This window comes from Helicoverpa zea, chromosome 14 (assembly GCF_022581195.2).
Source record: "Helicoverpa zea isolate HzStark_Cry1AcR chromosome 14, ilHelZeax1.1, whole genome shotgun sequence".
NCBI lineage: Eukaryota > Metazoa > Arthropoda > Insecta > Lepidoptera > Noctuidae > Helicoverpa > Helicoverpa zea.
The window spans coordinates 10,274,575-10,523,687 of NC_061465.1; the positions used below are offsets into that span (position 1 = coordinate 10,274,575).

Sequence of the window (249,113 nt, forward strand, 5' to 3'; positions counted from 1 at the left end):
GGAAGCATTCTAATTGATAAAAATATATTTTATTTAGGAAAAAAAGAACCTCAATTGATATATTAATACACGTACATATAGGAAGGCACGCATCGTTTCACAATATTAAGGATCGTGGCTACAAATATGCTTTTCGTTCTAAAAATAACTATTTGTGTTAACCTTGTTCTATCTTCATTCAAATAGAGATAAAAGTATATTATAAGAATTTGATTATTTGTGATTAAATTATATTGGTTTATTTCTGTCCATCGGCAAATAAATATAACTGACTAGCTTCCGCCCGCGGCTACACCCGCGTAAAGTTCGGTTATATCGCGTTTCGAAGAGAATTCTTCAAAAGTCCGGGATAAAAACTATCCTTTTTTCTTTCTCAAGGTCAACTCTATCTCTGTACCAAATTTTATTAAAATCAGTTCAGTGGTTTGGACGTGAAAGCGTAACAGACAGACAGACAGAGTTACTTTCGCATTTATAATATTAGTAGGGATTAAATGTTACACTCGAAAGATCGAGAGGTGTGGAGACGTAGTGGAGGGAGGTCTTTGCCCAGAAGTGGCACAGTTGAGGTGAAGAAAAAACAAGTGGTAGGTATGGATGTAAAATTGTACCATTGTTATCATGGTAATTAAACTGAAATTCAATAAGACGTTTGTTAAAGTAACTTAAGTACGGAGTAGGTAAACTAAATAGCACTAAGTTACTAGGTACCTACTGGAACTATGAAATACTGAGTGAAAAACTTAAAAAATAATTGATTTCAAGTTGTTAAAAAGTGTTAAAGCAACAATTTTACACACGCCATACTTTTTACTAAGCTAGGTTTGCATGAAACACTAATTTATAGACCACTAGCCGTTTTCCTGCGGTTTCACCGGGATATATTGCCTATGCTCGCGGGAAGTGTGTACCTTTACAATAGTGAAAGATTTTTTCGGATCGGTTCAGTAGTTTCGTCGCGTCTCCCTTCAATACGGCCGAGGAATACCGGACAACTAATTATAAATTCAGTAATCGTTGTTCGGTCAAATATCTAAGTAATTAGGTTAATTAGAAAAAAAGAACAGAAATGCTTGAAACCTACCCAAATAAAATAACATTTATCTATCTACATCAAAGTTCCGATTTAGCTTCAAACGAAAATAATAAGAAACGTGTTTATAAAATAAGTGTAAAACTTTTTATGATAAAACTAACAATCTTTTATAAAGTAACAGTTTTCTTTGTGACTTTTATTTAACCCTTTCAATCTGATAAGTTCTAGAAAAAGATTATTGTATTCTAGTGCGAGAAACTTTATAGATGAAATGGTTTTAACAAAAGTAACGAGTTGTCCTCTATATATGTTTATAGGGTCAGCAGAAGGACAGGTCTAACTATTTTATTTTTATTTACTTTTGCCTTAAATCAATTTCATTAAGGACTTGAATTTTTGAAAACTGAAATTATTTTTCCTTTATCTTTTGATGAATATCTTTCTGGTGCGTATTTGGCTCTAAACCAATACCATTTAGGCTCGTTAGTGGTAAAAGTAGATTGAATCTACTTATATCCATGTGCTCGCTATTAGTTTTTTTTTTAATTTCTTATTATTGAACTAGGTATATTAACTCAATCATTCCAGCTATGTATTGATGAAAAGCGCATGAAAACGCGTGCACTACTTTTTGAGTTTATCGTGAAAACACAGACAATGAAATTTATTATATAATACTGCAGGAGGTAATTTACATAGGTCCCTAAAGCTATTATAAAAATTATATGAAAATACAAAAGACAGACTTCATTAAATACTTAGTCTTTCCTATTCTATCACTAGTTGTTTTCTATATTTAGAGACATTGCTAAATGGTCGGACCACAGTTGCGTGACTAGAGCGCTATTGTTTGCTGAAAGAATTAGCATGGCCATTCAGTAAAGAGATAATGTTACGTAGGACACTCGTTATTGGCAACGGTATTATTCCCTTTGTAAAATGGATTCTTAGGCAGAAGTATTTATTTAGTACTAAACGTTTATTTGCACGCTTGAATAGTTGCTATATATTACCTGCGTTTTCACCCACTCTGCAGTATAGCTGGGTGGGTAGCTTTAATGTTCTTCTACAACTTCTAGCGAGACTATCTTCGCATAGACTTACTTTCGCATTAGTAATAAGTAAAAAGTACTATAGATTCTCTGTGCTGCTAAAATCAGATTTTTTAATTTTGGTGAAATTGGTAGGTATTGTAGAGCCCGAGCCTTTTCCCAAGTAATTATGCTGGGGGATGAGATGTGGTAGGTATGGTAAGCTATAAAAATGAAAAAAAAACTTCAAAAATAATTAACGGTTATCTAAAAGTATATTTCCACAGTTTTAATTAATGGAAATATGCTTAAAGGCTGAACCATAAAATCATTATAACTATTTACGTACGATAACAAAAATAGTATTTTTCTCATAAGTACATGTTTAACTGACATTCTTATGCCAATCGAGACAGTGATCAAATATCCTGTACAAATGTTAGCTAAGTAAATGAACATTTCGCGATACTTCCATGACGGTTGAAATATTATTCCAACGACGACTTAACTTATATTATAAAATTAAGGATAGTATTTAAACGAGTGACTGTGAATTACAATTTTAAGTGTCAAAATTAATTAATTTGGGTTATATTTATAATCACTAAGTAAGCGACTGACTGCAAGTGACGAAAAATCAACAGAATAGTATCTTACAATCATTAATTTGAGTTACTTAAAATACAAAATGAGCAACTTCATAATATTTGAGCGACTTAATGTTTGTTTGAGTGTCAACGTTACGTCCTGCATTTTTTTCAATATTTGGCTAATGTATTTTTTATACTGAGCGGCATTTTATCTTAAATGAAGTGTTTCGAATACAAAATGTGTGAAATGAATTACATTAGACACATTTCCTAGGAAATCTATACATTTCCTAAATAGTAATCGGAAATGTATAATTAAGATATCAAGGGGTAAGCGGGGGATAGCGGAGCGAGGGAATGGGATTGAAGCGAAGCATGCAACATGGAAGCACAATGCAACATGCAGCAAGCATGGCTTCTGTCACGGCTCCGGCGCTGCGGGGCTCCGGCGGTTCCATGCGTGCTTATCGTCGCAGATGGTTTTCACGCTCACCACCGCAGCTTCGGCTTGCTGACCAGCTCAGCCTAAAAGAACTACCTGCGCCTCAGCTCGCAGGCCGCCTCGCCCCTCCGCGCCTACGCGGTTTTGAATTGCACTCTAGGGGTAGGGCAAACAAGACTACGTGGAGTCGGTTTTGCAGTGATTCGTTTTCAAAATTCTGCCATCTTAAAATAGAACCAATAATCATTAATAAAGCAGCTTACAAAACTTTGCTCAAAGTGAACTATTTAGTAGTACGTTATGTATAACCTCACTTAGAAAAATCGATTCTATCTTAATATTGAAGTTGCCCTCTCTGTATTTCCAGTCGCTCACTTAGTAATGTAGTCGCTCGGATAAAATTTTAATATATGAAATGGATTTATCACAATTCACTTTTTGTAAGCTCGTTCTGGATTTTATTATTAATCAATATTCGTTGTTAGTTTAGTTAATTTTTCGCTTACTCAAATTCATACCGCTCAAGTTATTAATACAGTACGTCATCATCAGTCGCAAAGCGTTTTTTTAATCGCTCGTTTTATTATATCCCTAAAATTAATGGCTACTTAGACTTTTTTGGTAGTTTTGTAGTTTTCATATATTTTTTATTCTTTAGAAGAAAAATTTAGGTCATGTTAGGGTGCGTCCACATCTGGCGAATGCGCCGCGAATGCGCAGCACGCGAGCCGATCGCGAGCTGTCCGCGAGCTGCGCGCGTGCATTTTTGTTCGTGCGCCGCTTCTGCGCCGCCCGCGCGCAGCTCGCGCGCGACCTAAGCGCCGCACGCGAGCGGCGCGCAGGCGGCGCGCGACGTCTGACATCTTCGATAGTACTGAGCCAATATACGGAACTGTAAGGGCGAGAACTGATTGCGCGCAGATCGCGCGCCGCTCGCGCGCTCTATACGAGCCTTGCGTGAGTTGCGCTAAAGAGGCGCACCGAACTATTGCAGTGACTGCACGCGCGCAGCTCGCGGACAGCTCGCGATCGGCTCGCGTGCTGCGCATTCGCGGCGCATTCGCGGCGCATTCGCCAGATGTGGACGCACCCTTATGTTTAGGTTTCCCCATGATATTTTCTTGCAGGATTCAAAATGATAATTAAAATACATTTAGAAACTTTTGTCTAAGCCTTCTCAGAAAAGAAGCGAATTATTATACATTTAATTGCTATGGTTACACCTCATAATCTGCCTAGCCTTTTCACAACTATGTTGGGGTCAGGTCTCCTAGTCGAACCGCAGCCGAGGACCATAGTGTTTACATGATAGATAGGTATACCCAAAAATAGAATTTCAATAGTAAAGTTTGTTCCAGTTTGTACACTTAAACCTGAACCATTACAATAGTTGACCATGAGCGAGTGATTAGGACAACGATCATAATAATTATAAAAACATATCGATATCAATCTGATCCCTTTATAGTGCAGTTAAAATACAATTAGGATTGACTATTGATTGACAAAAGCTACTAATATTGTATTTGTATTTTTCATTGACTAAGTTTTTGTTGAATAAAGGGTCATATTGGAAAAGTTTTTTTTTAAATAATTACTGACCTTTTTTTCAATTATAAATGTAGAAGTTTTCTTCCCTTATTCGTTTTGAAAGTAGTTATCATTAAGAGTCATTGCCTAAAATTAAATGTTATGATTCAACTACGAGTAAGTACATTTTCCCACTTTAATAGTGGAACTTGATATCAGGAAGATGAGGCATACCCACTTAAAAATATGACATTGCTTTAATTTTCTGATCCTTAAATACAATTCTTTCCCTATTGATCCCTCCCTTCCCCATAATCTAATCTCTTTTGCACTCATGGACAAACTTTTTGCATAAATAAATCTCTTAGAAATAGTATGTTAGTTAGTTCGAAATATAAGTCAAGTAAGTTCTGAATATTCTGATTCTGAGGTTTTAAAGCTCTAGTATTAGGTGTACCTAATACTAGAGCTTTCGTATCGTACTCGAGGGCTGGTCAAGGCCGACCGCTGGCTTCGGCAGCTTATTTATTTTGCCGCATACGGAAATCGAACATGTCACCCTTGCAACCGTGTAATTATGACCACTTAGGGTCTTGGACCTGTGGGTCTAGCCTGTCATTAGAACTAATTTTAGTATTTATAATTATAGGATGGTTTGTTTTGTTACGTCAATTATGAGTAGTTAGAAAATTCTTTGTAACTAAGTGTAGGAATGAAAACATTGATTAAATGATGTATAAAATAATTTAAACATGTGTAGGTATGCATGCATGTTTCATATTTTATTATTTTGTTTAACATATGGAAATGGTGTAAATATTGCACTTATAGCCCAGTAAAAATTGTAACTGTTGCGAGAATTTATAACGTTAATTACTCATTGCAATTAGTGGTAGTTAAGTTTTTATGGAAATAGTTAAGAAAATACGCAGCACCGTCAATTAAAACGCTCACTGGCCTGCATGGTGAAAATATTAAAAGGAATCTAACACGAAATACCTAGAACAACAAACTATTTTTAACAAGGAAAATGGAAATCGATTTAAAAGTTCCGCACAGTTTCAATGGGTTTAATTTGCTGCCATTACTGGCCACTAACGATATAAAAGCATAAAAGTCTAAATTTAAAAATAAATAGTCTTACCTTATCAAATGGGAAAGTTTCCATGTTTCGTGATACGTAAAAAGTTTGTGGGAGCGACTCGGGCGCGTGGTGTCCCTTCCATCGTAGGCATGATACTGACGAAGTTCGGGAAACCCCTGCCTTATATACCTACGTAGAGGGTGATTCACTAGGGAGTTATTTCTTTCACAGTCCACATTCAGCCTTGTTGAATGGATGTTTAATTTTAGAATTAACTCGTTCCCAGGATTCTCGGCCCGTGTATCAATAAGTAGTTCTATTGAAGCGATTGCTCGATAAATGCTGTATATAAATGAGATTTGTTTGTTTCGAACTGTAATGACGTATCTACTGTTTATTTAGTTGTGTTCTTAGAAATATTAAGGAACGTCGAATCTAGATTTGCGAGATAATCGTATTGAAAGCTTATTATAGCCTGATCTAGCGGTGATATACCTTTATAGAATTTTGGCTATTTACCGTAGAAATGTGGTGGGTTGATGATAATCTTCTTCGTTGGTATGAACTATTGAGCTAATCGACTCTGCAAATATCATGAATCACTTAATGTGTCTAACACAAACATTATTTTCTTTAAAATAATTCAGGGATTTTGTTTCGATTAAATTTAATGTTCAATATATATTCGCTGTAATGCTAGTGCTGCTGCTAAGTTAAGAAGATAAATACAGAAAGTCTTAGCAAAGTATCATCAGAATCTGTTGGATTGTTTAGCCATATAGAAACAGCAAACATACATGCATATTTTATTTAATGCACAATTATGTTTCAAAATTAAGTGACTTCAGTTAATGGACAACTAAAATAAATAGCTTATATCATAAATAAATAGCTTATATCATAAATAAATAGCTTATATCATACATCTATTTATAGTGACAAGAGTAAATATACATACTTCCCGTTATTATGGTAATTTTCACGTTAACCTGAGTGTACCTGACATACATAACATTATGTTGTACTTACGCTGAAGTACAAATTAAATGGATGCTCAATATAAACCACTTACATATAGTATATTATGAATGTAGTGTATTATAAGTGTAAGTTGTCATCCTCGTTTGCGTTTTAAGTAAACAAACGTACATTGAATAGTGGAGCAATTTTATTCATAGCTCTGAAATAAAATTGCAAACTATCAATGTAACTTTAGGTAGGCTTAGAAAGTAGAGTGCTTTCTAAGCCTACCTAAAGTTACATTGATAGTTCGCAATTTTCCCAATAATCCCAATAAAATATTTACCAATATTAACGACTATCATAAAACATAATCCGCAATACCTCAAAAAAAATGCAAAAAAAAGCTACCATTTAACAAATCTGAAACACGAAAAACCTTTTAACATAATGTTTTAAAATAAATAATCACATTGAAAGTACTTAATAAAGCCCAAATTACTCGGGTGTCCTTTTCAATGGTAGCCCATTGATAAATAAAGGACATTCTGTCCTTTATAATGTCACCCGTTCGTAGATCGTAGCAGACGCGTAGGCGCGTAGCTCGTAGCCGGCGTAGCTAGCTACGCAGTATGTACTGAAATATTGACAGTCGCATAAAAGTGGGCAAGCTTGTTTGATTTATTTATTATCGAGGAATGTGGGTTCTGTAGGTTTTTTTTTTATATATTTTTGTCATAGTCAATACTCGTAACTCGTAGCCAATCAAATGAAGTCAAAGTTTTCAGAGCCTTGGACTTTATTAAGCACAATTAAAATATTCTATATAATAACGATTTATGACTATGGTCTGCTAACTGCTTTTACCTGGATGATATCCTCCTAACCGATTATCGGCTACGGCGGCTGTTCTCATGAAAGGAGATTAGCCAACTGCGCAGGACATATTATAGTGCACAAGCATTTGCGCAGACACAGGTGCACTCACTATTCCTTCACTGTCATAGCCCGATGGGACGGCAATCCGACACGACCGGAGAGAGATCAGGCGCAGGACCGACATTTACGTGCTCTCCGATGCACGGGTGAATCAATCACCAACTTCCAGACTACGGGCTGCTTTGTGAAAGTTTAAGAAAACCCACAAAGCGATTTCGGCCCGACCCGGGAATTAAACCCGAGACCTCTGGTACAGCAGCCGCGCTTGCGACCACTAGACCATCGAGGCAGTCACAATATCATGGTTGGTACAATATCATGGTTGTAACATGTGCTTAATCAAAATATGTTCATTAAGTACATAATTTGCCAATAACATAAACTAGTACCTACCTATGCTGGATTTGAGTAGGCACTTATTTAACTTTAGGTCTAGCTTTTATTTTAAAACAAATAAAAAGAATCTATCTCTATCGCTCTAAGGTTTGCTGTTAGAGAACCCAGTTCTGGGTTAAGCTCGCCTTTGTATATGTCTTCTCTGTGTTGTGTGTGTCTTTTAAATGTTTTTGTGTACAATAAAGAATAATAATAATAAAGAGCCCCGCAGGGCATCTGAGGCGGATGACGGGGAGTAGCGACCCCGCGGGGCTATATATCCGAGTGCTCCAGGGAGAGTATACTGTCCCCCATCTCCGGCTTGCCGGAGTGAAGCATGACGGGGGATAGGTCTCCCGCCTCTTGGCTTGCCTTCACCGGCCGGTCAGAGTGGAGTCGCTAGAGTAGGGTTAGCAGCCCGCTCGGAGGGTAGGTGCCTCGTGGTAAGTGGCGAGTGGGCCGGTGATGCTGGACCCACAGGGAGCGCGTGATCTGCGTTTAAAGTCCGCCGAGGTATCCTCACCCTTCAGCCGCTCATGTACCTGTTGCCCCCTTGTTGCGATTTAGCGACTGATTCCCGGGGGCCCAGTAAGTGAGTTGGCGAGTCTCCACCTGCCATTTTTACGTGTATTTATTACATTGATATCGGCAGGTGCCATAGTTCCCGTAGTTCCCCCATTCCTAGTCCACTAGCATCCCATCACAATAGCCCAAGTAGTTTTCATCCATAGTTAGCAATAGTTTAGCACAGAACCGGGGATTGTCCTTGGGTACATTTCTATAGTGTATACAGGGATAATCGTCGGTTTTGTGTCACCATTTCATTAAAGTTGTCTCAAAAGGGCTTCAGAGTGTTGGCTTCGGCCCCACGTTCGCCTCCCAAAAATCCGGGACTCTGTAGTCCCGAGGTCTGGTAGAGACATACAAGATTATAATAAAGAAAAAGTATATCTTGATTCAGTACTCCAAATCTATACTATAGAATATAAGCATTTTAGTGAATTCGAGAAAGTTCTAAGAATACGGAACCCTAAAATCCTCTCCGCCATTAAGTAAACAATGTAAGTAATACACAGACTATATTAATAAATTGAAATCTTTTAGGTTAATGTACTCAAGTTTTGTTTATTGTTTGTGTCAATTTAGTTTACATACATAATGTGGTTTTCTATTTTTAATAAAAAAGGTATGGATGGTATTTGCATTAAAATGATGCATCATAGAGATGATTTATTAGTTTTTCTTCAATTATTCCAAGTTTCAGAGGAAAATCTCGTGGCTTGGACAGATCCAAATTTTTCCTTGAAAATAAATAAGTAAATTTTCTTAGTTTGAAAGTCGAACCGAGGAAGCCTCACTCAAGAGACACTAATTGAGATCACTTACACCATAGCACAAAATTCTCTAGGAGTAAGATACTTAAATTGCTTAATCTGCAGCGGTTGGAGTCTGTACACATTAAGGTTCAACCTTCTTAAATACCAATTTAAATCTTTTTTTTATAGGAAATCATTAAATAACTCCACTGTAAGTGCAGCGTGAGTGTAAGACTCCTACTGACTATTCCATTAATGTTTTTTTTTTTAAGCCCTTCAAAAAAATTGAACCTTTCGAACAATCCCGCAGCTTCAGCAGGATTGTTACCTACTTATCAGCTATTTAAAACAACATGACTTAAGTTCCCATCTCAAATCCCACAGCTCCCACATAAAAATCCGCCATGCTTCCACCGGTACAATCACAATCAATGGTTGGCAGGCTCCCAGCGCGGCGCGACTGTCCGGCGCCACTTGATTTTATTGGCTCAGTCTAAGATAACGTGGGCAAATACTGTGGCTATCGTGGTTATTGTTTTGTGGATTTATTGATTAGTGGATGGGCCAGCAGTTCTTATGTGTATCCTGAAGTAACTGCTCCCCACGTGCGGTTAAAAACCTGCCAAGTGCGAGTCGGACTCGCGCACGAAGGGTTAATACATTATTTATAAAACGGACAAAAAAATCACGTATGGTGAATGGGAGCCCCCCAAAATATTTATTTTATTGTAGTTTTCAGTATTTGTTGTAATAGCGGCAATAAAAATACATCATCTGTGAAAATTTCAACTCTCTAACTATTACTGTTCATGAGATACAGCCTGGTGACAGACGGACGGACGGACGGACAGAGGAGCGAAAACAATAGGGTCCCGTTTAACCCTTAGGGTACGGAACCCTAAAAAGTGTCTAAGTGCATTCTCAGGCGCTAGACTTTCCGTGTACCAAATGTTGTTTCAATCGGTTTTGTAGTAAAAAGACTACTGCTTTCGAATTTATAATATTAGCGAATATATTGGGGAAATATTTCTGAAAAAGATCTAGATACTTTAATGAAAATATTCGACAGATTTTTTTCTCTGTAGCAATACCTCTCACGCGAGAGACTACTAGAGAGGATATAGTATTTTCTAATGTTTAACCAAAGTTATATAGGTATGAAAATTAATGTGATTAAGTTATTGAAATACTATTTCAAGAAAGTGTTATTTTCGGGACTACCTTAAGTACACTATTCTCAAAGTTTGAATCAAACAGTTGAAATCACTTAAGATCAAAACTACTTCAAAGGTGACAGAAATACTAGAGTATTTTAGTACTTTAAAAAACTTAACGCACTAGGCTGATTTGTTGCCCGGTTTTGTTTTGCGGCAAAATAAGATGCAACAAACATACACTAAAACAATAGATACTAATAATGGAGACCTTTTTGTGGAATGGAAATAAAAACTTATCCCTTAGTTTTTCTTCGCAATTTTAAATATGCTGTAGGAATTTCTAAAGTGAAAATCGTTTACTAAAGTAGGTGTATTAAATTAGCATTTATGAACTCCAAAATTACAAAAATATAATTTGATATAGTCTCCTTTTCTATAGATTTTTGTATTCGCCATCCTTATGTCTGCTTCACTATATACTGAATGAATCCAATATACACAACGAAAGAAGTCGGAAGTTGTCTACTTAAGCAGGCAACATATCCCAAATTCCCTTTGATGTATGAAGGTAGGTGAAGAAGGTATCTTGCATTTTCTACGCAGCTTCCAAAATACCTTGTGCGTCGAATGCCTAAATATAAACCTTGTAAAATGTCAATTTACTATCTTGAATGGGTAAGGTAAGTACTTAATTATAACCATCTTTATTCTTTGTTTAAATTCATGGAACAATTTTAGTATTTATTATATCTAGGTTTATCTGTAGTTTCTACAGAAGAAATTTCTTTGATCTGCTTTTGCGTTTAATTCCGTGTAGTAATTCTAATGATAATTCACTATGGAGATTTTTTTTAAAGTTGTGTTTATTATGACATCAAAATATCACATAAGTACTTATGTTATTACTACGAGTGAATTCACAATCTGACATTTACATTAACTCTATTGAGCTGATTATAATGCTCCTATTTAAGAATATGCTGGATTTTCTGGATAATATGTGGGCCGATCCCGGCGGCACTGCAATGCCGGGCCGACCCGTGACGGGAGTGGAGCGAGCCCCGAACATCCCGTCAGTTTACAAAAATCAGTTTAATATACTGGTCCCTCAGTGAGGGAACTTTCAGATATTAAGCTGAAAAGAACAGATACTACACTTTGATCTAAGGTGATCTTCACACTGCCCCGCATCACGCTGCATCTTGCGTGTCGACGCACCTACGCGCGTTCCTGCGGGAGTGCAGATCTGCATCATCGTGCGGGTTTTTCACGCACTCACGCGCGTAGGTGCGTTTTGTAAATTCACGCACAGCGAGTTCCATTTTCAAATATACACGTCACGCCCATTCAAAATCACGCGCGGCATTGCGGGATTCAGTGTGCCATACCTTGCGTCTCGCCCCGCACCTACGCGCGGGGGTGCGTGTTTCTCCGCATGTATGTGCGTGATCCGCATGAACGCGCGTGGATGCATTTTCAGTGTGTTGGACTATGCGTGTTTTCCATACAAACGGAGATATTTCCATACAACGGAAAAAAACGCATCCACGCACTACGCTGCATCATGCGGGGCAGTGTGATAATCGCCTTAGCCAAAAGGCCGAGAAGCGATACCGAACTAAAGTTACCGGGGAGGGTCATTCAATCGCGGAGAATCTTAACACCGCGATTCAGAAATGAGCCGTAAATGATCAGCGCCATCTATCGGTATAGCAAGGAATTGTTGTCGATGGCAAATGTCAATGTGTCAAGCTTTTAATTTAGGGGAAAAGTATGTATAAAAAAAATGTTTTTCAGTAAATAGTCAATGTCATTAGACCACTAGGGACAGAACTTTAGTTTGCATAAATCTATACATATAATAAATCTGTAGAAAAGTAATTTTTGTACATTGAAGAAATTGGCAAAAAAAAATAGCCAGCATGTTAAAGGATAACTAACAGAACCCATTTCCATCATTTTTGTCATTTTTGTCTGTTTGTCTGTTTATCTGTTTGTTTGTTCGGGATTCACGTAAAATCTACGAATTCAATGCAGACAATGCTTACATACAAAAATTCTACGTAACTTGGGGTATTACTTAGTTTTTGTTTCATCGAAATCGATTCACTCTATCAAAAGATATGATTAATTTTGTGAATTCAAGATGTAAAATATTACGACACGCAATCTGTTTGTCAAAACTGTACATTTGAATGTTGTACTTATATTAGTTGATCGGCCTATTATTAACCTTTACACAGAAAATCACACCTTCATAAGTATATTCGGAAGAAAAAAAAAATGAAAATTGTGTTTAGCCAAGGTTAAAGTAGCTCCATCTGTGGTAATCTGTGTTAAATAAAATACATAAAATTTGTCAAAGGAGCGAGGTGGTAAATGACAATAAATTACCATACATTCTTTATAGAGGATTATTATTTCAACAGATGGAGTTGTGTATTTTCCGTAATTCACCATATTTTAACACGTAGTGTAATTTTTCGATAGACATTTCAATAGTGTTTGTCAGTTTGCCGAGCCACATCAAAATCCAATTATAATTATTACCTTGATGAAAGGAAAATAATAGTTCTCAGCCAAATTTAAAACGGTGCCATCTAAATTATTTTTTGAATATTATGTCAAAAATGATGACTTTAGTATAACAATTAATTATCATTTAAAGTTACAGATGGAGTTTATATCAGGATTTTTTCATAAACATAGTTTAGCTTATCTTCCACTAATGTGGTGGCCTTAAAACAAATTACTTTGAGTGAGTAGTATTAAGTAGACCTCCATTATTTTTTCTGATGCAAAATATGTTAACTTAATCCTAGAAGAAAGGAGTATCTGTCTCTCGCAAGCGCTGCTAAGCGTGAGGTAGGTAGGTAATGTAGGATTCTGTAGCTTTAAGAACAAGCCCAGATACAAAGTGCAGATAAGAAATGGGAGCTTTCTCGATTTAATACCATACACACGTAAAATGCTTTATGCGTCTGAAAACGTACAAATTGCGCGTCGCATACCAGAGACATGCTTACTTTCAACTTCTGATCGCAAATACACTGGTCACGATTACGAACAGTCTCAGTAAGACCCGAGCCAAGTCTAAAAGAACACCTTTTATATAAAACTACGTTTGATGTCATTCAATCACAAAGACATAATTGTTCTCTGTTGCAAATCCTATCCACCTGTATCCTATCCTAATCCAGCATGCATTGCAGGTGTGCATTGCACAAAAACCAATGGTATCCTATTCGAGAAGTCAAAAGAGTCGACCTGCCAACGTCAGCTTCTGCGCTAAGCAAGTGTTCTTAATAGTACCATCAGAATTACATTCATCGTTGAATGAGGTGAATAAATTTTCAGAAACCACAATAACAGTAGGAGCCAAAGCATATGATCGCTTCATAGAGCTCTGATTGGCCCCAGGTGACCAAGTCAGGTCTGATTTGTTCGTTCATCAGATCTTTGAAAGCGTTTCGGTGGATACTTACTGTCGTCCTGGGTGACACAAAATATGGTATATAAACGTCCTCCGCAAGAGCGAAATTTTCCCGGTGTGCGGTAGTGACGCACAGTATACAACACTTATGTTCCTTTCGATTTGCTGGCTCCACCAAGAAATGACAAATAGCAAGCGTACATTTTGAAAATCTTGGCAAAACTGCAGGTTTCAAGTACCAAAACATGAAGTGGACTCTCACAGATACGTACATTTTGCCTATTCGTGAACTAATGCAAACATTTCGGTGGAGTCCCGGCTTAGGCCTCCCCCACATTAGGCGTGCGCGATCCTCGGGCGTGTGAGTAGCGCGGGCGTCGCGAGCACGCTGCATGAACGTCGCGTTTTGCTGCCCTGCGGCATTTACCTACAGCGCGCTCGCGGCGCGCACGCGCCGCTCTCCTTGACGTTTAACTGCTAAGGCGTTTAGTGGGCGGCGGGGATAGCAGGCGAAGGGGTAAGAACGCAACTCGAGCGCCGCGTGCTCGCCGCGAGCGCGTCGCTTGCACTCTTCACACATGCCGCAGGGCAGCAAAACGCGACGTTCATGCAGCGTGCTCGCGACGCCCGCGCTACTCACACGCCCGAGGATCGCGCACGCCTAATGTGGGGTCAGCCTTACCATAGTGAGTAAGTGCACAGAAAATCCCCGTCATACAAGTGTTTCTCCCCAGTAGTGAAACTATCCTACCCTATGCGCCTGCTGATGATGATGACTCATTTTATCATCCATCCAGCTATTCCCCAACTATGTTGGTGTTGGCTTCCAGTCACCGAATCTGTTTGAGTACCAATATTTTGCTTGGAGCGACTACCTATCTACCTATCTTCAATCCAGTCAACTACACAAGCCGATATCCATGGTAAGACTGACAGACTTTCTGGCTTCTGATTAGTCGCAGCAGCTGCAGAAAATGTACAAATGACAGCTTTGTCAGACTCAAAGCATATAGACATAGATTATAACTGTTTCCTGTGAAAATTACTTACGCACCATACGTAATAATTTTCCAAATTGGCTGACTAGATCCAGAGATATTCACAACGTCACAAACTTTACTTCTTTTGTTTAGATAAATGGTCACATCCACAACACAACCTTGATCAATGAATCTATGCGACTGCTAAGTGCTAATCCTAATTATACTGTCACGTGAAAGAATGCACCTGCGGGATAAGTAGTATTTTGACTATTCTATATTGCCCACGCAGACGAAGTTGCGGGCAACAGCTAGTATTTTATAATTTTATATATATGTATGTATAATTTCTAATTAAAAGTAAATAGTCATCTTTCGGGCCTTTTCCCATCTTGGGGTCAGCTTCCAGTCTAACCGGATAAAAACCGAATAAAAAGTAAATAAATATGTATAAAAGTAATGGATTATATTTAATTTTATATAAATCTACGTTATAATAATTAATTTACGTCCCAATAAGTAAATGCAAATCAGGGCTGGGAAATAAGAAGATACAGTAGGTAATAAATGAAAATGCATTTTTTCTTATATTTGTAGTTTTAATATAATCCGTTATATTGAATACAACTTCAACAACAGTAACTACTTTATCTAACACAGATAAATATATTATAGATATTATAATCAGCGTTTTCAACATTTTACGTGATTTTTAAAGTTTCGATAATATTGTTTTTTTTATTTTATTAATAGTAACTACAGATAATAGAAGTGTAAATTCACTACAAACGATAAAATGTACATATAGTTTTTAAATACTGTTAAAATAGTAAAGTTATCAAAGTTAGTATAAAATGTTTTCCAATAAAATGTATAGAATTTAGTATTTTCTCGATAGTATAAAATATATTGATTTTAAACAATAAAATTCATTTTACGTAAGTATACATATATTTTTAAAACATTGTGAATATGAATGTATAAGAAACATGCAAGTAACCAAGACTTTTTTCTTTTCTTTTTTTAATCGAGAAAAGAATGAAACTCTATCTAGGCCCTACAAAGTTCGGAACTATATACCAGGGGTTTATTTTTAATACATAATAAGTTTCTATTTTTATACAACTTGCCCAATTTCATTTTCATTCACAGTGATTTTTTCAAACAATTCAACACACGAATATATTCATTACGATAACAAATATTGTACGTTTACTTTTAAGTGTTTACACACTTTAAAACTTATTAAAAAAATGTTTAAAATTTGTGCTTAATTTGCGCTATGGTTTTATAATACTCTTTAATAGTACCTAAGTATACATTGAGTTTATTGGCCATAACACCTACGGTAAACAAAATTAGTAAAAATGGAATTTAAGTACCTACCATATTTTAAAATATTATTGTTTTTTAATGTATTAATTATTTATTATAATAAGGTGTTCACTTAAGCTTTGAAAGTGTGATAAATGTAGCATTTTATCCTAACATTTCTAACAGTGAACAGACTTTTAGGATAAAACAACAAAAGTATGTAATTATTGTCTCGACAATATCTTACAACTGGCAATCTAATCAGTATATTCCATTCCATTTCATTAAATAAATCGCATACAGTTATTATTAATAAAAATTATTTTATGGACAATAAAATGTATCGTTAAAACATTTAATCAGTTTTGCAGTTTTCATGTCGCTACTTATAAAACACCAAACAATATAATATATATATATATTATGTCTTGCGTAGAGCTCCGGGCTAATCCTGTACTTTTCAAAAGACGAACGTGGGGACGAAGCCAACACGTTAAAGCCCCTTTCAGAACACTTTAATGAAACTACATATAATACACATGACACCTGCCGATAACAATTTAATAATAAGTACATGTAAAGAGGGCAGGTAACGCCAGCTAACTTACCGGGCCCCTTGAAACTAATCACGAAATATGCCACAAGGGGACAACGGATCATGAGCGGCTGAAGGGTTGAAAATAATATTTTTTATCTATCTCCCGGATCAGCAAAACAATATTTTTGTATAGCATACCAACTCTTATTTTGAACTTTCCAAAATGAAGTACTGTTTGACCAGATGTTCAGGGTATTTTTCGCACCATGATGGCGAGGGCGTTATGAGGCGGTGGTACGTCGAACACAGGAGTTCCGGAGGCGTCTCTGTAGTCGGCATAGCGGACTGTGCGAATGATCTCCATGCCTAGAGAACTGCAGATGCGTTGAGAGTAGGCTCCGGTCGCGTCGGCTTTGAACAGCTGGAAAAAAGTACATTTAAGTTAGATAAAATTTACGTTTGCAAATTCATTCCTCTATTAGTTATTTCTAGGGTTTAGTAACTCTTTTATATCCCAAAAGATTTAGTTGCCTAGATATCTTACGTTCAGAAATTCAGATAATCGACTCGGCGCGGTGGTCGGCGTCAAAACTTTGGAGCCCTTTAAATCTAGGTACTCTAAATATAATAATATGTTTCTGGACTGCCTTTTGACTATGAATATTTAATTTTTATGACTAAGGTTGAATTTACGTAATTTATCCATTGTATTAAGTATATTCTCAATGAACCGATTCTCCGTTAGCGTAGTACCCCTCTTGTTGACATTAGCGAATAATGTTGCGTGCATTATGTAAGTAAAACATCGATATAGGTTAGTAGGACAACGCAGAGGGGATCCAAACACTGTCTACCCCAAACAATGAATATTAATTCATGATTACGAATAGGTCAATACGACGTACTATTACACAAATTCGTATGAGGAACTACCATCGACCATAGATATGACTACACAGACCTACATACTTCAATATACGAGGCTTTCACCCGGAATTATGGATATACCTACCTACAAGGTTTTCATCCCGGATTAATGGGCGAATTATTTACATTATTCAGCAAAGTAGAAGCCGAAAATCGATCTCAGTGGCGTGCCCTTGGAGAGGCCGGTTTCCAGCAGTGGACTGCGATAGGCTGATGATGATGATGATTCAGCAAAGTATCATCGGAATATGCTACTTTACAATCTTTGAGGATCAGAGACTTCGTAACTACTTGAAAATCCAACACTACAAAAGTTTAAGGCAAGGTGGTTTTATGACGGTTACCTTGAATCCGTTTTCCTTGGCAATGTCTATGCTCCTGGACATCAGCTCCTTGGCGAGGCCGCGTCCCCTGGCCTGCTGGTCCACCGATATTATCCTGCATTCTAGAATTTTGTCTACCTGAAATTGTAGACATTATTTTAATTACCTATTAAAACCTATGTATTTCAAAATTAATATATACTTCGTATCTCATATTCTTCATTTTAAAATTAGGTGTCTGAGATAAAAAAAAAGGATTTTATTTACCTCAGATAGAATTTGAAATCCCAAAAACCTACAGAAGAAGGGACAAAAGTGTTCACAAGCAGTTCTAAATGAGCATTTAAAAATAACAAATAGTTACATTAATCTAGCAATTAAAACTTAAAGTTTAAAAGCACAAATTACCAGTTTATAAGAATAACTACTTTTTTTTATTATATTAAAAAAGAGTATTCTTCATATTTACAAAAAAATATAGGTAAAAATTTACTTAACACCTTGGCCCACTCACGCCTTCAATTACATAACTTGGAGTACTCAAAAAACTTACTAAAAGACCACGTACGGGCTATGAACTCACTTGAAACGTATTAAACAGGTCAAGTTCCTGGCTGACGGAGTACAGGATAGTGAAGATCTTGTTGTACTTCTCGTCTGACGACTGCTGGATCTTCTCGATAGACTGCTCGATGTCGCCGGGTCATAAGATGCCGTTCAGACCCACTCCCAGCACCTGGAAACAGTTTAATTGCTAATTTTAATTTATTTTCCGTACCTACGAGTTAGGAAATCTTTAAAACCATCCCTAACATTGTGAATAAAACCGAAAAGAATATTCTAACCGACCCAAATCCCTTCATATTCCTTCTGGACTATTCTGGAGCCCTCAACCTTTTAAGTCCCAAGACCGTAAGTTAACTTTTCGATCACCTTTATAGCCCCAAAACTTGACTTCGAAGGCCCTATACCAATCTACTTACCTAAGCTCCTTCCCTAAGGTTTCTACTGACTATTGACTAACCATCATACTTGGAAATCCTGACCACCTACCGTATCTCCCTCAACGGCGGCGACCGACAGCCCATCAGCAATAGTGACAGCACAGAGTCTCTCCAACGCCGCATGAGGTTCGCCTCGCTGACAGAGAGACACCGCCTTGTTCAGAGGCTCGTCAGCGAAGAAGTTGTTCCTCAGGTGAAGAATGACAGCCTCGCTCATATCAGGGGTTATTGTTACGAAGCGCGCCATCTGGAATAGCAGACACAAATTATATAATTTTAATCATTTATTTATAGTATTGGAAGAACCAACATAGTTGGGAAAAGGCTCGGAGGATGATGATTTACAGTATTGGAGGAAGAAAAATAAGGAAAGATGACTGCCCCACTATGCTGGATGCAAAATAGGTCATGGTGTGTACTGCTTCAAGATTTGTTTGTTTTAGCTGTTTAGCCTTTTTAATTAAGCTTCCAGACGTTTAGTAAAGGCAAAACAAGCAAGGAAAGATATGTATTTAACCAGCTTTTGGCCACCTCAAAACTGGGAGTTCTCATTTATACCACAAAAAAAATAATGTAGGTCCTGACCCTACTTTTGTTGTTATAAATGAGTGTTAGATAACAAAATAGTACAAAGGTGCACTTCTAAGAAATAAAACTTATACGAAGCTAGGACACAGTAAGTGCTCGACCTAGGCCGGTATAATTGGTGATATTTCGTGGAACTTGAGAACGGGCGATGCCTGTAAATAATGCATGAAGGTGGAATACACCTAACCTTATGTGCTAAGTTGTGTGCCTTCAATCGATCGAATGTAATTCATTCTATTAATTATACACAATACTTGTGTATCCTTTATAATTTTTTTCTTATGAGCTGTTGCCTAAAGTTTTACGCGGTTGTTGAAGAAACTGGCATTTAGTCATCATGAGTCTGTTCAGCAATGGTCCATTACATAACATATACCTAAGCCAGTTGACCACGTTTCAAAAGATTGATGCATCCCTCTAATGCAGTGGTTCTTAACCTTTTTGGCGTGAGGAACCACTTTACCAAAAGTTTGTCTTCCCAGGGACCACCGCAATGGTTTACCTAAATTGAGGGTTCTTTGATAAAAAATACGAGCACACTTTATAATTAGCACTCATTTCTTTATTGTTTGGCAAAAAACTAAAATTTACAGATTTTAATGAAATTTTTGTTGCTGCATTCTCTTAACTAACTTCTGAATTCTTGGTTCAGTACTACTCAAAACTAAACGCATGTCGGCAGTGGCATCCAACAGATTTCTATGCTTGTTTTTAAAAATCAGAAGCTTCGAAAACCCACGTACGTATTTAAATAGCTTTAACTAAATTCTTAATTTACAAACTAAACATTGCGTTTACAAAACGTAAGTACTTACTGTCATACTTATGCATTCAGTTTCCAAATGCGCGAGCGAAGCGAGCGCGAAATTTTTTTTCGGATTCAAACCAAACATTACGTAAAATGTGGCCCAAACGTACTTTACTTTTTGTTTGTTGACAAATTCAAAAACAAAGGCACACAGTTTTTTAATGCGCGAGCGAAGCGAGCGCGAAATTTTCATTATTTTTAAGACTCAAAGCCAAAATTACGTAAAATGTAGCCCAAACATATTTTTTTTCTGTTAGGCAAGTAAGATGGATCTTTTATACGTCCATGCGAAAACCCCAGTTCGCATAGATAAGTCGTTAAAAATAAAGTTAAATTAGCAACGTCGCGAAGCAATGCTTCGCGGACCACTTGGAACGCCTCCAGGGACCACCAGTGGTCCGCGGACCACCGGTTAAGAACCACTGCTCTAATGTCTGATGATGATGGACCACTGCTGCATTTAATCTGATAAACGTATTTGAACGTTGCATCGTCGTTACAATTTCAGGACGATAATAGTCCTATTATCCCATTAAAGATACATCTATTTAAGGCTCACTTCATACTTAAGTAGCTCGTGTTTAATTAAGCCCGACTAGCATTCTTTGCTTAACTGTTATTAAGCCCTGGAAGTTCAAACAGCTATTCATGTTATAAAATATTAAGGTATATTTTAAACTATCAAGATCTCATTGAATGTTTTCAATTTGCCTAATAATTTCTGAAAAGATCTCGTAGATCCAGAGATAAATCCATCAAAGATGAATAACTAAAATTAACTATAATATTCATTACTCAATACAGATTTAACATCGATAGACTTTATTCATAGTGTTTTGAAACTTTCCTTTTCATCTCAGTTTTCCATTATACCATTCCGTTACCATTATTCTATATATTTTAGTGGAGTTTTCAATAAATTCAGTGGGAGGGTGTGTCTGATGGGGGCGTCTCGATCGGCCGAGCACGAGCGCCCCCGAGCGCAGTCGATCGTTTCCTACTTATTATTATTGCCAGGCTATCTTTTAGGTAGTTCCAACTACATTTTAGCTGAGATTTCGAAATAGTCGTTATCAATACATGTCGTGATTTCCTTTTACAGAGAGATTCAAGGTTACATTATGTGTAACCTCAAAGAATTTGAGCAGCCGATTTATTTTTATATTCAAAATTGAAATTATTTAATGGTCGCAACCCATATTATTCGTAGCCCATAGAAAATATATACCTATTCGCTGTGAGTTATAAATTTTGGCATGTTCCGTTGTCTATCTATTCATAATGAAATTTCCCCTTTTATGAATTAAAGCAAAAATGAAGACGAAAATTAAGAGGCCTATTTTCTTATGGGATCACACGGTATGAGGAATATGTATTTATAAATATGTGTATATATGTAGCTATATGTAGTTTATCAGTTGTGTTAGCACCCATGGGGCTAACCCACCGTGTGTGAAAAAGGTGTCCAGACATTATGAAGAATTTTTTAAGAAGTCCATGATTCTAGACCAAAATCTACTATATCATAAATACTCCACCAATATAAGAAAACAATTTATACTGTACCGTACCTAGCAGCTAAAAGTATTTGGTAGTCAATAAGGTCGGGTCGGTGCGCGCCAACCGAGCGAACGAAATCAAATGAATAATGTAACATTGTTGGGTAACTTACGTTTTTTGTGCTTTTACGTATGTGTTACTGAGTTAAGTATATAATCTATTGTAGTTAGGTTAAATTCTTATTATATTTCAATTGAACTCTGAGATAAAACTGTGTCTAACTAAGCGTTGTACTACACGCAAATTGATCGTAGTTGCTTCTTAAAGAGTTGATTTCTGACACTTACGCGAATATTTGACATTTAACTAAAACTACTTTCACCCGCATAGTCTGTCTGTGACCATTGATGTTGTAAAGGATCCGAAACTTCGATATTAATATAACCGCGATAAAATCCGTGAAAGTAGTTCTATCTATCTTTCTATTTAAATGCTTCTTAACGAGTTTTTTTTTATTGGGCTAAGTACATAGAAAAAATCTAGTTTAGCAATATTAACAGTAGTCTTCGAAAAATGAAACACCGGGATAAAAAGAAGTCTATAACCTTCCTCAATAAATGAGGTGCCACAACAAATGAAATAATTTTTCAAATCTAAGCACTTGGTCTAGAGTCTAGAGATTCGTTCATCGAACAAAGTCTCCTGCCTTATAACATTAGGTATAGTTCCCGGCACGTAACTTGGCAAGAATCGTGAGATGAAAACAGGTCCTATTTTTTTCAAGCAGACATAATCGCCAATAAATGATGTCACTAACCATAGAATAATGCACAAGCAATAACAGGGACCACTTCTTTGTATAATTTAGTGCACTATGTGCAAGCTCACACTCATTAAAGGTCCCAAATCCTTGCCAAGTTGTATGCCGGCTACTATACTATAGATTAAATATATGTTTGTAGATAACATACAAACATTTCATCCACATGACACCTCTTGTGATGACCGTTAACGAACCGTGACAATATTAACTCGGCTATGTCATCACTATTGATGACGTAGCTGTATGTTTGTTTGTTTGTTTATCTTCAAGCTTCATTACCCCGTGAACTATGGGGGTAGTTTATAGGAATAGATGTCATTTTACTACTGACATGATTAATACTCTGACAAGATTTAATTGTCATTTTGTTTGAATTACCTTCTTGGTAGCGGAATTAAAATATAAAAAATGCAATTGTTTGAAAAAAAAATTGATAGTTCTCAAGTTAATTCTTTATATTTATAGAACCCTTATGTTACTAAAAGACTGGCACTGAAGATGACAAGTAAATAAACTTGGAATTTCTTTGACCATTCCAACCAGTGTCTTATAAGAATCGATTATTCTTACCACATAAAATGAACAAACCGTAAACCCAGTAAACGGACTTATAATGATATGACAAACATTCACGTTCTCACTTACTACAGCATGAGACAAGAGAGATAACAAATTAATATAATAATTAATAATTTCTCCCCGTCTCCCGCATGACTATGACAACGCTACGACGCTACGGGCTACGCGCTACGAGCGTGCTACGTAACTGTGTTTGTGTTGCTATTGTTTTGTTGTAGGCGTATTGAGGTCATATAAAGATATTGTGTATGTGTGTGTGTGTCTAGTTGTTAGATAGAACTATTATTAGATTGCCTATAGAAAGGCAATATAACAATGGTGAATAAATGATGTCATATTTTTCAGCAACAGAAATAATTTTTACTTTTAACCGGACCTTTGTACTGAATTTGCGAAGTCCATACATTTTTCGAGACATGTGTACAAAACAATAGAACTTGTTTCTGCTAAACATCATTATTATTTATTTATCTGTTAAGAATATTATTACTTGCACGTATTGAATAAAAAAAAGAAAATACACAGGCACTTTATTACACTCACAATTTCACTTCATTTACCAATAAAAAAACATAATTATTATTTCATATTATATAACAAATGAGTACCATTTGTTAAAATGACATAATAATCGGCCATCATGAAACCTTAATTCCAAATTCAAATCAACCAACCTTTTTTTTAATCCTAGCTCCATAGAGGTCCTACTTAAAAAAGGTTGGTAACCTTCAAAAAGGTTGCGTTTCTCAGTACATCAAGGCTTTAGGCTTTGTCGAAAGGGAGGAAGGTTCGGAGGGAATGCCACCCATTCCCTCAGGCCCTCACGAGACATTATTGCTAGCCATTAGAGGGGGAATTTTTGACAAGGACGGATATTAATCCTTGTTTAAAACAGGCTTTGTTTTTCGAGACTTTTTGGAATTGTTCATCATTAGTCGTTAGAATAATGGGAACTTTAATAATATTATGTTATTTGCTCTTAAACACAAAAAGTAAAATAAAAATCCTACAAAGTTTTTTAGGCTGTATGTATGCATATGTTTCGCTTTAACGTTAAAACCATCAGATGCACTTTGATGAACTGATAGTAATATAGCGATAGTACCTAATATACCGGCTACTTTTTATCCATGTTTAGAAAGTAGTTCGGCAGGCGAAACCACGGAAGAAGGAATAGTGATAAATAATTATTTATTCTTTTACGAAGTAAACGTACACGGAAACACATTACACAAAGAAATAACATTGAAGAAATACTTCAATTTATAAAAACCAATCACTTTAATGAAATGCTTATTTCACAAAACTGTTAAAGCAAACTGAACTCTAAGACTAAGGATATAAAGTTCAAAGTTAAAGTAATACTAAATGTTAGGAAACTTATTCTGAAGAGAATCCTATTATCGATTGGCGGTACTTTGAATGTCGGGGACAAATTAATTGAGGTAATATCATGGTCTATATTGCTTCTGCTGCTATTTTACATTTTAGGAGAAAGCTGGGAAACAGGACTACCTGTTTTATTTGACTATCTTCACTTCGGGAAGCCTATACATAATACTATCGGCCTAGCCATTCCCTAATTATGTTGGGAGGAAACTGTGCATAATGAGAAAATTGGGACTTAGATGGTCAGGTTGATCACCACGGATCGACCAAGCCAAACTTTGCTTAACCTTAAATTATCGGCCATTGTGGCTGTTTAGCGTACTTAAAATAGCAATAGAATGGTAATCTAAATCAATTTACAAGAATTACCAAGCAAGCAGCATTGTCATCCGTCACTCAGACACTACCATATAACCAGAGGTCTTTGCCCAGCAATGGTATGACAATAGGCTGCCCTTACGAATATTCCAAGAATCCTAACAACGCTTTAAAATGGACTTTGAACCCTATATCTACGTTTTTAGGTGCTAAATTTGAATAACTATGTTTACGTACTGTATGTACTTATGAATGCCAGTCCTCAGAGGCTTTGAGCTCAAAATATGACGGTTGAGCGCTTCGTCAATTAAATGTTGAGAGAGAACGGCCAATTAAGCTTTGTACGTTTAATTTTTGATTTACTGAAATAGAGACTAAAAGTCGCTTGTGTGGTGCTTGCGAAAATTAGAATTTTTAAATCAAGTTATAATTTAGTTTTTTGTGTCTTGTTAATAATAGAAGCTTAACTTTAAACTAGCTTTGATAAAGGTTTGTATCCCATAATCGCTTAATTTTATTTACTAACTTTATGAAAACTGCTTCAGTATTTTAATTAAGTTTCTTCTCTAAATTTTATGGTTTAAACACAAGAATGCTTTATTTAAATCTGATTACATTTTAATCAAAATTATCTCGTGTACCAGGCGTTTAGATTATTTGAATAATTTCAACCGTAACTCACTATAGGTAAAACTTCGTCCCCCAAGCATTAACCTCCAACAATTTCTCACCCCATTCTCTTTAAAATTGATTGATCTGTCCGTGAAACTTTCCGTCTCCGGCCGGACATATTGTCTACTAACAAAGGAGGCGGTTAATAAATGGGGCGCGCCACTCAAACCTCCTTTCATACGATGCACATGTCCTTTTAAAAACTTTTTCCAACGCCAGGAGTTACTGAAATACTCGGCATAGCGGGCATTCTCAATATAATAATTCTACTTAAACTTCACCACATCTGCTTATAGTCAGAAGACTGATCGCATGTTTGCAATAGAGAATAAAACTATTCTACTTAAAATTATAGGCACGAAAATATATGTTTATTTTTCTGTCTGATTCGACTAGGTACTGAATGAATTTTGATGATACTTGGCAGTGATATAGCTTATTATCAAAATAACGTTTAGGCTTCTTTTTATCCATGCATGGGAAGGAGTTCCCTTTTATTTATTCCTAAAATACCTACGAACAATCTTTTATTATTTTATTAGAGAAATTTTATATTCCACACATATAGATCAATATATATTTCGAATATTTAAAAAATGCTGTCAATATTTTGATCCATCTTAAAGCTTAACTAGCAAGATTCACTTAGTAGAGTGCTCTCAACGTATCTGCTAAGCTGTGTTGCATGCATAATGAAGCAACATTAAATAGAGGTGACCCTATCACACTTTGCAGACCATTGCAATATGGGTACTTGCAATAAGAAAAAAGATAAGTATATAAAAATAAATAAATAATATCTGCTCATTTTGGATGAGGAAATGAGTCGAAAATATAAGTAACGTCAATGGATATTGAGCTTACTATGTCAAAAAAAAAACCTCAATCCTAATTAATAACAATACTATACCTAAAATTTTGCTTGAGCAAATACGTACCTAGAATTGAAACAAACAATAAACTTAGTAGAATAGTTGTTATAGTAGACGATATACGACTTACCTCGGTAAAGCGTAGGAAATTGTTATCTGCGAGATCCTACCCTTTACAATACAGCCTTGATATTAAACCTTTTTTTATGAGCACACCTTCCTTTAATACAGATTGTTATCGTACTAAATACACTTCGTATGTTTTATGAAGTTTTATCGTCTTTTACCACTGTTTATAATGTTTTACATGAAGTTTTTTATGTTTTATTTATGTACTTAATGGTCAACGAAGTTTTTAGTATTAAATCGATATCCCGGACAAAACATTTATAAAATGTTATATTAGGCACCTTCTCTACACTATAATTCGTATTTAAAACGTGAGAAGTATTTGTGGTTTTAAAAAGTTATAGCGAAATTTTGAATAATAAATAATTAATCAAACCATAATTAACTAGCGGGTTTCCCGCGGTTTGACTCACGTCCCGTGGGAACTACTACCCATGCCGGGATAAAATATAACCTATGTTACTCGCAGATACCAAAGCTTTCTAATGGTGAAAGAACTTTTCAATCGTACCAGTAGTTTATAAGTTTATGGAGTGCAAATAAAATAACAAGAATTTTAAAAATCCTCTTTATAAACTTTATAACTTACATAAACAAAAACAGTTTAGGTAGGTACCTACCTAGGTAGCTATAGTTATATTTTCTCCGGCATAAAGCCGGGGTCCTAATTGAAAAGGTATTGCCAGCTCGCAAAACCTTCCAATATGATGTCGTTATTGGCGTCGTAAAAGGAGGGTGCCAATATCAATCATTCTTTCACGTTTTTTATGTTATGTAGTCACTTAGATTGTATCTTTTATCAATAGAGTAAAAAAATCATGGTTATTCAAAATCATTATAAACAGAGTACATTTTAATTTTCATTTCTGGATAAAAGTAATAAAATAGCTATTTGAGAACATAATAATCTTGCGGTCGTAAACTTTAAATCCGATAGGACATTTTTCGTTTCAAATAACATGCATACTACAACTACATATTATATGTGAAAAAAACAACTATTACCTATGAAAATATAGGTACTACTCTATATTTTTTTTGCGACTTTAATTTGTATTATTTAAAATAATACAAAAAACTACAAGTATTCTAATTATGTCACTAACACAATGTATCAAAACATAAATAAATAATGTATTAAAACATAAACAAAGAGACCTATTAAAGTAACAAGTTGCTTATATATTACTACAACGACCAACACCAATACTTTAATTCATAAACCCCATAAAAATCAATTGAAAGTCCCAACATCAGTAATAAAAGGCCAAACTTATAGGCCGAACATCACTGGCCGGGACAATAAAAACTCAAACGAAAAAAAAAACAACAACCAACGACAAAATAAAAAAAGAATCCTTAAAATTCAAACATTCAAACTAAATTCAAATAGAATAGAAAGAATATGATCAAGGTATTTTTTGCTAGTACTACATACAGCCTAGTGTAAAATAAAAGTAAGAAAAATAGCAAAGAGGTTGTGTTAGGTGCTTACCGTGCGAAGGCTTCGAGCTCTCGCTGCGCACTGTGGCACTGATAAGGGTCGCGCGCCCTGCCCCACTGAGCGTTGCATAGATTATGCGTGGACCAGCGAGGCCGGATTCTACGAGTAGATATCGACAATTGATTTTAGAGGTATTATGGATGTATTTTATGGCTCTTGAAGATGACCCAGACGGTTATCTCAAAGGCTTTCGTTCACGGCTGGAGTTTGTATTCGTCATAAATTGATCCAGTATGACTGTTCTACATTCTTTCGTTATAATTTTTCTTATAAACTTTACTATCTATAATGAAATGTGCGAAAAGACGAGCGTTGACATAAATTTTCAATAATAAATCTACTTCTTATTCGAATTCTTTCGTAGTAAACGTAGCGTGGCAAGCCGTCGTAGCAAATGTACCGTAGCGAAAGGTTACCCGATCTTTGAATATCAAAGTCTTTGAGAAAGCGCTACGGGTTTAGTTCAGTAGACGTTTTCCGACTGATTTGTCGCGGGGATGAGAATTTTCATGGGTCAAGGTCGTTGCTAAGATACGGACCGCTTTTCTTTTTGTAAATTGGAAGGAGAATCAACAGTCGTAATCAATAGATTTAAATGATGTTATCAAGTTATTTGATGAAAAGGTAGTTTTTCTTTGAAGTTGATAATTAAAATTAAGTCTTTTTGAAAATGTGTTAGACTAGTTTTCAAAGGGAAACTTCAAAATGGTCGTTTTATCTTTTATGGCCCTAGTAGTCTAGTTGTCAGCTGAGGAAAATGCCTGACGCATACACACACTGCCCGGGGAGACGCACCGCCCGGGGAGGCAACAGTCAGTCCTGCCAGATCCAGACATGCAGGTAAAATTACAGCTCGGTTAATGCTTTAGGTAATTTACAATAAGTCATGTACCTAATTATTACAAACCTACTTATAAATTAAATTTAATAAATATACCATTTACTCTTTAAAATAGCTTGATGTAACAGATGTTGTTTTATGTAGTTGATTATATCTACCTACTACAAACTACGGTTACATAAGAATCTACTACGCTTATTACGCCGTAGCTCGTGCCCGCTACGATGTCATAGCGCGAAGCAAAAAACACTGAATTATTGAAGAGAATGAATATGTAAAGTTTTTGTACTCGCATGAACATTCATTGTACTTCTACTTAATCAAACAAAACACTGCTTTTCAACCATCCCTCACCAAACTTAATTTAAATTAGATATCCTGAACTAAATATTACCTACTAGGCGCAATTAAGAATGTTCATAAAAACACGACAAACATTTTGTTGAGAGAGGAACCTCTGCAACTCAATAAAATAAAAACAACCGAATAGAGAACCTCCTTTTTGGGAAATCGGTTAAAAATGCTGGCCACACCATAACAAACCGACTTTCTAAAAAAAAATATTGAACTAGAGGGTAGTAAAGGGCTTATTACACTTGGCTAAATTCAGTCGTCTAAATGATTCAGTCACTATATAAATTCAGTCAAATGTAATCGCATTTAGGAAGGTAGTTTTCATTAAATCATTTAGAAACCTAATTAGACAAACCTATTTAGACGACTGAATTTAGTCAAATGTAATAAGCCCTTAAGCCTCCTATCTCGTGATTGGGTCACGTAGAGATGACGTGTATCAGTTCAAGTGCGCTCCACTGCAAGTACTCTACATACAGTGAACAAAGACGGGGAACATTATGCTCTTTTGTGGACACTTTATATGCATAAGCCTTATATTTATCGTGGATGATAAAGAAATGTTATATTTCGAATTCTAGATTTTCAGCGCTTTTACACAGGACAACGCTCTGTTCAAAGTAAACAATTAATAACTACCGATGCAAAAGATGACGATGGAATGGAATGTGTCGTTTGTTAGAAAATGTGACAGTATACGCGTGACAAGATCCGCTAGTGTAAAATCGCTGAATCTGAATTATTTCGCGCACACACTAAGCTATTTTTGATATGTAGGCATTTGTATAAGACAGTTGTTTCTCACGGATTTCACTGGAAAGAACTACTTACTGTATCCGGTCGAAAAAGAGCGCCATCACCGCCTCCAAGATACTAACTACTAACTGAAACTCCCGTTTTAATCAGGTCAGCTGTATATTAAAGATTCTTGCTTAGTTGAAATCAGGAAAAAAGTGAATAAAAAACAAAAACATCAATTAAATAACTATATTTGTCATTAATATATACGTGAATTTAAGGCATTTTTCTACGATTTAAATTTAAAAAAAATTTATGAATAAAATAATTACATTACCATATATTATTTCGAATTAAAATATCACATAAAATCAGAACAATTTTACTACTATTTTTAGAATCGTATAATATTTGTTTAGAACATAAAATTAGTATTCTATTGGCTATAAACTACTAAGGTACAGCCTATAACAATAATTTGCACTATTTAACTAAATGCATAAAACATATTCTTTACATTACCTACATGTAAAAATATTTAAATACGGCCTTACGACAAAAACTTAAGCATATGTTGAACACTTGTCTAAAAAAAGTGTGGCTGCAAAATGGGCTTTATGTCAACGTCATAATCTGACATTTTAGACAAGTGTTCAACAGACTTTTAAAAGTTTTTGTGGTACGACGGATAGTGTCTTAAACGTCGTAGGTTATAAATTAACTACATCTGAGTAATGATCATTAAATATTAATAAATATATCTATGAGTAGGACTTGTCACAGGCAAGTTTTAAGATAATAAGTATATTATCTTGCAGGTAAACTTTAAAGGCACAAGCGAATAGTTTCTTACTAAAATAATTATGAAAAACAACTACTGACAAACCAATTTTCAGCTCAAGAAAACCGCATCCATATCGCTTCATCCATTTAAGAGTTACGTTGCCAGTAAATAAATAAACGCTGGATGCAGGTCGCCTCCAACAGGTATCTATGGAGATCTAAGGGGGAGGCCTACCTACGTTCAGCAGTGGACGTCCCATGGCTGAGGTGATTATGATGGGTGTACTATGCCAAATTGAATGACAAATAATCGAATGCCAATTGATCGACCACTATAAATCGAAATTCTAAATACTCGAACATTCATAATATCGAATGGTTTTTAAATCGAACATTCAATACATCGCGCAGTCAATACATCGAGTGTTCAAAATATCGAATGTTTGTTTGATCGAGCGTTAAATGCATCGCAAATTCATCCTATCGAAAAATCTATATTTTTTATGAATACAAGAAAAACTCAAAATTTACTAATAAATCACATTTTAATCTTTAATTCTTATCTTTTAAAGGTAAATTTTAAAATTTTGTGTGAATTGAAAAGGCAAACGCAGGATTGGGAAGACCTACTTTACAAAAAAGAGGCAAAAGGGATGATAACGCGATTGAAGAAATGTTAAATAATAAAAACTACATTAAAATTTATAAATTATTCATAAATTTTGAGTTTTTCTTGTATTCATAAAAAAATATAGATTTTGCGATGCATTTAACGCTCGATCAAACTAACATTCGATATTTTGAACACTCGATGTATTGACTGCGCGATGTATTGAATGTTCGATTTAAAAACCATTCGATATTATGAATGTTCGAGTATTTAGAATTTCGATTTATAGTGGTCGATCAATTGGCATTCGATTATTTGTCATTCGATTTGGCATAGTACACCCGATGATGATGATGAAATAAATGATGTACGTAAAATTAATTTAAATGTTGATGAATTCGAAAACATCAGATCATGATTTATTTATTGATTAATTTAACTAAGTATTCTGCAGTGTAGGTGACGCAGTGAAGGCAATCTAAGTAACTAACCTAATAATATATTATTTTACTATAGGTATGTACATAAGTATGTAGCCTTATAAAAGGTGAAGGCACTAAGCGGCGATCCTCATAATAATAATTTACTACAAGTTGATGTTAAAACAATTTTTACGTAAATAGAGAGCAATTGATAATGTCAGATTTTAACTTAGTATGTCATATTATACTGGGAATGTCTAGTATATAAAATATCTACAGTCTACACATAAAAGGTTCTAATACTATAGATATCTAACAATTGGTATAAAAACATCAAAACTAGGTATGAATCAAACAAGAAAACTTACAGATTGTATATATGTGATCTAGTTTAAACTAGTTCTTCCTATACGCATAAGATGAACTAGTACAGCCTAGGCCAAACTAGTATGACCTAAGCCCGATAGGATAAACCAGTTTAGCCCAGGCAAAACTAGTTGATCCTGATTTAAATAAGCACACTCTAGGATAAACTATTACGGCCTAGTCAAAAAAATATAGTAAGTATAATCTAGAAAGCAAAATTTTTTTGTCAAATAAAAAAAAAACATTTTGATAAAGATGATTAAAAACTAAAAAAGATCGATTTTAATACCATTCGTTGTTTAATATTCATTTGAACCACTTATTACCAATTTCAAGTTATAATTTAGCCTCGTAATATATTAAAGCCTTCGATGTAGGATAGAGAAAAATCACAATACATATCTATTTACTATAGTTCGGCCATTCAGAGAATGCGTTCCTGACACGTCGCGATTGAACTGACGACGTAACTTTGCAATGGCGTTGCAGTTACGATAAAAATATTTTTGCTGGTTGTTTACCGTTTTAACAATTGAGGAGCATTAAAACAACATTATTATATCAATAATCAATGAATGTAGTTACGTCGTCAGTTCAATCGCGACGTGTCAGGAACGCATTCTCTGAATGGCCGAACTATAATAAGTTATAAGGTTCTAACTGTAGGTCCCGGCTGTCATTGAACATACTTGGCAGTCGTTACGGGTAGAAGCCAGTAAGCCTGAACCATTCTAACCAAGTGGTATTGGGTTGCCGGGTAACTGGTACACAGCTACATCCGGTTAGACTGGAAGCCGACCCCAACATAGTTGGGAAAAGTCTCGGAGGATGATGGAGGATGAAGTTATAAGGTTCTTGCCAAACATTATGGCGATTCGCAGCTAACTTCCGAACCGACCGCGCAGCTACATCGCCCGTTGATACATTTATTTTATTTATTTAAGTAATATACATCAAATTTGTTTTGCGCAGTAACTCGTATTATGTTCCGAGACGCCATCAAGTCTACCACGAACTACACCTTAACTTTTGTATAATGTTTCATACAAACAATTCAATTTGCATTGCTGTACGTTTTGAGAAAGATCATGACAATAAAAATGAAAGATTTTGAATTACGTTTTAAGAAAATAAGTTGTGCATTTCGTCAATTTTTCATCAATTTTTGTGCAGTATAACAAGCTTTTATATAATTTTCTGTAGTTTTTCTATGTACCCAATTTCCTTTACAAATAATTTAACCAACTTTGAAAAAACTTACAGTTCTACCACCTGAATACTTAACTCTCTTCATCAGGTAATTTAATAGTAATCCCATTGACAACACCATTTGTATCACAATGGTTAATAGTTATAACTATTCTACTATGATCTATATGTACCGGACCAACATCAGAATCGGGTTTCAGACTTAACAAAGGTATACCTTTATCATTTACCTTTAACATATCTTTATCTTTGTAACTAATTGGGTTGAACTCCGGGGGTCTGATTTTGAGTAATGGGGGGTCCTCAATGGGGTTGTTTTCGGTTGGTTCTGCTGTTTCTTTGGTAGGGGGTGTAACTTGGGAGTCGTGGGGGTCATTGGGGTCTTTCCCGTTTGTGAAATGTATTGGATAGTGTTGCTTCAGTTCAGATTGTAGACGGAAACGGGTGCTGCATATTGTGCATCTGCAATTAAATGTCATTTTGTTAGAACATTTGTTATTTATATCTTTGTCTCACGAAAGTGAGTGACCTATAAAATGTCACGTCTTTCAATAATTTCAATGCATAAAATAAACGCATAAAAATGTCTACAGAGGTCCCGGCTGTCGTTGAACATCCATGGTAGTCATTACGGGTAGTCAGAAGCCAGTTAGTCTGACACCAGTCTAACCAAGGGGTATTGCGTTGCCCGGGTAGCCAGCTGGCTTGAGGAGTCGCTCTTTGTAAAACACTGGTACTCAGCCGCATCCGGTTTGACTGGAAGCCGACCCCAACATAGTTGGGAAAATGCTTCATATATATATATATCTACTGGGTATTCTAAGTCACAGGATTACTTACTGATACGTATTCTGTCCGATATGCTGCCTCGTATGCTTGACCAGGTCGTTGCTCTGCGAGAAGGCGCGGTCACAGTACTTGCACTTATAAGGTTTCTCACCCGTGTGGATACGCTGGTGACGCTTCAAATGGTCCTTGCAGGTGAATCTGAAAATTATTATAAAGAGATTAAGTTTGTGAGGATTTTCGGTTGAATATTGAAACATCAATCAATTTGAAGAGCTAAACCTCATTTTATCAGTATCATACTTATGTAAATTGCTAAGACAAACAGGCTTCGGTGTGAGACATAAAGTTAACCTACAGCCGTACTACAAAAACTTAAACATCTGTTGAACACTTGTCTAAAAAAGTTTGGCTGCAAAACGGACCTTATTTCAACGTCATACTCTGTAATTTTTTAGACAAGTGTTCAACAGAACGTTTAAAAGCTTTTGTGGTAGGACGGCTAATGCTTCAGTATTTTTTCGGCAATATTTTGTAAACGATAATTTCTAGATCTATTACAATTTTGTTTCCGAGTGTCTTAAGCTATAGTACTTATATTTTAACATGAAAAGGGCACGCGTGAAAGATTTGGAACCCAGCTACAAAGCATCATATTCCGTTTGCGTAAACTATCATAAAACAAGTGAAATGTAAATAATGATGTGACGTCAACTTCGTCAACACAGTTGGGCAATTCTCAACCTTATCACTACACATTAAGGTCGAGATTCATTCAACATTACTTGGGGTTCCAGAACTTTTCAGAGTTCTTAATTTGAATATTTTTTATTACAGATTTAAAGGTCGTACTCCATGTAACAAGTATCGCAGACAAAATTTCTTTGACGAATGTAATAAAAAATAGTCTCCAAGTGCTACTTTTTATCTCGGAATAATCCGTAAGTAAGATACTACGAAAGGGAATAACGTATCTGAATCGTCTTTAATTTCATTTTTTTTTTCTTTTTTACAGATTTAGGACCCGTTTCACTGGTTACCAATAAAGTTTCAGTTAATGCTATCTGCCAGACAAAGTATGCTCATTATTTCTGCCAGATATTGCTTATCTATCAGATAATTTCCTGACAGGCTATCAGAGACTATCAGTAACCATTGAAACTGGCCATTAATGTCATACCTCATGTTACAAGTGTCGCAAGGAAACGGCCTGACGGGAAGGTGTATCAAGGAGTGCTTCTTCAAGGAGTTGCCCTTGGTGAAAGCGGCTCCACACTCCTCACATTTGTAGGGGTGCTCCCCGGTGTGCGTGGCCACGTGGGACGTCATTTGTCCTGGAAAACAGGATTTTTACTTCACTACATAGTATAAAACAAAGTCGCTTTTTCTCTCCCTATGTTCCTTTGTATGCGTAAATCTTCAAAATTTAAGCTTACATTCGGATTTTGATACGTTTTTATTTAAATAGTTACAGTGATTGAAGAGGATAAGGTTTATATGTACAACTAGCTTCCGCCCGCGGCTTCGCCCGCGTAGAGTTCGGTTATATCGCGTTTCCTAGAAAATTTTTCCAAAGTCCGGTATTAGTAATATATAGAATAATATTTAGAATATTTAGTATCAGCATTGCATCCGTGCGAAGCCGGGGCGGGTCGCTAATATTACAAAAAGTGAAAAAGGGCAACCAAACAAAAGATGGATGGATTTTGTGAAAGTCGATACAGTTTGAAAGAATGTTACTCGTGACATGACGGCAGACAGAAGTGAATGGAAGAAGAAAACTGCGCCGACACCAAATAAATTGGGATAAAGACAGGACAATGATTATGACTAATATTATAAATGCGAAAATGAGTCCGTTTGTAAAATGACTGAACCACTATGGTACTACAGATAGACAATGTTGTTATCAGTTCACATGACAATTGTATTGAATATCTTGTCAGATAAGCTCATTCAAGTAATAATGTGAAACTCTAAATATCGTGAACATATATTCAATCCATATGAAAGGAAAATAGAAGAGGCCCACATTTTTAATAATAAAAGAAATGAAGAAGGGAAAATAAATCTCTTTTTATTTAAATTCCTAATATTAACACTGCAAATTATTTCCAACCTCTGTATGCCAATTATACAAGAACTGCCTCATCAATACATAAAATTTGGTCCATTAAAAAAATAATAATAATTAAAATCAACTAACCTTTGGTACAAAAAGTCTTAGGGCACAGGTGACAGGCATACGGCTTGACTCCGGAGTGCCTCATCATATGCTGTCTCAGGTTGGAACTGTTGGCAAAGCCCTTCCCACACTGAGAGCAAAGGTATGGAGTCTCACCCGTGTGGGTCCGGAGATGGTCTTTTAGACTGCACATTTGGATAAATCCTGAAATATAAAACGTTTTATGATAACAATGGTAATTTGGCATTTTTTTTTCGGCATTTTCTAGTTTGTGGGTTCAATATCATATGTCTAAGCCATTTCATAAAATTTCAATAGGTAAAATATATTTTAGTCTTTTTTATTTAAATTATACTAATGATTACATTTGGCTGTAAAAGCAGTTTTTTTTCCTATTGTGATTTACAAAGCCTGTAAGTTTTTTTTGATAAATGAAATCTAAACATAGACAGTAGCACCACTGAGTGCTATCTTACTTGCAATGATGTCTAATATACGTAAAATAGTAATAGAACAATATCTTACCCTTATTGCAATAAGAACAAACATAACGCTTTTGTTCTTTATGTGTGTACATGTGGGCCATCAGCTGATCTCGCCGGGAATATGTTTTGGAGCATTTCTCACATTTGTGCATCTTCACGTCGCTGTGCAGCGCCAAGTGCCTCTTCAACAAATGTTTCATAGCAAATGCCTTCCCACATGCATCACATATAAACTCCTTTAACTCATTCTTGTTTTTATGTTTCTTCATATGCTGTGACAGTGATCTCTGCTTTGTAAATGTTAACTGGCAGTCAGGACACTGTAACAACTGTGCAGGTTCCTCAGTCTCAGTCTTAACTTGAACATCTCCACTTTGTTCCACTATTTGCTCCAATAAGGTCTCGTCACTAACAAGAAATGCACTCTTATGATGCTTAGCAACATGCTTGTCCAAAAAACTTTGATTAGAATACAACTTATCACAAACAGTACACGCTAGTGACAATTCATGTAGTTCTAAATGTTTTAAGTATTTCTTCTGTTTTGTAAAGTGTTTGTTACATTTGGTACATGAATATTCTTCACTGAGTTCAGTTTTCGAAACATCTGGATTAAAATTGAAGTCTTCATAATTACTGAAGTAGTCATCAGTTTCTGATTTGACTTCATCTGGTTCTGACTTTATGGAACTCTGTAGAAGTTTTTTGAATTCATCCTGCGCCTTCGCTGCTTGCTTGCGGAATGTGTACGCCACTTGGAGCACCTTGACACAGGCATCACAGAGGTGTTGTGGTAACCCATCCTCCTTGGACACCTATATAATTAAAATTGAAAAATACTTGAATTTTACACAATGTTACAAGTTAAATATTATAATAATGTAACAAGAATAAATATTAAAATTCTAGCACTGGTGTTACCTCGGTTGAAGTGCACTGAACAAGCAATTCAGCTAATTGAAAATAATTTTCCTCAATTTCAACTGTTCCATATAAATCCACCAAGGTTACATTGTCTTTCATACAAGTCCGACATGAAGTGGTTATATCTAACATTTTTAAAAATTAAGGCGATTTTAATGTTCAAAATTACATAAATAATAAACATCGGACGAAGCAAAACCAACAGCAACAACTATATACAACTGCTGCAATTAGTTTGACACTGACAGTCACTGACATGACGTTTGCGTTTTGACGGTTTTGACGTCGATTGACATGACGTGACGTGTGATGTTGAAAAAACGAAAAAACAAAACCAGATTATTGCGGATATTAGAAAAAATAGCAGCGTTTTACCTGAAATAAAACGCATATTAAATACTTACCTTATTTGAAGCTTACTAGTTTGAGATAGGCACCTACGTGTTTTCCGCTTTTATCTCTGTCCTTTTCTACCCCATATCTTGCATCTCTCTCGCACACCGACCAGTTTCACTCCCCACCAGGCAGGAGGCGACGAGTGTTCTCGGCGGCCACAGTTCGTCATTGAGTCGAAAACACCAGGCAGAAATTAAAATGTAAGCTTCAAATAAGGTAAGTATTTAATATGCGTTTTATTTCAGGTAAAACGCTGCTATTAAATTCTTGACCGTTATTTGAAGCTTACTAGTTTGAGACGTGTTTGTTATCGCCTGGTGGAAGTGGACGCCAATGTGAGCAAAAGCACAATGAAATTGTGTATGTAAATAGGTACTTAGGTACACGAGTAATCACATGTAAGTATGTGTATTGCGTCCTGGAATACTAATGTAATCAAAGTTAACTGGTACTGGTACTCAGCTACATCCTGTTAGACTGGAAGCCGACCCCAACATAGTTGGGAAAGGGGCTCGAAGGATGAGTAATAAAAATTAAAAGAGAGATGCAAGAACAAAAGCAAAAATTGATTTCATTTTCTAATAGTAATTAACAAAAACATTGCGATACTTCTTAATAACAATAGTAACAAAAATATAGACATTAATCAGCTGGATTAATTAAATAATCGAGATAACTTGCTACTTCTATTTAGTGGGTATCTTTCCCTTCTGTAAAAATGGGCAAATGTATTGCCTGATCGCCAATTACCCTTTGCTAATATATCGTCCAAAGGTATATTGTCAACACAGATTTTGACGCTACCGCCGAGTGGAAGCTTCCTGGGGTTGTAGTTATTCCTGCCTCTTTTAACAATGTCTTAATCCACCCGCATCATCGTTCGGGTGCCTGCCTTTGGTTGGCCTCTAACGGATATAAATAAATTTAAGGAATTAGCCGATGTCCGTCTATCTTCTAACAAGGCTTTAGTCTTTCTGACCCAATACACTGGACTTAGATTTATATTTTCCTGATTATCCATCAAACAACAACCCGACTGCCTATGACTAGAACTGTCGGTCTTAGAGCCAAAGACTGGCCATAAGATTAAATTATCTTTGTTGTTTTTGAAATGTTCTGGGTCTATTGCAAGCAAGGAAAGATCATGGACTCGCCTTTCCGAAACAAGCTAGCAAAAGAAAGAGCAGCAGTGTGCCTGGAAGTTGCAAATGGATTATTCTCGTCTACGTTTACTGCACTTAAGTAGGTTACCAATTGGTCAATATTCCAGATGGACGGCTTCCCGGGGAACAGGTTTGCTCAGCGCTATTGATTTTAAAATGTGTCCGACTAGAACGTGTGAACCTAGCTCTAGAGTGGTTTCTGCATTGCATAGTGTAGCTATAACTGACTTGTGTAATAAAATAGTATTGTATGCTAGTTTATTTACTATGTGTAAGTCCGCTAAAAATTGGGTAAGTATAGGTCCAAATAGGGATTCAAGGATTCATAGGATCCAATTTCATACTTTTCGCCCCAATTTAACCATCGACTCCAAGCTGATTGATAAGTGTTGCGTGTGGATTGAAGAAGACTTCAGTCGGAGAGACTCCTTGTGCCGCCCCCCCCCCCCCCATTTCCTTGACCTTGGCAGGGGGTATCCCCGTTGCTGTGTCTATCGGTTTCTGCTCGAGGTTCATCAGTGTGTAGGGTACTGCTAATGATCGGGACTTCAAATCTGCTCGCCAAAATACCTGGTGCCACCGAAGGAACTACTATGAGATTAACTCCCGTTCCTGAATTGAGATGACTGAGGACCTACGGTATAAGGTAAGGTGGCGGTAATACCCATGCTAGCGGGTAAGTCAAAACTTGAGAAAAATGCATCGTGGAACCCCGCTTTCGGGTCCTTCAGATCTAGGGGCACGTAGTACACAACTATGTGTCCCTGGGCTCGCTTCGAGGCAAATAGGTCCACTGCTGATACAAGATGCCACTCCGGTGGAGGTTTGTGTCGGGAGAGATGGTCTGCCTGACTGTTGAATAGGGCTGGTATATGATTCACGACGTGATAGATTTGATACAGCTCAAGATAACTGAATACTCTGTACGTCAAGTTCGGTAGGCTCCTTGATCGGGTGCCACCTTGATTTCTTAGATATGACACCATAGTCCCATTTCTGCATTGAAAAATGGCTGTTGATCTCTTTAGCAACTTGCCGTGATTTTCCAGTTAATACTGCAAGCATCTCTTTCAGATCGCAGTGAAAGCCTTTTTCTCTCTCGTTCCATGAACCCATTACGGGAGTTCCGTTCAGTTGTGCCCCCATCCTACATCGGAGGCGTCCGTGGTTATAAGGTGACAGGGAAGTGGCGAATGAATATCCAAGGTTTGGTGGCAGCTGACCAGCCACCACTTTAGATCTGCTAAGGTATCTGCTGGTAGGTTCAACATTGCTATACTCCATTCACCGAGCCGTGAGCCCACAATGTAACCAAAGAATGACACTTTTTCAAAATGGTGGGTATAACCCGACCGATGACAAAAACGTCACATTTTTATGTAAAATGTTCTTAGTATCTGTGGTCTTCAATTAAGTAGGGTTCTATGTATGACAGTCAAGACTTCTAGGTTCATTTTACATGTAAACGATTTACTACATATTTCATTAAAATTAAGAAAATAATTTACGGCATTTATTATACATATTTGATTTCAATTAAGTTTGAAAGATTGCATAAGTTCCACAGACATCGTTCTAAAATATCATTTCTAATGTTGTCAGTATATTACTTTCGTAGTTATTTTTATAAAATATGATCATTACTTCAATCGTGACTTATAAGAACCCTTTTTATGGTTTGTTCACCGTTTGGCTCACGGTTCCATGAATAGGGTAGGTATAGATTGCTGTTCAACACTGCATTGAGGATAGTGAGGAGAGCCCGGTAATGCAGTCTGCCGTATGGAACAACGAAAACTTGCGAAGTTTAAAAGTCCTATCAAGCTATGCAGGTCTTCTAAGTTTGTCGTGCTGTTTGTCACGTAGTGCGTTTTGTCATTATCTTGTTGATAATGCTTGCGATTTATTCACTTGCCATCCAAAAAATGGTGCAAATGATCCCAAAGTAGGCAAATATATCTTGGTGAGCCACCAGAAAATCGAGATACACAATTATAAGTAACCCTTGAGTTTTCAAAGTTTGAGCCACCCAAATTGGTCACTGTGGCGAAGGTCTTGGGTGCCGTGCTTAAGCCAAATGGTAGGCACGTAATCTGAAGCAGTCTTCTTCTGTATACTAGTCGAAGAACATATCTGTGACCTTCGGCTACCGGAAGGTAGAAGTAAGCCTGGGCGAGATCCACTTGCACAGCCATTCGTCTTTCTGAAGAAACTCTAGCACCCGAAAAACATTTATTAAACTGAAGGGTTCCGTAATTATGAACTTGTTAAGAACCTTGAGATTGAGTATTGGACGGTTCTTTCCGTCGCCTTTTGGGCACAAGAAACATATTGGAAAGAAAGCTGGCAGAATTTGCAGCTATCAATAGAACTTTTTGTTTTATCATTTGGGATATGACGACATCCATCTCTTTGGACTCTCTGGTCAAATCTGGCATTATCTATCAAAGGTGGCTTTTGGCCAATGGTATGCGATACCCAGTTATTATTTTTAACAAGAAAGGCGGAGCTCCCATTTCTTTCCATTGGTCTTGATATAATGTTAGGCAACCCGCCTGGAAAGTCATAACTTACGTGCCTTGTTGGACGCATCAAAGTCCGCCTGCGGTCCTGGACGCTTTCTGTTTCCTCTGTTGGACATGGTTCCTATTGTAATTTACTCGTGATATCCCAAGGGAGCTTTTAGAGTTTTGCGTCACACGCCATTCAGCGTGAGTGTGATTACCATTTCCCTTCGAGGGAAGGTTATAATGGCGACTCTTCGAAAGTCGATCCAAAAAGCCACCCTGCGAGGGTAGATTGCAATGATGGTACGACCCGCAACATGCATGATTGGTACCCTGCGAGGGTCCGTGATAATGAGCCGACCCCTGCGGGGGATGGCTAGTATACTTACTGCTGGCTTATTCGCTAACTTTCGAATTCTCAGATGTCAACTGGCCTCAGTTGTCATCGGAACTTTGATGTCAACCGATAAGTTCAAAACATTGGTATTCTGTATCGCATGAAGTGGATATCGGTGGATATCGTTATGATCGTTACACGGTTGCTGGCGCCAAAACTACGATGACAATTTGACAGCTCTATTTGTTTATCCATTATCCATTATGTCCACTGGGCTTACGGAATCGCAATATAACGTTTATCGATACAGAAACAGCTGTCAAAATGAGTCATGGTGGATATCAGCCTGATGACGTCATCTCATTTGGTAACTGGCGTTAGCGAATAAGAAAATAGCTGTTTGACAATTTACTAATGTACACTTTACCAATTGATGATATCTGCGAGCTGTCAGTGGAGTTAGCGAATAAGGCTACAGGTCCCTGCTTTGTAATGATGCTGCTACTCGCAACATGCAAGATTGGTACCCTGCGCGGGTCCGTGATAATGAACCGACCCCTGCGGGGGGTGGCTAGTATACTTACTGGTCCCTGCTTTGTAATGATGCTGCGACTCGCAAAATGCAAGATTGGTACCCTGCGCGGGTCCGTGATAATGAACCGACCCCTGCGGGGGGTGGCTAGTATACTTACTGGCAGTCCTAGGCGGAGCGTACCAAGTCTTTCAAGGCCGAAAACCATCACACGCCGTGATAATGAGCCGACCCATACGGGGGGTGGCTAACAGACTTACTGGCAGTCCGAGGGGAGCGTACCAAGTCTTTCAAGGCCGAAAACCATCACACGCCGTGATAATGAGCCGACCCCCATGGGGGGTGGCTAACAGACTTACTGGCAGTCCGAGGGGAGCGTACCAAGTCTTTCAAGGCCGAAAACCATCACACGCCGTGATAATGAGCCGACCCCCATGGGGGGTGGCTAACAGACTTACTGGCAGTCCGAGGGGAGCGTACCAAGTCTTTCAAGGCCGAAAAGCTTTCTTGACACCACCAGCCCTCTTCAAGTGCGGTAGTGACCAGTCCGAACTAAGGAGATGCTGGTTGGACCGCACCTCACACCATTCTTTTTTGTCAAAAAGTTGAACGCCTTGCAGGATTGAACTAGGGCCACAGGTGCCTTAGGAACTTCGGGCTTGATTTCTTTTCCATAGTCACGTGCACGGGCTGTGGTAGCTTTATTATTTACCGCATCCGTATTTGCTTTATAAGTCACTCATTCTGAAAACAATTTACTGAAAAAAAAAAGTACACGGAAGAAACTCGTGACAAAAAAGGGGTAGATGTACAAAATATTAACACTTGATTTCGCAAAATCGAATATCGAACGGTAAAACCGTTAACAAATTGTATAAAATATTATAAACTCACCTGTGTTCTGCGAGAGCACTGAGTTTATTTTTCAACGAAATACTACAGCGGTTGGTTAGACCAACCTTCTCGGGCGGAAAACAAGACGCCAATGACGAACTGTGGCCGCCGAGAACACTCGTCGCCTCCTGCCTGGTGGGGAGTGAAACTGGTCGGTGTGCGAGAGAGATGCAAGATATGGGGCAGAAAAGGACAGAGATAAAAGCGGAAAACACGTAGGTGCCTATCTCAAACTAGTAAGCTTCAAATAACGGTCAAGAATTTAATAATGAATTAAGCACTTTATAGTTTTAATGTTTTCGTAGTAATTGGAGTAAGTTAGTCGTAAATATAATCTTAACGCACATTGATCATTTTCATTTCGTAAAACGGAATGAATGTAAGATAAGGTTTTTTCGAATACGCCACTCGATTATCCGATAAAGTTGTGGATGATCCTAAATCGTTTTATCAGAAACTTATCTAAAAGAAAGTAGTTTTTTTCTCAGAAACAAGTGGCTGTACAGATAAGTGTTATGCGACAGTGAAAACGTTCAAAACTGACTGGACAAAAATGGATTTATGCCTTCTACGCATTTGTTTATATAAACTAAGAACATCGACTCTATAAAAAACCTAGTTATCAAACAAAGTTTGTGGTGGCTTTTGTGTAAACCGACTGAACGCAAAGTTATTTTTATATCATAGCCTAATTCTTAGAGTTGCGTTTTCCTGTTTTATTGCCTACTTTAGTAGGCACGTAAGAAATGGACGACATAATCTTCATCGGCGACTGGATAAAAGAAAGAGAACTTGGAAAAGGGAGTTTTGGTACAGTAGTGCTATGGAAACACAAAAAAACAGACGAGAAACTAGCTATCAAGACTTGCCAGTGGGGCAACGAGCTTACCGAGAAACACAGAGAACGATGGACGAAGGAAGTGGAAATGTTACAGAGCTGCAGGAATCCGAATATTGTGGGGACAAAGGATCTGCCGCCAGAGTTCGAAACGGGGCTGGAGCGCGCAAACCCCTCGCGCCTTCCAATACTCTGCATGGAATACTGCAGCGGCGGTGACCTTCGACAGGTGCTCAACAAGCCTGAATCCTGCTCAGGCCTAAAGGAACAACAAATCAGGCAGATACTGAGTGATCTCAGAAATGCCATGCATTTCCTCCATCAGAACAAAATAACACACAGAGACCTCAAGCCAGAGAACATAGTCATGCACATATTAGACACAGTACAGACCAATGTAGCAGTTCAAGGCCAAAGGAAGGTGATATACAAACTTATTGACCTCGGTTATGCTAAGGAAATAGATTCTAACTCTGTTTGTGCCAGTCTAGTTGGCACTTTACAATACTTAGCCCCAGAAATTATTTATAGTAAAACCTACAGTAACTCTGTTGATTTCTGGTCATTTGGTTTGGTTGCATTTGAACTTATTTGTGGCAGGAGACCATTTTTGCCTTTCATGGCTCCTGTGCAGTGGATGCCACATGTTAAGAAGAAGGCTCATGAGAATATTTGTGTGTATGAAACTTTCCATGGTGACATTGAATATTCCAATGAAGTGTTCCCTGAAAACTTTATATCGAAACCGTTCAAAGCTCTCATTGAAGATTGGCTGAGAATTGCTTTAGAGTGGGACCCTAGGTTGAGAGGTAGGGATGCACCGTCCAGAGTCACATTCAACATACCATCAGAACAAAAAGAAGCAGCTAGCAAGATAGTTATTTTCGATGTCCTTGAAAATATTTTAGCAAAGAAAATAGTCAAAATATTTTCTGTAGCAACATTGTCCCCACTAGCTTATGAAGTTGATGATGCAACTACAGTTCTAATGCTGAAATCGAAAATATTCAATGATACGCAGATACCCATGAGTGAACAGATATTAATCACTCAGATGAACTATATGGAGCCTGCAGACGATGAATGTATAGTTAAATATTGGAATGAAAACATCATGTTATTCTTGTACAATAAAAAGTATATCATCAAAGATAATGTGAAAGCAATAGTGCCAATGGCTATACAAAGGTGTCTAGAACACCCAAAGACATTATATAACTTCAAAAACAGCCAAAATCTATACAAAAATGGTTTCTATCTTGTCTTGTCACAAATGGAAATATATGACTCACTTATCAATGGATTATTTGTTAGAGCAGAGTCGTTGAAATATGAAGGAAAACAATTGCTACTCAAACATAACTCAGTTGATAAAAATCTTGGAAATCTTCTGGCTAAACATGAAACCCTGAAACAGTTGACTGATGCTGGTAAAACACACATTTCTGCATTACAAGATGGCCCTAATGGAACAAACCTTCTTGGTGGTTTTGAAAAAATATTCAAAAATACAGATGATATTTCGGAAAGAATAAACAAACTGCAAACCGCGTGGACTCAACTTACAGTGCGACTTCAGTCTGCCACTAGACGAAGCAATGAAGTTATTACTGCAGATATCAACAACTTTGTTACAAAATACAATTACCAAGCAGTATATGCTAATGCTTACAAAGCCTTCTTAGCTCATAAAAAAGCAGAATCCATGAACCGATCAAGGGAGAAACAATGCACTGACATTACCAAAATAAGTTATGACTGTCTCAAAGTCAGAAGCAAGATATTAGAAGAAGTTCACCAACAACCATTTGTACTGAAACTTATGGACGTAAGCACAGAGTTCTCCAAGATTGGTGATATTGTACTCAATGCAGCAGATAATACAAATAAATTGGCCGCTGACCTAACCAATGTTTTGGAGGAACTGACAAACTGTACTTGGTCAACTATCAGTCTTGTGGTGAAGGACGCTGAAGGTTTTGCACATGTTCCTTATAGTGTGGTGTCGTTTGAGAAGAAAGACTTCAAAATTGGTGAACCTGTGTCCAATCACTGCATGAGAATGACTAACAAGTTAGAAGATGACGAGGAACTAAAGTCCATTATTGAAGACAGTCTGAAAATCAGGAAGAGTCAAATCAATTTGTCTATGAAATTAAATTCCCAAAAAGAGCTGCTGAACAAATCAATATTAGACTTTAGCTTTTTAAAAGAAGCTTAAGTGTTTATGAAATTGTGATTTATGACGTAATTATGTGCCTTATTATCTGTGTTTTATTTTAGGAATTAGTTGTTGTAATATGGTGCTAGATATATTACTTTATGTAATAGCTTTGCTTTTAGATATTAAGTACCTATTGTTTTTTCAGTTTTTGTGTTACTAACGAATTGAGAATTGCTACCTATTGTTTGAACTTTACTATTATTTTTATGACTTTATTTAATTCTAAAAGATACCTATTTTTTGTGTTCTAGTCAAAAAGCATAATATATGAATTGAACATACATTTTAAAAATAGAATATACATGTTTTAAATATATTGTTGAATTTAAGTAAATCTATGTTCTGTTAGAACTTTAATGCAATTAAAACAGCTATAATTTTATTTAATGTTTTAATTAAAGACTCAAAAACATTCCCTAAAAGCACATAGACTGGTACTCGTATAGGAAACTAAACATAAAATGAACAAAGTGCCTATTGTATAAAAAAAAACTGCTAACAAAGTCACCTTGCAACCCACAAAGCAGGAAAAACTCAAAGTAAACTACCGGTAAATTGTTCTAACCAATCTTTGAAGTTATTAATTATTTTTTGTAATTTTCTCACGTCTGCCGGGGTTTGTAGATACTCTTCGGGGGCGAACCTTGGCTCGGGACTACCGCTGACGTGTAACCAAATAGCGAAAACAGCGTCATCAACGTTCGCAACCTTCCTACGACAAAGCCTGGCTGAAGTCAAGCAAATTGCTACCAGAGCGCTCATACTGCCGACCGAAACACTTCTTGTATTCTCTTTACGAGCAGCTAGAAAGTAACTCCTCAATAAATTCTCTGTGGCATCGTCTAAATCTACTTCAATTCCTGCGACGAGATCAATATACTTTGCCACATCTTTCAGGGCTTGTATCTCTTCTTTACCTACACCTACTGGTTCTACGGCCTGCTGCATCATAAAGTCGACTATTTCGTCGTAGTATTCTCCGCAATCACCTCGACAGACATTACCGAACACACTGGCAACGTTGAACAGAATCATCTTCTTGAAATTCATGCCTTGAGCCCAAACTGCGGACTTTAGCGTCGTTGGTCCTGTGCCAGTATTTATATTCCCCGTTTCTATAGCTGAGAGAACAGATGACACTTGCTTCTGATGGTAGATGTGGAGAGGTAATGGTAGCATACAGACTCCTCCTGAACTGCTTATTAAAGCAGTTGACGCCAAAGAATTTGCTGTTCCTAAAATCACGTGTCTATCAGCCAGTTTAGCTGCTTCAGTCATTATTTCTCCCACATATCTAGTATCAAATCCTCCAGCTAAGACGTGCACAATACTTGCACCGGTTATCGCGTTTGCCTTTATACTTGTAAGACTCAATAGCAGGTTTATCTTAAGGTGCATGAAGCAGTTCAAAGGGCAAATATTCACGCCTATACTTGAAGCGAGACAGTATATGAACTTCCAAGGTATACCTTTGCAAGCCTTGAACAAATCTTCTACATCTTTAGGTATGGGGCTAGTTATTGGTGCACCCAAAGGAATTACTTTTTCTAAAGACCAGACAACTGTATTCTTTTTTGTGCCAACAACATGCAAGATGTATCTCAATCCGAGGTTTAGCTTTGGAAATAAATCGTCAGGAATTTGAAAACGTTTCAGTAGTAATTGCTCTTGAATTTTAAATGTAGCAGTTACTTGTTCTCCACATCGCCTCAATCCGCTGTTTTCAAATAGAATACTTTTGCACACGAAGCATTTTGGTGGGTGTTTGGGTATGTAGTGTAAGATAACTTCGCTGCCTTCACATTCCTCAGGACATGACCAAACGGAATGGTAAACATAGCTCTCAGGCTTTGAATAACTTATCAGCAATCCATCAAATGTCACCAGGCCATTATAATGTCGAGGATTAGATTTCAAAAGTCTGGGAACGCTCCTCAAACGGAGTGTTACGGCAACCTGCGCATATTCGATACGATTCTTTATCTCGAGGTCGATAGCCTGAAGGCATGCAAACAAAACATCGTTGCACATATTTTTTACTTTAGTTGGCTCTTTTATCAATAGTTCCCCTATCTCGGGAAACATATCAAATAAATCCATAATGTCAACCTCCAATAAAAATCGTAATGGTGGAAACTTACAAACCGTTTTGTCAGTTAATTGTTCTAGGAAATCCACGCAGTTAGTTTTCATGTCATGTAAGTAACGCCTGCTGTCTAAGTATAGCAGCAATTTACATTGTTGCTCCATTGCTAACGAAGTCTTAATTAATTACAAGTTAACTGTTAGTAAAGTAAAGCAGCGTTAACTAAAAACTGCAGCTGACCTCCTTCGTGTAATAAATATTGAACGATTTTCCCGCCTTAATTAATTTTATTTTTAATTGGTTTCTTGCTGTGACTTTGGTATGTAGCTAGACAGCCAGTAACTTCAATTAAAGTTTTCAATAGACGTATGAAGTAGGATATTATTTGTGAGATAAGAAGTGGAAATAAAAAGTAATCTTAAGTTTTTACTCCGTAGCATTAATAAATTAACGCCTAATTTCTTAATGGAGCGAGATCGTGGGTGCGATTTAGGTATGCATAAAAGAAACTTGCAGTATAAAGTTGCCTAACTTAAAGTGCAAAGGGCCAAATTGCAATTGCAATCTATGCAATCAAGTAGTAGCATTACATAATGACATTTTGCGTCACCAATGATCGCCTACTCGTGATGGTAACCCACGTAGGAACAGTTGAGTACTTCGGCAAGGTCGGTAAACAATTAGTCCACGCAGAGCCTTCACAACGGAAATGCCGAATCGAATATGCAAATGATATCAATCGGATTACTAGCCATTACCCAATGACTTATGTAGCTGGATGTTGTTCATTCATTGTAACGGAGGTACAGGAGAGCGGTCAAGTGTTATGGTGTCTATGGTGGGAAACAATACTATGGCTCTAGCTAGAGCTCCTAATCACCTAACTATTTAAAGTATAATTATTATCAAGACCTGTGCTTTATTTTTATTAGAATTAAGATAATTAAGTTTTTACATTAGGTATTGGGTCTTCCTATGGAAAAACCACGGTGGATCACTTAGTATGATGAGTAAATGACTTAATACTTAAAGTTAAAATATGCACATTCTAAAGTGTGGGCGGATACTTATCTTATTGCAACAATAAAATTTGGTCAAATTCCTGCAACATAAAATATCATGTTCCATTTGACACTCCGTACTTTTCATAATTTATGTTTATCGTAATTGTGTAGGTTTTATTTCAATACAATGCAATGTTAAAAGCTCCCTGCGTGACTGTACATGAACGGAGCGGGGCAAGTGGGCGGAGTGAGCGTATTTTTCTTGCGGCGACGTTGCGCGGGCGGCGTGGTCGCGTGGGGCGGCCGCCGGCGTCACTCCATGCCCGATCACGACAAGTACCAGCTGCGGCCCCGCGCCGCGCGCAGCCGCGAGCCGCGCGCGCGCCGCACGCCGCAGCCGCTCAGCAAGTACCGCCGGAAGACGGCCAACGCCAGGGAGCGCAGCCGCATGCGCGAGATCAACCGCGCCTTCGAGACGCTGCGCCGCGCCGTGCCCGCGTCCGCCATCACGGGCACGCCGGTGCCCTGCGAGAAGCTCACCAAGATCACCACGCTGCGGCTGGCCATGCGCTACATCACGGCGCTGTCGGCGGCGCTGCGGGAGACCAGCCCGGAGCCCGAGGGCGCGCGCCCCGAGCGCTGGCCCTCGCCGCTGTGCTCCGACCTGTCGGAATTCTCCACGGAGCAGGAGACGCCGTCGGAGTTCGCGGAGGACTCGCTGTCGCCGTTCGACTCGTTCTTCGCTGAGTTCGACTGCGACTACATCGACCGGACATTCGCGTGATAGTGTTGTGAGTGGTGCACTGCCGGACTATTTCCAATTAGGTACCTACTATTTAATTCTCCTTTTGCCATACTATTAATTATTACTTATAAATAACTTTATTTTATTTTGTATGAGATATATTTTGAGATTTATTTATTTTTTATTAATAAATTTTAATTGTTATCGTTATGACCTCATGTGTTTATTTTATCACCGTGACGTGTGTGTCTGTGTAGTACTTACAGAACTAACTGATAAAACTTTGCAAGTCATTTAAAATTGCATCTATTCATATAGCTTATCCGATTCATAGTAATTCCAGATATCTATCATAGCTTGGTCACTATTTGCTTATCTCAAAATTACAGACAGGTAGGTAGAGCATGCTAAAGGAAAATAGGCCACTGTATTAAATACTGATATGAAGGTAACCTATATGCTGTGCGCAATAATAGATCCTTTTAATTAAGAACTTACCTACTCATATGTTTATTCAGCATAGCAAAATTAATTGGCTCGCTGGAACTCCTACATAAATCTGATTTCAACCCCATTTGAATCCCATTGAAGGCTTCCCCTTAACTTTAATCAGCAATTTACATAGAAAATTCTATGGTTCAGAAATCTCCGTAATTTAGGATGTACAAATGCTCAAACTGTCTACTAATCCGTGTCAATTATACCGAACCACGCCTAATTAATCAATAGTTATTTGTTATACAAGAGTGCAAAGTTGCTTTTTAACCGCGGGCTCAATTTTGATGACCGAGCAAGCGAAGGATTCTAAAATTGAAACACGAGCGTAGCGAGTGTTTCAATAATTAGAATCCTGAGCAATAGCGAGGGAATCAAAAGAACACAAGGTGAAAAATCTTTGCACTCGAGTGCAACACGTAACTTTTCATCCCACCTCATCGAGGAAATTACTAAATGCAAAAAAACAAAATGGCGCGCACATACGAGTATCAAATTAAAAAGATGTACCTATTAAAGTTAACATATTTGAAAACTCAGTTTAAAAATGAAACGACGTTAAAAATCTGTGTAAAAACAATAATAAAAAATACTTAATTAATTGAATAATTATTTTAAGCAGTTTTTTATTTATTTAATATGTATTTGTTTGAAAAGTCTTATCAAGATTGTCACAAATGGAGTATTGCACACGATGTTCTAAATTCAAATCACTTTGCCGCTCTAGAGGATAAAAACGACTTTTGCGCTCAGATATCAAAGGGTAAAACTACTCTTTCCGAGATGGTGGGATGAAAATAAGTATTACGTACTCTTGATTACCCATGCATGCAGAAATCAATCAATCACAGCAGTAGTTATAGAGATACTACTAAGATTTAAGTTCTTAACTTAAATCTTAGTAGTATCTCTATAACTGTACTGTACTTACCAATATATTTTTAATTGATTCATAAAAATAATTAAAATTAAACCATTTAGATAAATAAATTGAAGAATATTTCAAAATATAATTCGATGAACCTGAAAAGTAAATCAGGAATTTACCTATATCTCTATGCCCACCAAAATGCCCACAGAGACTTAGGTATGTACCAACCTACTGCTAATATTAAAAAAGAACAATACAATTATTTTTTTATATAATTACGTTTTGTTTCACTCATTACCGAGTCCAAGTTGCCAACCGATGCGGAATGATCGTTTGATTATGTAAATAATAGGCTGCGGAAGCGTGGGCTCGCCCGATTTATCGTCGGACGACAAAAAGAAACGTCTTAAAACCTTGTGACTGTAAAGTCTGTGTCACACTTATGTTATTTCAGACACTTAGAAACTATATACCTAAATAGATTTAATTGCAGGCATTAGTATTGTTTATATACTAATACCGTTTAGAACCAGCACTGCCATGATCGGGATCCAAATCTGCACCCTTCATACTTACCAACTTACCATCGCTGAGCCATGGAATCAACGAAAAAGCCGAAAAACGCAGTATCTTACATTTTTAACAATTCCAATGAGAGATAATTCTGCTTCGCGAATTCAATAATTACACCACAAAATTCTGCGAAGATCCCGCCAAAACATGTTTACAAAACGGACAAGTTCGAGTAAAATCGAAACAAGATCTGATAAGCGGTCAAGTTCAATCACTTTCACATTTATTTTTATTGAAACCTTTTATTTACACCTTAGTATAAATAAATACATGATAGGTAAGAATTCCCTTCAACTTAAACACTAAACAAATTATCCTCATAGTTTCATAGTCCCAGAAAACTGAAAACAAAATGGCAATTTTGATAATCACACATCGTTAACTCATAGGGCATTTCATTGAAAGTCAACTGTAGGGAGTCATTTCTCTGAACAAATCGCTATTTATTCGAAGATGGCTAATCTAGCCGAGTGGTAAACAAATAAGCTATGATACGAAAAACTTACTGTGGACCTGATACCTTCACAAAAGTCTAAGGCAAGAACCTAGGTGCCTACTTACATGGATGGAATTTAACTAAAATGGGTAAACTGTTTTGCGCCGTCAAGCCTTATCTCGGTTTCCCAATGAATGAAGGTGTATAGAAGTTAGCCTAGCTTAAGGGCAATTTAAAAATGAACTTTCCCCTCTCTCTTTTCAGTAATGAAGAAGAAAAAAATAAGAGTCAGTGACGTGCATTCTTTTCTGTACTTAGGTACCTGCTTGAGAAATGGCCAGTCAGGACCCAATGGAGAAAGACGAAAAGGCTGATAATGAGAATGGCCGTTGCATAGGTTCTTATTCTCGTGATGGTTTAGGTAAAACGATACATTCTTATGTCCCTAGTGTACTAGATACTTATTGTAACCGAAAGTAAGATAGTCAGATTTTCGCATTTACTAAGGACTAGCTTCTGCCCGCGACTTCGTACGCGGATCCTGTCCCTTATGCCAGCGACTACGGGGTCAGCAAAATCAAAGATCTGAATAGTCGCAATAGACGTGAACATAGGGATAAAAGTAGTGATTCTAATTAGTCCGCATTTAAGTTGTGTGTGGCAAAAATATTACGTAAATAAACATTAAATAGATGACAAAGTCGTGGTGACTTAGTGGAATTCGTGGTGGTTTAGTGGGTAGAGAACCAATCTCTTAAGTATGAGCGTGCGTCTTTGATTCCAGGTCTGGTAAGTGCCTGCCAATGCAACTTTTCTAAGTTCGTATGTACTTTCTACGTATATTTTGGATACCAATGACCATTATTTGGAGGGGATGTTAAACTGTAGGTTCCGGCTGTCATTGAACATTCTTGGCAGTCGTTATGGGTAGTCAGAAGCCAGTAAGTCTTACCAAGGGGTGTTGGTTTGAGTGGGTAACCGGGTTGTGGAGGTCAGATAGGCAGTCGCTCCTTGTAAAATACTGGTACTCAGTTGCATCGTGACTGGAAGTCGACCCTAACATAATTGGGACAAAGGCTCTTGAGATAATAACGACAATAATAATGAGATATAGGCACCGCAGGACATCTGAGGCTGATGACGGGGAGTAGCGACCCCGCGGGGCTATATATACTGAGTTCTTCAGGGAGTGTATACTGTCCCCCATCTCCGGCCGGTCGGAGTAAACTATGACGGGGGTAGATCTCACGCCTCTGGCTTGGCTTGGCCGTCCAGAGTGGAGCCGTCGCTAGAGCAGGATTAGTAGCCTTGCTCGGAGGGTAGGTGCCTCATGGTAAGCACAGGGAGCGCGTAATCTACGTTTAAAGTCCGCCGAGGTATCCTCACCCTTCAGCCGCTCATATCCCTGTTGCCCTCTTGTTGCTATTCAGTGACTGGTTCCCGGGGGCCCAGTAAGTGAGGTGGCGAGTCTCCACCTGCCGTTTTTACATGTACCTAATACATTGTCATCCACTAACATCCCATCACAATAGCCCAAGTAGTTTTCCTCCATAGTTAGCAATAGTTTAGCACAGAACCGGGGATTGTCTTTTTTTTTAACGACGTCCACCGAGGATTGTCCTTGGATTCATTTCTATAGTGTATAAAGGGATAATTGAACAACTTTTGCTAAAACGTCATACCTGTATATGGTACAGAGAAGCTGGGCTCTTGGGGTTCCACATCAGGTGTTCCAGATCTTAAAATTTATTATCTCAGCTGAAAATGCTCATCAAATGAAACAATTTTTGCCACGGCACCATATTTGTATCTCTTATAGTTTTATTGGTCTGTTGGAGTTCTGCATCAGGTCTTCAAGTTTCGAAGATAAATTATAGCCTATATGTTGACCAGGCTTAATACTGATACAACAAAGAAAAAATCATTGAAATCCGTTCAGTAGTTCAGAAGATTAGCGTGTACAAACAAACAGACATACAGACATAAAGACAATTTTTTTTTTGGATTTGTGCTCCATTACTGTTTCTAAACCCCACCCAATTATTATTTTTTTAATATATTCAATGTACAGACACAGTTTTTTTACAGATTTATTATATGTATAGATTATTAGATATTATTTGTTTTTTCTACTACTCAGTATAGCTACGCCTTATAAATGATGTAGCCGCCCAATGCCCACGCGTCGATCTCTCTCATTGTTTCGATACAAGTTGCTGGAACCAAGACGAATGTAATAGCTTTTTACTACTGCGCCTCGTTAATTTTGCGTGTAATCTGTTCCACTGAATTTTACGGTTCTGACTTCACCTATTTAGTTTGGAATCGTTTTTTTAACTGATCCCTTTTCAAAAAAAACCACAATAAAGTTCTTAAAATAAGTATGTACTTATGTCCAAAAGTGGGTCTCAGTTATTCAAAGCTTCCATTTTCAATTTGGTCATAAAAATCCAAAGTCCAAATAAATGTTTTCAACCGAAGCACAGACACTTACAGGATTTATATTTAGAAAATTCTCAGTACAAATTAATTGCTGTTGTTAAATCCGTGATTCATTTGGAATTCCAATTCTGAGTGACACATACCTTCTGTAGAAAGCTGCCACCCATCATTTTCAATCAATACTAAAACAAGTTGTTCTAAGCATCGTAAACACCAGTCGTTCAATTATCTAAGATATGTTATAGTGAAGTAAGGTGTGACTTACTATTTTACGATCTGATTGCGTCAATTATAAACCTATTAAGGGTCTCAGTTAATTACTCACAATACTTACTCCCTTTTGCATACAAATCTGCATGGACATCTACAGTCTTCGTTCTTACTTGAGGGTTAATGCGGTTTTGCCCTATTTTGTAAGATACAGATATTAAATTGTATTAAGCCTGCTCGTCGAAATGAGTCTGAGATTTAATACTTACCTAGTTAAACTTAATGGAATATGCACTCCTTGTGACCACCATTTTTTTACCAACTTAGCTTCCACTATCTTGTATGTAAGAAACAGCGAATTACCTATGCTTTAACGTCAAATAAAACTCTGACGCCTTATTACGTAATGTACCTAAGTTAAAGCCCGTTGGGTTAGGTAAAAATGCAACACTTTTATACTTATGCAACACCATGTCATGCAATAAAGAACCAAAGAGTAGTATCCCACATGCCCATTTGGGCTTAAGCGGATTGCTTTCCCGCCAAATACGGTAGCCATGACAGTTCCCTGAATTATTCGATTATCTGACGTGACGGCGAAGCGGTCTGCGAATCATGATCACATATTATTATGATTTTGTATTCACGTTGACAGTTATACATGAACCTGGACGTAGATGGAGTACTGATTAAAGTATTGGCAATGCCATATAGAATGGTTGTGCCTTTTTAGGACAAAACTGTTCGAAGTTTGGCTTAGATTGACACTATATAATTTTGTTTATTGTTGTAGTTTTTACACGTTACAGACACCTTGGTTATTTTTTATTTACTAGTGAGGCAGTAACTTTATTCGCCGTTTTTGTTTTGAAGGTAGTTGAGCGAGTGCTAACAAAACAACGGGTAACGGGTATTTAACAAAACTGAAATTCTATAAGCATTTGAAAGCTCTCAACTTAATGCCGAAATCAAATCAAAACGTCATTCATAATAGGCATGATGACAAATTTTTAAATTCCTTTGTATGATGTAGGTATACGTCTATTTTATATGAAAAATTATTAATTTTAAGAAAATGCGAAGTTTTTTTATCAAATAATTGCATTTTTCTCTGTCCACTTTGAATCCGGCGCGAAAACGCTTGTCAGTGTCATGTCGTCACTTGTGACGTCACGACTGAAATTACAAGACGCAAGTAAACAACGCTCGTGCAATAATTAAGTTTTTTGTGTTATTAAATATGAATTCGAAACGGCATACGTGTTGTGGGGTCCCTCAGTGTAAGAAGACATGCAAAACAACTCCTGATAAGTTATTTGTGTACGTTCCTCACAATAAAAAAATACGAAACAAGTGACTTAAACTTGCAAGGCGAGCTTCAAAAGCAATATTGCCCAGGGTACAACTTTATTTTTCTGAAGATCACTTTGATGTAAGTTATTACATAGTTCTCTAGATTCTAGCATAGTTTATAATGTAAATAACTATTTCGAGGTTAAGTTTCATCTCTCATTGTTTTTTAATTAAACTAGTATACTTACATGGAAGTTTTAACATTTCTAAATTCAGCTGAACAAAAATCTTTATTTGATGCCAAAAACTTTCCCAGCATTATGATATCAATTCTAGGCAAATTAGCGCTGTTTGCCTTGATAAATCCGGGCTCCATAACTCGTGTTATAAACAATTAATTAATTAAAAACAAAGATCGCAGTGGAAGTTCACAATAACGAAATGTGACGTTAGCGCACTTTCGCGCGAGTTGTTTTGAGAGATGACGTCACGAGCTCTGATTGGTGTTCAAGATATCATGGCGGATTGCCTTATTTCGTAATTTTATTTTATAAAAATACATATTAATCACATTATTAATAAAGAAATCAATGCGCGTTTTATATTCCAAGCTTCAAGTTTAATTTAATAAATATATTATTTTAATGATTTTTGATTACTGTCATCATGCCTATTATAAAAAAAAAACCTTGAAGCAAAGAGTTCATTACCCTTATTTATCCCCAAGATCCGTTCTAAATTCGAATTTACGTTTAACTCAAATTACGAAATCAGGCTACGCAGGAATATTTAGCAAAATAAGGAAAACCGTCAACAATATTTAAGTCTTTAATTAATCAAAAGCTTATCTTGTGCTGAAAAATAACATGACTCAAAGTGTCAACATGAGACAAATATGGTAAACGCATTACACACTTGACACTACGTTACTTCATATTTTGTAACACGATAAGTAGGTAAGTATTATTTTTACTAATTACCATATAAGATTTTTACGATTCTTAAATTCACCTTTTTATTAAACGGTTTTATTTAGCTTACCCCGTTTGTTTTATTTATTCATTCTTGGGTCAAATTTAGTAATTCAAATTTCACCCTCTTCCTGTCAACCGATTAATCTGAAATTTTGTATACACCTTTAATTCCGATGACAATACAATATAGTAATATCAATAACATTGTAAATCCAATATGGCCGCCGGCACAAAATGGCGGATAACGTAGATTTTATCAATCCCATCAATATGGGTATCAAATGAAAGGGCTCAACAAGCAGAATTCAATATACTATAAAAAATTGAAATCCAAGATGGCGGCCGCTACAAAATGGCGGATAACGTAGGTTTTATCAATCCCATCAATATGGGTATCAAATGAAAGTTCTCAACCAGTAGAATACAATGTACTATATAAAATTAAAATCCAAGATGGCGGCCTCTACAAAATGGCGGATAACTTAGGTTTTATAAATCCCATCAACATGGGTATCAAATGAAAGGACTCAACAAGTAGAATACAATTTACTATAAAAAATGAAATCCAAGATGGCGACCGCTACAAAATGGCGGATAACGTAGGTTTTATCAATCCCATCAATATGGGTATCAAATGAAAGTTCTCAACCAGTAGAATACAATGTACTATATAAAATTAAAATCCAAGATGGCGGCCTCTACAAAATGGCGGATAACTTAAGTTTTATAAATCCCATCAACATGGGTTTTACTTTACTATGCAAAATTGAAATCTAAGATGGCCGCCGCTACCAAATGGCTGATAACAATTTTTTATCAATCCCACCAATACGGGTATCAAATGAAAGGGCTTCACAAGTAGAAAACTGTCAGTAACTCCAGCGGGGCCCAACAGGGCCAAGGCCTGCCTGGGCTGCGAGATTGTTCGAAAGAGTTACCGCGGCCCTGGTACATAAAAGGCCTACGACGGAACAAAACGGTTTCTAGTCAAGAGTCTGACACTCCCTCACCGCTGCTGACCCACAGCAGGAGAGGTCATGTGATGATTTTTGGGGTTGTTAAAAAAAAAAGTATCTGGAAGGGCTATGTATTGAGGAATTAGATTGTAATAAATTGTCAGGTAAGAGACCGTGTAATAATGATACACTAAATGAATTAGATAGAATGAGGAATATTCGGTACGCATTTTCATTAAATACTAAAAACTAGAAAATAAAAAATCGGTAAAAAAACTTTTAAGTTAAACGGTTTTATCTTATGTGCACTGAAAACTAGAAAATAAAAAATAGTTACTTACCTGTCAACCTACGTAGGTGGTCCCGGTCATATTAAACTAAAATAAAAACGTGGGGCCCCTGTGAAATCCTACCTATGGCAAAGCATATCTTTATACTTTGGTAGATCATGAGCTCGGCGTTCGCTGGTGAAGCCGCTACGGCTGATTATTGATTGTCAAAATCTCCAGTTACGATTATAGTAAGTCGATGCAATCCACACCTATTATACCTCTAGAAGAAAGTACTACAGCAATAGTTAATGGGCCCCACGTTTTTATTTTAGTTTAATATGACCGGGACCACCTACGTAGGTTGACAGGTAAGTAACTATTTTTTTATTTTCTAGTTTTCAGTGCACATAAGATAAAACCGTTTAACTTAAAAGTTTTTTTACCGATTTTTTAGACTTACTTTAAACCTCTGACATGAACAAAAACAAAACATTTACTATTACGTGTCTTTATTTATAATTGATAATTAAAAGTGAGTTAAAAGCAGGCCATAGTTGAATGGGTCAATCATACTAGTAGGCCATTGGAACTACTTAGTTGTAAATACATGCGCATTTATACTTAGAATTAAAGGATAAAGATTAAAAATAAATGAGCAAAATAAAAACAGTTCTGTGTAATTAAAATAGTGACTCATTTTATGTAAAGGAAAATTATTTATAAAACGAATACGTCTATTTAGCACATAATGCATATAACTGGCCGTAAAGGTAAGGTAAAATACGCTAGTGTGACCATAATAAAAATATTTTTGCACCTATGGCTATTAAAAATCCATGTTTATGGGTCTTGTTTCTCGATCATAAATGTCGACCATAAAAATTGAGTTCATTGATGATTTAATTGATAACCACAATATTTATTGATGTTGTTACGTACACGATTAACACTGTCATCCATTATGTATATTTATCATGTAAAACTCGTGCAATACCTAGTCGCTAAGGTCAAACAAATCACTTACTTTCGAGGCAAATAAAGACTCTTTGCTTTAATCATTTTTTCGGTAAGGTGTTGTGCACCATGACCATTGCAAGATGTAACGCCTGAAAATACTTGCATACCTGCCTACCTACTAATAGTAGGTACCTCAGTATCTTTAGTCGAAAAAATGAGTAAAGGCAAAGCTTTTAGCTGAGAGCAAAAATGCAGGGGCCCGATTCTCCTAATTTTACTTAAGCAACATACCTACGATTCACGTTCGACTGCGATCCAATCCCGACTCGATTACGGTTGAAACGTATGTGGCATTCCGCTATTTTTTCTTTGAAATAAACGTTTTTATCCTTTTCTGTCATTCAATAATGAATCATTTTGTCTGCAAATGATGAACTATTGCAATAAGATTGCAGAGTAAACTACTGTATAGACCAAAATCACCAAAATAGCAAACCAATAGCACACCAATCAAATGTCAATCGAATACGATTGGTCTTTTATTAGTAGCAGAATGCCCGATATGGTTAAAACTGCTATTACGATCATATTGCGATTTGATTTCTATTCGATTTTGACATTATTAACTTAGGAGAATCGGGCCCCAGGTTGTTCTTTGAAAACCAAGAATATATAGGTATATTCTGGTCAGATTGCAGCTTTTCAAAAACGGCACTAAGTATAAGTAGGTACACTGCAAGAGCTAAAAAGACGCCCGTAAAAATGTCCTCACACTCAGAGAAAGTTTTTTATTGAAGACTAGCTTCTGCCCGCGACTTCGTACGCGGATCCTGTCCCTTATGCCAGCGACTACGGGGTCAGCAAAATCAAAGATCTGAACCGTCTGATATTGAATTTTAAGGGCCCGTTGACTTGAAAACAACGGAATACGGATAAACATTAGAAACGTTCCATATATTTAATTAAATTGGACTAAACAAAACGCTGAGAACTGAACCGCAATAGGCGTGATCATAGGGATAAAAGTAGTGATTCTAATAAGTCTGCATTTAAGTTATGTGGCAAAAATGTTACACGTATTATTACGTAAAAAAAACATTAAATAGATGACAAGGTCGTGGTGACTTAGTGGAAGTCGTGGTGGTTTAGTGGGTAGAGAACCAATCTCTCAAGTATGAGCGTGCGTCTTTGATTCCAGGTCTGGCAAGTGCCTGCCAATGCAACTTTTCTAAGTTCGTATGTACTTTCTACGTATATTTTGGATACCAATAACCGTTATTTGGAGGGGATGTTAAACTGTAGGTTCCGGCTGTCATTGAACATTCTTGGCAGTCGTTATGGGTAGTCAGAAGCCAGTAAGTCTTACCAAGGTATGTTGGGTTGAGCGGGTAACCAGGTTGTGGAGGTCAGATAGGCAGTCGCTCCTTGTAAAACACTGGTACTCAGTTGCATCGTGACTGGAAGTCGACCATAACATAATTGGGACAAAGGCTCTTGAGATAATAACGACAATAATAATGAGATATAGGCACCGCAGGACATCTGAGGCTGATGACGGGGAGCAACCCCGCGGGGCTATACTATATGCTGAGTTCTCCAGGGAGAGTATCCCCCATCTCCGGCCGGTCGGAGTGAACCATGACGGGGGTAGGTCTCACGCCTCTGGCTTGGCTTGGCCGTCCAGAGTGGAGTCGCTAGAGCAGGATTAGTAGCCCTGCTCGGAGGGTAGGTGCCTCATGGTAAGCACAGGGAGCGCGTAATCTGTGTTTAAAGTCCGCCGAGGTATCCTCACGCTTCAGGTTCCCGGGGGCCCAGTAAGTGAGGTGGCGAGTCTCCACCTGCCATTTTTACATGTACCATTGACATCCACTAACATCCCATCACAAATAGCCCAAGTAGTTTCCCTCAATAGTTAGCAATAGTTTAGCACAGAACCGGGGATTGTCTTTTTTTTAACGACGTCCACCGGTGAATGTCCTTGGGTTCATTTCTATAGTGTATAAAGGGATAATCGACGGTATTGTGTCACCATTTCATTAAAGTTGTCTCAAAAGGGCTTCAGCGTGTTGGCTTCGGCCCCACGTTTGCCTCCCAAATATTCGGAACTCTGTAGTCCCGAGGTCTGGAAGAGACATACAAAATAATAATGAGATATAACGCAACAAAGTCGGAGAGTGAGGGCTCGTGACGCCACGTCTAAGTATGTAAAATTTGTACTAAGCAGTGACTTAACGAAGCGTTGTTGTATCTTCGTTATTATTTGTTTGTGAGAGAGAGAGAAAAGAAAAATACGTGTCCATTATTTTAGGATAGGATTCACCATACCTATTTCATAACATTCATTTCTATACATTTCAAGTGTAGTATTGCTCTTGAAGTTTCATATCAGGTGTTCCAGATCTTCGATGTTTATACATCAATAGAGAGTGCTTATCAGATTGAACCACTTTTGCTAAAACGTCATATCTTCATATGCTATAGTCTAGCTGGACTCCTGGAGTTCCACATCAGGTGTTTTACACCTTCAATTTGTATAAGTCAACAGAGAGTGCTTATCAGATTGAACAACTTTTGCTAAAACGTCATACCTCTATATGCTATAGTCTAGCTGGGCACCTGGAGTTCCACATCAGGTGTTTTAGATCTTCAATTTGTATAAGTCAATAGAAAGTGCTTATCAAATTGAACAACTTTTGCTAAAACGCCATACCTGTATATGGTACAGAGAAGCTGGGCTCTTGGGGTTCCACATCAGGTGTTCCAGATCTTCAAATTTATTATCTCAACTAAAAATGCTCATCACATGAAACAATTTTTGCCATGGCACCATTTTTATATCTCTTATAGTTTTGTTGGTCTGTTGGAGTTCTGCATCAGGTCTTCAAGTTTCGAAGATATATTATAGCCTATATGTTGACCAGGCTTAATACTGATACAACAAAGAAAAAATCATTGAAATCCGTTCAGTAGTTCCGAAGATTAGCGTGTACAAACAAACAGACATACAGACATACAGACAAACAGACAGAATTTTTTTTTTGGATTTGTGCTCCATTACTGTTTCTAAACCCCACCCAATTATTATTTTTTAAATATATTCAATGTACAGACACAGTTTTTTTACAGATTTATTATATGTATATAGAATATAGATATATAGATGAGATGGTAGCCAGATTAATGATCCAAAACCTTTAAACCACGGAGGTCTCACACGTGCTGTTTGCAAGGTCATCTGACATCACAATGTATGCAGTAAAACGACATTTTTGTCGAACTCTGTTGGCGGCAAGCGTGGGCATCAAAACGCGCTTTTGAGTAGGTAAATAAGGCAAGCAAAAATACTTATTCAACGATACAATACAATACCCAGTTTTGGTATATATGGAGCTTATTAATAATTTTGATTCTTTTCCTGGTGGTCCTTTGAATGAGATTCTGCTCTTTGTTGAACTTTTAAGGTGAATGCCTCTTTGTGTAGGCAGGTAATTTTGAAGGGACCAGATATAAAGTAATGAAGCCATTCTTTAAAACTGGACAGGAAACGGGGAAAAACATCAGCATATTATCAACCTACGGACACTACTAAGCGCCCAAACAGAAATTCTCCCAAAGAAGACCCTATTCTACAACTAAGTCAATATGACCCACTATAATTACATGAAAACAAACGCAAATACAAATTGCTTGGCTACAAAAAAACGTAATAGCATTAACCCGGTGCATAACCGCGTCATATCTCACGGTTTGCAATAAATAGCGTGGTAAAGGACAGCCGAAGCGCTGACGGCGCCTGTCGATCTAGGTGAGGGTTAGGATATTTTTCTCACACTGCCGAGAGCGCCCCGCGTCGAGACACACCGCCCGCTGACTTGTAAGGCCTAGCTTAACGTATCTAATGGTTTTTATTTATCCTAGATCTGTGAAAATATTTTAAAAATACTAAGCCCTTTTTGGCAGTCGGTTTGGCAATGACAAGTGTGGTAAATACCACACATACACATTTTAGGGAAGGGATCTTTAAACAGTTATTGAAGTGAATATCAATTTATGTAGGCATTTTTACGTTCTAATTATAGTACCTGTCAAAAGTCGCAAAGATGAAAGAGTGATGTATGAAATTATGGGTGCTTGGGTCCCATACCCATTGGACATCACACTCTTGTTTTGAAGACCCTGAAATAATCAAGATGGACTTGGTACAGCGAATTCCCAACGCATACTACTTAGGTACTCATCTTTCGTAACCGTATCTACGCTTACGAGTATTACAATCTAAAATAGGTACAGTATAAACAGCCCCTTATAAATAAGCAAATATTTAAAAGGCTTAAGCGCAAACAGCGAGACTTTACTAAGTAATCGTTACACAGGATTCCAGCTACGCAAAAACTGTCGTCAGCCTTCCTAACGCCTGTTCCTGCTGGGTGCCAAATACTTTATGCCGCTACCTAGAGGATATTTATCCACAGCTTAATGACACAAAACATTGATTATTGCCATTTTATACGAGAAATTCTCACGTAAGAATCAAGTAGATTCGTTAAGACTCCGTTTTTTGTGTAAACTTATAAATTATGTATGAAATTAATTGGTTTTATTGCCAGTTCGGAAGCGTATTTGGTTTTTCTAACATTAAGTATGCCGTTTCAGTGGGTTTGTACTGAGTTTTTATTACCTGAGTTCTTTAATGTGTCTTTCATCCGTGTCCCACGTAAGTACACTCGTAAAGTGGACCAAATTTATTCGGACCACTTTAAACAAATAGGTTTTATTGCCTTATTTAGATTTCTTTGGCCGTATGTAGACTAAATATTTCTAAAGTAGGCAGAGGTGAGACAAATTAATATGAATTCAATGCAGATTAGTTCGGTTTTCCATTTTGAGATAGGTAAGTTCTAATTACCTACATTGCAGAGTGCATGGGCTTAATGGTTAATTAGATTGAAGATAGTGCATTCAATAGCAGCCCGAGATTCTTTCGTCGCAATTTTAACAGGCTTACTATACCTACCATGCTCATTTCAGCAGTTCAATCACACGGACCACCTAACTGAATTTACATCTCTAATATTAAGTAATACTATGTTTGAATATACGCAATCTACAGCTTATCCTTTTACGTTGAGAGAGTGCTAACAGTTAATCGCGTATCAATCAACATCGTTAGATGACGACATGGCATACGAAGCTGAATTCTGAATACAGCTAGTTAGCTTAACTTACGAAATTTCAACCAGAAGTATCCTTAACCATTACCAAATCAAATTTATAGCCACCGAATTTTCAAATCAACTTAATGAAAAGATTGAATTCCTCAAGGTGACATTTTTGGTCCAACTTGCATTTTGAGGAAGCCAAATATCAATTAGGTCAGTTCAAATTAGATCATGTACCTACCCATATTCTTCTTTTCTACGAAACAAGTACTTTTTAATGTTTAATTCAATGATAATAACGACAGACCAATAAAACCTTAGCAGCCTTTTTCTAACAATGTTTTCGCGCGAATATCCAAATATGGCGGGAAAAATGATCACGGTAGCAATTATCACATCAATTTATATAGTGTTGTTATTTCTCGACAGCTTGACATCGATTATAAGTAGTGACTGGATCATGCTTTTATGGTGGCTGGACGACGATTTTAATACCTTGGCTCTATTTTTTTATGATGATTATATTAGGCGCGTTCGTGTTAATAAGAACTAATAAATGTTTAATCTTTGATTGTCAAGGAGTCTTCACTCTATTAAATGTCTTAATTATTGATATTTTTTTTCAATTCAAATTAGGCAAATTACTTGTTAACGCACAAAGTAGGTACTTAACTACTCCTTAAAAGTAGGTACACTATTTGTAGGTACTTATTTTAAGATGTAAACTAATATGAGTAGAAGTAGTCAGAGCAAGCTAAGAAAATAAGTGCCGTTAACTGGTATGCTAATCGACAAATTAACCTAATCAAGTAATTTAAAAAATAACTGTCATTTTAAAACGAATAATTGCGCTAATCGTCATTAAATGACGCCAGAAATTATGCTACGAATTCAGTTCTGAGAAACAAATAAGCCTTTGGCTATAAAATTAAGTCTAACACGTTCGTGAAAGATTTTAGATTTGATGATGATGATTCATACAAGTTTGAGGAACCCTATGTTAATGGCCAAATAGATGGTGAGTTATGGTGATCATGATTCATGATTGACACATTTCATGGGATTTTGTTAAGTTACTCAAAAGTGTGAATCAGAAAAGCTTCACATAATTTTGACATTCTAATGGCTCTCAAGATCCTTATGTGAACCAGAGACATATCATCACAAATCAAGACAAAATTAAGGGACTATGCCTATCTTCATGCATAAACTATTGTTCTACGAAAACTTTTTATCATTGATCATTTAAGAAGAAAAAAGGAGAGCCTACAATTTTTGGACAGCAAGATTTTTTCAGCAGAAACTTCAAACGAAGTAATTTCCATGTGACAGTTCAAAGTTTTTAAAAGACTTACTTCACCAATCTTCATTTCCAAACGTTTGAAGGCTTCAATTCTCCTTATTCTTTCCAAACTTGTGAAAGCTTCAAATTGGCACAAAGTAAGAACGTAGAAAACCATAACATTCCCACGAAGGTACCAAGGTTTACCAAACTAGATACACACACGCGTGCCAACTCACACCATTATGTCCTAGCAAATTTTTATATATGGACATGCGCTCATTTTTGTTGACGTTTATAAAGAAATACAATATGAACTATTGGTCGTGATCTTTTGCACACGACGTGGTCTACGACAACCGGGTTTTTGCTGCTCAAATTGTGTCACACACCTTTATGGCTCAGCAATAAGGTTTGATTTATCCTAGCCGTTGGTATTGTTATGTTGGTTGTCTTATAGGGTCGCTCCACCTGACATAGTCGTATTTGGAATGGTGAGCGAGTATCAGACGCCTAGGTACAGTCCATGGTACAATGCTAACGAACTCCATTTTTTTACTGCAGTCTATAATTGAGGTGGTATTAAAGTAGGTGGCATTACAATTTGGATGAACAGTTTAAAGATGGTAGGATGTAAGCATCATTGTCTTGAGGGCCGCGATTTCCGGACGAGCCTATTGCGTAGTAGGAAATATGTCTACTGTATCAATCACGTCAATATCAATTAAATTATGTCGTATACCTACGTACGTATTGTTGTTTCCTAAAAAATATTCCTAAAGCCTAAGAGCACACGAACTCAAGGAATTACTCAAAAAAGGATAAATAAAGTAAGCTTTGCAGACACCGAAATCGCCCAGAATATCTAAATAAATAAAGTATGAAAGATAAAGCGCAGATCGTATACAAAATAAAAGCTTAAATCGTTCGAATCTACAAGATACCTACTGAAGGACATTTTGCGAGAATCCCCGCGTAATCCTATTACATGTGTTGGATTATATAAAGCAAAAACTAATACCCCTAACTTTCGATAACATTGTTCTTTGTTCTATCTGAACAATCTACTGTTTATTTAACTCTACACACACTGCGTCACGGGATCTTGTTAGACGGACGTATTGCTTCCAAGTACCATTTAAAGTATAGAATAAATATTTCAATATCAAATCAGTATATTATTTCTTTTAATCCCATACCTCCTATAGGTTATGGGCCCAGTGCGAAAAAGGACATTTAGTAGTGAGAACATTCAGTAGTGCGTAGTGACAGTAAAGTGCATAGTTGTAAATAAAAATAAAGTTGTGACAATGGAAAAAGTGAAAAGAAACATTAAGCCTTTTAATGGAGAAAAGTACAGTGTATGGAAATTTAGAATTCGTACACTGCTTTCAGAGTTAAACTTGCTCAGTGTTATTGACGAAGAAATTCCTGGAACGCGATCCGCTGAGTGGGAAAAGAATAATAAGGCAGCCAAAAGTATTATAGTCGAATATTTGGCGGACTCATATCTTAATTATATTAATGAAAATGGGACTGCTCAAGCAGTTTTTAAACATTTTGACGCGATCTATGAAAGGAAAAGTGTAGCAACTCAATTAGCGCTGAGAAAACAATTATTGGGATTAAAATTAAAAGCCGATATACCCTTGATCAAACACTTCTCAACATTTGACGATCTGCTGACAGAATTATCAGCTGCTGGAGCTAAATTAGAGGAAACGGACAAAGTAGCTCATTTATTACTTACTCTCCCGAATACATATGATGGCGTTATCACTGCAATTGAGACACTATCTGAAGAAAATATCACTCTCGGTTTTGTAAAAACTAGACTATTAGATCACGAAGTAAAATTAAAAAACGAGAGTCGTGATACCAGTTTAAAGATACTCCATGTTGAAGAAAAATATAATAAAAACAGATACAATCGCACAAAACAAAACTATTTGAAGAATACAACATTCAAGAAAACAAACAAACAAAAATTTGTGAAATGTCATTACTGTGGACGCAAAGGACACAAGAAACAGGATTGTTTCTATTTCAAAAGACAGACAAATATACAAAACAATGCCCCAGAAAGGACAAGACAAGTCCAAACTATTGCCCTGCAAGAGGGAACGACCTCGAATTCTTCTTTTTCAGGATTTGCGTTCATGACAAGCGCATACCATTATGAAAAAGACCACTCGACAATTAAATTCCTATTAGATTCAGGAGCGTCTGATCACATCACAAATAGAGATGATCTCTTCACATCGTTTGAATGTTTAAATCCTCCTTTAAAAATTTCAGTAGCTAAAAACAATACATTTATTTCAGCAACTAAAAGGGGAAACATAAATCTTATCAGTCAAACAGGAGTGCAAGGAATACTTACAAATGTATTGTTCTGTGCCGAAGTACCATATAATTTAATATCGGTATCAAAGATGCAGCAAGCAGGATTCACCATAATATTTGATGACAAAGGCACACAAATTACAAAGGAAGGTAAAATCATCATGAAAGGTAAGACATTGAATAATCTTATAGTTCTAGAGTTTAAAATACCAGTAATAAAAGGGGAATCCGCTTCCCAAGCATGTTATGTTAATGAAAATAAATATGAATTATGGCATCAACGCCTAGGACATATAAGTAAAACTAAATTCCTGCAGTTAAAATGTCATAATATGATTGATGACTTAGATGAAATAAATACCGTAACTCCAAATGATAAGTTGTGTGAAGCATGCATAAATGGGAAGCAGACTCGCCTGCCTTTTAATAAAGTTAAAGACAAAAGTTACATTAAACGCCCTCTGTTTATTGTGCATTCAGATGTTTGTGGTCCTATAACACCTCCAACAATAGATAACAGAAATTATTTTGTTTTATTTGTTGATGAATACACACATTATTGTGTGGTGTATATGTTAACTTACAAATCAGAAGTGTTTACAGCTTTTAAAGACTATGTCGCTAAAAGTGAGGCTAAATTCAATTTCAAAGTAGTAAATCTTTATAGTGATAACGGTGGTGAATACTTATCCACCGAAATGAAAAACTACTGTAGAGAAAGAGGCATAAGCTATCATTTAACAGTTCCTAGGACCCCACAGTTAAATGGTGTTGCAGAACGTATGGTTCGCACAATAACAGAAAAAGCTCGTGCTATGTTAAATGGCACTAAAGCATCAAAACGTTTTTGGGGAAATGCAGTTTTAACTGCAGTTTATTTAATAAATATTACGCCTACGAAAGCTTTAAGTCAATCAAAGACACCATACGAGATGTGGCATGATAGGAAACCAAGCGTTAAAAATCTCAGAGTTTTCGGTTCAACTGTATATGTTCATAATAAAACCAGTAAAAACAAATTTGACAATAGGTCGTGGAAAGGAATACTGGTAGGTTATGAACCCAATGGTTATAAAGTTTGGAATACAGAATTCGAAAAATATGAAACTGTAAGGGACGTTGTAATTGATGAGACTAATTTTATCGAATCTAGGCCTTCATTACGACCTGAACGGAGTAATAATACATATTCCCAAGACGAAACTGATAATGACTCCGTAACAAAATCAGTGTCTTATAAGTCTCATAGTTCTGGCCCTAAATCAGATAGCTCTCAATCTGATGAATGCAGTACAAGTAAAATTCGAAAAATCGGTAGTCATGAAATACCGAATGAACCTGAAAATGAATCTGAGAGTAGTTTGAAACACAAAAATCAGGATAAACCTGATGAATTTTTAAATTTACGAAGAAGTGAAAGACTGAAAACATGTTCGCGTAAATCATATAATAAAAATGACTATGATGTCTATAGTGCGTTATCCATCACAAGTAATATACCAAAATCATTAAATGAAATTAAATCTCTGAACGATAGGAATCAGTGGGAAAAAGCAGTCAGAGAAGAACTCAATTCTCTTAAGAAAAATAATACATGGACATTAGTACCAAAACCATCAAATAAAAATATTGTAGACTGTAAATGGATATTCACTATTAAAAATGACGTTTCAGGTCAACCTTCAAGATATAAGGCACGTCTTGTCGCTAGAGGTTTCAGTCAAGAATATCTTAGTGATTATAATGAAACATTTGCACCAGTTGCTAGAATAGCAAGCTTTAGATTCTTAATTAGCTACGCAAATCAATATAATTTACTGATTCATCATATGGATGTAAAAACAGCATTTCTAAATGGTACACTAAAGGAAGAAATCTACATGAAAGTTCCTGAAGGTGTAAAATGTAAAGATAATTACGTATGCAAATTAAACAAAGCTCTTTATGGCTTAAAACAATCAGCTAGATGTTGGTACGAAACATTTGAACAATGTCTCAAAGAAATAGGTTTTCAGAACTCCCCAGTAGATAGGTGTATATATATGAAAGGTAAAGGAGACATTTCTAAAAATATTTACGTAATCTTGTACGTCGATGATTTGGTTATAGCATGTGCAGATTTGCAAACAATGAATAATTTCAAAGCATATTTAATGACTAAATTCGAAATGACCGACTTACACGATATCAAATTATTTTTGGGCATTAAAATAGAGAGACACCATGATAAAATTACTTTAGACCAAAGTGCTTACATTAAAACCGTTTTGAATAAATTTAATATGAGTGATTGCAATCCTATAAACACACCGATGGAGCTTAAATTAAACTATGAAGCTCTTAACGCTGATAAGAAGTGTGACGCACCATGCCGTCACCTGATCGGTTGTTTAATGTACATTATGCTTTGTACGCGTCCGGACTTAAGTACATGCGTAAATATTTTAAGTCGGTACACAAATAAGAACAATAAAGAATTGTGGTTATGCTTAAAGCGAGTTTTAAGATATATCAAAGGCACAATTGATTTGAAGTTAACATATACAAGAAATAATTACAATAACATCCTAAGTGGATATGTCGACTCAGATTGGGGTGGCCACGATTGTAATGATAGGAAAAGCACTACTGGATATGTGTTTAAATTATTTGATCAAAATACAATTACATGGTGTACAAAGAGACAAACATCAGTAGCGGTCTCGTCTACTGAATCCGAATATATGGCTTTATATGAAGCTGTTAAAGAAGCATTATGGCTTAAGTCTCTGGCAGAAAGCATAAACTTAAAAATTAATAAGCCCATTATTTTATATGAAGATAATAACGGATGTATTAGCATAGCTAATAATCCAACAAGTCATAAAAGGTCCAAACACATAGATATAAAATATCATTTCTCTAGAGAACAAGTTGAGAAAAATGTAATAAAATTAAATTATATTTCCACAGGTAACCAGTTGGCAGACTTGTTGACAAAACCTTTACCAGTCGTGTCTTTTATAAGACTGAGAAAAGGATTGGGTATAGAATAAGTTTTAATTTAAGTACAATTTCATTATGAAATGGTCTGATCAGGTTTTTCTGGGTTTTCCCTGATCCTGTGCAGCAAATGTTGGACCATTATTGTACAGTTGTCCCAGACCTTACTTGGAAGTATAATATGTTACGTCGTATTTATAAGTTGGTATTCACTTTGTAATGTTGAATTGTAGACTAGATACTGTATAGTAAACTAACGAATGACTAAAAGTTAGGGATTAATTTTTGAGGGGGCGTGTTGGATTATATAAAGCAAAAACTAATACCCCTAACTTTCGATAACATTGTTCTTTGTTCTATCTGAACAATCTACTGTTTATTTAACTCTACACACACTGCGTCACGGGATCTTGTTAGACGGACGTATTGCTTCCAAGTACCATTTAAAGTATAGAATAAATATTTCAATATCAAATCAGTATATTATTTCTTTTAATCCCATACCTCCTATAACATGTACCTAGGTAAGTATGACCAAAGTTTTAAATCACAATAAAAGTAAATTAAATATTTGTAATACCAAACCACGACCTTTAGAGATCGTTTAAAGTCGTATTGTAACGATGACTTTTTTAAATCTGACTCAGCAAGCCAAAAGTTCAGGAATGGATTAATACCTAGTTACTCTTTTATTGTTTTTCAGCTTCCAATTTGGTCTGCTTGTCATCCTTCTGGATCTTATTTTGAAATTGCGTGGTCTTGTGACAAAGAATAAAATTATTCATTGATTATTCATCACAATATAGATGTTATAGGTAGACACCATCAATGATTCCTAAGACCAAGTTCAAATGCGCAAAATTAACCGCAAAAAAATACTAACAATTTTATAAATAACCAACGAGCTTATTCATAATCCGAATCATACACCACAAAGGCGCCAACTTTTACTTACCACAAAGAAAAAATATTATATAAAAAAAAAACACCCAATGCAAAATTAGGTCTTATGCAGAAATCAATGTTCTATAACAAAAAATAGTTATTTGTTATACAAGAGTGCAAAGTTGCTTTTTAACCGCGTGCTCAATTTTGATGACCGAGCAAGCGAAAAAATGTAAACACTCGCTATGCTCGTGTTTCAATTTTAGAATCCTGAGCGATAGCGAGGGAAACAAAAGAGCACAAGGTGAAAAATCTTTGCACTCGAGTGCAACACGTAACTTTTCATCCCACCTCATCGAGGAAATTTCTAAACTCAAAAAAAGAAAATGGCACGCACGGCAAATTAAAAAGATGTACGGTAGGTACATCTTTTTAATTTGCCGTGCGTACCATTTTCTTTTTATATATTAAAATTTATTTATGCAAAAACTCAGTTAAAAAATGTAATGAGGTTTAAAACCGACCTCAAAACAATAAAAAATAATAATTTCATTCCACTTCATCGAGGAAATTACTAAATGCAAAAAAAACAAAATGGCGCGCACATATGAGTATCAAATTAAAAAGAAGTAGGTACCTATTAAAGTTCATTTATTTGAAAACTCAGTTTAAAAATGAAACGAGGTTAAAAACCTCTGTAAAAACAATAATAGAATGTACTTAATTAATTGAATAATGATTTTAAGCAGTATTTTATTTGTTTATTAGGTATGTATTTGTTTGAAAAGTCTTATCAAGATTGTCACAAATGGAGTGTTGCACACGATGTTCTAAATTCAAATCCCTTTGCCGCTCTAGAGGATAAAAACGGCTTTTGCGCTCAGTTATCAAAGGGTAAAACTACTCTTTCCGAGATGGTGGGATGAAAAAACTATTTAAAAAAAGAAGCGACTGGCTGCAACCATAAATTAAAAACTTCAAATGAAAATGAAAAAGACCTGAAATGAAAATGAAAACAAATATATCCAAAAAGGTCGAATATAACCAAATGACTCAATAACGTAAATAACAAATGAAATCAAAAGCTAAACAGTAGCCTAACATTTAAATAATGAGTCAGTATTGGTCACGACAGCCGGGAGCTTCGTACTACCATAAAAGGTTATTCGGCCATATTAGTGTACTCGTGGAAAGATGTTGTCTGTGGTACGCGGGAAACTGTGATTGAAACATAAACAAGATAGATCAGAGATAAAGCTAATGATGGATTCATATGTTGTAGCGATATTAACACCGCTTACATACTAATTATGGTGTTTGTGCATGTAAACGAGACTGTTAGTAAATAGAAACTATTAAGTATACCTGCATACACACGTGGAAACCGTAAAAAGAAATAAGCTACCTATGTAAATTTTGGAGAAATGATCAACGTCGATGTAAATATATAAGTAGGTAGTCCTGGTCCTATATCACTGTTTTTCATTAGCAAAATAATACTATGAAACCATTGCATTAGGTACTCAGGATTACCTGAAAAAATAGTAGACGTAGGTCTACATTATATGAAAAATACCCATCCGAATGAATTTTTCCTAGGATTTTCTTACTTGTTTTACTGTTCAAATATTCCTGTCTACTTTTTCATTTTATTGCAGTTTTTCTCCGAAGTTTAAAACATTATCACTTTTAACTTGATTTTCTTCCCATCTTTTGTTTAATTTCTTATCTTTTTGTTTTGCATAATTCTATTTCTGTCTGCAGCGGAAATGCTTATTATTAAGTCGATAGTCGTTATGACGTCATTATCATAGTTTAAGTTTAATGTCACATTGAGAATGGATTTTGTATGCAAAAAGGTCATATAGTTTACGTAACATCCTGTGTTGTTTTGATAGTTTTTTTTTCTAATCTGTTAAATGCCAAGATACTTATAAGGAGTTTTGACTAATATTCCGGTGTATCATTATTTGACAACTACAATTTGGCTTTGTGGGATTATTCGAAAGAAGTACCGCAAACCTGGATTACGATAGAGTCCAGGAGTATAGTAAGGGTCTAGTCAAAGTCTGACACTTCCTCATACTGCATCCATGATTTCCCACTACCAAGAAAGCCTCGTCTTCTCCACGATGGAGACTCTATCTAACTTATTAATATCTAACTTGGACATGTATATTATTCAACCCGACTGCTCTTGAGTGAATTGGGTAGTAAAGGTTTTTGAATACTTTTGAATTCCTCCGATATTTTCCTGTAACGACTAACGAAATATGCTGCAACTATCTGGCCATTAAATTATAGATCTATATTTGAATTAAACAATATTATTAACAGGTCACAATAAGAAGAACTGCAGTAGTTACAAGAAATTGTAATAAGATCTCTTCAAACAATCGTGCTCAAGCAATTTCGAACCTAGCCTCATTCATAGGGCTTACTTAGTACTTAAACTTATGTACCTAGGCATATAAACAGTTCAATTAGGCCATTACATTGATCATTACTCACTCAGGTGCCCAACACTCAACTCCGAACTTCATCGAGTCTCATGCGCATAAGAATGATGCAGATTTCCCATATAAAGGATGGAACCGATCTACAATCTACAAACTTAACGGCAAACTTAAAAACTGTATACCAAGCAATTTTCAACCTTAACACAACCACATAAAGACTATAATAATGAAAATTGGCGGAAAATATAGATTGGGTAATTCCACTGGACCCAACCTTAGGTAAGAGACTGTTTACATTAAAATTAACGACCTGAGACACCTGTCAATGAAAAATGAAACTTATGTCATAGAAAATAAAGGTGGTTATTATATTTTAAGGCAAGTGTTGAACGGTATAGTACGCGTTCATTCAAATGAATGGGATCCAATTACATATAAATGTTTCGTGAAGGCGATACTTTGATAATTGATTGCTAATATCTTTAATTGTGTTGTAGATCAGTTATCAAGAGATTAGATAAGATTATTATACATGTTAATAAATAACTTCGATATACTAGAATAGAGCATTACAACCTATAGACACATTTACAACAGTAAATGGGTCTAGAGAGAAGTTGCAGGAACAGCATGTAAGTACCTAGTTCAATTTGGGATAAAATGTTCCTCGGACTCTCAAAACTGATTTGTAACATAAACATCAATAAAATAATGAAACTCCCTTTACGACGCACTCACACTCAAAAACTGATGTCATCTTGTGATGTTTAAAAGCACAGAATCATCATCATCATCATCATCATCTCAGCCATAGGACGTCCACTGCTGAACATAGGCCTCCCCCTTTGATCTCCACAGATACCTGTTGGAAGCGACCTGCATCCAGCGTCTTCCGGCGACCTTTATAAGGTCGTCTGTCCACCTCGTTGGTGGACGTCCTACGCTGCGCTTGCTAGTCCGTGGTCTCCACTCCAGCACTTTTCGGCCCCATCTGCCATCAAGAATAAGTGGAAAAAATTAAGATATTAACAAATCTAGACTTATTAACAATCAACAAAAAATCTGTTTAGGTAGACGCTTCCGTACTTTGTTTTCCGAATTATAAAGCACGTACCCAAGCATAGTTAACTAAGTAATAAAACAACTGGAACTAGTCTGTGAAACGTTCCACGTCGTTTCATTCATGAGTTTGTTCACCGAACAAAAAACACTGTAACAGAATCTCTCTTCATTGAAGATAAGTCCAATGTTTGCACTAATTGGTCATTACCTGAGGGATCGGAACAAATACTTACGCCTAACGAAACATTCCTTAATACTTATCACAAAGAAACAAAGTTCAAATTGCAACGGTAAAATCCAATATGGCCGCTCCAAACGTCAGTTTTCTCTGCAGACTTAGATACAATTCAAAAAATCTCAACAAAAACAGACCCAGCTACCGAGAGCATACTTTATTAGTAATTTATCATATTTTCTCAAGTTTTAATGATATATTTGATTCATATAGTTTTTAACCAGATTCCTATATTGCATTAATTGCGTTCGTTTAGTTTTTCATTTCCTGAGTTAACAGTATTGAGCGTGGTCACACTAATTGATAAAGTCAGTAATAGCTGGAACTATTGTGGATCGGTATTCGAGAATTAACATTAGTAGGTGTTTCGGAATTCTATTTAATATCTAGTTACTGTTTATGAGATGCCAAGTACGATAAGCATACTACATAAGTACGTAGGTATTATAATTTAAATTAAGCAGGTAGGTAAACTTAATTAGGTAGTGTAATTAGCATATAACTGATGTAACCTATTCTTTGTCCCTTTTTTAATTGACCCAGATAATAAAAACATGAAACATAAAAATAAAAGCAGATAAGCAATAAAAAAATTATTAACTCGTTTAAATATTGGGGGGAAACAAACACGTAATATTTTTCGTACACAGAATACTTACACAGAAAAAAAACGTTATATTTTTCGTGTTTTTATCCAGATACTTATCTAACGCAGTCATTAAAGATTAATTAGTATAAAGTAGCCCATTTCAGTTAAAAATATGTCAGTTAATAGTACCTACGTTTAATGAAGTCTAAAGCCTCACTTCAGGCAATTCGGAAAGGTCACAAGAATGCCTTGCGGACCGGCTTTTCTTGGAAGAATAAATTCTTATTTCACTACTTATGTAATGATACAATTAATGGCAACATTTTTTATGGCAAAAACATGTAAATAACAACACCAAATTACATCGGAATGCTACCCGAGGCAGTGATTTATTTGCGAACGAATATGAAAAAGCTTAAGTTGGTACCCTAGTAGGTAATAAGTAGGTACCTACTTTTAGTATTCAGAGAACCCATTCAACAGTCAATTAAAATAACGTTTGTTTAGAAGTTAAAACCGGATCAGCATTGCCTTGACATGCACATATGTATAACTGCATAATATGATTTTATTGCAGTGTTTATACTCACCAACACCCGTGCCCAGCACGATGTAAGTGGGAAAATTCTCCCAGCTCGGGGTAGGCCTGTTTCAGCAGTAGACGTTTTGAACAGCTTGTAAACTACATGACTGCAATAATTCATACGAATACCTACTGAATATTTGGCTATAACGACCGCGGCTTATAGGTAAGTATTTATTTATACTTTATGCAACATGGGACTTTCCAGTCAACCTTAAGGTGATGCACAGCTATCATGGTATCGAAGTAAGTATCTCTATCAAATACTCTGCAATGGTCTATATCCCCTAATTCTTCATATTTCCGTCCTGTAGCCTTATTCGCTAACTCCACTGACAGCTCGCAGATATCATCAATTGGTAAAGTGTACATCAGTAAATTGTCAAACAGCTATTTTCTTATTCGCTAACGCCAGTTACCAAATGAGATGACGTCATCAGCATCGACACAGGCTGATATCCACCATGACTCATTTTGACAGCGATTTCTGTATCGATAAACGTTATATTGCGATTCCGTAAGCCCAGTGGACATCAAATTGATAGCAAATGTCATTTTTTGAAATACACTACAAATAGCAGTGTTTTATGCCTCATCACTGGGATGTCTATACTATATTGTTGCATCAGACATATTAGATTTCTCTAATTTTGCGATTCCAATAGAAATACAAACCCTGAGTCGTTTCCTTTATTTTTTGACAGTGTTATTTTTAATTGTATTATTTTTATTTGTTTTATCTTTCTTTGTGTGGAATAAAAATTTCGGGTGTATTTTTGCTGGCATTTGTGGAATAAGAGACAAAACGAAGTTTATCCAGAATCCAGAAACGTCGTATGCGAGATTGCAATAATTCTTTGGATTTACGGGAGAAGGAATTCATGGCAAATTTCCGTATCAACAAATCAAGGTTTCAGCGAGTTTCGGCAGAGTTACGTCCGTTTCTGCAACGTGCTCAACAAAACACTGCTGTTGCAATTGAGCTAAAAGTAAGAATTTATAACGTAAAAAGTTAAATAAATACCAATATTACATAATTTGATGTTACTATTTTGCAGCATGTCTCAACCTTCATTTAGTAGAGGTAACCGATGCTCTCAATGTATGGGACGACCTACTCAAGTACGTAAAGTTACCTTCCTGTAGTGTACCAATTTTTGTTTTGCATGCAAAACATAGGAATCTACGTATCAAAATATTGTTTACGTTGTCAAATTTATAATAACTACAATACTCACAATATTCTCAGTTAAAATATTGTTCAACCACACGGAATTTTAGACACCAAGTTCACACACAATAGAAAGCAAATACTGAATTTTACCGCCACAGATTGTTTTTAAATATATAACACGCTGAAAATAAAGCGTTCTCTCAAACGTAGTAATGTAATGCTAATAGGGTATTTCCTACTTAGCAGTATAATAGTCGATAAAAAAATAGAGTTGTCAAGTTGTCATCGTAGTTTTGGCGTCAGCAACCGTGTAACGATATCCACCGATATCCACTTCATGCGATACAGAATACCAATGTTTTGAACTTATAGGTTGACATCAAAGTTCCGATGACAACTGAGGCCAGTTGACATCTGAGAATTCGAAAGTTAGCGAATAAGCCAGCTGATTCCCATGTCTATCCGACTATCCGTTACGACAGTTGATCCCAATTAAATAATTATGGCTCTATTGATTGATGAAAGTCCTGAGCGATTGATTGCCCCAATTAGCTCATTGATAGCTGCTAATCAACGGCTTAGCTTCAAATGAGGTTTGAATTTTTGTTTGTTTTAATTAAGGCTGGTCTTACCATGATTATGATCATCAAAATTAGTTAATTATCATGTCATCATCATCATGTTACAGGAAAAATTAAGAGAACTTATATTAAATACATAGTAGGAGGGAAAAAAAAGCTTATCTTGTTATAAACTTCGGCTAGGGCTAGGCATATTGTGTTGTGTACCTACACGTGAAAACTTTTTCAACAAATACAAGTGACGGGTACAAAATTAAATTTCATGCTGTCAAGTGCAGTTTTAAATAAAGAACATGACGATATAAAAACAAAAAAATCAACGCACATGCGTACAGCCAGAAACATTTTAATTAAAATAAACTCCACACATGGTATGGTATGTTATATTTTCAAACCTATTCATGAAGTTCAAATAACAATAATGGAAATAATATGTATAAAAATATGTTTAATTCATCTCGTTGTAAAGCAATTTCTTCACGGTGCATGATCTTGGTAAATTAATTCATTAATTCTTGTTTTACTTTAGGTACCTTTAAGCTGTGTAATATGTTGGATATTTACCTAATTAAGAAAATATACCAAAATACTTACATTGAACGCTGCTGAAATTATTTGACTACAACTTCCTTAATACATGGGTACCGGCCATAGGTACACACATTCTGCTCTCTTTATCATTTCCTAAATTAAATAAAATGTCCATAAAGTTTTCACTATTACGAAAGCATACCTATATAGCGTCAAAGTTAGAGGATGCATCTTCTTTCTTAAAAGTATGCTAAATGAATTGGGTCGTAACGTTTTCAGCCGAAACCATCAACAAAAACCAGCGTATTGCTACGTTTAACAGATACATATCTAACCCTCAAGTTTTAATTTAAAAGCGTTCATAAAATTAACAGCATTTTTGTCGTATTTCCAGAGCAAAGAGGCGCCTGTTAGTCGTCCGTCGCCAATTAGCTGACTGCCGACTACGCGGTTCAATTTGATCTAATTCACGTGGATATTGTGACTGGCAGCTTACTATCTTACGATCTTCCGAGGATAATCGATTGTAGTGTATCGATTTAAGGGACAGCTTGATGATCGAGTCCGGAAACGTTTGCTAACAATCACTAATTACACTTAGGTAAGTATGTGATTCTGAAGTCAGATCTACAGTAATTGCTGATTGAGTTCTAATTTTGCACTAAAATATGGCATGCGTGATTTTCTCAATGGTTGACATCATTTACGGATATTTGCAATTGGCCTTCTACTATGGTAATTGGGAGCTTGCAATACAATGAAGCGCATCTAGCCAATAAACCTTACTGCCAGAAATATTATCACAGACACTTATTGGTATGAAGGTTACTAAGACATACGCCTATGTATAAGTATGTATTGGGTAGTTTCTACTACTTAGGAAATCACGCTTCTCTACGCTTCACGTGGAGCAGAAGGGGCAGATAGACTTTCTGACTAAAACTCCCCCAGGTTTCTTCTACAGCTTTTCGTATTCTAGGGCCACAGTACCTAAGTCTTTCGAATCCTGGAGTCAAAAGTCCGATTTCATTTCCAATTCCCATTTCATAACTTACATACTATGTAGGTACTCTACATACCTACCTACGTCATTTTGTAACCCGCTCTAATATTAAAAAGTGCAGCTTAGCTTTGGTCGACGAACGCTTTTTTTAGTGCATTGCCCCTAGCAGAGAAGTGCATTGTCACATGCAGACACGATTAGGTGTTGGATTACAAAACTATATATAAAACTATCATAATGCTACTACTTAGGTACCTACTCACAAACATGTGATGGAAAAACATTAAAACTTTATGTTTATAGCTTTTCTAAAATTTGAAAAACTCTCAAGTTCAAAACAAATGCAAATAATTGTGTGCTTATAGGCGAAGACGTAGAAGGAACCTAGTGTAAGGATCATTATTGGGACAAAAACTTTACCTCTAACGCAAGAATCATACTTATTATTTATTCAGTGTTTTAATTAAGAGTAGATAGATAACAGAGATAATCTGACTAAAAAATTTCACGCATCGCTCAATGCAGATAACATAAAACCACAGAGCTGAACCAATAATGTCTATTATCTTCTTAGTTTTAAAACAGCTTGTTGTTTTTCAGCTACCATAAAGGCATAAAGCACTTAAGATTGATTTTATATTTGCATATTAACCTTCACGTACTGGTTTCTCGTCAGTTCTTCAGTAAAAAGTATTCATTTCATGAACTTTCGTCATCATCTCTCGAGCCTTTTCCCAACTTTGTTGGGGTCGGTTTCCATTTCATAAACCTTAAATAAAATACTACATATCTACATAATATATCTATGGTCTCGACTTTTTGAAGATTTGAATTTGGAACCCGCGGCCTTTAGAAGACTTCGCTAATTGAAATCTTAGAACCATTTAAATTAAAAAATCACCAGTAATTAGGCCCTAGCGCCATAGTGTGAAATGACACTAATCGTTCGTAACTTGAGAATAATCTAGTCAATAAATGCACCCAACTATGTATCAACACTTGATTAACATTCAGTTTTGAATGACTGGCCTGTCAACACTTACAACCATATAGAGAGACGAAATTACTCCGCTTTGGTATCACACCTAGAAATCTTATACTATTTGCATTTAACTCGTGCCTAACTCACTTATAGATATTGTTTAGATCTTTGTCAGTTTTGAAGCTGGTATAATGTGATATAATTCCAAGGTTTTGTAGATCCTTGACAAATTATTGGTCTCCTGTTGTATGATAGTCATACTTAGGTATAATGTGACGTTTATATGTTTCAATGCCACCCTACATACAACCTATAGAAAGCTGGCTAGTGTCCATTTCGAACAAAACTAAAATAATAAGTGTGCGCCAAACTAGTGTTTGCGCCATTAGCTCTTCCAGCATGAGATGTTTCCATTTATTAACTGATTTCCCAAAAAGAGGAGGTTCTCAATTCGCCGGGCTATTTTATTCATCATAGAGGTAACTACCCAATGACATGAAAATGTGTGGTTAGCGAGAAAATACATAAATAGAATGATACTTAGTAGTAGTTACTTACCTGTTTATTTCTCCGAATAGATTTGATTTAATAACAGTTTGAACGTCGCCTTCAGTGTCCAAATGTTATGGAATGGATATCGATAAACGTGCCTCGCTAGAATTAAATTTTGTCCATCCTAATTACTGGACACCTTATCTAGAGATGCTATGAATCTATGAATATGTAGTACCTGCGTGTATTTTTAATCAATTGCTGTGCTGAACTTAGGTGCAACCGTTTACTCGCGTCAGAGCGAACTTCGTTGAGGCACTTTTTATTTACTTAGATAATAGTTATAATAAGCCACAGCAGCTTGTAGGCCAAGGTCATTAACTAGAGGGAATAAATGCACCATTGCCACGCACATGAAAATAACAAAAACGTGCATCATCCAAAATTCTAGAAAACTACGAATAAATTGCCAGTGTCATTTGTTTTCCGTTGTCAACCTGCTCTATATATTTTTCATCCGTAATTACTATTTGCAATTGAAGACTCACATTTTCTATAAAAAGATTGCGTATAAAATGTAAATTGAAATAATATTGTTAATAATAAACAGTAGGCAGACGTAATCGCTTGAAATACGACGGCAAGTCATTCATTTCTCTCGAACTGGTAATCCTGACCTCAGAGACATGAATCATACGACCCGATACTGGCGAGCCTCCTACGAACATACATGCTATGAACTTCGGCAATTAAGGGCCTATGCACACCGCGTTTTTTAAACGCGCCGTCGACGCGCGTTTGGAGCGATGCAGACGCGATACGCACGAGAGTCAGAAGCAGCCTGTAGACCTTTGCACACCTGTATAAATACAGACGCGCGTGTGTAGCGATACAGACGCGCCGGTGACGCGCGTTTGCATCGATACAAAGGACAACAAACTGCTCTGCGGGATAAAAACACGCCGTCGACGCGCGTTTGGAGCGATGCAGACGCGATGCAAACGCGCGTTTGTATCGATACAGACGCGCCGGTGCCTCGCGTTTGTATCGATACAAACGACAACAAACTGCTCTGCAGGATAAAAACGCGGCGTCGACGCGCGTTCCCAAAACGCGCGTCGACGTCTAACTTGGAGTAAGTATAAACATTCGTGAACTTTGTCGGAAATATCAATATTGCTTCTGATAGTGCATTACTCATAGACTTAATTGAATTGTGAGAAGGGTGTCGTAACGGAATAGCGATAAGCTACCTACTCAATACTGCTGGTCAGATCGACATGCTTGTCACAACACATATTCGAGGTGCAAACCTTGCTTTCGTCAGTTCACAATTCTTTACTATTTTTATGGGACTAATTGTCCCAAGTTCGTACCATCAGAGGTGGCAGTATACCTCCACCGGCGCCAGACAGTTACACCACACACAGATTTCATCTCCGCGTTATTTTGGCGACAATACGTGACTGTGCCTTATTTGGAACCTTTATACTTTTTCAGCCTGACATGTGCCTTAAAAAAATATTTATCTCTCTTTATGGTAGCTGTAGTGTCTATTGTTGTTATGAGATATTAAAATTAAAGGGAACGATGATAAAATCTATCCTTTTAAGGTATTTTTAAGGCGATGCATAAGCTTTATGCTATCATTTTAATAGCATAGTGAACATTAGGCATCACCTAAAAATTAAGACTTTGGTTTTGTGTCCCCTTTAATTCATTTCATTAGGTATACAGCTTCTGTTCAGAAACAATCTTTGGCAAACGAGCCTACGAGTACCTACATGTAAATTTGTAAATCAGATAGCAGAATTTGATATTATAATTTAGACAGGCGCTTAACTCAGGCCATAAGTTTGCTCATTGTTCTCTTTTTGATAAAATGTTGAGAATTACATTAGTTTTGATACGTTTTATTAAATCTAAAGACTTTAATATATAAAATTGCTATAAGAACAACATTTTAGAATTTGTATTCAAGTGCAGACCACTTGAATTAATGCAAGGGACAGCAGTATAACTCTGTAATAATAACAGGAGCCATTAAATATTTATACGAATTTTAATTTCACCCAGTTACAGAGCGACAAACTTGGAAAAGTAGGTAGGCCAAAAGGTCAAGTAGCTCCAACAGATAAAAATAAATTGCAACACTTGAACTTTGTTAAAATTAATTACGATACACCGTGACACAGACAATTTACGCCTAAAGCTCTTAACATCATACATGCTTCCATTTTAGGAGAGCGACGCGACCGGTTGTACCTTATACGGCATGTTTTTTGGCTTTCGAAAGCATTCGCAAGATATCGGAGTCCGAGGATCGCGCACTCCTTAATGAAGTACCTACTTACATACCTGTAGATAGCCAAATGTTAAAACAATATTGATGTTACGGACGCACCAACTTCTCCGAGAGTTACGCGAGGAGTGAGCCTTATCGCGGTTTCCATCGGTGATTTGTTTGCAGAAATATTTTGTCGGTCTTCAACAATGCTTGTGCGTGAACGCGAACAGGCTTTTCCAATTTACACTATCTGTCTTCGCTTCTCGACACATTGGCCGTTAACGGCACTGGGACTTGACGGTCTTTTATCTTCTTCTGAGTATGATGTGGTTGGTAAATTGGTTATAGATAGATACACAGTTAACCACGTCTCTAATCTGATGGAAACTTTCGGAGCGAAAAGATTTTTCTCCTTGGCGGCAGGGTGTGAGGATTTAGCGGATGCTGCGAGCGTGAATAATTACCACTAACATTCTCATATCTACCACTTTTATGAGACACACCATGCTGCCGCAAGGCGTAGGTAGGGGTAGCGAAAGCGATATAAGCTTTTTTTTTATTTCTAGCATAAACCCACTTCTATTTATTACCTACTATTAAATTAAAACGGATCAGCGATGGCTAAACAAGTAGGTAAACAGATTTGGATAAAATGATAGAATCACACAAACCATGGCTGACATGAGAACATAATATAAGTGCTTACCTACCTACATAAGTAAAATAGCCCAGAAGCTTTTTAGGGTTCCGTACCCTATCCTTTGGGTAACGTAAACGGGACCCTATTGTTTTCGCTCCTCCGTCCGTCCGTCCGTCCGTCTGTCACCAGGGGCCCGATTCTCCTGAGTTAATATTGTCAAAATCGAATAGAAATTGAATCGCAATATGATTGCAAAAACGGGACCCTATTGTTTTCGCTCCTCCGTCCGTCCCGTCCGTCTGTCACCAGGGGCCGATTCTCCTAAGTTAATATTGTCAAAATCGAATAGAAATTGAATCGCAATATGATTGCAAAAACGGGACCCTATCGTTTTCGCTCCTCCGTCCGTCCGTCCGTCCGTCTGTCACCAGGGGCCCGATTCTCCCAAGTTAATATTGTCAAAATCGAATAGAAATTGAATCGCAATATGATCGCAATAGCAGTCTTAACCTTATCGGGCATTCTGCTACTAATATAAGACCAATCGTATTCCAATGACATTCGATTGGTTTGCGATTGGTCTGCTATTTTGGTGATTTTAGTCTATAGGTACAGTCAACTTCAGGTCAGTGGTAACAGTTTTATAGGAAAATCGTACTTATTACTATTGAGTTAAGGTGCATGACAGTTACCACTGATGTGCAGTCTACTGTACGGTAGTTTGCTGTACAATCATTTTGCAATCGTAAATCATTTGCAGAAAAAAATATTCATTATTGAATGACAGAAAAGGATGAAAACTACTTATTTCAAAGAAAAAATAGCGGAATGCCACATACGCTTCAATCGTAATCGAGTCGGGATTGGATTTCAGTCGAACCGAGTCGAACGTGAATCGTATGTCGCTTAAGTAAAATTAGGAGAATCGGGCCCCTGGCTGTATCTCATAAACAGTGTTGGTTAGAGTTGAAATTTTCACAGATGATATATTTCTGTTGCCGCTTTAACCGATCGTCCGACTCGCACTTGGCCGGTTTTTTTTCTACTTACCCTTCCCGATCCTGAAAACATCAAAGTACTGTAAATAAAATCTAACTAAGAATAAATCTGAAATATATAAAACTTGGGTCAGTAGGTCGGGGGCGGATCTCAGGGTTCCCTTCTGCACTTGTCATATGGGTTTTGCAAAGAAAATTATAGATCAAGATGATGCTATATTTCTACTGAGTATAATCAACGAAAGACAAGTTATTAAAACCACGGGGAAAATATTTCTGCCGAGTTTTCGTTGAACGTTTGCAAAATTATCTCTCTTGTTTTTTTGAATGTTGCCAGCGCAGTGGCGTTCGGAAATGCCACAAAAGCATTCCAGTGATCATTCAAAACTTACAGGAATTTATATTTTTTGATATGATACGTTAGGTACAAAATTAAAAACCTGCAAATTTTCAATTTTTCAACATTATCGCTTTGTGCTGTCATTGTCGTAACAACAAATGTCATACGATCGATGGCCAAGTGTCAATAATTTGTCATTGTCATTCAACGTCATCCTGGGGTCGAACTTTTATATTAATTATTTAGATCGGTAATCATACTAAATACATAAATGCCTGTACTAAAACGATGAGGTGACGTGGATCTCAATAAAACTAATCACTTATGCATTCCAATCAGTAAGTTACATACATAAACATAATATATTTGTACGATGGCTGGTGTTCCGGTGAAGTTTGGTTCGATATTGTCGTTTTGTTTCGTGCTGTACGCTGTTTATTACCGCAAAAATGACATAGGCGACGTGAGGCTATCTCCTGTGAAGGAGCATCTGCTATTTCTGGAGAGTGAGAACAAGGTTGGCGCGGGGATACGACAGCCGAAAGTCGCGCTTGGCTATGGCGCGTGTCACGATCTGTTCGTCAACGCCACTTCGTTACTGAACTACAAAGACCTGAAAGGAAGCCCTGAACATTTCAATGAGATCTCAAACAAGGAGGAGTTCCTCAAAAGTTTCGCGTATTTCTTCAAACATGGCGCTGCTGCCGAGTGAGTTATCTGTTATTTAAATGACCATTAAAATGTATGTTTAACATTTGGTACACTTAGCATTGATAAGAATTGCAAACAAGGCTACATGTTAATGTGTAATAACTACTCTAATTTAGCCACTAAAGTAACTATAATTAGGTTTAATTTTCTTATAAAATTGTTTTCTACTTGACCTTCCTAGAACCATAAACATTTTTCACATTAATACTTAAACCTTTTTTCTCAATTTCAGGCGCTTCGTCTCCAATGGAAAGCTGTATGATGAACTCATTGAACAGGCTTTAAAACTGCCCGACTCAAGATGGGCTATTGGAGGCAATGCCCCACTTATGGCTAAACGGTTCTACATAGAAGGGTGGAAAGTGCTATTTGCAGCCAAAATGAGCAAGAAACTAAAGAAATACATTCCTAAAGATATCCAGATTGTTGGAGGAGAGGACAATGAGGTTGTGAAAGATGATGTGCATATGATTCTGGAGTACAAGGCTGATGAGGAGTTTGGGACCCTGAAGGCACCCAGAGCAAATAGATACATAGTACATAATGATGAGAACAACCCCCTCCTCAGCTCTCTGGAGAAGTTTGATGAACACTTGCCGGGCTTCAGCCCACACTTACTAGTCATTAGTGGACTGCAGATGATGGATAACTATCCTTTTAAAGTTGGAGATGGTAAAGGTATGTCATACACTAACCTATATATTTTTTCCTTTAACTGTTTAGTAATGAAGAAAGAAAGATACAGCCAACTTTAATGTTTTGATTATAATAACATGTTATCTTAAATAGTTACTAATTCAGATAGGAATTATTGCTTGTTTACAAGCAGATAAAAATAATCATTTGTTTATATTGATTACAGACTTAAGAGCTGAGAGACTGGACTTAGTTAAGAAACAAATACTATCACAGCCACTGACTACACTGGCTCACTTCGAAATGGCGAGTTATGTGGACTTGGAGCTCCTGAAGCACCTCACTACCAAAATATTGCCATTTGTAGACTCAGTTGGAATGAATGAACAAGAATTAACAAATTTATACAGTGTACTAGAATATGGTGAAGTCAGTATCGTAGCTGACTCCAACCCAAGAGTAGCAACAGCCTTAGATCAAATGAGAAAAACGTTTTTATTGATAAGACGCCAAAACGAACGATACCAGAGCAAACGTAAGTTAACACGTATCCATGTACATACTCTTGCTTATCAGGCAATAATGACTGTTAAAAACTCTGACTGGAAGAGAACTGAGGCAGCCGCAGCAAAGGCATCATTGACAGCTCACAGATATGTATGTAACAGCCAAGATATTCTCTTGGATAAAACTAAGCTGTTGCTTGATGACAGTTTCTCAACTACCACAGACAATGATAACACCAGCAGAGTGTTCTTTGAGCCCACAAAACCAGTATCTTGTTGGGACGAAGAGGTGGATGGTGAGAAGGTTGATATCTGTGTGGCCCCTGTACTTATATGCACTGAAGCTCAGCTCACAGCTGGTGCTGGAGACAATATCTCTGCAGCTGGACTTGTACTGCAGGTTGAGAAATAAACTTGCCACATTCAAAAAATTGTCTCCTGAATTTTGTTCATTGACAACATTTTATTCATTCCATTTATGTATGTATTTGGTGCAATCTATCAGGATGATCTTTTACTGAATATACATGTTTTATCAAGTAATAATAATTATGAGTAGGAATTAATGAGTTATTTATTAATAATAAAATATTTTATGAATCTATTAATTTATTCAATGGACAGAAGTACAAGAAGACTGGTGGATATTTATTTTAATATGTATAATTGTTGCTTGTGAATTGTATTTGGTTTTGCAATATGTACTGAACTTATGTTTCTTTTTTTTCTTGCTATATTTTTTATTATTTGATCTTGATGTGAGCACAAGAACAAAGATTTCTTACCTTTTGTAAACCATTCCATTGCAAAGCTAGATATAATATTTACTTATCGCATTTTTTAAATTCAACTTGATGTTAAATGTGCTGTTTCTTGTAATAATTAATTACTATTAGAATTAATAATTTTTGCAACATTCCTAAATTTGACTTTGACTATTTTGAATATCTGGATGTTAATTGTTTGAATAAAATTCTTTTATACAAATTGTTTTTATTTATTAAATACTTATGTACATAATTTGTATAAATTGTTAGTTGTGAAATGAGTATTTAATAAGATCTAGAAAAAATCTTAACAGCTTATCTAAATAGTACACAACTAAAAACAGGGAATTTATACACTCATTCAACAGATCTCTTCAAATCATCATGTATGCTTGAAAATTAAACTAACAAAAAAAGAAAAATCTAGTTTGCTTAAACTAGCCTGCCTGGCTGAAGTTCAATCTATACAGTCACTGGAAGATAGTAAGATCTGCAAGTTAATTTAAGCAAAGCGATTTTGCAAAAATATGGGGGTAAAATAATTCAATTTAACTCTTGTTCTAAAACTTAAGAGTTAATAATTTTTCTAGAAAATTTATATACTTGAAGGTCTTGTTATCTTCCAGTGACATACACACCAAGATTCAGGCTATAATACTAATTATACACATTTTTTTGGTTTTATTCAACTTTTACCTTTTTTTATTCTTAATTTAAAAACAAAACAAAATACCTTAAGGCCCCTGTAATCACCCCTGCTACCTATGAGCCACTGCCTGCGTGGACCATGGAAGTGTCACCTGGCTTTGGTACAGGCAACAAAACAATCCAAGAAAACTATTAACTTAAATAAAACAACAATTTGGTCAGTGTGTTCACACAATGCTTACATACTAGGGTAGGCAACTTTTTGACTAAATACTAAATCAAAATGTGGGGAATGTAACACTAGAAACATATTGGCAATCTAGAATAACATTACAGCTAAATACTTATCTACTAATTGGAGGTGGAACTGGAACTCATTTGATTATCTTCATGGTGAATATGTCTGGTGAGTGATGATGAAGTAATGACTGAGTGGATGTGTAATATTGATGTACAGAGAGCTTCATGTTTATATTCTCATAGAACCTGATTTCAGTCTTAAATGATTTTGGATTACTTATAGAATTGTATTCATTCATCATTATCAGAGAATTTGATCTTCTTATTAGGTGGTCTTGCTGTAGCTTTATATGGATCATACAACCCACTCTTGATAAACCTCTTTGCCGCTTCTACGTCCACGACTGGCCGCTTTTAGACATGTGTAAGTGATGCGAGTAATGCATTACGCGTAATATTACCCGACCGCGTAGAGTAATATCACACATTACTCGACTAAATTAAGCATCACACATCACACTAAACATTACGCGGTCGCGCAGCTCTCGACATCACTTATGACTTGTGCGATGAATGAAATGAATGCAGAGCGCACGGCGTTCGGTCGGGCAGGCTCGTGTGACGTGTCACACGAGCCTGCCCGACCGAACGCCCGTCGGCGTTCTATTCGGCTATGTTCGGTTTATTTCGTAAGTTCCGATCCGAACATGGCGTGCGCGACTTGAATTTCGCTCGGTCAGGTGGTTTAACATTTTATTTAGGACTCTATTGTAATTTGCAAAAGGTTTACATTTTCTTGACACCACCCGTTGTATCGTTTTACAATGTATGGACTATGTACTCCATTTCTACTGTACTGTCTTTTTCTTTCAAATTTCGGTTATTTTCGATATTTTTAGTTAGTTTATTTGTTTGCTTACGCGGTCAAGGTCGTGTCATTATTTAAATACAGTCGACTCTCGATAATTGTATCTCTGAAGTGTGATAGGTGATAGTGATTGCAATCAATATAGGTAACTGTGTGTGTGTAGATAGTATTGGACTGTGAACATTCTGAACACTAAATGTGCTAAACTGTAAATAAGGACAATAAGTTAGTAAAATTGTAAATATACCTGTAATTAGAAACATTTTAGCTTTTAGACTTTCGTTTTTGCAAGTTCGTCGTGTAGGTAGGTACATTTTATTAGTGATTATGGCGAGTAAGAGAAAATTTAGCCCTCTCTGGAATCACTTCGATGAAGTTGTACCCAGCAAAAAGGCGAAATGCGGCTATTGTTCCCGTATATTGGCAGTTTCGTCCAGCTCGATAGGAAGTCTAAGCCGGCACATGAAATCTATTCACCCCACGATCCAAATAAATAGCAGCAGACAACCGGCAACGGTTACAACATTTGAAACTGAACCACATGTTTCGCATAGCGTTATGGAGCATGTTCAACAGGTACCTTCATGCAGTACACAAGCTGAGACAGCCACTGATTTATTGGTAAGCCATAGGCAGATTCAGCAGGGACCTACAATGGCAGATTATCTTCAAACGAAAAAATCTCTGCCTAGAAGCCGAATTCAGCAGCTGGACGAACAGTTAGTTCGGATGATAGCAAAAGGCTACCACGCCCTTCGCATGGTCGACGAAGTTGAGTTTAGGAAGTTTGTCGAAATGTTGAATCCCGGCTACACACTACCGACTCGGAAGACTCTGTCAGAGAGCATTCTTCCTAAAGTGTATGCAAAAGTTCTGGAAAAAGTTAAAGAACAGATAGCAAAAGCTGCAGCTATTTGTATAACCACAGACGCCTGGACATCCTCTGTGCAAGATGGTTATGTTGCTATCACTGCCCATTTTATTGATACGGACACCCACAAGTTATGCACAGTAATGATCGGGTGCATAGAGTTTGAGGAGAGACACACCAGCCTTAATCTCAAAAGTTTCTTAGAAACAAAATTTGAAGAATGGAACATACGTCAGTACGTGAATGTGATCGTCAGCGACAATGCAGCAAATATTTTAAGTGCTGTACGACTAGGCGGCTGGCGCTCTTTGTCTTGTTATGCGCACACTATTAATTTAGTAGTGCAGTCTAGTTTGGACGCCATATCTGACACTATGCGTAGGGTTAAAGATGTCATTGAATATTTTCACCGCAGCGCTCCTGCAAAAAAAAAATTGGCCGAGATACAAGAACAAATGAATATTTCGCCCCTAAAACTCAAACAAGACGTCGTTACTCGCTGGAATTCCACGTATGATGCCCTACAAAGAATAATAAAAATAAAGGAAGCCCTTATCGCCACTCTCGCAATAATGCGTCCAGATATCAGTTTACCGCAGGACGACTGGCTGACCATTGAAAAGGCGACAGAACTTTTAAAAATTTTTTACGAAATAACGGTTGAGATTAGTGGTGAAATGTATGTTTCTGCCTCAAAATACATAGTATTTTGTAAAATTATTAACCGGGCTCTAAACAAATACGTTCCCGAGTGCAATGAAAAAATTCAGCAGATGCATAATAATCTGAAAGTTCAGATGCAGCAACGGTTTGGAGAAGTCGAAAATAATACGCTTCTTTGCGAGGCGACCATATTAGACCCGCGTTTTAAAAAAAGCGGATTTAGTAACTTTCGTAATTTTGAAAGAGCTGCTTCAACTTTGAAATTAAGAATTGGCTCAGATCGCACCCAGGTTTTGCAGGAATCTGTTGAAGAAGTACCGGTTCCTCAGCCGAAAACTGGATCTATTTGGGATGAGTTCGATGAAGAAATTTCCGCTCATATTCCCCAAAATCCGACTGCAGCCGGTATTGTGGAGTTCGATAAGTACATGGAGGAACCGCTTATTAAAAGAACGGAAAATCCACTGCTGTGGTGGAAAGATCGGAAGTGCGTGTATCCGCGCTTATATAAATATATGCTGAAACGCCTAAACATCACAGCCACATCAGTACCGTGCGAGCGTGTCTTCTCCAAAGCTGGCTTAATATTGAATGAGAGACGGACACGACTCAAAACAAAAAAACTGTCAGAATTGATATTTATTAGCTGTAATTAAATATTTTACAGCTTTATGTGTGTATAATATAAAAATAGATACTGTATATTATGTATATATTTTATATTAATGTATGTAGGTATGTACATAAATGTATAATAATTCTGATGAATATAAATATAAAGATATTTAATGTGTATATAGTAGGTAGGTATATATAGTATATTTAGTATGTATATAAAAAAATGCAATCATTGTACATAAAGTTGATTTTTAAATACGCCTATATTCATGGGATATTTCATTACACTTTCATAGTTATTTTTAATCCATGAATATTGCCAGTCCTAAGCCTGGAAAAACCGTTAGTAATTTGTAAGGTTTAAGTATGAAGGGAAATCAACTTTGTTAAATTTCGTAAAATACGGCGCGACGGGTGGTAGCTTAGTGCTCATTACTTTTCATTCATGTCATCATGATGTTGAACATCACTATGAAACATCATATCGCTCACTGTTAAGTGTTATGTTCTATTACACCTAAACATTGTATTACATTAGAACATGCGCGACAGTGTGCTATCGCATGGCGCCACATCACGCGTGATGTTTGAAGTGATGGTAAACTGTAATATTACTCGGCACGAAATGTAATGACATATCACATTACTTCGTGTTGCACTGTTTTGCGCATGTCTAGCCGCTTTTCTCGATCCTTTACTTCTTGCCATTTCAGCATCACAGCTTTTATTCTTTGGAGTTCATCTTTGATCGGGTGTTTCGTCGGGTCGATGCCTTGTATCCTCAAATGAATCCAATGAAGTGAATTCAAGGTGAACGCCAGGAATAAATCGAGTTCAATTTGTGAGGGCAGTGTCATCTTATCGTAGTGTTCTTTAAGGGGTAACAATTGGTTCAGTACCTCTTGTACTTCCATTAAATTCTCCTTGAGGCTCTCGCAGTTGTTAACGAAGTCTTTATCCTTCGCTAATTCGCCGTATTTCAAGTCCCAATCCATGTTCGCAGCTTTCTGTTCTTTTATAGCCACAGCTATTATTATTTTGCTCTGGATTACGATAACTAGCTTCACAGCTGTTCACTGTTCACTCACAGCACTGTTGACCATAGACACAGCTGTTGACTGGGTGTTTTTTTTTATGTAAGTAAATGCCACAGATTAATACATGTAGAAGTAGAAAGCTACAGATGTGACCTAGATGTATATATCTATTAAACTATGAAGACAGTAGTGAGAAATTATTTATTTAATGTAAGCGTTTATAACAAATTAATTAAACAAATAGAATTGTGTTGGTGGGAAGTTTGTTCCACAATTTTTCTTCCCAGCAGAAATACCGGATGTGGTGATGGGGGCGTTTTTGGGGCTGTCTTTTGTAAACCTGACCTTTAAAAAATGCAGATTTTCAGGCTTCTTTGAATAAAAGAATTTTATCTTTTGTCTATCTTTCTAGCAAGCTTTGAAACATTCCTACAAATTGACTTTGACTATTTTCAATATCTGGATGTTGATATCATCATCTCCCGAGCCTTTTACCAACTGAGGTTGGCTTGCAATCTAAGTTTGGATGCGGCTGAGTACCAGTGTTTTACAAGAAGCAGCTGCCTATCTAACCTGCAGTCTAATGTACCATCTGAAACACAGTCATGAGTGTCTAAGATATACTTAGAAAGTACATACAAACTCAGAGCTCAACCATAATATATGTATTTTTAAACAAGACCTATTTGTGTTCACAAAAGATCTGGATGTTAATAGTTTGAATAAAATCCATTTATGATACAAAATAGTTTTTATTTATTAAAAACTTATGTACATGTATATACATATTGATTGTGTACTAAGAATTTCGAAAGTAAACACACATGAGTATTTAAATAAGAGCTAGGAAAAATCTTAACAGCTTATCTTAGAATATGACTAAAACAGGGAATTTATACACTCATTCAACAGATCTTTTTAAATCTTCATGAATGTTTAAAATTATGAATACAAAAACCTAGTTCACCTAACATGCAGAATACATTTTGAGAACTAGATATCTTAATAGCCTGCCTTGCTCAAGTATAATACACACAGAGATCCAGGCTATAATACTAAATTAAAGGCTATAAAAACAATTTTTTTAGGTTTTTTAATTTAATTAAACTTTTTTTTTATTCTTAATTTATTTAACAAACAATATACCTTAAATAGTTCACACAAATGACAGAAAGAAAACCTTTTTTTACTCTGATCTCCCTGCACTTGCTCAAACCAACATTTTTTAAACAAAACATACATTTCCAATTTAGCATTCAATGTTTTGTGAGTACAGGCTACACGGCAGTGTAAGAAAATAATGAACTAATTTAAATTTTAATAACACAAAAATTTGGTCAATGTGTTGACACAATGCTTAGGGTAGGCAGTTATCATGACTAAATCAAAATACCTACACATTACCTTCAATGTAACACAAGCATAGACATAATATAGTAAACAGGACTCCGCACTCTTATATACCCAAAAAACGAGCCGAGTGAAACAGTTAGTACGGAGGCCGTTTGTCCCTTTCTAATAGGGTGACTATGAGATTAAGCTATGTGAGACAAATTCGAATTTGCTAAGATTATTAAACACAGATTGGTATTGAAATTTTAACTTACGCAGTTTGTGACCTTAAAATACTAATAAAGGCTTTTAATAATTAGCGGGAATTAGCAGTATAAAAGCAGGAAGATTCGAAGTGAAGACTGCTTTTTTCTTGTATTTTTGCTTCACATATAGACTGCTGAGCCGTTTATGTCGCCTTTCTTCATTTTTTGGGAAGCTATAACAATAGTACAACAGTTTTAAAATCCACCACCCATATTTTGACTCATTACAAGAATTCATGGGTACCCTAGTTGTTTGATTTACGAAAATGTTATTATTATAGTTCGGCCATTCAGAGAATGCGTTCCTGACACGTCGCGATTGAACTGACGACGTAACTTTGCAATGGCGTTGCAGTTACGATAAAAATATTTTTGCTGGTTGTTTACCGTTTTAACAATTGAGGAGCATTAAAACAACATTATTATATCAATAATCAATGAATGTAGTTACGTCGTCAGTTCAATCGCGACGTGTCAGGAACGCATTCTCTGAATGGCCGAACTATAGCTAACCTGTGGAACGAAATATTGCAACCACCATAGGATTCACTTTTACAAGTATAAACGCAACACTTTTTCACCATTTTAATAGTTTAAATTGATTAAATACAAAAAATATAAACAAAATTTTAAATGCTGATTACGCGCCAAGAATGTTCAGGGTTACCGCAAGAAAATAAAAAAAGCAAAATAAAAATTTATGTTGTTTATGTTTTAAGAATAAATACGAATAAATTAATGTGATTGTTATTAATTTGTTGACTTACAATTGTTAAAATAAGATAAAAATATAAGTGATTCAATTGTTTTTTTGGGAAGACAAAACTGTTGATCACAACATTTATTATGCTGGCAAGGTGTTAGAAAGAGACAAACGGCCTCCGTTATAACTATCCCTCTCGGCTCGGATTTGCCTCTGTGTATTATGCAACCAATTTAGTACCTTATTGCGTTGGAATAGAGTTCATTTTCGTAAATATATATTTTGAGCGTGCACAATCTTGTTTAGTATATTACATCTATGAACACAAGTAACATATTGGCAATCTAGAATAACATTACAGCTAAATACTTATCTACTAATTGGAGGTGGAACTGGAACTCATTTGATTATCTTCATGGTGAATAATGTCTGGTGAGTGGTGATGAAGTAATGACTGACTGGATGATTGATATACTGAGAGCTTCATGTTTACTCTCATGGAACCTGATTTTCAGTCTTAAATGATTTTGGATTATAGATTTGCATTCATTCATCATTATCAGAGAATTTTATCTTCTTGTTAGGTGGTCTTGCTGTAGCTTTATATGGATCATACAACCCGCTCTTGATAAACCTCTTTGCAGCTTCTACGTCCACAACTGGCCGCTTTTCTCGATCTTTTACTTCTTGCCATTTCAACATCACAGCTTTTATTCTTTGGAGTTCATCTTTGATCGGGTGTTTCGTCGGGTCGATGCCTTGTATCCTCAAATGAATCCAATGAAGTGAATTCAAGGTGAACGCCAAGAATAAATCGAGTTCAATTTGTGAGGGCAGTGTCATCTTATCGTAGTGTTCTTTAAGGGGTAACAATTGGTCTAGTACCTCTTGTACTTCCATTAAATTCTCCTTGAGGCTCTCGCAGTTGTTAACGAAGTCTTTATCCTTCGCTAATTCGCCGTATTTCAAGTCCCAATCCATGTTTGCTGTTTTCTGTTCTTTCAGACCACTGAGATTGAGATTTTATAAATAAATTAGGTAAACACCGGATACACTGATGCAAAAGCCAGAAATATACCACGTTTTTAATCTAATCCAATTTATAACCTAAACCTTGAATATACAAATTGAAAAATGACTGACACTTTGTCTGTTATGTCAGTTGTCACTGGAACAACCGGGCAAGACGAAAATTGACTATCACCAACTATCACCATTTGGATATCCACAGATGTTGTTCCATTGAAAAATCGTAAAGCCCCCAGTACACGTTGGCCCAAGTGCGGCCAATACACGCCATCACCAATGTGTACACGGGGTATTGGTGCATGTTGGCGGACATTTGTCAAGGTTGGCGCGAATTCGGCGAGTTGTCGGTTTTTTTGGCACACATCAAAGGAATCGTGGCCCAGCTTGGCGGGTGGTGTTTACACATTCACACACATTCGGCCAATGTTTAGTTCGTCACCGACCGCTGAGGAGAGTACACTTTTGTGTTGCGTGTAAAAATATATATAGTAGTGTAGTATAATATAAATATATGTAGTAGTGAGCAAAAAAATAGCCGCAGCCTTAATTACTTCGACGTCCATCGCAAGTGGTTTGCCAGGCAGCAATGAGCCATGCGCCAATGTGTAAACACCATTTGATCGTGGCCTACATTTGTGCATTGCAAAGCTTGGCCCAACACAAGCCAATGTGTACTGGGGGCTTAAAAGATATTTTTGTGAATATTATTTGCTTAAGGCGTTAAAAAAAGTCCAGATGATTATGGATAGTTTTAGATGCCTATACGGCATAATAAGCAGTATAATAAAAAACATCTTTTGGGCAGGTTTTGGGCAGTTTACACTTTTCCCACCAGCCTATTTCATCGTCCTACTACAAGCTACAAGTCATAGTCATAATAGACCTCTTCTCATGGAGAAGTCATGACTCATACAGGTATGAATTTTAAGCAGTGCAAAAAAACGTGGTGCAGAATCATTTACAGCATTATCTGCGTCATTAATATATTTTTTATACATTTTTATCCACCCTAAAATCAGCAAAATATGGATACTATTACGCGCGCCGAGCCAGTACACTGGTTACGACTTTCGCGTTGCCACCGCCGCCGTGACTACTTTGACGACTCTGTGACCGTACAATCGGTTACAAAATAAACATCTTTCGCTATCAATAACTATTCTTTTTTGTACTAAAACACAACAAAATAAAAATATACGTATTTATGAAACTTACTTAACTATAAGTTGACAAAGTTTGCGCACTAAATAAAATTCATTCCTGTGTCATTCCGATTCTCAATGTCGACTGGTAATTTCCGACTTTTAATCGGGGTTTTCTCAAAGAAGTTTTGTTTTATGAATGACATCTAATTCATCTCAATCTCTCATTCATCAGAAGAAAGGTACTAGGCAAGAGGCTTTAAAGAAACAACACAAACAAGTAATTAATTAGGTACATTTATTTATTTCTGAAACACAATAATAATTTCCTGTTATATAGTAATCATGTACTTTAACATTTTAATCTAGATGATAAATTGTTCAATACATTGAAAATGATTCATTGTCATCCTATTACTATATAGATAGTATCATCTGTTGATGAATTAGCTGAAGAGACAATATCAATCATCCAAGTACTCGAAAGGTTCTGGGGGTTCGGGTTCCTTTTCTTCTTCCGTCTTCGGGCCGAAAGCGGCAACTGGCTCAACCAGCAACTGTTCACCGTCACCAGAGTGGTTCAGCATTACGATCCCGCCAATAGTAACGTCTTTCAATGGCGTAAAGCCTTGTCCCTCAACAGCTGTCAAGTTCTTCAACTGTTGCCTCATTACCCTCGCAGGGTTGTTCAGAATTTCAAAGGTAGGCTCTGGTTCTTTCTTTTCTTTAGTTTCCTTCTCTTCACCCTCTTTTTCCTCCTTCTTAATTTCCTTGGAGGAACCGGCCGTGGCGGCAGGTGCATCTTTATCAGATTTTCCATGAACTGTAATGTTTGGATTTGGTGACTTAGATGGCTTCTTCTCTTCTTCATCAACATCCATTTTAGAGGTTGAGGAGGAAGTCATGCTGCTAGCTGAGCCCTCAGTTCCGTGCGCTCGCCTGCGAGCCTTGGCTGCTGCAATACTCAGCACAGCGGTGGTGACTCGCTCCCTCTCCTCGCGTTTCTTTTCTTCCAATGGCGCGGGGTATGCGTAAAGAGAAGGTTTTGAGTTTGACTTAAAGTCCATCTGAGGCATCTTTAAGTCAGAGTTGAGGGCGATCAGGCAAGTGGGTGTAAACGCCAAAGACAGGCAATGAGCCAATGGGAACCAGTACCAGTATTGGGTAAAGACTAACATGCCTACGACAGCGAGCATGTTCATGTGTCCAGTCCTGTTTTGTAGGGACACAGTAACGTTGCGACCACCAGCATCGATAATACCCTGGGCCAGGATAGCTCCGAATTTGGCCATTACATCTTCGTGTTTGTTAGAAATAACTTGTGCATAGAGTTGGCGGAAATATGTGACCTTAGGGCAAAGAACTTCAGTTTGTTGGATAAGAATCATGGCTGAGGCAATCAAGGCACCTTGCCTCACAAAGTTGACAGGATCAAACTTGACCATGGGTTCTAAGAGACCAATGGCCTCGCGATTGCCAGTTCCAGCGCAAGCAATACCTAAAGCCATAGCAGCACCATAACGTACATGAGGGTTGTACGATTCCGCTAAAAGAGATACAACTGATGGGCACTGTTCTGGTGTCCTGAAGAGTAAGAATCCGAGAGCTGTTACGGCGGCACGACGTACGTCATCGTTCACATCAGAGACGGCGACGTGCAGAAGTGTGCGAATAGAGTCATTGTTGCCAGTACCACAATAAGCAGTGGCAATCGTGTAACAACCTGCACGACGCAGCAGAGGGTCCTTATCCCTCAGAAGCTGCTGTACAAGGGCATCTGCCTCTTCCAGTCTTCCATACATAGTGAAGGCTATACCTACAGCCAAACCTCTTAATATCTTCTCATGCTGAGTTTCTTGAGCATATGCAACCATATCTTCAATAGCAGCAGCATGCCTGGAGCCTAACATGACCATCCCCATAGCTATACCAGCTGCCTCGCCGGTGACAGCATCATCTTGATAAAGGTTGAACTTCAGTTGTTCATAGACATCTTGTCTGTGTGTACCCATAGCAGCCAAGCCAAGACCAAGACAACCTCCATGGCGAACCATCTCATTCTGAGCATCTTTTAGCTGTGTTAAAAGATAGTCAATGATATTTGCACCATGATTTGCATGAATTAGACCAAGGGCATAAAGGCCACCACCCTCAGAGTAACCTGATGATGGCCCAGCCTCTTTTGGCAAGTAAGATTGCATGAGTGCTAATGACTCGTTTTCATGTCCCCTATGTATGACACCAAGGGAAGCTGTTACTGTAAGCTTGGCCCAGTTTGTGGCCCTGGCTAGCCATTCCAAGTTGTCCCTCAAGAACTGATCACTAGTTGTTCCTGAGTGCATGAAAGCATTAGCTATTACAGTGGCTGTGTGACATATAGACACCCTGATGGCATCTTTAGTGTTCTTCAAGATAAGTAAATCAGCATGATTAGATCTAATCAGGAATTGTAGTTGTAACCCTATGGAGACTTCACCTCCTAAGATTGAAATTAACTTTTCTACCCTTCTTTGATGTTCTTTTTCTTCATCATTCAGACTGTCTATATCTCTCTCTGGTTTCTTAGCCTCTTCAGCTGGTTGGTCAACCTCCATGGTGGCTTCTGGGAATGGTCCACCTTGAGGTTGGGGCTTACCACCAAGAGCACTGGGGATGGGTGCTGTGGTCCTTAAAGCTTGCAGTACTCTGCCAAGGAACTGTTGAGTAGCTGAGTCATATAAGTCAAACGCTATTTGGTAAGCCATGAGGACGGATTCTTGAGGTCCATGAGTAAGTTTGTCAAGGATTTCAGCTACTGAGAGAGGGTCTTCGAGGAAGATAAGGCACTGGCACATGTTGACATAGTCTGGGATGTTGAGGCCTCTGTAGAGACCCACCAGGGACCTGAGGACTGTGCTGCGGAAGCCCCTGTTCTGCAGGAGACTCATGGCAACAGTGAATGCATACTGAAGCATACCTGGAATTTGAGAAACATAACATGACTATCATAATTTTGATAATTAAATAAGATGGGATTTAGTATCTGTTTACTATCTGTTACTCAACACAAATAATGGCAGTGGAATAACTACATTGAACAGAATTATTTCAAGTTCCAAAAATACCAGTACAAACAATTTCTTAATACACAAGTTTTGGCTTTTAGAAACCACCAAGTCATTATTGCTCAGCATTTTAGAATTTCTAGTATCTGAAAGTATTCAAATATTTTGCTTTTATCTAAAAAGTTATGTATTACTTTGTTAAATGTAACAGAATCAAATTCTTTTTCTTAATTATTTCAATTTATAAACAAGTGCAAAGGTTTAAGACAATGACCTCAAATGACTCATTTCCTTGAAATATTTGAGAAATAGTTTCAACTTAGCTTGTTGTGTTACAAAACATTAACGGGTTCATTGGCGTATCATACAGAAACAAAAGATTTTTACAACCTTTGTTTACAAACTGTACTCACCGGCTACATCATCAGATTTCATGATGGATTCCTCAAATATGTCCATGCGGCGGGTCTCAAGCGCCAAGCCTAGCGCCTGCCTGTACTGGCCGTCTTCAAGACATCGCTGGAACATCCGGTTCACAATGGCTTCCAGCCGAGGATCGATCGACTCCGCCTGGCTGTCCACGAACAGCGCCTTCCTCTTCTGCGTATAGAAGTCAATCGCCTTCGCAATCGTAGTATCCACATACTCATTCCTCGCATTCACGTCGAACAAATCACCAGCGCCCAGCGCGTACGTCAGTGAATCTTCAAACGCTCCCAAATGGTAATAAACCTTACTTGCCACCAAAGCAGCGAGCTGGTGCTGGGAGAACACTTTATCTTCATGAAGAATTTCAATCTTTTCAATAGATTCTGATATTTCTGGCCAAAACTCGTCGACTATGTTGTCCAACCTCTTCAATGCGAACTCTTTCACTTCGGACATCGGCTCATCCAGCAGGGATATTATCCCCGCTGCTGATGTTATATTCATCTTGGTGTTTTTTAACTTTAAATCCTGTAGCACTAAACTTCTCCAGACACTTTTTGCTTATTATTCGGCAATTTCTGAAACGAGTACAAATAATACGATGATTTGACAAATTTCTTTTACTCATAGACAAATGTTTCACCAGGGTTTCCATTCTCTAAAATTCTAAGGGTCACCTTTTCGAAAATGATAAATCATCATTTAATAAATAATTTTATTTATGAAAAAAGAAAAGGTTTCAAGGAATATTACAATTTAGTGCCTGATGAATATCCAATCCAAAATCACCAATCTTGCTCTTATAGTCTTTCACGTCTTTCCATCGTCTTTCGCTTATAGTTCTCGTACTTTTTTTATAAAATGACAACATTTTAGCTTCCGAATCATAGACTAAAGAAACATCAATGTGCGTTCTGAATTTGGATAATTGGCTAACGAAATCAGGGAATTTTTATTCCTCTATAAACAAAATAACTGTTATATATATAAAAAAAACTCAATGAGAGACTTTTATAAAACCACAACATTATGTCATTTTTACTTTGCGTAATTCATGACGAAAGTTTTGTAAAATACTTGTAAAACAATTCGATGGTTAGGTATATGGACATTTCTGAATCACGCTGATTGTGAGTTGTCAATTTTCTGTCAAACACATTCCTACGTAGTGCGAACGAAACATCTGTAAAGTATCTCTCGCTGTGAATAAAGCAATTATTCTTCAAAATGTTAGACTTATTCAGCATCTTTAGTAAAGGAGGTATAGTGCTATGGTGTTTCCAGAGCACGAGCGAAATTTTTTCGCCGTCTGTGAACGCTCTGATTCGTAGTGTGATATTACAAGTAAGTACATGAACAAGTTGGGAAGCCCCTGGTGAATTGTGGTTTAATTTGATTATGTATTCACAGCATGGCTCATTTACATATGCTAAAATCAGTTCTATGAATGATTTTGACTTTAGAATTTACGTGTTAGGAGTAATTTTCGTAGTTATGTCCTTGGTTTATTTATATTGCGTTCTTGCAATGTTATCGTGGTCTAAAAGGCCTTATCTTTAGCAAACCATATGTTACTATATATTGACTTGTTTGCCGTGTTATTAGATATCAATGCCTGGAGTTATTTATAAAACTATGTTAGCTCTTGTATTGAACTGTAGCCCATTCACTTATGTTGTGTTACAAAACTTATTTCATAGCCTAACTTATTGCAACATTATCCTAATTGGATCACTTTGTGTAACTTATTTCTGTAACATGTGATTCTCTTTCAATGTATAAGTTTTTACCCAAAGCGTAAATTAATAGTTAAAGATATTCATAGATAATTTTCTCAACTTTCCAGGAGCGTACAGGCAACAACACTTTTAACCATAATGCCTTATCATTACAATACAAACTCGACAATGAGTTTGAGCTGGTTTTTGTGGTGGCTTACCAGCGCATTCTGCAGCTTTCATATGTGGACAAGTTCCTCAATGATGTGCATTTGGAGTTTAGGGACAAGTACAAGAATGAGCTGCAAGGAGGGCGGCATATCATGGACTTTGACTTCAAAGCCTCATTTGATAAAGTCCTGCGGGATTGCGAAAAATGGGGTAAGCTTGATTAGAATATTCGTATAATTAAATTTTCTCTTACACAAGGATGTTTTAAAACATTTTTTTGTAGCTTCTGTCTCACTCATGGAGATAGAATGACTAAAGGAAGAAAGTTACTGCCATTTCTGATATAAACATAGAGGGCTTTAAATGGCTTCATGAAACCTACTTATTTTACAGTATTTTTTTTAACTCTTCTATTCTTTTTACAGCAAAATCACAACCTAAAATTCAAATGAGATCATTCGAAGACTCACAAAAGTCCAAAAAGACTGTTGCTTCAATGATTGAACGTAAGGGAGAAGAGAAATCAAAGAAATCAGGTATGTTTCGTATTATAAATGAAATTCATGTTAGTTACACTACTTATAACTCAAGAATGGCTAAACCGTTTAAGCGGAGAATTAGAGGGAAGGTATCATAGATCCGGGAGAAAGACCTTTCAGTAGTTTTTGTCACTATCTGTAGCAGGTCTCTGGTGACGCGGGTGAAACCGCAGGCAGAATTTAGTAATTTAAGAGACTGTTGATAACGTCTTAATTAGTAGTCTAATGTTCCCTAACAGAATAATTATAAAATATTTTTATGCATAGCAACAGGCATTTTCTGAGACTATCTACATCAGTGGTTCTTAACCGGTGGTCCGCGGACCACTGGTGGTCCCTGGAGGCATTCCAAGTGGTCCGCGAAGCTTAGCTTCGCGACGTTGCTATACGTTATCTAACTTAATTTTTATCGACTTATAACTGCGAGCGGGGGTTTTCGCATGGACGTATATCGGGTGTATCGTACCTAGTAATTTGTAATTTTGGTTTTGAGTCTTAAAAAATAATTAAAATTTCGCGCTCGCTTCGCTCGCGTATTCAGAAACTGTATGCCTTTATTTTTGCATTTGTCAACAAACAAAAAGTTAATTACGTTTGGGCTAAATTTTACGTAATATTTGGTTGAAGTCCGATAAAAATTTCGCGCTCGCTTCGCTCGCGTATTCAGAAACTATTTGTCCTTATTTTTGCATTTGTCAACAAACGTTTGGGCTACATTTTACGTAATATTTGGTTTAAGTCCGATAAAAATTTCGCGCTCGCTTCGCTCGCGCATTTGGAAACTACATAGGCAAGTTTTTCTTTATTTGCATTTGCTTACCTACACATCTGCCGATATGCTTTATGCCGATAGCTTTGAGTAGACCTGACCCAAAAATTCAGTTTTTTTTTTTGCATAAATAATAAAGAAATGAGTACTAATTTAGGTAAACCGATGAGGTGGTCCCCGGCAAGACAAACTTTAGTCAAAGTGGTCCCTCATGTCAAAAAGGTTAAGAACCACTGATCTACATGATAGTTGTAAAAATAATATCTATAGATAAGTATTGTATTATGTATTGAATCAGTATGAATACTAAACTTAATTATCTTATAAACCTGTACTATCTTTTTCAATACCTTTAATCCTGTTAACCTTGGTTGGCCATAACTGCAAGTTTGTTTACATATCAACCTTTACTAAATTGGTTTACATATCAACCTTTACTAAGTTGGTTTATATATCAACCTTTACTAAGTTGGTTTTATTCAACCTTAATGTAGATTCTATGTAAAAGAATAGATTAAAAACTCATTTGTCTTAATTTTAATACAGGATCATTTCATAAAAGAACCATGACAGGAAAATCGATTTATTAATAAAACAAGCAATAAACCATAGTTACTCATATGACCATAGGAATTTACAAGATCACTACTAGTACATTTATGTCATTTAAGTAACATTTGTGTAAAATATGGGTAGTCAGAAGCCAGGAAATCTTAACAACCAAGGGCTATTGGGTTGCCTGGGTAACGGGTAGAGGCGGTCAGCTAGACTGGTGTCCAACCCCAATATTTGGCAAAGATTGGGAGATGATTATGTAAAATACATGCTTGCTGAAAGTTGTGTAATTTTTTTTATTGTATGTGATTGATTCTGTGCGAAAAAAGCGCATGGGTCAGCGAGAATTCGTTATTAATCTATTGTTTGTTGGTTTCAGTGAAAATAGTTGAGAACAAGAACCTGACTAATGGCAAGGTGGAGGAATCACCGGAGGCAGAAGATGACGTCATTGCTCTGAACAGGGCTAAGTTAGCTCAGAAACTCGCTTCTAAAGGAAAGAAGGAATTGCCTAAGTAAGTAATTTTCATACAAAGATATAATATATATCAAAATACAAATAAGTATATTGATTTTTAGATTTTTAAATGTATCCTGGTTCCAATAAGCAATTTTTGTGTCATAATAAATAAATAAATAAATGTTTATTTCGGCTTATGTTTAACTGATCACCAGATATAGTAACAAACAGCAGACAAAAATAGTAAATGATCACCAAAATGAAACTCGCATTTTAATGTAAAACTATCACCAAAGTTTTAACACTTTGTTATCCTATTTAAGTGAAATTACTCCAAAATAAATCATGCGTAAGCCAAAAATAGTAAATGATCACCAAAATTAAACCACCATTTTAAAGTAAGATTATAATCAAAGTTTTTAAATTCTGCTATCCTATTTAAGCAAAATGAGTCCAAAAAAATCATTGTTATCCCAAAAGTAGTAAATGATCACCAAAAGTAGTAAATGATCATCAAAAAAGTTTTTACATCTTGCTATCCTGTTTAAGTAAACTGACTCCAAAAAAATAAGTTCGGCCTGATAAAATAAATGTAATAAATAACATTATGGGGACCCTTTTCCTGCACTAGCGTGGAAAATTGTCTATTGCATGCCTCTAAACAGTGCGATAAGAGTGTATTGAGAAACACATTCTTCTTCTTCTTTCTCCTGCCCTGTTCCCAATTTTACTTGACGTCGGCGCAATATGTCATTTTCTTCCATTTTCCCCTGTCACTCGTCATACTGACACTCACGCATGCATTGCAAGCCGGACACATAACTTAATATGGCATCATAATACTTTATTTGGTAATAAGCCTACATTTTATGGCAATCACAGTGACTTATTTAGGCAAAAATAATACATTAATTTGGTCGTCAAGAGTTGGTGATCATTTACTAAATTTGGTGGTCGAATACAATTTAAAGTGAAGTCGTGACTAAAATAGCTGGTACTATTACATTTTTAGACTTTATTTTTCTGGTGTTCAGTAGATATTTCTGGTTGCAAAACTTAGGGTATCAAAGCATTTTATGGTGGTCATTATATTTGTTCCCGTTTATTTCTCACCACAATATGTATGGTACATTTAACATGGTATCTTAAAAATACATAATTTGAATATACTGTGGGAGATTGAATTAGAAAATTGTGTTTGGAAAGGGTCTCCCCACATTTATCGACGCAGAATCGGCTTAAACCGGTCAAAAAAGCTTTTATGTCTACGTAATAAGGGTGTTACTAATACATCGGCTCGCCTCGGACGACGCCGGTCGATGGCGAAACAAGCCGTTTGTATAGGTATAATCGGCGATAAGTCGAGTAGTATGGTGATACGCACTCGGCTTAACCCGATTCCACATCGATAAATGTGCTAAAACACGAGAATTATAATTGTTTTCTGTGTGATTTTCCCATCAACCCCAGAAGCAGTATTACCATATTTTAATGATCATCTGCCCTGGCTGCCTCAGCATATAATATAAAATACAAAAATAGTGTTTTAATCGATAAGCATATAACTGAAGCTCCCCCCCGCAGGAAGTCCCCGAAGTCCCCGAAGGTGGAGCGCGTGAAGCAGCCGCGCGTGTGGGAGCTCGGCGGCGGCGCCCGCGACCTGCCCGCGCTCGACCGCGGCACCGACCGCCCCGCCGACTGCGACATCACGCCCGACACACAGGTACACTATACACGCCCGCGACCTGCCACCGACCGCCCCGCCGACTGCGACATCACGCCCGACACACAGGTACACTATACACGCCCGCGACCTGCCCGCGCTCGACCGCGGCACCGACCGCCCCGCCGACTGCGACATCACGCCCGACACACAGGTACACTATACACGCCCGCGACCTGCCCGCGCTCGACCGCGGCACCGACCGCCCCGCCGACTGCGACATCACGCCCGACACACAGGTACACTATACACGCCCGCGACCTGCCCGCGCTCGACCGCGGCACCGACCGCCCCGCCGACTGCGACATCACGCCCGACACACAGGTACACTATACACGCCCGCGACCTGCCCGCGCTCGACCGCGGCACCGACCGCCCCGCCGACTGCGACATCACGCCCGACACACAGGTACACTATACACGCCCGCGACCTGCCCGCGCTCGACCGCGGCACCGACCGCCCCGCCGACTGCGACATCACGCCCGACACACAGGTACACTATACACGCCCGCGACCTGCCCGCGCTCGACCGCGGCACCGACCGCCCCGCCGACTGCGACATCACGCCCGACACACAGGTACACTATACACGCCCGCGACCTGCCCGCGCTCGACCGCGGCACCGACCGCCCCGCCGACTGCGACATCACGCCCGACACACAGGTACACTATACACGCCCGCGACCTGCCCGCGCTCGACCGCGGCACCGACCGCCCCGCCGACTGCGACATCACGCCCGACACACAGGTACACTATACACGCCCGCGACCTGCCACCGACCGCCCCGCCGACTGCGACATCACGCCCGACACACAGGTACACTATACACGCCCGCGACCTGCCCGCGCTCGACCGCGGCACCGACCGCCCCGCCGACTGCGACATCACGCCCGACACACAGGTACACTATACACGCCCGCGACCTGCCCGCGCTCGACCGCGGCACCGACCGCCCCGCCGACTGCGACATCACGCCCGACACACAGGTACACTATACACGCCCGCGACCTGCCCGCGCTCGACCGCGGCACCGACCGCCCCGCCGACTGCGACATCACGCCCGACACACAGGTACACTATACACGCCCGCGACCTGCCCGCGCTCGACCGCGGCACCGACCGCCCCGCCGACTGCGACATCACGCCCGACACACAGGTACACTATACACGCCCGCGACCTGCCCGCGCTCGACCGCGGCACCGACCGCCCCGCCGACTGCGACATCACGCCCGACACACAGGTACACTATACACGCCCGCGACCTGCCCGCGCTCGACCGCGGCACCGACCGCCCCGCCGACTGCGACATCACGCCCGACACACAGGTACACTATACACGCCCGCGACCTGCCCGCGCTCGACCGCGGCACCGACCGCCCCGCCGACTGCGACATCACGCCCGACACACAGGTACACTATACACGCCCGCGACCTGCCCGCGCTCGACCGCGGCACCGACCGCCCCGCCGACTGCGACATCACGCCCGACACACAGGTACACTATACACGCCCGCGACCTGCCCGCGCTCGACCGCGGCACCGACCGCCCCGCCGACTGCGACATCACGCCCGACACACAGGTACACTATACACGCCCGCGACCTGCCCGCGCTCGACCGCGGCACCGACCGCCCCGCCGACTGCGACATCACGCCCGACACACAGGTACACTATACACGCCCGCGACCTGCCCGCGCTCGACCGCGGCACCGACCGCCCCGCCGACTGCGACATCACGCCCGACACACAGGTACACTATACACGCCCGCGACCTGCCCGCGCTCGACCGCGGCACCGACCGCCCCGCCGACTGCGACATCACGCCCGACACACAGGTACACTATACACGCCCGCGACCTGCCCGCGCTCGACCGCGGCACCGACCGCCCCGCCGACTGCGACATCACGCCCGACACACAGGTACACTATACACGCCCGCGACCTGCCCGCGCTCGACCGCGGCACCGACCGCCCCGCCGACTGCGACATCACGCCCGACACACAGGTACACTATACACGCCCGCGACCTGCCCGCGCTCGACCGCGGCACCGACCGCCCCGCCGACTGCGACATCACGCCCGACACACAGGTACACTATACACGCCCGCGACCTGCCACCGACCGCCCCGCCGACTGCGACATCACGCCCGACACACAGGTACACTATACACGCCCGCGACCTGCCACCGACCGCCCCGCCGACTGCGACATCACGCCCGACACACAGGTACACTATACACGCCCGCGACCTGCCACCGACCGCCCCGCCGACTGCGACATCACGCCCGACACACAGGTACACTATACACGCCCGCGACCTGCCCGCGCTCGACCGCGGCACCGACCGCCCCGCCGACTGCGACATCACGCCCGACACACAGGTACACTATACACGCCCGCGACCTGCCACCGACCGCCCCGCCGACTGCGACATCACGCCCGACACACAGGTACACTATACACGCCCGCGACCTGCCACCGACCGCCCCGCCGACTGCGACATCACGCCCGACACACAGGTACACTATACACGCCCGCGACCTGCCACCGACCGCCCCGCCGACTGCGACATCACGCCCGACACACAGGTACACTATACACGCCCGCGACCTGCCCGCGCTCGACCGCGGCACCGACCGCCCCGCCGACTGCGACATCACGCCCGACACACAGGTACACTATACACGCCCGCGACCTGCCACCGACCGCCCCGCCGACTGCGACATCACGCCCGACACACAGGTACACTATACACGCCCGCGACCTGCCACCGACCGCCCCGCCGACTGCGACATCACGCCCGACACACAGGTACACTATACACGCCCGCGACCTGCCACCGACCGCCCCGCCGACTGCGACATCACGCCCGACACACAGGTACACTATACACGCCCGCGACCTGCCCGCGCTCGACCGCGGCACCGACCGCCCCGCCGACTGCGACATCACGCCCGACACACAGGTACACTATACACGCCCGCGACCTGCCACCGACCGCCCCGCCGACTGCGACATCACGCCCGACACACAGGTACACTATACACGCCCGCGACCTGCCCGCGCTCGACCGCGGCACCGACCGCCCCGCCGACTGCGACATCACGCCCGACACACAGGTACACTATACACGCCCGCGACCTGCCACCGACCGCCCCGCCGACTGCGACATCACGCCCGACACACAGGTACACTATACACGCCCGCGACCTGCCACCGACCGCCCCGCCGACTGCGACATCACGCCCGACACACAGGTACACTATACACGCCCGCGACCTGCCACCGACCGCCCCGCCGACTGCGACATCACGCCCGACACACAGGTACACTATACACGCCCGCGACCTGCCACCGACCGCCCCGCCGACTGCGACATCACGCCCGACACACAGGTACACTATACACGCCCGCGACCTGCCACCGACCGCCCCGCCGACTGCGACATCACGCCCGACACACAGGTACACTATACACGCCCGCGACCTGCCACCGACCGCCCCGCCGACTGCGACATCACGCCCGACACACAGGTACACTATACACGCCCGCGACCTGCCCGCGCTCGACCGCGGCACCGACCGCCCCGCCGACTGCGACATCACGCCCGACACACAGGTACACTATACACGCCCGCGACCTGCCCGCGCTCGACCGCGGCACCGACCGCCCCGCCGACTGCGACATCACGCCCGACACACAGGTACACTATACACGCCCGCGACCTGCCACCGACCGCCCCGCCGACTGCGACATCACGCCCGACACACAGGTACACTATACACGCCCGCGACCTGCCACCGACCGCCCCGCCGACTGCGACATCACGCCCGACACACAGGTACACTATACACGCCCGCGACCTGCCACCGACCGCCCCGCCGACTGCGACATCACGCCCGACACACAGGTACACTATACACGCCCGCGACCTGCCACCGACCGCCCCGCCGACTGCGACATCACGCCCGACACACAGGTACACTATACACGCCCGCGACCTGCCCGCGCTCGACCGCGGCACCGACCGCCCCGCCGACTGCGACATCACGCCCGACACACAGGTACACTATACACGCCCGCGACCTGCCCGCGCTCGACCGCGGCACCGACCGCCCCGCCGACTGCGACATCACTCCCGACACACAGGTACACTATACACGCCCGCGACCTGCCACCGACCGCCCCGCCGACTGCGACATCACGCCCGAAACACAGGTACACTATACACGCCCGCGACCTGCCACCGACCGCCCCGCCGACTGCGACATCACGCCCGACACACAGGTACACTATACACGCCCGCGACCTGCCACCGACCGCCCCGCCGACTGCGACATCACGCCCGACACACAGGTACACTATACACGCCCGCGACCTGCCACCGACCGCCCCGCCGACTGCGACATCACGCCCGACACACAGGTACACTATACACGCCCGCGACCTGCCCGCGCTCGACCGCGGCACCGACCGCCCCGCCGACTGCGACATCACGCCCGACACACAGGTACACTATACACGCCCGCGACCTGCCCGCGCTCGACCGCGGCACCGACCGCCCCGCCGACTGCGACATCACGCCCGACACACAGGTACACTATACACGCCCGCGACCTGCCACCGACCGCCCCGCCGACTGCGACATCACGCCCGACACACAGGTACACTATACACGCCCGCGACCTGCCACCGACCGCCCCGCCGACTGCGACATCACGCCCGACACACAGGTACACTATACACGCCCGCGACCTGCCACCGACCGCCCCGCCGACTGCGACATCACGCCCGACACACAGGTACACTATACACGCCCGCGACCTGCCACCGACCGCCCCGCCGACTGCGACATCACGCCCGACACACAGGTACACTATACACGCCCGCGACCTGCCCGCGCTCGACCGCGGCACCGACCGCCCCGCCGACTGCGACATCACGCCCGACACACAGGTACACTATACACGCCCGCGACCTGCCCGCGCTCGACCGCGGCACCGACCGCCCCGCCGACTGCGACATCACTCCCGACACACAGGTACACTATACACGCCCGCGACCTGCCACCGACCGCCCCGCCGACTGCGACATCACGCCCGAAACACAGGTACACTATACACGCCCGCGACCTGCCACCGACCGCCCCGCCGACTGCGACATCACGCCCGACACACAGGTACACTATACACGCCCGCGACCTGCCCGCGCTCGACCGCGGCACCGACCGCCCCGCCGACTGCGACATCACGCCCGACACACAGGTACACTATACACGCCCGCGACCTGCCCGCGCTCGACCGCGGCACCGACCGCCCCGCCGACTGCGACATCACGCCCGACACACAGGTACACTATACACGCCCGCGACCTGCCACCGACCGCCCCGCCGACTGCGACATCACGCCCGACACACAGGTACACTATACACGCCCGCGACCTGCCACCGACCGCCCCGCCGACTGCGACATCACGCCCGACACACAGGTACACTATACACGCCCGCGACCTGCCACCGACCGCCCCGCCGACTGCGACATCACGCCCGACACACAGGTACACTATACACGCCCGCGACCTGCCACCGACCGCCCCGCCGACTGCGACATCACGCCCGACACACAGGTACACTATACACGCCCGCGACCTGCCACCGACCGCCCCGCCGACTGCGACATCACGCCCGACACACAGGTACACTATACACGCCCGCGACCTGCCCGCGCTCGACCGCGGCACCGACCGCCCCGCCGACTGCGACATCACGCCCGACACACAGGTACACTATACACGCCCGCGACCTGCCCGCGCTCGACCGCGGCACCGACCGCCCCGCCGACTGCGACATCACGCCCGACACACAGGTACACTATACACGCCCGCGACCTGCCACCGACCGCCCCGCCGACTGCGACATCACGCCCGACACACAGGTACACTATACACGCCCGCGACCTGCCACCGACCGCCCCGCCGACTGCGACATCACGCCCGACACACAGGTACACTATACACGCCCGCGACCTGCCACCGACCGCCCCGCCGACTGCGACATCACGCCCGACACACAGGTACACTATACACGCCCGCGACCTGCCACCGACCGCCCCGCCGACTGCGACATCACGCCCGACACACAGGTACACTATACACGCCCGCGACCTGCCACCGACCGCCCCGCCGACTGCGACATCACGCCCGACACACAGGTACACTATACACGCCCGCGACCTGCCCGCGCTCGACCGCGGCACCGACCGCCCCGCCGACTGCGACATCACGCCCGACACACAGGTACACTATACACGCCCGCGACCTGCCCGCGCTCGACCGCGGCACCGACCGCCCCGCCGACTGCGACATCACTCCCGACACACAGGTACACTATACACGCCCGCGACCTGCCACCGACCGCCCCGCCGACTGCGACATCACGCCCGAAACACAGGTACACTATACACGCCCGCGACCTGCCACCGACCGCCCCGCCGACTGCGACATCACGCCCGACACACAGGTACACTATACACGCCCGCGACCTGCCACCGACCGCCCCGCCGACTGCGACATCACGCCCGACACACAGGTACACTATACACGCCCGCGACCTGCCACCGACCGCCCCGCCGACTGCGACATCACGCCCGACACACAGGTACACTATACACGCCCGCGACCTGCCCGCGCTCGACCGCGGCACCGACCGCCCCGCCGACTGCGACATCACGCCCGACACACAGGTACACTATACACGCCCGCGACCTGCCCGCGCTCGACCGCGGCACCGACCGCCCCGCCGACTGCGACATCACGCCCGACACACAGGTACACTATACACGCCCGCGACCTGCCCGCGCTCGACCGCGGCACCGACCGCCCCGCCGACTGCGACATCACTCCCGACACACAGGTACACTATACACGCCCGCGACCTGCCACCGACCGCCCCGCCGACTGCGACATCACGCCCGAAACACAGGTACACTATACACGCCCGCGACCTGCCACCGACCGCCCCGCCGACTGCGACATCACGCCCGACACACAGGTACACTATACACGCCCGCGACCTGCCCGCGCTCGACCGCGGCACCGACCGCCCCGCCGACTGCGACATCACGCCCGACACACAGGTACACTATACACGCCCGCGACCTGCCCGCGCTCGACCGCGGCACCGACCGCCCCGCCGACTGCGACATCACGCCCGACACACAGGTACACTATACACGCCCGCGACCTGCCACCGACCGCCCCGCCGACTGCGACATCACGCCCGACACACAGGTACACTATACACGCCCGCGACCTGCCACCGACCGTCCCGCCGACTGCGACATCACGCCCGACACATAGGTACACTATACACGCCCGCGACCTGCCACCGACCGTCCCGCCGACTGCGACATCACGCCCGACACACAGGTACACTATACACGCCCGCGACCTGCCACCGACCGTCCCGCCGACTGCGACATCACGCCCGACACACAGGTACACTATACACGCCCGCGACCTGCCACCGACCGTCCCGCCGACTGCGACATCACGCCCGACACATAGGTACACTTCAGCCAGGTTATTATAAAACGTGGTTTTAAAAAAGTATCAGCTTTTGTACCACCTTTAAACCACCGTCTCGAACAAAATCAGTGACTAAAGCTATTACTAAAGCGGGTACTTCTTAATACCACATTCGTTTTAGAATAAGGTGGTAAAGGTTTTTAAACTTGTACGATCTGTTCTTATTTATAAACAACTAGCCATTTCACCTACGTCCCGTAAGAATTATACGCCCGTACCCGGATAAAATATAGACTATGTAATGTACACCGGGGGTAATGTAGACTCCCAACAGGAAAATGATACACTAACTACAATATATCAAAAGAAGTTGGTTGAAATTAGGTTTTTCGTATAGCATCCGAAGCTATATATATTAAGTTCATTTATTCAAGTGACTCATTTTGTTAGTAACAATTTTTACTTAATGAATACTATGTTAGTAGATTATAAAACAAAGCATCCTAACCTAAGATAACTGCCTGTATCGAATCACCACTGCAGGTCTATCACCGAAGTGGAAAGTCTGCAGCAGTGATTCATATACAGGCAGTCGAGTGTACTCGCTATACAGCGCAGTAAGGTGTTGGGCTGTCCCGCACACGGCGCAGCAGGGACGCGCATCTTTTCCTCATTGTTGCGTAGAAGCAGTCAATGCGAGCTTCAGCAAACATCCCTGATGCGCTGCAAAAGATTTCTGAGTAAATGATGAACTTCATATCGTTTAAACCTTCCCAGAATCTCTAGAAAGCTTTTAAGACCAAAATAAGCCAAATCTCTCCAGCCCTTCATTAGTTTTAGTCAGACTAACGAACAGCAATTCCTTTTTATATATAAGATTCATGAATATAATTTGTAACCCACAGTTGATCGGTCAAATGACGGGCGCTATCCGTGACTTGGAAGTGGAGTCAGAAGAGAGCAGCAGCGAGGATGAGGTGGAACACTCGGCGCAGCCAGCCGCCAAGAAGTCTGGTGGCATGTTCAGCATATTTAAGGGTAAGAAATATTGTTTTTGATCACGTGATTTAATAGTTTACTAGCTGTTATGAAGTAGGTAATGAATACGCTTATGAACATTTTAAACATCGGGCTTAGATTCCATAGAATCGTACTTAAGTTAAAGCAAAATTTTATTTTAAGCAACATTTCTCTTAAAACATCAAACTTGGTTAGTTAGTTAAAAGTGTGGGCCGTCATGGGTAATCTAATATCAGTGACGTCACAATTTACTATATGCATCCTTTTCCTGGCATTTGACAATTTCTCCTTCCAGTCGATTGGAATGGATTATAAATACATAACGTATTTTCGATAATTTGTTTTTGGTTTTCCTGAGTACTTTTGGATACGATTAATTTTTTTAGTACATTTGTTTTGGCCTTACCAACCTTACCCACACTTCTTGAACATATTTTTCTTATCCCAATCACCCAGGTCTGGTAGGCTCTAAGGCCTTAACAGAAGAGTCGATGCGTCCGGTGCTGGACAAGCTGCAGGACCATCTGATCGGCAAGAACGTCGCCGCCGACATCGCTAACAAACTGTGCGATTCTGTCGCTACTAAGTTGGAGGGAAAGGTAAGGAAACTCCAAGTTTGCCTGTTTCATTACTGATAAAGTTTCTGATAACTTACCTGACAGATGAATTATAACTTTTGGTTTCATAATCGAATGTAATTTTAAGAAATATTATGAAATGAGATAATACACACGCATAAAAAAAAAATATGTAACTACATAAAAAAATATTTAAAACGGATATTTTCAAGTGAATCGACTATAAGGCCCAGTTATTCTTTTAAGTGGTCAGAGACAAGAATTGTTCTTCAAAAAATATATATTCTATCGTTTTGGTGCACCATAGGCCTTAATATCGTCTTACAATTCATAAAATGGTAATAAATGACGAGATAAATAAAATGATTTAATACTTAATAATCAAAACTTGAATCCCACAGGTGCTAGGCACATTCGACAGCGTGGCTAAGACAGTGAAGGCGACCCTCACAGAGTCGCTCGTGCTGATCCTGTCGCCCAGGCGCCGCGTGGACATCCTGCGCGACTGTATGCACGCCAAGGAGCAGGGGAGACCTTATGTCGCTGCTTTTTGTGGGGTATGTAGCTTTTAAGCAATATAATAGAATATTCAATTTTATTTATGAAAGTCATAGAACCAAAGTCAAATAACAAATAATATCGATGATGAAATAAACTTGTTAATAGATATCAAGTCCAATTCTACTACGAATATAATAGATGTACTTACATGAAACAACCCACACAGTATTAGAGAAGTCACTTCCAGTTTTTTATGTCATACGAAAATTGATTCTTAAGAAATTCTATAATTTCTGAATATCTAAATTTTCTATCCCAGTTTTCTTCTCGTGATATTAGAGTAGACTCCCAAGTAGAAATAGGGTCCGTTTAGATAGACCGGCTCGGAGAGCATCGGCGCGCATTTTTCTTTTCACACAGACCGGAGCCGATCGGCTGCGTGAGATGCAATCGGAACCAAACGTCTGCATGACCGAGAAAAAGTACGCGATCGGAGCCGGTCGGCTCCTCTTATTATTTCACACCAAGCGCCTTCGAGCATTCTTAATGTCAAAAGCAGTGCACATTCAAAAATAAACTTTACTACAAATACTATACTTCGGCCGTTCAGAGAATGCGTTCCTGACACCTATCAGTTAGTCACGACTAGTGATGGGCACAACATAACACTGAGTTCGTTACCGTTCCTTCAAAATGAACCGCCGCATTATTTTAAGATTATTTTCGTTTTAAATTGGCGGAATCATTTGTTTTATATTTTAGTTATTTAAGTGGAAACCAAAAAAAGGTAATATTCATATAATAAAATTGTTTTATTTATTCTTTGTTACAAGTACATTGAATTGAATGTGCGAACAGAATATTAATCAGACTCCGATTTGCTTGAGGAGGTGGTGTCTTCATCATCATCTTCGCCTACATGTATAATTATATTATTATCAATAACAGAATCAATCCTGATATCTCGGTCTAACAAAAGCCGGGTAATCAAATAAAAACAGATCGAAAACACTTGAAAAACGTGGTCTATGCGCACGAAACGACAACGGACGACTGTTTTAGCGTCACAAAATGGCGGCCCATAACGCCATTTGGGGTTACCATTTTTTATCTAAGTATAAAAATGCGGTTTGGTCATAGTTTTATTTTTTTATTTCATAAAAGTTATAATTAAGTCTTATAGTCCATTATTTTCCAATTCTTAAAAAGAAAATCAAAACGTATTATTTTATATTATAACTGTATAAGAACAGATTACGATACTTGCCTGCTATTTTTAGCACAGCACTACAAAATATAAACCGCTGACATAACCTTGTAATATATATAGCGCAGTATAGATTTAGAAAAATATTGTTTACCAAGTTATTTGACACTCAGTTTGGCACAAAATTATAACATTCATTGATTATTGATATAATAATGTTGTTTTAATGCTCCTCAATTGTTAAAACGGTAAACAACCAGCAAAAATATTTTTATCGTAACTGCAACGCCATTGCAAAGTTACGTCGTCAGTTCAATCGCGACGTGTCAGGAACGCATTCTCTGAATGGCCGAACTATAAGTACTCGTGTATTTGCAACGTGTGAATTTGCTCTCCTCTCCGAGTACTTCACTGGTACTCAGCTGAATCCGTTTAGACTGGAAGCCGACCCCAACATAGTTGGGAAAAGGGGCTCGGGAGATGATGATGAAATAAATAAATAATTTGTCAATTTCCTCAGGTAAACGGCGTAGGCAAATCGACAAACTTAGCAAAGATTTGTTTCTGGCTGATCGAGAACGACATGTCAGTACTGATCGCCGCCTGCGACACATTCCGCGCCGGCGCCGTCGAGCAGCTGCGGACACACACGCGGCATCTCAACGCTCTGCATCCCGAGGCCAAGCATCACGGGAGGAAGATGGTGCAGCTCTATGAGAAGGGATATGGTAAGTTAATATTAACGACATGTCAGTACTGATCGCTGCCTGCGACACCTTCCGCGCCGGCGCTAACCATTTTATATTTATTAAAAGAAAAACAGTTCCCTTCAAACCCGTAACGATGCTGGCCCATAACTACCTTACATTACATAGAAATTTATTTCTAAAAATTTAGTAATTTCTTCCATGTCTTATAAACCAGCACTCACCCTAACCCTCTCTCCGTAGGCAAAGACGCAGCCGGAATCGCTATGGAAGCGATTCGATACGCAAACGATTCTAAAATCGATGTCGTCCTAATCGATACCGCCGGCAGAATGCAGGACAACGAACCTCTCATGAGAGCTTTGGCCAAACTCATCAAGGTCAATGAACCCGACATGGTTTTATTCGTCGGCGAAGCTTTAGTAGGCAATGAGGCCGTTGACCAACTAGTTAAATTTAACCAAGCGTTGGCCGACCACAGTTCATCGACTAACCCGCATGTTATCGATGGAATAGTGCTTACAAAGTTCGATACTATTGACGATAAGGTGGGGGCCGCTATATCGATGACGTATATTACGGGGCAGCCGATTGTTTTCGTAGGAACGGGACAAACTTATACTGATTTGAAAGCCTTGAATGCTAAAGCTGTGGTTCATGCGCTCATGAAGTAATTTGGAAGCTGTGTGTGGACTATTTTTGGAGTCCAAGTTCATATAAGAATTAAAAGGAATCTGATTGCATTCTTGGTATGTGGAATGATATGAATTACTTACCTCCTTTTGAACCAGTGACTACCTATCACTGCCTTGAAGAATTTCCTAAATAAATATCTATGAGCATGTTCATAATCTAAAATTCATTTCTTTAACCAGATGTTACGTTGCTCTTTTCGATACGATATTTTGTCCCATTTCAAGTATTAGAGTTCTATAAACGAGTAATACCATTCCTATCTCACCACACAAATATTCCTATTATATTAACGGACTTCAAAAAAGGAGAAGGTTCAAGGTATTTTTTTCGTCTCAACGTATTTATATCGCATTTTAGCAAATGGATGACAAAAGCAGTCTACACGAGTTTTCTTTTATAAATGGTACATTATGAATACATATTATATTATGATAAATAATTTTATTGATGTTTAATGAATTTCTCCCAACGTTCAATCAATATGGTGTTATGTTCACAAATAAATGTTTTATTTTCTTATACTTTTGTTTTTATTCGGGTTGTGTTACAGGGTTGGTGCATACTGACGGTTTTTTAATTAATTAGGAAACATAGTTTTTAATATTGTGTGTTAGTAAAATATATGTTTAATGTCGATATTTTAATGATCAATGTTGCTATTAAAAGTTATTTAAAATATTGTATGTTTTAATTATTAAAGAATTTTATCGTTAAATTGACAAATCTATGACCACCAGTATGCATGTAAATAATGATGTCTATTTTAGTGAATCTTACATTCAATTGCTTTATGTACTACGTCATATTATTATAATAATTATGTTGTAATTATTAGAATTCTATTATTTTTGAGAAGCATAATTCATTGTTTTAAACGTATTTTTTAATCGTTGCTGTCAATGTTACTTGGTCCTGGTCTTTTTTGATATCTATAGAATTTAACTTTACTCAGAATATCAATAGATTTAATATGCATAAGACTAAATTCTTCTTACTTCTCAATACTCAATTTTCATATTATCTCGAAAGTTCTAACTGCATCTCAAAGTTTTTGCCAATTTTCCAAAAAGATTTTGTAATTTATCAAAAAACACATTTCTTGTTAAAAGCGTATGACAAGTGCACGCCATATTAATTTCTTAAGTCTATTGTAGAAAGTTTCTTTTACTTTTCTCTTGTTAGTATATTCCTATATTGTAGTACAGATATACTCAATCTTTTCAAACCAATTTCCCAATTTCATATTTCATTCTTGTTGAGAAAAACATAATATCTACTTCTTCCATGCTGAATAAACATCGTCACTTAAATACTGCTAAATGTTAAATAAATAAAAACTCAGGTATTGAGAGAATACTAGAAAAAAATAATTGAGGGCGAAAATAAATCCAAAATTAGAAGAAACCTAATTAAAAAAAAATAACAGAACTCGCTACAAAGGTTGAGTATCCCTGTCGTAGTATAAATAAAAAAATAGCATTAATTTTGAGTGCCTTGTATTGCTTAAAACATTGGCTCAGTTGTAACATTTTATACGTTCATGTCGTTTAAGCGAAAATTAAGCTTTTCATGACACAAACACTGCCCATTCCCTTTTGGGTGATATCTTAGAAATTTGTACATTTTTTACCGCGGCTTGAACGAGAACAAAATCCTAAGTAATTGTAAAATGTAATTTATATCCACCTTTGAAGTAATTAAAAAATCTGGAGAAATAATCAGCTAGGTATAAGTTTTGCCGAATAATGGAACGGAGGCTTGATAATTTTTTTTAGTCAAATATAAAGCCTGCATAATTTTTGGCAATCATTTGATATGGAATTTTTTTAGATAATTTACTGCGTGTAGTTATTGCAAATGTATATGTATTGGTTAATGAGGATTTTTCAAACATTTCTTGTAAATAATGTTTATAATAAGTAAATATTGGTGTCTATTCGTAGTTTCGAATACGGTGCTCCCAAACCCCACCTAGATTTTGACCAAATGAATAGAAACAGCCATTAAATTAAATTGTATTGCTTATAGAAAAATCCTCCATAACCGAGCAATTGGAAGACCCTGGAAGAATCATGGTTAAAGGCATTATAGGCCTGTAAACAATTTTATTATAAATACAGAAGATTTAAATAAAATATACTTATCTATTACTTATTATCCATTTTATTTTTACCCCAAGTTTCTATCTAGACTTAGTAGTATTGCGGTGGAAGGATATATCTGTAAACTCTGTCTTTCTTTATTTATCAAAATGCAGGCAAAGCCACTAAAAGAAATCAGTCCCCATATAAAAATAGGTTCCTTGAGGTTGACTAAAAATATGTTAAATCTCCACATTTTAGTTTATTGTAAATTATATTTCCATTATTTATTTGTCAATCTTACAAGAGACATCCTAAGATTGAAAACAGTCGCTCTTAATTGAACTTATTTATATTGTACCACATTGGTTTACCTATTATAACTATGCATCCCGCAAACTGACCACACACTATTACCGCATAAAATTAACGCGAATTACTAGCACATAATAATTCAGTTTGACCTTCTAATTAACCAACATCCTAATTAAGACAAATAATTATAAAACAGTGGCATTTTTGGTACAATTCGTTTGGTGTACCAGTGGAGTGAACGTGTGAGCAATATGGGGAAAAGTTTCGACTATGTAAAGGATTTGGTAGTGAACTTTAAGTTGGATTGGTGTTGCTGGGTTATACCTGTCCGGATTGGGTTAATGATTATTGGATATTTTAATATATTTTTAGCGGTGAGTGAACTCTCTTTTTCTACAGTTGTATGTAAGTGTATTTTTGGCGACTTCCGGTTGATTTTATCAGTTCCGGAAAATTAATTTACTTGTGGTAGTTTAAATTTCAAAATTGTGTAAAATATATGGATTATGCTGCTGATCTCAAATTGGTGTTATTAGTGTAAATTCGGATCCGCATTTTATTAAATAATTCTCCAATAGGTAATGAGCATGAGTGTGGGTTCGAATCCCGAGTGTTTAATAAAGCCAAAAGTTACTGTAATGTGACGAAAGAAAACACTGATTTCTTCAAAAGAACTAGTCCAGCAGTTTGACAAAAAAAAATCCTGGATCATAATTTTTGTTAGTCATAATGAGCATCTTCCGCTTTCCAGGTAATCTCTCTCCTAGGCATAGCAGATGACAGCTTCACGCCCATCCTGGTGCAAGTACAAGCCACCATACTGGACGACAACTCCACTAAGCCCGTCCCCGTGACTGCCTACTGCATTGAACTGGCCTTCAACGTTATACTGCTATGCGGGTTGTATCGGGTAAATATTGTTTCGTAGTGTGCGGTCGTATATATTATCGGAGAACGAAAGAAGTCTGTAATTAGAAGACCACTCATTGATCCTACCTGACTCGAAGGCAAAGTGACTCTTTAAAAAATTAGAAGTAAAAAGTGGCCCAAAATTAACTAAAGTCAAGATCAAATGCAATTGCTCGTCAATTCATATTGAAGCAAATTAACTGTGATCTCATCATGCATGCAATTTCACAGCTACGTTCATATCATCTTCCGAGCCTTTTCCTGTAAGATGATATAGGTAGGTATATACTATGAAGGAAATAAAATATCTTACATATACCTTTGTGTAATTATCATATTTTTTTCTTGGTGTTCAGAAAGACCTAAAGCTGATGCGAGTGTACATGAAGTACTGTATGGCAGCCATTATCGCGTCTGTCATGTTCTACTCTATGGTGGTCGCGGCCATCGGCGTTATAGTCACCATCGCTTTGGTGCTTAGCATTTGTAAGTAACACGACATTTCATACAACAACAAATTATATAATATTCCTTTTAAAATTCATCATAATTATATGGTAGTTAGTGCCGGCTTATGGCGCGGCTCTTCCGTTCGCATATGTCTAGAAATCGGTGTATTCCAGATAATATACGGCTTAAAGCGCTGTACCATTTTCGTAGAAGAGTCGCAAAAGAACATCTCTCTCACTATGAACTTCAGTATTTTATTATTTTTTGTTACAGTATACCAAATATACGTGCTCGTATTAGTAAGAAGTATTCTAGTAGAAATGAGACTAGAACAAAAGAATTCGGAGCTGCCAACTGTAGTCATGAGCACATTCGTTCAAGAAGAAAAAGAGAAAGAGAAGGCTGAGAAAGACAAAGTTGAAGCCGACGTGGAAGCGTTAGAGGAAATCGAAGTTGAAGTTGAAAAGAAGCCTGAAATCAAACTCGAAACTGTGGACGAACTGCCCACGGAAGAAACAGTTCACGTACACGATAAACAGTAAACGTGTTAAATATTAATCTATTATTTACTTATTTATTTTATTTTAGTTTCATTTTTAACCCACTTCAACAGAGAACCTCACTTCGACTGTATATTTTTGTTTAAGTATCTCAAATGCAGTAAAGAAATTGAAATAAAAACAAAAGTGTAATTATAAACAATTTAATTGTCAAGTTCAATCACAAATTAAGTACTAAATGTCTTGTCTTAACACGTTCAGGTTAAATCAGATCAATACCTACATACTAAGGGTGAGTTGCACCATTTAACTATAACGATAACCAAACCATGACTAGCCATATACTTACTCATTGGTCAAATCGGTGATTGGTCAACTGAAAATGGTTCAGTTATCGTTGAGTTAAATGGTGCAAGTCACTGTAAGGCTCGGCACAAACGGGTCACAGGCCATAGCAACCTTGGTTAAGGGTGCATCTACACGGTGCAAATAACTTGCGTTTATTGAGGCATTTGCCGATTTACAGATTATATATGTACTACAGAGTATATGTACTGTAAACATGCGGGTCCAGCGACTCGTGCATGTACCACAGCACAATACCCACCCGCGTGCACTTGTCAATTGCACATGTTAACTTGCTCCAGCTACATGCACCGTATAGACACAGGACACAGCCTAACGACAAACTGTTCTTCATGATCTTATACCATGTTGAAATAAACTATACACAGCTGTAAACAGTAATCCGTATAGTTTGATGGTCTGCGGCAGCTTTGTCGAGAGGACATCAGCGAAAGAATCGCCCGCGTATAGTATTAAAATTACCGCCATTATGGTTTTTTGTTGTGTGTTGCAATCTCAAGTGTATATTTTTGTATTTTACTGCCAAATTACATAAATAATTGAAAACTGATTTAATTATTTTTCCCCATTTTTTTTAGTATGGTGTACAAAAAGTGGGCCATGGCTCCATATGTTTTGAAACATCTTTCGTAAAGGTGTATTTGACACTTTTTTAAACGCAACAACACATTTACAGTTGTTCGGTGGCCAGCATGTGCCGAGCCTAAAATATATGACACTGAAATTTTGTCCTTATAGAATAGATAGACTTATCAACTACTTGGTATATTGAAAAAATCTTGAGTAATTACTTATTAATTACTTAAGTAAATGTATTCCGTAATTCGGTTTCTTGTCGCAAAGTAATAGACAAATAGAGACGTTCGCTATACACGGCTCACGCTTAACGATTTTACAGGGTCTCCAAATAAGACCTTTAACTGTGAGCCATTTACAACTCAGAAAAATGAATAGTTACAAAAATATATTAATGTTTGTTTTTTCTTGCATTGCAAACTATAATAACAAATCACAGTTAGCTTTACATACTTACAAAAATATTTTAATTCTACCAAAATACCTTCAAAATTAACTTTATAACTTCGGTTTGGTAAAACAGGAGTAGAAAAAGCATATTGTTGTTGGCACCATGTTAATTAAGTATAGCACATGTATTACAAAAGTAATCTATACTCTGTTTTTTAATCTCGTAGACTAAACTGACATTACGAGTGTGGACAGTTCATTGCAAATTCTTAAATAGTGATGTGGCACGACCGAAACTTAGCGTTAATAACATCAAGTATCGTTTTTTTACAATAAGTCATCCTGAAATAATGGGCTTATTCTTGATGTTTACGCATGGCATTGCGTGGTCAGATATGCCTGGCAGTTTGTAGCACGTCGTGCAGCCGCGTGTACGTACGTGAATTGTAAATATAAAACTTTGAATGAATATTAAATACGTCTATTATCGATAAAAAGTTACGATTCAACAAATCGGTATCGTAAGTACAACACTGCACAAAAACGCTAGCAACATTATTTCTAAGTTTGACATTTTGCAAGTGTCAATTTAGTCTACGAGATTAAAAAACAGACTATAATATGTACCTATCTATAGGATTTTCTTTCAATACTGGGTACACTCAGAATTACTACGGATTATTACTAAGAAATGTATTTACAAGCAAAAATATTCAATTCAATTCTAGATGTTCACCGCAAGGTAAGCCAGGTTTTAGTTAAATTGTTGTTGTTCAACACAGTCCACCTTATTAAAAAATGTGGTATTAAGAAGTACCCGCTTTAGTAATAGCTTTAGTCACTGATTTTGTTCGAGACGGTGGTACAAAAGCTGGTACTTTTTTTAAACCACGTTTTATAATAACCTGGAGTATGTACGCTATTAACCTACACCATTTAATCAAAGGTAACTGCATTACCTCTACTATATGTCATGTTAAATATTGATACACTATAGTTTGTTTATGTAGAAGTGTGCATAAAACCGCTAATTTACTTTTGCTCAAGGCGTCGTCAATATAGTTTGTCCATTCGTTATGTATTTCCAGTGTCCATTTTATCGCTATCATAGTCGTATTTAGAAGCCGACCCTAACATAGTTGGGAAAAGGCTAGACAGATAATAATTCGGATTTATAAGCTCATTGAGTTTTCTGCTTGTTGTCTTTAAAACACTTCTTTTGTACTTGAAACCTTGATGACGATATACTAGGTTTTCAAATCAGTTTTTAGTTTTTTGTGCACCCATTCATAGCCCGGTTCTAGTATTCAAATAATAATTAAAACTAAACTGAGTGAACCTACAACAACGCATATTGCACTCTCAATAATCAACTAATCAAGTGGAAAAGGTTTTTTGGAACTATCTATACTCTATACTGCTCTGTACAGTCAACTTCAGGTCAGTGGTAATAGTTATAGGAAAATCGTACTTATTACTATCGAGTTAAGGTGCATGACAGTTACCACTAATGTGCAGTTTACTGTACCATATAATAGGTATTTATATTGTTAACCGATTTTATAAAGGAGGAGATTCTAATTTTTCGGAACATAAATGGATATTACTGTTATTACTGTTAATTGTTAATAGATGTTATTACTGTTAATTGTGTTATTAGTTCATTACTGAGTGTGCGATATTCAATTTTAATATAGGTACCGCCAATTGCACAAAGCTCCATTAAAGTTAAAGCTTCATTAAATCTCTTGCTGTCACTTTTTAAAGAAGCTTTAACTTTAATGGAGCTGGCAGTAAACAACTAAATGAACATAATAACAAGTTTATGCTTAACGCTAGTTTTACAGTCTCTGTATCATATAGAAAAAAATGGACGAATAAAAATATACTATCTGACAGTATACGAAATTCTTTCAGAATTGTTCAGAGTTCTGACATTCAGAACTGTTAAAGCTTATAATAGACTTTTAAGGGGAGAAACCAGCGGTAAACAAATTCAAATTAAGTTAACTGTACTTGTCTATACAACATAAGTTATTTTGAAAATCAACTACAAAATATTATGGATATATAAAATAGTGATAAAAACAACTAACAGCCCTTTCACACGGCAGTCCAGTTCTGCGGGACCGGCATTTTGCTGTATCCTGCAAAACTGAACTACGTGTGAACACAGCGTCCGTTTTTGCAGGATTCCCGCTTTTTACTGGACGAACGATCCGGTTTCAAGTGACAAAACCGAATCGCACAAATCGACGGGAACAGCATTTTGCAGGATCCTGCATGCGGTTTGCTCGTGTGAACACTAGCATATAATATCTTTTGCGATCAAACGGGATCCTGCAAAAAACTGGACTGCCGTGTGAAAGGGCCGTTATTTCATGGTAAATAAAAAGCAATTATAACATTCTTATATTTTAATGATACTTAATATTAATTTCGTGTTTTTCGCAATTTTCAAATATTAGAAAAATATGCATTATATAACAAGTGCTATATTCATATTCGAGTACCGCTGGATGAATTTATAACAAAACTTAACTGTAGACAAACAAACTACATTTATCCTTACTAATCGAGTACTCTTATTAGCAATTTCTATAACGAATCTGTTGATTCAGTCCCTACAGAGATTGAATGTTTACATAGGCCCCATACAAGTAGTGTAAAATGATCTGTCTCGAGGAAGTAAAACAACAAATGATTGGTTATTAAAATCCACCAATAGAGTTTTCCATCATAACATAATCAACCCGTTTAACTTTCAAACAATTTTGCACTTTATCACACAAACAATAAGGTGCATAATTCGATGACATTTGAAAGTATAATTTCAATCACGTATTGTGTAGTTCGTCTGTCTGTGGCCGTTCCCTATATTTTATCTATCTTTTGTTTTGATCTTACCAGAGATAGGAAGTTTACATTACTTGTATGGGGCTCATGTCAAAATTCTATAGTGAGTAAATAAATGGATAGACAGAATATTAGGAACAGCCATTAATAATAATAATGTCAGATATGTTACATAACAGTACAAAAATAAGATTGGCATTGAATGCTTTATTTTCTGACGTTCCTCCTCCCGGCCAATCCGCGACCTGAAAATATGTTTTTTGTTATTTGTCTATACTAATATAAAAATAGGAAACATTTTTTTTTATTGTTTGTTTGGAGGCTCCGAAACTGCCGACTTGAAAAATTATTTCACTGTTGGAAAGCTACATAGGCTAGTCACTGTATATTCACTATATGTGTTTGTTCACTGTAGTGGCTAATGGGGTGATAAGTTACGAATTAATTAACTATGGAATACGTTAGTTGTTTTATAAATAATAAGAACCTATCTGCCGCGTCCTGTAATGGTCGTCGTCGGCAGCGAAAAGAAGTTAGAAGACGCCGATAATACCAATAGATTAGCAAAGTATTCACGTCCATTTCGCCTGATCACTAGCGTAGGAATGGTCAAAAAACAGGATCAGCCCTTTCACACGGCAGTCCAGTTTTGCGGGACCGGCCTTCCTGCAAAACTGAACTACGTGTGAACACAGCGTCCGTTTTTGCAGGATACAGTAAAATGCCGGTCCCACAAAACTGGACTGCCGTGTGAAAGGGCCGTAACAGTGTAATGTATACCTAGGATAAGGATGCATTTCTGTAACTGTATACATTATGCAATAAATAAACATCTCCAATTATTTAACCCCTTGTATGCAGGTGCGCGGATCCACGCAGACACAATTGATTTTCTATTGTTCTCTAATTATTCAAGTAGACAAGTAAGTATGAAATAAATAAATCAAATGTCATACCTCTTCCGTGGCTCACAGACAGTGCCGGGAAGGCTTCCTCCGTCAGCTCGGGAGGTAGCATAGGCTTGGCGACTGAAACAACAATAATCACCACATAGTATAGACCAGTCGCTTTCTCTGTCCCTATGTCCCTTGTTACGCTTAAACCTTCAAAGGTAAAGTAGAAATCAAATTCATAAAAATGTTCTTTAGCAATTTTACTACTCATTAACTTTAAAGAAATATAATAATTATGTGTGAATAACCGTCAGTTGCACAAAGCTCCATTCAAATTAATGCTTCTTTAAATCTATTGCTGACTCTTTCTTTGTCAACCAGATAAAAATTGTGAGCAATAGATTTAATGAAGCTTTAATTTTAATTGACCTTTATGCAACTGACGGTAACTGTTAATAATTTTAATTTGAGAAGAAACTCAAGAGTGGAAAAGTGGTTACATGACAAAAAAAAAAATACTTTCACTCATCGATTTAGATTTTGACGAGTGACAGGGAAGACATATTGCGCCGACCCCAAAGAAGAAGATTTGGATTTTAGAAATGAGTCATCCTCCGAGCCTATGTTATGTTGGGGTCGGTTTCCAGTCTAACCGGATGCAGCTTAGTATTAGTGATTAACAAGAAGCGACTGCCTATCTGACCTCCGTAACGCAGTTTCACGGGAAACCCAATTCTTGGTGAGACTGGTGATTTTAGAAATGAGTATAATGATATTTGGCAAACTGAGTTTTGCGTGGAACTTACAATTGACGTCGGGGAGTCGTTGCGGCGCGTGCACGCGAGCTTCGAGTCGCTTCGTTTTGCCCACATCTGCAAATATATACGCACATTCATAACTAAAAATATAATGAAAAATAATTATGCTCCTTTACCAAACCCACTTAATGAAGTAAACAGTTTGGTTTCTAAAAATTAAAATGGACAGCAATCTTCACATTATTTGAAAGTATGTACACAGATCATAAAGTTGAATGGAAACACATAAAAAATATTTAATACAACAATTCATTGATTAAAAAAAAACAATTTAGTTATGTAGTTCATTGTGCATAGATTGAATCATAATTATATGACACAGACAATATGTTCCTTAGTTTATAAATATACAAACAGAGGGCTCTATACTCACATTCAAGGAGACTGGGAGGGGCCTCGAAAGAATCGTTCACTGTTGAGTTACAAGATGACGATGCATCCTGCAAATAATTTTACATATATTGAAGTCAAATTCACTAAATATCCTAGGTATTACCTAAGGCCCAGCGCAGACCGCTGGAAGCGCGTTAGAAGACAACAATTGAATATAAACCTTAACTACCTTGACATACGGTCTACAAAATATGATCGCCTAAATTGACAGCGAAAAGATGACAAACATCATCTAAATAGTTTGCGAAAATGGAAGAAACCAACTAATATGTGTCAATCCTTCGTAAATGGCACCTCATTGGCGTTGGCACTTACGACATTGTGTTTCTGTAGCAAACTTGTACAATTTGTATTCCTAAACGACATAAGCTCTAAAGTCCACAAAACAAGTATAGTATAATACAAAATACAATACAGATATAAGTATTTATAGTTTTTTAGTTGAAGGTTCCTGTCTTTCGACAGTTAAACATCTGTAGAATTCGTCAATCATTGTATCAAAACACTTTGGAATGCAAACTTCCTCGGTAAGACTTGTGGAAGACACAAGAGCATTATCCTGAGACTTTCTTCAAAGTTTTACAAATTCTACAGCTATTTATCTATCAAAAAGCATTGAAACACTATAACAGTGATGAATTAGTAATGAATTAATAATAATTGCTATAATAATATTTACATTAAATCCAGCCACAGTGGGACCGCTCCACACCTTCTTAGCGTCTCTGTACTTCAGGATGCCCTGAAAACACCAATACACACAGAATAAGCAAAATTTAAAACATTGCATTTTTGCAGAAATTATTGGACTTGTAAGGACACACTGTAAGGACTCAAGCTCCCAGGCGAACTTTTATTAAGTATTATGCCCTTATTTTTTTTTTATGGGAAATCATCAAATGACCCCTTCCGCTGTGGGTGCAGCATGAGGAAGTGTCTCTTAGGCTAGCCGCTGATTGCAACTTTTCGTCACCGTGACTTTTTGTCACTTGGTCAAGTGCAATGAAAACTATACTGAGTGCGCTCATTATGGTGACGTGACAATACGGTGACAAATAGTTGCAGCAGCAGGCAATGCCGGAGTGACGTGACTGTCACTCGCCCTGTACATTACAATGAAAGTCCACTCACTGGTGACTTTTTGTCACTCAGCCGGCATACAAAAATGAACGCGATTTGTCACCCAAGAACAGATTCAGTGAGCGCATCGTGGGTGACAGCAGGTAACAGTGACAAAAAGTCACGGTGACAAAAAGTTACAATCAGCGGCGGGCCTTACTGACTAAAACCCACCATGTTCCTTCTCAAGCCCTTTATGTACGAGGGCCACGGCCACTCTTTCGAACAATCCCGCAACTCAAGTATGTTGTCACTTACATCAACATCATATTCCTTAGGCACATGTTGTCCGGGCTGGATGTCGATGCCCACGACTGGGCAGCAGCTGTCCATCACGGTGTACGCCCAGCGCTGCGTGCGGGAACTCGTGCACTCCATTGATTTCTCGTTGGCTTCGTGATGCTGGAATAAGTAATGTAAGGGTGTTATTAGACCAATCGATCAATCGTCGATCGACGGCATCGATCGATGGCAGAATGGATTAGTAGACGCCGCCGTCACGTCACCCGCTATTAGACCAGTCGATCGACGTTGATCGATGCCGTCGATCTACGATTGATCGATTGGTCTAATAACACCCTAAGAAAGAGTGACAGTTTGAATCACGGAGATGAAAGATGAGCGGAGATGCCATAATGCAGGTAGGTCAGGCGCCTTTTTCTAGGTCATCCAGGTACAAAACAATCAGTTACGAGTGAATCCGGGTGCTTTGAGACATCAGACAACGATTTTTGTTATTACAAAAATGGTCCATCCCAATTAAAAGATACAACGAAGTCAAGATCAGAAAGCAAACTGTTTTATTTCAAATCACCCTCATTGTACGAAATATTATTCTTGACATCTAACAAAATCAAACACAAAGCAGGTAGAAACATAACACCAATGAAGGCGTATAAGGGCTAGACAGTAACAATCTTTCTTTGCTTTCCTTTCCTCTACGCTTTTGTCACGCTACTTTCATATCATATTTTCCGTTATGGCACCTTTTTTTCAACGACCTCAAAAATCATCAAATGGCCCCTCCCGCTGTGGGTTAGCAGCTTTGAGAGAGTGTCAGACTCTTACTGACTAAAAACCGTCGTGTTCCGTCGTAGGCCTTTTATGTACCAGAGCCGCGGTAACTCTTTCGAACAATCCCGCAGCCCTCCGCTAGTCATTTTGTCATCCCCATGGTTTGAATCATGTTACGTTTATTTTAGAAGTTATTAGGATAGATTTTTATCGTACCTCACAGCCCAATCCCGGTGTATACTTGAAGGGGTCCTTCTTGAGTTGTATGAGAGCGAGCGACTCCTTAGGGAAACCCTCGTTCTTGTTGGACTTGATGCTGTTTATCAGGTAGAAGAACAGCGTGTCCAACTTGTAGACGCGGAAGATATGCTCGTCCTCACCTTCAAACAATATTATTGTTATTTAGCAAAGAGTTTGTAAGATAACCATGTTTTTACTTGACTGCCTAGACAGGATGATTACTTTTGTGGAATATAGGTCAATCAGTGACCTCCTTTTTGGAAGGTTATTAACAGTAACATCAAAATAGGCTTTACACATGTGCAGTAGAAATAATAATCATAAGGTTCGGCCATTTACTAACACAAATATTAATAAATAATGAAGTGAAAGGCGCATCACGCCATATACATGCAACTTCAACCAGATTACTGCAACACACATTGTTTGAAGTAACCCAATTGTATGATGTCGAATTAAAAGTGTCTGATTGCACCAAAATGAACAAGAAACTTATCAAGGTATGTAAGTGATCATGTTACGCATGCTTATGTTTTCAAAATAAAGGTCAGATAAGGCGTACATGTAAAATTCAGCTGAATCACATAAGGCTAGATTGATTCCAAGAAGTTAGTAAATGAAAAAGCTTTATGATTCTAAGAAAGTAACAAAAAAGGTTTGCATATAAAACTTACGGGCTTTATTGCTCATTTGCAGAATAAAATCTTGAACAGCCAGCACTTTCTCAGGCATAGTGTACAAAGGCGGCAGAACTTTCAAGTTCTTATCCTTCTGTTTCAGGTAGTCAATGATGTTGGCTAGTATTTCTATGTAGTTAGACTGGTTTTCAGTTTCGTCTGGCATGTCTAGACCTAGCTCAGTGCTGCCGTGTTTCACGTCTGATGCGTAGCCGACGGGGATGCGACCTGTGACCGAAAGACATGTTTTAGTGAGTGAAATGCTATGCTCCATTTAAATAGCTAGGTACAACTTTTTAATAAAAAAATAATTCAAAGAACAAGTGTTTACGTGAAAGCATTATAAAGGATTAAATATAGTGACCAAAATAATGAAATGGTTTTGATAGCCTTATTTCTGTAACCAAAAATAATTACTTAACACCAGCAAATTACAGTACCAGCTATTTTAGTCACAACTGCACTTCTGATATTTGTATTCGAACACTTATTCACATATACATATACTCTATTATATACTCACTTGTGTACTTCATTATATACTCACTTATGAACTTTATTATATACTCTCTTATATACTCACTTATGTACTTTATTATATACTCTCTTATATACTCACTTATGTACTTTATTATATACTCACTTATGTACTTCATTATATACTCACTTATGTACTATATTATATACTCTCTTATATACTCACTTATGTACTTTATTATATACTCTCTTATATACTCACTTGTGTACTTTATTATATACTCACTTATGTACTTTATTATATACTCTCTTATATACTCACTTATGTACTTTATTATATACTCTCTTATATACTCACTTATGTACTTCATTATATACTCACTTATGTACTGTATTATATACTCTCTTATATACTCACTTATGAACTTTATTATATACTCTCTTATATACTCACTTATGTACTTTATTATATACTCTCTTATATACTCACTTATGTACTTTATTATATACTCTCTTACATACTCTCTTATATACTTTATTATATACTCTCTTATATACTCACTTATGTACTTTATTATATACTCTCTTATATACTCACTTATGTACTTTATTATATACTCTCTTATATACTCACTTGTGTACTTTATTATATACTCTCTTATGTATTCACTTATGTACTTTATTATATACTCTCTTATGTATTCACTTATGTACTTTATTATATACTCTCTTATATACTCACTTATGTACTTCATTATATACTCACTTATGAACTTTATTATATACTCTCTTATATACTCACTTATGTACTTTATTATATACTCTCTTATATACTCACTTATGTACTTTATTATATACTCGCTTATGTACTTTATTATATACTCTCTTATATACTCACTTATGTACTTTATTATATACTCTCTTATATACTCACTTATGTACTTTATTATATACTCACTTATGTACTTCATTATATACTCACTTATGTACTTCATTATATACTCACTTATGTACTGTATTATATACTCTCTTATATACTCACTTATGAACTTTATTATATACTCTCTTATATACTCACTTATGTACTTTATTATATACTCTCTTATATACTCACTTATGTACTTTATTATATACTCTCTTACATACTCTCTTATATACTTTATTATATACTCTCTTATATACTCACTTATGTACTTTATTATATACTCTCTTATATACTCACTTATGTACTTTATTATATACTCTCTTATATACTCACTTGTGTACTTTATTATATACTCTCTTATGTATTCACTTATGTACTTTATTATATACTCTCTTATATACTCACTTATGTACTGTATTATATACTCTCTTATATACTCACTTATGTACTTTATTATATACTCTCTTGTGTACTTTATTATATACTCTCTTATGTACTTTATTATATACTCAATTATGTACTTTATTATATTCTCTCTTATGTACTTTATTATACAACGTTATTTTTTGTTTGTGCGAAACCTGAATATAGTTTGTTCAGAATCAGTAACTGAATCGATTCCAATAGTTTTTACACCATGTTATATTTTTTCCCAAAATTATCTAAAAAACTTTGAATGTCGCACAACAAAGGTCACGGCGAGTTCATAGCGGGCGCGAGCGCGCAGTGCTATCGCGTTGCGCGGCATGTGTGCGTTTTGTGGTGATTATGTATTTTTACGGACAGTCCCGTAACTTAACAAGCTTATAACTTTGTGATTTTTCATGATACGGTTTTGAAATTTCGTACATAGATTCTTTACATAAAAATACTAGATAGGTGTATCAGGTTTCGCATAAACAAAAAATAACGTTGTATACTCTATTATATACTCACTTATGTACTTTATTATATACTCTCTTATATACTCACTTATGTACTTTATTATATACTCTCTTATATACTCACTTATGTACTTTATTATATACTCTCTTATATACTCACTTGTGTACTTTATTATATACTCTCTTATATACTCACTTATGTACTTTATTATATACTCTCTTATGTACTTTATTATATACTCTCTTATATACTCACTTATGTACTTTATTATATACTCTCTTATATACTTTATTATATACTCTCTTATATACTCAATTATGTACTTTATTATATTCTCTCTTATGTACTTTATTATATTCTCTCTTATGTACTATATTATATACTCTATTATATACTCACTTGTTTACTTTATTATATACTCTCTTATGTACTTTATTATATTCCTTCTTATGTACTATATTATATACTCTCTTATATACTCACTTATGTACTTTATTATATACTCTATTATATACTCACTTGTGTACTTTATTATATACTCTCTTATACAGGGTGTCCCAGAAGTCGACGTCAAGCCGCAATTGGGTGATTCTGCTGCTTATTGTGGTCATCAGAAAAATAAAATAAAAAATTTATTATTTTTAAAGTTATTTCAATATTAGTTTTTTTGAAAAATGTACACCCTGTGATGATTTTTGGACTCCTGTTGCCACAAATCTTAACTTATTCCAATTATTTTTTTTGGTTTGCAATTCTGAATAGTGTTTCTGTAATGTGTACCCCGACATCCCACCCTAACTGCTCCGGTTTGGAAGAAAATGTGGGTTTTAATTCCAACCTGTATTCCAGATTATTAATTCTCTCAACTTCAACTGACTGTACTGAAAAAAAAAATGTACTACGTCAGTTTGGCAAGTAACTCAAAAAGTTGGCACCTATCTAGCACCAAAAAGTGGCGTCACTAAGGGCCTTAAAACAAAAAACTTCTGACAGATTTTGTACTGAAAATCTGTAAAAATGACGTGCTCAAAAATATCGTGGCCAGTCCGCTCACCAGATTTAAATCCAATAGATTTTTTTTTACTGGGGAGCACTAAAAGAAAAAGTTTATTCCAAGCCGATTGAAAATGTAGAGGAGCTTCGGCAGAGAATAGCGGAGGCAGCCGAATTCATAAATAATAGGAGATACGCCCGACAAATATGTAGATCTCTTTTAAGACGATGTCGTGCATGTATTGCTGCTGAAGGACGACAGTTCGAACATCTCTTGTAAATAATAATAAATCTTACCTTCAATTTAAACTGAGTTTCATTTTTGTCGCCTACTAACTTTAAATAACGTAGGTAACTTATCTCTATCTCTATCTAAGATATTAGTCGTTAAAGGCCCTAATCTAGGATTGGGTCTGGTTTCCCTTCGGGCTTGCGGAGGTCTGATGGCAGTCGCTCTGTGTAAAAACCAGTATCCTCGCCGAATCCCCTAGGTTAGGTAGCCGACCCCGTGAGATATGGGAAAAGGCTAGGAAGATGATGATGAACTTATCTCTATCTACAGGCGTCCCGATCTGTCCCACAGAGTATGGCTGACTCACTAAGAATTTATGAACTTATTATGATGTGAGTTTCCTTAGAAACATTTTTTTTTCTTAGTTGGGAAATAAAGTGGTAAATGTTATACCATTTTAGAATCCCTATAAAATGCGCCAACTTTTTGAGTTACTTGCCAAACTGACGTAGTACATTTTTTTTTCAGTACAGTCAGTTGAAGTTGAGAGAATTAATAATCTGGAATACAGTTTGGAATTAAAACCCACATTTTCTTCCAAACCGGAGCAGTTAGGGTGGGATGTCGGGGTACACATTACAGAAACACTATTCAGAATTGCAAACCAAAAAAAATAATTGGAATAAGTTAAGATTTGTGGCAACAGGAGTCCAAAAATCATCACAGGGTGTACATTTTTCAAAAAAAAGTAATATTGAAATAACTTTAAAAATAAATACGATAAATTTATTTTATTTTTCTGATGACCACAATAAGCAGCAGAATCACCCAGTTGCGGCTTGACGTCGACTTCTGGGACACCCTGTATACTCACTTATGTACTTTATTATATACTCTCTTATGTACTTTATTATATACTCTATTATATACTCACTTGTGTACTTTATTATATACTCTCTTATGTACTTTATTATATACTCTTGCAGGACTGTATTACTAACATCATAAACTACAACTTTTGTTCTATGACTTTTTATAGAACATAATACATTTGCCAAAAACAAACCTACAAGATTTTATTGTTCTATCTAACACATTTCAACTCTATTTTGCTATAGTGATAAAATTTGCACGCCCCTACCATTTCTTTACCAACTAAAGGCCCGATCGAGACCAGTCGAGCGATTAGTCGACCTTAGAGTGTGTGGACGAGTCGAGATTATCACACATTACAATAAATTCGTTTGGTAGAGGGTTTGCACTTTTAGAATGAATGCAAGATCTTTACCTACCCACGCCTCCCGCGCACTATTCTCGTACCTAGTCATACTTTTGAATTGGTAACTCGCTACGCTACGATTTCCCGCCTTTTTACGAAAAGGTCAAATAAAAAAAAAAAAACAAAATATCTTCTTCTTCACGTACTGTGTGCCTCGGTGGACGACCACTATCCCTGATGGCATGCTGGAATTGCCCGTAATCTCGTAACCGCTGTGTGGCGGCTAGCATTGTTACTCGGCTAGGTGTAGGGATGTTTGGGAATCGTATGGCGTATTAGCGACAGGCTTCCGCACTATTTCCGTGTACTCGACATTTGAAAATCGATACGCCATACTGTAAAGATAATTACGTTCGCACTACCGAATTTTGCTACAAGGACACGTATGAGGCGACGCGGGCGCATAAAAACGACTGATGGCGGCTCGTAAATAGGTCAAGTTCAAACGCTCCCCCGCCGCCGCCCGAGCCCCGCTCCCCTCCGCTGTCTTTTGTACTACTGTTTACCTAATTAGCGCTTTCTTTTGCTTCGCATAGACTTCGTAAATTTTAGAGCGTACAATTGAAATATTTTAATTTTTGTGTGAAAATTTTGATGAACTAAAATCTGAGAATTATTAAAAATCATAGAACAAAAGTTTTAGTCTATGATATTAGGAATATGCTCCTGAGAGGTTGTTAGTGTTTTACCTATAACCCTGTATACATATATGTCAGCAACATGTTAAAACTTTGGTCATAATTTTGCATTAAAATCAGCATACAATTTTAGCCATTGTTTACTATTTTTGTCTGTTATTACTATTTCAGGTGGTAAGTTAAAGGTAAGCAAAATATTTACCAGGATTGATGAGTTCATGATAGAAATCCTGGTATCCAAGCCTCAGGTTGAATCGTAACACAGTGCTCTCTCCGATCACATACGTGTTTCCCGCTTTGCAGTAATAGTTCACATCTATTACGTAGAAGTCTTCATCCTGAATGCCTGTGAATAAGAAGAAAGAATGAGATACCAAAATTGATAATATGGTCATAAAATCAGAGAAAAATAGGAATTTGTGACTGATTTGTACACCAAAATGATGATGTAATCACACTAATCATTCAAAAATGGATGTTTGTTCATTTCTTGTTCATGTAAAATTGATTGAATGGATTTTGATGAAACTAAAGAGTGTCACTAAAACTAGTGAACTTATGCAACTTGGCATTACGATTATTAAGCAATAGAAAATCCACACAGTGTCTTGTGGATATCTACACTGCGATATACAACAGGTTAATCAATAATATGCTTGTCCCTACAAAATATGATAATACAAACCACAAAACAAAGGATACTTATCATATCCCCTGACACAGTCATTATCACTTACTTTGATTAAAAGCCTTTATTTTGACCATATTCCGGATATCATCGATTTCATTCTGGATTGCCTCTTGTATTTCTTTCTGCTGCTGTTCGATGACCGTTAGCGGGACCCCGGTAGACGTGTACTTGGCGACTGGCATATTTTGTTTTGTCCTCTCTTGTTTGGCTTTGGCTTCCCAACGGGCTCTCTCTTGTGGGTTTACAGTCTGTGGCAAAGTGAAATTTTGTTGTTAACTTTGTGTATGGCATTAATTATAAAACAATAGACAATCACTAAGACAACCAACTGACCATCAATTGTGTTTCGCGTGTTTCTACGCCCTAGCTGCACTCACATACAACGGGTTAGTGAAAGGCCTAACTTAGCTACTCTATATATTAGCTATAATATTTCTCATGCGGTAGCGGTAAAAATAAAGTAATTACCTTCCAGACTTCGCCCGCTGCAACTGAGACATCAGCCAATGATCCATAGTTGATGCCTTTCTTCTGCTGTTCGTCTTTATAATTCAGCATAAAATAGAAGAAAGCGTTTTTGGGAGCTTTCTTCGGCATTTTGTACTGTGCCAGAAACAATTCACGTAAGATAACACGCTACCACACCAAAATTGAATTCTGTCTGATGCTAATGCACAGAATACAAGACTGAAAAGTTGAAATGCAGTTGAAATTGCTGGCAAAGTGAAATTAAAGAAAACTGCTGAAACAGGACACTTTCAACCGGCGAACACAAAGAGTGACAGACAGTGGGATAGACCACTTCCGTTTTATTTACTGTCAGTCTGTCAGTCATAGTTCTTTCTGTCAATGTCACAATCAAATGTTGATAACTCCTCCGCATCACTGTTCTCCTTAAACATCTTTTATACTTATTTAGAAGATTATTCCGTTAACTCAGTGCTCTTCTCAGAGTCACTGCCTCTGAGAAGAACACTGAGCAAAACAGTATTTGGGCAAGCCATTTTCCAAGCATTCATCTCGTCAACCAAATACGGAACCTCAAAGTCAATCAGTTAAGGGGATAGAATTTTCCTAGTAAACTTGCGGTGCGGTAGATCGAGGGGAGGAATGCCGGTAAATTAATACTTGCTCACGCGATTACTTTCAAGCGAATAGGAGTGAGGGTTTTTCTGAATTGAGTGGCCTCCATCCTCATATATGTATAATTTCATGGCAAGGAGAATAATTTATTGATTGTTGTAGTAGATGAAAATCCTTGGCGTTGGTTCTGTTGTCTGACGTACCACGTTTGACGGAATCACTCATTTTTTTATTTTCAGTCTGTGTGTCATGGGATGGAGCTTGGGTGTAGAAGTTGATGTGAATTTAAAATTAATTTAAATCGTGTATCATATTAAACATTTTTCGAATACAAAAAAGTGCTATAACAACTATTGTGTGATTATTATTGGTCTTCAAATAAAATAAGTCACAGCGCTAATCAGGTATGTTAATAAATTCATAATTTGGGAATGGAATTATTTCTTGAAGTTAATTTGTTCTTGTTTTCATGCTGTTTGAGATTTATCTATTCATCATTTGTTTTGTGTGTGGAAGATGTTGTTTTATTGCTGTCAGTTAGTACGGTGAATAGATTTGATTTAAATCGTCAATATCCGCTGAGCTAGGAGCCGGAGTGTCGTCCGTTAGCACTTGATTTGTTATAGCAATAAATACGGAGGTGGCGTGTCGCTCACTAAAACCTATTATGTTGGTATATATAAATACTAGTACACGTTAAATCTTGACCGTAAAAAAACTGAAGAATGGCAAGTATTTTATTGATGTTATCACTATATATTTGCATATTAATATTACTGCTCGTTTGATATACAATTAATGTCTCATTCACTATGTACCAGATTTTATTTAAAACCAGTTTGGTAGTTGTATTATTTCCAATTGCAGATTTGAAAATGTTATTTTCGTTCATTTATCTATCAATATTATCTGCATTAGGAGGTGCATAATGTTGTTACCAAAAGTAGTCTTTCCCAAAAGTTTTTTCATTTGTAATGATTTAATACAGATCCTTGTTGGCACTCAGTTGAAGTTTATGTGATAAATGAACCTTCTAGACTGTAAGTTCATGAATATTGATGCAGCTGTACTCGTAAAGTATCCTATCCTTTGAAAAATTGTACCTTTCAGTTAAAACAGGTTTGTTATAAATAGTCTTTATGACATATTCTGACAGTATTAATACAGCTTTATCGTCCATCATAATGCACGTTACTTTAGCTGGTTTCAGGCTGGCATTCCGGAAGGGTCATTGCTATTAGGATGCAGGAATTTTGTCTCTAATATATGTCTATAGGAACTCGTATGATATTTATGAGACCTGATATATTCTTGAGTCTTATAAATATTGTACAGTCCTATTAGTATTAAATACTAGCTTTTGCCCACATCCCATGCAAACTTTATTAAGCTATAGCCTTCTTTACAGGGCTAATTACCTAACCCAGGATGAGGTTTTCTAATCAGACCAGTAGTTTCTGATAGGACTTTCTAATACACAAACAAACTGTCCAGTGTCATAATATTAGTCTAGTCTGGGTTCTTTTGTTTGGTCCATACTGATATTATTTACTAACAAGATTGTATCATCCATCTGAAAAATGCCCTCCAGTACTGCAATAACAGATAGCAATGTGAGTTCAATGTATTATTGTTGTTCTGTATTGCAAATTGTGTTATCAAAACTAAGCCAATGTCAGTTCACTACTAGATAAATATTTGTGGTACATAATTCTAATTACCATCATCATCTGCCTAGCCTTTTTCCAGCTATGTTGAGGTCAGCTTCCAGTCTGACCAAATGCAGCTATAGAGCCATTTACCTGGGCTACCCCATGGTAAGACTGGTTTTCAGACTTCTTGGCTTCTGACTACCCAACTAACAACTGCCAAAGATGTTCAATTAACTGCTGGGACTCACTAATTTACTGTATCTACCTTCGGAAACACAGAAGGACTCCGAAAAAGATTTGATAATTCGAATATTACAGCTTCAAATATTCTTTTACATATATATTTTTTGTAAATCTTCATTATATTATTATAATGCAGTAAAAGATTATACCATTTATGACTACAACTATTGTTTTATATTCAAGGTTGATTTTAATAGCACTCGATATTCTGAACAGTGTCATATCATGGCAATGTTATTAGTTATCAGTATATCAAACAATTTTACTGTCGCATTGCTTTACTAATAAATTATAGCAGTCATTACTTAGCGGGACAGGAAACCTATTATGTGTGATAAACTATGAAAATGTTTTTTCTCTCTTATTCAATTATGGGCTACTGAATATTTGATAGGAAATACCCAAAATATTTAATTTTTATCGAAAGCTAGGTACTAATGACGCACGCTTTTCTGGTTGATTTTTTTATCAGTGTCGACAGTCTATATTCCTTGTTAAAATTCGCACATGAAAATTACAGATACTTCAAATTATTCTTATAATGTGACATGTACTTCTACGGTCAGTGGGTCGTCTTAGGGGCGGAGACTGAAGCTTTAAAGGTTTCCCATAATTTTTTTGGTTGTACGAATTACAAAAGAAAAAAGTTTTTTACCCCCAATAGAAACTAATAAAATATATAATCCACCAAAAATCTAAGAGACTCCAGATATCAAAGTCGCATTATTATGATCCCCTTTTACCCCTTTTACCGCTGTTAAGATTTAATCATTTACGGAGATCGATGCCGCTGTGATCAAAAATAGAGCTGCGAAATTTTTAATTAGGCTCTATATTAACATCCTCCGCATACGAACCCGGCCGGGCCGTACGTCATTGTCCATATAAGATTAGTATCGTTACCATATTGGAGATGTGGTGAGCTTCCTCATATTAAATACCTAGTTGAGGTACCGATGTCCCATTATTTCCTGGTAGGTGAGCACAACTACCTATAAATTGCTTGTAAATTAAGGTCGATAAAAAATTTGGGTCAAAAACGTTCAATTCCAGTCAATTTATCCATATACCAGGATCGATTTCAGGTTTTCCAGGGGCCCGATTCTCCTAATTTTACTTAAGCGACATACGATTCACGTTCGACTCGATTCGACTGAGATCCGATCCCGACTCGATTACGATTGAAGCGTATGTGGCATTCCGCTATTTTTTCTTTGAAATAAACGTTTTTATCCTTTTCTGTCATTCAATAATGAATCATTTTGTCTGCAAATGATTTACGATTGCAAAATGATTGTACAGCAAACTACCGTAAAGACCAAAATTACCAAAATAGCAAACCAATCGCACACCAATCAAATGTCAATCGAATACGATTGGTCTTTTATTAGTAGCAGAATGCCCGATATGGTTAAAACTACTATTGTGATCATATTGCGATTCGATTTCTATTCGATTTTGACATTATTAACTTAGGAGAATCGGGCCCCTGATCCTATGTATCGCCAGAGAATAACATCGAATATAATCAGGCAGACCTCTCTTTGATCGTGTGTTAACGAAAAAGTTGTCTTTGCATCTCGTATTACTTGAATTTCTGCTCGAAACGACACGTAATTGCATACACAAACTGAGTATTCCCGTAACTTGTACGCAGCTGCGGTATTTGCATTTTTCATCGGAGTTTTTCGTTGAAATGTAACTGAAATTATGTGTAGTTTTCGGAATCAAGAAAATATAGGTTGCGAAACAAATTAACGATCGCTTTACCCAAGTAAATAAGAAACTCAAACATTAATCAACCAGATTTCTGCTAATTTTACTGACATATCTACCTATTATGTTATTTGCAAATAAGTAAGTTTAAATGTAGATAAAGAAACCTTAAAATCCCGCGGAGCTTGAACTTTTAAGTTTTTCTTCAGTTAAGTTTTTTGATTCCATGTTTAGTTCAGACGGAAAATTTTGTGACACTCCCGATATTCTTGACATCAATGTAATCTATGTATGTATAGATATTCCGATATCTAGCCATAAACGTCCCGACGTAAACCACAGATGTCCAAATAATAAACAGTATGGAATTTACCCAGATGATATACGAAGTCCTCTCAGAATGGCAATGGAATCGCGTTATTTCTATTATTACTCAATAATAACACCGGTACGCCTACTCTTTGTTTACACAATTATGTGGGTGTTCAATCAACTGGTGAATTGACCACTATAAATGAGATTATCTCGTTATGCATTTGTGGTAGCACCCACGGCACTGGGAGATCAGGAGATTGCACGAATGAACTGCTACAATACAGTTCATTCGCAATCTTGACATGCAAATACATATAAGACACGCGGGAAAAAAGCAATATTAAAAAAATAGTTTCAAAGTTTCTTTACCTCTAAAATATGGCTTCTAAGAGTTGTAACAACATGATGCACGAGATGTATCTCAGTCCGATCAAAGTGATATATTTTAGTAACACATTAGCATACAATCCACCGTTAAAAGCATTTCTAAGAAGAAAAACCGCTCGAATCTTTTGAAGCAGTGTAGCATTAGTAAACAAAGCAATCCGTTAAGCGGATATTAATCGTGTGTCAGGCCTAGATGCACCTGCAGTGACAGATGTATGTGTAGCTACTGCCCTGCGTGATAATCAGGCCACGCTCCCATTAAACTGACGCCGCTGTTTAGCCGCTATATGGCGTCTGTATATCATACAACACAGTCTGTTACACCGGAACGTTTTAACTGCCGGAAGTGTCTTGCAAAATGCTAATAAAATTCACTATTCACTTGGCTTGGACGTTTTGCTTGTCCCGTTTTAGCTTAACTGCGGTTTTGCATAAACTAAACATGAATTTGTGTGTCCATTGTAAAAATATTAATTTTTTGGTCAAAATTATTCATATTGTTACATTTATTTTGGCTGTGGCTTTATGATTGATCGACCAAACAACAAAACTATTTTAATCGTGACATGAGTTATGTGGCTACGGTTTCCACGCATTTTGTTACCAAACATGGCACTTAATTGTAGCATGAAATTGTTTGACAAAAACTGAATTCAAGGTAAAACGTTGCTAGTGGATAATCTCTCAAATCTCTTGTTTATAAAACCTGATGCGTTGGATGAATGGCTATGTCGTATTTAGGTGAAGGAAATTCTTATCACGTATGAAGAAGGTAAATTAAAACTTCAATATTTCAAAGAAGACAAATGTTGAATCTTTCTCGGAAAGTACATTCCTTAGCTATACACGTACCTAAATGTTTGTTAACGATTTATAGCCTCCGTGGTCTTGTTTATCAATAGCCCAATCCTGTGCGTGTTGCATGACGAGACTGAGGGATTAAAATGCATAAGCCTTACCCACCTGGGTACGTAGACATAGTGTCGTAGTGAAAGGAGCCCTAATAAAGCTCCCCCTAGACTGCCAGACGAAAAATGGCGCCAGCAGACGGGGTGGCGCCTATTGTTCTTACCAGTTTTGCTTTTAATTAAAGCCGTACGCGTTTTCGTATGCTAATATTGCCCTCGTATCAAGCCTCTCTTGGCTCTTCTTTCCTATTGTTTAACTCCTTTACAGCGGATTTACATCCTAATTCCTGATACGAGATAAAACCTTAAAACCGTTATTTGCTTTCAACTTGTTTGTTCGTAGCTGTGTCACCATGCATGACATGTTCCACTCTCATGAAGTCATGACTGATGGGCATAATCACATTTTTACCCACTATTCTGAAGCATCTCAAAAAGTCTTTATCATGCAGCCATAAAGTCGATTTTTCATTAAGCGCGTAGCAAATGACATAATTGTATATTCAGTAATGCGTATGATAATGTAAAATGGCACGGGTTTATCATAGGAGTAATAGTTTCCAGTCCGCATTCAAGGATGAGTTGTAGTTGGTACAAATAGATAAATGTTTATACAGACTTGTTTACTATAATATAGTTTTCGCACCGGTAAAAGAGAGCATTTATATTCAGAGATAGTGAAGTGTTCTTTGCACTTTTTATGTCTGTCTGGGGTTGAAAGAAAAACTCCACAAACTGGTGTTTTCAATGCATGTCACTCGGCGGGAGTTGTATGCAAATGGGATGCTTGGAAGTAATGTTTTAGCTGTCTCTCACAGTTTATGTATGTTTTCGCTCTTTTATACTTTTGCGGTTCAGTGCTTTCGTCCAATTAGTGTTTTAACTAATTTGAGGTAAAATATATTTAAAAGGTGACCTTTGTGTTGCATACATGCACCTGTTAAAATTAACTTTTCGATCGGAATTAATTAATTCGGCCCACATAATCGTTTAATAATGTGTTATCGAATGCATAGTTTTACATTAATTACGTGCTATAATCGAAACGGTGAAAATACTATCATCTCAAATACATTTATTGAATGTCATGATAAGTCGAATCATTTAGGGACAGGCAAAAAGTACTAATATGATAACAGTGACCCATATAACGCTGAAATAGGTCACATCCAAACTATTATCAGTGGCACACTTATTCAAGCTGATAATATTTAAAGAACTTGCGTGTAGTCGTATATCCATTGATTATTAGATGTCCATACATAAAGCAATCAATACAGAGAGCGAGGGAATTCTATCAACCAGAAAAATAATGAGGCTCAGCTTTTACTTATAGGGGTAAGGCCTTGTTATAGGGGTGACATTCTTCAATACACACAAAAGGATATAGTTCGTAATATTCTATAAGAGTATCGTTATTCTTTTGTTTATGTGCTTTCATCACCAGTGCGGTCAAGCCGGTTGCCTCATCTCCGTGACACGAATGACTGCTAAATGAACATTCTCAACCTATAAACATTCGTTAAGCTTTATAACTCTAATTATTCAACCAGCCGCCGACGGAAATAGTACACGTTCAACAAACTGGCAAACTTTTAATTAATCTGAGCTTCATGCGTTAATTTGGTATTCATTTCAATAACAGGTTTCATACCTAGACTGACTTACGTTAGCGGCTTCGTAGACTTGTGAAGTTAAAATATTTGCAGTATTAGCCATAATGCATATTCCAGATCACTTTGATCCAAATCATCTCTTTCGATAACATTACTTTTGATTTTCTTAGAACTAAAATTCTTTTAGAAGTAGATGCAGATTCGTCTTTTACAGTGGAATTGAAAAATCAGTCTGAAATCTTTATAAATGGCCAGTGGCATTCTATTGCTTGGACGTGCAAACAGCTCGCCCGCCTCAGAATGCAATACTGAGGCTCCAGACCATTCCTCTAAGCCCAATGTTTACGACGAGGCTTAAGAGCTGCAGATTTATTAAAATTCAAGTGAGGATAATGGCAATACTTAAATATACGCTGTCGTCATGTTCCTTGTAACTTCGGCAATAATTATGTCCATATAACCAATGGTTTAATAGCCAAGATTGTCAAGGAAATGAAGTTCCTTTGAAGATTTCTAGAGAAGATTTTATACCTAAGCAATGACGACGTTAAATATTCAGTACCTCTTTAAGGAGACAAAAAGCCCCTATAAAGGTCGAAGTTTAATTTGGGATCTTAGATTGCTCCACTTCACTGCACCGACCTAATTCTCTGAGCTGATTCAATTTGCGTGAGAATTTTATCTGGTACAAAGTGTCCTTCCTTTGCTAGTTTTTCTAGATCGACTAGAAAAAAGATCGCAGTTCGGTTTACAAAAAAAGTTTCTGCTAATTATGATCGTCTGCTGATTTAATATGAGTCATGATTACTGTCGCCGTCCAAGAATTTTGAACATTAAAGTTGTGTTGTTTGTATTGTGTTATTGCTACCTATAACAACTGGCTCATTCTTTACAAAGATTTCTTTTCCTTACTTAACTTACTGAATGCAAAACGTCGTTCCTTCAATCCAGACTAAGAAACTCTCATTTAGTATTAAACAGGAAACTTGCACAAAATAGCTCAGTTCTCGGTACAGCTAATTTCATCGGAATAATAAACTCTTGAAACGATCAAACGTTAATATCTCGAATGTGGCAATTCTTGGGAACTTTGCATGCGCAAAAACGTGGGTAGTGTTATGTTTGTGTATCGTACTATCGAAATACTGGCCTAATGTTCGAATACTTACTATATTTGTACTACTAGGTAATTAATTGATTAATTAATTGTGAGTTTGATTTCGATGTTTCAATAATTTAAATGGTTTGTCTACATAATGAAGTCGAAACTCCTCAAAATTTTTTTCACTAATGAATTTAATGAGGAATCGAACGATATTAATAAGACCAATTACTAAATTGTCATTACAGTTCGCTTTTTTGTTACTTCAAATGCAAACAATTCTGTAATATACCGGAGTAACGCTCATTTGCTCAGATTTATTAATGTCGGAATGGGAATGGATGTAATGTCGCGTAAAGTCTTATGTATTTCTAGGGATCATATATTCATGCAGTTTTATTGCCGTTCGCTCTAAAGTTAGCGTGTAGTTTGTATTACTTTAGCTATTGACTACATTTTAAATGATCGTGTTTTGTACCTTTATGGTTTTAGAACGCAAATGGTTCTATCCTTACGGTTCAAAAGGTCTAATTCTTCTTACACTTTGTTAATAATTCTCCTAAAGATGAACTTTGAATGGGACAGGCAGACAACATTTTATTTCCATAAATTATGAACAAAAGCGAGTTGTAGACACTTTTTTTGAAATACTTCGACACTAGCTTGATGAATTAATAATTGAGTAGACGTACAGACTAGGGCATGCAATTTCGGTAAAACAAAAATTACCGGTAAAAATTCGGTAATAAAAATATTTTTACCGGTAAACCGGTAAAACGGTAATTTTTGTAATTTTTTTAAAATGTGATATTGTAACAATAAGATTGGGTAGTCTTAAAGCAAAAACTAAATAAATATGCAAAGTATATAAATAAATAATGCCGGGACATTTTTCACACACGGTCGGTTAGCCCCACGGTAAGTTATTAATTAACTTGTGTTATGGGTGCTAACACAACTGATAAACTACATATAGCTACATATATACATATTTATAAATACATATTATAACACCCAGACCACGGCCAACAAGCATGCTCATCACACAAATGTCGACCGAACCGAGAATCGAACCCGGGACCTCAGGTTCGGCAGTCCGGCATGGTGACCATTGCGCCATCGAGGTCGTCAAAAAAAGTATAAGGTGGTAAACGTTTTTTGTGTCGTGGGCCGTAACAAAAAACATGTCAGTACCATCCGTACGCGATGTCGCCGACAAAATGCAAGAGAAACGGCTGCGATGGTACGGACATGTAAAAAGGAGTGACACCTGAGGACATCGGCAGTGTGAATGTGATACTCAATCTCAATATACCCGGTCAAAGGCGCAAAGGCAGGCCGAAACCGTGGTGGTTGAGTGTCGTAATGAATGACATGAAAATCTGCGAACTCGAAGAGGAAGATGTCTATTCAGGAGGATAGAGCCAAGTGGAAGAAGGAAGATACGGAAAGCCGACCCCATCACAAGACGGGATGAACGCTAAGAATTACCGTAAAAAATATATTTTTCATTGAAGGGAAAGTCCTTTTTTATGGTAAATCATCAAATGACAGACTCTTTCTGTCTAAAACCCATGTTTTTTAGTAGGCGTTTTATGGACCAGGGTAGCGGTAACTCTTTCGAACAATCCCGCGGCCCCGGCAGGCCTTGGCCCTGCTGGGCCCCACTGGGTTTGGTGACATCTCCCTGAGGAACCCGTGGAACAACGCGCACTGCTAACACGGGTCTGTTGTCTATGCAGACGGTGGAACGATGAGCCAACCGAACTCACCGCCCACAAACCGACGCCTACGGTGGCCGGGAGTCGTCTCTCGACCCTTGGCGCCCGTGGTGTCTTCCTGGTCCACTACAGCGGCTGGGATGAGAGGTGCTACTCGCAGTCGCTCTGCCGTCTCCTTCTCGAGCATGACTGCTTCGCAGAAGGGGCGACGGCTTCCCATTCCCTCTAGCTCCGGACCATGGCTTGAACCAGGGAAGGACGCGAAAGGTCGCCGCTGCCTATAGCCTCGACGACAACACGGCGGTACATTTCCCAGGCAGTGCACACCTGGACTGTGTGCTCCACCGTGTCCTCAGAGCTGTCCGCATGGTGGTGAAGTAAAAGCCCTTGCTCAGTAAGGTCATAGAGTAGGTAAAATAAGCATTAGCTACATTTGTACCTAGTATGAGCTGACAGCTATGAGGAAAAACAGAATAACCGAATGAATACAATTTGTTTAGATTTTATAAATTAAGATGAGAAAAAAGATTTGTATCTAACTTATAGATAGTTAAGGACACACAAGTTTACTTTTCTAAAAAACAGCAACTTTAACACTATTACAATACGTAATGTATGCAACATTACATTATATTCAGGCTACATAACAAAGATTTGACGTTAAATGAACAATTGCTATATTTTATCAGAAAAACGTAAAAACCGGTAAATTACCGGTTTCATATTATTTTTACCGGTAATTTAAAACTCGCAAAAATGGGCGATTTACCGGTAAAAACGAAACCGGTTAACCGGTATTGCATGCCCTAGTACATTCATACCGAAGGTCAAAGAAATAATCTTTCAATATCATTGGTCGTTATTGAACATGATTTGTTGTGGCTAAAATTGTATTTGTCTCCACAGTGTCTGATTTATAGACACTATCAGAGTTTGATCCCGTATGACTCATGCAGGTGTAGATAAAATACGCAAGTCTTGTTTGTATGTTTTGGAATCCCGCACTCGATATATCTACAAAAATGGGTCGCATTCATCGCAGCTACCCTTGTCCATATTGTCGTGCATATAGTGTGTTTTATCATGTGGGTCGGCGATTTCTTGTATCCCTTTGAAATTCTACAAGCTTCTTCCCTTCTCTTAATTTAAATAAATATAACCCTTTAAATATTTTACTCTCCATTGCTCCAGACAAGCATGATGCACCAGAACTGACGTTCGCCCAACGATGCCGCCGCGAGAATGAAGCACTACTCGAGCGGGCCGGCCACAGTCAATGACTACTTTATGATGTACCTGGCGAAATGGAAGCGCGCCGCTGTCGTCCTGCTGTTCATCTGGATAGTTGTTACTTACCTCGTTATATCTCCACTCAGGTAGGTCCAAAATCTGTAGGTCCCGGGTAACTGGGTTGAGGGGGTCAGATAGGGCAGTCGCTCCTTATAAAGCACTGGTATACAGCTACATCCGAATAGACTGGAAGCCAAGCCCAACATAGTTGGGAAAAAGGCTCGGAGGATGAGGTAGATCCAAAATTAGGACCTCTAATAGAACAAGGGACAGGAATTAGGGAATAACGGGTTATATGAGGGACTCTTTAATGTTCTAAAGGGCTGTTCTGAAGCCAGGTTTGAATTTAGGTGTACACAAAACTATCAAAAAGAAGTCACTTGCAGATTTTATTAACTGTAAATTACGGGCAATCAAAAATTTTGAGCAGTAGACCAATCAGTGTGATTGCCGAATTGATTTCGCTGAGGCCAAGATCATAAACCCAAAAAACAGGAAGGCACACATTATTTTAGACAATTTATAATTAAGAGTTGATAAGGCATTGGCAACAGGCTAGCGAGCTATAAAAGCTATTAGCAGACTAGCTAATCTACCTAAGGGAATTCTCATTCATCTCTGGAAGCTCAAACAGGTTTTACAAATGGCCACTTTAATCATACATATGACGGAAATGCCTACAGATTAGCTTTTTTGTATCTGCGTATTTCTTATTAGTCAGACCGGCTTGCTGCATGCTTGCTACAACTCTTATATCCCGAAAATAGACTGGTGTGACCGAGCAAAGACAAAGACTGCCATGCAGTTTTATTTTGAAAATGGAAATACCAGATTTTGTTTTTAAAATGCCATAAAGTCTAGGGCGAGGTGCCTTTGGGAGGGATCACTTTCTGCTATTAACTGTTAAGTGCTGTTTCTTTTGACATTATTATTTTTTTATTTGCAGCGTTAATGACGGGTAAGCTTTCTGCCAGATAAAAAACTTGAGTAGCAATTTCTTTTTTTTAATGTTTGTGACGTCGTTTGATAACTTGTTTTTTGAGATGTCGCACTACGCATTGTTTTAGTTTTGATATCGGTTCTATGTCAACGAAAGTCTACCAAAATAATATAATCATTTCCGAATATGTATACTGCACTTACAACATAACATATTTAAGCTAGATTCTAAAGAAATAGTTTGAATGTTGCTTATCAATCTACATTTTGCTGTGACACATGCTTTGAATAAAGCCAGATCATAATCAAAGTTACAGCCCTTATAATCACAGTTTAAGACATTAGTGACAAGCTTTTGATCATCAAATTGAATGTTTTTTGCATTTCCATATTCACACATACCTACTGTTTAAAAAAACCTAGATGTTCAATACCTTTTTTTTTGCAGATGCAGTGGAAGCCAGGACGAAGTAATAGAATTTCAAGAGAGGTTAAAAAGGGTATCGTCTCAGTTGGAGACTTTGAGGGCGCAGCACAGTAATCTTATATCACAGATTAAAAAGTCTTCGAGGTAAGTAAGCAAGGAGTATTTACGCTTTGCATATTGTGGTTAGATGAATGATGGCAGTTGATGATTGTCCCTAAAATATGGCATAGTTTATCAGACACGAGAGGGTCCATCTACCTGATTAGGAAATATTTTCCAATTACCTTACAAATATTAATGTCATTTATTTTAAGGTAAATTATGGTTTTTAAAAGAAAATTAATCTAGATAGGATAAGTCCCAGTTTAACAACTGTAATTTTTATTTTATTTTCCTAAATACCCAGTTATCTCTAGCAGAAATATTTCAATTTTAATTTATAGCGAGACGTCTGGATGGCAATACAAAAGCTCTTCTTCTGCCGCAAGGTTAAAACATACATTTAATTATTTCTGTGTAGTTTTAACACATATAACATTATATAATAATATAAGAGTAAATATCACTTATCGTTGTGTAGTCATTTTGTCATATTTTCACGGGATTTTCACAATCGTGAGCGTTGAACTTCACTAAATGTTTTGTGTACCGTAAATGTTATTGAACTTGACTGTCCGTATTTGTATATGTAGTGCTAATAGAAAATCGTGTTAGGTAATAGTTATTTCGGAATTTACAAACATTTACCCATTTATTAGGTATAGGTACAGGAAATCCATAAAATGTGCTAGAATTTCTATGTTTTATAGTAAAAATAATGTGTTGGTCGTATCTAAAGGAAGTTTAGTGTCATTTAACAAGATCATTAAAATGGTAATAAGTATTAATGTTGTTATTTGTTTTATTACTGTAATTGTTGTACATTGCGTATTTCTTTTCCATTATTAGTTAAAGGCAACGACATGTCGTTTTTTTTTAATAATGGAAATGTATTTGTAATTAAATAATTTTATAGGTAGTTTAGTCTAACGACATTAGTTGAACGATGAGTAATTGCCTTTTTTTAACGTGAACGAGCTCATTTTACTTCACTTTAACCGAATAATAATTGGAAATTAAGTCTTTACTACACCCTAATTTCATAGTCAGTATCCATCTATAAACTAATGGACGAAGATGGTTGACATTCAAAATTAATATTCGAGGGACCATTTTCTAACAAATGCTTGACGTTTCCAGCCTCCATGGTAACCTGAAAGACATAGACACAGGGTCCCTGTTCTTCGACGGGGGACAGGGACCTTCGGAAGACTACGAGAATCTCAGGAGAAGAATATTCTCCAACACCAAGGAGCTATGGTATTATGTACAACATGAACTGACCAAGGTGATACAAGAAGACGGCAAAGCGGAGAAGATACAGACGATTTTGGACCAAATTAGCGAGAGGAAAAGGTTGGTTTTTGTTTGTAGGTACGACTATTATTGCTCTTGAAATAGCGAATATAGACTTTTTGTATTTTGATGTAGAGTTGAATTTCAATCACAGTTTTAACTAAGTGATGACATACGTATTGTTTATTTCTGAATTTAATAGCTATCAGTCAGTAATAGCAGACTGTAGTTTTTCATTCGGTCATGTGAGCACATTGTTCCAGATTATGCTGGGTCTTCACCATGAATTGGTGTTTTCATTTTTTTTTCTTAAAAGAATTTCTATGCAAATCAATTGAATTCTTCTTTCTTTCAATGTTTCCATCAATATCAATGAATATACATACGTCACACTGTAGTAAAATATATCAAAAATAAGTAGAACATACGCGTTTATAACCTGTACTTCAGTATATGTTATACGCACATGTTTCTGATACGGTTGAACGAGATAAACTTTTGACTTTACGTCATGAACAAAACCGGTTGCGGTTCGCGAATTAAGCGAGACTTCTGGAGAAGGCTATTTGGACTTATATTTTGCGAATTTATTGTGAATGAGCTGTATTTTGCAGTTTTACTAAGTCCCGTGGAAACTGCGTTGCGTTCCCGGATAGAACACAATAAAATATAGTTTATGTTCCCTGCGGATAATGTGGTTTTCCAACGGTTAAATTTTTCAAATTGATTCAGTAGTTTCGGCTTTTTTTGGGTAAAAGAAAAGAAATAAAAAGTCCTTTTATTTAGTAGATTAGATGTATGTAGACTAGTAGATTTGGTTTAATATTAATTGATTAGTATACATTGTAGAAGAGGCTAATTGCCCTTTCCTTTCGTTCTTGTTCCACAACATACTCGCAGGAATGTCAACACCTCAATTTTACCAATATCAGAGCTTGCTTAAATACCAACCTTAATGTTATGACAACAAAGTTAAAAATTGTTTGAATTTAAACAAGTTCTTTCTCCTTTATTTCATTGTAGTAAAAAGAAAGCCTTTTCAGTAAATGCCAGAAATGAAGGATGGTAATGTGCTAGTGGTTTGTATTATTTATTAGTGATGACAGTAATTTAAAATCAATTACAGTATTGATCCTACTCGGGTTGAGTCGTACTTAGCCCTTGTTGGTACCAATAAATTTTGGGTTGAATTCATTATTATTTAGGTATGGTTCTTAAGTTATTTGGGTACCTTTATAATGAAAAATGCTTGAGTATTCACATTCTTTCAAGTTTCCTTTTATGGAATCAGATGACAGAGAAAAAACTCTATTTATTTTACGACTGTGAATATAATTCTGTCGCTTTTTTACGCCAAACAAAACTACTGTACCGATTAAAATGGGTGGAGATGCTTTATTTCGCGATTTTTATTCAATACTATGGAACAGGGCAGGAGGAAGAAGAATATGCTTTATTTCGCGAGGTGAAACATATTTGTGTAGGTATGTAAATGTATATGCAAATTGTCTTTGTATGACTATTCGACTCAGCTATCTACTTAGCGCTTCTGGCTCCAAGTCTTGAGCATCGGGAAATTGTTCTGCCAGGATGTGGGTAACTGCTTATTGTTTGCAAGCTTATACCTCCAGTATGGGATATCAGTAGCTCAATATGTAGTTAATTGGTCGCCGATTACATTTATTTCATATAGGTACCTATATTATTTACAAGAGGAAATAAAGTACATAATTAATTCATTATTCTACTTTGAAGAAGTACCACTAAAATATCCTTTTGATTCGATCGTAAGTGGACAGTCTCGTATAATTTGTATAAACAAATCGATGAGTCACGCGCGTCGTCAAGTTTTAAGTGGCACACACGTATTTAGTAGTGCGTACTTAAAGCTATGATGAGATTAAAATTACTTCTGACACTTATGTATTTTGGCTTTTTCTATGCGTGGATTAAGTTATTATCGTTGATAGTGTCTTCAATTCCTCTAGATTCTTCTCTTAGAGTTCAGGCTTCTGTCCAGGCACAGGAAGCCATACCTCACACTAAAAACCTACATCTCAGACAATGGAGAAATGTACAATTAGTTTAATAAAAGCTGTATTTCCCATTAATTTACTACCACACCATAATACTTACATTTCATTTCTAAAACATCACAAACTTTACCTCTAACTATAAGAAACTGAACACATATTTATTTTCAAACAGTTATGTAAATACTACATACAAACTTATTGTTTAATAAAAGTGTTTTTGCAATCTATTCAGTAGTTCGGTAGCCTGCGCTTCATATATAAACATATAAATTAATTAAAGACAAGGAATTCTCGTTTAAATTAAGATATCTTTAAACCTAATATAACACTGAAATTATTGACACAATACCGCATGGGTCGGGGTGACGACTCATATAGTGCTGATAACCTTATTTCAACACTGGCAGTTTTGCTGGCCGTATAATTACTTTTGATTAACATTCAACAAAAGGACGGGGCAAAAGGGAAATCTCTTTAACTGACACTTTATGGAGGTGTTTTTAAACTTTGCGATTTGTACACATATTTATAAAACTTTGCATAGACCGTGGTCACGGATGCAATACTGCCGAAAGGTCGGGTAAAGGAAAGGTATCGTACCTCCTTTATACATAGTATAGCGTATTAAGTCCTGATTGTTTATAAATATTATGAAGTTGGTTGGTTGTTCCTTTCTTCGAACCTAGAGTTACGAGTAACAGCTAGGCAAAGACGTGATAGCTCAGAATGGTCTTTCTCTTCAAACTAAAGACACTTCACGCTGCAATTAGCAGAGACGTCCCACTGACCCAGATGGTTTAAAATATTATTTCACCATATTATCCCATACAACTTACTTCTATAGCCTTTTTTCTAAACCCACTCTCTCTTTCAGATCTCTGCTCTCAGACCAGCAAACCCTCCAAGAGATAGACGGTTACCACGAGTGGAGACAGCAGGAGGCGGCGAACGTCAGCGATCTGGTGCAAAGGCGGTTACATTATCTACAGAACCCGCCCGATTGTAAAGACGCTAGAAAACTCATTTGTAATTTGAATAAGGTAAGTTTATTTTTCAACAGGCCTTTATGTAGAAAGAGAGATGATGTTTAAACTCGATCATCATCTGTCGAGCCTTTTCTCAACTACGGTGGGGTCAGCGTCCAGTCTAACTGGATTCAGCTGAGTACCAGTGTTTTACAAGGAGCGACTGCCTATCTAACCTCAACCTAGTTACTCGGGAAACATTGCATTGATCATTTCATGATTTCCCGTCTTTAAAAAGAACTGATTTTCTTAGCATTTTTCAACATTAAATGCTTGAGAATTTCAGACATTTCACTAATTTGAATATCCTCAATATTACTGTTGCATCTGCAAACAATTCTCATTTGAATTTTAAATAGCTAAGATACTACTTATCGCCATGTTTTTGCATTTCTTTGTATGCAAACAACTCTGCGGTGCAATTGCGTTAAATTTTGCAATCTACTTCATTAAGCAGTATGTTAAGTAATGGTTTTATCCTTAACTGGTTAAGGAAAATATCCTCCAGTTTCCCAGTCTCAATAACAATATGTCTAATTAGACTATAGTATAGATTTAAAATAATTATTTTATTGACGGAAATTTAAAATAAGTACTAATTATAGTGTTATATATTTCTTGCTACTTTATAAGTTTTCAAAAGTCACAAGGATAAAAGCCGAATTTAAATAATCAGTCAAACATAAACAAGGATATTTAGACCTTGAGCCGACCACCTTTATTAAATTTAACTATTCTCATAATCTTATTCCAAAAAGAATCTAATTTCTTCGGCACTTTAACCAAATAGTTCTCCATCACCAAGTTGGATTAAGATGTTACTCTACAAATGAATGGACATTTCAACAACAACTCACTCGTATATTTACAGTGATCGTTCCTCACCTGTTGTCATCAATCACTATTAGCGAGCGATTCCTTACTATAATTAACGGGGGCAACTTGGGGATTAGTCCACGGCGTTGCGTGTGGCTTTCCTTATGATTTATGGGGAATTTTACTAATAGGTTAAAGTTATTTTTTGCTTTGTCGACCCTTGTTAGTCGCTAGAAGTAAGCGTTGAAAGGTACAGTTTGTGAAGTGGATATTTAACTTCTCTTTGCCATAGATTTGATAGATTCAATATAAGGATAATATCTTGGCAGTTTTATTAATCAAATTGGATTAAGTATCATCATTTTAGCCAATTACCGTCCACTGCTAAACGTTGGCCTCCGCCAATATCAGTATGACGTATGCCGAAATAATTTCCTAATGTATTTGGGTTTATTGATAACATAACACAAGGTCCAGTTGAATACACTTGTAAAGTACATGTAAGTTTATTATCCACTACATAAAATTGACATCGCTTCTTCCTTACAGCTGACCACCTATTTATTTTTCCAAAACCGCCATTTTCACATAAAAACAATACATCTTTCACAAATCCGCCTAACACCTGTTACGATCACTCTTAGCCCTACAATCCCTGAGCTATATTAAGCTCGGTACAAGCGCACGCGTCACAATCCGTCACTCGCAGACACGCGCGCACGCATCCGTCAACAGGTCATTGACTTCGCGTTGTTTACTTTGCCGGCCTCTTGCTAAATATCATGGGATTTGTGTTGTTTTTTTTTTGTTTTGGGTATCTGGCTGTTTTTTTTTATATGCTATGGAGGTTTAGGTTTTATATCTCAAGGGAGCCAGTGTGAAGGATTTGAAAAAGGAATTTTGGAAGAAGTCGGTTAGACACTGGATGGATTTGGATGTTGTTGATGGCAAATTGTCAATGGGTTTATTAATAAACAGTATGTACTGAAAAATGGATGTTGGTAAATACTACTTTATGCTTAGCTCTATGTGAGCAAAAAAATTTCGCTACATTATAATCATTTGACTATGGGTCGGTTGCTCAATATTCGGGATTTTATATTCGATTTATTATACGCCAAACCGTAGTATTTATTGTATAGGTTTATTTATTTATAGTAGTTAATTACGGAGTATTGAAGGTTAGTCCTTTTCTCTTACTATTAAAAGTTTTATCGTTTCAACAGTCTTCGCCTATTAACAAATTACTTGTCGCTAAAGAAAACGTACCGACCATGGGTAAAGCCGATAACGGATTGCGATGTTGATTCGCACGTGTAAATTAAAAGAAAGCGATTAACCCAACATTAAAAAAATAACAAAGCATTAGTTTGTAAGGTTACTTCTAACCTCTAAGTTTAGCTAAACTGTAGTTTCATGACCTTATCGCTGTTTTATTGCATAATAGTTTTTATCTCGAAGGTAAGGCGACCTTTGTTTTAAGTTTCAATAGCACGCTTGAAGTATTGGCATAGAATAATAAATATTATTTTCTAAAATATTTTAAGAAACTAACAGGCATAATAATTTGTTTCGGCTTCACGGTACGTTATATGTTTCTGCCACACAAGGAAGCTTAGCAACATGTCTTCTAAATATAAACTGCGATATTTACAGAAATATGTTTCAATCGAAATCTTTAGCGTGGACCAATTCTGATATTGGCTGTCAAAAATAATGTTCTTTCTCCAGAATTTTGTACATCATCATCTCCCGAGTCCTTTCCAGACTATGTTGGGGTCGGCTATAATGAATTTCTACAAAGCTGTGAAATATTGGACTACGTACCTACATATTAGCATCTATAAAACAATGTGTGTAAAACAAAAACAATTTTAACTCTATTATCGAAAGAGCAAGGACGATAGTTTAATTATCTAACACATATTGCGATTTGACCCCTTAACTATTCTGAGAATCGAGTTATTAGTGCCACAAACAGTCTCATATAATATTAATATATTGAATATTATAACAATACTAGCCGTTTTCGTGCGGTTTTGCCCGCGTCCCGTGGGAACTGCTGCCCGTACGGGGATAAAATATGGCCTATGTTACTCGGGAAGAGTGTAGCTTTTCAATAGTGAAAGAATAAATCTAGTAGTTTTTGAGTTTAATTACATATAATATTTTTTCTATATATATATAATATTAGTAAATACAGCATGGTAACTGCATAATGTTGGATTGGATATATTTAACCGACTTCTTTCGATATTTATGGTCACGTATCAACATTGTGTAATCTCTCAATGGTGAACCTGTCGTTTTTAGTTCCGTTCCGTACATGTCTATCCTTTGTATGAATCAGTTTGGCAGTACTTTCACTTAATAGGTATACCATAATCTAATTACATACATATTAGTTTTATTTACCAATTTCCCTTAGTAACCGCGCGGGATATCCGACAACAAAATGTTTTTTAATGTAAAAGTTTTTTAGGTAAAATTACATACCTATATGTAATTTTACCTAAAAAACTTTTACACTCACTATGAATAATTGGGAATGTTTATCCGGTTTTCACATACACGAATACGTTATTTAGTAGCGACGGTATTACGAAAGTAGCTACTCATATTGTTCGTGACTGTCAAAAGGTCAACGTAGGATGCTTGTATGCAATGCTAATATTCACATAATGTGAATGAAGTGGATGTTAGTTTTGTATGGCAGAGAAAACGTAGGTACCTAGTATTATGAAAGTTTCATCATTAACCTAGTTAACTTTAGTCCTTTAGTTTCAACGTATCATTGTCCTAACTATCTTGAGGTCGGCATCCAGTCTAAATGAATGCAGCTGAGTGCCAGTGTTTTACATGAAGCGACTGCCTGTCTATCTGACCTCTTCAACCCAGTTACCTAGGCAACTGGATACCACGTAATAAGACTGGTTGTCAGACTGCTTTTATTATGAATGTTCAAATGACAACCAGGATCCACCAATTTAAAGTACCTCCTGTGTATCGCTCAGAGAAAGTTGGCATGATAAGATAGTCACCCATCCATTCCTCTTTCCACACTTGTTCTATAAAACAATTATAGTAATTTGGTTGCTTTCAATATAACTTTCCCATGGATTGATTTATTCTCGTATGGTCATGAGAATGTGAGATGACATATTTCTTTAGACAATGGTGTGATATTTTGCGTTTAAAAGGTATTTTGCGTTAATAACAATAAGTTCGATAGAAAAGATTTACGGCTGAACCTATGGAATGTAAATAGAAAAGACATATTTTAAATGATCTTTCTTTTTAGCGTGCTGTAGTCAAAGGATACGTCGTTACTATTAGTATCCTATGAACCGTAATATAGACAATTGAAATTACTACATACCTATGTATTATGACTTCCTTAGCTACAACAGTAAATAATGAAAAGTATGTATAATAAAATATTAATATTATATAGGTAGTACTCTCATATAACACACGTGTTTTTTTTACTAGTATCATAGATAATGGTATCGAACTCTCTCGAATCGCAATCTCCTTGGAACTGTGACTGGTTCTGACGAAAGAGTCTAATACACAGTTGGATTGCATGTCCGTTATGCTAAATGCATCTGAATGCCATTACACTAACAATTAACACTGGCTGGTTAGCACTCGCTTGTTGTTGAGACATGTTTTGGCTTCGGTCGCTCCAGTTCACGCTAGAGTGTTAAATGGTGCTGAGTATTTGTATTTAGGGTGAAGAAACTTTGATAGGAAATCAGCGTAGTAACTTGTGGGCTTAGTAGACGTTTTGGGATTAAGGTTCTTTTTGAATCGCGGCTCGCTTGTTTCTTTATTCTTAAAGAATTTCGCCAAATTGTTTCTAAGACTCAGGAGTATTATTTATTAATGCTAAAGAAACTCTGTCCGTCTGCTGCGCTTTTATACCAATAGAACCCATTTACAATATCATTTGCACACACATACCTACAGCCTGGAGAAAGGAAATAAGCTATTTTCTTTCAGCGTACTGGTGGCATAGCGGCGAACAGTTAGAATTCCAATAATACTGAGGCTTTTTGTCAAGCCAAAACGTTAATTTACTTTTGTTAATTTATTTATTTTTCCTTCCTCCCCAGGGTTGCGGCTTCGGCTGCCAGCTCCACCACATAGTGTACTGCCTGATATTCGCGTACGCCACGGAACGGACGCTCATTCTCAACTCTAAGGGGTGGCGGTACAACAATAAGGGATGGGACTATGTGTTCATGCCGATTTCTGATACTTGTACCAGCGCCTACGATGATAAAGTGGTGCAGTGGCCAGGTAAATATACGAAATGTGTTTTTTTGACACACATGTAAATGCACTGAAAGCTAGTATGGGTGTATACACACATGAGTACGTGCACATATTCATATTGTTTAGTGCGTTCCACAAGTTTCACATGGTGTTACAATAAGCTTACAGCTACGTACATTTGTGGACCCTGTTAGGGCACAGCAACATTGATCATTTAACATTGCATTTGTATGCGTAAGCGCAGTCATACTAACTTAGGATTACAATAACCGATTTATCCGTTGGTTTTCGACTAGAAATAGAAATTAAACAACAGATGGATTGGTCATTGTAATCCACAGTAAGACAATGAACATGTACTATTAGTCACAGAAGTATAATGCTTTCGTGCGATAAAACATCTCATATGATGGTGGAAGCAGGAAAGAATGGTATCGTATCATAAGCATTGCGCCCATAGGGTAGGAAGATGGTTTCTTCCCAAAATTCTGTTTTTAAGACAATTTAATTCCAATCATTTTTCTGATAATCATCGAGTTTCATTGAGTTAGTATATTAATAGTGCCACGCAAAAAAACAGTTGAGATTACATTGTAAGTTAATCGTGAAGCTGGTATAGCACACACAGACTTCACGGTTCAGAGAGCCCGTGGCGCCGTTTTGCACTTGATCTTTACTCGTATCGGATTGCCGTCCCATCGAACTATGACTGCATAGATAGGGCTATTTAATAAACGTGTAGGTAAATTTCTACATCATAATATGTTTTGTAACAGGTAGATTCATCCATCCTCCGAGCCTTTTTCCCAACTATGTTGGGGTCGGCTTTCTGTAATAACAGGTAGATTAATATGCCGAATGTTAAATACACAGGACGTCTTCGAAAACGAAGTAGGGTCTACTGGATCATTTGGTACACAATTAAATTATGATGATCAATCCTGAGGTCTGATTAATAGTACCAGTATTTTTTTTTATTTAATATAACCGATTGTATTTCAGACCTCGAAGACCTATCCTGGCTTCCAGGTATAGATTTTTTTTCAAATTTTTTTTCAGTATCTAAATTAATTTCAGGTGATTATTTGCGTAAGTTATTTTTTAATTTAATTTTCTCAGGAAAATAACTTTCGGTTTCTTTATACACACATTTTTTTATTCAATAAATATCGAGACAGCTTTGATACTTGGTAGGTTAGCCCCAAGGTAAGAAATTTATTACCTTGTACGTTTACAAGTGATATTCAAATACATATTATAACACCCAGACCACAGCCAGCAAACATGCTCATCACACAAATGTTGACAGTACCGGGAATCGAACACGGGACAATCAGTTTGTCAGTCCGTCTTGACATTTGTGCCAACAACAGGATCGTCAAATTACCTATGACGTTTGATTAAAGATCTTACGTTTGTACAGTTCACCATAAATCTAAATGTTGTGATTTGTGAAATACCGCTATCACTATTGTCTGATGTATACCTATTGAAACATTTCTCGAGCCGCACTCCCAGTGCATATGGCAGCTGCGAATAACATAAAATTCCTCGAATACTGAAGATTATGTTTACATCTGTATCTGTTGATACTCTTACGTTGAGTTTTTACTATAACCGAATCTTTTTCAGTTGTCAAATCGCCGATTTAACCAATGGGCGGCGGTTTCACAGCTGGATATTGTTATAAATAAATGGTGCAACTTACCCTTATTTAAAAGTAAAATAGGTTTACTGTAATTGTTCAGGCCAGCTATTGTTGAAATAAATAATAAGTTCAACACATTTCAATTGTAAAAATATGGCCTTATAACTAGCCATAAATAATTTAAATGAACTGACATTATTTACTTTTTTCGAGATAAATCTAAGTTGTCAATCAAAGAGTTTTGGATGGCGAATAGAGAAGAGAGTTATGCGGACTTCTTAGAAAACGTTGTGCGTAAAATTCGTCCCGCACATACAGCTGAAGCACGTAAACTTAGTTTTTTTTCATAATATAAGTAACTTAATAATTAACTTAATTTATGTAAGTTATGTGACCTCGTTTGCATTATGCTGATGATACTGGCTTTTAATATATCTTTGTAAAGAAGTATCTTCATTTTTCGAACGAATTACTAGTATTTTTAGATACTTACCTGGTTGGGTCTGTCAGATATAGTATGGTTATTCAACAATTATTAAAAAGCATCAATAAATTCCTTCCCATCTCTGTCGACTGTTGGTATCAATTGCTTATTCTTTTATACACCTGTTTACCTCTAAATATTTCTAAATCTTGATTAAGATTTATTTTTGAAATGGTCCAGCTATGGAGGTCGAAGTTTGCATACTGGGCAATTTAACTATTTTTGAAGAATGTCCCGAAGACATGATAGGAGTTCAGGAGCAGCCCACAAATCTGACGTGTAACCTATTTTACAATTATTTATTTATGTAAACTCTTTTGTATCTATAATTATTTAAATATGTAAACTCCTTTGTAACAGTTTTATTACCTAGCCTATTATAATAGTGGTTTCGTTTTCATTATGCTGATGTTTTGTGAATAATATTCTTGTAAATAATTGTAGCTTCCATAAAATAAATTGTCTATTGATATAATCTTTTTGATCGCTTCGCTGACCGCCGATGACCCCTCAGTTTTTGCACTGTATTTGAACTGTGAAAATTATTATTTTAAAACAGATAAATAAACGAATAAAATTGTTTATAAAAAATTAAAAGTAAAAAATAGGTATCTCTTTGCAAAATACAGTCAGCATAATGGAAACGAGGATCTCTATTTTAACGTCAAATAAATTCTTTATTTAGTTAGACTGTCAAGTGTTTAACATGTTTGATATATTCGTTTTATTTGCCTCTCTTGAGGGTTTTCAAGTGCTTGGTATTATAATATACTGGTTCTTACATACTTACAAACTTATTTGTTGTTATAAGAAACCTGTGTTAAGTGTGAAAAACCTGTGGTGTATAATATTTACCCGAATGAGTTTGATCATAATGTGTGTACCATAAAACAGATTATTTTCGTTTATTACAAGCTATTTGCTCATAAAATCTAGATTTGACATACATCCTTAATTTGTTTGTGTGCGATCCTGTCTGTCATTTTCAGATAATAACATATTTGTTACATGTAATTGTGTTAAATATATATTATTTTATATTTTCCCAATTAACAAGTTTTTTTATGACAATTTCAGTAACGTACGACGCCAAGGTGTTGTCTCTGACTTTCATAGACTCAATATCGCAGAGGCCTAAGTTTTTACCGCTGGCCATACCAAAAGACTTAGCGCATAGGTAAGTTATAATTTATTAATTATATAATTTAAAATTTTGGTATACAAACATCTTGATATTCTATCTTGTCTCCGCCCACTCAGAAGTATCCCTGAGTGGAGAAAGTCTAGTATTTAAAAATTTAAAGTTAAGTAAAGTTTAAAAATTCCGCCCCTTAGGTTATAAGTTTATGAGTTATGTTATGACATATAGAATAATTATAATTTGTTGTGGTTGGTATTTGGTGTGGCAGATAAATTCTACTGAATGTTTAAAAACTCTGGATTGGAGGCCTGATTCCTGAGGCCCAATACATAGATTTGTGTTTTAAAACATTGAAATATACAATTCTGTTCTGATACAGGATGCGTCTAACTGGCGACCAATGTACCAAAATGTCTCCTGTAAAGTATCTGTAGACTATATCTTTATGTTATTTCCAGGCATCCTTTAAATCTGGACCAGTATAAATTTTATTTTGTTTTATTATTTTTTTAGAATAACGCGGTTTAACGGCGATCCTTCGTCATGGTGGATCGGTCAGATGCTCAAGTACGTGCTCAAGCCGCGACAAGCGATGCAGAAAGCGATCAACGATACCATCGCTAAAATGAACTTCAAAACGCCTATAGTTGGGTAAGTTAACTAACGGTGGATTTCAATAACCTATCTGTTGAGTGATTTGCTTACTAGAAATTGAATTTGAAGAAGGGTATACGTAGGTTAATTTTCAATGTCGCCATATAGAGAAATGCTGTCGACTTCTGTTGAAATATATATATATTTTTATTGAAATGTCATTTTGGTAGTTAGATCTTACACGTCTTATTGTTTGAAAGTCAAGAGTAAGATAAAACTCGGAACTCAAGCTGCAATGAAATAATTTTTGCGACGGGTTTATTTTTTTAACGAAATGTAGATAAATTACAGACACTGCAACTAGTGTGACGTTTCATAAGATCCTGCAAAAGCCTAATTGAAATAGAAATATATTAATAAATCTTCAATTGCTGGTATTTTTATATTTCTTATCGATAAAACAAGTGAAGCATAGTTTGTTTAAATGTACGACGTAGTATTTCAGTTAAAAAGTATATTTATAAGAAAATCGGCCTTTTAAAACATTTATATGCAGACAAAGTTTGAAACAACGAGAAATTGAAAAGAATAATCGCTTTATAAACGATGATTGAAACAATTTTACAGTTGCGATAAGTTCGTTTTATCCATAATGTTCCGTGAAATTAATTATTTTGCTCAGTTTTATTTGCTGGCAGTGTATTACGTTTCGTTTTACGATAGCGGTGTTATTGTTCAAGTATTACTTACCGTATAATGCGCGGTTATTGTTTGTGATAATGGTCCTAATTTTGTTTATATATTGTATTTTTCTTGTATTGTTTTGTGGTTGGTCTGGCGTTAAATATCTGTTTAATTGATAAATAAATGGCGATTTGGTGTGTTGTGGAAAAAATTGTTTACAAGCTGTAATAATTTAGTTTATTTTATTAAAAATTATTATGTTTTTTTTTTTTATTGTGGCAACAAAACTAAATCTAATATCCTTTTGACCAAAGCCAAAGGTATTGAGCAAACGTCCATGATACGTGAATTTTGTTATCTAGAAATGGTCTTTCGTTCAACAGAGATCACCGGGTAATATTCATATGTCATTTTCCTCTTTATTTAATTTTTCAAATTTATTTCCAGTGTCCACATACGAAGAACAGATAAAGTGGGCACGGAAGCTGCATTCCACCACATTCACGAGTACATGGCTCACGTGAAGAATTACTACGATCAACTGGAACTCACCAGGCCTGTGGATGTCCGAAGAGTTTATCTAGCTACTGATGATGCTAATGTGAGTTTAAATATTTGGATTTTCTTATTTAACCGTTTAATAAAATCATTATTCATAATCATATAAAATAACCTTAATTTATCTACTTATTTATATTTCGCAAAAACACTACATACTCACTCAATCACTTATTCGACAAACTAGTAACATCATTCTTTCACCGCCTCACTATCGGACGCGGTAGCTCAAATGTATGTAGACGGTAGCGGTTGTACTGTGAATGCAACGCCACGCTACATACTTTTAACCAATGCCTGACCAGCTCGTTAGTGATGTCCGCTACTCGACGCGCGTGACGCCGGCAGCGGCAACCAGTTGTTCCCGCGCCCATGCTAGCATCCGCGCCTGCCGACACTCTCCGCATTGTGTTCTGTAGAGTCTAACTGAATTGTATCTTTATCATATTATGTACTTTTTAATATGACTACATTTATTTACGTTATATTTTGTTACAGGTTCTAGAAGACGCTCGCAGCAAGTACCCCGAGTACACATTCCTGGGCGACCCGTCCATAGCGAAGACAGCCGCCACCCACCGCCGCTACACACCGTTGTCGCTGACGGGGCTGCTGGTGGACCTGCACATGCTGGCCATGTGCAACTACCTCGTCTGCACCTTCAGTAGCCAGGTATACTGTCACAGCACCGCCCAGAACCTGGTAGTTAGTGATTGATACACTTTTGAATCGGAGAGCACTTTAAAGCATGTATTACAGCGTCACGCCGCCTAGATTACACTGTATCGACGAGTACACGCAGCGTCAAGGGACACATTTCTTTATGTTTCTTGTGACGTAAAACAAGTGAGCAGTGCCGCTATCGGTGGTTGCAAGTCCAGTGCGGGAACGCATCCTGTGCATGTCACAGATAATAATTCTATGTAAAAGGACGCTGCGGCACTGTTTCAGCTATGATCGTCGAACCACAAAAACATTTAAACGTCTGTTGAACACTTGTCTAAAATAATGTCAGATTATGACGTTGAAATAATTCAAGTTGAAACAATTGAGACAAGTGTTCAACAGATGCTTAAGTTTTTGTAGTAAGTGCAGTCAGTAGGCTGTGAATGTCGGTCCTGCTAGTGATCTCTCCGCTGGTGTCGGATTGCTCCCACCGCAAGCAGAGAGTGAAGGAATAGTGGGTGCACCTGTGTCCAAGCAAATGTGCCTGCACTGTAATATATATCCCGCGCAGTTCGCTGACCTCTGTATATGGCAACTCCCACTGCCACCGACAAGCGGCTAGGACACATTTTTATTATAACGTAGTCCATTTCGAAAAGACAAAGTTATTTGACGTGTTTCAAAAATTAATGTAAAGGAAAAAAGTTTCTCACTTTAACAAAATCATATAAAAAACATTGCTTTTAAAATGACCAACCCTGACTTGCAGGTGGGTCGTGTAGCGTACGAGATGATGCAGACGAACCGCGTGGACGCGTCGGACAGCTTCTTCTCGCTGGACGACATCTACTACTTCGGCGGACAGAACTCGCACGACCGCATCGCCGTCATGCCCAATTACGGACAGTACCAGGACGTGCCCTTCCAGGTATTTCATGATTTATTTATTTTTATTGATTTCAGTTATTGAAAATTATCTTGTAAATCAGATCAGGCGACTTCTAAATATTGGATAAAATAAAAATGAAACCCGCTTTCCGTTGTCACGACATAACATGAAAACGGCTTGACCGATTTGACTGAAAATTAGAGGGGAGGTAACTTAGACCCGGGAGAAGGTTTTTGTCACCATCCGGCTACGGGACGCGGGTGAAACCGCGGGCGAAAGCTAGTATTGGCTGAAAAAAAGACGGATTAATTTTCCGGAAGTCTGTTAAAAATAGGAAAAGCTCGCCCAGTATAATGCATGCATATTAATGGAAAAATGTTATTCATGAATACCGGCAATCCCAAATGCGTTAAGAGGGAACTTCTTCTCCCATCCAAATGTAAAGAAGCCTATGTCGTTTTTGAAGCTCTACACTATCGGCCTACAATTATCATTAAAATTGGTTCAGAAGTATTAGATTGAAAGCCGTACAGACAGAATGATTTACAGACAGACAGAGTTACTTTTGCATTTGTATATTTTTGTGTATTTGTAATAAGGATTTCATAATGATGTGTTACAAGTATAGACTATATCTATAACTCTAGATATATCTTTAATTTCTCAGGTGGGTGATTTGATCGGCATCGCCGGCAACCATTGGAACGGTTACGGACGGGGGACGAATAAGAGAACAAACATTGTAAGTTTATTACTTTTAACTTGTTCGTTACATATATTGTAACTATAGGTTGTGTCAGAATTCGTGTAATTTTCAACTGTGCGATTTTAACTGCTCAATTATGGAACTGCATAACTGAAATTAAGTGCGATTATGTAGTTTGCACCTATATGAATTGTAATCAACGTTCCTCAGAATTTACAGTTGATTTGCATTGATGTAGTTTTTTTAAGTAATATCATGTTATGAATTCTTAAGCATCATATCACATTCAATTGATTTAACAATTGTTTATGCTTTCGAAGATATATTTTTATTTTACTGCAAAACTGAAATATTGTTAGTCAAAATACCTACTTTTGACTAACAATCATTTACATTGAAATATCGATAAGTCGTCTTATAAGTATCATCATATAAGTAATTAAGTAAGATATCTGTAAACTTATCTAATACGTAACAAATTTGTTCCGATATCGATAAGTCATACCTGTGAACATACCAAGTTTTCTTATTCATCTCAATTTATTTCAGAACGGTCTGATCCCATGGTACAAGACTGCAGACCACCTGGTCCTGTACCCGTTCCCGGAGTACAAGCAAGTGCCGCTGTATGCAGACACACGGCAGAAGGACTTATAAGCGCGGTAGTTTTACTGTCAGGTCTGTTTCATTGTCAAACTATTGTCGACTTTGTTGTTATTGAAATAGGAAGTAAAATCATTTGGCATGACTGTGAAATTGTCGATTGATGATTCATGTTCGTAAACTTTGTACTGCTTCAAGAATAAATGCGGTATTAATAATTTGGGAAAATAAAACTGGAGGCTTAACATTTTTTGACGCAACCATTTTTTTTATTTTCTCATTAGTAACTTACTTGAATCTTGCTAAATTGGCCCAGCCAATGAGTTTTAGCGAGACAAGCAAACATCAATTCATTTTCACTGATGTTTTCATTCTATTTCAATGAAAACAAGGTCGATAATAGTTTGACAGTGAAAAATTCGTGTCGGCCCTTTTCCCAACTACGTCGGGGTCGACTTCCAGTGTAACCGGATGCAGCTGAGTGCGAGTGTGCCACATGGAGGGACTAAAGTTGATGTGATTCTCACGTGTGGATAGTTTGATTGTTTTTATTAAATCATGGCGTTTGTTCTAATTTGTTGTACTGTGAGGTACAGTCGGCGAAGGTTTTAGGTATACAGGATAAATTGGAAAGATACACTGATTAAACTGCGTCATATTATTTGCGAGGGCTATAGTTACCGGCACGAATCTTGAGCTCTGACCTTCACTTGCGCAGAAGTAATTTATTGGGTCCCTTTTGTGTTATGAAGTGAGGCGCGGGGACGGACTAAAGCGGTGATTGGCCCGCAGCGCATCGCGTCATAGCCGTCACACGGGATTGGTTCTTTGCTAATAAATCACTTCTGCGCAGATGTAGGTCACAGCTCAAGATTCGTGCCGATAACTATACAAAAGGACACTAAAATTTGATTGTTAATTGTGATGAATATGAGCTTATTTGGGGCACAGGCACATTTGGAAGATGACCAAAGAGAAATCCTCTACAAGTTGAATAAAACTCGTACAAAATTCGCAAACATTAATTGAAGTCTTGACATGCAGTGATCAATTCAAGTCTATCCTGTACACCTACATCTTTCGCTCATTGTAATAATATTTATGTCGTGTACGATCGTTGAAGTTTTCGTAAACGTCTTTTACGGGCTTGTTAATTGTTAATGACTGTCAATAATTACTATATTGTGAGTGTGGAATACTTCTCATTGGATTCACGTTGATTTTCATATAATATGATGTTTCAGTCATAATATTATCTAAGATAGGGTTCACGTTTGCTAAAACATCTACTAATTTGTGAACTATTTGCGTGTGAGGAAGTGACGTGTATTTTATTTTTTAGCCGAATGCGCAAGCGAGGTTAATGTGTTTTTTATTTGTAACAGGTAAAGCATTTAAAATAAACAAATAAAAGAAACAAGGAAATAATATAAATCTGCTTAAAATGATACAAAATTAACGAGCTTTCAAAATTAAGCATGACTTTAAAAAAGCTCAATGTTGTGTGTAATTTAGAAAATTATTAATTCATCTTTTGACTTCCTTTGATACAAACCAATTTTATCTACTTTTAACACAAGACGACTTTCATTTATCGACACTTGTGTGAAGTTATTATACCTTACATCGTACAAATAGCGCAAAGGAGCGCAAATTCCCACTTTGCGCAAAAGTTTGCGCAAAGTGGGAATTTTTTTTTAATGTGACGTAATCAATTTATGAGCAGCTTCATCGATTTTTAAATAAAATTAACTTATGCCTTTATGAAATGTTAATTCATTTTGCATTTACTTTTCTACAAACCAATAATGTTGATGATTTTGAATGACGATTTATCTAACAGTTGTATAATTAACCTTATTATATCTATCAGTTAAAACATTCCATTCTTGTTCCTTAAAACTATTGTATGAATTAACCATGGTTCAGATGTTTCCCCAGCTTTGATTAGTTATGAAATAATTTGATATGAGGGTGCTAAAATGAAATGTCACAAAAAATATTTTGTTGATTGCTTGTAAAAGTGATATTAAAAAAAAACACCCAATTAAAAAAAAAAAACATACACGTATCTAAACCCAAGGCCATATTATTCAAAATTATTTGAACTTTTTGGTTTGACCAATGGTTTTTCACTCTATTTTCAAAGTTTTCACTAAGGAAATGGCAATGAAATCAAGCGTGTATCACGGCCTAGTATTGATAAAATATCTCTGTGTTATTCTGTGTTGAATTGTGTTCGTTTATACATTTGTATGTTTCTTTGACGCTGCTGTGGTTTCTATGGAGTTTTGAGTAAATTTCAAAGCTCAGATAATCTAATTAATATTTAAAATTTCAAATATTTCAACAATTTTGTAACCTTAACTTATATTTTATATAACCGACATCCAAAAAAAATTGAGGTTTTTTTTTAGGTCCATAGACAATACAGCAGCGTCAAATAAAAACTTGTGACGTCAATATACTCGTATGTTAATCGCAGTGATAAATATATTTGTGAGTCTCAGTGATTATCTTCTTATTTTATACAAATGAAATGTAAAATATAGGTACAAAAGTAATTACTTAAAATTGGCAACAGATTGTGAGATCTGAAACAAAACTCGGCCCATGATGAAACCCCATGACCTGAGTTCTCTAGGCAATTATCGAATAAAAACTATTCTAACGAAACTTTTTGTTTTCTTTTTATTTATAGTTTGGTTATTATTTTTAAAAAACAATGAATTTAGAAATTCTTTTTCGTTTCAACATTTGCTCATGTAAGTTATTTTTTTGTTGTTTATTTTTATTTATGGATCTATGTTTAATAGTTATATCTACATAAATAGTAGCTATTATGTCTGAGAAGCATTTGTATGTGTTACGTGATATCCCAAGTGTAAACAAAATGTGTAATCCGAGTGCTATGATACGTACATGCCTTATATCTGTTAATAATCGGTCATATATTGTAAATGTGTTACAAATATATTAAAAGTATATAGTAAAAATGATGAATAAAGTAGTAAGAAATGTCAAGCAAATTCTGGAATTTTTAATAGTTTTTTTTTTACGTTTTTTTGGTGTTAAATAGAATTTACAATATTCAAACGGTAGAGTACACGAACACAGAAATAATTCTTCCAAGTTTTAATATTTCCATTTTAAGAATGATAGCAGATACTTTTATAAAGCACTTCTACATATTTTCATGTTATTCCATAATATTTATTTTTCCATAGTAAGTAATAATAGATTGTACTAGAACGGTGATAACTCGTGTATTTTTTAACTTTGTATGTCGGAGCTTCTGTAAGATGTATGATAATGTAACATGGACCTAAAGTGTGTGTATATAGCTTTATAATATAGTGTATATAGAAAGGAAAAATAATATAAATAAATGGTAACATGTGAAGGTAATTTGAATTTTTATTTCATCCCTACAAAGTACACCACAAAGTAATGAGAAATTAAATACTGGAGAGTTAGTTTAGACTCATCAGTATAGAACTGTAATAAAACTTAAGGCGATTTTTTTAGTTCCCAGCCCAGGATACAGCCTCAAAAGCAAATTTGCAACTGTTGATTAGTACCGAAGTATTCGCGTCCTATCGGGACCCGTTTTGCCTTTTGGGTATAGAACGATAAAAATGTCGTTAATTGGAATACCTAAGGGCTAATTCTAGACATAATTTCTAACTGTTGCATTTAGTTACGTAGTAACTATTATATAATCTGTGCATTTAGGTACAATCTCTAATCCAATGCGTCAGCGATTTGATATTCATATAAAGAAAGAAAGAATATCCAACGATTTTCCTCTTCGATTTCTGCGAATCGTACGGCTTATAGTCACCACTCTTGATATAAGTCCCGCTACTTTTAATTAGTTTTCCTGTTACAAGGGTAAGTAATGCAATGTATCTCGTGAGCTGCACCGGCACTTCCATAATGCAATTATGTAGAAATTTTATTGATTGCAGTCGTGGCCACGAGAGGAGCGGGTGAAGAATGTCACAGTTAGTTTTGATCAAGCTTTAAGTACCTAAATGTTATGAGCTCTAGTTAGGATTAAAATGGATGCAAAAATCTATCAGACCTACTTGTATCCAGATTGTTTTGACCTTTTATAATGTTTTGGCGGCTTAAATACTCTAGTCAAAGCCTAGCCAAAAGTACTACATACATTGGAAGCAGCCGTACTAAGTGTAGATTTGCTGTACCATACCGCAATAGGCATTATTTTCCTAATCATATTTCTATGAAAAGATTATACAAGATAAAACTATTCAAGAATCCGGAATTCTGAGAAAAAGCTTATACATATAGTAACCAAAATAATCATAACAAACATTTCCTCAAGTTCATTGCCCAACCATCCCTACCAAACAAAAACACTAAACCACTTTCCTAAACCTCACTTTTAATGGCCTCGTGACCACATCGGCGGCGAAAGTAGCGTCTCAAGTTCAATAGCACGACATTACGGCAGTGTCGAGCCGACCTGCGCACGCGCCGCATTACTGCACTACATGGGGACATCATGCGGACTGTGCTAGTTGTTGTCGTCTGTTGTGTTACCAGCGTGTTACCGGCCAGGCATCTGCCTAAATGGAAGAAGCAGGTTGGTTTTAAATTTTGGTGTCTATGGTCTTTGTAAGGTTTTGTTTTTTTTTTTGGTGTGTGTGATGGGTGTAGGGGTGTAGGTTTTATTTTAAAGTAATCATATCTAATGATTAAAAAAGTATAACATTAATAAAAATAATGAAAACAATAAAATCTGTCGAGTTATTTTATTGTTTATTGATGTTTTTATGATGCACGCGTTCCAACTGTTAATCATTTTAAGCAATAGGGAAATCATTTTTCTTTTTAATCACTAGAAATAAGGAACTAAAATTGCAATTAATCAATTAGCAAATTCATTTAAAAACTTAATTTTACTTTTGGTTAATTATGAAACAAATAGGTCCAGACACATATTTATTGTAATTAATTAAACAAAATACAAAACGCGATGAACATAATGTTTTCACCGGCATTTTCCCGCGGCCGACTTTCTCGTGGCTTTCTCGCGGCTCATATTAGAAAGTTCCTGCGTGAGTCAGCGAGATGCGTGCGATCCTTCTGTTAGGATGAAAGGAGCATCGCTTTCTATATGTCAGCTAACACTTAATTTGAAATGTGCATTGAAGCTGAACAAGTTATGTTAAGACTGTGAGCTAGATTTTGTTGAAAGCTTTCTATAGAGAATCCTGTTGTCACGTCGTGCCTGAATAGGTGTCTATGTATAGGTATATATCGCGCTAGATGACATAGGGACAAAACAGCAAGTTACGATCATCATGAAACATGCGATTAAAATAGATACATAGCTAAGGTTTCCATCGTACCTGTCAGAGCGGTTTTCCTTTGTCCATTCTAATCTTAGAACCATATAGTCCAATTCTAATCTATGATATGAAACTTAAAGACTCCCAGCTCTCATAATCTCAATAGCCTAAACCATAATCTAGCCTAATATTGATTCTTAAAGAAGCTTGAGCGTTTGCAATATATCTGTATGATCAATGATCACGTCTCTAGCTTTCGCAACATTATCGAGTGGCTCCCCATTCGACTTTGGAACTCCCGTATTTTGTGTTTGCTATTCAATATCCTCTATAGGTAACCCTTTTCCATCGTACCTGCGAGAGCAGTTTTCCTTCGACCGTTCTAAAATTCTCTTCCCATTCCACCGACTTCTATTCTATTTATGTCTTCTATTCCTTTACCGTTCATGCTGTTCGGTTATAGTATTCTATTCTTCATGAGATTAGAGATTGCCAAACTGTTGGACTTTTTAAGAGAAAATTAAAAGAAGACTACCTATCTGTCTGTTGCATCATAGTTGTTTTGTATTTATGTTGGTATGTAGTAGTTAGGTATGTTCTCATTGTTTATGTACCTACTTATTGTATATGCAATTATTTTCTTTCAGTTTAGTCCCTTTCCTTTTCTTTATTTACATATTGTCTCAACTCTTGAATTCACATCATACTTTCGCAGTTATGCCGGAAGAGATTTTTTCAGAAATAAGCATTACCTTTGTAAATTCTCAATATAAGTTTAATATTAGAACGATATTCCGTAAAAATCTCACAATCTTTACCTACCACTCATGCACGTGACCTCACCACACCTATTCACCCTTTTAATGTTTGTGTGTATAACTCCTTACACCTCACTCTTTTAATATTGAATGTTTGTGTTTAACTCTATCTCTCACCCTACTGAATATCTGTGTTAAACCCACTACTTCTTGCACCTCACTAACGTTCGAATGCCCTCGGTAAGCCGGTGCGATTCCGACAGGCGTGCGAGCTGCCGGCCGTGCAGAGCGAGCACAGCCACTACGTGTGCGATGATAAGGGGGAGCCCAAGTGTCTGCCGGGCTGGCAGGGAGACCTCTGCGATGTGCCGATCTGTAAGAAAGGCTGTGATCCGCTGCAAGGTAAGACATTCACTGCATCCCTACTGTAACCATATTTGAACGGGTTTAGAAAGAAACCTGCAAATGTAGTTTTGCATTCATTTATTGAATTGACTGAGTGACATAAGGCATAAGGTAACAATATTGCTGTAAAATAGGACTAATACAATTGAAGAATTGGATGCAAAACTGAGTTTGTTTTCGACAATTTTGCGATAAGCAAATGAATCGATAGAGATGATATTTGGTGCCTTAGTGGACACTGAAGTCGGTTACTGTTATATTTAGGTGTTATACGAGAGCAACAAATAGTACCTAAACACCCTCGCGACACGGGTTTAACCATGTGAAGCAGCTAGTGCTAAAAATGAAGTGAATATCTAGATGCTTATCTACACGACCCTTTAAGTTCAATAAGGCACTCTCTACCATAAAGGTAAGACTACCGAGTCTTTATGTCCATAATCATAATTCAAAATCTTAGTAGGTTAGTATGCCATACTAGGTCATTGACACCTAGTCATTTAGTAGTAAGTCTGAAAGAAGTCGGGACTGTTTACTGAGCTAGAACTTTCGTTAAGAAAGTTCTGCTTCTAAGAATTTCTTTGTATCTATTTCTGAGTAGCGATGACTTGTCAAAAATTAACATTGTAGGTGTTTGATTTTTTGTTTGGTGAAATATGAATATGACTTAAATGTTAGATACTAGATATATATGAGGTATGGTAATTAGGTACAAAGGCCTGAGCAAATAGATGGGGACTGAAGGTGGGTTTGAAGTTGTTCGCGTGTCTCGAACCTCAAACACTACTCACTTTTTTCAGTTCTTTTAACTTGGAGGCACTGACAAACAAGCTGCCAAAGAAACTTTCTTAATGCCAATTCTTCACACTCAATTTGTCGATAAGTTTTATTGTCTTAAGCTCTCACTGAAACGAGTACAATCATACAATGTTGCTGGCGATCTCTTGAGTCAGTTGACTCAGTTGATAACGGGACGGTCCGCTTTATTTAGCTCATTAGCGATCCGCTCTGACGGCACGGGAAAGTTTTTGTGCATCAGTGGTACAGTTCTGATTCTTTTACTTTTTGTTTCTGTTTATTAGTTGTATTTGGACTTTACACCGTCAAAAGTAAAGCTAACTCACTATGAAGCGTGTAAAGTCCAATGGTCAAACGCAAAATGTTGTTTAAAATAAGAAAAAAAAATTGTATTAGATGATGAACCAGTAGCAAGTTCTATTATGTGGAAAATAAGTAATAACTACTTTGATGTTATGCACGATTGGAGCGAAAATATATATTTAAAATGTTTGTGGTTATATAACTAGAGGCAGGTATTGACACGCGATCAATTAATACAAAAAAGTAAAAACTACTTGTTCGTGCACTTTCAAACTCTAACGCATGACTGTTTTGAAGATGGCGTGATTATGTAGGTACCTATGGCATTTTGGCTATTTAATATAGTAGTCTAAGAAAGTCTAGAGAAAGTCTGCAGCTAAATGAAGCTCTTGTTTAATTTGATTAACGGATAATCCAGCTAATTCCAATCTTTGCAATGCGAGTGCATCTGCGGAAACATTTAGTCCCTACCTAATAAAAATATCAACTTGTTCAATGAGTACAGTAGTTAAAAATTACAATTATAGAAAGAAAATACTTCTATACGATTCAACTTGGCCATTGGTTTCATTGTTTTATCACCCAAATCACTAAAAATATCCCTTTCGCCAGGATACTGCAAGCGTCCGAATGAATGTCGGTGCAAGCTAGGGTTCTACGGGGAGCGATGCAACAAGTGCATCCCGCTGCCCGGCTGCCAGCACGGGTACTGCAATGAGTCCTTCGAGTGCATCTGCAGGGACGGCTGGGATGGCCTGTTCTGTTCTGAACGTGAGTATTTATTTTAAGGGAGTTACTGTTAACTGTTACAGCCTTTTTTTTTTATCGTCCCACTGCTGGGCACAGGCTTCCTCTCACTCGGAGAAGGATTGAGCGTTAATCACCACGCTTGCTCAATGCGGGTTGGTGATTTCTGACTTTATAGTCCAGGTTTCCTCAAGATGTTTTCCTTCACCTTTTTATCAGCCATTGGTGTCGATATACTTAGAAAGTACGTACAAACTTAGAAAAGTTGCATTGGTACTTGCCTGACCTGGAATCGAACTCGCGCCCTCATGCTCGAGAGGTTGGTTGGTTTTAAGGGAGACTTATGCGTAAATGTGACACTAACGTTTTCTTATACACACTAGGAATATCGCTAATAGGACTCTGCTAAACCCCTGACGTCTATTTCATTTTCTATCACGCACTTTTGCTAGTAAAATTGTTGTCATTCTTCAAGATAAGGGTACTGTTCATTCAGCTAGATTAGACATAGTTCTTATATTATAAGACTCAGCTTAAACTCCCAACTATTTCATCTTTCCTCATTTCCAGCAATCTGCCGCTCCGACTGCCACGCGACGCGCGGGTTCTGCGAGCAGCCAGGCGAGTGTCGCTGCAAGCTGGGCTGGTCGGGCGCCACCTGCCGCGCCTGCCAGCCGCTGCCGGGCTGCCAGCATGGCTACTGCGACAAGCCGCTAGAGTGCAAGTGTATGCCTGGGTATACGGGCTTGCTGTGTCAGACACGTACGTTACAGAAGTATTTTTAAAACTCTACTTTTTAGGAATTTCTTTCTTCTTTAGGGACGAGGAAAATTGAGATGGAAGCAAGGCTTTTGAGCCTACGTAATAAAAATCCTAGTTATTTTTTTATTAGAAAGTTTAACACAAATCATAAAATCATTGGAGTCTTAACGTGCGTCATTGAACATCTGGTTGATTAAGGGTTTACCATAAGGGGATGACCCATATTCAAGTTCTATGGTGAAGGATTCATGATAAATGTCAATGAAGATGATACTCAGCTTATAAGAATTTTTACTGTAATACAGGAGGTCAAAGTTTTTGTGACTTGCCTTTAAGAACCTGCCTTTTTTGAAGTGTGTTCCATATACCTGTTTTATACATATAAATGGCACATAAATGATACTGTTTCTTCATTTATGTGCCTTAAATCCAAAAAATTATCTACGACCACACACATAATCATCATCACTCGTTTGTCTAGCGATCTGCTCCGCCGGGTGCCACACGGAGCGCGGCTACTGCCGGCGGCCGGGCGAGTGTCGCTGCAAGGTAGGCTGGACGGGCGCCACGTGCGGCGAGTGTCACCGCTACCCCGGCTGCGTGCACGGCGCCTGCAACAAGCCCTGGGAGTGCATCTGTGAGCCGGGCTGGGGAGGCATGCTGTGTGATGAAGGTAATGTTTTGACTTCGAAGCTGTATGAATAGTTGGGACTTGGGGTGGTTTCTTGAAGGTTTTTTAAAGATTGAGGTTATTTGTAAGAGTGTCGTCAATATAGTCAGATGGCAGAAAGTATGAGAAGCAGTTTTGTCTGTGATGTAGTGATTCCACGTAACTGGGTTGTGTGTGCCAATTAGTTGTGGACATGACATAAAACAAAGTTGTCGAATAAGAACCAACTTCAACAAGATTGACAACAGATATAAGAAAGTATTTTTAACAAAGACCTCCATAACCACATCTGATTCTCTATCCACAGAACTCAACTACTGCGACAAGAATATAGACACATGCAAGAACGGTGGCAAATGCGTCTCCCTAGAATCCGGTGACGGCTACTTCAAATGCTACTGTCCACCAGGAGTTACGGGCAAAAATTGTGAGATTCTGCCAGAAGCCTCCACGCCAAGCTTAAACGTCACTGAAGAAAACAGCTCTGAGAGTGTGGCGTCCATTGAACTGGGGATGTTAGAAGAGGGAAGCACCACGACACCCAGTAATGGGGAAAATGAGACTGAGTAATCAAGTAGCTTTGTACTTAGTAGTTTGAAGTCATATTGTAAGTTAGATCAGGGAGTTGGGAGGCAAAAATAAGGTACATACTTATGTGTTTATAACTTCGTTTAGTACGCTGCAAAGTTTGAACAGAGCTGGGTTGCTCCAGTTTGTGTAATAATCAGTGATCTGAAGACTAAAGTTCTGCTAGATTTCGTTAAACGTTACAAAATGTTACAAGTAGACTTGCTCGATCATCCAAATGAAAAAATACGGAAGAGTCTTAAAGGTGCAGTAGAATTGTAAATACAATGGAGAATAATTTATCAACAATTGTACGTACATGTTTAGGAAATGATGTTAACTATGATGTAATGTTATGTTCGGATGTTTATTTGTTTTATATTGCTAATGTTCGTATTTGGAAAATTAAACTGGATACATTTTAACTAGTTACTTTATGAATGGTAACAGAGATATCTTTTAATCGTCTGTTGATAGGAATAGATGAACTATTAGGTGAAAATTATGGGCATTTTACACACTAAAATGTTCTGGTAGGAGCTCAGTAGTTAATGAAAGTTTCAGGGGAATAAATAGAGATAGAAATATTTATAGTGTATATTAGGTATGTTTTTTTTAAATACGAACGTTAATTAAATGTAATTTATTATTTATTGATGAAATGTGTTGTTGTGAAAGTGAATGTTTATTTATTACATGATCAATGTATGGTTGTTTTGTATCAATTAAGGTGTAAGTTATTTATTTAAAATAAAATTATTAAAGAAGTAGTGAAAATATCTATATGAATTTTATTAATGAGTGGAACCTTTTTCGTATCGTAAATAGATAATACTCCCTGAAAAAAGTCGTGGTAGCCTAGTGGGCAAAGAACTATCCTCTCATTGAACATCCTTGGCAGTCGTAAGTCTGACACCAGTCTAACCAAGGGTATTGAGGGGGAGAGATAGGGCAGTCACTCCTTGTAAAGCACTGGTACTCAGCTACATCCGGTTAGACTGGAAGCCGACCCTAGCATAGTTGTGAAAAAGGCTCGGAGGATGAAATAGGTAATACCCCCTGTATGGTGCTGAAGATATATTTGAGGTTAAGCTTGCAAGTTTACCCACCTTATTCATTTTAAAAAGTAATATCTTCCAAAGGAGTTTTTTCTTTATATATTTTGTACTATACCAGTGACAAATCCGTATTGGTCCCAAAGACATTACATTATTGGCACGCAATTAATTTGCGGAAACATTAACAGCGGCGATGTCAATAATTTCCAACCAAAAGCAATCTATATTTTAAATCAAATACACTTATTAACTAGGCGAGAAATATCTCGAGCTGGACTTGCATATCGTTATATTAAGGCGATGTAATCAATCTGCTAGTTTCATCATATCCATGATCTTATACACGCATAGGTCCCTACTCCCTATTGGGGTAGACAGGAACGTTAGATCACCGTGTGTGGAGCATGCTCTAATATCCTGCCAATCCCTTGCTACTGACATGTGTCTTTCATATTCATTCTAATCGAGAATTGAGATTGTAACTGCCAGGTGATAGTGAGGATTTGCATTATAATAACTGGGATTTTTTTTCTAGCAGTATATTCTAAAATTCGTACTGATTGAGAAAATACGAATTTTAGAATATACTGCTCATATTTAATATCCATTATTTTTTATACATATATCTAGGTATAGCTACGCTAAACCACCCGGTTTACGACAATTCCATAAAATTATGCCGCAACTACAAAAAGCTACAAACACATCCTGCTCAGATGCATATCAATAAATAATTTAAAATATTAATGAAAAATTAACAAAAAATCTGAACACATGTTAGGCAACGCACATTTGAAGTAAACTGCTTAACTTATGACCGCTGTATTACAAATTTAAATTGATCTCGATCACTTAAAAGGGACGGCCCACGCCCGTCTTGAAGTCCGTAATATGTCCGTTTTTAACATTTTTCCAATGCGGCTCAACTTGTTTTTGTAACTCATGTTTAAGCGAATAAATGCCCAGCAGCTTAGATTAGGATTAGTGGAAATATTTGGCCAGTTCTTGTGAGGTGAACTGTAAAAAAAAGTTCTCAATGAACAACTTTTGAAGCCCATTGACAAAACAACCACAGGATAACATATTATTTTTATCCAATTTAATAAATGCAATGACATTTTGTAAGGTCCAGCTGATTCCGGAAAATATGAGAGGTTTCCAAAAATGCTGTCATCATAGATGACCAACCCTAAAATCCTAACACTTCAAAACAACTGTTTGTTGGTATTTAAGATAAAATTAAGATGAAATTGATACATTTTTGTTTAGAATCGTGTGCAATGTTATAGCGGATGCCTGAGACCACCAGCTGCTTGGCGGCGCGCCTTTAGCGGACTTACCTACATGTAACTTTGTAAATGATTTGTAAGTTTATAGCTTTAAGTATATACCTAATAGGTACATATAAGAGATAAACATTTTTTTTTTGCAAAGAAAACAATTGTAGAATTCTAAATTTCATCCGGCCTTATTGCCACGGAGGATAAGGCCATGAGTATGATGGTTGCAATGTTTCAATTTAAAGGACCGCCATGGCAAAGGTTCATTAGTGCCTGAGAAGTAAGTGAACATATTTGGTGAGGTCTATGTATTCTATGACTACAGTATTACATGATATTTACATAATATTTACAAAATATTTACATTAATTTTATAAATTAAAAATAAACTTATATATACAACTTAAAAGAAATACATTGCATCAAAAAATTGCTCCTCATCGCTGTCACTGGGTAATGTACCCAGAAGGCTGGTAGCATTGCCACGTTGGATGGCAATGCTCAACCTCTGTGCGAAATAAAAGCCAGCCCTTGGGTCACGAGAAGTGTCAACAAGGCGCTTAGAAATTTCCTTCGCAAGCGCGTGAGCACTCGGACCCCACGGCCTGAGAGTTTCAACCCCAAACGGCTCAAACATGTAATTCCCGATAAGGCTACTATATTTGCGCCGTTTGAGGTCCTCTGCTTGTGAAGCGGCGGAGCCAACACAACACGCAGTTCTAGGAAGATGGGATGGCGCAAGAGTGTCGACGCAGGTCGCGTCCCACACTAAAGTCCTACCCATCTTCCACGGAAATAGCGACATGCCGTCTGGTCTCTTGCCATCGTCGCGTGCCAAACCATTTGGTTCAAGTACGGCTGGCACGCCGACGGCAACAAGAGCCCGACGGATCACGTCGTTGATATTCGCATGTCGTGGTATGCAGCCCGCACTCCGACTGCACGACAGGCCGTGGTGACCGAGGTTGTTGACAGCTTCCCCGCAGTGGCAGCGGTGAGGAGTGCAGCACGAAGCACCCAGACGCAGGCAGACAGCGAGTCTGAAAGTGGTGTCGTCAAACATGGTGCCTATGTTTGCCGACGGAAATGCGTGAAGCCAAAGACCTGACTCCCATTCACCCACAGCCAGTAGGCGTGCTCGCTCCGCAGAAGTAATTGACGTATCAATGAGATTTTTCCGTATTACTCTGCAGAGCGGCTCATCCCACTGTCTCTGGGAGGATGGGTTGGCGGGTAGATCGGTATTCGGGCATGTGACTTTCCAAGCATTAATAGCCTCCGCCAGGCATGGCACCTCAAAATTGATCAGTGTAATAGGTAGTATTTTCCTGATCAATTTGTCAGTGCCATGAACGGAGGAAATAAATGCCGGTAAACTAATACTGGCAATTTTGCGGACGCCAAGCCCTCCCATACGGATGGGAAGTGTAGCTTGAGACCAAGCTTTGTCGTCCAAGGCCACATTTAAAATTGATGAAAGTGTATGTGGAATTATTTTATCAATTTGATCCAAAAGGTTGATGTGCTTCCATAAATGAGAAGCACGCAAGATGTAGGTTAATTTGGGGCCAAAGCAGCAGTATCGTAGGATGGTGATGGCTGAATGTATATTAATTTTGAATAACCTTTCCGAAATAGATGATAATTAATTAATTACATGATATAGATTTAACTCCGCAAAGAATATCTAGGTATACTAATACAACAAAGCTGAAGAGTTTGTTAGTTTATTTGCTTGAACGCGCTAACGTCAGGAATAAATGGGGCGATTTGAAAATTTACTCCAATTTAAATTGCCCATTTAACGAGGGAAGGCTATAGGCTACTTCTAATCCGAGTTCGCAAAAAAGTTCCGATGGCTCACGAGATGCGGGAGAACCCACTGGCAGAAGCTGGTCGTAGAACAATTTGACGCATATCACAATGTAAGAAAACCAGTTGTTTCTACAAGTTCTGCCCCATTACCTTCACTAATAACCCGCTAAGACGCATTAGGTGTTCCATCGATCAAAACAAACAATACTTCCGATAGCACAAAAACCAGCCTATTTAATAAATGTTGTTCTTCCTAACCTAGTGGATACGTTACAAATGTTCCTAATATTTAGTCTTATGCACCACTAGGCCTAATAACCATAGTACTAGTAGTTCAGCCGTCTTGGCATACAGGAGTTGCCTCGTCTATATAAGCGCGATACCGGCGGCGTCTGCGCAGAACGTTGGCGCACTATACTTGCCGAAAGTAATGTGATACAGTGATTTCGGATTTGTTTTATTTTTATTATTATATTTTTTATATACATCACATATATAAATTTCGAAATGACGCTGATCTTTTTTTTGATGGTAAGGATATTTTTGAATACAATTTGTTTACCAACTGAATAATATTTTTGACTAATCCATAAACAAAAATGGTGGTACTGAAACTGGTAACTAGATCAATTTCATTCTGTCGATAATGGAATAAGTAAAGCATTTATAAATACGTTAAGGAGTGAAAATTTTGGAAGCTACAAGAATTTTTAAGCTAAGTAGGTATAGGATTCCTTCTCCATGTGAGAGGAGGCCGCAGCCCAGCAGTGGGACGATAAAAAGGCTGTAACAGTAACAGTAACAGTAACAGGTATAGGATTTAATGACTTTCATTTTCACAAAATAGGATTGTTTGGTATTGTTTGAATTAGTGCTTCATTCATATACCTAGTCATTCATTATGATTGAGATTACAAATTGATTCTGAGTAGAAAAGTTCGACGCATAAAAAGTTGAGTAACAGTTTTCACGGGACTGCTGAAAGGAAAATAGCTTGATTAGTATTTTCTTACGAATTTTTATAAATAAGTATGTAATATCAAATTCCCAAAAGCCACAAGTAAATCAGCAGATAGATCGAATATTAGGAACAGCCTTTGGCCTACATTAAAAAGCTCTATCACTCCCAAGAACTCATATTATGTAAAGCATTTCAAAGATGTAACTTTAACACTTTACGAGCGGATTAAACGTAACTGCACACCGTGTATGGCCCATGCTAAATAACCACGCATGCTTGTAGGTAAAATGCCCATATGGGTCGGTTACCTAACATCCCGTCATAATGAGATGGACCATAGGTACTTACTTAGACATGATACGTCAATTAAGGAATGGGTTTCCGTCAGATCTAAGGAGATTTAGATTTAAGGATCGGCTTTGGTCGAACTGGACTGGTTATGGAAATAGTCTGTCATATCCTGCAGGTATTGCATCAGGTGATTCTGAAGTAAACTACTTTTTAGTATTTCGGAAATTTGCAATTATGATGCAATGGAATAACATCAGGGTTTAGGGATTTGGATTTTGTTTTTTCAATTTTATTTCTTTTAATGGCACAATGAAAAATTTTGGTTTTGCTTTTCAGAAGTTAGGTATTGTATGTTTACTCTAATTCTAATTTGGCAGCTCTGAATAGTTGAGAAAAGTTGTCACCTACCTTCGTGGTAGCAGTAAGTTGCTACTGCTGTTTTGTCTCTACTATTCCGAAATTCATTTAGGTATTAGATCATTTTAGTTTTTGATGATGATGGATCTTTGATTATTATCATGACGCTTATTTTCAGAGCTTATTAGCAATTCTAATTCATTATTTTATTACGTCGAGATTTCCTCATAACATGTTATTTCCCCTAAATGAAATCATAATTATGTCTTCGATTCTTAGACATTACAATCCGATTCAAGTCAGATTATGTCAGATCCAAGTGACTTCTTACAGCACCCTGAGGAAACGATAAGAATCGATTCGTTACATAGTATTACTAATTACAACTAATGATTGATGAAGCACTCTAATAAAACGTTGCACGGTACATCGGGCGCGTATGCTAAGACTTTTTTTGTAAAACGGAACGTAACGCCGATCAGTGTTACTCGCGTTGAGTAAGAATTGTTAATCATATTCGTCATGTATACCGAGTAATATGAACGTAACTTTGGTAAAGGAAGAAATTGCTAAATGAAAGATCTACCAATAAGCTATAGTTTGTTTTTGACGTGCATTGTTACCTGAAATCCTCTGTTTTCAAAAATCTCAAACCAGAGGGAACCTTCTCCATGTGAGAGGAGGCCTGTGCCCAGCAGTGGGACGATAAAAAGGCTGTAACAGTAACAGTAACAACAGTGAACCAGAGGGGATGCTCTGGATTTTTTCAAGACAATAATTGATATCATTGTCTTAACTCGAAAAGTCAAAAAGAACTTAGTTGCAGAGAAAAATATGCCAAAATACGATAGTCAACACTCTAATGTTCAAAATCTATAAACTGGTCTTTATACCTCATAGCATGGAAGTAAGGTTTAATTTAATTATGTATTCATTGAAAGCAATTCAATGAATACATATTCATATTTTTCTAAATTTTAACCCGTTGACTACAGTAAAAGAGTACTTACTCAATCAATCTTACCCACATATATGGACTACTTCAAATGCACTATTGCAAAAACCCAACCAAACTCAAATGGAAATCTCAGAAAATTTATCATATAAGTCACCAATCCGGTATTAGGCAACTTCAAATGCAAATGAATTTAGTTGGAACACCGGAAAATCTGTATTAGAACATATATCAAGCTTCCAGTCTATCTAGAAATCTAGACCGATTATGTCCTAAATGTTTGGTCTAAGACGGTATTTCGACACAGTTCGAAATGTCCTTATGTGGTACCTATGTAATTGATATCAACTGTGCGACACATACTTCATGGAAAATGATAGTGTTTTGTTTTTCTATGGAGTTCGGTGATTGGAAGTTGATTTGTTATAGTTTTTTCTACATGGTAAGAGGTGTATTTTTAAAATTACAAAGGTTTATTTTCTGATGTCTCCTGAATTTGCAGTAAATAGGGTGAGGGAAAGACCGCTTTACGATAATCCACATTTTAAAGTTTCTTACCATAGTTATTGTAAATTAACTAGTTACGTTTTACATTTACACAGCCTTTATAGGATAATTCCAGTCTCAAAACAAGGCTTTTTAGATTTCAACGTCGATAGCAATCAACATTACAAATTAGACCATTTGGTTAACCCAGGTGTGTTGTGCATTGCTGAGTCACTTAGCTATGGGGGTCATAAATCCAACCCCATGGTTTCGTTAAGCACGTGTTATCAACCTTGAGTTCACCTTGACCCCCACTGAGTAAGCATTGGACAATGATGTATGGTACTGCAGTCTTGTAAGATATTAATTATGCTGGGTTTTATCTTGAAGGGTGTTACTTAGTTATCATGATGTCGCCTTTCGGTATTATTTTACCTTAATTTTTATTTGGGTAAAGAATTCACAAAATGTATTAAAAAGAATATAAAAGTGTGTTCTGTGGAATACATTAAGGAGATGGCCAAAAAAAAACCCAGAGTCGACAGAAACTTCGTATGTATGGTTGGATTCAGTATAATGTGTAGATTACAAAAAGTATTTCATATCATCTAAAAACCATGGGGTTCTCTTTTACAAGGTTTTTTCCAAGAAGATTTTAGTACATACAAAAGCTTAACTTTTCTGTTTGCAGTTCATTAAAAGTTGCTCATAGGGTAAAAACTTTACACTCAGGTGTACATATGTCTGTTATTATAGCACTATACACGAATGATGGTTTAGAGCTGACCTGATGATGGAGAAGAGAGAAGGTCAAGGGAACTCGGCAATGGTAAATATTAACTACCTCGTGTTTGGGCTTATATTATTCGCATTGACGAGAACTTTTCACTAATGTGAATAGTGATTAAAAAGCTAAAAAAAAACTTTTTTTTTTTTTCTTTTAAGTTTCTTTTTTAATTAACCTTTGCCAGTTCAGAAGTTTACACATAACAGGGAAACCTCTTCAAGTAGGTAAGGTCGGTACTTAGTCGTAGGTATCTGGTGTGGTTCATGTCAATAGTGCAATGGGTGGGGCTCAAAACTCAAACTCAAGACGTTTTGATTACCAGGCAAACTCTGTAACTATGGTGATGTTACTCTTCGCATGTATAACGTTACTGTTTTTTATGGTCCATGTTTTTTATGGTCCTTTATGCAAATAATCTTTAAAATCACCATAAATTCAACATAACCTATTTTTGTGAAAATATGATATAGCTCCTATACCCCATGGATTGGATTTTTTGGCACCATCAAAGGTCTATCATAATGAACCCATTGGTATCCATTTCGTTGCTGTCGATTCTGGGTTTTTTTACTATGAAAATTTGGCCATCTCCTTTATTTGAAATTCTGAATATAGATATAAACATAAATAGGTAAGTAAGCCAGTTTTTACAAAAAATAATCTTGTGATTTAGCATTGCAAAAATGGAAAGATGGAATTTTTAAGATGAGCTAAATAGTTTCCTTTGTAATGAATAATGCTATAATTCCTACCATAGAGAAAAACTATATTTGTCTGTTTTAACGTTAACGTTACGTACGTTACGTACGTACATTAGTTTTTGAAAGTTCACAATTTAACTGCCCAAGTTTATAAATACACTGTGTATTCAATTCATTGAAATATATTGATATATATCCCGACTGCTACGCAGATTGTAGTTAGACTAAACTTAAATCTAATGTCAGTGTTTGAAATTAAGTTGTCAGCTGTATGCAATTACATTTATAAAGCGAATTTAAGTTTAGCTGTAGGCTATGGCTTTACTTGTAGATAATAAGTGTAGTTTTAGTTTCGCAATATCTATAAAGGTTTCTGAGCGCTTTCGACGTAACAACTAAATTGTTTCTAGCATTTACCTACTTTAGGAAACTTAGGTATGTATCACCACATACCTAAGTTTTATAAAATGTTTCTGGTTTTAAGAGAAATAAATCGTGCTTATTAATTGTTTTTTAAATCCACATTTAGATTATTAACTTATTCTAGCTCTTATGTGTAATATTGCATCATTAAATAGCATTGGAATTGAAAAAAAAACTAGGAAGATCATGAAGTATTTTTGCCAATGTCAACTTCTATACATATAATAAAATCGTAGGAAAGCCAAATATTTTTGAAAGTAAAATATTTTTTTAAAAGAATACTTGGGGGGTGATCTATAATCGATTCTGAACCCAAATATGTAGTTTTTAGATTTTTTGTCTGTTTATTTGTTTGTCTGTAGGTATGTCCGGAGTAAACTTAAAAAGTACTGCACGGATTTACTTCAAATTTTGCATGAATATTACTTATAGGTCGGGTCAGGACATAGGCTACATATTATCACGCTATCACCTACAAGGGATGAGCAATGAACCAATATTTCTGTTAATCGTTCTGTAGACGCGTGAGATATTACAATGCATATTTGAAAGTTGCCTATTATTATAGTTGGGTTGTCATCAATGTTTGAATTGAAAAATTGCGCTTTACCTTTAAGTTACTTGAGCATAAAAATAAAATTTTAAGCAAATTAGGTTCAGTCAAGGTTAAAGTGGCGCAAATAAAAAAAAACATACAAAGTAAGCGAATATTATATAGAAGCATATTGCCCACGCAGACGAAGTCGCGGGCAACAGTTAACAATATTTCGATTGGTCTGATGTAAACTATTACTTTACATATATCTACAATTCTTTCACATGAGATCATCATCATCCCCCGAGCCTTTTTCCCAACTATGTTGTACACATGTATGTTTCACATGAGATAAACAGACTGATCTTAAACTTAGTATTTACTTACTTAGGTACATGACTTAAGGCCTGTTAGGGTCAGAGCAATCGGCTCAGTTCCGTAAGGTCTCGCCGGCTCGCCTCGCCCCACTTCATATCGCAAGCAGCCGAACCGGCACACAACTGACATATTTCTAACTCGATCGTTATTTTATTTATTTCTAGTAAATAAACTTAAGCTGTATCGAGATCGGATCTTGCAATCGATAGAGTAGTTGCTTGGTTGCTTAAAGTTTTTTTTAATTTTTATGTGCGTGTGGAGATTGCGGTCTATCGGTAGTTAAACAATTTTTATTGAGTACTAAGTATGTCTGATGTTTGTCTCGGTATATATAGACTATAGTATTTTGCTTCTTCAGCAGTAGTTTTAGTATGTAACTCTTTACTTAAAAATGTTCTATGTTATACTTACTGTATCATTCTTTCTAAGAAACTTTGTGTAAAATTATATCATTGTATAACTTTTCATTTTCTTTGATTCCAGGTGCTGCTTTCAGCAAGCAGCCTATCAACAACAAAAGAAATAGCTGACAAATCGAAAGTGTCCAAACTTCTTGCCACTGAGGGGATCAAAGATGGCGTTACGTCAGACAAGGGGGTGAAGAGACACATCCCGGCTTATGGGTACGGGGGACACTCCATCGGGATTTCAGCAGCACCAGCTATTAGCATAGGCCACTCGGTTGGCCTGGGTCACTCTGTTGGACTAGCTGGCCACTCCATCGGTCTAGGCGGCTCCGGTATCGGTATATCTTCAGGAGGTATAATCGCCGGAGGTGTAGGAGGGGGCCTAGGAGGAGGAATAGGGGGCGGTATTGGTATAGGGGGAGGCGGTATTGGTATTGGAGGAGGCGGTATTGGTATTGGAGGAGGACCAGCAGTCGCAGTAGCTGGCCCAGCAGTTGCCGCAGGACCCGTCGCAGTAGCAGCCGGCCCAGCAGCAGTACAAACATCCGTGAACATAGAACCAAACCCCGTAATCTTACGTCAGGAAGTACCTCGCTACATCACCAGAACAATCACGCGAGACGTACAAGTTCCAGTACAAGTGCCTGTTCCGGTCCCTGTTGACCGTCAGGTACCAGTCCCTGTGAGGGTCCCGGTACCCGTGACTGTCGACAGGCCGGTGCCTTATCCAGTAGTACAAAAAGTCCCCGTGGAAGTCACAAGGCAAGTGCCTGTGTATTATGAGAGGAAAGTGCCATATCCCGTGAGGGTTCCCGTGAATGTGCCTGTGCCGTACCCCGTGACTGTCGAGAGGCATGTTCCTGTCGACAGGCCTGTGTATGTAGACCGTCAGGTCCCAGTGCCACAGCCCGTCTACGTAGATCGTCCCGTACAAGTTCCGGTACCTGTACAAGTGGACAGGCCCGTGCCTGTGCCCCAACCTGTTGTGGTAGACAGGCCCGTTCCTGTGCCTCAACCTGTAGTTGTCGAGAGACGAGTTGCTGTGCCTGCTGTTGCCGCAGTTTCTGCCGTCCCCGTTGCGGTTGGCGGAGGAGGTATAGGAATCGGCGGAGGTGGTATAGGAATCGGCGGAGGTATCGGCGGTGGTATCGGAGGAGGTGTAGGAGTCGGTGGAATTTCGGGAGGTATCATCTCGAGTGGTATTGGGGGAATATCCGGCGGTTACGGAGTGTCGGGAGGCTACGCAAGCGGCTATGGGGTGTCTTCAGGCTACGGTGGAGGCTACTCCAAGACCATTTCGTACAACTCTATTGGTCACCACTAATATGTTATAACCAGGTGTATCAAGATGCATTATATCTTTGTAATTAAAGTTATTTTACCAGTGTCGTGGGTTTTTATTTTAATCTGACGAATCCTCAATATGGGCAAAATTTAATTTGAGATTATTTATATAGGATGTTGTTTTTCAATTTATATTAAAAGTCCCAATAACATTTCAGATATTTAATGTAATAAAATCACAAAGTCGTTGGCAAAGACAACAGTTTGAGAAAACACACAAATGATTGGAAAAATATTAAAGTGCAAAAACCACAGATCAGTCAAAAAATTGTGCGATATAAGTTTTCCTTGTCTTATTGATAAAACTTATAGTAAACACACACAAGCTAGGCGTATAAAATACTAAACTAGGTCTATATTTAAATCTATGGCACACACATTTCACAATACATTACTGCTTATCACTATTTCAATTACTTTTTGGGGAACACTAAACTGTACTTACACCAATTTATTTTGCTACAAGGTCTATTTACTTAGTAAGCTTTCCCCAAATTCAAGCTTTGTATCTTGTATATTATATCTTTGAAGGCCAATTATGCAAGGCACATGTGTCTTATTTTAACACTCTCAGCTAGTTTTATCACAAGTAAATAAATATTAACTTGAAATATAACTGCTTTTATTTTGCATTGACTAAAATCATGGTCATGAAAATCATTTTTCCGTACTCCTTTAAAAGGGTTCGTCTTGAAGAACATCGGTAGTGACGACCTCTAAAACCTCGATACTGAAGAAGCTAACTCTAAAGTACAAAAGTGGTTCTACACGATACCAACTTGACGCAGATTTTCATAGCATTTTGTCTGCACAGCAAATCGGTGCATACAAAAGTCTGAGTCTTTGATAAGCCAGCACACAAAAAAGTCACTCAGACTTCAGATTTTTAAGACTACATTTCCACTTTAGATTTTCTCTAAGACATTAAGTTCGTACAGATATTTTTACAAAACTGGCTTTATCGTGTGGAAAACCCATGTTTATACAAATAAAGTATCTTTTAACTTGGATCCACCAGTATGCATCCTTTAAAATATAATGCATCGTTTGCTAGGGTTCATTTTAGAGCCGGGCGGGCAGTCCCACGCTCGAGCAAACTCCGCGCTGTTCTGCAGCGCGCCGCGAGCGCGGAACTGTTGCGGGGAGTGCTCGTCTTCTAAGTCTGCCTTCAGAGAGTCCCGCGTTGATACGCCACACCAGAGCTACGGGGATGTTAAAATACTGAATTATAGAAATGTCTTTATTTTATCCTTTATGGGCAAGAGGATGGTGTGTATAATGAAATCATTTCTAATCAAGTTTTCTTTAATTAGCAACAACTGCTGGACGAAGGCCTCCCTTTTTAACAGCGTTCTGAGATCAATCAGACTTTTTACCAGGCCTGCGGGATTTTCGCGAAAGAGTTATCGCAGCCCTGGCACACAAAAGTAACAAGGAAGTAACATGATGGGATTTAGTCTAAAAACTCCCTTACACACTGGTCAGATAACGGGAAGGTTCATTAATTGATGATTTCCCATCAAAAAGAGGTCAATGAAACTTTGTAAAATAAAATTGCACCAAATGTGTATAATGGTTCTACCATCTACTTTAGGCGAAGATATTCATGTTAGCCACTTAGTGACTTACATTCCCATAAGACAAGAAGAACAGTTGTTCAGGCGTCAACTTCTCAAAGCCCGGTAGCTTGGGCTCGGGCCCTCGTCTCTTGAGGTGATGCTTCAGCGCCGCGAGAGCTTCTCTCAAGCCGCCATTGTCTGCTATGTTCTCTCCTAGAGTTTGTTTGCCGTCTATCTGTTGATAAAAGAAACAGTTATCTTAGGATGGATTTTGTGTTAATGTAAGATAATTTTGGTTGGTATCATGGCAATCAACAGTGGCTTCATAATACAATCTAGAGATAAACCTAAAATTGGGATTAAACACATAATGTCTACGTTTATATGCAAACTAATCCTACTGCATGAGTTATGTAAGGTTACATTGCCACCATTTTTTCACTTACAGTTTTTGATAAAATCTTAGGTAGACTATTACATTGGAGTGAATAAAAAAAATGTACATGAGTCCTGTTATGATGGTAAAGACTATAAAACCTTACATGATCATCGAGCTCGGGCACGTAGTACGAGGAGTACTGGTCGACGAAGCACTGCGTCATGTTGACGAACGAGTCGATCGTGCTGTTCGACCACCAGGGGAGCATGTTGCCGTTCTTGTCGAATTGACGGCCTACAGTGGCATTATAAAACATGTGTAATTGAAACTGAATCACCAAATATTGTTAAATATGTGAACATGTATCTTGAATGAAATTAGATATTATCAAATATGCATTAAAACACAGTACATTTAGACTATAGAACAGACGATGGAAAAGTCAACAAACAATAGTTATTTGTTATACAAGAGTGCAAAGTTGATTTTTAACCGCGGGCTCAATTTTGACGACCGAGCAAGCGAAGGATTCTAAAATTGAAACACGAGCGTAGCGAGTGTTTCAATAATTAGAATCCTGAGCGATAGCGAGGGAATCAAAAGAGCACAAGGTGAAAAATCTTTGCACTCGAGTGCAACACGTAACTTTTCATCCCACCTCATCGAGGAAATTACTAAATGCAAAAAAACAAAATGGCGCGCACATATGAGTATCAAATTAAAAAGAAGTAAGAACCTATTAAAGTTCATTTATTTGACAACTCAGTTTAAAAATGAAACGAGGTTAAAAATCTATGTAAAAACAATAATAAAAATTACTTAATTAATTGAATAATTATTTTAAGCAGTATTTTATTTGTTTAATATGTATTTGTATGAAAAGTCTTATCAAGTTTGTCACAAATGGAGGATTGCACACGATGTTCTAAATTCAAATCACTTTTCAAATAAAAACGGCTTTTGCGCTCAGATATCAAAGGGTAAAACTACTCTTTCCGAGATGGTGGGATGAAAAAGTCATTGATGAATTGTCAAGAAAAAAGAAAGACTTTAAGACAAAAATATTACCAAAGTTATCGAAGCCGTGTGTGATTTCATGCCCCAGAACAGTCCCCAGGGAACCGTAGTTTAGTGAGCTGAATAAAATACAAAAGATTAGCAATAGATTCAAAATATTGATTAAGAAGAAAATAATGATGATACTTACTCGAGTCCTAAATCATAGAAGGGATGTTGTAACATCACCATAGGGACAGCTATAGGAAATATTTTAGTATTAAATACATAGTCTACTTGAAACTAAGAAAATCTAGCTACAACTCCATAATTAAAATTATACTTAAATGAGATACCCACAACCAGTACCTACACATGTATTGTAAGTCAACACATAAATACATATGTAATTTTAAACATACTTATATACGAAACTTCATTTTTCATACTCACTAATAGTATTTTCTTGAAACGTATGATAAGCATTAACTTCAGTAGGATCAGTGGCCCAAGAGAAATTGTTCACTCCTCTAAACCTATTCAGTACATTCCTAGTTTTCACTTGATTTATTTTGATGAGGTTTTCCAAATGCTTGTCACTGTCTATTTCTATTCCTTCATAATATTCGTCTAGTTTGCCTTCCTCTAGCAGCCAGTCTGGGAATCCTATGAGAGACTTCATTTCGATGATTTTCTGGTAAGTCGCTATTTTCGTGTTGTCATCCATCCAACGCGCTTGTCCGACCAAGTGTGCTAAAGAATCCTTTAGTTCTTCGATCATTGTTATAACCTGGAAGTGAAAGGTTTTTTAAAGAAGACTGATCGCAATCCATACATCCATCTTCCATCTTCTTTCTATATTTATGTTTTTTCTTGTTAAGAACTGTCTCGTTTTAAAAGTAAGTTTAATCCAGTTTTGGAAGTGTAAATAAATCATCTTTCATCGCCCTTCTGACACTACAGTCTTATGGTGAAAGCAATCACAAATGTGTCAGAAATAATTTAATTGACAATTGCTTCCAATAACAACTGTATTTTCTTCCTTACTCAAATCAAAAATGATGACAACATAAATAAATTGGTATAATTATCATAACCTAGTTTAGCTCAAGCAAAAGCTAAAACGAATTTTGATCCAGTCCTTACCTTAGGCTTAGTAACATTAATGAAGTGTCGATCAGCGATGCCATAAGACACAGCCATGCCCATCATATCATTGACAGCATTAGCGCAGTGCAGCGACCGCGGCGGCACGGAGTCGTCCGCGTGACTCTGCTCGTACGCGCGCTGGAATAAGTTGCGGAGCTCCGTCGTTGTGTGGACTGACATTACTTCTACTACCTGTAGGGGTAGAAACAATGTTATTAGGCTTTTTCGGGATTACTGTAGAAATACATTGTGTGAAGTTTTCATCATAATCATCATTAAAACTACCCAAATATAAGACCTCGGCTACAAAGCCCAAACTAGCGTGTTTATACTTTCCCGGACTTCAGAATCTTGCATCGATTTTTTGTCTGAAATCTACATTACTTTAACTTAGTTCAAGGGATCGTTTAAAGAACTCGCTAACTTTACAATGCCATAATTCTTTCTTCAAAGTTTTGTATTGTATTATTAGCTGGTCAGGAGATAGAAAGGATCCTTAACCCACCTTAACCCAAATATAAAGCTCCAGTACAACGGGCGGGGTCTTCGATACATAAGCAGCCATCAACGACATGTACCTCAAATCTGGTTCAGATACCAATATCTTATCAGTTTCAAAGTCCAGTACAGTGTTACTGATATTGAACAATCCTTCTAAATACTTCTTCCATATAGGAGAGGCTGTACCGTTGTTGCTTTCAACTACTGCATCAGTATGAGCTTGTATTTCATCCACTGTGTAATCAGGTATGATAAGATAGCCAGCATCATCTGAACTCTCGAGTTCTGATGTAGTATTGTCGGTTTCTAGCTGAAAATATTTAAAATGTTTGTAAGTATATCGTTTGATCACAAGTTATAAAAGGTGTCTTTTGTTTGGTATAATTTGGTTTCCTAACGATAAATCAGTTCCCCTAATCAAACGGTGAAATCTCATAAGCGTAAAAGGTAGGAATAAAAAAGTTTGACTAATCATGAAGAGATGAAAACATTGACCAGAAACTTAAAATATCTTATAGACAACTAGCCCATCAATAAAATTTCCATTATTCCTTCATAGCAGTAGGACAATGTTATTAATGTTAATACTTTAATAGCAGATCTACATAACGTGATAATCATGAAAGTAATTTCTTGTCATCGATTATTCTATAACACGTGAAACGTGTCACACGCGAATATTGAATTTATGATAAAGCAGTACGTATTTTTCATAATTATGCGGTTTTGCTATATCATCATTATCTTTTCAATTTATCATTATTTTCGTATCAGCATGAGATTCATTTTTATAAAGTTCACGATAAAAATTATACTAGTCTTTATGGTAAACACCATGTAACACCATAATATAAAATTGCAATTCACTTCAATTTTGAAACTTTTATAAATCATAAACTCAATGAGAACACCTTGAAATTATAGTTTTATACTTACATCGTATAAATCCCTGTTCGTTTCAAAATATTCACTTGCAGCTAATATAACATTCTGGTCTAATTCAATTTCACTTAATTTAGAACTTTTAAGTCCATCTGCTTCTAAAACGAACAGTTTCATAAGTTCTGCATAAAATATCTTTAGTATTTCTGCTACTTTCTCGTCTTCTTCGTCAGATTTACTACTTTTATGTTCCATTTTGGATAAAAAGTCTGTTGCTTCCTTTATATAACTTTTTAAGTCGTTGAAATGCCTTCTGTGGCGTTTTCTTTCGGTGTGTGTACTGAAACATCAATTAAGTTTATATTGTGTTGTAATGACAGATTTGTTACCCTTTCTCCCATCTCATACTCCTTTTCATATCTCTTACTATTCGCGTTTGTAGCAAGTCTCAGATCCTACCAATATTTAATTAGTACGAGAACCTCATCATTCACTACCTTTTATTTTACCAAATATCTTCAATGTTCTTGATTTTATAATACAAAATATTTACTTAAGTTAAGTATGAAATACCTTTTTGGAAATACTGTACTTTCTTACCTCGGAAACGGATTAGTAGTTTCAGGAGATCCCATAATCAGTCTATAAACCGAAGAATTCTTCGGGTCCGTATAGATATCGAATCCTATGAGTACATCCATACCTATTTGCGTTTTCACCTTAATGACTGTCTCTAACCAGTCGAAGGTGTATGCTGAGTAGTCGAAATCCTCTGTCACATTTATAAACGTTGGGAATGGAGGGAGACCTAGTGATTCTAGGATGGTTATCACTGGTTTAAGTCCTCTTTTGTCTAGCTCTTCTGTAAGTTATGAAAGAAATGATTGTTATTAGTATCATTTACATTAAGTGTAATTTTATTTCGAATCACTCAAAGGGCTACTTTGTCGGCAAAAAATAGAACTTTGTTTTCGACAATGTATATTAACTTAACGGTGTCACGGAACTTTTAACAATGATATGACGAAAAAGCAAACATACATAGTTTCAAAATCAAAAAATTATGTTCTTTATTTTCTTTTATCTTCTGTAGTTTTCTACATATGTAAGTGGAAATAATTAATTTTATACTTACTGGTATTCATACACGCCCTATACATATCCTTAGCCTGCAGCACAGGTTTGGGCTGATGACTACTATTCCTGTTGAGGAAGTCCCTCACTATGCTATACACCTTGGTTTGCTTGTCTCGGAACCAGTCGTAAGACCGATAGGCGTCAGGCCGTGGATGATCGGAACCCCAGTTACCGCAGACAAACTGAAGAAATAAGGAATTGTGACTATTTTTGGTTTGTGACGTGCAGTTAAATTGAAGTTAATTGGCTTGTTTGATGTTGGCGGTGACTGTTTCTTGGATGAGCTAGTTCTAAGGCAATTAACTATTCTGGACTGGTACAAAGACCCGTAGATTAATTGATCATTTATTGCTGTCCCCGTTTATGTTGACCACCTATTTTCAAGATCGGGAATGTGTTCAAAACCTAACTTTGAATCGAATATTAAGTACTTTTATAACAAGAAACATGGAAATATGCAATATATAATTAAAAAAGTAGGTTTGATGTAAAAGTTATAAAAGCTTTAACAGTGTGAGAGGAGGCCCGAGCCCAGCAGCAGGACAATAAAAAGGGCTGATGCTGATGATAATATTATTAAAGTTACCTGATAGAAGTTCTCGCAAGGGTCCGCGTTGAGGTCCATGGACAACGCGAGATTGGCTGCAGAGCGCAGGCATTCTCTACTCCTGCATGTACGTACTGGCTTTCTATGTATTGCTAATGCATCTAAAATATAGTAAAATAATAACCGTTATAACCTATACTCAGCTTAGGCAGCTGTTCTCTAAGGAAACCAGCGCAGGACATATTATAGAGCACAAGCATTCGTGCTGACACGATGCACTCTATATTTCTTCACTCTCATACCTCAATGGGATAAGAATCTGACGCGATCGGAGAGGGATCATGTATATGTATAAAATCTTCTATCTTGGAAACCAGAACTTGGAAAACAGTTTGGAACCAGAACTTGGAAGAAAACATGTAAGAAAAATATAAGTATTTCTATAGGTCTGCTAAATTGTATGCTTAAATGAAAAGGGTTTAAGTAAGCTCAAAATAACCTACATTAATGTTTCATATATCAAAGTTTCTTCAACAAAACTGGATTATTAGTACAAAATATGCAGAGTACAAATTCTAGTAGTCAACTATTTCTAGACATTATCAAGCGTATGCTCGCGGTTTTTGCGCATTTAATTTACATATAAAGGTAGTTTGAATGATTTACAAAATGCACCAAATGCCTGCTGGTTATATAAGACTAGATGTTTTTACTTTATAAATATTATAATATTCTGAATGAGGAGTAAGCATGAAATGGCACGCAAGAGAGACTTACATTGTTCCCATATAATTTGTCTGGGTTGTTTTAATACTGGAAGATTGAGCTAAATTCCCTAAACTTTCAGATAAAATTCCTTATATGACTAGAGCTTTATTAAAAGTCACTAAAATGGCTATGTATAATTTTGGTTATTGTACCTATGTAGCCCTTTCAGCAACAAATGCTTCAAAATCTAAGGTTGCAGTACGGACTTAAAAATTAAAAATTATGCAGCTATCAATGGACAGTAGTTGTACAGAAAAACCTTGAAAATTGCATAATTGAAAAGATAATTTATTGCGAAAAATGAAAGATTATTCACCACTTAAATAGCAGGTAAGTAGTCTGTAAGTACCTGCATATTTTTTACGGCCTAGAGTCTAGGCCCTAGACTATGATTAGCATTTACGTCTATTTAATGCAGGTAAGTACTATCTACTAAATGGATGCATCCGTTTTGCAGCACATGGATGACGCTCGTATCGTATTCAGTTCAGTACATTTCTGTCCTTGGCAATAGTAAAATAGAAACAATAGATTTAATTTACGTCATGTAATTTATATACTTGTGGTTTGTTTAAAAAGGTCGTAGGCAATTCGAAATTTATCGTAATTAGTAGATATTAATTAGTTAAAAAGATACTTACATAAAATTGAAATAATTATAAACGCTAGTAGTAATAAGATAAATATTATTATAATGACTAGAAATGGTATTCTTTTCTTGTATTTTCTTCGGAACCTGAAAAGAAATAATCTCAATGAGTGAAAATATATTCGCATCTGATTAGTTCAGATTGTCTCTCATAATATGAATTAGATAAATACTGGTACAAAATATGACTTAAAACCGAGCGACAGATTATGTGAAAACGCTGTTGAAGATAGGTAGGTAAAATTGTAAGGTTCAGTAATTCATATCTTAATCCATATTTAGAATGTTTTGTGAAGATTATAAACTCGTGTTACGATGTTGAATTTAGTCTAGTTGTATAAAAACTGACCTGGATGTTCTGGAGCCGACTGCTATTAAATATCCCGATTCTCTCAAATCATTGCCGTTTTTGAGAGGAGGGGTGTTTGGCTTGGCACTGCCTGCTCCTGCGAAATAATAAAGTTCAGTGTAAAACCAACGAAATACTTTGGCCTGCTGGGTGTATTTGATTTCCTCCTTCTATCTATATAAAATGGACTTCTAATTAAGAAGAACTACCGGAGATAACCACAAAACTGATGATACCTAATTATGCAAAAATCACATAAGTAACACAGATAACCTTTACCCACAAAAATGTCTGCAGTCCATATAAATATTCGATGCGATTCTGTATCCAGCAAAGTAATAAACATCCTAATATTTAGCACCTACACTTATTCAGCATAAAAAATAAAACTGGAACTGTAAACTAACAACCGTTGTAAGCGCATCGTAACACAAGACTGATCTCACAAGTCTATTGTTACATAGTTCCACCATAGATGAGATAAAATTCACGACAGTTTTCATAATTAACGCAATTCTATAGCGCAGTCTGCAACTGCTATTATCTACTGAAATACAGTAAATGGGAATTGTCAAAGTCATGTGTTAGGTTTGATAATTTTATTATGCATTTACACATACGGAGTTCTATATGTATGTATATTTTAATAGCCACAGTGCAATATATATTATATAGGCGGGCATCGGAGCATCGGAGAGCACGTAAATGTCGGTCCTGCGCCTGATCTCTCTCCGGTCGTGTCGGATTACCGTCCCATCGGGCTATGAGAGTTAAGGAATAGTGAGTGCACCTGTGTCTGCGCAAATGCTCGTGCACTATAATATGTCCTGCGTAGTTGGCTAATCTCCTTACATGAGAACAGCCGCCGTAGCCGATAATCGGCTGGGAGGACATCATCATCATCATCTTATAGGCGGGAAAGGGAGGTTTTAGTCTTCATTCTTTCTACTAATACATGTTAAAATAATCACTCACCTTTGCTACTTTACCATTTGACAGAATATTTTGTTATTACATTACTGTTGTTATTTATATAAACTTTAATAAAAACAAAACCAAAATATTTACCTAACTACGAGTGAAATAATTTACCGATATCTTTGAAATAAAACAAGAACGATTCTAATGAAAAATAAAAAACTTTTTTACAAAAAAATTAAACCGACTTCCAAAAACAGTAAAAAGCAAAAAATAATAATAATTTTAGGTGCATCGGCCTAGAAGTCGGTGACTAATGGATGTTACTGGATGTTACTAAGTTAATTTTGCCACCGACTTCTAGGCCGATGCACCTAAAATTATTTTTTTTTTGCTTTTTAGTGTTTTTGGAAGTCGGTTTAATTTTTTTGAAAAGCACACAGCTTTTTACAGCTTTTTAGTGATACGAATAGTTGTCACTATCCATATAAGTGGAAAGTTCTTATCAATACAAAGAATATAAGCCCAAATACGAGGTATTTTGCGCTAAGTCGTGTCAGAAGTATAGAAGGTATAGTTTTGTCAGATTTGGATGCCAACAAGTTACTTAATCGACCACACGACGACAGGGCGTTGGCAGAAATAACGAGGTTAAGAAATCTTCCTTCCAATACTTAAACGTCGGTAAACATTTCCATTTAGAATATCCATAACTGTTTTTCGTCTTCACTGTCGAATCTGCAATATTACCCATCTCAGCTTAAAGTGTACATCAATACGAATAAAATACGCCCAAACACTATGTAGCTGCTATCGACCATTAAGGAGTTCCCTAAACTGTACTGCACCTGCATCACTGACCTTGCTGTGGCAGTCATAACCCATCTCAGCTTAAAGTTCTTGTTACCACGAATAAAATAAACCCAAACATTATGTAGCTGCTATCAACCATTAAAGAGTTCCCTAAACTGTACTGCATCTGCATCTCGGACCTTGCAGTGGCAGTCATTACTCATTTCGGTGTAAAGATCTTGTCAACACGAATAAAATAAGCCCAAACACGAGGTAGTTAAGATGTGCCGTTTAGGAGTTCCCTCGATCCTCTGTCGTCTCCATCATCAGATCTGCCCTAAACCTCCATAGTATTGTAGTCTCATCAGATAAACACATAAATATCAAGTTTGTACCCCATACTCGCCTACAATTTTCAAGAGATGCCCTCGATTTCTCAGGGTTTCCACCATCAGATCCTGATCTGATGACAATGGGACCAAATGACAAGCATACCCTTTTAAATAAAAATAGAATTTTTGAAATCGGTCCAGGCGTCTTTGAGAAATCGAGTAACAAACATAAAAAAAAAAATACAGCCGAATTGAGAACCTCCTCCTTTTTTTTGAAGTCGGTTGAAAATTACCAGAGACACACCACTCTGAAAATATTCAGCCAGCATTTTTTCAAGCTGGGCTGTTCTTATCTGTTAGAAACAAATCAATTAACATTAACTAACAAAGTTAAACATTTAAACTATTTTAACTATTATATAACATTTTAACTATTTCCAAAAGTAGTTGTATCGTAACGTTAAAAATTAATCATGATATTCGCGGTATTTTGAATCGATATTTAAAACTGGTGCGTTCCATTTCTGTAAATTGGCAGCGTTAAAAAAAACATAATTCTATTACTTTTTATTTTTTAATGGCCTCAGGACAATTTTCTCTTAGAAAAGTGGGCAGTGTTTTATTGTTATTAATGATCGTAATCTCTTACAATAATTAAAAATATAGCTTTGTTACGGCTATTTTTAAATTGTTGTTTTGTAGAATCATAAAATAAAATGATTATAGAATTAGCATATTGAAATAATTATAATAATGACGTCCCTTTTTTTTTAACGACGTCAAAAATCATCAAATGACCCCTCCCGCTGTGGGTTAGCAGCGGTGAGGGAGTGTCAGACTCTTACTGACTAAAAACCGTCGTGTTCAGTCATTGACCTTAAATGTACCAGGGCCGCGGTAACTTTTTCGAACAACCCGCAGCCCCGGCATAATGACGTCCCTGTGCCCGATATCGGTGACCCCCTTTTTTATATATATATTTTTTATTTTTTTTATTTAATAATATATTTATTCATTATGACACATAATATAATGCACAGTTTTACAAATAAATATATATACAACATACAACTAACTTATTACCTAATATATACACTTACTATAAATAAAAATATTTAAAAAATTGCATCAAAAAACTCCTCCTCATCGCCATCTCCTCATCCTCATCCTCCTCCTCCTCCTCCTCCTCATCCTTTTTTATATTTTTAAATGTTTCTTATTTTTATATTATTTAAAAATGTAAACAATATGTTTTATTAAACGAATACAAAATAATGACGTCCAAGGCCGATTTCAGCCACGGCAACGGTTCTCATATAAGGAGATCAGCGGGTGTATCAATCACTGAAATCTAGACTTTTTTGTGAAAGTTTCTAAAACAACAAAGCGATTTTGGGAAGCGAACCCCAGACCTTACGCACAGTCGCGCTTGCGATCACTAGACCAACGAGGCAATAGCATATATTATACTTTGGATAGGTTTTACATACCACCGGACACATGAATTTAATCTAGATACTTATGCATATTGTAGGTACATTAAGGCATACCTTGGAAGCTTGCTTGAATTTTTTATACAAAAATATGCTTTTACTTAAATTATTCATAGGGTCAAGTACGTTGAACATAGGAATTAGATAACATCTTTTTGGCACGGTATTAAAATTTACTTTAGCTAGAACGAAAGCTATGTGAGCCAAGAATGCCTATTGCCTTAAAAGTTTTAAAAATATTACCTGCCAGAATATTTATGCGAACGGAGTATGTTTTTACATAAAAACCGGCCAAGTGCGAGTCGGACTCGCTCACGAAGGGTTCCGTACCAGAGCAAAAATTAGCAAAAAAAATCCAAAATATTTATTTTATTCTAGTTTAGTATTTGTTGTTATAGCGGCAACAGAAATACATCATCTGTGAAAATATCAGCTCTCTAACTATCACGGTTAATGAGATACAGCCTGGTGACAGACGGACGGACGGACGGACGGACAGAGGAGCGAAAACAATAAGGTCCCGTTTTACCAAATTTTTAAAAAATCACAAATTGTTGAAACTTTTGACGACCTCTGTGGCGCAAAGGTCACCAAGCCGGACTGCCGAATCTGAGGTCCCGGGTTCGATTCCCGGTTCGATCGACATTTGTGTGATGAGCATGCTTGTTGGCCGTGGTCTGGGTGTTACAATATGTATTTATAAATATGTATATATGTAGCTATATGTAGTTTATCAGTTGTGTTAGCACCCATAACACAAGTTAATTAATAACTTACCTTGGGGCTAACCAACCGTGTGTGAAAAGGTGTCCCGACATTATTATTTTTTATTTAACTATGAAAACTGATTCTGTTATATGATTCGCCTATTTATAGGTTTACCTACCCACAGAGATCTAATATCTTTGGGAAAAGTTATCAAAGTGTTTTTCCTTTTTCAGTTTTGTATTTATGTAATTAAAGCTTAATCTATTTAGATATTTGATCAATCTATTTACAAATAACTAAGTTATTATTTCATGTAAGTTGATTAAGAGGAAAGCCTCATACCTTCATGTTATCTTTGTCACGGGGAAAGAGTTTCACATATTGTTTGTTCTCATAGTCTGAGTAAGTTACCTGCTACCTTGGATTATCTTACAGCAGGATAGCAATCCGACCGTAACCTATTTACTACCGACCTTGTTACAAAGTGTCAAATGTATGCTCACAGACACTGAATAATTATGTCCTTTCGTCTGCAGGCCATGAACTGGACCCACGATTATTTTTCAGTAACTCATTTTTTATAAGTATTTACTTAGTTTAAATTTTAATATTAGGTACGATAATAATTTTGAAAATATTAATAATCTAATAAGATCTACTAATATCTGTTATATAATATCTATTAATTTCCTGAAATTCAAAAATCTATAAGAATTTGTATCTACTTTAAAACTCTTTAGCTAAAAAGCAGCTAAAGAGTTAACTTGTTTATTTCCTTGAACACGCTAATCACACGATCAACTGGACCGATTAGAAAAATTATTTTAGTTTCAGATTGCGCATTTGTCAAGAAAGTCTAGTTTTCATGGAACGCGTTTGGAACTGTAGTCAGAAACTAGTAAAATATACTTACGAGTAACTGTTGGTCCCATAACATCCCCCTCTTCTCCTGACCATGCGTTCATTTTCAAAACTTTATGTTTTCATAACATAAACTCACAAGTTTCATTGTCAACTTTCAACTTTATACTCAACTACTTTAAGGCACATTTTACTTCGTCCACGTTTTCTTACACCATCGCTATTTACTATTCTAAATTCAAACGTTTAAAAAACTCGATAAACTCTACCGAAAAATAAACAACACGATCCTTTTTCTTAGCCGTTTAATTTCATATACTTTGCGTGTTATGCACTATTGATACTTAAATGTCTTCACACAAAGTCGTCAATGTATAAAGATTGACGTGAAATATTCGTAGGATTTACGTAGGTTGGGCAACATCGCCTTGTCACGGCGTTTAGCTTACTGAAAGCGCTATGCTACTGAAACTGCTATGGTTGTGCTGGGGTAACCATGATGGCCGATAAAATTGTACACTTTTGTATGTGCCTATTTGTGGAGGTAAACAGTCTAGATTTTAGGGTGAATATGCGATGAGTAAGTATATTTTCCGTTTGACTGCTGTTCGTAGACTGGACATGACTTTGTCAGTAGGTATTAGTAATTTTGTAAGTCGTTTGTTGTTGTTTCTAAATATGTAATTATGTTGGTATTGTATATTATTTTACAGTTAACTGAAATAATTGTCTAAAATCGCAAGAAAGATAGTAGCGGAAAGCAAGGAACGGTAGCAATAGCAATCTTTCTTCAGACACATCGCAACGAGTTGCCTTCATAAACTTCATAATGCAGTTATTTAGCTATTAAAAGACTTACGGGAAACGTTTACTAACATAAATAAACTTATATTATTTCTTCAGGAAGAAACCCTTTTTTATGGCCTTACGAAAAAAAAACAGTTTTCAATATTATTCTACCACAACCACAAACTATAGCCACCCCACGCCACCCGGTTCACAGGACAGTGGTGATGCGCTCAACACGCGATCGCTAGTGATGCGACATCAAGTTATCGATAAAACGCCATCGTAAACTGTAGCGCGTTTACCGCACGAGATTGTAACTGTGTTTACTTTCTTGCTTCGGTTTTATTATTATTGTTTATTTTCATGCTTTCTTGGTATCAAGGTCGAGGGGTTGAAGTGGAGGAAGTGATTTTTTAAGGTTCATTTAAATGTTTTGCGTAACTAGGTTAAGTTAGTGAGAACAAAGGTCATTGCTTCGTAGGATTCGTCTAGATGTCTTCTTTTAGTTGCGATCGATCGATAGTACCTTTTCATGATAAATATCGTAAATATTACAGTTCTTCAAAAATTGTTGTACCAGGAGCCTTTCTAATTTTCGATGAATGATTACAAGCTTTATTAGCTAGACTTATCATAAAAAGAAATGCGGTCCACCGAATTTTATCAACCCTAAGTCTCCGTCTACGTCTAGTACAGCATTATAATATGGGAAATTATAAGTCTAGCCACAAATTATTTATTGGACACATGATTAAACTTCTAATTTTATAACTAAGCAACGGGCAAATGACATAGCCTCTAATAAACTAATTCGTCTTTTTTACAACGCCATCTACTAGAAAGCTTCAATAAAAGATCATCAATTATATCAACAACATTGTCATCTAATTTACTAACTCGGCCTCATTTTTACAAAAACGAGCCAAGAAAAACGAGATCAACGTTTTTCTTGGCTCGTTTTTTTTTTTGATGGTAGAATTTAATTTGGATTCATTTTAATTAGCATATTGCCATTTATAACCTTCAATTAAAAAACTTTGTATTAAAAATTTAAGTTAGTGACGAAGACGAATCGCTGCAAAACCGACTCCACGTAGTCTTGTCTGCCCTACCCCTAGAGTGCAATTCAAAACCGCGTAGGCGCGGAGGGGCGAGGCGGTGTGTTATATTTTAAACAAAAAACTCAGTACGAGTTAAAAAATTAGAAGCTAAATAAATATATTCTGATGTCATCTAATAGCATTTAAGAAGTTTACTGTTAGAATGCATGCTACAAATTTAGATGCAAAAAAATAACCATCATGCTGAGTTGTATTTAGAGTGGAAAATAACTCGTGGCTAAGATAGTATTATTTAGATGCTCGACGCTTTATTAATTGTGGCTGACTTAGTAATTTAGAAGGCAACATACATTTTTGGGGGCGAATAATGATATTAAAAAGAAGCCTGTTTAAATAGCGCCCTTATAAAATTATCGACAAATTAACAACCTTCACTATTATTTTTTTTCTGTTTGTAACCTTCCATCAAATTCTATATTTTATTACAATTTAATCAAGCGGGCGTGACGATAATTTTATGATGCTAACTTTTTAACGACATAAAATTAGGTGTCCTAGGTCACCTAGCACATCACTATGGCAGGTCGATATTTTCACTTGAATATTGCATAGTTATTTAGTGATTAGGGGTCTTTGAGTCAACCTTTTAAACAAGTAGACCACAGAAATCGTTTTTCAAAGAATAGATTTAAAGACGTTAGTCTATTTACCTTCTACATGTTAAATCAATGACACACAGTTAAATCCCTTTTTTATTTTGTTTCAAAACTAGAAAAATTTAAAAAGAAAACTGCTCTGAACTCTGTTCAAAATTCTTTAGTTTCCTTATATTGAAGGCTTTGGGCTCATTCATAGTGGTTGTTTAAATCTGCGTAAAGTCTGTGTAAGACGAAAAGTCAACCGTATAAATGTGATGCTTAGCCATTCAGATAATAATCATTATCTATTTACTGCGTCGCAAATCATGAAAATCGTACATTGGACAGTTTTTGGAAATGGTAAACTATAAGATGAAATCATGTTCTTCCTATTGCCCCATTTACTACAGAGGGTCTAAGTTTTACTGACTCCCTTTACCAGGGCCGCGGTAACTCTTTCAAACATTTCAGACTACTACTAGGACTATTATTAGTCTGAAATGTATAGAATTTCCTAGACTACCTTTTCGTGTCTTTTCTAAGCAATTAATGGCATAGGCATATTTGATTGTAGTTTCAGTGTGTCAGTCGGTGTGGGATTACTCGAGTTTACCTGAAACGCTGAAACGTTCAGGCTATTAACGTCAGAACTGACGGGTAGTTTGTCAGGCAATAAAGCAAACCTGTCTGTGTGTGGTTTTGTTGGATTTACGGTTTTATTGCTGGGCAAATACAATTGTACTTTGAGTATGCTTTCAAAAGATAGATGTTTTTGTATACGTACCTATACTTACTATGTAGGTACATTTACTATTTAATGAGATATTAAAATAATAACTGGTTGCGCGGTAATTTTCATACTCATAATTTGTTATATTGGTAATTTCACTGGTGTTTGCAATCCTATTCCCTTCCTTTTCCCGCACATACCTCAACGCATTCGTTGGAGCGAGAGGCGACACTAGCGCCCTTGAGTCGTGTGTGCAACATAACAAACAAATCAATGGCTGACAACGCGCGCGAGAGCTCACGTCTCTCTCCGATACAAAAATCGATATTGAGTGGAAAACTGGTGTGATTTGTGTTGAACTTTATTTGTGGCAGTGCTCCTCGTACAAGAAATCGCCGTAGAAGACAACAGGTACTGTGCTCCTTTCCTTTAGGCATACTTTCTTGTTTTGTGTCGCCCGCAGTATGCCGATTTTCCCGTCGCATTTGCAATCACCAGTTTTTCAAATTTTTCGCATCTTTACGAACCATATTGCGTTTCCCGCGTAACCATTTGGTCCTTCGAGCCGGATTAGTATTTAGAATCAGTGTTAGCCATTCATTAGGTCGTTTTCGTCAAACCCGCATTGTTTCGTAGGTACCTACCTTACGCGTCGAAAAGTAAGATAGGTATTTCACGTACCTACTTATTTCGTTGAATTTCGCTAAACCCGCAAATATAGTACACGTACACACGTACTCCGGTGCCTAGGTACCTACTTAGTTGATAGATATCCACGTTCTAGTCGCTTTCAATACGTATTTCATTTAGTTTTCGTAATTCGTAGGCCGCTAAAATGGCACTGGTAGATAAATCGTTGAAGCTGCTGATAGCTAAACGTGATAGAATATTCGCTCGCATGCAAACTATCGCCGATAAAATTAAAAACATTGATTCGCAAGATTCCACTAGGGAATCCTTCCTGTGTGACCTTGAAACAGTAGATTCTTTGCGTACAGATTTCGAAAGTGTGTTGGACGACATTGCCGCCCTCGAGCTTAAACTAAATCCTGATTATGTTGTCAATTATCAAGCACTTTCTTCTTTCGAAGACCTTTTAGGCCGTATAAAGCGAGCAGGGAAATCACTGCAAGTTCAGTCGCATTCCGAGGTCAAAAGGTCACCCCGCTTGCCTCCCATCGAAATACCCGAATTTAACGGAGATATTAAAAATTGGCCTTTATTCATAGCTAGTTATCGTAATGCCGTACATAATAATATTTCTCTGACTGATTGTGAGAAGTTATATTATTTATTAGGAAAGTTGACAGGCAAGGCTCGTTCAATATGCGCGGGTATTACCCCCTCTGCGGATAATTACTCTATTATTTTCGATTCACTTTGCAAAAGGTATGAGGACAAGCGTCAACAAGCAACTTCATACTTAGATCAGTTATTTGAATTTAAACTTATTCCTTCAGGAACCCCTAATAATTTAGAATTATTTTTAGATAAATTCGCTTCGTCTGTAGCTGCGTTGAAAAACCTACAAATTGATGACCTCGCTGATTTTATTTTGTTTTATGTCGCTCTTAAAAAACTCGATTTAGACACGGGTCGTACTTTTGAGTGCACTCGTAAATTAAAACCTAATAGTTCTGAATTTCCGTCTTTTTCCGAATTGGATAGTTTTGTTCGTGACCACATAAAAGTATTGGAACGTACGTCATCATCGGTTGCTCGGGTCACCAACAATAAAAAACCTGCAGATCGTAAACCTACTACTACACATGCCTATACGTCTAGTTCGGCTGAGTCATCCGCGTGTAGTCTATGCGGCGAGCAGCATGATTACATTTATAAATGTAGGGTTTTTAATAGTTACAAACCAGATCAACGTTTTAAATTCGTAAAATCTAATAACTTATGTATAAATTGTTTAAGTAGTGGTCATCGTGTTTCCGCATGTGGGTCGACATCTACTTGCAAAAAATGTAATTCCAAACATCACACTTTATTGTGCTTTGATAGTAAACACGCGGCAAGTAACTCGCCCCATTCAAACGCGGCTCGCGGGCTGCCACCGGCCGCCGTTGCCGCGGCCGGGCAGCCAGCCGCTGCGCCCGCCATTTTTACAGCAGCGCCGCTGCCATCGAGTGTAGCGACCACTACCCCCGCGCCCGCGCCCCCGCGCGCGGACATCGCGCTGTGTTCGTTATCCGAAAATCATACCGAGAGTAAACATCGGGGCCCTACTACGGTGCTCATTGCTACTGCTCGTATTATTATCGTAGATTCGCATGGAAATGAACATAGTGTTCGTGCATTGTTAGACAGTGGTTCTCAAAGTAACTTTATAACTAGTGATTGTTGTCGACGCTTAGGTTTGAACATAAATAATCGGCCTTCTTGTTCTACCGTAAAGGGAATAGGGGGTTCGAGTAAAATGATTCAGGGTTCCGTAAATATTAAATTTTATTCTCGTTTCAATCGTAACATAAATTATTGTTTAGAGTCGTTGGTAGTAGATAAAATTACCGAACGTTTGCCGACAGCCACGGTTGATGCTTCTCTTTTATATAATTTCAAAAACTTACCGTTGGCTGACGATACATATTTTTCATCAGGCCCGATTCAGGTTTTAATCGGCGCTTCGATTTTCCCGCATTTGCTCTTGTCGAACAAAGTTCAAGGACAGCCCCCGCATGCTTCGCCTCTCGCTTTAGAAACTGTCCTTGGCTATGTAATTGTAGGTGACGCTCCAGTACGCGTTGATAGTAAGTCGACTGTATCGTATTGTTGTACCACGGACCCGTTGGACTCCGCTGTCCGTAAATTCTGGGAAATAGAGGAGGTGGATGTTCCCTCCATACTAAGCCCGGACGACACATTGTGTGAGGAGTTTTATACCCGCACTACCACTCGGGATAGTGACGGACGTTACGTAGTTGCTTTACCTTTCAAGGGTGAAGTCGAATCCCTTGGGAACTCGCGTCAAGTAAGTGAACGTCGGTTTTACTGCTTGGAAAGAAAAATGCAGGCTTCTCCACAATTGAAGGTCGCGTATGACAGTGTCATCTTCGAATATTTAGAAAAGGGTTACATTTCACCTACAGATTCTGTCTCTTCGGAAGCTTCGTACTTCATTCCGCATCATGGTGTGATCCGCGATGACAAGATCACTACCAAGCTTCGTGTCGTTCTCGATGGTAGTTGCAAGACTTCTACCCGCGTTTCGCTTAATGATCTCTTGTATGGTGGTCAAAACCTACAAGGGAACTTGTTTAACATTATCGTTAATTTTCGTTTGTTTTTGATCGCTCTTTCCGCAGATATTCGTCAAATGTTTCTCAGTATCGGAATCCGAGAATCGGATCGTCGTTTCCAACGCATTTTGTATCGTTTTTCGCCGCAAGAACCTTTAAAGGTTTATGAGTTCAATCGTGTCGTTTTTGGACTTAAGTCTAGTCCTTTTCATGCTCTGCGCACTATAAAGCAGTTGGCGGAGGATGAGGGTGATTCTTACCCTCAAGCTAAGGAAATTGTAGCTACAGGTCTGTATATGGACGATTTTGTCTATTCCGTTTCCTCGGAAGACCAAGGCATTTCCACCGCCTCAGAAATGATAGGTCTCATGAAAGCTGGTCAATTTGAGTTAGTCAAATGGACCAGTAATTCTCAAGTTGTACTAGACTCGATTCCTCCTTCTCATCGCTTGCCGGCTGTCAAAGAATTTGATGAGTCTGACCAACATAAAGTACTCGGCTTGTGTTGGTCACCTACTTCAGACCATTTCAGCATGAAGGTGAATACTCCAGCTAACCATTGTACCAAGCGCACAATACTGTCGTGTGTCGCTAAAATATGGGATGTCATGGGATTCGTCGCGCCTGTCGTCCTGTATGCTAAACTTCTCATCAAACAGCTCTGGCTGTGCGATTGTGATTGGGATGATACTCCACCTGAAGATATCGTCAGGCTGTGGACTCGCTTTAAAGAAGAGCTACCAGTGCTCAGTCGTATAAAAATCCCACGTCACCTAGGTATTGTCGCCGATAGTGTCGTCACTATCTTAGCTTTCGCGGACGCTAGTGAAAAGGCATATGGTGGAGTTATTTATTTCCATGTTCAAAACAGCGATGGTAATACTGTCAACTTGTTAACTGCTAAATCGAAAGTCTCTCCTAAGAAGGTAGTTTCTCTCGCTCGTCTTGAGCTATGTGCTATACTTGTGCTAGCTCAACTCATAAAAAATGTCGTTGTCGCTTGTCAAAACCGCGTTGTTATTCGTAATATATTCGCATTTTCGGACTCTACGGTCGCACTCTGTTGGGTACATTCGTCGCCCCATCGGTGGAACACCTTTGTGGCTAACAGAGTGTCTAAAATACATAATGACTTATCTCCACAAAATTTGTATCACGTGTCCGGTACAGACAATCCCGCTGATTGTCTCTCACGCGGACTCACACCTTCTCAAATTATTGATCATCCGCTTTGGTTCACTGGTCCTCGTTGGGCTCACTTGGATGTCTCACAGTGGCCTGTCGTTCCCTTCAATCCCTCTTCCGTGTCCGAAGCACCTGAAGAGAAGAAACATTCGTTGCTAGCTACACCAAATGAAAGATCTCTCATTCTTTCTTTGGCCGATCGTATTTCGTCTTGGAGTAAATTACTTCGTGTGGTAATTTACATTTGTCGTTTTACTAAATTGTTACCTCTTAGATATCGCATGTCAGCGTCGGATTACGACTTCGCTGAATTACTCGTTCTTCGCCAACTTCAAACTCATTATTTCTCCGCTGAGATCGTCAGACTCGGGGAAGGCAAGGATTGTAGTCCTTTTATTCGACACTTGAAACCGTTCCTCAAAGACGGACTCATTAGAGTCGGAGGCCGTCTAAGTAACTCTGATTTGAATTATGATAGGAAGTATCCCATCTTGCTTCCAAGTAAGGATCCAATTTTAAATTTGCTTGTCGAATACCATCATAAGGTTAATTGCCACGCAGGTCCTGATTTGCTGATGTCACTCTTACGTCAAAGGTATTGGATACTTTCTGCTAGAAACTTAATTAGAAGTAGAGTACACAAGTGTTTTCCTTGCTTTCGGCTCAGACCAAAGCCAAACTTTCCTGAGATGGCAGATCATCGTTCTTGCCGTGTTGTTCAATCTGCTAAACCGTTCGTCCACACGGGCACGGATTATGCTGGTCCGTTTAAAGTTACCATGTTTCGTGGTCGAGGTGTTCGTTCCACCAAGGCTTACGTGTGTCTGTTCGTCTGCATGACTACACGCGCGGTGCACATAGAACTGGCTGGTGATCTCAGCACAGCTAGTTTTATGGACGCTTTTAAACGGTTTCTTTCCAGGCGTGGCCCGGTTAGTAGAATTTATTCAGACAACGGGACTAACTACATAGGCGCTAAACGCAAACTGTCGGAACTTCATAGATTTCTTTGCTCGGAACATCATAATACTGAATTTGGTCATATGTTAGCTGAAAATCGTATAGATTGGTCGCTCAATGTCCCCACTGCCAGTCATTTCGGCGGCAACTGGGAGGCTAATATCAAAAGTTTAAAGTCGCATTTATATCGTACTGTAGGAGATACTGTTCTTTCGTTTGAAGAATTAAGTACCGTGCTTACCCAAGTCGAGTCTGTAATGAATACGAGACCTTTGTGCAGGACACTCTCTAGTGATCCTTCGGAACCACTTGCTTTAACTCCAGCACACTTTTTGAATCTTACGCCTTTAAAATACTTACCGGCGCAAGAAGTAGAGACAAAATCTATCGTGACTAGACACCAGTTGTTAGACAAATTAGTACAATCGTTTTGGAAGCGCTGGAGAAATGGATACCTTCACACATTGCAATCGCGTCGTAAATGGAACACGCCGGTGGATCCAGTCGTTGTCGGCACGGTCGTCGTTCTTAAAACTGATAATTCCCCTCCACTACACTGGCCTTTGGGTGTCGTTGAGGAGGTTTTCCCTGACTCCACCGGGGTGACTCGTGTCGCTCGGGTAAAGACAGCGACTGGATCCTACTTGCGTCCCGTCGTGCGTCTATGCCCGTTGCCCAATCAATAAATTTCAAGCTCGTTATACAAAACTTTATTAGTAGTTAGGTAGATTAGGCAAAATAGGTACTTAGTTTTCATTTTGTTATTTCGTTTCGTATACTTACGTAGTACAACTATCGTATAAATAATTTAGTTTCGTAAATTGCTTCAACTCTTGAAGGCATCCCTTCAAGCCCGGGGGGAATGGTTGCGCGGTAATTTTCATACTCATAATTTGTTATATTGGTAATTTCACTGGTGTTTGCAATCCTATTCCCTTCCTTTTCCCGCACATACCTCAACGCATTCGTTGGAGCGAGAGGCGACACTAGCGCCCTTGAGTCGTGTGTGCAACATAACAAACAAATCAATGGCTGACAACGCGCGCGAGAGCTCACGTCTCTCTCCGATACAAAAATCGATATTGAGTGGAAAACTGGTGTGATTTGTGTTGAACTTTATTTGTGGCAGTGCTCCTCGTACAAGAAATCGCCGTAGAAGACAACAGGTACTGTGCTCCTTTCCTTTAGGCATACTTTCTTGTTTTGTGTCGCCCGCAGTATGCCGATTTTCCCGTCGCATTTGCAATCACCAGTTTTTCAAATTTTTCGCATCTTTACGAACCATATTGCGTTTCCCGCGTAACCAATAACTAATCATATACGATGATGGTACTCATACAAAGAGACCTTATGATGACATAATCACCGGGGTGGATCAATTAGTAGTCAAAAAATTTACTACATCATAATAAGCATCTCAATGTAACCTATTACATTAACCAAATGCAAAATATGTAAAATCTATTATTAATACATGAATTTCAATAGAGTAGTCGTCAATATGAACCCTTAAAAAACTTAATCAACGACAGATATTTCCACCGATAACATACCAAATCCAAATGTATGCTTAGTAAGCAAATAATCGGAATAAAAGCATACAAATCATTTTGTTATTCCATTCCAAGCTCTGACGACTTCTGCATGACCTAGCCTAGTTGACCGGCTTCCATGTAGTTTGACTAATGGATGCCATACCTGTCAATTATTTTGATGAATTAAAACTGGCCATGTACTGACAGTGGTCGATAAAATGATGGGGGGAATATTTCGTCGTTACTGCAAAAGGGTACTTAGAAAAACATTCAATTATTTACATTGAAAGGATGTGGAAGGCATTAGTATGTAGATTGGAAAGTATCCGTAATATTGTAAAAAATGTTAATGAATGGTAAGTAATAAGTTACTTTTACGACCACGGTCATTCCAATTATGAATAACCGTATCAAACTGACCTCCTGTACATTAAGTTAATAGTCGTAAAGGGTCGTAGAAATACCAAAATCAATAAAACAAAAAACATTCAGTACTGATGAAAAACTTTTATTGTGCACCACATCAACAATACGGACACGATCTCGAACGCTTATAGTAATATATTTACACACCAAACACCTTATCTGATGACTTACCAGCCATGGCCGTAACCGCCCCCGTAGCCACCCCCGTAGGACCCACCATAGGAACCAACAGAGAGGTACTTCTGTACCACGGGCTGGGCGTATGTCTGTACCACAGGGGCAGCTTGGACCACGGGCTGTGCGACCACGTGCTGCGCTACGGCTTGTACCACTGGGGCGGCATGGACCACGGGTTGGGAGATGACGGGGGCTGCGTGAACCACTTGCTGGGCTACTTGTACTGGGTGTACAATCTGTGAGAAAGATTATTAGATTTTGTTAAATTATATTAAAATGTCATTTACCAGTAGGTACTACACATAGTTTCATGTTACATGTTGGTACAGTGTATATTCTTGGGGTTATTGTGACCATCATTTTACACCCCATATGTCATCTGATTTGCCTCTGACAATGATTAATTAAGTAAACGAAATATTGAATACTTTACAAAATGAATCATTTTGTAGCCGAGTGTTTTTCCGTAAGAGAAATTCTAGAAATAATACAAGTACAGCAGATTTAGCGGTTCACACGGAATCCGGCAATTATGTTAATTAGCGGCAACTGATTCAACCATGGAAATGATTAAACTACCAGCATCGTAATTACCTTTGAAATGGTATAGATTTTAAACTTCGAAGCAGCCGCTACGAGTTCTGATTGCTATACAATGAAAATTTGTAAAGTCTACGTAGGAATTTATGGTAGGCTTTGCTACGGGCGTAGCGTTGTTACGGTACATCTCACTGAAAGTGAATACCTAAGCGACTTCGTATTAAGAAACTTAGTGTAAACCATGTAGTTATAAATACTTATTTTTAAATGTTGATACAATGCATTTTTTACTCATATAACTTAATTTCTTTTCGTAATAAGTGTGTATTATTTGATAAATATCCTTTCGGGGTTGTCACTAGACCTATTGATCGACCGTCAAACGACGCCATCGACAGATGGCAGATTGGATTGGTTGATGTTATCAGTATCTTCGAAAATATCGATTAAAGTTGACCAATCGATTCCAACAAATTCAATTTATTTTTAAATATTATGTATTGTATATATGTATGATTTATGCTGTATACCTGTTGGAAGGAAGCGTAGCTCGTGGCAGGCTTGGCGATAGCCACTGGGGCGGCGTGTACCACGGGCTGCGCAACCACTGTTGGTTGTTGCACATAGCTCACTGACGATAGTTGCTGAAAGTACATAGATATAATTATGTTTAGAGACGTGAGAAAAAAGTGTACATTGGATTTGTATGATTATATAACTGGGAGGGTTGTAGGCGATTACTATTAACGGATTAAAACCCGTGGGAAAATCATCGAAGATCCTTGTGTATTTTGGTGTTTTAACTACGACAAACCAGTCTTAAGAAGGGTTGCTTATAACCAGGTATCTGGGTTGAGGAGGTCAGATAGGCAGTCGCTCTATGTAAAATAGAGAATAAAGCTGTGATAGAGAATAAAACTGTGAAGATGATGACTACAATAAAACACTTTTCCTCAAAGTACTGTAGTCTAATCCTAACCTATATCTTTCACACAATACACCTAGAATTTATTTCCCATTGATTTCATCTATGCATACAAATCATAGTAGTTTCGATAAAGGTGAGTACTCACTGCAGGTGCGTGCCAGCCGTCAATGATGCCACCCGGCCTGGCAGCCGCCACCGATAGGATCGCGAAGAGGATCTGTAAGCAACGCCGGAGGTATGAGATAGTCATGTTTTGTGTGTTTGACCCAGTTTGCAGGGTTGTGGGGAAGGATTAAACGTTGCAAAATATAATTAGACGGACCTATAGTACAAAATGTATGCTTCGAACAATAAATAATAATAAAAAAAAACATTTTAGACCCGTTTATCGAAGAAGGATGATATTTTTTTGAATTAAAGGGTGCTTTTTATTCGGTGCCGCGGAGTAGTTGGATGAAACGCCGATGGAAGCTAGTGCCTTAATATGAATACGATTTGAGTAAATCCAATCAATATCTATTTTCAATGGTGCCCAGAATATTCAACCATTTTATTGACGCTTACTTGAAAGTGATTGTTATAAAATTATCCTTTTCGAATATCTATTAATGTCATTCGTGTCCATTCTGATTCATTTATAACTCTTTTCATTATTAATAATTTGGATCGTAGATCGAAGCTAGTCGAAGTCAAAGACCTAGATTACTACCTATTTGTCTGAAATGGGTTATCATCAATGTCAGGTAATTTTGGATACCACAAATCAAAAAAGTGTGCGAGAAGCACACCTATGTACTTGATTTAAAATGAAAATCCTTGAATAATAGGCATGATGACAGTAATCAAAAATCATTAAAATAATATATTTATTAAATTAAACTTGAAGCTTGGAATATAAAACGCGCATTGTTTTCTTTATTAATAATGTGATTAATATGTATTTTTATAAAATAAAATTACGAAATAAGGCAATCCGCCATGATATCTTGAACACCAATCAGAGCTCGTGACGTCATTTCTCAAAACAACTCGCGCGAAAGCGCGCGAACGTCACATTTCGTTATTGTGAACTTCCACTGCGATCTTTGTTTTTAATTAATTAATTGTTTATAACACGAGTTATGGAGCCCGGATTTATCAAGGCAAACAGCGCTAATTTGCCTAGAATTGATATCATAATGCTGGGAAAGTTTTTGGCATCAAATAAAGATTTTTGTTCAGCTGAATTTAGAAATGTTAAAACTTCCATGTAAGTATACTAGTTTAATTAAAAAACAATGAGAGATGAAACCTAACCTCGAAATAGTTATTTACATTATAAACTATGCTAGAATCTAGAGAACTATGTAATAACTTACATCAAGGTGATCTTCACAAAAATAAAGTTGTACCCTGGGCAATATTGCTTTTGAATCTCGCCTTGCAAGTTTAAGCCACTTGTTTCGTATTTTTTTATTGTGAGGAACGTACACAAATAACTTATCCGGAGTTGTTTTTGATGTGTTCTTACACTGGGGGACCCCACAACACCTATGCCCTTTCGAATTCATATTTAATAACACAAAAAACTTAATTATTGCACGAGCGTTGTTTACTTGCGTCTTGTAATTTCAGTCGTGACGTCACAAGTGGCGACATGACACTGACAAGCGTTTTCGCGCCGGATTCAAAGTGGACAGAGAAAAATGCAATTATTTGATAAAAAAACTTCGCATTTTCTTAAAATTAATAATTTTTCATATAAAATAGACGTATACCTACATCATACAAAGGAATTTAAAAAATTGTCATCATGCCTATTCAGGATTGCTTAATGTGATGTAATTCTGAAATATTTTTGTAAATTGAAAAAGTAAACATTTTTTTCCCATTTGTAACGATTAAAAATCTAAGATAACCAAAACTAATGAACGAAAATTATAAACAAATATGAAAATAAAAAATCTTAAAGCTATGGGAATCGAACCTAGCCGCATAACTCTTTTTTGCGCATAACATGTTGCGTCAATAATTTCAAAACCTTGCTTATCAAAACCTTTTTTCTCATACATAAAATAAAGATAAATCCTATATACTCACGAAGGCCCGCATGGTAGTCTGTGTCTACTGGACTAAGTACGTGGAGTGTGCAATATGATCGAATGCACTCCTTATATACTTGCTCGAATTCCTGCGTCTTGGAACTAGGCTGTCATCTCTACACGTACGTGACTGGACTTAGATAGAATTAGTAATTGGTAATTAACATATTTTTTATGTTGGTCTGTTTTTTTATTTGATAAGTTGCAGTGATTATTGAGTTTTTGAGCAAATGATGCTTAGTTAAGTTGCCTTTTACTACTAAAAGTAGAACTCATAAATTTATGCTATGCTTCATTAGCCAAGGAAGCAACCAGTTCATCATCATCTGCCGTTTGTCGTTCGACCGCAGGGCACTGGATTTTCCGAATACATGGGAAAACAATGACTGTTTCAAGTGTTAGTCAAGGCAATTACAGCCGTAAAAATGAACTTTTGTGTGCAGTTGCGTAAAATCTATCTTTGCAACTTAGGTATATGATATTGTTTTGCAAAGAAATTATGTCTTTGAAATTACTTATAGAAATAAGTAAGTACTTAGGTACCTGACCAGTTCTTTCTCAACTTTATAGCGTGAGATAGTTTTCAAGTTGATAAGTGTGGAAGAAAACTTAGGAACGATTGTGTTGAGTGAATAGTGAAATAAATATATTGGTTGGGGATACTATTTATTCTTAATTAAGTAAACTGCTCGTAATCTTTTTTTATATATTTTTTTATTTTTAATATTATATGTTTTTTAATTTATGTACATACGCACTCAGGTTTTGGTATACGCACTAAGGCTAGGTCTTTGATCAAATATTCTATTGATAAAGAATATAAGTGTCCAGTATGACATATTTGAATCTTATCTTTGACCTGAAATCTAATGAAACTTGTTGGTATACAGACCACTTCCTTATAAGTATATTGGTCTTCCGAGTCCAATTATTTTAATGTACTGATAAACAATGACAATGTTATATAACAAATAATCATGTTATGTATGTCCAAATCATTAATCAAAAACATAACAAACTGTCATACTAAACAACATAGTTCAATTGATTAAGAAATAATTGTACAAACCATATCAGTTATATGGATTGTACATCAAATATTTATGAAGTCATAACATATTTCGAAGACCATTTAAGTAATAAATGGTGAATTTTTATTTGGATTAATAATTTATGAGTAAAATAGTGTAGTCACTTAATAAATCAGATAATTAATAATGTATTAGAAAATGATCTCATGTCTAGCTAGGAGACTAAACATGGGAAATGGGATCTTTAGGTGTTTAAGATCTAAGGCAGCATACTAATATTTTTTTATTTGCTTGTCCGTATTTGTAGTTTGACATGAACCCGCGGACTTAAAAAGTTTTATCGTACCCATACCTAGGCTTCATTTCTGTGAGCTTAAATGATGGTCGTTAATTATCATGATGACATAGTGTGTGAAAGATCTTTGAAAGAACTTTGTCGCGAGTTATCATTTACGACCATAGTTTTATTTTGTAATAGGAACAGCCTTTTTATTTTCATAATTGTAGACGTCTGGAAAAGCCTTCAAATTACAACTGTTGCCACAGTTTGAATACCCATATACGCGAAAATAACGAGCACTATAACCCTGCTGCTTTATAAAATCAATTGTGAAAAACCTCTTTCAGTTCATACAATACATGAAGCCTAGATTTTCAATACTAAGTTATCAAGTTGTCAGCTATTAAATCTACATGGTTGCAGGTTAACAACCTCAGGGCAGCAATAAAACCAACATCATGGACAATACGGTCGATAGAATTAATGAGGTCGTTCTATCTATCATCTTTACTCAGTAATGAGGGGTAGTATCCGGGTTTTCATATGTATATGATTGATATCAGGACTCAATTTTATGTAAGGGTTTATTGTAACAATTATATGTATAGCACTTTTCCGTGTCAATAATTTGAGTGAGTAACAAAAAATCTTACAAATGTATATAAGTTAGCTTACAAAATAACCACGAGACGCCGCAAATTGATTTTGCGAAACTGTGGGCGTTAAATAATACAATTTATCTTTTGTGAAAGTCCTACAAAAGATTATATTTTTTTTTACAGTTTATAGAAGTCTTTTTTATGTATTTTCTTATTGGTTCTGGAAATGTACAGGTATATATGCCGCTTTTATGTAACTTTTTTTTAAAATTTCCTTAGGCATAAGGAGATCCCTATCCACTTCATGGTTTAAGTTAAAATACTCACGAATGTGCTTAAGTTGTCACTCATTATTACACACATAATTGCAACATATTTATCGTAATTCTGCTGGTAAACCTGTCTTGTTTATCCGCAATTCAAATTCGCTCATCCGTACAAGTACACTAAACTTGACTAAACTATTTCAAGTTTAATCAATTCTAACATCTTTAGACGAAGATGCCACAAGTGACTCATCCGTGCACATACTGCACATCCAACTGGTTTAATATAGAACTTTATTGCAGGGGCCCGATTCTCCTAATTTTACTCAAGCGACATACAATTCACATTCGATTGAGATCCAATCACGACTAAATTACGATTGAAGCGTATCTGGCATTCCGCAATTTTTTCTTTTAAATAAACGTTTTTATCCGTTTCTGTGATTCAATTATGAATCATATTGTCTGCAAATGATTTACGATTGCAATATGATTGTAGAGCAAACTACCGTATAGACCAAAATCACCAAAATAGCAGACCAATCGCAAACCAATCGAATTGGAATACGATTGATCTTATATTAGTAGCAGAATGCCCGATATGGTTAAAACTGCTATTGCGATTCAATTTCTATTCAATTTTGACATTATTAACTTAGAAGAATCGGGCCCCAGGATTCATCTAACTGGTTATACATAGGACCTCATTGCAGACTACCTGCATGTAGGACAGACTTCCGTTGTCAGTATTCATGGAAACAGGTGATCGCCAAACTTAGGACTGGTGTGCGATTTATGCGGATGTGCCAAATACTGGCTAGGAAAAAAACATAGAGGTGGCGTGGAGTTGTCTACTTTAAAAAAATTATAATGATGGAACTTCGAAATGAATGAAGCGCTGCTGAATGGAAAAGACAAACAAGAAAATCTGTAAACAATCAAATTAAGAGCCTTACGTGAATGTACACTAACTACACTACACTTCATTTTCACAAATATATATCCACTAGTCAAAGGTCTCATTATAATGTTTGCCACATTTATTTGATAAATTTTTCATTTCACAGCAAGTTGAGTGGCAAAATCTACTTTTAAACGATGATGGCGAAATGGTGAGAGATTAATTTAATATCTGTAGATGCTGTCATTTGTATCCCTTGATAGATTACCTCGTATGTGGAGCAGGTTTCCGTTGAACCTCGTTATCAAGTCCTAGACAGATGGCGAGTACCAGGGTTGGGACACAGCGGACCTATCGATCTTGTGTCGATGGACGAAATACGGGTATGGGAAGAGAATAGAGGTTGTATGGAGTCGAATTCGGCTGAGGTTTGTTTATCGACTTTTGACTATGATTTGCAGATTGTCGAGAATTTTATTTTTCATTGAAGTTACAGACTTGTACTCATCGTTATTCAGTTAGACTGACTGAATGCAGTTGGAAAAAAGCTTTGTAAGTAGGAGAGTAGTTGCTGATGGTAGAAAAATTGGCATTCATTCATACGAAGAATAATTATTTTATCCTTGCACAAGATTGAATTATTTTACGAGGTAAATGAATTGTAAAAAACCGACTCTATGGATTTCTTTAACATCATAGACGAACTCTCAACGCTATGTATCAATGTAATTGGTCCATTTCGAAGTCTGCGCAAGAGTGGACGAAACGTATTCCAGTCAGGCATCCTTAAGCTCCAGTCTGAACAAACTATGTACTCGTTAAAATTCTAAGAAAATATAATTATTTCTATGTTATGAGAAAAATATTAAAGAAGTTTCGAGCACGTCGCTTCGATTCGGCGAAGTATCAGAAAACTAGAGCATTTTATATTTTTTACATGAGTTTTTGTCATGTAACAGATATCATAGGATTTATCTATACATATAATAAATCTGTAGAAAAGTAATTATTGTACATTGAAAAAATTGACAAAAAAATAGCTAGCATTTTAAAGGATAACTAACAGAACCCATTTCCATCATTTTTGACATTTTTGTTTGTTTGTCTGTTTATCTGTTTGTTTGTTCGCGATTCACGTAAAATCTACGAATTAAATGCAGACAATGCTTATATACAAAAACTCTACGTAACTTGGGGTATTACTTAGTTTTTGTTTCATCGAAATCGATTCACTTTATCAAAAGATATGATTAATTTTGTGAATTCAAGATGTAAAATATTACGACACGCAATCTATTTGTCAAAACTGTACATTTGAATGTTGTACTTATTAGTTGATCGGCCTATTATTAATATTTACACAGAAAATCACATCTTTATAAGTAACTTCGGAAGAATAAAAAATGAAATTTTGTTTAGCCAAGGTTAAAGTAGCTCCATCTGTGGTAAATAAAATACATCATCAATTTGTCAAAGGAGCGAGGTGGTAAGGCGATTATCACACTGCCCCGCATGATGCAGCGTAGTGCGTGGATGCGTTTTTTTTCGTTGTATGGAAATATCTCCGTTTGTATGGAAAACACGCATAGTCCAACACACTGAAAATGCATCCACGCGCGTTCATGCGGATCACGCCCATACATGCGGAGAAACACGCACCCCCGCGCGTAGGTGCGGGGCGAGACGCAAGGTATGGCACACTGAATCCCGCAATGCCGCGCGTGATTTTGAATGGGCGTGACGTGTATATTTGAAAATGGAACTCGCTGTGCGTGAAATTACAAAACGCACCTACGCGCGTGAGTGCGTGAAAAACCCGCACGATGATGCAGATCTGCACTCCCGCAGGAACGCGCGTAGGTGCGTCGACACGCAAGATGCAGCGTGATGCGGGGCAGTGTGAAGATCACCAAAATGACAATATTACCATACATTCTTTATAGAGGATTATTATTTCAACAGATGGAGTTGTGTATTTTCCGTAATTCACCATATTTTAACACGAAGTGTAATTTTTCGATAGACATTTCAATAGTGTTTGTCAGTTTGCCGTGCCACATCAAAATCCAACTATAATTATTACCTTGATGAAAGGAAAATTAATAGTTCTCGGCCAAATTTAAAACGGTGCCATCTAAATCATTTTTTGAACATTATGTCAAAAATGATGACTTTAGTGGAACAATTAATTATCATTTAAAGTTACAGATGGAGTTCATAGCAGGATTTTTTCATAAACATAGTTTAGCTTATCTTCCACTAATGTGGTGGCCTTAAAACAAATTACTTTGAGTGAGTAGTATTAAGTAGACCTTAATTATTTTTTCTGATGCAAAATATGTAAACTTAATCCTAGAAGAAATGAGGATCTATCTCTCGCAAGCGCTGCTAAGCGTGAGGTAGGTAATGTAGGATTCTGTAGCTTTAAAAACAAGCCCAGATACAAAGTGCAGATAAGAAATGGGAGCTCTCTCTATTTAATACCATACACACGTAAAATGCTTTATGCGTCTGAAAACGTACAAATTACGCGCCGCATACCAGAGACATGTTTACTTTCAACTTCTGATCGCAAATACACTGTTCACGATTACGAACAGTCTCAGTAAGACCCGAGCCAAGTCTAAAAAAACACCTTTTATATAAAACTACGTTTGATGTCATTTAATCACAAAGACAGAATTGTTCTCTGTTGCAAATCCTATCCACCTATATCCTATCCTAATCCAGAATGCATTGCAGGTGTGCATTGCACAAAAACCAATGGTATCCTATTCGAGAAGTCAAAAGACTTGACCTGCTAACGTCAGCTTCTGCGCTAAGCAAGTGTTCTTAATAGTAATGAGGTGAATAAATTTTCAGAAACCACAATAACAGTAGGAGCCAAAGCGTATGATCGCTTCATAGAGCTCTGATTGGCCCCAGGTGACCAAGTCAGGTCTGATTTGTTCGTTCATCAGATCTTTGAAAGTGTTTCGATGGATACTTACTGTCGTCCTGTTTACGTGTGACACAAAATATGGTACATAAACGTCCTCCGCAAGAGCGAAATTTTCCCGGTGTGCGGTAGTGACGCACACTATATAACACTTATGTTTCTTTTGATTTGCTGGCTCCACCAAGAAATGGCAAATTGCGAGCGTACATTTTGAAAATCTTGGCAAAACTGCAGTACTGGGATTCTATAAAACTCGATCAACAACTCGCATTTCACTTCGATTCGTAATGTCATTTCATACTTTAGGGGAGGTAGGGGAGGGATGGGCACTTTTTCACAATTTATTGCATAAAAAATCAGATTTTACAGATCATTATCAACTTTTATTGCCATTTCTTATATTCGGCTAGATATAATGAAAGAGCTTTCCTAAAAATTACAATCAGTTTCAACATTACGAGATATTTAAACGGTTTTATTTAGCTCACCCCGTTTGTTTTATTATTTATTCTTGGATCAAATTTAGTAATTCAAATTTCACCCTCTTCCTGTCAACCGATTGGTCTGAAATTTTGTATACACCTTTAATTAAATCCAATATGGCCGCCGGCACAAAATGGCACAGCCCCCTCAATATGGGTATCAAATGAAAGGGCTACACAAGTAGAATACTGTCAGCAACCCCAGCGGGGCGCAACAGGGCCAAGGCCTGCCTGCACGTCGATTCTATAAAATTCGAACAACAACTCGCATTTCACTTCGCTATTCACTCTCACTTCGCATTCGATTCAGAACGACCTTGATTTTGCATTCTGTAAACATCACCTAATCACTTGCGAAGTGAAGTGAGCTCGACATCGACCAATGCTGTGCTAGTGACTTCCCCACTCGACAAAATGTCAACCGAGATTAATCAGTTTTTAATTTTATCAGTTTTGACACAGAATTTTAGCTAAATATGATGTTTTAGTTATAATTTGTTATTGATTACAACATTGAAATCCATTTTACCAATTGCACATTTCTTGCATGGTAGCCTTTGCGGCAGTAAAACCGTTCTTCGTTCTCTGCTGGTCTCTTCATTGCCACCAGAGTGCCATCAATACAGCCTATGGTGGCTGGAAACCCAAACCTTTTGTAGAACCTGTAATTTACAATAATCACTAACATGATCAACTGTAAAAATAAAAGGGTCAGTTTAATTATAATAATATTAAAATTATATTATATCTAGGTACTAACCTTTCTTTTAAAATTTGCCTTTCTTGCTGATTTTGAGGAAACCTTATATATTTTTTTACTACGGCCGGATTGTTCAGAGCTTCCACTACTTCATTTATGCAACGAGATGCAGACGGTTGCGATAAATAAGTTCTGATGCCCTCTTTAATAACCTTCTGGTAACTGCCACTAGCCAAGAATGATAAAGTACATAGTATCTGTGAAACAATAAATCAATAAAAAATGTAATACCTACTTTATCTGGATTTAGTGAAAACAAAATTGAGACCAATTTGGTTATTTTCATGCTTAAGAGAATACCAATATTATAACTGAAGTACAGAGGCTTTTGAAAACATATCAGCTGGCGGGGAAACCACATAAAGGGAATACTCCTTATTAAGAACTAAGTGTTTTTCTTATTATTGTGTGCTTGATTACAATTTTTCAACTATAAACTGTGTCAATACTTACTTTTACACGAGTTGTAAGTCCTTTGCCTCGACGTTTTGTGGGCTTTATCAGGGGCAGTAAATCAGACTCCAGTTGGTCAATTAGCTCCTTTGACAATCTATATATGCTCACATAGTCATCATCGCGAGTTAATAAAGGTAAACTACGAATTCTAGCAGATTGTTGACGCTTTTCTAAATTATCTAAAGCATGAGCTTCTTCTAATAAAGATTTAAGCAAAAACATTCTAGCCATCGTTAAATGTAGGCACTTAATCACTTTAAAACACTTAGAACTTTATTTAAACACTATTTTAAATATAATAGTCTCTAGATCAAGTTGGCAACGGTACCTGAAACAAGATTCTATAAAGGATTTTTCGCGCAGATTTATAACCTCACAAATTTTCACTGACGAAGAAAAGCCTCCCTACCATAGAGAGCATTGGACACTTTTGACTTAGTTTATGAAAAAAAAATCGGTAAAAAAACTTTTAAGTTAAACGGTTTTATCTTATGTGCACTGAAAACTAGAAAATAAAAAATAGTTACTTACCTGTCAACCTACGTAGGTGGTCCCGGTCATATTAGACTAAAATAAAAACGTGGGGCCCATTAACTATTGCTGTAGTACTCTCTTCTAAAGGTATAATAGGTGTGGATTGCATCGACTTACTATAATTGTAACTGGAGATTTTGACAATCAATAATTAATAATAGAAAATACACATACCTTTCATTAGTTTTCTCTTTATACCGATCCGAAACCGCAACAAAATATTTAAGTACTTTTACGAGTGTTTGTTCTTGACAACTCACAGAAATGACAGATAGTCCATGGATGAACACCGTTACCAGTCGGTAACGTAAACTACCCAATTAAAAAAAAACAAAACTATGATCAGAAATCAGAATAAAAGGACCCCCCTTTTATTCTGATTTGATCATGTCTCCCAACTGCCCATCTCTCCCCTACCTCCCCTATAGATAGACAGATTTTGACAAATCTGTCAAAATCTCGACTTTGATTTAGTTCAACTTGTCAACACGCTCGATAGTGAAGCGCTAGTGTAGTTTGACAATGTCAATCACGAAACTTTAAGGTAGAATTCCGTGGGTCGCGATTGTCGCAGCCGCGCGCGACAAAAGTCAACCTATGAAAATGTATGGCACCGCTGCCGAGGGCTGCGACAGTCGCGCGCGGACGACGAATTTCGTGAGCCGCTCGCGGCCGTACGCTTCTCAACATGGTCTAGCGCTTAATAACATCTATAGAATTTTAGTAAAACCAGAATTAAATTTTTGACAATGCCGCGAGCAGCTTACGAAATTCGTCGGCCGCGCGCGACTGTCACGGGCCTCGACAACGGTGCCATACATTTTCAAAGGTTGACTATTGTCGCGTCCACGGAATTCTACCTTTAGATCGAAGTCGAAGTGAGAGTGATGTCGAAGTGAGTTGTGATATTTTATAGAATCGACATGCAGGTTTCAAATACGAACACATGAAGTGGACTCGCACAGATACGTACATTTTGCCTATTCGTGAACTAATGCAAACATTTCGGTGGAGTCCCGGCTTAGGCCACCACATTTAGGCGTGCGCGATCCTCGGGCGTGTGAGTAGGGCGGGCGCCGCGCGTGCGTCGCGAGCGCGTTGCGTGAGCGTCGCGTTTTGCTGCCCTGCGGCATTTGCAGCGCGCTCGCGGCGCGCACGCGCCGCTCTCCTTGACGTTTGACTGCTAAGGCGTTTAGCGGGCGGCGGCAATAGCGGGTGAAGGGGTAAGAAAGCAACTCGAGCGCCGCGTGCTCGCCGCGAGCGCGTCGCTTGCACTCTTCACACATGCCGCAGGGCAGCAAAACGCGACGTTCACGCAGCGCGCTCGCGACGCCCGCGCTACTCACACGCCCGAGGATCACGCACAATCTGTTTGAGTACCAATATTTTGCTTGGAGCGACTACCTATCTACCTATCTTCAATCCAGTCAACTACACAAGACGATATCCATGGTAAGACTGACAGACTTTCTGGCTTCTGATTAGTCGCAGCAGCTGTAGAAAATGTACAAATGACAGCATTGTCAGACTCAAAGCATATAGACATAGATTATAGCTGTTTCCTGTGAAAATTACTTACGCACCATACGTAATAATTTTCCAAATTGGCTGACTAGATCCAGAGATATTCACAACGTCACAAACTTTACTTCTTTTGTTTAGATAAATGGTCACATCCACAACACAACCTTGATCAATGAATCTATGCGACTGCTAAGTGCTAATCCTAATTATACTGTCATGTGAAAGAATGCACCTACGGGATAAGTAGTATTTTGACTATTCTATATTGCCCACGCAGACGAAGTTGCGGGCAACAGCTAGTTAGTTTTAATAAAAACTGTTCTATATGTTGTTAATATAGAGATTCTGAAATTCTTTTATAATAACTGTACGTGTGGGGTATAGAAATAGCGGTAGATATTGTACAAGTTATGTGTGTCAATCGATAGTCGATGTGAAAATATTTGAAGTGCGTTTATCAGTAACACGATCTCTTGCTTCATTACTAGGAAAACTACTTTAAAAGTAGACTTAATTTGTTCATGACCGTCTTCTTTTTGAATTGAAGATTTAAGGCCATATATAAGTACCGACGGGAATTTCGGAAAAGTTCTTAAAAAGATTTGATTTTTAAAAGAGGATAGTCAAGTCAAAGTGAAATCAATTTATTTAATTTAGGCCTTTACAAGCACTTATGAACGTCAAAAATATGAATAAAGATTGCCCATTCCAAAAGTAGCTTCCTATGTAGAAGAACGACCAAGATATGATTGGTTCGGTATAGGGGTAGAGCAGCAATATTTCATACTGATTCGATACAGTACAGAATAAAAAATGCCACCATTAAAGTGAGATAAAAACCGGAAAAATATCTATGTTTCTCACTGCTCGCATGCCTCAAAGTAACAGCAATGACACGATATTTCTCTAATTTTCTAATGTAGCTATGCGTTGCCACACACCATTAATTTTACACGAATTACAACACATTCCAGAACTACGTTATTTTCGAATTCGCCGACAGATATTGTCGGCCTAGTGTCGGCATAGTGTCGGCCTAGTGTCGGCTAAATAAGGGCAATGTTCACATAGCCGACCGCGACTTATCCGACATAGATTTAATTAGGTAGGCACATTATTGCGAGGGTATTTGAATTTTAAATGCTATACTTACATGTGGGTATCATACGATTTTTTGTTGGTTTTTAGTAGGCAACACATGAGTTTGGAATTCGAAGGAAATTCTTCATTTTCTTCAATAAGTAAAAAGCGCAGTGATGTCTACTTAGATTGTTTGACTGTATCTCTGTCTGATCTGTTTCCTAGGGCGAATATAAGATTACTTCATAAGATTCTTATAAAAATTCTAAAAATATTTGTGAAAATATCATACTTGTTAAAAAGTCGTTACTGTTTTCCCTCAAACTTGCATATCTGTTATTGAATCATCTATGATTCCCAATAAATTATACCATTCTATGATATGGCCAGCCTACTTATACCCCACCCAATAAGTTTGTCGCGGAACGCATAATGAATTGCCCTCATTAATACGTAGGCTCGCTACTCCTTATGGTCAAACTTGGAAGGCGGGGTGTACATATTAGGTAAATTTTGAATAATCGAGAGCGAAGTGTTTCGATTCCTTAAGTAAAAATAGTATTTGGTTTAATGGGTGGCGTGTGCTAAGGTATATTTGTTTTTTAATGATTCGGTAGAGTTACTTATGTGAGATTTTAAGATTAGAGCTGGTCAGGTACCTAGACTTATTTATGTCTCATTCAGTGTAACAATATTCCATTTCAACTTTTAAAATACCATTTTTCGAATTATCATTATTGTCTCTATATCTTGACAATATTGACAGAAAGGCATTTTCCGGCCTTGGAGTCGTAGAAGCAGGAATGTCTAGTATGTCAAGGAACTTTTTAGTAAGATTCAATTACCTAATGTTCAGACAAACTTCAACGACACATTTAAGACAAAATAGGACCACCACATGACGTCAAACGCAATACCATAAAATCCAAAAAAAAACACCATTCCAAATTTAAAACATGGCGCAAAAATATCGTCATCAAAACGATTATGAGTATGCACCACACTATATGGGTCACGAACTCACGAGTGATCGATACACATAAATGATGCAGGAGATCGATGAGCATCGAAGGTATTGTGGCACGCGATGCTATAGTACCCATGCTCGTGGTGTGCCACTGTGGGATTGTCAACCTGATTATGACCTACTAATTAATTTATGGTGTTATTAGTGAAGGCCTGTGTTGGTTCTTTTGGAATTTTGTGCAGAATTCGTGGGGGTAAACAGCACGCATAAAAAATATTTGCGATCACAAAATATGGTTTCTATTTCAAGTTTCTTGAAATGCTGAAGGTAAAATATTCTAGGTTATTTTCTTGGCATTAAGGCTAGGTGGAAAAATAATGCAGATTTTAAGTTATTTGGATGTAATTAATTTACACAAATATTTTTTTTATGTTTTATTTTTATTTTTTATTTTTATTTTTTTAAGTTTCTAGGGAAAATTACGAAACGTTTTAAATCTAACAGTAACGTAGATATACAGTGAGCGTTCGTATGATCCGGTTTTCCAAAAAAGACAATTTAATACTAAGTAGGTAATCGAATTCGTCTCATGAGTTGTCGTGATTTCAGTCCGTCGCGAGATGGATAAATGAGTTTTATTTTAATTGTCAATCTTGCCTTTTTAGGCGTTCAGCCATTTAAAGCTAACCCAGATGTTAGTTTATGCCGAAATGCTGGGAACTTGGGTCATTTTCAATGGATTTAAGTTCATTAGGAATTTGTGACTAATTGCTCTTAATCCAAATAATTAGCATTTCAATTTGGGCTTTATTGAGAACAAAGTCCTATACTTAGGTACTGGTTTTAAACGTTGTGTAAAAATAGCACGTTTGATGATAATCAGCGGATTCTCTCAGGTAAAAACCAATACCTTGTCACAAAACCACAACAGATACTTTTAAGGTTCGCAAAAATAAATATTATTTTATGAAAAAAAAAAACTAAACAATCGGCTTCAAAGATATTTGCTTTTTGAGTATCTTATATCATCTTAATATATGAGTCATATGTATCAATATGAAATTATGATTTATTTAAGTTTAATAAACTGTTTAAATTATACCACTATGATAAAGTTTGAAATTCCAAATAAACGTCCCACATATTCCAATAACCCGGATTTCAAAACTAGATCCTTAATAGCGTTCGTATTATTAGTTATTAACAGTTTTGATGTGTTGTCCCACATAAACACATTGTTTCAGTTTGAAAACTTTCATATCTATGTAAATGGCCTTTTAAATAGCCTGAGCTAGTTATTTCCTACGTACACCTGTTCGACTCTGTCTTTGCTGATTAAGCGTTAAGGATCCCTTGATATATTATGTTTGTTCGCAAAACATGCCGCGATTCTGGTTACACAAAAGGCTCCAGAAGGAAAAAGTCTGACGCTCCCTCCCTCTGCAACTACAATTGGAGGGGTCATTTAATGATATCCCACAAAAATGGCATTAACTACTAGTGGTCCTTAATAACCACTTTAGCATCATTCATAAGAAAACACTTTTAGACTAGCAGATATTCTGATTTTCTGCGCGTGTTGTGATGTTTCGCGCCTAGTAAAACTGAGTATAAACGCGCAGCATTTTCCCTATTGTGAAAGTTCTGTAAATTTTGATGACTCCTTTTATTAATATTACATCTACATAAAATGTCGAGACTGCCACGAAGAGGACGAAACTCAAACCATGTCAAAGAGTTGGTCATTGGCATCAATGATTGATGGCTTGTCTGTGACAATATCTAGAATCTAGATCCACATTAATATTAGTCACGGTGTTTTCTAGAATTTGTGGAAAATGATGTGTTTGGCCTACTATTATTTGTATTTAAGTTGTAATTTTCTTAGACACGTTTGATTTGTTCGTCTGTCTGGAGGTCAGAATTTTTAAACGGTTCATTGATATAATAGTTACTTTACGATTTATCGCAAAATGGTATCTAGAATCTATGTTTTATATAATTACGAGGGAAATAAATTGCTGTTCGAGCGAATTAACCACCTGATCATTTTCCTTCATGCACCGTCAGTCTCAGTGTGACTACGGAAGCCAGTATCCCGAGTTCGATTCCAGAAACTTTGACAAAGCAGTCCCGAGTCTGAAATTTGGCGGTGTTACACTCTGGGAAGTTCAGTGGTTTTGGCATGAAAACGTGACAGACAGGCAGAGTTACCTTCATCTATCTATATAAATAAAAATGAATTGTTGTTCTTTAGTCTGATTAAAACTCGAGAACGGCTGGGCCGATTGAGCTGATTTTGGTTTTAAAATGTTTGTAAAGGTCCAGAGAAGGTTTGAACGATACAAAGTTCGCGGGATCAGCTAGTTTATAATATTAGTAAGGATATGTCTGAATCGTATTGTCCCTAAGCATAAATCCTATTTGTGTAAATAGTAGCGACATCTATGCTCCATTCAGAACATCAGCTCACTAGCCGCTAGTTACTCAACTAGAATTGATTCACAGTTTAATGCTAGTAGCTCTAGTTACTGCTGATTATGTAACGAATGTTAATTTCGTATTGAATTAGTTCTAAAGGAGTTCTGTAGATGGATACACTTCGATATTGCACACATGGGGAAGTTCTTTCGACAGAAGTTGGCTTTGGGAAATTCAAAAACCATGTTATTTATTGACAAGGTACCTACGTTTTGGAAAAGCGTTGGTAAATGTCATCTAATTAGCTCATGTAAAGCCGAACCCTACTGTCTTGATTATAACTGTTTCAGTACTGAATTTTTAGTTATGCAAATTCTAGTGCATAGGAACTTTTCATCTTTGGTGCGCAAAATAGTTTTCACGGGATGCGGGTGGCATGGCAGGAGCATGTGGTTTTTCCTTATTTCTCTGTCATTTCATCTCACGAGAGACTCTGTTTCCAACCATATCGTCTCTGGCACAATCCATCCTTCGTCTTTTTCATCCTCTTCCTTTTCCATTTACCTTGAAGTTCTTTAGCCCACCTAAATAATAAAGCTACTTACACATAACACGCCCAACTACAACCGTATTACCGAACAAGACCTATACAAAACCTAACTTGTCATCCAATCACTATACTTACCACCGTTTAGCCGGCCGTTCCAGACTGGTGACCAAACATTATGCTTTTCCATGTTGAACAAATGCAATACAAGCTTTTGTTCAACATCATAGGGAAAAACAGTGGGCCTGCCCTTGGAAATTCTTTAGTGCATTAACGCTGAATAAAAAAAATCTTCTTCGATACATCTATGTCGTCTGTCATCTCACAAACAACATCATTTACATCGTTTTCGTGTTTAACGCAATCCATCCATAGTTTCTTTGCTCGTCCGCCTCTATATCCATCCACGTTCAGCCTATAAGCCTACCTAAAAAAAAGCTACTTACACATAAACGTATTACCGAACAAGACCTATACAGAACCTAACTTGTCAATACCAATGACTATACTTACCACCGTTTAGCCGGCCGTTCCAGACTGGTGACCTCTTTCCCCTATTGCACAACGGTAAGTAGTCCGCGAGTGTTCCGTGTTCGATGCCGGTCACGTCACATTGTGCAAGGTTGTCCTTTGTGTAGGATTAGTAATCGGTAGTGTGTTTGTTTGGATTGTTGCGATTAGTTAGATTATTGGTAAGTTGATGTGATTTAGATTTGGATAAGGATTAAAGTTGTTCAATCAAATTTTAAAGGCTATAGTTCAAATGAATAATTGATTATGATTATTGTTTGACTTAAAATAAATGTTTAGTCAGTAAGGTTCTACGTTTAAACTTTGTGTTAGTCTCCATAATATCTTATAGAGTCTCGGTTCTATTCACATCAATTAAACTATCGATCGACTAACCCATCATTAGGCCATCCGATTCAGTCTCAATTTCACCTCACTTCAAGTATCTTTACCATAATGCCCATTATAAGTAACTTGTATCTCCTAAACTGGATTTGTAATAGAATGATGGGTATTTACTACAACCTATACACAGGTTTAGTACGTTTTATATATAGGTAAGTTCGTGAGCGCATCATTACAAACATCTTACAGGCGCCACACAGTCTGTAGTACAGAGCCACAGATGGTTAGCCACCCAATGATAAATAGCAGAAGGTTCACTGCAACAAACCGCGAATCTTTTTGTTGATTTAATGTAATTAGAAAATACAGTGTTTGTCATTAGGAAATACTTTAAAATAGTTCAAATATCAAAATTGGGTAAGTTTTTATTTCTTTGGAGGGCATTTATTTTATACTAAACTGTGATACTGATCAGACTGATTCATCAAGCTTTTGATGCAACAATAAATACACAGCAATGCTAATAATTTTGCCACCGACTTCTAGACCGATGCACCTAAAATTAGTTTTTTTTTGCTTTTTAGTGTTTTTGGAAGTCGGTTTAATTTTTTTGTATTTTTTTTTTGTATTTACAGCTTTTCAGTGATACGAATAGTTGTCACTATCCATATAAGACGAAAGTTCTCATCAATACAAAGAATATAAGCCCAAATACGAGGTATTTAACATATTCAGTTGTCGAGTTCCCTCGATCTTCTCTAGTCTCCATCATCAGATCAGCTCCAAACCTTCCCTGTTGCAAAGGTCTCGTCAACACAAATAATATAAGCTCAAACACGAGGTAGTTTACATATTCAGTTGTCGAGTTCCCTCGACCCTCTCTGGTCTCCATCATCAGGTCAGCTCCAAACCTTTACTGTTGAGTAGTGCTTTCAGGCATACACCTGAGTGTCAAATTTTTACCCTATGTATGCCTACAACTTTTGAAGTTTGCCCTTGATTTCTCAGGGTTTCCATCATCAGATCCGTGACCTGATGACTATGGGACCAACAGGCAGCTATTCTGCGTCGAACAAAAAAAGAATCACGTAAATCGGTCTATAAACCTCGGAGTAATCGATGTACATACATAGAAAAAAAAAAAAACATACCGGCCGAATTGAGAACCTCCTCCTTTTTGGGAAGTCGGTTAAAAATACAGATTATTATACCTTTTACATTTCCACCTTTACAGTTCCAACTCCCATATTCGCGCACCAATCATGGTGTGCTAATGTGTTTACATTACCTAACACGACATAATCCAGTGGACCGGCACCGTGACGTCACTCCCATGGCCTGAGTATGCGGACCACGTCCTTTTTCCTATAGAAAGTGGACTCGCCACTAGTTAGGGTGACTTATGTAATGGAACTTTTTGGCAGGAACTGCGTAGTTGGTTGTACCGCTGTGGATTTGATTGGGATAGAAGAAATGATGTCTATATATATGTCATTTTTGGGACTATGTTATTTTTCCCAAGTATGTTTCCCAGTTTATAACTTTTTCCAACTAGGTATGTTGGGGTTGACTTCTAGTTTAATTAAATAATTTGCGTGAGACGAAAATCAATCATCATCATCCTCCTAGCCTTTTCCCAACTATGTTGGGGTCGGCTTCCAGTCTAACCGGATTCAGCTGAGTACCAGTGCTTTACAAGAAGCGACTGCCTATCTGACCTCCTCAACCCAGTTACCCGGGCAACCCGATACCCTATGGTTAAACTGGTGTCAGACTTACTGGCTTCTGACTACCCGTAACGACTGCCAAGGATGTTAAATGGCAGCCGGGACCTACAGTTTAGCGTGAGACGAAAATCAATGAATGGGAAAATATTTTAAAAGATACAAAATGATTAGTTTTTTCGAATAAACTGTAGGGAAATATTTTTTTGTAGATCGTGTGTATATTAGCTTATGTTTAGCTGTTCCAATATGTTTAGCGAGTGTATAAAATTCTGATGGATTTTCATTAATTCTTACAAGCGTGTATGTTTTCGTGAGTCAAGGATGTGCACAAAAAAAGGCAAAAATATTTGATATACATTTTATTACAAAAAGGCCGTACATTAAATAGTTTTTAGTCGACTGCGGTCGAAATAAACTCGTATTCTTCATCATTAAAGCTAGAAAAATAGAAAAAAGTCTATATACAACAGTGCTTTACCAGGTACTAACTCTCGAAGCCTTTAGCTTTACTTTTTCATCAGAGATCATGTGAAAACATGAACCAAACATTGGCATAAAAAACATCAAAATAATACATTCAACTACATACATACAAAATGTCAGACAAATCAAATGATATTTACATAGATTTCATACATACATAAATAAAAATATCTTCAGATGATTTGAAAATTAATGGTTTAAATCTACTGTCATGGATGTGCTCTACTTTCATTTAATATACATTAATAAATATTATTATGGCAATTTTTCATATACAAAAATAATATACCAAAGTATATCAGAAGTAGGTTATACAAAATTTCTCAGCTCCTTCGCCCAACCAAGTTGTAAAAAAAGTATAAAAACAAAAAGTTTTTCGTTTTTAATATGGCGGTCTCACGGATAACCTACTTTGGAAATACTTCCATTCAAAATGGCGGCAGGCTTCGTTGTGATTGCACTTTATCCCTAAACTTCTCTCACAAAACCTGGACTTGTATCCGTATATGAATTGTGACGTCATTTATCATCCACAAGATGGTATTATTGGACATTTCAGCCATCCTTAAACTTTCTCAACAGCGACCATACACGTTTAGGACAAAATGACACAGTTCCAATACGGATAAAAGTCCTATTATATCATACACTCACACCTAAATCTACACTTATCTACATCACATAATATCGTTCTGACTACGCACAAGAATCCCATATGAAAATGCCTTTACATAAACATTTCATCTACTGGATTTCATCACTTATACATGACAGATTAAAACGAGAAAACCCTATTAATTTTTTTATCATATAAAACCTACATCGAGGGCTATGCAACACAATCATAGAGAAACGTGTTGTAAACTCCTTCGAACTTAAAAAGAACAAAACGGTTTTCAACGGTCGAATTTTGAATTTGGAATCTGTCATTGAATGAGTGACGTTTCATGACAGTTTACCATCCGTATTTGGAGTGCAGCGAGTGTCCGTGAGCTAGACCATGGCCGTGGAAGTCATGGATGATGGGGGCACTAGCGTAAGACTTTACTATGGGAACCGCTACTGGGGCGGGGACAGGAACGGCGACGGGCTTGGGAACGGCAACTGGGTAGGGTTGGGGCACTGGGACTCCGACCTGGAAAGAGAGAGTAAGTTACTGAATGGGCAGAAAAAAAAATGTGTACAAGCTCAAAGCATATAACTCTTTTGTGCTGATTTCTCAAATTAATATTTTGTGAGCCTCTGCAACGTGACTATTTTTTGTGTTCAGTCTTATGGTTACGCAAATACTATTAAGGATCATTATGTGTTCATCTTAACAGTTTTTGCTGGTATTTTCGAAATGATTTATTTATTTATTTATTTGATTGATTTATTAAATGATTAATGATCGTATTTGAGTTTATACCTGGAAAAACAGGTTTGTTGATTTTGGTTTTTGAAGTAAATCACTTTGAATCACGAGACTGTTCTTCTAGGACATAGAAGATAGAAGTCTCCAAGTTTGGTATGGGTCATTTTTGGACACCATTCGAAAATGTAGATACCACTTAACCACAAAGACACTAAACTCATAACTGCTTAATAAACACATAAGTAGACCTAATTCTCAAGACATTTTCTGAAAAAACTCTACAAAGTATCACCATACAAAATACTATTGTTCAATCAAATCTTCCTTCATGAACAAACTGTGTAGTCACATACAACCGGCCTAGCTTATCAAGTTGTCTCTCCATTACGTTCAATTGACCGGCGCGTGCGACGCCGTCGTGACGGAAGCGATACTAATACCCACCATTATCGTGTTTTACGGTCTATGGAGCTTCTATTGATTGCTTGAGTGTTGTCTTACCTGGATCGTGTTTGTTTATTGATTATTTTGTAGGCTATTTGATTATGATTTTGAGGCTGTTCCTTTTATGATTCAGGTTATTCGACTATTGCTAGTGACACTATGCTGTTTTGCCAAAGACAAGAAAATGGTTTTCTTTAACTTTATACGGTCATCTCTGATGTATGGCCAAAGGTAATGGTTTTAAGAGTTAATATTTTAATCCAAATACATTCTTCAGTCTAACTACTTGTATTTTAACTCACTTTTTGCCACGCAGAGAATTTAAGGACACCAGAGTAAGACGTGATATACCATATGATGTCATTTACTCTTCAGTGCTAATTATGTCACAATGTCCAGCTCCATGGTGCCAAGGCCACATTATGGCATACTCAGGGAAGTCAGTGTTATACAATACCACTTCGTACGGTAATTCTAATCGCTTCATTAACCCACTCGCAGTTAGCACGTAGATTCTTCTCCATAGGAATTACTTTACGCAGGACGGTTATAGAATTTTAATTAAGAGTAAGTAGTTTACTTAGAAATGTCCTGGTTTTTAGTGGATTAGCCGATAGTGTTAAAATAAATGGGAGGTTGAACGTGATTCAATCTAAGATTTTCACAATTCCCCGTAGAATTAAATGTGGTGTCTTCTTGAATGAATATGGTGGTGGTGTTTTTATCTCTGACTTTCTTATTGGGAGCAAGAAGAAATTCTCATTGGTTTTGGAAGCTGTTTCCACCTTTAGTTCCAGTATTTGTCAGTCTGGTCTAAACTCCATACTTACTTGTTTAATGACGGGGTAGGGCACGGCGTGCGGCACAGGGACGGGCACGGGACGGTCGACCGGGACGGCGACGTGCTTCTCCACTGTCACTGGGTACGGCTTGGGGACGGGGACGGCGTAAGGACGGTCTACTGGTACTGGGACTGCAACCTGGAATAGAGGAGAGATTTGGTTTTTAATTTCGTAAAATAAATCTTGAAGACGAAATGGATTAACATTTTGGCAATGACATGGTAAAGAATTTGAATGAATGTCTTCGATGTATGTTCACTAAGCCAATGAATTGGTTTTATTTCTTAGGTACTACAAGGTAAAAAATATTTGCTTTCAATGAGACAAACAACGTTAAAACCATCAAGACCTACCTTAACAGCAACAGGGTAAGGCCTGTCCACGGGTACAGGGTAGGGAGCAGGCACAGGCACTCCAACATGCTTCGTAACAGTCGTATGGACATCAGCTCCCACTATAGCTCCTCCAATAGGACCTCCAACCAATGGGCCTGCAGCATACCCAGCAGCAATAGGTCCAATAGGCCCACCGCCCAGATGACCCGCATATCCAAAGTGACCATGGCCCAAAGCCACTCCATGGCCAATGAGTGGAGCACTGACTCCGTAGTGACCTACTAGGCCACTTCGCTTCTGGACAACTTTGCTCGGTTCAGGCTCAGCCAGAACTGAGGCTGCCAAGAAGAGTACTGCGATCTGGAATTAGGGAAAAGATTTTTCTTTAACACCATACTTTTGGATAAGGATTTATAACTGCAAATATGGGAAGGTGGACTGGCTTGTAAGATTCAAGGTAGGTACCGTTTAATTGTCGTTATCTCCTAAAAATTGTGTTCGTATCGTCAGACTCAAAAACAACTACTGCCATATTATTAAGTTTCATTTTACTTTCTTTTAATTTACACCAGATAAACAACAGCAACCAAAAACACACCCAAAGGTCACTCCCCTCACACCAAACCTATGCAAATGAAGAGAAATGGTGACCACCATCGCCAAAATTGTCCCCTGAATGCACTAACGCATACATTAAGCAGTACAATGCATCCGATTACTTTTACTTGTTGCGTGATATGACTCCATCGAACTTAGTATGTAAGAAGTACAGTCACAAACGAAATTCGTATCGGATCAGAATGGTAATGAAGGGATGCCATGCTATGGATATTAGAACATGATTTACGCGTGTTGTTGTTACGTAGGCGTGCAGTCGGGCACGGAATTAATGAAGTGTGGTGATTGTTTTGCTGTCGAACTATGTGATACTAAGAATGTTTTGTCTATGTGAGTCTATGGTATGTTAGGAACGTTTTGGTTGTACCTGCTTGGTTTGGTCTTTATTGTTCGTGTGCGTGATTGCTTAAGTGTTTGGCTGGGAAAACTGTTATTGTACCTACATACTTAGTAACATTTTTATATCGTAATCCGACGTCTGAATTTATCGCCGGCTTATGACAATAGCCATACTTTACATGGGTTTTTTTTTAATTATAGACACTATCATAAACAAGTGCAACTCTATAGTTTTAGGTATTAGAAATACATCTAAAGAAAATGAAAATCAACATTTAACAATCAGGGATTCGAACTTAAAACCCGTTAAAACCGCTAGTATCTTTATACATACTTCCGTCATTTTGATAACTTTTAGACTTTAATAACCTATCAACTAAAGTTCTAGAATCCACATCTAGTTAACTAATTAGGTAACTAATGCCCATTTTCACCAACAAACATCTAAATTTAGAGATCCCTTAAGACCATTTATTGAACACTTAATACGAATATCGTTTTCACCAAAGTTTAAGTGTCCCTTATAACCCTTATTATTGGGGGAGCCCTTATTCTAAGTGGCACTTAGTTAGGGAAACGTTAAGATATTGTTGGTGAAAACGGGCATAAACCTATAGGTGATGTCACCCACGTAACTCGGATCATTACTTCAACAAAAATGTGGTTCAATTAACGAGAAAACCAACTAATACTGATACTTGGACCCGGTCCAGGAAAATGACATGAGTACTGAGAAAAATAACTAGTCGGTTATCTAACTACCCACTGTAGTTGACTTTACATAGCTATGGGCAGTAACCATTTTTTAATGAAGTTACTTTTTCTATGGCTAAAAAGGGTTTTTCTGAGGTTTTTCTTTAGCTTGTTCCTCACAAGAACTTACATTTATTTATAACCTCTACAAGTATCGTAAGAACCGTTAATTTATAGGTAAGTTACATGTAGAATTGTCGGGAATCGAACCTGTGTGCAGATACAGCCGTTTTGTCTTTCCGACTTAATCTTTTGATTAAATGTCTTACTACATTTATGAACATTTAAATTATATCAAAAGCAAATTGATTGATTGCTACGACGCTACAATTTAATTTAGGACTACGATCAACCTTTGAACTCAGTCTATCAAAACATTATTTAAAGCTTTATGCCTTTGATCTCTTTAAAAAACTATATTAAGCTTTTAAAAAGGCATACTCTTTTGGAAAATTGATGCTTTATAGAAATACATAGTTTACTGGAAAGATCTTATCCAGTAATTATAATTTTTCATTAAACAACTCCCGATTACATTTAACCTACCCTAACAACTTATATATTATCTGCCTAGCCTTTTCCCTAATAACAACTAAGCAACTAAATTCTAATTAGAATATTAGTAGGCAAACAAACGATTGCAATCGCGACCGGTAACGTGCAGTTCAGTGGTGTAGAATGCACATTCTGCATTAATTAATCCGTGGGAAAATCGTGTAAGCTGCACTATCTAATTAGTACCTATATTGTTTGTGATTATTATTAAATTTAAGGTAACTTGATTTTTATGTATGTTAAAAAAATATTTAAATCACAGTATTTTTTATATTAATTATTATTATTGTTATAAAAGGGCCTTTTAAAATGTAATTTAAGTTGAGATAATTGTCTTCTAATAACACTCTAAATATAAACTAAAGTTAATCCAAAAAAAAAAATCCTAGCTGACCTAATTCTAAGTTAACAAACACTTACGTAAGACTTCATAGTGTAAATTAAGCACTGCACTGAAACTTTAACACTGTAAGGATCGAAGCACACTGTGCATATGTGCTCTAAGGCCCACAAACCACTTATATAAGGCTGGTCGCACACAACCCCACTATTGGAGCCATTGGTTTAACTTCAAACGCGAGTATTTGCGACACTTAGCACCCGTGTTGCAGGTATGCTGGCAATTTGGACGTTATTCAAATTAGCTGGAAAATTAGTCATTGTTTTTGTAATGAGTTTTGGGTATTGTGGGCCGATCTTTGATTGTTGCGGGATGTAATTTTGTTCTTAAGTTTAGGGTTGTATTTGTCGATAAGGAATGAAAGGTGAAGTTTTGCATAATTTTAGTGCATAGTCGAAAAAAGCCAGAAAAGTATTAGTATTTATATGTAATCTATTGATTCTATTCTATGTTCTTTTTTTTGTTCTCCTATAACACATAGTAATATTGTGAAATCTATCATGTGCTCAAAATTACTCTCAGTTCACAGTTGACAGTAGACAGAGTGTACCAGCACTGGATATGAAAATTTTTATGATAGTATTTCTTCCCTGATATTTTATTTCAGTTTAGTAAAGTAAATGACTCAGTTTACCTTTTCTTTTCTTCATTCAAATTCTTAAAAATGGTCTATTATTTATCTTCTAAATCATAAATTTTACATGTTCGTCCCATTACACTAATTAAGCAACTGCAGCCCTTCGAACAGTCATCCACCAAACCACTCCAATTCCAACTTTCACCGCGGCACATTTTAACTGCTTCCCCGTCCAATTTACCAAGACCCTTGTCCATAGTTCGTCCACGCAATCTATATCTTCAGAGCACCTCTTTTCCCGTACCCTATATACTACCAGAGGTCATCTTACCTGGTTACGTCGAGACATATCTGAACATTTGTCCACCTCGTTTGAAAATGACGTAAATTATAGCAAAGGCGATTTACTGGAAAGGATATTTCGACCAGGGTCTTGATTCTGCTAAGTTAATAATGTGACAATTGGATAAGAATTGAATCTCAATAGCAGTTTTAATCTTAGCGGGCATTCTGCTACTAATACATATAAGACCAATCGTATTCCAATGAAATTTCATTGATCTGCCATAAGGCTACAGGGTAGTCTGCTCTACAATCATATTGCAATCGTAAATCAACAGACATGTTTCTTAAACAAAGAGTCGTGATTGAATTTTAGTTGGATATCAATCGTAGATAGCTTAAGTAATATTGGCAGACTCAGGCCCCAGATTATAATGATAAGCGCAATGGATAGTATCCTTATTGATTGTAATCTGATTAAGTGATAGTGGCTGCAAATTGTATGGATCTTGGATGGAGGTTTTGACATATTCTGCTCACATAATGTGATAACTAGACGATTAGATATTTCATTTTGTGAAATTTACAGCTAATGGCACAAAATATGCTTAATTTTATTATTTTTTGAGAAGTTTACTGTTTCTTGTAATCACACTTTCTTTTTCCATTCTCCGTTTTCCTTCCTTTTGTAATATTTACCTAATCTATGTACCTATCTCTGAAGGAACTATATTATCAGAACAGTCTCAAGTCCGATTTCGATAAAAAAACAAATGAATGAGTGTAAAACTCCTTGTAACATACTTGTAGTTTGTGGTATCATAAAAAGCTAACAAAAGGCGATCGATTCTATCGATTTGTTTCACATCGTTTATCGAGTAAACTGCACGTTCTCACGGTACCTGTATCAGCTTAGCTTATTAGTCACAAGGGCCGAAAAGTAATTGTTAAACGCTACCTACGCCTTAGTATAATTGGTATGCTTATAACTGCATGTGTCTTAAATTACTTACGACTGTATAAGACTGGCTGTTTTCCCGCGGTATCACTCACTATATCCCGTGAGAAAGATTGCCCGTACCGGGAAAAAATATAGTATATATGTTACTCGGGAATATTGTAACTTTCCAACAGTGAAAGAATTTTTCAAATCGGTTCGGTTATATTACTAGTACTAGTGATAAAAGTATCTGAGTAAGTAGGATCGACTTCATCGTATCGATCGAGATAGTACAATACAGCACTAAAATAGGTATCGAGTGTTTTGGAGATTTCTGCATTGAATCGATTAAAAAGTCTAATGATACAAGTATACAACGCCATTTAGGGGTTACTTTTTTCCAAGGATGGAAAAATACAGCGTATGTGACGATTGATGGGGACATTCGACATTGGACGCTTTCCAATTGACATGACAAATGTAGGTAAATAGGTAAAAGGTTGCACCTAGGTAAACACACTGTTAAGCGAGCCATAGATTACAAAGCTTATAAGGTACATGGGCGCATCGGTTTTGCAGTGTCTTGTTCACAACTTAGATTTTTTGTCATGTAGGCACATTGTCTAAATAATTGAATTTGAATCTACATAATGATATATACCTGTGTACGCCCAAAATAACTTTACACTTCTGAAGTTAGCGATTTGTCTCTTTGCGTAGTTGTTCGTAGAGACATTGTTGAGAAGCTTATTGCTTCTCTGAAGTTTTGTATCATTTAGAATCATGAACAAACAAAACACTACTGCACATGCGTGAAACGAAACGTCAAATGCTAACTTCAGAATATCAAAATTAACCGGCGCGAACTATATACCACTGACAGGTAATTTTTAGATCTGTAAAAGCATAATCTGGAAGCATTGTAACATTGCAAAACGCCGGGTAGTAAAAATCGAAAACCAGTATCTTAGAAAGGATCTAGTTGGATGCAATTGTAAGTGCACCCATAAGTTGCATTGTGACTCACCATTACCGCGTTTGGTCAAGTGTAGTAGGTACCTCGTTTTACTTTCATTTGCTATTTACATAATCGGCCTAATAAAGATAGAAGTGCCTGATGAAAATCAGGGATTTAAATGTATTCATTAATATATAAGTTTCTAATTTGTTTTCAGTTTTGGGATTGGTTGTTTATAATATTTTGATTGACTTCATATATAGAGGAACTTTTCAATCGGACTTTTGTAAATCGTCATGTAGTCTTATCTTGAATTTCAATAAAATATTAGTAATCATCGTTCTCGTGTTCTCATCGATTTCACTAATTTTTTTGATTATTTTTTTAATCCCTATTTTAGCCGATATATGTCACGAACATGTACGCTAGATAGGACCCTAAATATTACATAGAAATCTTTTTACTACTGCTAATTTCTTTAAATTCGAATGGGTGAGGAAGTACTCAAGTAAAAGTATGTGTGAAAATATTTTTTGATAGATCCAAAAACTCAAAAAATATTCTATCTATCTTATGTCTAAGACAAGTTTATTCAGAAGACAATACAGTGCACATAAGGATATTCTTACATAGAAGCCCTTCACCTGCAGTAGTAAATGTCAGGCGGCGACATTGCGGGGTTACGGGGCTACGGTGCCTGTTGCCTACCCACTGACCTTTCATTCTAAACTACAGCTGCTTTGAACTTTCAGCGCTCGGTAGTTGTGTACATTTTCTCCTCTTCCATTATATCATTGTTACATTGAATTCTAAAACGACTCATTTAGTAAAGCGAACTTGGAACATGATAAGCGTGATAAAACTTGTCAAACAGATCATACCTAACTGTAATTTTGTTTTTTTTTTTGGTTAAAAATGACGAAAAATTAATATTTTATACTAATAATAAAAGTCCATGAACGGGCCTTGAAACTACATAGAACGTTTAAATAAACCCCAAAAACGCTCACCCTACATTGATGGAGAATCTAAAAAATGTATTCCAAGTATATCTATTTACACTAGAGATATAAGATAGCTATCTTAATCAAGTAAAACAAATGACAAACAACTTCAACGATCTACGAACAGCTTAAACTAAACAACCTTTACTTTGTAACCGTCCAGTGCAGAGTAATCGACAGAGTTAATTACAATTTTGTAACTGAACTAAATGTTTTAACTTCAGGATGTATATCAAAAAGGCATTAGTCGGCTTGCACAATAGTGCATAAAATATCTGCTCGGAGTTTGGAAGGTTGTATTGATTCATAGATTAGTTATAGGGACATAGAGTTCACGGTTCTTAATTCGATTTTTCTCTAAGTCCTAATTAAGGTATCTGATTAGGACATAAGGATTTTCATTATTAAGCATACATCAGGTATTTTTTCTAGTC

General features: G+C 37.5%; 18 protein-coding genes and 2 pseudogenes across 20 annotated transcripts; 9 read left to right on the forward strand and 11 right to left on the reverse strand.

The window, feature by feature from the left end:
* Positions 1-11,455: 11,455 nt before the first annotated feature.
* LOC124636712 lies at positions 11,456-11,633 on the reverse strand (annotated as a pseudogene).
* Positions 11,634-15,537: 3,904 nt separating this feature from the next.
* LOC124636404 lies at positions 15,538-19,226 on the reverse strand (annotated as a pseudogene).
* A 13,970-nt stretch (positions 19,227-33,196) lies between these two features.
* LOC124636562 (zinc finger protein 883-like) lies at positions 33,197-38,087 on the reverse strand. Its single transcript, XM_047172697.1, has 6 exons — positions 37,862-38,087; positions 36,981-37,755; positions 36,477-36,659; positions 35,451-35,604; positions 34,325-34,471; positions 33,197-33,946 (listed from the first exon to the last, which is right to left on the reverse strand). The coding sequence occupies exons 1-6, from the start codon at positions 37,994-37,996 to the stop codon at positions 33,556-33,558; spliced, it is 1,785 nt and encodes a 594-aa protein (XP_047028653.1). The 5' UTR covers positions 37,997-38,087; the 3' UTR covers positions 33,197-33,555.
* Positions 38,088-44,073: 5,986 nt separating this feature from the next.
* LOC124636379 (inhibitor of nuclear factor kappa-B kinase subunit beta) lies at positions 44,074-47,137 on the forward strand. Its single transcript, XM_047172452.1, has one exon. It carries the CDS (start codon positions 44,440-44,442, stop codon positions 46,750-46,752), a length of 2,313 nt encoding a protein of 770 aa, XP_047028408.1. The 5' UTR covers positions 44,074-44,439; the 3' UTR covers positions 46,753-47,137.
* Position 47,138: 1 nt separating this feature from the next.
* Positions 47,139-49,222, reverse strand: LOC124636380. The gene has a single exon (XM_047172453.1). The coding sequence runs from the start codon at positions 49,003-49,005 to the stop codon at positions 47,290-47,292; it is 1,716 nt and encodes a 571-aa protein (XP_047028409.1). The 5' UTR covers positions 49,006-49,222; the 3' UTR covers positions 47,139-47,289.
* Positions 49,223-49,831: 609 nt separating this feature from the next.
* Positions 49,832-50,760, forward strand: LOC124636324 (neurogenic differentiation factor 2-like). Its single transcript, XM_047172371.1, has one exon. It carries the CDS (start codon positions 50,066-50,068, stop codon positions 50,627-50,629), a length of 564 nt encoding a protein of 187 aa, XP_047028327.1. The 5' UTR covers positions 49,832-50,065; the 3' UTR covers positions 50,630-50,760.
* A 36,111-nt stretch (positions 50,761-86,871) lies between these two features.
* LOC124636206 (ADP-dependent glucokinase) lies at positions 86,872-89,519 on the forward strand. Its single transcript, XM_047172151.1, has 3 exons — positions 86,872-87,387; positions 87,623-88,068; positions 88,253-89,519. The coding sequence occupies exons 1-3, from the start codon at positions 87,053-87,055 to the stop codon at positions 88,942-88,944; spliced, it is 1,473 nt and encodes a 490-aa protein (XP_047028107.1). The 5' UTR covers positions 86,872-87,052; the 3' UTR covers positions 88,945-89,519.
* LOC124636208 (nuclear nucleic acid-binding protein C1D-like) lies at positions 89,509-97,713 on the reverse strand. The gene is made up of 3 exons (XM_047172153.1): positions 97,527-97,713; positions 93,893-94,202; positions 89,509-90,603 (listed from the first exon to the last, which is right to left on the reverse strand). Exons 2-3 carry the CDS (start codon positions 94,200-94,202, stop codon positions 90,479-90,481), a joined length of 435 nt encoding a protein of 144 aa, XP_047028109.1. The 5' UTR covers positions 97,527-97,713; the 3' UTR covers positions 89,509-90,478.
* On the reverse strand, positions 96,790-97,533 carry LOC124636207 (nuclear nucleic acid-binding protein C1D-like). Its single transcript, XM_047172152.1, has one exon. The coding sequence runs from the start codon at positions 97,524-97,526 to the stop codon at positions 97,092-97,094; it is 435 nt and encodes a 144-aa protein (XP_047028108.1). The 5' UTR covers positions 97,527-97,533; the 3' UTR covers positions 96,790-97,091.
* Positions 97,714-98,997: 1,284 nt separating the features above from the next.
* Positions 98,998-102,824, reverse strand: LOC124636607 (26S proteasome non-ATPase regulatory subunit 1). Its single transcript, XM_047172769.1, has 2 exons — positions 102,174-102,824; positions 98,998-101,672 (listed from the first exon to the last, which is right to left on the reverse strand). The coding sequence occupies exons 1-2, from the start codon at positions 102,691-102,693 to the stop codon at positions 99,181-99,183; spliced, it is 3,012 nt and encodes a 1,003-aa protein (XP_047028725.1). The 5' UTR covers positions 102,694-102,824; the 3' UTR covers positions 98,998-99,180.
* A 495-nt stretch (positions 102,825-103,319) lies between these two features.
* Positions 103,320-122,511, forward strand: LOC124636608 (signal recognition particle receptor subunit alpha homolog). Its single transcript, XM_047172770.1, has 10 exons — positions 103,320-103,533; positions 104,036-104,288; positions 104,504-104,614; positions 106,321-106,456; positions 107,986-108,124; positions 116,558-116,690; positions 117,129-117,271; positions 117,652-117,807; positions 119,479-119,686; positions 119,909-122,511. The coding sequence occupies exons 1-10, from the start codon at positions 103,417-103,419 to the stop codon at positions 120,337-120,339; spliced, it is 1,827 nt and encodes a 608-aa protein (XP_047028726.1). The 5' UTR covers positions 103,320-103,416; the 3' UTR covers positions 120,340-122,511.
* A 462-nt stretch (positions 122,512-122,973) lies between these two features.
* Positions 122,974-125,528, forward strand: LOC124636525. The gene is made up of 4 exons (XM_047172646.1): positions 122,974-123,131; positions 123,509-123,667; positions 124,023-124,152; positions 124,390-125,528. The coding sequence occupies exons 1-4, from the start codon at positions 123,009-123,011 to the stop codon at positions 124,656-124,658; spliced, it is 681 nt and encodes a 226-aa protein (XP_047028602.1). The 5' UTR covers positions 122,974-123,008; the 3' UTR covers positions 124,659-125,528.
* Positions 125,529-128,350: 2,822 nt separating this feature from the next.
* Positions 128,351-140,859, reverse strand: LOC124636387 (protein maelstrom homolog). Its single transcript, XM_047172465.1, has 11 exons — positions 140,547-140,859; positions 140,125-140,326; positions 139,590-139,733; positions 133,956-134,186; positions 133,258-133,421; positions 132,286-132,429; positions 131,588-131,650; positions 130,889-130,955; positions 130,504-130,569; positions 129,761-129,832; positions 128,351-129,049 (listed from the first exon to the last, which is right to left on the reverse strand). The coding sequence occupies exons 1-11, from the start codon at positions 140,673-140,675 to the stop codon at positions 129,012-129,014; spliced, it is 1,320 nt and encodes a 439-aa protein (XP_047028421.1). The 5' UTR covers positions 140,676-140,859; the 3' UTR covers positions 128,351-129,011.
* A 533-nt stretch (positions 140,860-141,392) lies between these two features.
* Positions 141,393-174,411, forward strand: LOC124636299 (alpha-(1,6)-fucosyltransferase). The gene is made up of 13 exons (XM_047172336.1): positions 141,393-141,565; positions 152,013-152,197; positions 153,499-153,621; positions 154,717-154,932; positions 157,783-157,948; positions 162,868-163,054; positions 166,240-166,339; positions 166,817-166,954; positions 168,029-168,182; positions 168,638-168,811; positions 169,575-169,733; positions 170,362-170,436; positions 170,950-174,411. The coding sequence occupies exons 2-13, from the start codon at positions 152,064-152,066 to the stop codon at positions 171,055-171,057; spliced, it is 1,734 nt and encodes a 577-aa protein (XP_047028292.1). The 5' UTR covers positions 141,393-141,565; positions 152,013-152,063; the 3' UTR covers positions 171,058-174,411.
* A 350-nt stretch (positions 174,412-174,761) lies between these two features.
* Positions 174,762-182,113, forward strand: LOC124636641 (neurogenic locus protein delta-like). Its single transcript, XM_047172804.1, has 7 exons — positions 174,762-174,897; positions 174,975-175,615; positions 177,328-177,484; positions 179,201-179,359; positions 179,906-180,097; positions 180,579-180,770; positions 181,075-182,113. Exons 2-7 carry the CDS (start codon positions 175,535-175,537, stop codon positions 181,335-181,337), a joined length of 1,044 nt encoding a protein of 347 aa, XP_047028760.1. The 5' UTR covers positions 174,762-174,897; positions 174,975-175,534; the 3' UTR covers positions 181,338-182,113.
* A 3,776-nt stretch (positions 182,114-185,889) lies between these two features.
* On the forward strand, positions 185,890-193,154 carry LOC124636371 (WAS/WASL-interacting protein family member 1-like). Its single transcript, XM_047172442.1, has 2 exons — positions 185,890-186,018; positions 191,845-193,154. The coding sequence occupies exons 1-2, from the start codon at positions 185,995-185,997 to the stop codon at positions 193,090-193,092; spliced, it is 1,272 nt and encodes a 423-aa protein (XP_047028398.1). The 5' UTR covers positions 185,890-185,994; the 3' UTR covers positions 193,093-193,154.
* Positions 193,155-193,259: 105 nt separating this feature from the next.
* On the reverse strand, positions 193,260-208,211 carry LOC124636567 (endothelin-converting enzyme 2-like). 3 transcript variants are annotated; one of them, XM_047172704.1, is made up of 15 exons: positions 207,185-208,211; positions 202,029-202,125; positions 201,672-201,766; positions 200,302-200,423; positions 199,714-199,897; positions 199,179-199,440; positions 198,633-198,918; positions 197,701-198,006; positions 197,193-197,387; positions 196,500-196,836; positions 196,258-196,306; positions 196,119-196,186; positions 195,214-195,344; positions 194,742-194,906; positions 193,260-194,314 (listed from the first exon to the last, which is right to left on the reverse strand). In XM_047172704.1, exons 1-15 carry the CDS (start codon positions 207,234-207,236, stop codon positions 194,141-194,143), a joined length of 2,523 nt encoding a protein of 840 aa, XP_047028660.1. In that variant the 5' UTR covers positions 207,237-208,211; the 3' UTR covers positions 193,260-194,140. The 3 variants fall into 3 exon arrangements, with proteins under 3 accessions (XP_047028660.1, XP_047028659.1, XP_047028661.1); XM_047172703.1 differs by lacking the exon at positions 207,185-208,211 and adding an exon at positions 202,308-202,461; XM_047172705.1 differs by lacking the exon at positions 207,185-208,211 and adding an exon at positions 202,312-202,450.
* Positions 208,212-211,712: 3,501 nt separating this feature from the next.
* LOC124636677 lies at positions 211,713-215,090 on the forward strand. The gene is made up of 2 exons (XM_047172839.1): positions 211,713-214,521; positions 215,055-215,090. Exons 1-2 carry the CDS (start codon positions 212,776-212,778, stop codon positions 215,088-215,090), a joined length of 1,782 nt encoding a protein of 593 aa, XP_047028795.1. The 5' UTR covers positions 211,713-212,775.
* A 2,677-nt stretch (positions 215,091-217,767) lies between these two features.
* LOC124636510 (cuticle protein 64-like) lies at positions 217,768-221,463 on the reverse strand. Its single transcript, XM_047172627.1, has 4 exons — positions 221,426-221,463; positions 219,492-219,563; positions 218,949-219,062; positions 217,768-218,114 (listed from the first exon to the last, which is right to left on the reverse strand). Exons 1-4 carry the CDS (start codon positions 221,435-221,437, stop codon positions 217,869-217,871), a joined length of 444 nt encoding a protein of 147 aa, XP_047028583.1. The 5' UTR covers positions 221,438-221,463; the 3' UTR covers positions 217,768-217,868.
* A 17,676-nt stretch (positions 221,464-239,139) lies between these two features.
* Positions 239,140-243,553, reverse strand: LOC124636678 (tetra-peptide repeat homeobox protein 1-like). The gene is made up of 4 exons (XM_047172840.1): positions 243,545-243,553; positions 242,272-242,613; positions 241,907-242,056; positions 239,140-240,413 (listed from the first exon to the last, which is right to left on the reverse strand). The coding sequence occupies exons 1-4, from the start codon at positions 243,551-243,553 to the stop codon at positions 240,234-240,236; spliced, it is 681 nt and encodes a 226-aa protein (XP_047028796.1). The 3' UTR covers positions 239,140-240,233.
* Between the last annotated feature and the right edge of the window lie 5,560 nt (positions 243,554-249,113).

What these genes read in the sequence shown, in the direction of transcription:
- LOC124636678 (XM_047172840.1), bottom strand. An exon ending in CTTACCCTGTTGCTGTTAAG is followed by an intron (nt 242,057 to 242,271) that starts GTAGGTCTTGAT and finishes CCTCTATTCCAG; the next exon opens with GTTGCAGTCCCAGTACCAGT. An exon ending in CCTACCCCGTCATTAAACAA is followed by an intron (nt 240,414 to 241,906) that starts GTAAGTATGGAG and finishes CTCTCTTTCCAG; the next exon opens with GTCGGAGTCCCAGTGCCCCA.
- LOC124636324 (XM_047172371.1), top strand. Translation starts at nt 50,066, where the DNA reads ATGAACGGAGCGGGGCAAGTGGGCGGAGTGAGCGTATTTTTCTTGCGG.
- LOC124636677 (XM_047172839.1), top strand. Translation starts at nt 212,776, where the DNA reads ATGATTCAGGGTTCCGTAAATATTAAATTTTATTCTCGTTTCAATCGT. An exon ending in CGAAAGTCTCTCCTAAGAAG is followed by an intron (nt 214,522 to 215,054) that starts GTAGTTTCTCTC and finishes GTTACCTCTTAG; the next exon opens with ATATCGCATGTCAGCGTCGG.
- LOC124636380 (XM_047172453.1), bottom strand. Translation starts at nt 49,005, where the DNA reads ATGGAGCAACAATGTAAATTGCTGCTATACTTAGACAGCAGGCGTTAC.
- LOC124636641 (XM_047172804.1), top strand. Translation starts at nt 175,535, where the DNA reads ATGCGGACTGTGCTAGTTGTTGTCGTCTGTTGTGTTACCAGCGTGTTA. An exon ending in GGGCTTGCTGTGTCAGACAC is followed by an intron (nt 180,098 to 180,578) that starts GTACGTTACAGA and finishes TCGTTTGTCTAG; the next exon opens with CGATCTGCTCCGCCGGGTGC. An exon ending in AGGCATGCTGTGTGATGAAG is followed by an intron (nt 180,771 to 181,074) that starts GTAATGTTTTGA and finishes CTCTATCCACAG; the next exon opens with AACTCAACTACTGCGACAAG.
- LOC124636608 (XM_047172770.1), top strand. Translation starts at nt 103,417, where the DNA reads ATGTTAGACTTATTCAGCATCTTTAGTAAAGGAGGTATAGTGCTATGG. An exon ending in GCGGGATTGCGAAAAATGGG is followed by an intron (nt 104,289 to 104,503) that starts GTAAGCTTGATT and finishes TTCTTTTTACAG; the next exon opens with CAAAATCACAACCTAAAATT. An exon ending in AGAGAAATCAAAGAAATCAG is followed by an intron (nt 104,615 to 106,320) that starts GTATGTTTCGTA and finishes TGTTGGTTTCAG; the next exon opens with TGAAAATAGTTGAGAACAAG.
- LOC124636208 (XM_047172153.1), bottom strand. Translation starts at nt 94,202, where the DNA reads ATGGATTGGGACTTGAAATACGGCGAATTAGCGAAGGATAAAGACTTC. An exon ending in GCAAGAAGTAAAGGATCGAG is followed by an intron (nt 90,604 to 93,892) that starts AAAAGCGGCTAG and finishes TTACACATGTCT; the next exon opens with AAAAGCGGCCAGTCGTGGAC.
- LOC124636607 (XM_047172769.1), bottom strand. Translation starts at nt 102,693, where the DNA reads ATGAATATAACATCAGCAGCGGGGATAATATCCCTGCTGGATGAGCCG. An exon ending in GAAATCTGATGATGTAGCCG is followed by an intron (nt 101,673 to 102,173) that starts GTGAGTACAGTT and finishes CTCAAATTCCAG; the next exon opens with GTATGCTTCAGTATGCATTC.
- LOC124636206 (XM_047172151.1), top strand. Translation starts at nt 87,053, where the DNA reads ATGGCTGGTGTTCCGGTGAAGTTTGGTTCGATATTGTCGTTTTGTTTC. An exon ending in AAACATGGCGCTGCTGCCGA is followed by an intron (nt 87,388 to 87,622) that starts GTGAGTTATCTG and finishes TCTCAATTTCAG; the next exon opens with GCGCTTCGTCTCCAATGGAA. An exon ending in TAAAGTTGGAGATGGTAAAG is followed by an intron (nt 88,069 to 88,252) that starts GTATGTCATACA and finishes TATTGATTACAG; the next exon opens with ACTTAAGAGCTGAGAGACTG.
- LOC124636562 (XM_047172697.1), bottom strand. Translation starts at nt 37,996, where the DNA reads ATGTTAGATATAACCACTTCATGTCGGACTTGTATGAAAGACAATGTA. An exon ending in TTGTTCTTATTGCAATAAGG is followed by an intron (nt 36,660 to 36,980) that starts GTAAGATATTGT and finishes TTTATATTTCAG; the next exon opens with GATTTATCCAAATGTGCAGT. An exon ending in TGCGACACTTGTAACATGAG is followed by an intron (nt 34,472 to 35,450) that starts GTATGACATTAA and finishes AATAATTTTCAG; the next exon opens with ATTCACCTGCAAGGACCATT.
- LOC124636371 (XM_047172442.1), top strand. Translation starts at nt 185,995, where the DNA reads ATGACGCTGATCTTTTTTTTGATG. An exon ending in CGCTGATCTTTTTTTTGATG is followed by an intron (nt 186,019 to 191,844) that starts GTAAGGATATTT and finishes CTTTGATTCCAG; the next exon opens with GTGCTGCTTTCAGCAAGCAG.
- LOC124636379 (XM_047172452.1), top strand. Translation starts at nt 44,440, where the DNA reads ATGGACGACATAATCTTCATCGGCGACTGGATAAAAGAAAGAGAACTT.
- LOC124636567 (XM_047172703.1), bottom strand. Translation starts at nt 202,374, where the DNA reads ATGTTTATTACTTTGCTGGATACAGAATCGCATCGAATATTTATATGG. An exon ending in AGCTTTATATTTGGGTTAAG is followed by an intron (nt 197,388 to 197,700) that starts GTGGGTTAAGGA and finishes CTACCCCTACAG; the next exon opens with GTAGTAGAAGTAATGTCAGT. An exon ending in TTAATGTTACTAAGCCTAAG is followed by an intron (nt 196,837 to 197,192) that starts GTAAGGACTGGA and finishes TTTCACTTCCAG; the next exon opens with GTTATAACAATGATCGAAGA.
- LOC124636510 (XM_047172627.1), bottom strand. An exon ending in ACGGCTGGCACGCACCTGCA is followed by an intron (nt 219,063 to 219,491) that starts GTGAGTACTCAC and finishes ATGTACTTTCAG; the next exon opens with CAACTATCGTCAGTGAGCTA. An exon ending in GCTACGCTTCCTTCCAACAG is followed by an intron (nt 218,115 to 218,948) that starts GTATACAGCATA and finishes TCTTTCTCACAG; the next exon opens with ATTGTACACCCAGTACAAGT.
- LOC124636299 (XM_047172336.1), top strand. Translation starts at nt 152,064, where the DNA reads ATGAAGCACTACTCGAGCGGGCCGGCCACAGTCAATGACTACTTTATG. An exon ending in CAAATTAGCGAGAGGAAAAG is followed by an intron (nt 154,933 to 157,782) that starts GTTGGTTTTTGT and finishes TCTCTCTTTCAG; the next exon opens with ATCTCTGCTCTCAGACCAGC. An exon ending in TAAAGTGGTGCAGTGGCCAG is followed by an intron (nt 163,055 to 166,239) that starts GTAAATATACGA and finishes TGACAATTTCAG; the next exon opens with TAACGTACGACGCCAAGGTG.
- LOC124636207 (XM_047172152.1), bottom strand. Translation starts at nt 97,526, where the DNA reads ATGGATTGGGACTTGAAATACGGCGAATTAGCGAAGGATAAAGACTTC.
- LOC124636525 (XM_047172646.1), top strand. Translation starts at nt 123,009, where the DNA reads ATGGGGAAAAGTTTCGACTATGTAAAGGATTTGGTAGTGAACTTTAAG. An exon ending in ATTTTAATATATTTTTAGCG is followed by an intron (nt 123,132 to 123,508) that starts GTGAGTGAACTC and finishes TCCGCTTTCCAG; the next exon opens with GTAATCTCTCTCCTAGGCAT. An exon ending in CGCTTTGGTGCTTAGCATTT is followed by an intron (nt 124,153 to 124,389) that starts GTAAGTAACACG and finishes TTTTTGTTACAG; the next exon opens with TATACCAAATATACGTGCTC.
- LOC124636387 (XM_047172465.1), bottom strand. Translation starts at nt 140,675, where the DNA reads ATGCCGAAGAAAGCTCCCAAAAACGCTTTCTTCTATTTTATGCTGAAT. An exon ending in CCCTCCCAGTCTCCTTGAAT is followed by an intron (nt 130,570 to 130,888) that starts GTGAGTATAGAG and finishes ATATATTTGCAG; the next exon opens with ATGTGGGCAAAACGAAGCGA. An exon ending in GTCTGTGAGCCACGGAAGAG is followed by an intron (nt 129,050 to 129,760) that starts GTATGACATTTG and finishes ACATATTTTCAG; the next exon opens with GTCGCGGATTGGCCGGGAGG.